This window comes from Rissa tridactyla, chromosome 5 (genome assembly GCF_028500815.1).
Source record: "Rissa tridactyla isolate bRisTri1 chromosome 5, bRisTri1.patW.cur.20221130, whole genome shotgun sequence".
NCBI lineage: Eukaryota > Metazoa > Chordata > Aves > Charadriiformes > Laridae > Rissa > Rissa tridactyla.
In genome coordinates, this window is record NC_071470.1 from 12,114,010 (window position 1) to 12,380,661 (window position 266,652).

Genomic DNA, 266,652 nt, shown 5'->3' on the forward strand with positions numbered 1-266,652 from the left:
GTGCTGCACTAACAACTGCAAGATTCATTAGAAAATTTTAAGGACCAACAACTGTCAAAACAAGTTCTGACCAGTTGTGCGTACAAATGGAGTCTTCAGCGTCTTACCATGTTTGTGAACACTAAAAAAGGGACTCCTCTTTCACAGCAGCACAGCTTGTGAAAAATCAGACCACAGGGCTCAGCTGTATTATACACACATCACAACTCTGGGAGGGGGCGAACTTATTCTTTGAATTGCCTGCAGAGAGAACCTTGTTCTAAAGTTTTATATATGGAGTTCACATGAACAAACTACCTTCTTAAAAGGCACGTTTTTTTTCCCTGGAAATTAAATGTTTGGGTGTCACATAAAGATAGGCTGGAAGGGACCTTAAAGATAATCTAGTTACGACCCCCCCTGCCATGGGCAGGGACACCTCCCACTAGACCAGGTTGCTCAAACATGAATTATGTGGTATAATTGGGTAGGTTTTCATCATGCAATTCCATCTTTTGTACATGTGGAGTGGAGTGGAGTCAGCAAAGGTGGTTTTCACCCAAAACATTTCTAGACACTTGTTTCTCACAAAAAAAAATTATATTGCAGTATCTCTTACTGGGCATCAGTATCTTTATTCATTTTCACTACTGTTTTGTTTACTTGACCATTTAATACACTTCTGGCTGACATTAAAGGACATGGAAGAACTCGTAATACCTTTGAATGTAGACACAAGGAAGAAAAAAATACTCTTGTGGAAAACACCAGGAAGAGAAATCAGGAGTAGGTGTTGAACATAAAATCTCTTAAAATACAACATGGATCCTCAAAGCAGTTTTCCTTGTAGAAACCTTTAAATAAGCATCACATTCAGCTGGTGGTCACATAAAAATCCATCTTGAACAGCTTGAGTAGCCTGAACATTGGAAGCTGGCACAAGAAGGCTAAGTCCTGGAAATAGCTGCTGGCTTCCACTTCTCCCAGGAAGATCTTTACCCATCCCTGGCTCTGGTTGGACAGAGAGGGTGCTCTGAACTGTTTCCTGCTTTGCTTATGAGGACAAAGTGCTGGCCTAGATGGCATTTTAACTTCTGCCCTCAAAGATAAAACCTCCCACCAGTCCCAGTCTCTGGAAGGGACCTTGCAGTTTCTCCTTCCTGCTGCACAGGGGGAGAGCAGTAGTTGAGGCCTCAAAAAAAGGCTTCTCCCAAGGCCCTGAATAGCTAAAAGGCTGAGGAGAGAAGACGACATCTTTGCAAGCTGCATAAACATCTGAACTCGCAGGTTACACTACAGAAACTCACAAGAAGATACCAAGTTTATGGGAGACCTTTAATACAGTTAATTTTCTAACACAGTAGTTGTAAATTTGCACATGGGATACAGTAAGCTGTAAAAACTACTTGGATAAATTTGTTTTGTAATTTAACCACTATACTTTAAACTGATTAACCTCATTTTGTCTTCTGGCTAGTAATCCTTTTCTTTCCCCCCCCCAACATTGGCATATGCAGAACTAGTTGCAATCTATATGGTATTTATAAAGTAAAAAAGCTATTTGTTTTCTTAAAAAAGCATCTGCTGTTTTGACACTATGTCTGAAAAAAAAAAAGAAAATCAACCTTTTAAAAATGGTAACTAAAGAGTCAGACAAGTCAATAATATATCTAGCTTTTGTCCATGGCACTCAAGCAGAAAGCAAAAGCTCAGAGATACATAATCTCCGAGGTAATTCAATCTGAGAGGAGGATAATTCTACTTGTGTATAAACCCAGGGGTCCAGTCACCAATCCTTTCTTGGCATTCATTTTTCAAATCAAAATAGTTGAGAAGGCTTTTTCTAGCATCACAAAGTTATATGCCCTAAGATTAAAATAACAGATTGGGGTTGGAACAGCACAAAGACATAAGCCTGCATTTGGAAGAGGGAAGAATGCATCAGGGTAGGAACGTGCATGGAGCAGACTAGAAGGAGAGGATTTAATTTCATTACTGGAAATCTGGCAATTCTGCATTATTCATGTCTTTCAGTGTTCTGAAACCAAATGAACCAGAAAGAGACCTAAGAAGACCAGTTAAGATAGTGGATGAACTAATTAAATCATTTATCTTTTTGTTATTGCTGATAATCCCAACATGTCAGAAAAAAAATTGCCTTCTCATTCTGTAGGGCACAGATTTGCAAGCGAGCCGTCCATTCTCTGGGGAGAAAAAACTGTAGATACATATTATGGCATTTTCTCTAGTTAGTTTTGAAACTGATTTTGAGATCAAGAGCTTTTAAAAGTAGAAATGGAATTAAAATGATTTGTCATTTGCCTCCAACTGTATATCATGAAAGCTGAATTTATTAAAAAAGACTATTTCTTGTTGCTAGCTCATCAACCACTGGAGTTGTTAATACTAACACAAGAAATACAGAATTGTAGGACAGGGAATGGCGGTGGAAGTGTCACCTTTCCAGTGCTGTACATTTAAAAAAAGTATCAACAAAACAGTTGTTCTCCCAGTATAACAAAGATACCGATGCCGCACAAAAGAGGTAGTGACATAAATAGTGACACTGAATTGTTTTAACATTTACCAGAAGCAAGACCAAAGGAGCTCCCAGCCTTTTCAGGAAAACGCCGGGCAAAACAGAACTGTCAGGGCCCAGATGTCCCTCCTGATACCAGCCAGAGCTACAGACTGTCGCAGAGTTTCTAATACAGACCGTATGCGAGAAACATTTTAACGTTTGTCAAAATTTGGCACTGACAGCAAAAAGAAGAGCCCCTTACCCTCTCCTCTCCCAGAGGCGCATGCCCGCTGCTGCTCTCACCAGGTAACAGCCCTAGGAGGGCGGGAAAGTTGGCCCAGGCTAACCCCGGGGGATGTCAGGCCCCGCAGCCAGCAGCGGGTCCCACAGGCAATGCTACAGCACAGCCCTCACGGCCGATAGAAAGGCCTCACCGCCGCCGTGAACCCCGCCGGAGCCACCCGGGCCGCCGCAGCCCGCCTTGTGCCGCTCCCTTCCCTCACAAACCCTGCCGGAGACCCCCGGGCCGCCGCAGCCCCCCTCAGGCCGCTCCCTTCCCTCACAAACCCCACCGAAGACGCTCGGGCTGCTCCCCCTCCTCAAAGACCCCACCGAAGACACCCGGGCCGCCCCCTCGCCTCACAGACCCCGCCGGAGACCTTCGGCCCGCCCCCTCCCCTCACAGACCCCGCCGGAGACCCCCAGGTCACACCCTCCCCTCACAGATCCCACCAGAGCCACCGACGCCACTTCTCTCAGGGCCGCGGCGCACCGCCCCTCCCCGCCGGCGGGCAGCCAACCAACCCCCGCCCGCTACGTCATCCCGCGGCGTCGGCGGCGCGCCGGGCACGTGCGGTGTGTTGTGGCTGTCAGCGCTGCCCGCCATGGCGGCGCCGGTGGCGGAGTTGCGGCGAGTGTGCCGGCAGGCCTGGGAGCCCGTGCTGGCTAAGGCACCCCGGGCCGTCGTCTTCTTGGACGCGGCCTCCGCCGAGGCGCTGCACTGGGGCGGTGGCGGGGCCGGGGAGCTGCTGGCGGCGGGGGCGCTGGCCGTCAGGGCGCTGGCGGCTGAGGCGGCGGGGGCGGCCCGCGTCGTCTTGGTGGTGAGCGGGGGGCTGCGGGGCGGCGCGGCTGCTGCCGTGAGGGGGTTGCTGGGCCAGGGCGGTGTGCGGCACTGCGTGCTGGTGTCTGGCGGCGAGGCGGAGGGCGGCGGGCCGGCCGAGCTGGAGGAGACGCTGCGGCGGTGGATGGGCGAGGGCGGCCGCGCCGAGGTGGTGCTGCGGGGACCGCCGCTCCTGGCCCCCGTCTCGGCGGAGCTCTGCCTGCTGCCCGCCCTGACGGGGCTCCTCCAGCCTCTGCCCGGCCCTGGCGGGCCCGGCCCTGCGGAGGTCGGGCTGGGCGCCCTGCCCGCCGAGCTGCGGGCGGCGGTGCGGGCCCTGGTGGGTGACCTCGACGCTCTCTTCACCGCCTTGGGCCTGCGGGAGGAGAGCTTCGCCGTGGGGGCACTCAGCAGGGTTATTGCTGCTGAGCTGGCAAGCTACGCCCCGGCCAGGAACAGGAGGAGGATGGCTACCAACAAGGCCTCTGTCGTCTTCGTGGACAGGACCTTGGACCTCGCTGGTAAGAAATCCCTCACTGGTGGGGGGGCTGTCATCCCTGCGGGCCCACATCCACCCCGTCGGGAGGGTTTCAGGTAGCTGCAGGAGTCCTTGTGGCCTGGCAGATGTGTAATACCATGACCATGGCGGTTGCTCACAAGTCCTTGCTCTCCAGTGGGTCACAGAAACCCAGAGTGAAGCAGAAGGCCCTGCTGGAAACACAAGGGTTTGTTTGTCACTCCCACTTTCCTGCAAGCTAGGGACCTTCACTGTGCCAGTGGGGCATCCCAAGGTGTGAAAGAAATGGTCTGCACATTTCAGACTGGGCCTTGTGGAATACTGTGACATGTTTCCCAGTGTATCTACTTGTTACCCTTGTCATTAAACCTGTCTAAACAGATATACATCCATATATACACTTAGCTATATCTGTATGCCTGAAAGTGTCTCTGTATGTGTATATATATGGTTTTTATATGCTCTCCATTATGCTTAGTCTTTGAGTGAAACAACTGCATGCGGCTGGTGTTGTTAACTTGAAAATATTATGTTTGAGTGAAAACAATACAGATTTGTTTATACAACACTTTCTGGGAAGCAAACGAGTGTAAGAATGAACCATATGGTAAATTTAATACTGCCAGTTAATGCAAAATTGATGCAAAAGTTGACAAGTGTAGAGAGTGTGTGACAGCCCACTGGGAAACTGTCAGGAGAATGTCTTGTATTGTAATTGACCTGCAAGCTTAGTAAGCAAGGTAAAGTCTTTTAAGCTGGCAAGATGTGATATCAAAAGGGCAGAAAGGGAAAGATCAACTGAATGAGTTGCCAGAAGGTGCTGGGCCAGTGACCCAGAAAGAGTTTGTATCATGCTCTCGCTTCTGGAATAACAATCTTTCAGAGGAAACAGTAAACTCAGAGAATAATTGATATAGGAGTGGCTGCATTCGCTTACCCCATCATATTATTGATAGACCTGCTCACATATACAGTGTGCAGGCCTCATTCCGTTTGCATTATCTGTGGTCAATAATTCAGTTCATAGTTTTGCTACCACATGTCCCATAGCAAGAGCTTGGCACAATGTTGCACCTGCAGCTCATCTGTCTCTGAATTGTCTTCTGTCTTTTTTTTTTTTTTTCTTTCCCGCCCTCGATTTTGGCTTTGTGTAATCCCTGCAGTGTTACAGGGTTCGTAGCTGTCGACAATGTGCTGAAGAGCAGCTATGGATCTGAGCAGTTAATGCTGTGCTGTGGTTGGGGAGATTGCTGGGAAGGCTGCAGGAGGGCGGACTTGGATGAAGAGCCTTAAAATGAAACTGTGAGAGGAGTGCCCATTTGGGGTGGGAACCAATGAAACTGGGCAAGGATTTGTGCATTCAGGTGGTGGGAAGAATTAAAAACAAGAAAAGGAACTGGAAATTGTGGGTGACAGGGAATTGCCTGGCAAGGTGGCTGTTGAGGAGGCATGAGGAGAGATAATTGTTATCAGCTTATATCTGGGGAGTAAAGTCTGGGATCTTGTACTTCAGCAGGAGAGGGTTTTTCAGAGAAAACATCAGGGCTGTGGTGGGGCACCGTTGGAGGGGATGCATCAAAGCTCTTGGAGTACTGGTGAGAAAGTAAAGTATTCATTTTTTTAGGAATATATTCTTTTCAGTATCTGTAACTGAAAACAAGATCCCTTCATGCAGCCGTTCTTTTGTTACCAACAAACATCTCCAGAATTCATTGACAGTTTCATTGAAGCCTTCTTATGCTTTGGGCGTGATACCATACTCTTGCCATCAAGTACAGTGCAAACTGAAGGAAGAAAAATTTAGTGCATTTCAGAGGTAAATTGGTATATTTCCCTGATTTTAGTGCCACACAATCGGGTTTGTTTCTTTGGTTTGCTAGAAAAGGTACAGTAAAAAGTACATGAAAAGAACAGCATTTAAGTTGTGAAACCAGTTGTCAAGAAGTGGGAAATGGCAGAATTAAGTCGTACCTGAAATCTTTAATTTTCTTAGGTGTGTTCAGCCTTTTATATACTCTCTCCCCTGTCCCCCTACCTGCGACCTCACTGCTTGGCCTTCAGGTGAATGACTCTGTTGAATTTCAGCCTTACACTTCGTAAAAGCTAAAGCTTCCTATCTACAAGTTTCCAGATTGGTATTGGCAACTGGGCCAGTGGATATTTTTTTCAAGCTATGTTATGTATTTGCAGTCAGCAGTGTAAAAAATAAATAATTTTTGTTTTCAAATAACAGCTTGGTCCAGGTGGAAGTCTTTGAGGTAGACTTTCTCATTTGCAGCTCATTTCAAACAACTTTTTAAATCTGCCCTCTCTAAAGATGAAAGATTTTTGGATTTTATTTGTAAATGTCTTACTGATACCTGAATCTTGTCCAACATGTGGGCTGCAGATATAAGAAATGGTTATTTATCAATGAATTATGGGAATGCTTTCATATTCCAAGCACTTCCATAAAAACCTGCCCATTCATTAGGAGTAGGTGCCGGGATACTCTCTGATTAAGTCAGGCTACTGCTTTGAACCAGGTGATTTTGAATCACTCTGAATTAGGCTACTAGGAGGCTGTAGGTATCTCTAGATGATGTCTAAAGGAGTTGCACTAACAGATGTCTTATTTTTGGCTCACGTTCCACTCTTATCTAGAGCAAATAAGATGTTAGGCTAGAATAACAAATAGTTTTCAGTAATTCCAATTGATTTCTCATAGTAAAAATCAAAATGTCTCAAAAGTGCCTTTTCTGGTGCTGCATTTGCAAACAACTGAACTAAGGGAAAATACTGGTACTTAAATAAGAACTTTCCACTTTAAAGAACATACTAAAGAATTATTAAGTACATTTTTGTAAAGAACTTCTGGTGACAGTGTCAGGAAACTGTATTATCTTTGTTGTGACAATTATTTAAAAAAATAATTAGTCACATATAAAATGGCATGTTTTTCTATCCAAAAAATCAGAAAGCATCTAACTGGCTAGGTTAGCTTTCTAGGTTCCATGAAGGAAAGAATCTCTATTACTCTAAAATTTAGTTGGAGCTCTATTGAATACTTCTTATAATCTTTTTTTTTTTTTTTTGGTGTTCAGCATTTCTTATGGTTGCTGTATTTAATGAATAGACAGGAAAATACTGAATTAAGATAAATAATTCTCCCTTTTGTCCTGTATGGCATAATATTCAGCTGAGCTGTAACGGGGATCTTCTTTTTATGGCCTTCGCTGCAGTGGCATGGCTTCAACTGGGGATGTCATGGACACTGCCTATGCCTGCAGTGTAGGATCTTATGGATAAAGCAGTGCCCCAGAAGGTGGGATATGTGTTTTTATGCCCTGGGGAGATCCCAGACTTAGTACTTTGTGCTCACTTCGTGAGTTCCAATGGTATAAAACTTTGTTGCTGGTGCTGTCCCTAATCTGTATGTATGAGTAGTGCTGCTTTTGTTTGCCTACTTATTTTAAAGTTCGCTACCTTTGCTTTAAAAAGCAGAATAAATCTTCCCGTCTACAGTGTTTCTCTGATAAGTGACAGTTAAAGTCGGAGCTAACTCTGGCACCATAACTGCACTTTATTTTTCTCTTCGATTATTTGCGCCCCTAAATATTTGCATTGTGATATCATATTGTGACCCCATGCTCCTTTAACATGTTTCTTAGTCACCACTTTGCTGCATTCACCTTTTATGAAGCGTTTTTTTCTGGCTTCCCAGATTTCCTTTTTCATTCGTAAGCTCATTGATGCCTTTCAGATATTGGTGTTCAGAACAGCTGGATGCATTTCTCTTTCCAGTCTCACGGTGCTTTGCAGCCTTTGGGATGTGGGCTGCTGTAAGCACAGGGAATAGTGAGGTCTCACCCACTGGTATGTGCAGGGGGTTTTGAAATGCAATACAGTGAGCAAAAGACAGAGAAGAATGAATAGCAGGGGATGCCTGCCCAGTTAACGTGTAGCTTTGAATAATAACCTTTGTATGAGACTCGTTGAAATTGGATGTTTCAGTGCTGTCAGCAACAGCACTTTTATCTTCCTCTGGTAGTTTTGCATGTATTGGTGTGGAATAATTACTAAATTGGCCAAGAATACAAAAGTACAGCATTGTTCACACATTAAGGAAAGTCATAAAATCAAGAGGCTCCTGAGGTAGAACACAGCTGCAGCTGGCACACAAAGAATGCAACATCTGCAATTCCCTGTACAAGGTTGTTTGCAAAACTGCACAAGGGATGGAACGGAATGCGATTGTTCCGTGGCCTTCCCTTGTGATGAATAGCAGATATGGGAACGAGATGGTACTACGGAACAGATAAGCTGCCTACTTACTTATTACAAAACAGATTAGCGTCCCTACTTGCTACCTGAGCCAACATTTTGTCAAATGTTGATGAAATGCTGTCCTTTGTGCGAACTTTGCTCATTACAATGTACCAAAACACGCCTCCATCCCGGAGGCTACCCACCCCCAAGGTGCAACCACTCTTCCTTGAGTACACCAATCATAATAAAAGTATTTATGACTAAAGTCACTCAAACTCCACTTTGAAGATAAAAAAATAGTATAAAAATAGCCTGAGAGAGGTGGCATATCGGGGAAGACACCATCGCAAACAAGTCAGGAGAACTCCATCACTGACTTCCGGGACCAGCTGACGGGCTGAGCCTTTCTTCCCCCTCCATAGGGACGCCTTTGGGTAAGACTTAGGTTATACTGAGTGTTTCTTCGGGGAACTTAGAAATTTCTCTAGAGAATCTCTATCCTACATTTATAGCCAGGCTGTATCGCTTATAACTTTGTCGCGCATTTGTATACTTAACAATATCTTTATTTGCATGTGCTTTGCAGACAGTGTATTTATCACTGGCAATCCTAAGAACCTTTATATCTGTTGTTTAAATAAACTGCACTGTTTAAGTAGCTAGTCGTTTTGGTTTCTCACTGAATGTGACCAAAGACTCAAGAGTGGCTGTGTTAGTTCATGAGCACAACTAGGCTGAAGGTGCAGTCCACTATTAGTGTATCCAAATCGTAATAGTTTAATACGTATTAAACGTGATTGGTCTCATAGTGCTGAATTGGGCATCACTCGGAATTTAAACCTAGCCGCACCTAGCCTCCCACCTCAGTGAGGAGTGTTAGAACGCAAGGGGGTTTATCTTCTGCCAAAACCGCTTTGCCCCTTTTCACACAACAATTGGTCAAAATCGCAGGAATGTTTTGCCACAGCCAAGGCTGCAAACTCAGGTTTAACTTTCTGTATCATCTCCCTTGGTCTCAGCTAGCCATCATCTTCGCATCACACCCTTGCGCTGGTTGTAATGTTTTCAGCCTTTTAACAGGTACAAAAAGCACAGTTCAGGTGCTCATCAATGAAGTGTAGGTGCCATTCCCTTTCAGTTCCTGGGAGCAGACACAGTGAAGAGAAAGTTGCGGCGTGCCTTAATCATCCTACTGCATAATCCCATTCATAGAGAAGGATGAGAGTGAAGTCTAACGTAGGCCCATGCCTTTCTGGTAAAGTCTGGTTCTGACTAATGTCTTTTTTGGATTATTTTTGTTTTTAAACTGTTTGTTTGTAATTGTCGGTCTATTTCTTTCATTATATCTGTAATGTTTCTAATTTGGAGCGCTTTACTCACGCTCTCTTTGATTGTGGCATCTTCCAAGTTGACGCACTGGTGGATTGACACTAATGTCTTTTTAAAGGAAACAAAACCGTGTTTTTTTTCTTCCTTACCATATAAGCTGAGGCTTTGAAAATATAAATACTGGGGCCCATAGAGTACAGTAGTCCCCTTTTTATGAAGCAGGCTGGGGCTTTGACACAGGAGGCAACTGATGCTTAAATTATTCTGGTTACTTGAGGTTGCAGACTGCAGCTGTGAGGAGTGATGGCAGCTGAAAATATTCAAGTGGTGTCAACTCAGTACTGTGGGTCAGGGTGCAGCCTCTGCTGTGGTGTTGTTCGTAAAGATTCTGCTATTGCAGAATAGGTACACAATTTTTTTTATAATAGGTTTTTAAATGCTTCGGATGTTAAATTTGTTACATAGGCTTTACAGAGATAAGCAAATAAATGGAATGATTTTTGCCTGTTTAAAGAAAACAGCAGGTGGCTAGGTCAGTGCAGGGGACTTGGAAATTACATGAGCCTTGTGCAGATGCATAAGTGTTTATCTCCAAATTTACTACTCTATATATACACGTTGCAATAGCTGTCTGTGAGAAATGGGAAATCTCATATTTCTATGGCGGCAATCTGATGCTGCTGTGCTTGTCTGTGGGCTTCCTTGCTCCTACTGCTGGCTACAAGTTTTTTGGGTTTTTTTTGGAGGTGGAGGGGTTGTGGATTTTGTGGTTTGTTTGGGGTTTTTTTTTGTGTGTGTGTGTGGTTTTTTGTTTGTTTTTTAGATTCAGTAGCCAGCATAGCGGGATAGATAACTGACTACTTTGATGTTCCTTTGCCTGTACAAAGGAGAATGTAGATCTGTCTTTTGGCAAGGTAGAAGGATGCTCTAGTTTGCCTTGAATGCTGCACAATGGTTCCTGTGAACATAGAAGCTGCTTTCCAGTGCTGTTTAACAAGGTCAGCTTAAGCTAATGCTGGATGTAAGAATATGGCAACATGCTGATAAGCTTTGTAACTGCAGCTTCAAATGTCCAGGGAACAGGTGTACACATTTCTGCCTTCTTGATATTTTACACCCTGCTCTTGTTGAGGTGATGCATTGCCTCGGGAAGTTGTGTCACAGGAATTGTCCCCCTGGTGTCCTTTAGTGTGAAGTCTTCCTAGTGATGATCTTACTGGGAAAAGTATTGGGTGAGCATGCAGTGTTGAAACAGCATGAAAACTGGAATGGGTTTGTCTATGTATCTTTCCTGAACTCATCTACAAAGTAGTTAAACCAGAAGATGTTAAGAAGGCTTGATGGTGGGGACAAGACATGCCTTGTGTACTGTTTTGGTGTACACCGATTTATATTTAAACTTTGATTGAAGGAAAAGCCCCCAGTAGAAATTAGCTGCATTAGTTGTTCTCTAGTGAGCAATGCCTTTGTAGGAGAACTGCTTTCATATTCAAGCTCCTCATGTTTAACAACTGACTTTCAAGTCTTCCATTGCCCAAGCGCTCGCATTGCTTCTATGATGTGCAATCTCCCCTCAAATCTGCGTTTTTTCTTCGTATTGTTTTTGAACCAGACAGTAGAATCAGTAGGAGAACATAATAATTGAAGCACAAACAGTGTGATATAGGGCTAGTAATGGGCTTAGGAAAATATTTTCTTGTATGCATGTCACCGATGCCTTTTTGGAGGAAGGAGGGTGTAGTTAATGAGTTCCTGGCTGCTGTTAACTAATCAGTTAGTTGACTTTGCCAATTGTGCCAGCTACAACCTGTATCAAATGTCACATATTTCAGTTTGTAACTCTTAATGAGAGGGCAAAGTAAAATTAGAAGAGTGCGATACATAAGATTTCCTGTATCCTCAAAGCTGGGTATTAGCCTGGTGTGAAGACTCCTATTTTGCATTGGTCAGATAACTTTTCCTTGTCACTTTAACACCTGATCTATGTGCATGTTGGCAGCATTAGAGCTGCCAGCTGCCTTGAACGTGTTCGTCATGAGAAGCTGCTGAGCTTCTGCTCTCAACAGTGATGAGGAAAGAGGATAGAAACCAGTCCCATGCAGTCTGTGGAAGTCAGTGTGATTGAAAAGCGACTCTCCATGACTTCCTGTCCTAGTCTCATGAGCTTTAATTGTCTTTCCAGCCTTGACTGGTTTGCATAGTTGGTCAGGGGCGACAGGGATTTTTAAAAGCTACAGGAGATGGTTTCTGATTGATTTGATCATTAGTGCCTGCAGACCAGTGGGAGCCTCCAAGAAGTAGCAGTTGTGGGAAGGAGACTGAGATGGCACTTGCTAATTGCGGAAGCAACTTAAACACACTGAGACTTTCCCCCTCTGCCAAGGATAAAGGGGGATGTTAATAATTAACGTGGGTTTATTTGCATTGGGGGTGTTTCCAGTTCAGCCAAGTGTCTTGTCTAGCTAAATGTTGCTCGCGTGCAGCGAGTGTGGAGAGATAGACATTGCTTCCAGTATGTGGGGGTGGAGGTTCAGAAGATTACCATCTGTTTTCCATGTCTGTAACTTTGCGAGTGTTGATAATGGCAGTGTGGCTGACAAGTGACTGACCTAGTAAGAAGAATGTAGGGATTTTGGAGAGCAGATGGCTTAGGGAGTCGCAAAGACAACCCAGCTCGTTTCATCTGTATTTCAGTGGTCTAAATCTGGCTGGGGATGGTAGAAAGGAAAGTTGCTGTCATTCTGTGACTATTACAATCTCTGGTGAAACAAATTGGTAATCTCAATCCAGCTGAGCGGACAGGTGTCCACGTTGCAGTACTACCACGTGCTGGACACATGTGTCTTCCTTGCCTTTTGTGGGTAGAGGCATTACCAGCATGGAGTTTGACTCTACTTTTCTCCTGCTTTTTCATCCTTGCTTCTCACTTGTCCTGCAATGCAGAATAGTTGATAAACTATGAGGTGGTTTTACAGCGTGGCTGATGTAGACTTGCTGGAGACAACCTTCTGCTTATCCAAGAGAATTTAATAATCTGACTCCATTAATATTCTTGATGTAAGGGCCTTTTTTTGGATTTGTGGAGCATGTGAATCTGACTTCACCTGTTGAAACAGACCTCTGTTTTTGGAAATGTTCAGAAGTGAGAACAGATAGAGGGCCACATGGACAGACTTTGATGGGGTAGGACCAGAGCCTAAAAGATCTTTTTCCTACCTCTCAAAGGTGGCTTCAGAAGTTCCCTTTCTCCTGTGAGTAAAGCCAGGAGAACACTACTAAGCTCAGCGCTGGTGTCCAGCCCTGTAGTGGTAGCTGAACCATAGCTAAAGTGGCAGGATACAAATATCTTCAACTTGTTCCTGTCTTCAAGGCAGTAAGGTTTCTGGTCCCCCTCTCCAAATTTTTCATCTGTAGTGTGTGTCATGTTGTTCTCCTTTGGCTTGGCTCACAGTCTGAATATTCTGTAAGTTGGTTGTAGTGCCTGTGTTGAGGGTTGGTGAATGGAAAGAAGAACGTGTGTGTTTGAAATCAGGAGAATTGGAAGAAAATGTGCCGACTGGAATTCAGAGTTTCTCTTGGAACAAGGTCAACTTGACATTTTATGCCATGTAACTTGGGTTGTTTTAGTCATTTCATGTTGGTTTCACCTGTGCTGCCCTCAGTCCACGTAGGAGTGATGACCTTGATGATGGCATGTTGTTGGTAATTGCTTATTTTAATATTATGCCAGTCTGTATGGGTAACTACATTGGCAACCTGCATACAGCCCTTTTACGCACAGTCCTATTAGTTTAGAAAAGCATAGTTTGCATATGTGCATGTATATATAAATGTTTGCCTTGGTTTTTTTAATAACCATTGCAAATCTTGTTTAACTAACAACTTTCTCATGCAAAGAGAAACATTTTGCATAATTAAGTGCAGAATCAGTGAATTTTAGACTTAGCAAAATCAGCTAGGTCTAATTTATGCTTTTTAAATGAATCTTTCTGAAATGTTATCAATACTTTTAACTTCAGACATTCTAGAAATTAATTTTGCTTTTGTAGCAAAATATCTTTGAAAAGCTAACTGTGGTCTTGATGTTGTGACTACCAGTGTCCTTCTTCTCAAAACATGGTGGTTATTTTGCTCACAGTTCCTTGTCTTGTTTTTTTGATTGTTTCCACCCCCCCAGTTATGTACCTGACACTTTCGGTGTTTCTTTTTTTCCTAGGAGCAGTTGGTCATCATGGCGACAGTCTTGCAGAGAAGATACTTTCTGTGCTTCCCAAGCTGCCCGGCCACAAGACCGATGTGATGGTTAACATGGTGGAACTTACGGCACTGCAGACTACAGATGAAACTTGCAGTATTATAGCACCTGGCTGCTTAGCACAACCAAAGTAAACATTCTTTTTTTTTTTTTTTTTCTTTTTTCAAGATGTTGAATGTGTTTGTTATCTTTTGGTGAAAAAAAGGAACGGAGAACAAGTCTTTTCTTTTTTAAAAAAGTAAAATAATCGAGTTTACAGCAAAAACCCATCTGGTCCTCATTCTGCGGGAATATAATCAGTTTGTATGTGTATGTTAAGCAAGTGGGCCAGATAAGACTCCCAAAAGTGAGAGATTCTCAGGACCTTTTTAGATTTGGGTTGCTTAAATTGCTGTAGGTTGCTGTAATAGAAATCAGTACAGACTAAATACCAAAAAGTCTTCCTTGTGACATCTTTTTTTCTGCCTAAGTAACAGGTCACACAAGCAGGTAGGTCTTAAGTGTGGCTTTCTTTTCCCATAAGCTTCTTTATAATTATAAAGTGAGCTGCATGCTGAATTCTTATTAGAGTACCTGTTAACTTAAGGTTTTATCCCTGTTTTCAAACACAATACCTGTGGAGAAAGATAATTAGGTGCAAATTTAGGTATACAGACAGCTTCAGGAGGCCCTGGTTTTTGCCTAACAAGGACAACCTAAACTTTCAACAGTTGTACTCAGCTATGTATAATTTGCAGCTAAGACATTACTTGTAAAGTGCATCAGGTTTGATGTTTCCTTTTCTAAATTTGTCTGAACTGAAACTTTCCTGCAGCTTCTGTTACTGTGCATAAATCAGGAAATACACCAGGTGCTCGTTTCACTCCACACAAAAAAAAATTTGCTCAGTATAGATCTAGAAATTCATGCAGTGCAACGGAGATTAAAAGTTCTTTCTCTTTTGCTGTATTAGAAAAGGGTTTTTCAAGATGGGCTATCTAATATAGAGTCTATTCTTTTGTTTTGACTCCTTTTGGTACTTCACACCTGCACTCTACTCCCTCTTTTCCCCCCCACAAAGACTTCACAGAAGACTTTCCACTGTTCCAATATATGGTCTTTATTTTCTGAGAGCCTCCAGATCCTTTGTCATCTTCCATCCCCCACATGTGCTGTAACCGGGTCCAGTTTCTAGGTTTCACATTGCATAACTCTCTTCTTCCTTAGGAGTTGGAGAGGAAACATTTCCTCAAATAGGTGGACTCAATTGTAAGTTGCTGCTGGGTTGACTAACTTAAATAAAATTTGTTCTGGTTTTCTTCTCGCTGGCTGCTTTCCACCAGAAGTAGAAGTGAGATGTCCTTAAGATCTGTCTATGCAGCAAAATGAAGAGGCCATTGCCCGTGGTAGACATGCTGTGGTAGCTGTTGTTTGTGCTAATATTGGGTAGCTACCAGAAATAAAGAAAGTTTCTGGCAGTGTGGACTAGGTAAAAAAATAAAGATATTTATTGCCCTGAGACTGTTGACCTGTGCTACTACTCCATTATTCCTAACATTATTGAGATTGAGGAGACTAAAGCTTGTGCTAGTATGCCTTCCCATGCTAAAATTGACTTCATTCTTCTCTATAGTCACATTTTTAGGAATAGTCTGCAGAGTTTTATTGTATTCTAAGGTGGCTAATAGTATATATACGGAGGTTTGTTTGCCTTTTTGCTAACTAGTGGGAAGGTGCCTCTGTTAACAGTACAGTTAGACTTAATGTATTTTGCACAGTCTCCTGTGGACACAGGTGGTTAAAGAGCAACAGGATTTGGCTACAAGATGTTTGGCTGCAAATCTGCAAGTGCAGTAAAGTTGGATGACAGCAGCTGGTACCTGGTGCCAGAGCAGTGATGTCGTTACCACAGCAGTCTGTAACGGCTTCCCCAAAATACCCTCCCTCTGCAAAGTCATCTTATAGAATCTGTTACACTGGAAATTTTGAAGAACAGATTAGGAAAATAGTGATTTTAAAAAGGATTGATCTTGCCTTGGAGCAGAGCAAAGGGACTAGATGACCTCTCAAAATCTCTCCTGTGATCATTGCGCACAACCGAAGAAGTGTTGCATTCCTGAGAATAGTCTCCAAACTACAAAGAATGCGGCTCTGTGATGTTCAACCCTGCATCTTGCAATTTTTCTCCAACTATGTAATGATTAGGAATAGTTTCTAACTTATAATAGGTATTTTGAAACAAGCTTACGACAAATGCTGAAAAGTACTAGAAATCATAACAGTGTCTGAATGAGTGGATGAAGGTAGTAGCTTCCATTCTGGTCAACAGGACCGTGCTCTTAGTGTTGGATTATAAATGTCAACGTTGATAATCTTTGCTGGTGTAAAATGGTTGAAGTTCTTCTGAAACACTGCAATGTATTTAAAGTTCCCAACAGTAAGTTTCCCTGTCAATTCTGGAAGAAATTCCATCTGATGCTCTCAGTTCTTCATCTACATGGTTATTGCCGTTGGTAGCCATCTCAGAAGTGTTTCTTGTAATTGAAAACTTAAGTCTTGATTTATATTTGTAAATGATGCATGGCAAGGAGTGTTCCTCTGCTTGTAAATTTTCTGTTTACTGTGGCGAGTGAAAGTGCCAGCACCTTTTCCCAGAGACAGAACCAGTAACTTCAGTTACACCCAAGTGGAATGCGTGGGGGCTCTTTTACGTGAAACATTGTGATCAGACTGTGTTGTTTCACAGACTCACATATTCAGAATATTTTTCAAATGTTTTCATTATTTTCTCTCAAGTAATACTTGAGCATGCCGTGATGGGGAGAGAGGTCTGCTCCCTCCACACAGCTTGCTATATTTAACTTTTCTTATGGAATGCTTCTCCAGCAGAAACATCTGGGCTCAGTTACAGAGTTAGCAAACAGAATTAATGAATAATTTATGGCTGGTGTGGTGAAATAAAGCAGGGTTCTTTTCTCAAATCTAAGGAAATAATGGGCTGCTTTAAAGATTTAGATGAAAATGTAAATGCCATGTGCTGCTTAAGTTACTGTACTTTGAAGGTGCTCTCTTTGTGAGGAAGGGAAATTCTTTAAAAAAAAAAAAAATCTCTTCTAGAATTCTTAATTTTATTGGTAGCCTTAAAAATCTTTCAAAGTAATTGTTTGCCCTGCTGTAGTTACTGACGTTGTTGCTCCAGTGTGAATGTTAGTTGAGTTATGCTCTTTGAGAATTGTGTCAAAAAAAATTATTCCGTTTTATATACAGATGGATATATACATATAAAAAGGATGAAGCAGTTTATAGATGTAAAACTAAGGACAGTCACTCTGGATCAGAACTGTTAGTTTCTGATTAAAAAACATGATAGCCACCTTGCCCTTCCAAACAAATGATGCATAATAGAAGTGGAAATTGTAGTGAAAACTTAACGGCAGAGGTAATTAAAAAAAAAAAAAAAGATATTGATTGCAGCGCCTTGCTGGGCTTTGTATTTTGACAACCCGCATGGTGTTTTTGGAGGAGTTTCTAACAATTTCAGCTTCTGATTTTAAGCGTACATGCAGTGGCTTCTAGGAGTTGTCTGCTTGGATGAACATCAAGCTCTCTGTGTTTGTGGGCCATCCATCATGTCCGTTTAATAACGTTTTGGCCACTGGGTTTCTCAAAGCACCTATCTCTTTACCAGTGCTTTTAAGATTGGTATTTTACCATGTGGAAGCATCCTGCTGTCAGTAATGGGTTTATCTTGATGGAAGTTTGTCTTGTGCTGTTTTCCACCTCTTGCAAGCTGGGAGCTGAGGTGCGTGGAGGCCCCGTGGCTCCCTGAAGCCCCAGGTCAGGGTTGAGATGCCTGTGTCCTGGCCACAGATCTGTGACATGTGAGAACAAGAAGTAAAGAGCTGTGTAGTACAGATCAGAGGGTTAGAGCACCTCTCCTATGAGGACAGGCTGAGAGAGTTGGGTTGGTTCAGGCTGGAGAAGAGAAGGCTCCAGGAAGACCTTATAGCCCCTTCCAGTGTCTGAAGGGGGCCTCTAAGAAAGCTGGAGAGGGACTTTTTGCAAGGGCACATAGTGATGGGATGAAGGGCGATGGCTTCAAACTGGAAGAGGGTGGATTTAGATTAGGTAGTATTAGGAAGTATAGGTAGTATTAGGTAGTATTAGGAAGAAATTCTTTATTGTGAGGGTGGTGAGACACTGGAACAGGTTGCCCAGGGAAGATGTGGATGCCCCATCCCTGGAGGTGTTCCAGGTCAGGCTGGATGGGGCTTTGAGCAGCCTGGTCTAGTGGGAGGTGTCCCTGCCCATGGCAGGGGGTTGGAACTAGATGATCTTTAAGGTCCCTTCCAACCCAAACCATTCTATGATTCTATATTGAACCGTGGGCAACTGAAGAAATATGTACGTTTGCTCTTTTTTTTCATCTGCTCTTGTATTACCCAGGAACACTTTTGATGTGCTCTCGTATTTTGCTGAATAAACTGAATACCTAATTTGTTTATGCACATTTCGAGAACTCACTGAATAGAGATTTTTCTTGCCTGTTTTTCCACTCTTGCTTCCTTTTCTCTGATCTTTGGAGTCTGTAAGCTTCTTGGAATTCAAGGTGGTGTTAAAATCTCAGGAGAAGACCAGATGTTTATTTAAAATATATATGTGTTTAATGCAATATACAAAAAACCATTGGGTTTTTATAGCAAGCATTTAACCATAAAGATGCAAAACTGTAACGTAACACTTCATGTCTGTGCTGCTACACCTCGAGCAGTTCAATAAGCAATATAGCTGAGGTGTCTGGCCACTTTTGACAAAGCAGCTGGAGCCACTAAATCATCTGAATTTGCATTGCGGGGGGCGTGTGGGGAGTTAAAAATAACAATTTCAGAATGAGGTGATCTTGTTGATGAGTGTGATGCAGAAAACACTGATATGCAGGCCAGATGTCTGAAACGTGGCACTCACAAAATCTTTCCTTCGGTCTTTGTACAAGAGCTGGAAAGAGAGGTGCGCTGAGGTGCAGAGAAAGGGAGTTGCTTAAAAATGAGAACATTCCTGGAGATGTAATAGTAAAATTTCACTGTCTTGTGTCAATGGCAATTGGAAATGCATACTTCTCCCAATCTTACTTAGTTCCGAGGTTGTTAATTCCTATTTTGGATTCAATAGTGCTTTTTTTTTTTTTTTTTTTTACAAGTGCTAGAACTGTTACAGTTTGGAGGGAGAAGAAAGCCCTGCTCCAGCTACACCGTTGCTCTTGTGCACAATGTGGTGGTGCAGCGCTCTCCTGGTACTGGTGGGACTTGGACAACCCTGAGTGTAGAGGAAGGCCATGAGGTGAGGGGACTTGTATTCCAGTCCTGGCTCTGCTGTTGGCTTGCAGTGTGATCTTGGACAGGTCACTTAACTTCTTTCTACTCCTGTTTCCTCTCCTAGTCCTTGTCCAAGAGCTTCTTTTTTAAACCAGTAAAGCAGGGAATTTCTTAGGATACAAGTTTGCAGACAACACGGCACAAAATCTTAGGGGTTCTGATCTTTAGGAGGGTACAAATAATGTTGCACATGATTTAGGTGGGGAGTTAAGGTGTCAGGACAAGCAAAGGCAGGAGCTCCATTTGTCCGTTCCTCAGTACTGTGTCTTTCCCACTCCTACACGCAGTGCTTTGTTGTGCTGGGGAGAGGGGACTGTTTTGAGATGTATCCCCCCAGCCCCCTTTCCTGTGAGCTGATGGAATGTCAGTTCTAACGATCTCTGTAAAACACACCACTGCAGTATTCTTTGAACAATCATGTGTATTATGTGAATTTAAAACGAAAGATCATTTGTGTTTGTATGGCAAAGAAAAGAGCAGCAAGAATTAAAACCGTAAAGGAAATTAAAGTCTCCTTTTAAGCTGGGCAATAGACTTTTTTTTTAATGGTTGATTCTATTCTCTTGATTTCTTTTTTTTAATTTAATTTTTTTTAACTGTCGAACAAGTGTCTGAATGATATCAGCGTGATGGTTTTCTTATCACTGAATTAATTACAAACTAAGCTTTGGGAGGATGGTTTTTAGATCTTTGGGTTGTTTTCAATTTTATTTTTTTAAATATTTCCTTTGTGCCAGCTGTAGATATTAATTAAAAAAAACCCAACCTTTTTTGCATGCAAAACCCAATTTTTTTGCATGCATAAGTTTATAAAAGGTTGTAATAAGAAGGTAGTTTGTGTCAGTGTTATTCCTGAATGAGCTGGGAATTTATGGCATAAGTTAGAGTAATTTTCCTTTCTGGAATGTTAATATTAAAGAGGAAACATTAATACTACAGTAAGAAAATCCAGATGACACTACTATATTGCTTCATATCCACTGAGAGTCTTGCGGAGGAGGAAGGGTAAACCAAAACAATGGATGGCAAGGCTCTTTCGGATGCAAAGAGGGAGAGCTGCGCGCTGTAAATCACTTTTGGATCTGCTCTGGTATATTGTCGGTGGTTGAGCAGCAGCGGGGTGCTGCTGGGGCTCCCTGCGTCCGCTGGCTCCCTGCCTGTCCCTGCTTCTGGGGTGCTCCTCCAGCTTTTCCACTGCTGGATGCTTCCCTCTGCTGGGAGCTGCTTGCTCCTGCTCTCCCAGGACCTGGCCTCCTGCCTCTGCTTCAGTGCCCTGCTGAGCTCTGCTCTTGAGGATCGCTTTAAACTGAAACTTAACCACCCAAGGAAAAAAAAAACCAACCCAACCAACCAAAAAAAAAAAAAGCCACCACCCACGTACAGCCTTTTCGTATCTGCCTTTCTGAACAAGGTGAGCAGCACTTTCATGGAGAAAAGGAGGTCTTAACTGCAGGATTTATGAAGAGCAAACATCACATGGCATTAAAAAAAACCTTCAAATTTTCCTTCACCAATGACAGGAGAAATTACAGCCCAGCCCCATGCTTCTAGGACTCATGCTGTGCTGCTGAGGTGCATTTTCAGGGAGGTGAATTGGGCTTTACAGGATTTTTTTGTTGGTTCCTTTTGCCTTTTCAGCAGTCCATCCAGGAGATGTTTCACTAAGCGGTGGATTGGGCAGTAGGAATGCCCCAAACACAACGTCCCCTGTTGCCACCACATTGCTGGACTGGCAGTCTTCCTGCTCACCACTTTATTTCACTCATATGGGCTCAGAGCAGAGCCCTGAATTGAGACCTATTCAGAGTTGTTTTTTTTTTTTTTTATTGTTTGAAATTTCTCATGGCATCTTCTTGTTGGGAATAACAGCCCCAGCTGCGTCAGCTTCTGGGGTTTGTCAGTCAAGACAAGCTTTCCAGGAGACGCTTTCTGCTCAGTTTCAAACCAGCCTGAATCAAATGAACATAATTGACTGTTGCCACAGGATAAGATGAACAAGCTGATAAGATTTATTATATCTTACAATAAATGTGTATATTTTGCCTGGATCCTTTCAACACAGGACTTCCTTGAAATGGAAAAAAGGAAGGGGTGAGGGAGGGTGTGCTGAGGATGGAAAATTCTGGGAAGAGGTCAAGACCTCCAGCTTGTCTGTGCTGTGGAATGTTGAGCATTGCTAGAAGACCTCGCTGCTGCTCTGCAAAACCCTGGTTTGCAGTAGTAGTGGGTTTATTGAAGTAACCGGTGGAGGAATCACGTGAGGCTTCTTCATCCGGCCAGGCTCCTGCCTAATAGGTGCCACGTTTTTTTTCAATAGCCTGTTATGACAGGCCTCAGAAGCCTTAGAAGTTGTCTTCTAGATAAGAGGAAGCTGGAAGCTTATTTTCCTTGAGATAAAGAATGAATTGGGCTGACAAACTCTCGGCATCAGCTGGGCTCTTCTTCCTTATCTGTGCTTCTCAAGCCCACAAAAAGGACTTCTGGGGGTTGTGGGAAGCTGGATGGCTCAAGACTTTGTTCCTTGTGCTTTGAGGACCTCTAACTGCACTGTTTGTCTGTGCTACCCAGCTTACTAATGAGAGTTTTGAGCCAGAATTGGGGTCTTTTCCTGGGCCCTCTGACAATCACATAGCCATCTTCAGAGTGCGAGGATGAAGAGGTTCAAGATGTCATTGCCTGAGGAATCTGCTGGCTGAAAATGGCAAAATTCAGAACACTTCGTGCTTTTTGAAGACGTATTTTTGTGGTTGTTTTTTTTGTTTGTTTGTTTGGGGTTTTTTTGTGGAGGACTGCCTGTATTTATGTTATTCTCAATTTAATGACAGTACCCAAATAGAGATTATGTCCCAAGTTCCTGACTTTTTCCTTTGCCCATGGAAAGACACAATAAATTTGAGTGTTACTGAGATGTTGTCCAACCACTACCAGGTCTCTGAGTACTTGTATCTTTAGCAGGTTAGCACAGCAAGGTAACTTAATGTCTGTAAGGAAATTCCGGGAGTACAGTCCCTCAGCTAGTTCATCTTCTGCCTGTTTCCTTGTTAGCATTACTCTGTTCTGCTGGTACGTTCCTTGCAAGATGTACAGAAGGACAAATCTCTTCCAGATTAACTATCAGAAAGAGTAACTACTGATGTCTGCAGTTGGGACAGAAAGGGAAGATCTTTATGCTGCTTTGGGGTGGTGTTTTTTTGGCTGTCTGCAGCATTTTTTTTTTAAAACTGACATCCCTTTCTTGTTACCTGAACGCTCTTGTTTGTGAATTCTGTGTGTTTCTTTTTTCCCCTGTGTAAGTTTGCAGACTGCTTTTCTCTTGGTGTGGCCACAGTGCAAGTTTCTGCAGATGTATTCAGAGTTCAGCATGAAGACTGTGTCTGTTTAAGTAGACTTTATGAATCTCCGAAGTGAGCTCCAATCTTTCTTGTGTTATAGTATGATCTTCCAGGAACTGTTGCTTGGCTGACATTGTGAGATTTTTCTAAAACTAGCTCTTACTCTGCTTGGCCAACTGCCTTCAAGTTTGCCTCCTGAACGACCTCAACAACGAGGTTTTAAAATGCAGTGATATGCATTGGCCTTGTTACATGCTGCGGACTTACTCGTTTGCCGTTCAACCATAGTGCCAGAACAGAGAATGACTGAGTGACCTGGAGGGGTGTTTTAGTTTATCATTCTCGTACTATGAAGTAAGCTTGATGTATCTTACAATGGAGAAAAAAGTGCCATAACAGACTGATGAGAAGAACAAATGGCAGCTGCTCATTCGGATGACATATCAGTGTTTGGGAAGGAAACAGTATTATCTGTTAGCAACAGGTTTGGTTGCAAGTTTTGCCTATGTGATTGGGATTCTTTCATGATTCCAAACTTAATATGAAACAGGAATCAAAGCTCACACAGGCTAAAATTTATGTGAAGTGAGCTATTTACCTGGCAAAGCTTAAAGATGCTTTTACTCTGGTTAGTAGACAGAATCTGTGCATGGAGAAAGACTTATTTGTTTTTTTACAGATCAATCCTTACACAAGTATTGATTTTAATTTGTTATAATTGATCGAAAATTCCAGCTTCCTCTTCTGTTATTTAGCATAGCTAAATAATATTTAGTGTTGCTCCTGTTGTTTAGATGGCAGATCTTGGATTCTAATTCATAATGCCTTGCTTCAGTGCCCACCTCTCTTCGTGCATCTGATTTCCTGAAGTGTAGCAAAGAGATGCTGAAATGGGTTTTGCTACTGTATAGCTGCTCACAGTTTCAAAAGTGACTGTGCAAATTGACCAAATCAAGCCAGTTTTTATGCCCTGATGAACTGCACCCATAAGCGGTCCTTCTGCAGGCTCTGGATGATTCTGCTACACCAAGTACCACTTAATTTCCATAGATTGTGAATGTATTTTTTAAAATGATCTTCAACTGGGAAAGTTTCCCATTCGCTGTGGGAGAGAAAAGTTTTATGACCTTACCTAAATCTCTCCATGACTATACTACTTCTTTAAATAAGCAACCAGAAAAAGAAATCCATATTGAGCCATTTTCAATTACTGGAAACAGCAGCAAAACGTAGACTGAATGCATATGCTTCACGTGGACACTCGAGCTCCAGTTACCCCTTAGAAAAAGGAAATGAATCTCGACAGAAAAAGCTGCAGTTCTTATTAATTACAAGGGAATATATCATGGCTTCAAACGCTCTTTGCACAGGTCGGAAAATACCATCAATGCTACGCTTGGTTTGATGGTAAGGAGGGAATGTGGAGGAGGAGGGGAATTAGCACCCACTGCACTTCTTAGACAAGCCCTTTTTAGGAGGAGGACACAGTGTTAGTATTGAATGACTACAAAAACCCACTGAAAATCCAGAGATTTTGGATTAGGACAAAATTCTGCTCTCCTTACTCATCCTGTGGTAGGCAGAAGTGTATCAGGGAGGGGTTGTAAGAAGATATCCAGAGCACAGAGTAAATATATGCAATGTAGACAGACGGCCTTTATCTCGTTCTCCATGACAGATCAACCAGAATATGGAAATCGTTACAAAAATGAACGCCTGAGGCTCTCATTCTTTCTGAATAGCTGTCAGTTTGGTTTTGAAGGCTAGAATTGGACATATTAGGGTTGCATGGGATCTGAAGAAGCTAGGGCTCTAGGTTTGCATTGAAACTATGATAAGTATGCTACTTTGAAGTAAAAGAGGGGAATAAAGAAGACATGCAGAGCCAAACCCTCAACTTGATCTAAGTTTGCTTTCACCAACATGCTGGCAGAGAATCTGGCCCCGCATGTCCAAACAACACGTCTTTTATATGTAAGGTCTGCTTCAGATTATTTTTTTACTATTTATTTTGGGTCTCCAAGTCTCTACTTGAATACTTGTTCTCAACTCATAAAGAGTATCTTTGACTGTTTTAACTAGTCTGTGCCATAAGACTTCATAAGCAATGATTTTTGTGGTAACTGGGTCGCTTATGGAGAGGATTGTCTTTCCTTTTGTGATGAAGACATATTCCTGTATGTTAAGCCCCCGAAATGGCCTAGTCAAGAGGTTGCATCGGTAACTCAAGGCTTTAGGCCAGCAAACGAGGGAGGGAGGTCAAAGGAGACTACCAAAAAGTGGCCTTATAAATCAAAAACATTGAGGAGAGGGAATTCCTGGCATTCCATGGTATCTGGGTTTATTTTCTTACATTTCTCTAATAAGAAAAACACATTTCAGATGTGTTCTTGGTAAATGTTTTCACTTGTCTCATCTATCTCTGCTGCCAAATGTGACCCAAAATATATTGGTTTTACATGCCTCGAGGACATCTATTGGCTAACTAACCACTGCATCTGTAAAAGTGGACTTGGCACTCCAGTGCAATCCCTGAATGTAGATTCAATTGTCAGCACCTCATTACTAACTGTTCTTTCACTGGAATCATTTTTATTAAAATAACCTTATGCAATAGCTTTAAAACACAGAACAGAATGCTCTAAAGTAACCTATTATCTTACATGTAGTATTCCCAAGTAATCCATATGTTGTAAGGATCAGACTTTATTTTTAGCATAACTCATTTGCTTTGTCCAAAAGCTAAATTAAAATCCCTGACAAGTAACTCTTTAATATACACATTTTAAAGAGCTGCTTGGCAAGAATTTTGGTATACCTTGTAGTGTACAAAATCCTACTCAGAAGCTTTCAATTAACTTGATTCATACAGTAACTGGGTCTGGCATTCTGCGTAAGCTGTCCTGCAGCTTGTAGGAATGAAACATTTTACAGAACTATTTTGCTGGACTAAAAAGCAGCCAGTTGAAACTCAGACAGGACTAAATGATGGTTATGAATATTATGAAGTTTTAAGAAATTATTTGCATGCACTTTTTGTCCTTAGCCCCTGCAGAGTTTGGCCGCTGTTAGAGGAGCAGAGTGAATTTTGGGGTAATGCTGGAATGATTTAAGTGACCAAGAGGGCTGTGGTGTATCTGGGAACCCTTTCAGCATCAAGCCTTCCCTTTACCTTCTGAAGTACTGTATATCCACATCTACTAATTGGAAAACAGGGTGGGTCAGGTCCCAATAAACAATTCTACTTCCAAGAGGAAGAATTTCACTTTTCAGTGATTTCTCAGTGATTTTTTTCTTTTGTTTGTCTTGAAGGAAGCAAACTCGTTTCAGTGTTCAACTGGATGGTCGGTTGTTTTGTTTCTGGCAGTCCTCGATTGTTTATTTGGATCAGTCTGCCTTTAATTGTTGCTTTGGGGTCTGAAGATCAGGTGCCGCTTCTGCTTTTGAATGGTAGTGGACAGCTGGAGTAACCCTTTTTTTTTTTTAAAAAAAACAAACAACCAAACAAACAAACAAAAAACTCTACTTGCCAATAACTTCATACCCTTCTGCAGGAGTGCCTTTGAGAAATCTTTGAAGACTTCCAAAAGAATATATCACTGCGGGGGTAGGAGAAGAAGAGGAAGGAGCACTCCTAGACCTGGTCCCATGCTGAGTCAATGCAAAGGCGCTTAATCCTGAATACCTGTCAAGAAGTGACAACACTAAACTATTTGGAACTGAAACTTGTTTTTGCAAGTCCAAGTATGATGCATAGCTATCCACTGAGTGCCCCAGTGCCACCATAATTGTTTAAGAGCTCTTTTAGTCCTACTGTTTGAATAATTTTTAGGGTAGCTAGATGTTTTGTGGGCTGTGATAAAGGCTCTTCTGCAGAGATGGCTGGTGTGAAGCTATTGCAGAAGGGAGGGAACCCTACCAGCTGGTTAGTGGATGAAAATGATAACAATTTGTATTATGTATTGGTAAATAACATAATTTTAAAAAGTAACAGATAGGGGTTAGAAGAAGGATAGAGTTAAAATCTTTTGAGGTATGCTGACCACATTTTAGAGCTAGGACTCTGCCCAGTTGATAGTTAATCTGCTATTCTCTTTGCACAGAACATGTTCGAAATCATGTCTGTGTACAAGATGGAGCTTAGTGGCAGTTAATATTTCAAGGATTAGTAAGGACTAAACATCAGTCAGCCTCTGTCAAAACCAGCCCTGCCTTCCTGAGATGCATCTTGCTTGCTCTCCTCTCTCTCTCTCAGTAATCTGCCGGCTCCCTCTGCTTAGGGTGTCAGCAGAATGGGTTAAAATGATCAAACCTTGTGTTTGGTAAGTACGCTTGTTGTAGATCAAAAAGAAGAATCCTTAAAAAAGATTAATAAAATACCTGGTTTATTGGTACACTTGACTTCCAGTAAAGTTTTTGAAATAATCCAAGTTATGGAAGAGACACACTGAAATTCATATATTTCAAGACAAGCAGAGGTATTTGGTTAGAGGATAATAATCTTGCAAGATTATAGACTTCAGAGGTTCTTGAAGTAACTGTCATAAAAGGACTTCAGGCAAAGATGATGATCTGTTTCTTGTTGGTGCAATTGCCAGACATGACTTCTGTTTCAGGGCTGTTTGCATGACTAATGCTTCCCTTTCACTCATGCTTCAGCCTGGTGAGCAGCAACAGCTCTGCATCGGTTCCTTTTCCTACACCCCTTACCTTCCTGAATGTGCCGTTGTTTCCTCAAGACTTGCCTCAATGTAACATCTTCCAGAATTAGCATTATGACAAAAAACATATTGCAGTTTGACATTATATGACAGTAGTCGTATAATGGTGTGAAACATCACTGGCAGTCTGTTTTGTAGAATATGAATAGAGCTGGCTTCGGAAATGTGTTTAGAGACCACCTGGTTCTTTGCCAGCCATTTCACGTTCGTGCTGTTGCTTCTTCCAGTTCAGCGGGAGCAGCCTTGTTTATAGGAACTCTCTTTCCCGCAAAACATTTGATAGCTGCTGAAGAAAAATAATCTTATAGCAGTTATCACCCGCATATGAAATTGCAAAGCTAAGTCTGTTTGCTTATGTGACTCCCAGTATGTGTACGTGACAGTCTTAGCATAGAATCCCAGGTTGGAAGGGACCGCACAGATCATCTGGTTCAACCTTTCTTGGCAACGGCACGATCTAGACAAGATGGCCCAACACCCCCTCCAGCTCAGTCTTAAAAGTGTCCAATGCTGGGGAATCCACCACTTCCTGGGGAGATTATTCCAGTGGCAGGTTGTTCTCATTGTGGAAAATTGTCCTCTTGTATCCAATCGGAATCTCCCCAGAAGTAACTCATCTTTTCCATGTGACTCCTTGTAAAAAGAGAGCCTCCACTTTCTTTGTAACCACCTTTTAAATACTGGAACATGGTGATAAGGTCTCCCCTAAATCTTTTCTCAAGGCTGAGAAAATTTAAATTAAAATTTTCCAAAGGGAACAGGAGCTTTGGTGTTCTGGTCAGTAACCCAATTCAGAGTTCTAATAATTTTGTAATTTGCAGACAACAAGGCATTATGGAATTAAGCACTAGTTCTCCTTTTCACAGGGTGGTTTGGAGAAGGAAGAGTTCTGATATAAGTAGTTTCTCCCTGCAACGTTGGCCTCTTCTGCTTCTCAGGTTTTTTTTACACATTTTGATGTACTGCACTTGGATGCAACAGAGCATATAGGGGAAGACAATTTATATACGTATATGTATTTCCCCCCCCCGATGTCACAAATAGATCTGGTTTACCTGCGCACACAGCTTTGTTAGTGTTGGCATGGGTCATCTGCAGAAGGATAGCTGAGAGAGGTGAGTTAGTCCAAGAGTTGCAGAGATTTTGGATGATGTTTGGTCCACAAGCGGACCCCTCTTGATCTTGAGACCTGTTGTATTTGTAAGGCTTTCATGTGTTCTCAGGGCTGCTGGTCACAAGCTTATACATGAAATATAACGCATCACTGCTGTAGGTTAACAACCAGCGTGGACTTAGGTTAGAGGGTTTATGTTGATTGTGGCAGTGGTAAGATATTTATACAATATTACAATTTTGGGGGTATATTTTTATTCCACCTATGGAATGTCTGAGGAATATTTTCCTACTCGCTTTGTTCTGATTATGTAGCATTTTCTAGAAAGCCACAGTTGGTAAATTTTAAAGTTGCTCTATAAAAGAACTACTAGTCATTCTGTAAATCCTGCAAACTAAGAATTCTGGCTCAATATGAAGTTTATCTTCTTATCTCTTCTATTACTAAGAAAGAAGAAAAGAAAGTGTAGTTAAAGGAAACTGCCTTAATGTTTTACAGCATATAATCCAATTGAATACTCCATACTATATTGCTTCCTTATGTTTCACCTTTGCTCGACCTTGAAGTTTACAGGTTCAACTGGATATTAATGATCTTGGGTATAGCTAAAATAAACAGAACACAAAGGTGATGAGAACCCATAGCTCCCCAAACTATTAATCGGACTGTGTGGTTTTGTTCTTAACACAGGAAAATGCTATATTGGCTGTCTGTAATCAGATGAAACATTGTTGAAGTGCTGTCTGTCTAAACGATTATTCAGTGTGACCGTATCAGTTCAAATATATTTATATAGTAAATTGTATTGCAAAAAGATTTGAATGTTTTCTAGGAAGTTTTTCACTAGCAACCGCTCTAATAGTTAGCTCATACAGAAATTCTGTGTTACTAGTCTATGTAAATGGAATAGAATAAGATGATCTATAAATTAATTTTCTATTCAGATACAGTGTGTGTGCATGTGCGTTTGTGCCGACTTTTGTTATGGTAAAATACGGTCCACAGATTACTTTTCTGTTGTCTTGAATTATTTTGCTATTTTCGTTTAGTGCACACTGGTGTCATTGGTTTACACTATTCCTCTTTGATACTGGAACCAGCAATGAGTGGAGTTGCATTACTTTGCAGTAACATCATGCCGTGCGCAGCTGCGTTGTCTCATGTATGTGGTCATCAGCAAGTAAAGTTGTTCTGTGTCGTGGATGCTGAAGTATATGTTAAAAGTTTTGGCTTTCTGAAGCCAAAAAACTTCTTGTATGTGTATCGTAGCATACATATATATAAATACGTCTATATTTAGATCAACATGAAACAGGACTGTGGTTAAGATGCTTGTCCTTACAAGTTTACATGATGCTTGGCTCGAGGAAATGTTTGATAAAACTTAAGGCGGTGGGTTTGGCAAGTGACGAACCTGCTTCAGATGGTGGTTGACCACAGTCATCGGACTGTGTACATACTCTGTTTTGTAAGTATGGCCATCTGTAAAATAGATGTAAGAATGAGCCAGAAAAGTTAATTTTTTTTTTTTAATTAAAAAAAAAAGGTAAAACGTAGAATTCTGTGTTACCATTCACTTTTGTTGGGAGTTTTTTTCCCCTGCTTTTTAATCAATTCCTGATAGGAACCTTGCCAACCTTTTAATAATTAATTGTTAAATTTTTTTGTAATTCACTTCACCCATGGGACCAAAAATTGTCAAATTTTATGAGTCTGATTTACCGTCCATTATCTGTGAAGGGGCGGGGAGAGGAATTCAGCCCCAAGCAAAGAGCCGTAGGTAAACAGAGCAGTTGTGGGGCAGTTTGGGGTTGCCGTGTTGGTTGTGTTCATAAGAACCTCCCCAGTTGTTTGGTTTTAAGTTCTCCCATGCTCCACTGATAACAGGGAGCATTTTTCTTCCTGGTTTGGCATATAGTGGTCATGGTTTTATTGGAACACAACAGTTTATATGAAACATAGTAGTTTTGCAACTTCAAATAACGATGTTGTTTTAAAAACTGTTTTGAGATAATTCTTTCACAATTCTTGTCTGTCTGAAATGAGCTTGTGATTTTGTGTATTCTCAGCATTTTTTAGACTTTTGCTATTATGTCCATGAAAATCCTTCATGCACTTCATTGTAAGATGAACCAAAACTTATTCTCTCATGATGCTCAGTAACAAATTCAAAGAATAATTTCCTGTTCCTGTTGGTCTTAGTCATTGGTCGTGTCTGATGAATCTTATTTTCTCTTCTCCTAGTGGTAATTAACAGCCTCTTTTACCATCCCGCATCGAAAATGATTGCAAAATTTAAATTAAGTTGACCAGGTGTACAGCATTGCCCTGAAGTGTCGGTATCTGTAGGTGTGCCTTTATGGGGGGGATCCATGCTAAGGTGAAAACAGGGGAGAGGAGGCAAAATATTACGGAATTATTGACTTCAAGTGGCAAACTCTATCTTCTTATGAACAAGTCTACTGCATTAGTCCAATTAATGCCATACTTTCTTGGTATGTATACCTGTATATTGAACAACATACAGTGAACTGGCCAATAAGCTCCTGATAAAAATGTGTTACTTCTAGCACTTTACAAATATTTCAGGTAGTCTGGAGGAGAATCTATTGTAAAACTTCGCAGCTAATCATCAGCTCCCATTTTTGCTCATAGGCTTTAGCCTTGCTGGCTGCAAGCTGATTTGCAAGACCTTGAATATTATCTTAGAACTGCTTTTAAAATGCCTGGCAGCTTCTGTTTTATCTGTCTGCTGTTTAAAATGAAGTGTTTTAAAATAAATTGGTGGCAAAAGGTTGTTAAGAAGCTAGTCTGTTTTTAATATTTTTTCTCTGTATCTTTAGAATGATTTTTTTTTAATTAAAAATTTATGCTGCTGGTGTCTTGTAGAAAAGTAATCTGATCGTATAATTTGATAATGAAGTTTGATAACATCTAAGAAATAGTGATTTGGTCATATAGGACTATGTTCCCTGTAGGAATATTTTAACAATACAGAAACATTTATATACTAGGAAATACTCCTAGTCTGGGAATAGTAAATAGCAAAGTATGTCACATAGGCAAGGTCTCTAGTTTTCTTTTTGTGAAAGTTCAGTAGTTTAGTAGTTTACAGAGCTAATAGTATAGAAAATTCTCTTATGTGACCCTTCCTGTTGTAGGACTTGATTTATTTTTTGCTCAACTATCTCATGAAGTACTGAAATATCTTCTGAACTTTGCAGTGCACTTTAATTGGCAGATTAATTTCTCATAGCTTCTTCCATCATTTTTTGTAGTGTGATTGTTACATTAAAATTGCTGTTTGCAGCGTAGAAAAATGCAAAGCTCAAAACTGTATGCGTTGTTGAGGCAGAAAAGTTGGTGTTTTAACAGCACTCCTCATGACCTTTAGTGAATCGATTGTTTTATCAATCAAATTATACTAGTATGAGTTAATTAATTAACTTGATCTTGATGTGACACAGCCTTCCTGGAGCATAGGCAGAAAGGAGGGAGAGGAAAGAAGGGTCTGTATAAACACCACATGCAAAGGCTGGCGCTATCAGCCTGCCATTAGCCCTTTATCTAAGAGGCTCTTGGCATATAAATCAAACAATAACCTCTCTGTTTTGACTCGGTGCCAAAGTACACAGCCACAGTTGAGTCTAGAGGAGATTACACCCACCGAGTGGCTTGAGGGCTTGGAGTGAAACTGGGAAATAACCGTTAAATTATTCAGGAACACTTTTATGTGCTTTAATGTTGGCTGTTGGACTTCTTTTTTTTTTTTTTTTTTTAGTACCATTTGCATGTTCTAATCGTAAAAACCAATACACGGAGGGCATTTTAACACATGTCTAAGTGAGGATGTGAGAATAATGTCCTAAGCTGGATGGCTGTGAAGAGCTCATTTTTTTAAAAAGTTTTGTGTGTTTTGCCATGTTGCAGTATTTTTACCAATCTGTGGTGAGAGTGGTTATGTCCAATGCTCCTTCTGCAGTTTTCTTCAAGCACAATATCAAGATGACATTAGCTTTCTGCCTACCTTTATTTCTACAATTAGGATGGATTGGAAAACAGTTCAAGTTTCTACTGTCTATGGGGAGCGTTTAATTAGGCTGAGCAGATTTGCCGACCATATGAAACGTCCAACAGCTGAATTACAGTCAGCTGCTAAGAGCCATTTCAAAACTTCAAAAAGTTGTCATTTTACTCTCTTAAAAATGAAAAGCGTTGGTCCCTTCTGGGAATGTGCAATTTACATTTATCTGAAAATAAACCCTTTGCGGCTTTTTGTATTTTTCTTTGCAGAAACTCTGGCTGCATCTTCAGCTGAACACACGTTGGCTCGTCCATCGAGTGCTCGCGCTCGGGTTGCGATCAAACACGCTGCAATGCTGGAGATTGAAGTCCTGGAAATACTGATAGCTGTTTCTATATACAAAAATTTTGATAAGTTATATTAGAGCTGTTTGGTTGCTTTCCGTAGGCTAAAATGAAGAACGGCTTCTTCCTCTGAGCCCAGCTGTGTCTGGGCAGCGCGGTGTTGTGGAGGTCAGCTCTTCTCATGCCCATGGCATTCCCTGCAGCATCGAACAGAGGCTGCTCAGGGGAGGCTGTTCCACGCATGGCTGTTGGCTCATTCCCGTGTGAGGACCGCTGTGCATGGAGTGGGGTGCATTTGGGGACTTGGCTGTGTCCCCCCCACAGTTGTCGGGCTGGCGTGCGTCTCCAGGAATGCGCAGTATATCCGGCACAGCCTCCGCTCCCTCCGAAACAGCTGGGGAATTGGAGGAGGGAGGATGTCTCTTGATACGTGGCCCCTCGCTTCAGGCTCGTCACCAAATCGTTGCATCTTATCGCAGGCTTGTGCTTCTCTTCGGTTTATTGGTATTCGAAATCCAGCAATGGATTTGTCTTTTGTGACGGTCCTCTAACCACCCTGGTGGTGTTTTTTGAAGTGCTGTGCACTTAGTGTGGATGTTGTGTCTTCTTTAAACAAATGTGAGTTATTGAAAAGGATAAGTTGGCGGTGGCACGCTTACCTTTTTTGTTTTTTTTTTTTTTAATAGTCGCTCAGTTTTGTGCAGCTTTGTGGTATTAATGAAGCTCTAATTTAATCTTTACTGAATTTTTCCCTCTTCCCTTCCTCTTATGAAAATATACAGGCATAGCTGAGCTGTAAAGCTTTATGGACATAAGGTGAAAGTTTTGCTGATAGAATAACCACAGAATCTGTCTCATGTTGAGACTATCGCAATTTCCTTTCTGATTTTTTTTTTTTTTTAGTCTGTAAAAGTACAAACACAACTACTTCGTTATGCTGAAGTGCTGTCATTTCAGCTGGTTAATTTTTGAAGCCCACTCACTGTTGTTTTCTGCCGCTTATTCAGAGTCTGTGTCAGCAAGTTGCTCTTTGAAATCCCGTGTCCTTTGCCAGGTGTAGAAGTAACCACATTTGCTTATTCTTCCTTCTTTAACATCTTGCTCGTATGATGTCCTCCACCTGGTTATTTGCTGTTTCTGATGTAGGCAGTGCTTTCACCTGACCCCAGGCAGTTTAAAATCAAAACAAAGCTGTACAAAGTCATCTTTTTCTTTCTTGTTTTGAGCTACGGGAGACCTGGGAAGGAAACTGGCTTCTCAGTTTGGCCTTTGAAAAGGTTATGGAAGAGACTCTTGACCTGTTTTTCAGTAAGCCTGGGGACAGGGCAAGGGTTGCATGTAACTGAAAGAAAAAGTTTGTTATGCCAGTGTTTTATAAGCAGAAAACAGGATGACCTGAATTTGTCCTGTTAGGCAAAGCAGTCCAGGCAAAAATCCAGTAATAGATAATGTACATGTCAATTTTATCCTCCTTGACTTGAAAATAGAGCATATTAAAATAATTTGCAATAGCTTGCCAGACACTACAGATGTGGCTGATAATTTTGGTGGTTATGGTATGCTGCTTGGACAACAGTGTTTAATTTGTTTTCATTTGGTTAATTATACATGCTGATTGAAGAAATACATTGCTAAACTAATATTATAAATGCTAAAGGTGTTAAGAATGGCCTATTAGTAGATCTGAAAACATAATCATAAATGGAGAACACTTAGTCGTTGAGTGGACGTATTTTCTCATATGGGCTTATTGCTTTTTCACCATTTGCTCTTGCATTAGTGACCTGGAAGACTGTATTTTAATAATTTATCAGTGACAGACAAGACCTGGAGCAGTAAGGGAAGTAAATATCTTTCTGTACTGGTGGTGTGAAGCAAGAGGTATATCATTTCAGCCAAGTCTAAAATTGTGGTGTTGTGCATTGGAACCCCCCACCTCCATGGTTAATGTGTCCACAGGTTTCTGTCTTTGCCTGTAGGTTTGCATCTGCTCTGAGAGTTTGTTCTCCATTGACTGGCGCTTGATTTCACCTATTTCCAGATTACAACTTCCAGCTTGGTAATAGCATGTCCCAGTGCCACCAACTTCTCCTGTTGTCCCCAAATGTGTTCAAAATGAGTCGCTTTGAGACTAAGCATACAGACAGTCACAGATGGGGACACTTTTAGTCTCTTGGATAACCTTGGTGTTATTGTCCTTGCAGGACTGGACCAGACCAGATCAAGAAAATAAGCTACAATTATTTTAACAGATGCAAGATTAGGCATTTGATTATCAACCTGTAGGATCAAGCAGATTAGTTGAGGGATCGGAGCTGTTGTTAAAAGTCACCAACTTTTTCCTACCTGGCTCAGTGCATAGTGCCGCACGGAACGTGTTGCCACAGCTGAAAGGGGAACCAGTTCCCACCCAGTGAGTGAGTGTTGCTGAAGCGAGCGTGCCATCCCCCAAGAACTGCTTTACAAACTGCACCCTTACTTCTGCTCAGGGCTCTGGCTTTTTCACCTTGGTATCTTGCTCCCAGTGAGCAGCAGATTTCATTGAGCCGTCTTTCCTTGGGGTACTGTACATTTGGGAATCCAGCTAGTTAGCCACTTCACACCTATATTGTTCTAGTCTTGATTTTTATTTTTATTTTTCCATCTCTCCTATCTTTAATTAAAGAAAGAGTCCCTCTGGAGGCTGCAAATCAGAGGTGCTATGAACCACCTGCAGCTGTCTTTGGTCAGCAGAGAACATCCCAGTCTCTGACCTGCTTATCATCAGCACCTGTTTCCTGGCACTGTTGGTAGCTGATGTCTCATTTTTGGATTCGTACAGATTATGGGGTCTGATGATTTGGTCCTTGTTCTCTCTATGTCTTAGTGATTCAGCTTTGAAAACTGGCATGCAAATACCAGAAGTAGGGAAGTTGCGTCTTTTGGGTGTCTAGTGTTCTCCCTCTTCCTTTATAAACTTCTTTGTTGTTTTAAAGTCCAAGTTATATGCAGTTAAATGTTAATTAGTTTGGGATCAGAGAATGGCTTATTAAAAAAAATGTAACGTTTATGTATGAGGGGAAGGGAGAAATTTGCAATTAACAGATGTTTGTCAAAAAACCCCCTTGCTTTATGTATTTCAAATGATATAGCTGTGCCTGACAGGGCTTCTCAAAGACTTTAGCCTTATCTCTGGACAGAATGTAATGTTTTTGTTTAATAAACTTCTAATTTGTCTAGCAGGTAACTGCTATGCTTGTTTTTATTACGTTCTGTTTCTGAGATAGCTGATTGATTAGGTACTATGACCATAACCATAACAGGAAGGGACAGGGTATTAAAACCTGTAAGCAAAACTAAACTTGTTGGTGAAACTGGTTAATGGCAGAAGCCCCTGAATTTTAGTACTCTCTTCTCTTTGCCAGGCATACCATGCCCTGCAAAACATTTGGAGATGCACCAAAGTGTGCACTGTAATATTTACCTATTACTGTGACACTTATTTTGAATGGTGGTTTACAGTTCCTGATCTGTATTGTAGTGAATTATGAAATGTAATGAATTTATTTTTTCTTAAGCAAAACAACATGATTCAGACAACATTTTTAGAGGTTTTGTAATGCATAAATTTTTTTTTTTTTTAAATCTACTTAGTTTCAGAAAACTACTTTCAGAGCACAGTGGTTCACTAGATAACTTGTAAAATCAATAAATAATCCTTGGGAAGTCAAGGAATGCAAGAGGAAGGAGAAATTTGAATTGGAGTACTGGATTGCATACAAATGACTGATTACAGCACCGGTGTCATCGGATTTGGGGCGTTTGGACCAGAGCAGAGGAACTGCAGATGGGAAGAAGAGGAGGGGAAGGGCACCATGACAAGAGCTGGAAGGCAGCCGCAGACAAATGTCTCACCAAAAGAGGAAGATAAGATAATATTGTTTCTGAGTGTTAGAAATCTCTAAAAGGAAAATGTTGTGGTAACTTCTCAGATCAGGCAAGAGGCAACAGCAGAGCCCTGTACTGCCTCTGACTGACCCATTCCCAGCAGCCGTTCCTGCCTTGCCATTGATGAAGTTAAAGAATGGGCAGTCGTTCAAAGGAAAAGCCCTTCTCTGAAGGTGTAATGGAGGGGGAAAAGCGTTTTCAGCAGAAAACATACAAGTACTTTTGTTGCTCTTTTTCCCTATTTTATTTCCAAAAAAAGTGACTGAACACAGGAACTGTTGCTTTCCATGGGTTGACCTAGTCAGTTGGCTGTGTGTGTGAGCTATAAATATATATTGATCTCATCCTGTTATATATTGTTCTAGTGGTTTAGGTATCACATATAGGTATTCTGCAAAGCAGTGGGAAGAAAAATGTCTAGAGAAACTCAGAGAGCCAAGCATACAGGAGCGTGGTTGACCTCCATCTGCTTTTAGGCTGTACCACAGTTGTTTTGCTTTTTGCTATTTTTGGTGTGCTAAAGCAGCCCTCAGGGATCGTGCAAACTTAGGTCCTGGGGATTAAAGAAAACCTACTGTGGCTAAAGGAGGAAGAAAGAGTTTACAAAGCAAAAAGCAAACCACCCTCACTGCCATTTTGTTTTTAGTGCATTAGTGTGACTCATTCTTACTTTTTTATTTGTAAAAGTTTAAAATAATCAGTCTGTTATTTTGGAGGGGTTTTATTGCTTAAACTAGTAGTAGGAAGTAGAAGTACCAGCTGGGACAGGGACTCGTAGTAGTGCTTGTACAGGTACAGTACCCGTTGCTTTCGGAGACCTTGCAGTCTGAATTGGCAGGACTGATCAACACGTGGTGTGGAAGGGGGGAGCAGCAGGGACAAGGGGTAGAAAAATGGTGCAGCCTTATCACATACATTCTGACTTCTGCTGAGGTCTGTAGATGCTTTTGGTATGAATTTTCCACGCTTTACTATTTGCTAAATATCCTCACGAAGTATAGGAGTGAGAAAGAGGAGACTACAAAAACCTGTGCAAAATTTGGGAGACTTTTATTTTGCTTCTTTGTGTTTTTTGTTTTCCTTTGTTTTAAAGTCTTAGCTGCTGGCATCTGTGTTTGTGGGAGAGTCTCTGCTCATATTTGTGGTGATGAAGAGAATTTGGAAAATGAGAACAGGTTAAAATCTTAGAAAACAGAAGCTTGATTTTTCTTCCAAATAGGAAAATAAGTATTTTTAAAAGTAGCTTCCTGCTGGTTTAGGCCTGATTCCTGATCTCTGTAGACTTTTATTCAGAGCTGCATGTTTAGGAAGGGATTAGTTAATGGGCAAAGCGGTGACCTTTTGCAAACCAAACCTCAGGCGTGCTTGTAAATGGCTGTGAGACATACACTGTGAAGGGGATCAACAGGCTGCATTTAAAAGTGGGTAGGACTGAATCATGACAGTTGGATAGATAGTCTGTGAGAACAGCATACCCAAGGATCCATTCCTTAAGGGAGATTGTGTTGAAGCATTTAGTTGCTTTGGAAAGCTCTTTCTTATTTCTTGCATATGTTATAAATGGCCATGCTTTTTCCCTGCGAGGCACCCCCTTGGAGCTGCTGCCCCTGAACAGTGCGCAGCATCAGTGCTCAGATCGCGCTTGGTGGTGGAGAAGAGGGAGCTGCTGCAGATGCCCCGGCTGCTTTGGGATGTGCTGCCTGCTCCCTCCATCACTGGAGGAAGGTGGAGTTGCACTGTGTGAAAGAGAAATGGAAAGACTGTGTCAGGTCATCTGATTTCTTCCTTTCCTAAATCATGGTGATAGGATGAAATTTGTTCTTCCTATTCATTTGTGGTTTGTGCAGAAGAAGGGTAACTCAACCTTCTTCCCACGGTCCTTCCACCCACGCAGGCTTTGACAGAGGATGTGGGTTCCTGGGATGACAGGAGCGGGCCTTGGTGATCCTCTTACCTGGCTTGGGGGAGAGCACGGATTTGCTCAGTCCAGCCCTGCTGTTGCAGCAGAGTGTAAGCACAGCTGCTCTGTAACGGGTGTCAAATTAATTGTTGGGGGTTTTTATTTTCCATGAAACAAAGCTTGTTTTGGCATATTTATAAGCATGTTGTAAATGACATCAAAACGTATTTAGAAGTTAAATGTCTCCTGAGGAAAAAACAGAGGGAAGCTTTCTCTTTAAAAAAGAAAATAAATAAAAACAAAATCCAACACAGTTAATCCCAATGTGTGGCTTTAGCCCCAGGCGAGGGTTTTTCTCCCTTCTCCTTCCCCCCCCTACTGAGAAAACACTGAATTCATTCACAACAGCAACAAATGCAGTGTCCTGGAGGAGAGCACTGACAGGGAACTGAGTGCAGATGAGCCACAGAAATTCCTAATTTGTGCTTAGCAACAGCAACAATAAAAAGGAAATCTGTAAATACGGAAACCATAAGGACAGTTACATTCTGCTATGGACTATTCTTTTCATGGAAGGAGAATCCATGAAACCCAAAGTGACGGGAGTTCATCAAATCATACCAACAGCCTTCAGCGTTGGAAATATTGGCTTTGGGATTGAAACTCTCTTGGGGAAGTTAGAGCCCATCCTTTCCATGTCTTTTTGGTAACTGAAGAAGTTTGAACTGTTTCTGGTTGAACAGTAGTGATTACCTTGAGGCTGACATGCTTATTTATTATATGTGAATTCTAACACTTTATAATTAATAGCAAAAAAAAATCTAGATTTTTTTTTTCTGTGAAACTGTAGTAACTGTTCCCCTAAGACAAATCAAGCTTTTGTGTCACTTTATTTTTGCTTGTATCCATCCCACCTCAGAGGAGTTACTAAGTAGAAGCACTCATCTTAAAATATAAATGTCGTCTTAAGCTTACTCCATTATTCAAGCAATGTTTAGTGTAACCCTGTCATTTTCTTATAGTGATCCAGCTGCCAAAGCTCTCTGGGAGTCCTTCATGAACCTCAAACAAAAGGAAGCTGTGATGGAGGCGAGGAGACACCTTGTGGAGGCCGCGAGCAGAGAAAATTTACCTATTAAGATGAGCATGGGTGAGTGGCGTATGACATGCTCTTCCCTACATAGTGGAAATGCGAAAGATGATGTCAGCTCCTCTTCTTCCACTTAACTTTCTCGGGGAAAACCTTATCCCCATCCTTGTCGACAGATTTTGGGTGAGCATCGTGGCTACCGTAGGATATTTCTGGTATATAAGCGAGAGGCAAACGTTTTCTTTTAAATAAATCAACCTTAAAAAGACTGAGAGTGGTTGTGAAGCAATGGAGTTCTGTGAAGGAGGATTTTAAAGGCATGCAAGCGGTTAGCAACACCGCTTGTCTTTATTCTGCAAAGCATGAGAATTTGGGTATTCAGCGGGATTTGTGTCCTGAACGCAGGCATTGTAAATAGCAGCTGATCTGATGGAAGTTGTGCAGATCTTGCATATGATTGCATTATAGAGGTAGTGATTGCATTCCATAGGTAGTGAGGTTTATATGAAGTAAGACTGCCTGGGTCAAGAGACTTTAAGCTGAAAACCACGTCTGGGCACTCGTTAAACCCAAATTCTTCAAAATATTGGAGATACAGATTATAACATAATGACTTTCAATAGCTTTTTTAGAACCTCGTTCTCACTATATATCATACTCGGTGAAATGCAGAAATTGATATAATGTTAGGCTTATAAAAACTGGTGTTGTTCTATACCACAATAATTTTTTGCATTTTTATGTACTGTAAGACTGCTTTATGCTGAACTTTTCATCAAGAGAGAAAGGTCCTCATGGAATAAGAGTAATAGGCTTTTATCTGGGACTCCGGAGTAAACTGCCAAGATATTGTAGAATTAGATGTACAGCCAACTCATGAGCTCTTAACAGCTATAACATTTCATATATTGTATGGTCTTTACAAATACCTAGAGCATGCATCCAGTAGATTATTAATCAGAAATACTAGATCTCTGCAACAGTAACGCTGTAAGATGTTTTAAAAAAATGAAAAAGGAGCAGCTGTGAGAGGGCTATTACAAATTTGTCTGAAGGGGGTAAGGCACAGTAAATAATAAAATCTTGTTTAAGCTTTCACTGATAGTGTGTGTGTGGGTATTCACCATAATAACATTAAGAAGCTCCCACTGTTTTTCTGTTACGTATGCCTTAAAAAAAAAAATTTTTAATGTTAAAATTCAGCTTTGTTTCGAAAGTAATTACTTCCTGTCTTAGAGAGGTTACGATCCATCTACCGCCTTTGCTGCTTTGTGTGAATGATTAGATCAGTCTCTGTGTCCCCTTCCCGTGGTATCCAGTGAAGGCTGCAATAACCAGGTTCTTAATCATATGAGCCAACACTTACTGATGGCAGCCTAAACATCTGACACACGGGGGCCCAATATAGTGCCATATAGAAACATTTAAGAGCTGATGGTGAAACAAATTTCTGATGCTGTAGTTCTTGAGACTTGTTTTTTGTTGAAGTGTCGCTGTAATTTACTAATGTTTTATGGAACTTTGTTAATTATTTTGTGAACTGGATATTTAGCTTGCACTAGAATCTTAATCAGTTGTTAACTTTGTGGTTGAACTTCAAAGGGCGAAACGAAATTTGAGGCAATCTTGTAAACGATAAGCAGACGTAAAATGAGAAACAAGGAAAGGAGGGCACTACACTCACCAAAATCAAAACTTCTTATTGAGCTTAAATGCAGAAAACCTGAAACTCACGCCCAGATGTCATATTGTCCAGTGACACATATTCGTTAATGACTTCTTAGAACAAATCTGCATCTTTACAGCATTCATTGCTCATTCATTGTGCTACAGAACATCTTAGTTCTCTGTAGGGAAGCTGGAAATGGTGCTGTTTATCAATTGCTGCTTTTGCTGAGAAGGAAAAATTCTAGTGGCCTGTTCTAGTCCCGATTACTGTGTTTAGTTGAAAGGCTCCTTCCACTGCGGCTGTGATATGACGCAAGACTGGCTGGAGAGAAGGGAAATGCTTTCGCTCTGCTTAGACTTCAGTTTTTATGATTTTACCTCAGGTTCTGCCTGTATCAGAAAGTCTTGGTGGATTGCACACTGGTTTTCCCAACACTTAGGGTATTTTCTGAGTTTTTTGTGGCCCTAATATTAAATGTCAGAGAGCTTTTCTAGCATGAAAGTTGCCTCGTACTCTCTTTACTAAGACCAGCTGTGTCAGATGGTAAGAGTGTTTTCCTTACTACTACTTTTTTTGGGCTTTTTTTTTTCCCCCCTGGAAATAAGGAGTGAATTACATTTGAAAGCAAAGCTTTGAATTCCATTTGGTGTAGCCGAGCCCTCCTGCAGTGGCCACCTGCCTGAAAAACTGCATCACATGGGATGCCGGCAGCACGGGAGCCCTGTGCTGCGATGGGAAACTCAATCCCATCCTGTTTCTGTATTTTCTAGTGTAAAGAAAATAAATTCTGTTGTTTTCTGGGCTTTGACAGGCTGCTTGTTCCTCGGAGGTGTGCGTGTGCTTGCCCACGTTTCCCCTGCAAGCGACGTGCCTGACACCCGGCTTGCCTCTTTCTCTGCCTGGCAAGAGCTCTGACACTTGTGGGAGGACACACAGCTCAAGAATTTGCTTTCTGCTATCTTCTGAATGTGTCTTCCTCCTCCTGAGAGAGAAGGAGAGTAGGAGAACTGTAGAAGGGGACACGTGTCTTCTCCCCAACAGCCTCAAACGTTTGCAGGCCACTGGGAACTCCTTCTCCTGTTGAAGTCAGTGGGAGTGGAGAGAGGAGAGGAGTTCTGAGGAAAGAGAAGAAAGAAAAATAAAGGAAATCAGCAATTTTAGCCACATTTTTTGAGCTGAGTGTACTGGAGCACTGCTTTCTGGTGGTCTTGATTTGCATATTCAATTTATTAGTTGTATCAAGGAAAGTGGTAGTGGGCACGTCTGGAAGTCCTGTTGACTTTCAGAAGGGTTCAATGTAGAAAGAAGGTGGCTGGAGATAGGATGGGCACAGCTGGCAACATTTTCTTGGAAGTTTTGGTGGATGGATTATTGGAGCAAGCCCAGTTTCAAATTTCAGACCACCTCCATGACATTCATAAACAGAGCAGAATTCTCTGCTTTTGCTTTAGCCATCTTATACTTAGGTTTCCAGGTGGGCCATTAAGTGGTCTTACACCATCTTCAAGGAAGATTTACATTTTTTTCCTTTTTTTTTCCCTTCCATTTATGTTTGAGGAAAGTGCAGTTTTTAGCTGTCATTTCACTTTGTGAGTGAAAGAATTATGTTGTCATTACAACCTTCAGTGAGTGACATGGCTAGTAAGCTGTTCAGAACAGTTAATTGCAAGCATTTTAAAATCCTGTTTCTTTCTTAAAGAAGAATTGCAAGTCTTGGGAAACCGTATTACAAAGGGAGACAAAGCGCCAAATGATGGTCCGTAAAACCAACTAGAACACAAAATTGTGGAGCTACTTTTCCCTTTCCTAACAAAACAAAACCTGGGCTGTATTGCTATGTGGCATATTGGAATTTTCAGGGGTCAGCCCTGGAGAAGGCAGGCAAAGCACAGTGCAGAATTCCAGCCAGCATAAACATAAAAAACATGTGGTACGTCCGGGTTACTTATTGTTTAATCTGTTTCATCCATAAATACATAACATGGGTATATGGTTTTTTGAAGATGTAATTTCCTGTGGAGTTTAGTAATGCTGCCAGTATTGACTTTTGGGGAGTATTTGGTATTGCTTACTGTGGGCATGCTGACATTGAGCCTCTTCTTTACGGGATGCTATAAATGCACGGAAAACGTGTTACTAAATAGTAGTTAACATCTAAGTTTTGCCTTAACCCTTTCAACTAGATACATTTCCCAAAAGAGTATGTGTTTGCATGTAAACAGGTGGAGCTGTCTTTTGCTAGAAGCCCAATTCTAAATAAAGAGGCATTAAAATATTCCATATATACATATACACACACAGACCTTAAGTAAAACCCAAAACAACAAAATGCTTTTTAAGAACTTTTGTTTCTTAAAAAAAGAGGCTCCATTTTGCCTCTGTGGCAGTTGCATTTGTGTTCTGGATACCCAAGTGAATGCTGATGAATATCTGCGGAAGGTAAATATTTGCTAAGGTCTGGTCAGGTATCCCATTGTGTAGGTGTAAATGTGTAGGTGTAAATTATTTTGGCGTAATAACAATCCTGGCATTTAAAGGAATTTATTTTATTTAAAGAATTAAGTCTCCTTTTGAAAAGCTCTTTGGAAATCAGTTTAGAAGATCATCAGAATAACCTTTTGGTGAGATTTATAGCATCGTGCTGAATTCGAGCGAGATAATAAATACCGGAGAGGGATTACTGCTGCTCAGCTCTTAAAGTAAGTGACTGTAAGGAGTTCTGCTCTGAGGCAGCAGCCTGACTTACAGCACAGCGGAAAGGTTGCTGGTTTTTCCATTCCTCTACTTCCCGTTCCGTTCTTCATAGGTCTGATGCATATCTTAATCATCTTCTGAACGTGGCAGCCCATGAATCTCTTGTTGAAAGCTTTGCTATTAGCATAGCATTTGGCAGCGGTAAAAACTTTGCTACAAATGTTCTTTTGTGGCTTTAGAAACACCCTTGCTCTTCTGTTTGAAAAGAGCACAGTAAACCTCGATCGGGTCTCAATTCCTTTATTGTGTCTTTTTACTGGCATGGAGACTGACGAAAGTCGAAACACTGGTATAGTAACAGAAACAAAGTGCAGTGTGCTGTTACATGAGCCCTTGTTAGCAGAAGAAAAGCTTTTTGGTTTCTTTCCATTTGAACTGTGCAAATGGAGTTTTAAAAATCAAGCTCGCTACAAAATTAGCAAAGCCTCAGGCTTTGTGAAGTGAGGAGGAGCACTGTAACTTTTTCAGATGGGCTGGCTTACATGGGTTGAATTGAACTCTAAAATTTGTTTCAGTAGAAATGGGAAGATCCTGAAATTTTTATCCTTTAGATATGAAATAACATTTTGAGTTGGAAAAGTACCTTAAAATGGGCAGGAAAACATAGATGAATACCTCATCTAAAACATAAAGACTATAAAGAATATAAAATGTGAGGGGGTTTTGGTTTTTTTTTTCTGTTTTTTTTTTTTTTTTTTTTAAATAAAGAGTTGCATTGGACTGTAATGGTGTTTAACATGTTATTTTTTCCTTGATGAGATGTGTGTAAAAATATTCAAGATTCAATACCATCAATTCCTGGGATAAGCTTTAAGGATAAAAGCGACCTGCTAAGAAAATGAGCTGTAATAAAGTAGATAAGTACATACATATCTTTCCAGATAAATCAAGTCTTATCTCAGATATCTAAAATCCACCCTGGCCAACCCTTAGGACGATTCTGCGATAGAGACAGGTAGTGAGACAATGTGAGTCTGGGTTTGAGGTCCTTAGGAAGGAGGAGAAGGCCGATCCGCATTGCAGGGCTCAAAGCGGTTGCCAGGGTGTGTGAATCCCTTTTGCAGCACGTCTCTGGGTAAGTGATGGGTACCTGGATAACAGGCAGGCTTGGGAGACGCTATGGCCCCCCGTTCTGCAGAGAGGAGATCATTTTGTAGACCGGTTCTTGGGATGTTTATGTACGTTTCTCTGCTGCCTCTTTACCTGGTCTCCAAACCCATTGGGAGAGCAAGCTGCAGAATCAGTGAGACGGCTGCCAAAGTCTCACTCCAGGCATCCTCGTGGAGCGGGAGGCTTCCTGTACCGACTCAACTGAGATAGGCCTGGTTTAGCCTGAGGAGTCCCAAATTCCTGACGGTGGGTCTCACAGTGCTGCTCCAAGGGCTCACTGGTGTTCTCGGGGCATTTTTCTAAGGAGAGGGGACGCTGCTTGTCTGAGACCTGAACTCCTTCCATTGCGCAGCCTGGATCCTGAGCAGGCGGTTTCTGAGTTAAATTAGTCTGCTCTTTGCTTCATCAAAAGTAACAGAAGTCCTGCAGCGTGGGGCCATCTAGCCAAGCGGATTTGGTTTTTCCAGCCTGTTGCAATACTGAGTTCCTGATTTCTCCCTGTAGTGCAACTAAAAACGTAGTCTTGACCTGAAGCAAATGTTCCCAATCCCAGTGATGGTCAATATAGCAGATGTTTTGTTGCATCACTCACCCCCGGAGGCAGGAAGGCTTTTTGCTTCTCAGAGTGCTAAATGTTTTTGAAGAGTTTGAAGTGTTTCTGAAAGTTTTGGATACATTCCTATTTTGGGAGGGGTGGGGGGGCGGGAAGGGGTGTTCTGTATAGGCCTTTACATTCCTGGGGAACACTCTTCTAGTATGTGGTGGGGTTAGGCTTTCCCTGCTAACTCTTGTACGAATAGTCATTACCACATTGAGAACTGTAGAAATAAACTGATATTATGGCTGTTTCACCTTGCAGTGTTACACCAGGATGAAGTTCAGGGTTTCAACCCTGTTGAGTATGATCAGTGTTCACCTAACTAAATAGATCTCATCTTCTGGTAGTCATTGGGTTTTGCCAGTCTAGGACAGAGATGTGCTCCAAGCTCCAGATGTGCAAAGAGCCTTCTGCTGTTTTTCTTAAGCAACTAAACTTTTCGGGTCATCTCTGTAACTCATTAAATATAACAGAAAGGATGAAGGATACTGATGGTCCTGCCAACAAAGTTCTCTGTTTTTCAGGAGATGTGACAACATAACTGAGATGGAGAGATGTTCAGGAGCAGAAGTTTGTTTTTCATCAGTAAATGACAGTGCGTTTCTGTGTAGTGTTGCTTAGAAGCACCACCAGCTGAAGAGCCATCTTTGCACTCATCATTAGGCTTCTTTCAAGTTGGATGCTGAATTCAGGAAGGTGGAGTGCCAGTTCATTTTGGTTTTTTCAGTCTCACCTGCTGATACAGAGTAGCATCCTTGAGAGCCCAAAACAATTGCTCAAAAGAGCAAACAAACATCCCTTAGAATAACTGGAAGTATATGAGGCGTGATGTCCAGGTGCGTATTTTGCAATTTATGCTCCATCCCTTCATTTTCAGTCTAGCACATATAGGTTCCTAGAGTTGAAAGAAACGTGTGATTTATGAGGAGCCAAGTACTTAGGCTCTTGGTGTGAATCCTGTGCAGGTTAAACAGTGAATGGATTGGAAATGGCTGCTAGTGTGGAGGAAACAGTGTGGCAGAAGCTTGGTGATTAAAGAAGAAGATAGGGCAATAGCAGAAGGCTCATTTTGAGAGCACAGATATGCATCCTTTCTTATCAAGTGCATCCCAGAGAAAGAATTCTGTAATGTGAAGTTGCCTGAAAAGTCTTGGCAGGAAATTTGCCCTTTTTGATGGCTGCCTGCAGTTTAGAACAGAATGAGTGGTATCAACAAATATGGATGAATTGTAGAATAATTTGGAGTCGGAAGGGAACTCTGGAGGTCATCTGGTCCAACCTCCTGCTCAAACCAAGGACAGCTTAAAAGTTAGACTAGATATGTTGGACCTTGTTCAGCTGAATTTTGAATATGTTCAAGGATGGCAGTTCCACAGGCAGTCTGGGTGCCCTGCACCAGTCTTAACTGCTCTTGGGGAACAGATGTTCTCCTTTATATATGGTTTGATTTTTAACTTGCTGCAGTGTGCATGACCATTGCTTCTTGTCCTCTCACTGTGCACCTCCGAGAAGTCTGATGCAGTCTTCTCTGTAATCACTCATTATGTCTGTGAGGACAGTAAGTAGCTTCCCTCCCTGCTTTCATTTCTTGAGACGAAACAAACCCATCTCCTTCAGCCATTACTTGCGCATCATTTTCTCTAGCCCCTTAAACCATTGTAGTGACCCGTTTCAACTCGCCCCAATGTGTCTTGTACTGTGGAGCCCAAAACTTAGTCCTCCAGATGCTGTCTCACAAGTACTAAATAAAGGGTTGTAAAAGCTTCCCTCTGCCTGCCGGCTGCATTTGTGCTGGTGCCACCGAGCACATGGTTCGCTTCCATTGCTGCAAGGGCATACGGCTGATTGATGTTCAACTTGACAGACACGTTTAATCCTGAACTTTAGAGAGATTTAGGTCACAGATCCACTATTAAGACTATTGCAAATGGAAGAAAGACAGGAAAAGTTGAAATAAAGGCTGGGGGAAAAAAGGACTTTATGATTGCTGCAAAATGGCATGTTGAATGTGGCAAAAGGCTTGCTGGTGTCTGATGCATCCATGAAATGTGTTCTTAGTGAGTGCTATTGTTTCTACAGTTCAAAAGGGAACTGGAAACTGCTGTGTCCCAAATGTTGAAATATTGTGCTAGCAAATAATAAATTTTAAGCCTCCTTGCTGGACTTTTGCTCAAACATTGGAAATGTATAAAAACAAGAGGACTTCTTATGCGCAGTTACTTCAGCTTACTGTTGTTAACCGCATTTGTTTTATTTGGGCAAAAGCTTGAGAACTGAAAAAGAGGTACTGTGCCAGGACCAGACACAGGCTCTGACTCTTTAATACCAATGAGTTTAAAAGTGAAGGAACTCATAACTGGTGGAGCAGTGGAGAGGAGTATTTCATGAGGAAGAAGAAAAGTCTAAAGTGATAAAGGCAGCTGTAGGTAGCTTGTTCTTATCTAGCTCTGTTGATCTTGTAGCTTCTCAGATGATTAGTGAATCCTTTTTTTTATTTTTTCTTTTTTTTTTTTTTTTAAAACAACTTACCAGTTTCTTGCCGTTGTCTCTCACCTTTCCTTTCTCCTCCCTCCCTTAAATTGTCTTTCTGTAGGTTATGTTCCTTTATGACTTGGGGAAGACACCACTTCACATCTCCCTGTTATTTGTGCACAGGTTTGAATACCTTTAATGGCAGAATATCAGTTTGACCCTTAAAAGTGCATTTTTTTTTCTGTGAAATGTACACACTAAATTCCATCGCATTGAGGAGAGAAGAGAGGAAAAAATGATGATAGAACCTCTGTATCATTTATACATCCTATCTGAAAAAAGTACCTCAAAGTACCAAATCTTCATCTTAATCATAGAGATGAGAAGAATGGTGTGGAACGTGCAACCCCGCTGGGTTCTCCCCCTGCAACAAGAGCTACAGCATTTGGGAATGGGTTTGGAAGTTGCCCTGGGACTTAAGTCCTGCCTCCACTTAAAGGAAACCTGCCTAATTTAGAGAAGGAGACTGAGGTAGACAATGTGAAGTGCACTCATAACAAAATAAATTTTAAGCAGAACAGGTTAACAAGGATGTTTTAAACCAAAACTGAAATTACTCAAAGTAGTATTAAAGAACAAAATAGAAGTTTTGTAGAGCATCCTATGCTTCCTCTACTGCAAGAAGTTTAGTTGGAGGCAAAATTTTCCCCTCGATATTCTAGGAAGATATTCTGTGCAGGGGACTGTAAATGGCTTTTTGCTGTTCTTGTTTATGAAATCAAGTGGTGTTCAGGTGTGTTCTGAGTGTTGTGGATTGGTTTGGGGTTGGGGTTTTTTTGTTTGCTTGTTTAATGACTGCTGTATTATGCATTACATGAATTTACCTTAAAAAAAGAAGTGTAATATTGGGACTACTCACACTTAATTTAAGTTTAAAGAAAGACTTTGGTTGGTTCTGAAGTATCAAGTACCATGTTTTAGCCTAAGCTCTTGTTGAATTTTTAGGTTCGGGTTGTTTTTTTTTTTATTCTGTGACTTAATATTCTTGCAGAAAGAACAGTTCCTAGATTAAATTAGTTTACAAAGTTTCAGTAAAGGTATCTTTGTCTCAACTGTCTCTTGTTGTTGGGTGAATAACCTGCTGCATGCTAAATAGTCTCAAGACAAGAGACGGGTAATGGTTCAAGCCCTAATGAAGTTGTAAAGCATGGCATATTTGTGTCTCGTACCTCACTTACTTTGCACTTCACTGCTGTAAAGCAGTTAGCAGATGGAAGTGAAACACAGAACCCTGTGCAGTGATGTGAAACAGAGAAATATGTTGGTGGTATGTTATCTTTGATTAAATTGTAGTTAGCACATGGATGCAAGACTATTTGGCTAACCTTACTGTTACTTTTAAGAAGGCAGTGGGGTGACCATAGTCTGTCTCTGTGTCCGGACTTTTTGGATAAAGTCTGTCCTTTTTTTTTTTCTTTTTTCTTTTTTTTTTTTTTTTTTTTCCTAGACAGTAAACCCAAACACTTGAATAGCAACTTGTGGCCAGGTCTCCTTCCATGTCTGGTTGTGATTAGAGTTCAAGATAATTCTTAAAAATTTAAAAGAAAACAGACATGTGTTGCTTTTGCAGGAGTTTTGCAAATATATCATTTCATTATTTATGTTTTTTGCTAGTGTAATACTGCAAAGCTTATATTAACTTCAGTATGAAGTCTTTTTGTCTTAATAAAAGTATTGTGAAAAGGCTATATTAATGTGATCTTTAGACAATTTACATGATGTTCACAATAGTTGGGAGTAAACATTAATGTACAGATAAACGCTTGTGAAGCTCTGAAACAAAAGTTGAATGTAAATGTACATTGTCATTAATTTTTTGTACTGTATATCTTTAAAAGGAAGTGACTGTAGGTTAAAAGCTTAAAAATTTAAATAGCATTTACTCGCATATCTACTGGTAACTAGTATTGTTTTGAGAGGTGTTGTAAGTAACAGCTCTTCTTCATTGGCTGGAATCTGTAGTGAGCCACAGTGTTTCTAACGTGTCTGAACAACTTTGATATCAAACAAACCAAACTGCCCAGGAAAGGTCAAAATGCTTCTTCCAGTTTTTGATTGCCAATTAGTCAGTAGTAGGTATAAAGCTAGATCAGTAATCCTGCTATATAGAAATAAGCTAATTTTTAATATATGTATGTGTATATATATATAAAGTGTTAAAGGTACCATTGGTAGTTACGGAATGTTGATGCAGCTTCCTGAAAAGACGTAATTGTATTGCCATCTTCTGTTCTCTGCTCAAATTTATTTGGTAGGTTATTTCAGGTAAACACCAGAGACTTCTTTTATTCGCAAGGCTTACTTTATTTTTTGCTGATGTTGGTTCTATTATATCTTTGCAGTCTTGAAAAGAAATATTTTGAAGTTTTGAATTTGAAGTTTGTTTGTTTGTTTGTTTTTAAAAAAAAAAGGCACTTGTAGACTGTACTTGTAGACTGTCCATCTGTGATCATTAGGACATGGTTAAAAACACGGAAGCAGGTCCCTTAAGCCTCTTTGAACCTTGGTGAAAAATAAAACACTTAGCAATTTTCCTTTTATTGGTCTTAAATAATGCAATTGCTGTTATTTATATCTGTGGGGAAGCAGAGTGGTTGGAAATAAGATACAACTTGCTGTATGTGTATGATATCTTTGATTCATAGGGTGCATCAGCCATAATGACTGTGTTTTACATCAGCAGGAGAGCTTATGGATATGGGCCAGGAGATGCCAAGCTTGGCACACAGCGGAAACACGTGGCACCTGCACTTTGCTGGAACACTGGGGCAGCTGTGGACATCAGCATTAAGTACCGTGCTTTGTGTGTCTTAGGAAATGACAGAAAGGGCTTCAGAATTTCTTTACGTGAAGAAAGCTCACAAAGTCTCTAACGTAAGACTTGCAGTGGAACATGGCAATACACTAACACTGGGTGGCTTGCCCAGTGCTTTTTTTCCAAGCATAATTGTGTCAGCCTCATCCTTCAGTCTCGCAAAGGATGACTCGTTACACAAGAGACATGGTGAATTACATATGTACATATTCATACATCATCATGTTTTCCATCCCTATTTATTTGCTTACCACCCAAAATCATTGTTAGGGTATTCTCAGCTGCAGAAGTCTTCCAGAAATCATCAGAGAAATAATCAGTCCTGTGAATAACGTACCAAAGAAGAACAACGACCTCCCTCTCTCTGGGACAGCGTGCCAAGAACACGATGAAGTACTCAACTGTCTGAAAACATATGTCTTAGTGCTAAATGAGGACATGCGCAAGCCACCTGAAATCCTTTGGGCATGTTATTTTAAGACAAACAAGTTGATTCATTTCTGTGAGAAGTTTAAAGCATCCAGGAGATGATTCAACCAAATTTGCAGATCTCAAGTCCCTTTACGGTCACAGTGAATTACTGTTTTCAAGGATTACTGTTTTTTTTAGGGCTGGAGACCCTCTGGTTGGGACTTGGCCTAGTACTCAGTATTTATTAAGCTTGTGGAAGAGGTGAAAAATAAGGTAATGAAATATGACCATGATACATATTTAGTCAAGACAAAGAAGTTGATTTGAGAAACTCTGGTATGCCAGTATTAAATTGGAAGTATAATATAGATGGCAACCCTAGGAAGCTTAATTCTGGAAGCTACCTAAGCTACCAGTTATGTTTGTTAAAGCCTTCTGAATGTACTCAGAAACTTGAAACTGTGGATAATCTAGGAATCGTAAATCAGCTGGGGTCATATTTAGGTATCTGCATTTAGGTGCTTAGAACTGAAAATCTTGATGATTATGTTAGAGTGCTTTAGTTACATTTGTCCCACCTAATTGATTAGGTTTTATTTGTCTTAAGACATGTAAAAGAATTTTGAAAGAGTAGTAACAGAACTGGTATTTAAGTGTGGTTTCCATTTTGTAATATAAGACTGACGCTAATTAGGAGAGAAGGCTAAAATAGCATATGGCACTTGTGTGAATATAAATGATCTATATAATTATAAGTTAATATCTCTATATAATTATAAGTTAATAGATCTATATAATATATGTTAAAACAAAGATTTAATGGTACTGTACACATCTAGTGATGAATAATAAACTGCTTTTGAGATAACCAACTCAGTGCTACAGCTGATGAGACTGAAGCCAAGTCAGGTTAGATGTTCAGACTCACATGGCAAGAGTTAGTTGAGTAGTAAATAGAGTCCAGTTTTATTTATTCTGGGTGTATACCTCTATTCCAGAATTTGCTAGACCTCAGCATAGTTGTCGCCTTTGTCAATGGCTCCTATGTCCTTGAAAGCCACTGCTACAAACCTTCAGACATGTGACATGTGTCTGCCTCCCTGAAGGTCCGTCACTCTGGAGTGACTTGAGATGGACTGGAAGGCCCACGAGGGGCAGGGAAGAGTGGCTGAACTCCAACGCCTGTGTCCTGCAGCTACTCCTAAGGTGGCAGGAGGAACAGGGGTCAGTAAGGGCAGCGAGGGAGGAAGGCTGGTCACAGCTTTTCCTCAGTGGCACAGTGCTGCTGGGGACAAGGCAGCAGGAGGCTGCTGCTGCCATGTGGTTTGGGACATACTTCAGGGGCTGCTCAGACCCCAAAGGTGGACTTATCCTGGGATTGCTGTAGTGGGGACTTGCCATTAGTGCTCATACCTGTGACTGTGGGGTTGTCTGGATACTAGAGCTCCTGCAACAGAAAAGGCAGAGAGAGGCTTACAAGTGACCATCAACCCCAGAGCAGATGGGTTTGTGTTTGTGGGAGATGGGCGTACGCTCTTAGAAATAAGCTTGTGACATTTGCTCTCAGTCTGCTGTAAGGTTTAGTGCTTTTCAGGTCCAGAGCTTTATCCTGGAGAAGGCAGCCAAACAGCATCTCATACTGGCCTACTTTTCATCTCTCCAAAGAGCTAGAGAGTAGTTGGCGTTCGTCTCTTCTTTATTAACAGTTTAAGGACTGGATGACTTTTGAAGTTAACGAAAGTTGAGATCAAATTGGTTTTGTGACACTTGCTGTTCAAGAGTGTTACTGAAACTTCCTAATAAGTACGAAAGCATTTTGAGTTAATAAGAATGACATCTGGTAATTACACTAACAAGGAGGTATAAGGGGCGTCATCTGTCCTACTAAATTGCTCTCACTTAGTTTGCAAAATATCTGACGCCCTTAGCAGTACTGTTCCCAATTGGCTTCATGGAGTGTAAGAGCTTTCTACATTCCTCGTAAGTATCCGGTATTGGACATGATCAGAGGCAAGCTACTGGGAGAGACAGATCTATATTCCTAAGACTGTGGATGAGGAAAACAATTTATTTGGAATTTTTCAGCCCTCTACTGCCTTGAAAAATCTCGCCTGTGAACATAAGCGTGCCAAGGTCCTTTCTTATTCATGGTTCTGTCAAGTGAAAAATGGACCTCAGCTCAAACTGTGTTCTTGCATAAAACTGAACAAAGTTTAAAGCTATGTGTATTTGGCGGTTCCTGTAGTCTTGGAAAAGCATCCACTTATTTATTCAATTGGTCACAAAATGTACTTTCCTCTTTACTTGTTTTCTTGTCCCTATGGAGATAATTAACTAAGTGTTAGATGAAAAAATAAGGACTGTATGTTTGGAACAGCGCATTGATAATTCTGACCTTTGCTCTTTAGACACCTCGTTCATCCATAAATCTTTACGTAAAAAAAAAATGCACTTTGGGATTCTGAATTTTTAAAATTTACCTTCTAGCAGTAAATCTATCTTGAAAAATAATTATTTTCTTGAAGCGATGCCTGTATTACACTGCGTAGACTGCAGCATTAATATAAAATGGAAAAAAGTCATACCGTGGAATCATGTCTCAATGTCTACAAATGTGGTTTGTCTGTTTAACTTTTTCTTTAACTGTTGAGGTGAAAGTCTTTCTGTTCCACATAGGCTACTCTCACTACTCAAAAAACAGATTTTTGACAGACCTTTAATACCAGTTGCTGGTAATTTCTGCCCCAGTATGTCTAACTCGAGTGAACTGCTTTACTAGTAGTAGAATTATTTCTTCTCTTCAGTCTTACTGTACATATCATCATTTGCACATGCAGTATTAACTGTGAATTTTCTGTATGTAGATGTTGGTATTCAGTGCTGCTATTTTCGTATTTAACAAAAAATAATTTATTTCAATTAATTAATTTTTTTAAAATACAAAGTACGGCTTCTGTAATGTTGAAGTTGGCAAAAGTGATCTGTAGTTCTTATGGAATCTGCCCTGAATTCTTGAAAGTTGGAGGTGGAATTCAACATCTGTATGTCCCAATATGTTTGCAAATGAATTATCGTAGGAGTGAAGGATTGAAGGGGGCCATTTGTATTGAATTAAGTCTGTGAGCATTTATGCAACTGCTCATTAGACACTCATCAAACCCCGCCTTAGAACAAGTTAAATTTGTTTGTCTCCACTATAGGAAGATTGATTGATACAGAAATATGTTTTTTAATGTCATGTGTAAGTATATTCGTACTTTATTTATGCCCATTGGTTTTATTACCAATATTGGCCCTTCATGTAAACGTTTTTTGTGCATTTATGGAGATGTCTATTTTTTTACAGGTGGGGTAGGGAGCCCATATAAGCCAGGCTTTTCTGTTTTGCTTTCATAGCTGAAGTTCTCTGTCCCCCTAAGACTTTGGTGCCCACGCAGACACCTGGCTATGCATAGGTGTAGAGTTTGGAGCAGAGTGTGACTGTGATGGAGCAGGAAGAGGAGAAAAGAGGAGGACAAGACGCTCACACTAAAGTCCTTTCTGGCAGTAGTTGCCATCTTCTGCCTGATAACCTCTGGACTTGCTTTAGAAGAACAAAATGACCACTGAAACATGATGATGCAGTTGGCATCTGTCTTCTCTTCATTTCGTAGGACCTGTCTGCCACGTTGCAACACAAAAGGACTTGAAACGACAGATAGACTTTAAAAAAATAAAGGGCTGGTAGGGTTGGGTTTTGATTGAATTTAGTCTGTTGTGCTGAAATCTCCCTCTGTGAGCAAGCAGCAGGGAAGGTGGTGAGGATTTAGGCCTCAAGAAAAGTCATTTAGTTGCCGATTACCACCAATCACGTTCCCAAATTCCTTTCCTCATCTACAAGAACAGTGGTATTTATCAGCCAGCTGTCCAGGGAGGTTTCTGTGTAGAAGTTGGCTGGAACTCTTGAACCCTGGATCCGAGTGGTTCCATGAATATTGTAAATAACACAGATGAGATGCTGGACTCTTTAATGCCAATGTGAGTTTTGTTAATGACTTTCTAAGGTCAGGATTTCGCTTATGTTTACATATGTGTTGGACTTTCTTTTGGTGGTACTCTGAGGGTGGGAAAGAATTTGATTGTTTATCTAAAATGGTGCTGAATGGATCTCAGACTGATCCAGTGCTGCATCTGGATTCACTTTCACAAGGGATGATATGGAACAAAACTCTTGAAAAATTATTTTTTTTAAATTGAAATCAGAAGTCTTGAAAGCCCTCCCATTTTACTGTTTCGTATGAGGGAAGGGCTGGCAACTTCATGTTTTCTCAATTGAAGCAAGTTATCAGGTTTTGAGTATGCTTCTATATATCAGGACTGCTATAGGTAATAATGCAGTCATTATCAAAGGTATGCTGCAAGGCATCATGGGCTGACATTTCCAAATCACCATGTAAATCTGCCTGACACAGCTTTAAAAGAAATAAAACAAGACTGAAAGCTCCACTGTTTAGTCTGAAAACACACATGGCTGTGGTTGGTGTTTTAGCCTATGTGGGCTAACTGTGGAAGCCTTTTGTCAGCTCTCTGGCCTACTGAGTGGTGTCAGCTTGATTTGTGTGTTAATTTGCTGACTTTTTGGTTTGATGCGTTCTGTTAAAATTCACATAAAGAGCCTGTGTGGTTTTGCTTTACTTAGCAGCTTTCCCTAATCTAAATGCTCTTCCAAAGACCGCCCTTGGTATCACTGAAACTAAGAGAAAGAGCTTTCAATGTTTATTCACTGTTGGAATCATTTATTCACCATTTATATGATACTGAAAGGATGGAGGCAAATTGAGAGCCTTGTAAGGTGATGATATAACCAAGCACAGAGAAGAAACACAGTGGCAGTTTTACAACATCTTTCCCTTATGGAAAAATACTAAATACAATGATCAGTGGGTTAAGCCATGAACCGCCTAGCATCAGCTCAGCCTAGTGCCTTGCTGGCACCAAAGCTTATCCTGTTTAGGTTAAAGTATCCTCCTCACTCCATCTCACGCGTCCCTGTTCTTTAGGTCTGGTTTGCTTGAGGAAGATGACTCGTTACTGGCAGAGGCTGCCAGAAGCCATGAAACAGCCCCAGACTGGATCTCAGTCCAGGCTTGCAATTAGGATTGTGTTTTGACACCATTTTTCCTTGTGTGTTGATGATTTTCTTGGGGCAGACGAGGTACTATGGACCTTCTTCCCTGGAATGAATCACTTTGAAAATATAAATCGATTGAGCAGTTTAGCTGGCACTTCAATGTTGGATAGAATAACTAATTCTGTAGTGTTTGTATGGCTGAATGACTCACCTTATGGTCTTCTCTTAAGGAGAGATCTACAGGCCAATGTATGGGCACCGGGGTGTTTATTTTCAAATAGCGGGTGAAATCATGCTGCGCTTACTGCATCTCAGAAACTGAAGAGTCACGCCTTGGAAGTGTCCCTTCCAAGAACAGCTCCAGAAAACAGTTCCCTGAATTTCTAACATCATCTCTGGTTTTTGAGTCAACACTGATCAAAAATGCACCCTCGAGAAGCAGCTGGAGGGTGTGGGTTTGGTCTCAGGTAGAAGACTCACAAATTCCCATTGGACTTTTGATAAAAATAGGAAGATCAACCATTGTTTAGAAGTAGTTGTCAAGTATTATTTCCCTAGCTTAAATGAATGTCCCTCTGTGCCTGAAACCAAAAAATGGTATTACCCTTTATGTCAGCCTCTGTTGTGTATTGTTAAATACCTGCCATACCACATATCTCAAGCCGTAATTCATGGATGAAGTAAGTCTTTGTCCTGATCTGTTGCTGCAGCTTGAAGCTCCCAGTGATTGCAGTGAAGCTAGGATCAGGCCCGTAGTGGAGAGAGCCTCTGAAGTTCTCTATAACCCATTCACTATAATTTAAAAAAATCTGTATTTGTATTTGCCGCCACTGAATGCCGTGTCCTGTTTTCCTTTCCACAGGCAGAGTCACCCCAGAACAGCTCAGCTCATACATTCAGCTTTTCAAAAATAATCTCAAAGCTTTGGAGAACCATTGTGGTCTTCTACAGCTTGTGCTGGCCACGGTCCAGACTTTGAAACACCCCCAGACTTCCAAATGGGACAACTTCCTTGCCTTTGAGAGATTACTTCTGCAGGTACATATTATGTGATTTTATTTGACCTAAGTAAAAATGTTTTATTTAATTTTTTGAATTCCCATTGCATTTTGTAGCTTGTATTTTTTACAAAGTGTGTTATATGTCTTGCTAAAAAGCTGTTCCTTGTTGCCAAACTGGTAAAAGGAATGGGAACCTACATAGTTAATCTTTTGTGGTTTTGTCAAAGAATAATTTTATAAACAAAAGGGTACACGTTAAAGGTGAAGTGCATAAATAATCTGAATTGGGTGACGGTTTTGCATCCATATGAAATTTCAAGGTGATACAACTTTTAGTGTTGGGTAGGACTATTATTATTATCACTATCAGTCTGAAGATGCTTCTTGAGGTAACATGCTGAATCAAATGCAGAGAGAACTTTGTTACTGTGTGAGTGTAAAATTTGTGTAATTTACTGAGTGGGTGAAAGCATAGTTGGAAATTACATGCACCAAGACAGTGAGGTTTCTCTTGCTCACAGCTGTCATCTACCCTCAGCTTTTCCCACTACCATGTTTTTTATGGCATCCTGTTGGTGACCACAATATTATTTACATACCATTTTGTATCACACTTGGATTTCTTTCAGGAAATTAAGAGTTAGTGGTATATTGAACTCTGTCCTACTAACCTTTGGAGATGTACCAAACAAAGGAGGAGTTTTTCTAAGAACCTAATAGAGTTAATTTCTGCTGAAATTCAGGGAAAGCTCAAAACTTTCCCCCCTGTGCTCTCATTCTTCTGCCACTGTGTTGTTTTTAGAGGGACAACCTTCTGAAATCCTGGCAAGAGGCAAGTCTTCATGAGCTAACTTCTGATGAAGTTAGAGTTGGCCTTAAATGAGTGAAGTGTCTAGTGAGGATCTCAACTAAAACCAGTTACTTCTTTTGTAAAAATTAGCTGTCTTTGTCTTGTCAAAATCAAACCAACCAAAAGCTTGTAAAAACCAAACAACCTGACTCTTCCCATTCTCTCTGGCAGTGGGATGTGATCCCTGGTCCTTTGAGAAGACTCAGCCCATTCTTCATAGCTTTGTAGTCAATGAATTTCTGTGACAATTGGGGGGCAAAAAATACAGAACTTAAATAGTACATTAATTTAAAAAACTGTTCTCTCTTGGTAAGACTGAAATATTTTTGCATAACATAGGCAGTCTTCTTTCTGTAGTTAATAAACAAACACATCTCAAGTAAGAGAACTCATTGCAACCATTCTTTGGTTTGTCTGGACTGTAGAGCATGGGACTGACAGGCCGTAGTCCCCTTTTCTCTCCTGCGGTGACTCATGGCACATAGCTCTTTTCAGAGTCTGGCTAAGTTCCATCTTAAAACCAGTTCAGATTTAGAATCAAAATAAAGCTGCAAGCTCAGCATTGTTTTCACAACAACAGACAACTGCGTATATAAAAGCCATGCCGTAAATCGTCAGGGAGTGGAAAAACAGAGGTAAGAAACAACCAAACTATATATTTCATAAAAAAGAAGTGTATAACAAGCACTCTCATAATCGTAGGTGGCTTTGGGTTATACCCACTGCTTTCCACCCATCATATTAAGGTAAATTGCGTTAGCCAAAGCAAACTCTCTAGGCTAACATTTGTAACTGTTCCTTAAGCACATACTTATTTTCAGTAGTTCAAACAACAGTTATTTTGAATTACACAATCTGTACAGTGTGTATCCTTTTACGGACTCTATTTTGAAGACGAAGTCTGACATGCGTTATCTGCTTCTGGGCACGTGGCCTGTCTCTGATCTGCTGACACGGGTTTGTAGGAAGAGCAAAATACTGAAACGCCCAGAAGACAAGAGAGATATTTTTATTTTAAAAAAATGAACTAGGACATTACATTGTGTACACAGCACTCTGCATTAAATTTGATGCCGTGGTAGTTTATTTCGGCAGGACTACTGAGAAATTCTTTAGCATAATTGTTACGTTTCAGATATTTTAAAATAATAAATCTTTAGAAATCCTCAATATAAAGTAATTGTTTCAACATGAAAGTGATATTGTTACTATCCTATATTGGAGCCATGGAGAAGACGACAACTGTTTGTGAAAGATCTACTGGGAGTAATATTATTAGACTTGGACAGTGTAGGAATTCTAGAGTTTTCACTGATGGATGCATGTCAGACTGCAGCTGATGCCAAAGGAGATAACCCAGTATAAACAGCTGGTGTTAAAATTCTCAGATTTCCCAAAAAAATAAATCTGCACAGTTTTGGAATTTCTCTCATTACTGGATCTCTCTGATGGGTCTCATGATTCTCTGCTTAGTCTACTTTGTGCTTTTCAGAAAAACCACATTGCTCACATTAAACCTTTAATGTAACTCATACATTGACGAATGTCTTCCATTTTTCTTCTCTTTACTCCTCCTTGATTCTTCACTACTGTTAGTTGATGTTGTAAGTACTCAGTACTAAAAATGGCCTACCAGAGGTAGAAAGCAGCCCACTTCCAGTATTTTATCATCATTAAAGATCTGTACTACGTTTTTCGGGCCTGTGTTGTCTCAATAAGTTTTTTACATCTCCAGCAAGGAAATTTGGTTTAGACTAGAAGTCTGCTGCAAGTCAGTGCAGCTGCACGCTTGCTACGGAGTTGTCCTCTCCTTAACTGGGATGGATAAATGGTCTGCGAGTGAAACTGGATTTTGATGAGATCATGGCCTTGACCTCAAAGGAAAGAGGATCTTTGTGCTGGGTTACAAGTAATGCATCAGGGTGATTCATCTTGTCCATCACAAGTTTTCTCTGTGTTCTGCTGCTCTACCTCTGCCCATAATGGAGCTTTTACTACCCAGAAGTTTTAAATGCTTTGTGAATTGAGACGGTATATTCTGTTTACCAAGGAGATATCCCAACCTATCACATTTTCCTTCTCTTGAGGTCCTCCTTCCATTTTTCTAATTCTGAGATCCATAAAACTGATGGGTGGGCAGGGGAACACAAGCTAAATGCTGCACCGTGCTGCCTGTGACTCCCTAGTGCTCCTCGTGTCACTGCCTTGCTTTCCTTCAAGTGAGGATTTAAAATTTAGGGAGGTAACAGAAAGTAAGAAAAGAGTGTTGTCACTCCACACTTTTCAGCTCTGTTTAGCTGTAATCCCCTGTTCTCCTCAAAATTATGACTTTCATGGAGGTGATTAAGCAGTAGAGGCCCGTGAAGTGCAAAAGCACAAGAGGAGCAGCTCTCTCCAGAGTTTAAACAAAATGTGACACTGTGAGAGAAAAAGAATTTTTTTTTTTTTTTTTAACAGGTACTGCTTGTATGTTCACTGAGCGGGGATTTCTGCCTCCAAATTCAGTTTAAGCAGTAGGCAGTGTGAACGGGGGGCACAATGTGCCCCAAGAGAAAGTGCAGGTGCTTTGTGAGGGGTACTGCTCTGAAATTCCCCGGGTTGGATGCTGCCTCTTGGAACTGGCTGCATCCTTCCAGCATAATCTTGTTCTCAAGATTTAAGGGCGAAGTACTTCTCATACTGAGCAGAAGTCTATTTTATGAATAGTCCCATCCATTTAAATAGCAAGGTTGAAGTTTATTCAGCGCAAGCAAGTTTATCGGACTGCATTTGTAAAATAGCACATGGAGTACTTGAAATGCATCTCCCCCCAAGTAAAACAGACATCTCCAAGCAATATAAGATTCTGCTGCTGTACTTTGGAATGAGGCAGAAGAGGGAGGATTTAAGTTGATTCCAAGTTTCTGTAGGTTGCCATGAGCAAAGACATTGGCACATCAGAAGGTTTTACTCTTACTACTGCCATTTCTGCGCAGCAGCGAATTCTAGCAACACTTACTGGTTAGCACTGCATGGCAGCTAAAGGTTCGTTACATCTTGTCCTCAGCTAATTGTCTGCTGCACATATTTAAATGCAAACCTTTCCGCTAAACTAAGTGTATTTAATATGCCAGGTCCTGTGTGTGCTGAGTTTGGATCTTACGGCAGAAAGTTCCCAGCGCAGATGCCAATAGAATGTTTTCTTTCTGTAACATATAACGACTAGTAGTAACTCAAGCTAAAAGAAAAATATCTTCCACGTTATTACTGATATTACTTGCTTTATTCCTTACAAACAACTCATACTTTATCAGGCATTTTATTGCATCAGGACTGTTGAAAGCAAACATCTATTTCGACCTCCCTAAAAAAGGGGAGGAGTGCGTTTCTTCTTTAGGATGAGGACATTCTCTTCTTTTTTTGAGATGTCTGAGCTAAAATTAATTTTAAACCTATAGGTGTACCAGAACTGTTATCCTAAAGTAACTTCATTGCCAAAGTAAGGAACTCTGAAAGATTACTAAATTAATTGTTATTTGTTATTATACTGTTATTATATTGGGATTTTTGCTTCTTGGGGCTTTTTTGTGGCACAAAGATTTTGCAGCTGGTGACCAACATTTCACAGTTTACTGGGAAAGTCAACAGCTTCAGTATTGACCTGGAGCCCTGATGCTCCCATTGGATCTCAGTGCTGTCAAAGTTTTGTTTTGTGATGCTGGGCAATGTCACATAATCTCAAGAGTAATTGGAATTAAAATACTAAAAAAACGATAAACAAAAATCCCACAAAACAAAAAATCCCCCAAATGTTTGCCGTTTCATTCTATAGATGAATGAAAAAGTCGAGGGCAAACTGGGGACTATATTGTTCTGGCTGGCTGCAATTAGCTTTGATTCATATCCAGCTAAAAATCCTTTCAATTGTCTGATTTCTTAGACTTACAGCTCCTTGAACTGGGACCAAGTCCCTTCTGAGCTTTGACTCCCTTCGTGTCCTGCACTGTCTATGGGGCAAATGCCTTGCTGATTGGGCAGGTGTTCCCACACATAGCATCTCCCAGCTATGGCATGAGAAATATCATAAGCGAGTTTGGAAATGGCATGTTTCTAGCAGATATTGAGGACAGCTATTCAATTGACGTGACAATGTGTCCCACCACCTTACACACATTGTCCTTTTGCTCTTGGATTTGAGCTAATGATCAGCCTACACAGCTCAATAGTGTGTTGCTTTTATACGTCTAGTCATGGAATCATAGAATGGTTTGGGTTGGGAGGGACCTTAAAGATCATCTAGTTCCAACCCCCTGCCATGGGCAGGGACACCTCCCACTAGACCAGGCTGCTCAAAGCCCCATCCAGCCTGGCCTGGAACACCTCCGGGGATGGGGCATCCACAGCTTCCCTGGGCAACCTGTTCCAGTGCCTCACCACCCTAGTCTCCACCAAGAACATACAGGTGGGCACTGTGTGTTGCCTTCACTGCTTAGAAAAACAAAATCAGCGCTATAATGCCAATTAGCAAGCAGAGATAGTTCTTACAAGAGGGGCTGCCATCTATCTATATATCAAAGTTGTCGTTATGTGTGAATTCGATACGGAATATGTGATGTATCTATCAATGTCATTTTACCTTCTAAAGTTAAACTTATTCATTTTCAAAGGATGACTTCATTGTTTTTTAAATTTTACAAGTTCTTTTCCATTCTTCTTTTTTCAAAGCTTTGCTATCGTAGGAAAGAGAACACTGTAATATTTTAGCAGAAGCAACTGGAGATTTTAGTGGCTCCTGGTAATAATATAAGTAGGTCAAATACTCTGGTGGTAGAAGGTATATATACATATTTACATGGAGAGCTCCTGACAGCACAGCATTTTCATGTTTAAATTTCCAAATACTAATTAGTTGCATTTTATTTTATTTCTATTTTCCCATTTTGGTGCTGTAAAATTTGTCAGAAGACAGATTTTTTTTTTTTGTCCTTGGTGTCTTGAGAAACAGAAAATATGGACATGTTTTTAAGAGAAACAGAAACCTCATGCCAGATGGTCATTCCAATGTTTTTATTTTTCCGTTGGCGGAAAGTGGTTATGAGGTTAATAAAATGACATCATTCTTTCTCCTATGAATATTAGAGTGCAAACTTACAAAAAAAAGAAGTGGAAAAACTGCAATACAGCTGAGCATTTTACATTATAGTTAATGTTTCAGCAGCAAGATCTAATAACTAGAATGTTCATAACCATCCCATCCTGTGCCGTGATTCTCTACCATTTTTACAAATACAGGGTACGCATGACTCATCACTTAATCAAAGATGACATTATTATTTATTTGCACTTTTGGCCATTGCAGAATATGGTAGGCGTTGTTCACATTTGCATGCTTGCACAGGACCCCGTGCCAATAAATTTGGAAAGTGTAAGACGCCAGCCTGCAGACTTTCCCTGCCTAGAACTCGCTGTAGTTTGCAGACGTCTGAGCTTTTCTACAGGGTACGGTAGTTACGAGGTGACACTTAACTGACTCTAAACTGGTATAAACCAAAAGCTCAAGCATGGGCTTCAGGGCTGCCCAAGCAAGCAGTTTGATACAAATCAGTGAGGAGATGGAAAAGCTTTTGGAGTAGTTCCTCTTGCTCTCCAAGAATAATTCATAGTGCAGCTGTAGAGGGACCCTTATTTCTACATAGAATAGATTAAGGTCAGTGGCATTCTTTGTTGTTATTATTATTTATATTTCTTTAGTCTATGTGTGATTTACAATTATGTAGCTCAGCTCAGTGTCTTTTTGGTGGCCTACGGTATCGATAAATACATCTTTTTAGAAAAGATATTGCAACGGCATTTGGAAAGAAGACCCGTGATGCCTGTAATTAGAGACGTTATATTGAAAAAAAAATCCTGAAATTAGATCAGTCACTTTTCAACATAAAGTTACATATGGAATGAATTGTCTTGGTGGGAGTCTTATGTGATACCATGTTGATTGCAAAGGTCGTCCTCTGGAATTTGGTACCTTTTGGATGAGATTGCAGTTTAGACACTGATACGCATTCTGTCTTACACAGCTAGAGAATCAAATGTAATTTGTTGATGGCTTCTGAAGAGAAAATAGTCCTGCAGCCATCACTTGCTGAACCTTCCAAATTATTTACAGTAAGTTCTTATTTAACCATCCGTTCGTTAGACTTGCTCCATTTAAAGTAGGAATCGTTTCCAGAACATGTAACCCCATTTGGATTCTGCCTTTATACATGTGATATTTACATGTGATATACAAGCAAGTATTTATGCTGTGTAAAACTTATGTGAAATTTCATGGCCTTGCTTAAAAACTGGGGTATGTAAGCCCTGAAATACTGTTGCTTCTTGTCACCTGCCTCGCATGGTCTCAGTTCATTTCTTTTGCTTGCTTAGTGCCTCTTATGTTCACGATGCCTTGTTTTTAACAAGAATTCAGTTGTGTTTATGTGTTTTCTATACATTTCTATAAAACAGAGACCTAAACTGCTGGGGACACCTCAGCGCTGCAGCAATACAGGTAAAACAGTGGACTAAATTTGTGGAAGTGATGAGCTGCTGTGAGTGTGCTTGGTTTTGTGCACCACCCATGATACTCCATAAAGGAGGGGCTTGTTGGTTACAATTCATATTCCATGTTCTCAGGGAGCTCAGTTATGGACCATTTCCCAGGTTTGATGTCCCAGAATTAAGAGATTCCAACTAGTTTTGCTCAGAAAAAAAGATTTGTGTGTGCGTCTGTGTATATATACATATATACACACAAAGTCTTCTACTCTTCATATGTATGTATATAATTCTTCTAGTCAAACTAATTTTCTGTGAGTAGAATGCTCTTGTCAGGCTACTTTGAAAGCAAAATAAAGTACAGGTAGGAATTGTTTTAATGTTGTTTTAACATTAAATAAATCCTTTGAGAGTGGAGTGAAGAGAAGCTATTCTTACTGGCAATTTATTAATCTGTTGAAAGAAAACTGTTTTAAGTTTTTCTAACTCTGGCTGACCAAGGGGTTAAAATATCTTAATTAGAGTTACCATATATGGGAGCTAAGGGTATCTTTCTGTATTCTTCTCAAAGAAACCTGCTTGCATTTGGTCTGAAAAATTGCGAATTATTGCTATTGTGGCTCTCATTTAAAAAGCAAAGATCTCCCTCCCTCATCTTCTGAAAGAGCTAATATTTTGTATCCAGATAAGAGTCACATAGAGCCTCTAAAATGAACACTTAATAAAGGAATGGCTTTCTTAAGTGAACAAATGTCCACATGAATAAAACTTAAAAAGCCTTCGGGGAAGAAAAGGCTAAACATATTCAGTCAGTGGGAACCGTTAAATTAATGTTCTATGTACAAAAACAAAGTACTTGCTGTAAAATAAGAATCCCAATGTACAAATGATTGTAATGGGAAGCAAAAAAACACTACCACCCCCTCTACACATAAACAAGTGATTTTGTTAGAAGTTTAAACAGTTAATAGGGGGGGTTCTGAGAGTTTTCTTTTGAGATACATGTTGAGATTACATGGCGGTTGATGCTAGCCCACGTTGCGGAAGGGCAGCACGGTTCTCAGTTTCGTATGCCCACGTGTCACCAGCCATAGCTGGAGCCCTTCATCAGCCCCAGGGAATCCCTGTGCAGAGCTATGACTTGGCCTGTCACTTGCCATTCTTTCTCCTCTGTGACTTTTCTCCTTAAAATGTAGTATCAACTGCTTACTTGCTGTAAAAGATAACATTAACTGTGCCGAAAGGCAGATGCCCTCGCTCCCTGTCACTATACGTGGAGAAGCTGCAGAGAAGCACAATATTAACAATATTGAATGAGTCACCGTTTAATCTTACACAGATAATTATGCTCCAAGAGGCGAAGCTTCTGTCACGTGCACACATCCTTGCTTGGCTGTATGTGTAGCTCCACTGATAGAGTGATTTATGTTAGTGGCAGGATCTGCTTTCCAGTCCCTAAATTCTAAAGGAGATTGTTGAAGAGAAGGACTTGGGGGCGTTGGTTGATGAGAAGCTCAGCATGAGCCGGCGATGTGCGCTCGCAGGCCAGAAAGCCAACCCCATCCTGGACTGCGTCAATGGCAGGGTGGCCAGCAGGGCAGGGAGGGGATTCTGCCCCTCTGCTCTGCTCCAGTCTGACCCCACCTGGAGTACTGTGTCCAGCTCTGGTGCCACCAACGTAAGAAGGACATGGACCTGCTGGAGCAAGTCCAAAGGAGGGTCACAAAGATGACCAGAGGACTGAAGCACCTCTTTTGTGAGGACAGGCTGAGAGAGTTGGGGTTGTTCAGCCTGGAGAAGAGAAGGCTCCAGGGAGACCTTGTAGCCCCTTCCAGTACCTAAAGGGGCTACAAGAAAGATGGGGAGGGACTCTTGACCAGGGAATGTGGTGATAGGATGAGGGGTAACAGTTTTAAACTGAAAGAGGGGAGATTTAGATGAGATATCAGGAAGAAATTCTTTACTGTGAGGGTGGTGAGACACTGGAACAGGTTGCCCGGGGAAGTTGTGGCTGCCCCATCCCTGGAGGTGTTCAAGGCCAGGCAGGACGGGGTTTTGAGCAGCCTGGTCTCGTGGGAGGTGTCCCTGCCCATGGCAGGGGGCTGGAACTAGATGATCTTTAAGGTCCCTTCCAACTCTAACCATTCTATGATTGTTGCCGCCCTTACCAAAAAATTTATCTGATTTCTTTTTATTATCACTTGCACAGGTCAGGCTGAGTAGTGAAATGTGTTTTAAAAAAAAAAAAAAAAAAAAGAGCACTCTTCCAAAAACACGGGAAATGTCTCCAATGGACTGGGCAAATCTCTTGTCTTATTAGCCTGCAGAAAAATGGCATGTACTATTTTGGATCTAAGAAAGTGGAGGATTCAAGCTCTCTTGGCAACAGCATTTTATAATATATATTGGGAGGCAGGGAGCTGTAAGCGGTGCCTTTTTAGGTGTGACTATAATGGTCACAGGTAAGCAGTGCAAGAATGCAGATTCCTGTAGTCCATCTTTTTGCCTCTCAACAACAGACATCCCATTAGCAATTACTTCATAAGCCTTCTGATGGACAAGTTAGTTGGCAAGATTATGCCAAGTACTGAATCAAGTGTGTTATTGTGGTGTTTAGTCTCTGCTAATAAGCTTATTAATTTGGTGTTAATTGTGTGTTACTGGACAGGCAAAGTGGGATAGGAACAGAGATGGGGAGGTAAACAGCTCCACCTGTGCTCTGGTATTTTATTTTCTATCTATCTATTTTGTTCATTATGATACCTGTTTTTTTTTATAAAGGGACTTGTTTGTTGTGTTTTTTGGATGCTTTCAGTCAAGATGATTCACTCAGCTTGTCATCGTCTAGGTTAGAAAAGCAGGGGGATTTTAGGACAATACATAGGTTTCTTAGCTAATAATCCTAACTGGATTTTGCCCCTGCTATAGGTTTGGAGCAGGACTGCGTTTACCTTCGGGTTTTGTCTTCTTTCACTAATTATATTATAGCCTTTAAGGAAATGAGCATAGCCTTGTTTTTACAGTCCGTGTGTTGTCCTGAGGTAAGATTCCAGGTACTGTTGTAATAATAATGAAATCATCACCACAGGGCACAGCATCTCATGGTGAGAGCTCTACTCGCAGGAACTGCTTATCATTGTGGTTGCTAGCTCAAAGGCAGTAAATCACCTGTCAAATCTCTTATCTGCAAAGCAGTTTGATAGTGCCAGCACTGTATCTCTGTTTCTGAGTATGATTATATGAGTCTCTCAGCTTAGTTTTCCTTCTTTTGTGGAGGATATACTTGATTATTTCCTACAGGCTGGCAAGGAGAAAGCGGAGAAACAACACAACTGAAAACTAATGAAAACTTTATTGTGGGCCATATCCAAAATTAACAGTGGGGCTGCCACGTTGCGTTCCCTCTGTCTCCCCACCTTAATGAGTTGCATATTTCCCTTTCCGCTGGCCCACACACTTCCTCGGATCACAGACATTTCTGGGCACAGGGTACACGCGCAGCCACGCAGGTGCGCACCAAACTGCTTTTCCCACACTCGGGGCTGTCTGGACGTTAGTCAGCCCCAACCTGGAAAGCAGATACCGATCCCTAGCTGTAAGCCTAGCCTCTCCGTTTGTCTCGCGTCCCGCAGAATATGCTAAAAGGATTTTTGCCCCGGCAAGAAAATAAACTTTGGTGAGTTTTGATGTGCTTGTTCCAACATGTCTTTATGGCTGTGGCCTTCAAATCGGAGCTCTTACCTCTGTCTGCATCGTCTGTTCTTGGTCATGAAGCTCTTTGAAGGCACAACTGTGCTCAAACTCTAAGGCTAATATTTTTCCCCAAACCATTATTTTCGGTACAAAAGTAAGTATATTCTTAATTTGATTTTGCTTACTTGATGGAAAACAAGGTGGCGTTAGTTTTCTGAGTTGTCAGGTCAGCCAAGATCAGGGTGGTCTAGGAGTTAACTGCTTTTCACAACTTAAGATTTTATCTTTATACCTGGTGAAATTGAACTGGCAATTCACAAAACTCTGCGTTGTTGTTGGCCACGTTTTCAATGAAAACCCCCAACCCCAAAGGAAGCTACACCAAGAGGTAGTACTGCACAACAAGCTGATTGCGGCTCAGTCCAGCTATGGAGCCACGGTAGATTTTTCTTCATTATAAATTATGATCTCATTGTTTGCAGATGTATAGACTTGCTTGATAGCATTTGCTCACTTCCACTAAAGAAGACAGGCTCAGTTATCGTTGTCTAGGTTAGAAAAGCAGGTCTTGTTTGAAGGCAACGTGCTGACTCAGCCAGAAAAATCTTACTGGAATTTTACCTCTGCAGTACGTCATGAAGAATCATTTTTAAAATCAAATATGGCTTGTCAGAGGTCTGCCTGTGTAGTACTTATTGCCTTGCGTCCTCTTGGATATGACCAGTTACCTCTCCTTAAACAAACTTGTAACCCTAACTCCTTCCCTCTTGGAGAGGTGTAAAATATTATGTTTTAAGCAAAGTGGTTACTACTGCCTCTGCTATCCCATAGGTATGTGTAACAGACAATGACTTGATCATAGTAGGTGTTTCCTACACATCCCTGAGGTTTCTTGGGAAATGGAGAGAGATTTCTTCTAGTGGTTTTCTTTCTCTAGATTTTCTCCAGTTCATGCCTCTTTCAGCTAAGTTACATTTTATTGCCATGAAGTTTCTATAGGGACTTTCTCGATCTAAGAAGATCCCTCTTTGGAAGCCCGCCTGTGTCACCCCATGGCACCGTATTGGGGTACTCGAGCATTAAAGTCAGCGTACCCTAGGCCTGACAGAAGTGGATGTATGCTGGAAGCTGCCTGCTGGCTGTGGTGTTCCCAGCTCGCCGCGGAGCAGCGCGAGGGCTGGTACGAGACACACTGGTGACCGCTTCCTTCTCATTTGCCCCCCACATCCCCCCAGAAAGCAAAAAGAAACACTTGCTCCGCACCTAGAAATGACCTGCATTTACCTAGTCTGAGGCTTCTGTAGCATTGTTTTCTCTGTGTGTACTATTTAATGTCTTCTGTAAGAATGGTTTGTTAATTAAAAATGTAGTAGGCACTGGAGGAAAAATGAAATTTCTCTCTGGATGTCTCCCCCCTGCACCACCCCATCCCAGGGTGTTTGCCTTGGTGTGCCTTTAAAACAAACAGCATGTGGTTTTGTGAGTGTTCCTGTAATTCAAAATAGTCATCTTGCCTGCAGAAATGAAGGGCACCACGCACACGTAAAACTTGCATGGTATTTTCTAATGCAATACGACAGCCGGTTTGTGCAGCTGTGTCTAATAAGGCATGAATACAGTTAACTGCTATTTACCTCCTCTCACTCTGTTTGTTTGGAGTACAGAAATGCTGTACATTCACATTAGGCAAGTCAGTGTAGAAATCTAACTTGGACTATTGATGGGAAGTATTTCATAATTTTATAGCAGGTTAAAACATATGGTTGTAGTTAGAAGAAATAAATGGCTTAGTCCATAAAGCACTGCCATTCAGCACAACTGTCGGGTTGATGTAGGTTTATCCTTCAGGAGAGTAAAATGTAGGTAACGAATAAGTGATAAATGATAGTCTGGGTCTCTGCCTGGGGAAGGGAAAAGTTTCAAATTCTTTTTAACGAGGGCATTAGTAAGAGAAGAGGAAAAGGTAATGTGCCAGAGATGAGAAACTCTCCAAATATGACTTAATTCTATCCATCAGTTTCTCTTCTAGTGTTTCTTCCCTGTCCGTCCTGAAGTCTAGGGAAAGTGAAATAGCTGCTAAGCCATCGACAGCAAAGGATTCAGACATCTTTCATAGTTACATCCGACTTACCCTCACATAGTGGTGCTGCCTTCCCTGAACAGAGCAGAAGGGTTGTTCTCTGATAAAAATAAGGAACGTTTTCTTTAAGATTTTTTTAAATGTCTCCATTTTTCTCTGATTTTCTTAACCCAGTATTCTTCTGTAACACAGGAGATTTGGGAAGTTAAATTTGGGAAGATGTAGGCACTGTATTAAGTGAGGTTATCAAATGCTGTAGCAATTAAATGTATCTGCTCAGAATATCGTTTTTTAGTCATCAATAGGATCAGAGCGTGGTTAAAATAAAGATTCCCCAAGAAGACTGGCATGGGTCCTCAACTGCCTTTTTATGAACGGATACTTTAAAAATAGCTATGGTGTCCCTGGTGACCAGACCTGGTGATTTGGTTTGGTTCTGTTTGGTTTTGAAAGTACATGTTAAAAAAGCATTCATTCTTATATCTGTTTTAACAGATACAGTTATGAGAAAACTCTGAAAGTCTCTATTTGCAGAATAAAAGAAAAAAATTAAAAAGCTAAAATTCTTGGTATCATGTACTGCTACCTAAAGTTCATTATCTGTAATGGACAGTAGCCTTAGCTGGACATAAGTCTTCTAATTGTGACTGTATGATACATAGGAATACATTTCAAAATATGTGTTCTTGTCCCAAAAGCCAAGTGAAAAGCGCTCTGACCCTTCTCACTTGTCTTAATTGAGTTATACTGCATCCCCTTTGTGTCGGTTTTTCCCCAGACTGTAGATGGATTTTCTGTGCAGTTTATTTCATTTCTGGAATTACTCAAAAAATACTCAGTACTCAAGGAGCCAGTGCACAACACTCCAGTACCCTGTATTCCACAGTAGTTCTGGAGGCTTTTAGAACAGCTGAGATAGGACCTTCTGTGTCCTCTTATCTACTGTTTTCTCCAAGCTTGTCATGGTGAGAAGTTGTCTTTTGCTAGAATTACTGGAAAATTGATGCTTTTTCTCCTGTGTCCCATGGAAAAAAGGTTGTTGGAGAATCTCCCTACTGTGGGAGGGAAATGGTTCACTACATCTTTTCATTGCGTCTACAGAGACGGCAGCAGATACACAAAGATGTCAGCTGCTGCTGCTGCTTCAAGGGAGTGTCAATCACTGACGCAGGCAAAGTTTTGCGTTGTCTGCATACTGTTCTAGTTTCATCTGCTTGTTCGCTGCAGAGAAGAGGTTGAATGTACTGAAGGCACATGGGCCAGCATTTAGTTGGTAGGGGTCTGACTGTGTGCATTGGCAGCAAACACGGAGATTGGGAAGCCACCGTGTGTTTCAGGGGACATAATAGCTGAGAAGTCTATTAGCAGGATGCAAAAGTTCAGTGTTTTGCTTCAGGTTCAGATTTGACCCAGTTCTTGCAGTTACACATAATGAAACTTTTTCTGTATGAATTCAACCTGTGTAAGGCTATCAGTTTGAACTCCAGATGTCAGCATCTGCAAATGGTTGGGCCGCCCCTGTGAAATTAATTGTTTCCTAGCCTATCACTGCGTGCATTTGTGTTTTATCCATAGCCTGAGCAAGCTCTTTATTGGAAGCGATCGCTACTGGAAAATGAATTTCTTTAGTATCTGATGGGTGGACTTAGAGCAGTAAAGACAAGCATGGAGCAGTGTGCCCTTTCGCATCCTGCTTCCCTTCGGTAAGTCAAAAGAGGGTACACAGTTCTAAGGCGTCAGTAAAGCACTCTTGCTGGGCACTAGTTATCTTGTCCTTTTCCTGCAGGTGCTGTTCATAGGGGTTTTATTTTCATAAAATATGTAGAGGCAGGGGATACCTTTAAATCTTTTAACTCTTAAATGTTTTCAGTAAGCAGTGGCACGGGAACAGAGTTTCTTAAAAATACAAAAGCTAAAAGCTGCTTCACAGAGGGAGCAACATATTTCGTGCAGATGGGCTCTCAAACGGCGATGGAAACAGCAACTCATGGATGACCAGGTGACATGTTTTTCTGTCCTGAAGAACTAAAAATAATTTACATATTTTTGTTTTTAAAACATTTGCATGTCATCTTGGTGTGATTACTGGCACATGTTGTATTGATTCAACTTTATTGTCGCATTATTCTCTCACATTCAGGGGCCACATGTGCTCCACATCTGGTGAACATTCAAAGGCCTTTTGAAAAACATCACCACGTTTTTGTTCTTAGAAATGGTTATGACAAATATCACGCTCTTGCATCTGCTTCTGCTATTGGTTGCAAACAGGATGCACTAGGCTGTGCCTACTGTCCAGTTACAAAAACACCAAAGATAACATAATACATTTCCTGTTAACCAAGGCGATTTACCGCCTGACTGTTGGTCCTTGTTCCTCGCACCAGAATGACCGTGCATCCTTGTTCTGGTGGAATCACGGTGGACTGTAGTGGATGTATATCTCTTTACGGCCACTTCCATTAGACTATGCAATATGGGGGAAAAGGGACAGCAGGAAGAAAACTAATGCATTTTTAGGAATGAATAGGCACTGTATTAAGTGAGGTTATCAAATGCTGTAGCAATTAAATGTATCTGCTCAGAATATTGTTTTTCAGTCATCAGTAGGATGACTATTGCATAGTTATTTATGCTCAAATATAATCTTGCTTTGGAAGAGACCATGCCTTAAAAACTGCTAGCATAGTAGTTTATTGGTGACTTTTGACATTGAACACTACTTAAAACATCCTGGAAAAAGTTGAATGTTTTTCTGCAGATCTGTCAGTACCATTCTGGGTTGGTACATTGCTGAGTGCATTTTATAGTGTGACTGCATGACTATTTGCCATGCTTCATGATGATGACGTTGCATTTATCATGAACCTTTCCTGGTGTGAAGTACGCTCATTCTGAAGACCATCTGTTTAGAATATACAGTTCCCCGTACCAAATCAGTTGCATGCAAAGGAGATTGCAGTGCGCTTTTCACACATTATTTATTATGTAGGGCAAAGTTAAAAATCATGATTAGCATCTTCTTACATTTCACCCTTAGGTGCATATAATATAAAATCTCATTTGGAGGCACCTAAAGCCAAACTCAAACCTGAAACATGTTTAGTTGGGCTTAGAATGAAGGAGAAAATATTCTCCTGACTCAATAATGAACTTCATTTCTCTTTTGGGACTTGACTTCTGACACAGAGAGAAGGCCAAAATAAAAACCAGAGTGAGTGAGGGCCCCGACTTAAACCTGCTTTTAATTAAGCCTTGTAAAGAAGCTTTTCTGCTAAAACTCTCAGGTTGAAGAGTTCATGCAAAAAAACCCTCCCTGTGGCTTATGAACAGCCAAAGTGGGGACAATTCAAACACACATTTTTGAATAGTTTAAACCAGAAAAAAATGCAAGTGAGAAAGTCCATGTTATTTGTTTAATGCAGTTTTTAGCAGACCGCTCCTTCTCCAGTTGTCGTCTTTTTTTATTATTCTGAGTGTTTCAGTTTAAAACTTAATGCCGCTACAAGATGTTTTGATATTAGCAAACATGAAAACTAAATTGCTTTGGTTTCCTCTTTTCCTAATTGCACATAAATCTGACCCAGTTCAGCTGGACACAGTTACAGTGCGTTAGAAATGTAATACACATTTCAAATCAGAATCCTTGCACCAAGGCAAAGGTCAAAGTAATTTTCCTGTTTGTTTGTTTTTAAAGGGATTAAATAAATGTAGTTTTACCACAAGGAAAATGACAGTGCCCATTGCTCAAGAACAGCTTTTAAGTGCACGTTTGAATGGGAGTAGTCAACCCTGTCTGGAGCGGTGGCCGGCATCATTTCAGAAGGAAAGGTTGCATGCTTTCTGTGCAAAGTGATGCTCATTGTGCAAGACTTCTGCTAGATCGCTTACACTATCAACCCCAGACGAGAGCTTACACCACATTAAAATAAAGCTGTGGCTTCAGTGACAGGCTGTAAACAAAAAGGGGTGGGATACAGCTAATGGCAGCAGTATAGCGTTAAAGGAAAATAAATAATTCCCTTTTACTTGCAACTGGCAAAGGCCCAAATCCTGAAACTTCATCAATCATCCTTGATGACTAGATGAGATCATAAACCGAATGAGGAAAAATAAACTTGAATTTAACTTAAATTGTGATTGGCACAGTAAAAATTAACTTTCACCCAAAAAAATGTTTTCTTCTTCCAAAACATTTCTAATTGCGGCCCTTCCCAACTTTTCCCCACCCATTGCAGAATTTCCAAGTGCTCTTCACTGCTGGTAGAAGTCATCCCTTATCCTTCCACGTCTGTTTTTCAGCATGTGCTTTTAGTTTTTTCTTGAGAAGCAAACTGGTTTTGCATTTCTTCCAAAAAAACATTTTAAGTGTAGTCTTCATATAAATACTGAACATCATGTTATTCATAACCTCATAATTCACCAGTCTACCAGCTGAATAATGTAGCAGGCATGGAATTCTAGGCAGCAAAGGATGCTGTACAGACCAGGAGGGCCATTCTGACAAAAATCTGTTGGGGAAAAAACTTCCTGAGAAAAATACATGAAGTTTCTTTTTCAGTTTTTCACACATCGAGGGCTTATTATGAACAAAAGACACACTCTAGGGAACAGTTATGTACTATCAGAAAAACTGACTTGATATTTTAATTTTTACAGCTGTTTATATTTCGCGCCACGACTTTTTACAAAGTTTCTGTATAATATCCCTTGAGAGAGAGGTTTGTTCTTCATGAGCTGATAGCTTTAAATATAAAAGTTATGTTCTGGAAAGCTGGAGACCTGGTAGAAATAATACTAAAATTCCGCCAACAATATGAAGTCCTGAGGTCGTGAAGTCAGTTTTGGAGCTGACAAACTGCATCTTTATTTAAAAGATAAAGTAGCGTGTCATGAATATTGCAGTCAGGCAATGATCATTACTGATTATTTGAGAAACATCAGGTACACAAAGAATCGGTTTAACACTTTCTTTTGATCGCAAAATGGCTTCTTTTGAAGCAATAAGCAAGGAAATTTTGTAGTTTTAGGTCACTGGTTTAAGGGCACTGTTACATCCTAACTGTTCATGCACATACAAAGTAAGTTGAGAATATCAATCTCGTTCTTAGGGGTCTAATTGGTGCCAAATTGGCAGAGATTGAGTAGGAAGAGAGCTTGGGCTACCCCCTAACCTCTTGAGCTTTTGCATACTTACTTTATCAGTTGTGTAGATAAAGGCCTTTGCTTCACCATGCTGTCAGTCTGCTCCTTGCTGTAGGATGAAAACACTGAATTTAATTATGTAGCTGTGGGCCTGGGTTCAGCCATCCCCTGTGATGTCAGATGCGTGAAGTGAACTTCTGCTGGAAATTAGCGTGTATTACGGATGAGCATTGGGAACAAACTACAGGAGTGATGTTTTTGATAGATACTGTGAGAGGCTTCTTTTTTTCCCCCCTTCATTTAAAAAAAAAAAAAAAGTAAGTCATAAACGCTGACTTAGAATTGGTTATGTAGCATTGAAATGGTGGACCGGTCATGCTGTTTATTTATTGATTTACATAGCAAGATTTTTGGGGAAAGCTATTGTAGACTGAGTTAAATTTCAGTCAGCATATGACAACGCCATGGTATTTTATGTGGAGAGAACTTTGTAAGTTGAGAACTTGTGATTTTGGAGGAATGTCTTTCGAAGGCTCACTGCTGGTTGCAGCTCACAGTACCAGAGGGATGCAGCCAAAATAGTATCTTAACTTTTTTTTTTCCCCCAGTTATACATGTCAATTTTTCTGGCTGTGTTGGCAGGAGGTTCAGTGTGCGGATAGATGTTTATACTTATATACGTGCTCATGTTCATGTAATCATTCTTGCCAGAAAGTGGAGACTCAAGCACAGAGGATTTTGAGACTCTTTTCTTGATGTTCGGGATATTACTGGTTGTTTCGTTGTTGTTCAGTTACCTACTAATTATTCTCAGGCTGAATATTTTGCTCTTAACTGCAAACTTTCCATTGCTCTGTGCCATTCAAGTTGAGGATTTGCCCTTCTTAACAGGATTTTAATAGCTCCACACCAAAAGTTGGTAGATCCATATATTTGGAAGGATTTGGCAGATAAGGGTATGTTCTGGAAGATTAGGTGAGTAAATTTCAGGCATCTTCCATGAATTCAGCCTTTCAGATTAAATATAAAATACTGTTGTTCCTATAGTAATCTAGAAATTTAGCAAGCTGGCTTTTGGTAAAAGCAGTAAGAATTAGGGGTAAATGAGAGATATTAGGAAGTTTTTCCAATTATCATTTCTTGTTTTGGTAACAGCAAATACGTATTTGCCATGTCCTTCACTTTATCCATGTGTTCTAAACGGTTGCAAGTTTTAAATCATCACTAAAATAGTTAAATAATCATTCTTCTTGTTCTTCTCTTAATCCTTCAGGAATCGGGTACTGGGGAGAAAGATTCCAGGAGCCAGTTCTCTTGCAGGAAAGAGGAATACGGATCACTGTTTTGGGGGTATTTGTCCAATTAGTGGACTGGTTTGAGTGTCAAGATCTGGCAAAGAAATTTAGCTGGCTTCCCCAAGGGGAGTGAAAGGCGTTGAAGGCAGTGAATATAATCTAAGTAGCTTCATTTTCCTTTTCTAAAGCTTCTGCCAAGGATCACCTAAGCCCTCACAAAAGTTGTGCTAAACAGAAGAGAACTGTTGCACTTAACGTATACGTTTGCCTTTAGTGGCTAATGGAACATTAGTGCCGTATATTCACATCATCTTTCATTTACGACATGAAGTATATAGCGACTTCTGTTCTTTCCTTGAGGAATTTGGATTGTCAGAGAAGCATCTGGTTTATGTAAATGAGCAAGGAATTCGGTACAGGAGATGATTGCAAAATAGTATCTCTATGGTCGCTGCATCAGTAATTTTGTAAAAAGGAACGTTTATTGCTCCTAGAAGTCCTGTCCCTTTTTCGGTGTTCAGTGTTAATGAAGATGTTTTCCTCCTGCCAATTAAAAAAAAAAAAAAAAAAATGAAAGAAGAAAAGGCAGGAGGGTGTTCTCTCTGGGGCTGCAGCGGGATTTTCCTGGTGTTGGGCAACTGCTGCGGGAGGCCGAGGTTCAGCCCGGATCGGGTTTCCAGGAGGCGGCTCTGCTCCCTCCGCCGCTCCAACACTGCCACCTGCAGGGACCGCCTCGGGAAGTGGCCCGCCAGCCCCGGCCACTTCATCCCCGGGCCCCGGCCCCGGCCCGGCCATCCCCGGTCCCTGCTCTGCCATCCCCATCGCCGGCCCCGCCAGCCCCAGCCCCTTCATCCCCTTCCCTCCATCGCCAGCCCCGGCCCCGCCATCCCCAGTCCCTCACCCAGCATCCCTGGTCCCTCCATTCCCATCACGGCCATCCCTGGTCCCTGCTTTGCCATCTCCATCACCAGCCCCTTCATCCCTGGACCCTCAATCGCCATCCCGAGTCCCATCATCCCTATCCCCGGTCCCTGCCCTGCCATCCCCAGCCCCTCCATCCCTGGTCCCTGCCCCACTATTCCCATCCCCGGCCCCGCCATCCCTGGTCCCTGCCCCACCATCCCTGGCCCCTCCATCCCCTGTCCCTGCCCCACCATCCCCATCCTGGACACTGCTATCCCCTATCCCCGGCCCTACCATCTTTGCCCCACCATCCCCAGCCCCACCATCCCCAGCCCGTCCCAAACAGGGCAGCAGGGGCAAAAATGTTAAAGCTTAATTTTTCTATTTCTTTATTTTTTTTCATCTGTCTCTGACTCGGTCGTGTGTTTTGATAAAATGATTGCGGTGGCATTTCTGTCGCATGCTTTCTGACGTGGAAAAACAAATCAAACCCTACTTATCGCATGAATCATTGTTCAAGTCAGCAGTAGTCCTCTTGTGTAAAATCTGCCAGTAAAAGCCGGGAGGATGGGGATTAAACCTGGAGCACATTAAATTAGTTCCAGTCTATCCCGAGCAGGCTCAGCATTGCTTGCTTAGGCAGGCAAAACGGAAACAGGCAGTTTATAACAAGGCTGGTTTAAAAACTGTGGGGTTCATTTGAAAAAGATTTATATCCCCCACTTATATAAACATTAGAAATGTGGGCTGCAAGCAGGAGGCAAATCTTTATCGAAATCTCTTTAAGAGCTTTTTCATTGTGAATAAAATGGACAGCGTGTACTCTTGTTTGAAGATTCGCCAATATTTGTACAATAATCTTTTCTCAATGCTCCGACTAATTAAAATACGGCTCAGGGTAGAAGAGCAAGACCACCAACTGGTAATTTGCTGGGAGCTGGCAAAAGTGGCGATGACTGAGGGAAATTATTTGGAGGCAGGAGAAAAGATTGTCCTGAGACCGGTTTAGGTTTTCTGTAGTGGTTAATAATAAAATAAAAAAAGTGCAATTTTAAAGAGCAAACAACTGTGTCTAGATTTATCTAAACCCACCCCCCTTCCCTGATGGATGCCGCCGGTCTTAAACAGTGTAGAAATGCTATGGGGTTCGTGATCTTTGCTGGGGCCTGCAGCACTGTCTGCTGGCAAGGTCGGAATGTTTGCTCCAAGAAAACTAAAAGTATTCTGGGAGGTGAGGGTCCTGGGTGACGGCTGGGGTAGCTAGTCGGATTGTACCATTTGGGGGTAACTTCGTTGTGATGATGTTATTTTGGAAGTTTGTTTGTGGAAGGATTAAACATACATTAGTGCAGTAGGAAAATCTATTTTCATTTTCAGTATTAACACACAATTTTATTTCTAGCTGTTGCAATACCATTCTACTTTGTTTATTTAGGGTACATGTTGTAAGAGTTGTCCAGGTCCTGGATTTAACAGAAAGTGCTTTTCATATTTCATTTTGATGTTAATAAACAGTGTCTAAAGGAGCTTTGTAATACTATTCTGCCTTCCAAAGTGGGATCCAAGTCTCAGATAAATGACTTAAAGTATTTTGTGAGTTGTAACATATAACCAAGAGCCTCTGGATTCTCTTAGTCAAACTATGGTTTCTCATACCTCTTCTTTTTTGTTGCCGTGGTGTCTCCATACGGAATATCACTTATGCCCCAAATGTCTCATTCTCGTGTCCTGAGAGCAGACGGACAGACAGCTTGTTAGAAAAGCAGGAGCTTTCTGTGCTGTGGAGGGGGTGAAGAATTTTCTAGCGATTGCCAGAAAAAGAAATTAGTATTTTTCTGCTGTTATAGTGGTATGCATACGCTGCAGTAGAAGCAGTAGGGGTTGGAAGCACTCCCACCCTGAGGTGTGGAGAGCCAGATAAGAAGAATAGAAATTACATCAAAGTGCTGTATTTTCTCTCGTGCAAGAGAGACTGGGAGGTAGGTAGACGTACCCATCCTGGCTTTTGAAAAAGAAGCCAGTTAATACTGAGCTCCATCCCATGACAGCTTGATGGCTATCGATACTCCAGTTAAATAGGCTACAGCGGGCTCAGAATGTGCTTCTACTCCCTTGGCGTCAGCCTGACGTGACTTGCCGTCTATGTGGGGGCTGCAAAGGGAATTATTTGCTGCGCTGAGTGTTATTACTCGTACCTGGGACTCAGCATCAGGCCATCTGAGCACATGAATTAATGCTTGGTAGGGTGAGGAAGCTACCGCTGCTTACAGGTGGAGGAAAGCCAGAAGCTCGCAGTCGGACGTGGAGGTAGGCATCAGTCTCCACTCTCAGTCTGGTGCCTGACCACTGGGCCGTGCCCCCTTTCTCCCCTACCAACAAGCACAATGGCGAGCTAGAAAGCATCTTGGTACCTCACCGACTGGCATGTACAACTGCATTTTTGTGTGTGGAGCAGTTTGTTTGTTGGATTTGTTTTGGGGCTTTTTTTAACATTGCACATACAAACAACTTTTTTTTCGCCTGTTACTGAAGTTTAAATTGCAAGTGTTATAACTCAGCACATTTTGATATTCTCCTGTTATAATTTTAAAAAATAGTCAATATAAATGTAACTTAGGAAACATTAGGGCTTATCTTTAAGGCTGGTTTGGTTTTTTTTTTTTCTCATTAAAATGGCATGGTGGAATATACATTTCTCCAGATCTTCACAGTGAAACTTGAACATAAGAAATCCTTTCTGCATGAAGCAACTAGGAAGTATATATGAAAGTAACTGAAAACTTCTGAAGTCCTTAAATGTTTGGAATGACATGCATGATTTAAGTGTTTTTAGATATTGGGACCAGATGTCCTGTGCTCCAGTCGGCTCCCTTTGCACAAATGTGATATCACAAGGGATACTTACGCTGACTCAGGCGTTTGGCTGAGTGGGAGGCAAATCCCAGGGGGACAGAAAGCTGGGATTGTTTTTCTAGTTGTAGCTCATGCCGGACAAACGGACGGGGAGGAGGAGTGGCAGGAGCAATCCCTGGCAGCCAGGATGCCCTCACGTGGCCTTTGCAGCCGGTGGTGGGAGAGCAGCCTGACATTTTCTCCATCCAGAGCAAGGAGCCAGCTGCAAAACCACCACCGTTGCCACCCAGCATGGATGGGAGTATTGAAGGGAGCCAAAAGAGGAGATGACTTGCTGCATGACAGCCACGGGAAGGGCACATGGGCCAAGGGGTATAGAGCATCATGACTGACAAGCAGGTGTCGGATATGCTTTCTAATAACTGGTGTCCCAAAAGGTCATATACCCCATGCATAGGTGTGCCCAGCCCAGGGTGTGCAGTCTGTTCACCATCGCATGTAAATACAAGCGTGGAGGATTGCCCAGAAGCTGTGGCTTACCCATCCCTGGGGGTGTTCAAGGCCAGGCTGGATGGGGCTTGGAGCAACCTGGTCTGGTGGGAGGTGTCCCTGCCCATGGCAGGGGGGTTGGGACTAGATGATCTTTAAGGTCTCTTCCAACCCAAACCATTACATGATTCCTGCTTGGTTAAGGAGCTGAAGGAGCAGCTCGTAGGCTCTGGAGTTAAACTGTGCTTGACGAGAGTACTGTTAGCCTCTAGAGCAGGGTAGGATTTCAGAATTTTTTCACCGTGGCACTATCACAGTGGAAAAATAATTGCCATTTTGCCTATGCCTGTATTTCACTTGGTGTTTTATAGTAGATATATGACCAGTAGTCACTGCGGCTGCAGTTCTTTAACATTTATAGGGAAAAAACCCTTATCCTTTACTTTGAAGTATCACTGTTGTTTCTGCCATCTGCTGCTCTCTGTAAGATGGCAACCTGATTAGCTTTTAATGGCAATTGAAAACTGGACAGGAAAATTAAGATTTTAATCTGATACATTTCATAGGATGAAATGAGGTATAGTTGTGTAATTAAGCTTGTTTTATTCTTCCCTGTCTGATAAAGGGAAGGACAGTGTTCTTCCTTGTGCAAATCATGCCACGACGAGCATCCTCCAGTGAAGATGTCCCATCAATGAAAGATTCCTTCCACACACAAAAATGGATGAGGAGCTCCTGAGTTACAGACTTACTCATGCGTGTGACATCTGCCTTTAATCACCATGAAAGCCTGAATCCTGTTTAAAGCATGGTGAGCCTTGTACAAAGGCTAGAAATGTCAGTAGTCTATTGTGATAACATTTACTGTACTGATTAACAGCCGTGGTGCTCTGCAGCGGACTGATAATCTGCCTTCGCATGTCTTTGTGTTGCCGTTCTGTCTCCTTCCTGTGGTTCCAGCCGGGACTGTGGGCAGAGCAGTGGGATCTTCTCCTCTGCAAACCTCCCATGTCCATATATTTTTGCTTTGTGGTTTATGTCACATATTATGTCTTCATCTATCTGCATACCGAGGTATAAAATATTTTAAAGACAACGCGAAACATTTCCAAGTTAGCTACTGTTTAAATTCATATCTGTAAAAGGCAGTAATGTGATCCAGCATCTAGTCTCATATGACCATCTCATGCAAGTTGATGTTTTAAATGGCTTTCAAGTTTCTTGACTTGTAGGAGTTTCAATTTCTAGTGTTTTGGAAAATTCCAACAGTTTTTGGCAGGTATGTTTGTCGTAGTGGTAGATTTTTACTAAGCTTTTTGGCCTTTCTATTAAGAAAAAGAGCAAAAGAGAAGGGATAGGGAGAGAGAATGCTGCTTTGCTCAGATCTGCATCGATTTCCAGTGAAATTGTCACCAAAAAGTTGGGTCTCGGGGATACTGTGAAATGAGGTATGTTTTGGTCAAAATAGTACCCTTAGTCAGCATATTTTGTGTAACAGTATAATTTCTAAGCACCGCTAAAACTTTCAGGTATATGTTTGGCCCTAACTTGGAATGATGATTTCTATGATGCTTTGGCACAAACTGGCATTGGTGCTTGTGGCAACGTATGATAGATGTCCTGATTGTCTGTTAATATCAAACTTCTACGGGCAGAAGTTGACTGGAATTGTTTAAAATGTTTGATGGTGAGGTAACACACTTCAACACAAAAAGCCAACAGCAACAAGAATACAAATTTCTTCCAAATGAACCCAAACAGTTGTATGGGCTCCAAATTCCTTTTGTTTTTCACTCCTTAGGACTCCTTTTCCCATTTTACCCTTGTCCCAGGCCATCTCATTTTCCCATTTCTGGTACCAGTGTCGACCATGGACTGACCCATCACCAGAAGTACGGAGGTTTCCCTGCAGCCCTAAGGAGTTTCTGGAACATCTGCTATTTGTCTGGCGTAGGAGTGAAGGATGATGCATAGAACAAAGGGCTGAGAGAGAAGAGGTGCCTCAAAAGGCACGAATGTGGAGGAAAAAGGCACAAGATGGGGTTGTTTTGACTGTCAGTCTCCTTTTATAACGCACTGCTGTGTGCCAGCCCTCACAGCATGTCCAGTGTTTCAATACGTATTACCTTTATCCTTTCTGCTATTTCTGAAGTATTTTTCCCTCGCAGTTCACAATTCTTTTCCCTGCAATTAAGCACTGTGCCAAAGACTTTATGCATCACCAGATGCATTTTATGCATAGTGTTTTATTGCGTGAGACCACTGAGCTTGTGCTTTCTGCTTGTTTTCTGTCCTTTCACCCTCCAAATTCTTATTGAAATATGCACGCAACTGAGAACATCTCCGCTAACTTGAGAACTGGAAAACTCATGGTTTCAGCTTTCCTTGTTTCTCCTGTGCCTTTCTTGACTAGATTCAAGAGCTGTCTTGTACTCTGAGATTGTCTTCTGTCTGAAGAGGCGTACATAGGCTGTTATTCTTCCTTTGATAAGCCAACTGTCTCACTCTGAAGAAATTAACTCTTTTGTTTTGTAACTCTCTCCAACATTATGTCTAGTTTTCCACAGCTTCTTAAAAATGTGGACACTGGAACTGCGTGTGATGTGTTGGAATTAATCCTGAGAGTGCCACATACTGTAAGAAACCTGCTCCCCTACTTCTTTCGCCTGGACATTGTATTTTGTAGTTTGTATTGGTCCTTTTGCCATGGCTTTGAGGTAAATAAGTCCATTCTGGATTGGACCAAAAATGTAGCTGAGCTAGTTTGCTTTGTCTAAGCGTACTCAAAAGCAGCTGCCTACAGAAGATTAAGAGAAAAGGACAAGGTTATATGATACTCTCCCAGCTCCAACCATTTTGAGTTCTGGAACAGATGTGGTTTCTGTGTATTTACTAATATTTGATGGAATTTTTTCCCCTGCAAGTTTTCCCATCATTTTTGTGAGCCCAAATAAGAATTTAGCAGCACAGCAACCTTTGGCAAGGAGTTCCACATCTGAGCAAATTGCATGAAGAGCTACCTCCTATTAATTTGCTTTTTAAACCGGCTCTTACCAGCCTTGTTTGTTGCCCCTTAGTTGTTGTGTTGGGGCAGAGAGTGAGCAATCGATCCCCACCTGCCTCCTCTAGTCCACTCAGGATTTTTTAGACCTTTTATCCCCTTTGGGTCATCTGTTTTTCCATCCTGAAGGGTTATAGCTAGTGATCTGAGCAGGGATTTGTGTCCTTTTCTTTGTCCAGAACATCTCTCAAATCTTTTTCAGTAACCATCTCCCAGGATAGAATTCCCTCCCTCTGCAGATGTGGTCTGCACTATTGAAGGACTGATTTACTTCTATATTTTTCTTGATTTATACTCCTTTTGTTTGTTTTCTGTCCCTGTGGATTCTTAATCCTTGCTTTGTAGTGACTGAACGCTTTCTCATTGTTCTCCTCAAAGCCGATGTGAATGGTAACCTCCTAGGTTATTATGTTATTCCTGTGCCCTTTTCTCAGTTTGGAACCCCTACCATCCTCTGGTAGTTTTCCCAATATCCCAAGGCTGTAAAAACAAACAAGCAACCTCAAAAAAACAACACACAGAAAATCCTGACATGCCTAGCACCAAGATCTTTCTGTGATGCGTGTTTTATCTTGACTGTGCCTGTACTCCTTTTTCGTTCTTCTGACACCATTTTTGCCGCGCTGATTCATGTTTTTACCGAGCACGTCTGTAGAAGCCATCACGGCTAAAAGCTTTTGACTGAGTAGGTTGGAAGTGCTCCCTTTTTAACTTGCTGGTGAGTCTCTTATGTCAAACGTGCGGTGATTTAAGTAAAATTGTCCTTATCCTTGCAGAGCTTTGTCTAATAAAATCCAGACTTATTAAATATCCTTTTTTTCAGTATGCTGTTGCTGCTGAGCCCCTGCGAACCCATTAAAATATCTTAACACAGCTGTACACTTAGATGGTTTCCAAAGAGAGAGGGAAAAGGGGCCGTATGATGTAATGATACAGACAGCATCACTCACTGGGATGAGGTGATTTCTGTGTGGAAGATAGACATCAGTGGGTTTATTAGAAGCTTTTGTGATGGCGTTTAGATTTTCTCAAAATGTATGTGTAAGTCACAGTTCTGACATAGTAACTGAATCTGCCTCTTGTAACACAAGAAACAAAAATAAGAAGTTGCGAGGTGACTGAAAATGGGAAATTGTTGTCAAACAACTGTGGTGCTCAGCAAAGACAGGAGAACGGTGGTAAGAGGAAATCTTAATTATGTTGTTCAAAATGTAGTTTCTTTTTATGTCCTAAGGAAGTTAATACTGGAATACACGACTTTGGCTATGGGTTATAGGTGGAATCCGATTGCTTAGGTCATGATCATGGGCTAGGGAGTTCCTGGCTGACAGAACTATCCTGGGCTTTGCATTTGTTTTGGTTTTAGAAATGATAGGGCTTGAACAGCTTGTTTTAAATATTTTTGTTGTTATCACATATTAGCTGCTAAGTGTCGGTGGTATGTTTTTGGAATTATGCAAGACACATGTTAAAAAAATTTCTCTCTGACCAGAAGAGCTTACGAATGTTGTGCTTTCTAAAAGCTTTGTGTTGTAAATTAATTTTTCTTGCCTTTGACTCGTCAACTATGTTTTGCAGTAAGTGCTGACATCCTGCACAGATATTCAGCAGGTATAAATTGGCAAAGGACTGTTGATGTCTGCAGTGTTGACTGATAGACACCAATTAAGAATCTGGCCACATGACAGTGAATTGAAGAAGTCATCCAAAGAGCAGGTGATTATTTATGTAATCGTCTTTTATATCTCTTGGCAACCTTAAACTCTAGTTCATGTAGGCTTCAAGCCAGTGCTGTTGCCTAAGGAAGCGGTCCAATCCTTGGCCTTCATGGCTAGCGTAAGTGTTTCTGTGGCCAAGCAGTAAACCCGAGCAGAGAACCAGTCTGGTTGAAACGATTTATTTTAACGGACAGTCACGGAAACACTTCAGCAGGCGCAGAAGCGAGAGCCTGCTGTGGTGGGCAGAAGGCAAGGATGAAGGCCAATTGGGAGAGCACGCATGTAGGTTGAATGTGAATCTGTGTCTTTGACAGCACGAGCCAGGTTAAAAATAGCTTTTAAAAAGCTTACTCATTTTCTTTTATTTGCTTTTTATTTGTTTACGGTAGAATTTTAAGACTCTGTCTACAAGGGCTGCCTGGAAATTGTCTCTGCCGTTTTGAGAATGTGGTTCCTGGGGCGATGCTCGGAGTGGGTGATAAATGCAGAAAAGGGGACAGGCGATAGAGTTGGCTCCATAGGGATATTTCATTAAAGACAGAGGAGTCATTAAGAGTAATGACAGGGGAGACAGGTCCTAGATGCTTTTACTGTTTCCTGTGTCTCTCACTAGCAGTTTGGTTCTCCAGTATTTTCTGTATACATGTATTCTTGGGGGATTTCTGTATCGTCTGTCCAGTGAATAGACAGACACTGTCATTAAAGAGAGGAAGATGCAAGCCTGCAAGTCTCTTGGTACTGACAGGAGCAAGTCATAAACCTGTTTTGGTCTCCAACAAAAGGCAATGTGATCTTTCTCCTTACCTTTAATGGCTTTTTTTTTTTTTTTTTTCACTGAAAGTGGCCATTTACTGCCAGCGTCTCACACCTCCACTCTCAAGCTGCTATGAATTCACTGAATGCTTCGTCCGCTTTTCCCTAAGGCTAAATTTGTTCCTTCCCCCTGCAAGGCGAAGCTTTGTCAACCCTCCCCAGCTGGAAACATCAGTTTGAGACTAAAACTTTTCTGGCATCCAAACTCACTTCCTGCAAAAGGAAGTGTACAGATGGTGGACTCTAGTTATCAAAATGATTTCATCCTCTTCTTAACTAGCCTGCCTGAATAACTGGATGCTATATTTTAACACTGAGAGATTGAGGGGTTTCCTAATGGTGAGACTGCAGTACTTTGAAGACCATCGTTTTTTGTGTTGTACTTTGGGTTGGTTGTTCTTCAGTCATACCCTACAAATATGTAAAGAGAAGACAAAGAGAAGGTATATTTTTATCAAAACCTGCCCAAGTCAAAAATTATAACAATTTCTAGAGCTTCGTATGGAAAAACATAATTTGCGTGATAAGATCATACTTATTGTGTCAAATCACCAATCAACGATAGGCCATTTAATGAAAACTAAATACATTAAATGCTTGTTTTGCTGGGAGTAGAGAGTACAGACATCTTCTCACCCATATGGAAGTTACGTGCAATCAACCCCAAATCTCAGGTGGCCAAACAGTGTAAAACAGCGAGTAACAGAACTGCAGCATTTGATTTATGGGCAGCTGAGCACTGCAGGCAGCGAAGACTCCTCCTTAGCTTGGCGGCGCCTCTCGTTTTCGCTAAGATGACTACTGCTGCAGAGATCTGTTGCCATCGAAGGATCTGAGCTGGTTTTGCATACCCATGAGGTCCTCCCTTGGTGCCGTCGTCACCTTCAGCAGCTAGAATATTCTGCCTTCATCTAGATAGTGGGGAAGCTAATACTCCGCATGGCAAAGTCACGAAACACAAAATGTCAAATCCAGGTAAAACATGACAAATCAAAGGGAGTAACATTGGAAAGCTGCTTATTCCGCAGCTCATGAACCCTCTTTTCCCACCTAACTTATCAGTAGAAGGAGCTTCTATTAAATAGGGCAGTCCAGGACCATGGGGCAGCAAATACCCAAGGGCTGGTGAGTTTCCAGTGATCCTTCTGCTGGTTTTACCTGCAGGTGGGTTTTGGGGTTGTTTTTTAGTTTTGCTTTTCCCCAGTGAAGTTCCTCACTGTTTTAAGGCTGCGTGGGTCCCATTCCAAAAAGTTCTGTTAACTCATGCGACCTCTGAAGGAATTAAACATGGTTTGCTTCCTAAACAGAAAGCCACTAGAGTATTTACATAGTGAAGTAGTCTCTTAAGATTTATCTCCTCCTTCCTCCTGGATTTTAAAAGAAAATAAATTCCACTTGCTTGAAGTTGATTTTTGCTTTAATATTTTTAATGATGTGTTGAGGACAGTGGGCTGGAAGCACAGGGATTAGAGTGCTCGGTTCTCTTCTCAATTTTGTCAGGGACACGTGTTAATTCAAGTAAACTCTGACCCTCCTCTTCTCTTCCTCCCCAGCATACTCTGTTTTCTATTGTGTAAAAGATGTCTAATGATACATATGGCTTTAGATTCTTACAGGTTTATTTAATACTGAAAATAATGCCTTTCGCAGAAATGCAAAACATTTTTTCTTGGGTTTATTACGCTTCCTCCTAATTCCTGTAGATCCTTTAAATCACATTTTAAATGTCACTTTAGAAGCACAATATCATGTTTAGTGTTTAAAAACTAAAAAAAATTATTTTTGTACTTTTCTTCACTGTCCTCCCATCTGCCAAAACTTGGGCCTTTTGCAAATATCAGCAAATTGACGTCAGTTCATTTACCCTTAGGGATAGTAAATTATTACACAGCTTAAGTTATAAAAATAAATAACTAAGGAGGGTGGAGAAAAGAGATGGAAAACAACAAAAATCTATCACAGACTCTCCCTGGATTCGGAAGAATATATGATTATAGCATTAAAATGTCCAAACAATGCAACCGAGCAGAAGGCGTTAGAGCTTGGGCCTTAACTGGCTCTGCATTAAGCAGCGTTAATGTTTTTATACAGCCTTTGGAAAGCTCAGAATTGACCTGTCTTTATTATTTTTATTGGCTCCCTTGATGATAGACAAATGGGGCTAACCTGAGGCCAACATAACCAGCAGGAAATTTGGGTCATGGGTAGTTACATTTTTAAAACTTGTGTTTTAGGGTTGTTCAATCAGGGTAATTGATTGATTGTTAGGCCGTGCAGGGAGCCCCTAAATCATCGGAGGTGGCCAGATAATGACAATCTGCCAGTGGATTTTGTTAGAGGCAAATTTCCCAGCTCCCTGCGGAGCCGTGCTCTGCAGTGAGGCTACGAGTCCCTTTTTTTTTTCATGCACTCTCCAATCCAACTGGCCTGTTTGGACAAAATAGCCTCTGAAACTTGGCAGTTCCATTTGAAGTCCTCTGTAGTGCCATTTCCCAAGAGATAAGGGAAAAACATTCCAGAGAAGTTCATACCCCAGAAAGACCCTACATGCGTTCTGAAGTTAACGGTTTATTATAGCTCTTTAATTTTTTTTTCTCTTTCATTTTTACTTTGAAGATAAGAGGTGGCAATTGTTGCTTTAAGTTGTTGAGTTTTAGCCCGCCCTACAGTAAATCATCCTGAAAGTTTAAACCAATTTTTTTTTTAATCATGTACGTTTGAAAGTTTGCCAGAGATGCTGTACACGTGTACTTTCAGGAGCTGCTATCCTCAGGCAGGAGCTGTTGACCCCACTGTTTTATACGACCGTGTGCTTCCTCAGTGGTCCATGCATTTGGATAATTTGTGCATGCAAAATAGAGGTTTTTCAAGAACTCATCTTTGGTGTTGTAGGAGCATGCTATGAGATATTTAGAGATGGGGTGAAGTAGACAGTTTGTCTGTTGGGATGGGAAGGGGGAATAAATGATGCGTTAGTAGATGGTAGATCATGTTCAACAATACATGGCATAGGGCTTGACTCTCCTGAAATGTGAATTCAGGTTAATATAGATTGATGTTTGTCATGTGGTCCAGAATAACTCCACATGTAGGTTAATCTTCAGTTCTTAGATTTTTTAGGACTGATTAGGCTTTTGTTCGTTGCAGGTGGCTTCCTCCTGGTAGCTGCATACCTCTGAATTCCTCGAAGTTTTGTGTTTTTCCATTTTAGGAACCGGTTGGTCTGATATTTATTGTACTGGCATACAGATGAGAACTTGTTTGTGTCACTTTTCAAGGAAGAGAGCAGGTAATACTGAGCTGAGGCAGGGCTGAGTTGAAATTTGGGAACCAAACAGCCTTGTCCTGAGGGTGGCCCAGCTGCCAGCGTATGCCAGACCGGTGCCAAACACCATGGACTTGCTTCCCAGATGGAGCAGCGCCTGGACTCGCTGTGCATGGGATTTAACGCTCCCTGCCCATAACACACACATTGTGCCAACCCCTAAAATTTTTGGCTCCCACATGCTTTTGACCACTGTAGCTTTGTAATTTACTGCTTCAAGTCCACAGTGTGCGCTTACTGTTAGGTTTAGCATGTGGGTAGTCAGAAAATTCTTCTCCAAGGTATGTATTCGAATAGGAGCATAACATCTGACCACATTAAAGTCTCTTGAAAGATGGGTCCATGGCAAAACAAGTATGTCAGGAGCAGGGTGGGGCCCAAAGTCCACAGAACTCTTGTTTCCTATAGCACAGGCTGGAAAAAAGTTTCTTGAGAGCGTGAGTAGTTCGTGCTTGCTTTGTGATTGCGATCTGTAATGTGTCGGTGTAGGTATAAAAATTACTGTTCATGAGATGCTTGTTAGTGTTTATGAGGTTGTCAAAGAACAACTGAAACAAACGAGAACCAAAACCAGGACCCCCTGAAGTGTTGTACGGAGGATGCCAGGAGATGAAACTTTCGGTTTCCATGTTGCTAAAGTTAAGAGTCTGAAACCCCTGCCCAGGTTTCAGAAAAAACTACTCAGTTGTCGTAAGACCTCAGAACTAAATTAATGCAGTTAAAAGCAGTGATAAACCTAATTGCTTGATTTTGGTATTGTAGAAACCTGTGTCTCTTTCTGGTTTGTTTGTTTTGTATTTTATTTACTTATGTCAATCTATTAAAGGGTACGTTATTTATATTTTTATTATTAAGTTACTGTACTATATTATTAAGTTACTGTAGTAACAACCAACAATTAATGTTTGCAGACTTGACTCTTTGGACTATAAGAGATTTGATGTTGGGCTGTACACTATGAATTGACCCACAGGTGTTCACAGGGAGCTAAGGGGCAGGGTACTGGTGTCACAGGAGACCTCTTGGATGCATCCGGGCGGTCACTGCCACCAAGAGAGGAAGGCTGCTCTTCTCTCCTCCCACACCTTCATCCCCACGCAGAGGCAGCCTTCTCCTCCTGCTTGCCTTCTGCTGGCCCCGCTTCTCACCCTGTCCCACTGCTGAGCTGCAAACTAACCCACAGCAGAAAACTAGTCTGTGGAGATTTCATGTGGAGGTGTGCGTGTGCAGAGGGGGTGTCAGTTTGCCACTATGATCAGTCACTCCACTGTCCTGAGTGGCAGAGACCCACACGGTGGATCCAAACCCCAGCCCTGGTTTGACGTGACGTGGACGTCAGCATGGCACTTCAGGGGATGCATGTCTCAAGTCTCCTTTTTACAACCACAGGAAAGCTGCATGGACACCTCTCCCACAGAGATGAGAAGAAGCAAGTGTGGTTTCAAATACTGAGGACCTAGGACATCCCAGCAGACCCTCAGTTTCCCCCCTCCTTTTCTCTGCCAGCCTTCCTCTCCTCATAGACACGTTATGAGCATCTTTCAGCCGCACGGTCATGCAGTTCTCCCCGCTTCCACACAGCCTGTGCCTTATTAACCTCGCAGCATGGATGTGCTGTGGGAATGAGCCCGAGCTGCTTATCACAGAAGGCTTTTTTGGTGTGGAAGACCACTGTTAGACGTCTTGAGAAGCTGTCGAGTGTGCTGCGAAGGAGGCAGAGGGAGAAGAGGGTCAGGGCACACACCAGGCAGGTGATCCCTGCCCTGTCCTTGCTCCTGTTGTACAGCTCCTCTAGGAAACCACGCCGGTCACTTAAACCACACACTTCACAGGTGGTTCCTTCTGTTTCTGATTTTTTGTGTTTCTGACCAGAAAGCACAGGGTCCGGTCTGCAGAGGTGCTGAGAGCTCACAATAGCAACTGAAGTCAATGGGAGCTGGGCTTTGAACTCCCTGCTCAAGTACAAAATCAGGCCCAAGGAGGAGGACGAGAATTTAGAGCAAGTGTTTGACCTTGTGTTTGGTACCATTTTTACCTATACTGCAAAGATTGCTGCTCCTGTCCTCACATCTTACTGGGACAAGGAGAAGATCTAATCATCAGGCTTTTCAAGTGCTTAGAGGCTGCTATCATGAGTGCCTAGGAAAAAACTTGTAAGAAACTAATAAATTTTCTATCTGAGCAGCAAGTAAGTCACAGGATGACGGGCTGACAAGTGAGAATGCAAATATTGAACAATGTTTCATTAAACGAGTGCTGCTATTATGAGAAATAATAACTTCTGGATGCAGGCAGGAGTATGACTGATGTCTGGTAAGCACTACGGGGACAATCTGACGGGATCTTCCTTCTGTTTTTCAGACTATTGGCGAGTCAGAAATGCCCAGTGTTTTGAACCAGTTATTGCCAATGATCAAGTCTTACAACAAGAGGACAAAAGATGATTATACCTGCGAGGATTTCCTTATCTTGCTGGTCTATATGTATTCTGTGGTCGGAGAAATCAAAAGTGGAAAAGAGCTGGATGCAGCTGAAGAAGAGGTGAAAAAGGCCCTAGTCAAGGCCATTTGTGATGAGCCAGAGCCATCTCCTGTGTTGCGGAAAATAACAGGTAAGATTCTGCTTGTGTGGTGAGAAATTGGATGGCTGTGAACGCAGGAACTGGGAGAAACATATAAAAGCGGCTTGACTGGTCTGTGGTGCTGAGGGTACGTGAGTAAGCACAAGGATTTCCTGTAGATTTGTTCCATCTCCCATGTTCGCATATGCCAAGTGCTGACAGGCCGTTCTTGAATAGTGCTGAGTCTGATGAAAGCTCTACAAGTTGTTCTTTTTGTTAAAGGTTGGCGAAATTTGTGTGTTTTCATAAGGTAAGCTTTTCCACAATTTCTTTCATTGATCAGTGTAAAGTTGACCCTGGGAAGTCAAAATTAATCCTGGAAACATGTTCAGTGAACCACAGTTGTTTCGTGAATGCGCGGAGCTGGCCTGTCTGGCATAAAAGAAGAAATGTGTCTAAAACCAACATTGAGCTTTTTGCTGAAACGACATGAACATTAGCCTTTAAAAATAGCATGCTAAGCCTTTTTTTAGATGAGCACTCGTAGAGCAGAAAGCCCTAACCTCTTGTTGCTGGTGTCATGTTTAAAAAAAAAAAAAAAAAGTTAAAAAACTTTCATTAAAATGAGTGAACTATGGCTCCAGGGTGGCATATCTGAATGGCAGAAGGGATCTTGCTTCCTGGTGTCACTTTTCTCAATATTTACTAATAGAGAGCAGGTCGTCGACCAGGTCACCTTTGAGGTAGGGAGCATATGAACATAAACCAAAATGTTGTGAGGAGCTGACAATTGAAAACTTTTGACAAGAATGGGCCTAAGTGGCGAGTCTCGAGGGCAGTGGAGTAATTCTGCTGTTGGTTATTCTGGCATTATTCCCTGTGGATGCATCTGCTTCAAAACAACGATTGTGGTCTGCCTGGTCTGCTGTTGCTTTGAGTGTAAAATAGTTTAATGGTTAAAAGACTCTTACTGTAAAAATGGGCATGTTCAGTCATATTTGCACTGTGCTGTTATTTTAACGCCATGAGACCCACAGTGTTCCAAGGCTTCTTGTGGGCTTTTGCTCTCCTGTTTTTCAATATGTGCTGCACATCCTGTCCTCTATATGGTGCTTCCCTCACAACTTCAGTGGTGTCTTCTACTGGATACGGTGCGGTCATTTGTAAACCTCCATTTTCATATTTTGCCTTTTCTCCTATGATCAACGGTGTTTTGGATCACAGTTTTATGAATTTCCCTTTGTTGTGCCTAACGTAAGTATAGGAAGACCTGAAGTCTCTAAAACTTCAGTCGAGTACCAAAGAGAAGCTGCATTCCTGTGTACATAGATGCTTCCCTTGTTGCTCTCTGTGCTCTCAGGTTATGTAGTTGCAAGCACAGACGGACATCAAAACAGACATCAAAACAGACATTGTGCTTGTCTTATGTTCCATAACCTGTCGATAATTCCACAGTTTTTACAAATATATGTGTATGCTTGATTTCCATAGTGCATGTTTCCTGAGTAAAAGTGAATATCTGAGTGTTTGCTCTCAACTTATGGGCAGATGAACAGGTGAATGAATGTTTCAGTTCAAAGATTCTTCGGTTTATGAAATAAAATTACTTCCGTCTTTTTACACAGTGGGTGTCTGAAATATGACATTAATCTCTTTAGGCGTAAGTATTCACTCTGTGGGGCAATTGCCTATGAAAAAGAGAAAGCCTTGACACTGTGCAAGCACTGTTCAGCAACAGCCAAAGCATTTGTGTGTTATCAACGCGAGTTTAGCCACAAATCCAAAACACAGAACCCTCCAAGCTGCCGTGAAGAAGGTTAACTCCATCCCAGCCAGACCCAGTACAGGTAGTTTTAGACCAAGCATGTCATTATTACATTATGAAGTTAAATGCATAACACAAAGCCAGAGTCCTTGCATCCTTCTATTTCTGTATCTGTGTGTTTAGCACAACGTTGTTTGTGCTTTCTGCACAAGTGTGTGAGAGTATTTCCCCTTGCTTGCATACTTTTTTGATGCGTCAGCATTCTTTGTTTTTATATCTTATTTAGAACAACAGTTCTTTTGACTTATTCATATAAGAGGGGAAAAAAAAATTTACTGTCATGACCAAAAATAAGGATTGTTTTGGGAGGAGAGTATAAAACGGAATTTCTAGGAATGCCCCTTAGGTAGCTTTCAAGCCTTTATTCATCCAACACGTTGCTTTCTAAGCATTAGTGGAATTTGCTGAATTTGGAATTTGCGGTATTTGCAGTACAGTTGATTTGGGAAGACTGAGAAAACATAGAATCATAGAATCATTTAGGTTGGAAAAGACCCTTGGGATCATCAAGTCCAACCATCAACCCCACTCTACAAAGTTCTCCCTTACACCATATCTAAACGACTCTCAAACACATTCAGGGATGGTGACTCCACCACCTCCCTGGGCAGCCTATTCCAGTGTCTGACCACTCCTTCTGTGAAGAATTTTTTCCTAATGTCCAGCCTAAACCTACCCTGCTGCAGCTTGAACCCATTCCCTCTTGTTCTATCGCTAATTACCTGTGAGAAGAGACCAGCACCAACCTCTCTACAGTGTCCTTTCAAGTAGTTGCAGAGAGTGATGAGGTCTCCCCTCAGCCTCCTCTTCCTCAAACTAAACAGTCCCAGCTCCTTCAATCGCTCCTCATAAGATTTATTCTCCAGGCCCTTCACCAGCTTCGTTGCCCTCCTCTGCACTCGCTCCAGCACCTCGATATCTCTCTCGTATTGAGGTGCCCAGAACTGGACACAATACTCAAGGTGTGGCCTCACCAGTGCTGAGTACAGGGGGACAATCACCTCCCTCCTTCTGCTGGTCACACTATTTCTAATACAAGCCAGGATGGCATTGGCTTTCTTGGCCACCTGGGCACACTGCTGGCTCATGTTCAACCGCTTGTCAATTAGAACCCCCAGGTCCTTTTCTGCCAGGCAAGCATGAGCAGCTTTAGACCTACTCTTCCTTGACCTGTATTTTGCCAGGCCCGTGTTCTACATCCTGCTTCCCTCTGAATCTTGGGGACCTAATGTCCTGGTTTGAGGTACACCTTGCTTGCTGCTTGAAAGGCAAAGCAAGTGAAAATGGTATGAGCACCCACAAGCTTCCCGTCAAAGGCACAGCAGGACTTTCATTGTAGCAGGGCTGAAAGTCATGGAATAGATGGCAGCGCCAGTTTCCCCTTTTGGTACGATAGCGGATATAATGCTGAGACATCTTCTGCTCCCAGCAGAACATGCTGTGAACTACAGACCCGCTGTTCCTTTTAGCAGGTACCGGTTGGCCAGTTTTTACGAGGTCAGCCCAGGTCTGCAAGTTAACAACAGCCATGGGTCTGGACAGGTCATGGTCCAGACCTACAGCGTTCTGCCCTCATTTTACTCCAAGTCAGAAACAAGAGCAAACCTTTTCTGCTCTTAAATGTCCCCAAAAGTTAATTAGACTAAAATCAATGTCAGTAATTCTTGGAATCTCTCATTCGTGATCAGAGCAAAGCAATGCAGTCTTTTATTTTGAGTTTTCCATCAAGGTAAATGGTAGGAGGGATGTTAAATTGGACATGCCAGGAGAGGAAAGGAGGCTGGTTACTGGGTAGATTCAAGACGTTCCCTGCTGACTCACTCCTCGCCTCCAGGTTACCGTGTGGGATCCAAGTTCCTGAATATTCAATATCCATTCTGCAGTTAACCTGCTCTTACTAAGGAGCTTAACCTGCAGAGCTGCAGGTTTAACTTTCAAACCCTGCTGGTGATGTGTGATTGCACGGTTTTGGTTGTAGCAACAGATAGCAAGTCATAGTTGCCTTTAAAAAGGCACACGGAATACTCTGCAGGCTGCAAAGCCAAGCACTTCAGAGTTGAGAAATGCCACTAACTCAGTTTCCCATGCAACCATCATTTGACTCCTGTAGCACTGTCTTCAGTTTCACGAGGTGTATTTTCTACGAGCCATGGCTGCATTCAGTGTATGGACTGAACACCACAGAGAACCAAGAAAATACAGCTTCAGTCATTCTTACACATGATGAATAAGTACTAATAAAGTAAGTGAGACTTTCTACATGATATTCGGCAAGTAACTTCCGCTGGGTCTCAGTTTGCAGTTCATGAAGTGGACTGGCACTCTCAGCTTTGTGTGACTCATTTTTGGAACTTGAAGAAGAAAAGCATTAAATTAAATTTTAACTTAAATAAACGGTATTAGTGATTACATTTCTTTGAACTGGGAGGACTTTGTGCTCTGATTCCCGATACAGCTGGTGCCTGATGTTTTGGTTTTAGTTTGGACCCAACACTGTACTGAGGCTGTTTGGTTGATTTAAGCTGAAATGAAGAGCTATATCTCAGCTGTGGCTCTGAACTGCTGCCCAAGTGCTTTGCTTTCCTCTTCTCTGCAAAGCATGGAAGGTGTGCAGGCTTGACAGTTACATTTTTGTTGGTTTTATTTGTTGTTCCCATGGAGTCGCTTGAGAAATAAAATGCAAAACCCTTGTAAAACTTTAGAAAACTTGACTTCTGAGGTCAAGTCATCAGTCGAAGTAATAGCCTGGTTTATACGAGGTATCTTTTATTCCTATTAAGCTTGTTAAATGTAAACTTCCTCACACTTGCCTGAGTCTGTGCCTGTAGGAAATCTCCAGCGATGTGACTCCCTTGCAGAACTAGTGCAAACCTCCCCCAGAAGATGCAGCTCATCGGTGCACAGGGGGTGTTTATGCTGTGTCTGGTTTTTGGTGTTACCTAGCGAAACGGGATTAGTATTTGCAGTAGTGGAAAAGAAGGCGATTCTCAGAGACGTGAGTCTATCCATCCAGTTGGCCACACTGGATTTCCCCGATGTAGCTGAGATGATTACAACCCTCTGCAGAATACGTTAAGACGCAGCACTTGCGTAAGCTTATATTGTGAAAGAAGCATAAGCGCTCACAATTTCCTGGCTGTTGAGTGTTAGGCTTCTCAGCCTTATTGTTGCCCGAACATATGTTTTCCAAAATATCTGTACAATAACACTCTATGTTTATGTAACACCTTGTTTCGTTGAAGCACTAAAAATATTCTGGAACTGTTAATTAAAATGAAAAAGCAAGACGATAATCACCCAATGAGATTTAAGAAATATGATACAATTTTTTTGTATGCATACTAATATAGAAGTATATTAGTGGTGTTGTGTTTGATGGAACTGTTAAATAATACGTGTTGTGGTAGACTATCTTAATGCCTTGGGTAATAAAACTGAATGTAACAGTTCCAAGATTTCTCCTGGGTGTAATTTACCGCAGACATATGTTCTTCATCACAGTTTCCAGCAGAATGTTACAAATTGGAGGGGAAACAGAATAGACCAAAACATAATGGAAAATGATGCTTTTCAACAGAATCCTGGGTTTGGGGGTATTTGCAGGGGGGACGTCTTTTTGGCAGCTGTTTAAAAAAAAATCTGTATATCAGTATATATTTTTGTATACTGTAAAATATTGTATTTATTTTATCATCTTATCTGTTCATCTAGTTTTGTTAGAAGTCCATGTAGAGCTGTGTACAGCTACAGAGGTATGCAAAAGTAATGCAGAGCCACAAAGCAATTAAAAAATGTATTTTTTCAGCTGCGCTGTTCTCTCTTTTTCATCTGCAAATCTCTGTGGGAGCTTTGTAGAACAGATCTGCCTTTCGTGGTGTGCTCCGGAGGCCGGCCGGGCTGCGGGGCACCCAGCTACGCTGCCCACCTGCAGTAACTCCCAGCTGGTGGGGCTGTAGCCATCAGTTGCACCCTCTCAAGCATAGGAACCCTCTTGTGCCCGGAACTGCCGTTTATCAGCCTCTAAAAATGGAAATTTTTAATCATAAAGTGTATTTCTGGACTTTTTCCTTGCATTTTCTAAATTCTGTGTGTCGAAGTGTAGGCGTTGACATATTGAGTTAGACACATGGTGTCTTGGCTGCTTCTGGTTGTCCTCAGCACACGATTCTTGGGGGAGATGTTGCATATTAATGAGGTTACACATTAATGAAGGTATCATTACCTTATTGATAACGTGGCCTAAATATCGTGAGTCCTAAAGTCAATCCGGGTTTTGTGATAAGCATTCACATTCCTAGACAGGGACGGCCAGTTCCCTCAGAGGACAGACACACTCATTTTTATTTGGCTGTGGTCTTGGCCTCGCTGCTGGTTTGGAGCAACGATTTCCCAAACCTGGTTGTATTATGGGTAGGTAGGTACAAAATTCGGTCCTTGGCTGCAATTATAACGTAGTCCCTTTGGATGTGATTGAAGGTACCACCCGCCTTGTGTAGGAGAGGGCTTCCCCACCTTCCCAGCGGAGGTGTAGCTCAGGTATCTGCCAGTGGGTTCTTTTTCCCTACCCCACATTCATGCCGTTCAGGAAAATATTGTGAAACTGCCATTGTTTCAAACCATAAAATCCAGGAGTAAATTCTGAGTGATTTTAAATTTCCCATGCTTTTATCAAGAGCGTTTTCTATAACGTTAATGAAGTTTCCACTAGTTCAGTGAAAGGCTAGCCCTGTCCCTCCCTTGTATAATAGCTTATTTCCAAGTAATCCATGAGTTTCACAACAGAACCGATGGGAGGGGGGGGGGAAAGGAAACTTGAAGAAAACATTTGTGCTTTTTTATTTTATTTTGCTGTTTATTGAGAGTTTAATCCTTATTACAAAGAGACTTTTTTCACATGTTCTTAAAATTAAAACACATTATTAAGGGCAACATGTAGACAAATTAGAGAAGGCTTAATCTGGAATTTCTATGCAGTGTAGGTATTCATGCTCAGAACTATAACTGTATTTATGCAAAATAAAATAGAGCTGCAACCACATTATTATCTTGCTATCATTTAGGGAAATAATAGAAAAATCAAAATCAAATATTGTCCCTTCTGAGTTTTCAAAGATGACATAATTCAAGAAATTCAGAGTTTTATTCTTTATTTGGAACATTTAGAGAAGTCCTAACCAGCTGTACTGTCTTCAGGGCTTTCTCAAGAGCTTCCCTTTTCCCCGTTCATGCTCCGGGAGCTCTGCATTTGCGTTCCCTGCACCGAACCCGAGAGCGACGTGTTCGCAAGCGCTGGGTCCTGCAGGTCTGGGGTACGGGACTCGGGTTTAAGCATTGCTCCTTGATTCCAGGCGCGCGTGGGAGTCTGGCTGCCGGTAAGTTGAGTCGATAGGGATCAGCTCCCCACCAGAGCAAAGGTTTATAAACTAAACTGTTTATGTTAAAAGTTCATAGAGTGGGTTAGGGAGGGTGGGGGAATACCTCAACACATCAAATAGCTAAACATTTTGAATGTCCAGACAGGCTGCTCTCTGAAATACCGATTAGCTCCTTCTAGTCCCTGACGCTAAAGGGTCATTTTCGTGCCTAACGTTAGCAGGACAGTTTTGCACTCCGGTTTGATTTGCGAAGAAGACCTCTTCCCACCACGTTAGGCTGTTGTATGTGCATGATTAGAGGCTGTGCCGTTTGGGGAATCTGCTCTGTCCTGTAGCCTGCGAGTCATGACTGCTGCTCCATAATGAAGGCAAACGCCAGAAATGCCACTGCATCTGGTCTGTGTAGAAATAAATCTGCTGTGTTTTAGAGAGGAGCTGTAAATGCTGGTGTGGTGTGGCTGGGCAAACTGCGGGGCTGTTGCCGTCGTCGTGGATGTGTTACAGGGAAGAAAAACTTTCTCATAGGATGGCTCCACTCAAATGATAAAAAAGAAAGTCATCTCAGATTATAGCAAATTTTCTTTCTCTTTCTCCCATGCTCCCTGTGCCTCCCCCAGGAGCGAGGAGATGGTCCCTGCCCCGCAGACCCTCCCGGGCTGGCGTGCAGATAAAGCGCAGTTGAAATGAGTTTTCCCTTTTGTCTTGGATGACAAAATGTAGTCTCTGTTGATAGAGCTAAATAGCTTCATCCTGCCACAGAGCAGACATTATTACTGCGGCCAGATGAAACCCAGACCGTTTTCTCCCCAGTTCTGAAATGGGAGTTTGATGCTCAGGACATGGGTTTTTATTCCTGTTGCCCCAGCTGATTTTATAGGCACCTAAAATACCCCTCTCTCTGACTGGCAGAGGGTGTGTGTGTAAAGTGACCTCCTGGTATCTGTCTTAATTTCTTGATCTGTTTTGGACACGATCCAGTGGAAAGTATTTGTGGTCCAGCAGTCCTAGAGGATGGTGGATCCGATGTTCACCCTTCCAGGAGCACTGAGAAGACAAGAGCAAAGCTGCTGCCCGGCAGGCGAGAGGGGCTGCCTGGGGAGTTCCTGCAGTTTAATCTGCCCTGAGATGCTGCCGCAACGCTTCAGTCCTTTGCTTCATGGTAACAGAGCTGTTGGGAAAAAAGATCACTTCACACGTTCCAAGATATTAACCTGACTTACATAAGAGTCACAAAAGGATTGTTGTGACTTCCCTGCAAAACTGGGGAGAGATGGGGTATGCACCGAAGCAATGTCCTGCTCTGCTTTAGCCACTGACCCTGCAGGCACTGAGTGCATGTCCTAATTTTTGTCAGCTCTGCTTAGGTCCCTTGAGTTCTCCAAGACCTCGGTACCTCTCCACAGTGACCTTTCTGAAGGCTTCTTCCCATTTTAGTTCAAAATCCACAGTTGGCAAATGGGAGATGAGCGAGCCACATCAGCGGTCACTGACTTCAGGCTTTGTATCACTCCCTGGGTGGATTCCTCGGCTATTTCTCAGCTGGGAAACGTGGAGGGTTTTCTAGTGAACTGTTTGGGAGACATATTGTTTGTACTAGTGTCTTGGATTAATTTATATCTAAATTTGCATATGTATGGTTTTTGCACGTCTTAAAAAATTAGGCAAATCTTAGAAATCAGTATAAAGCTGTGGTACTAGAGGTGAGAAAATCAGGCCACTTGGTACATACGTAGGGGTGTTTTGTTTGGATTTCATGATGTACATTAAAAGGTATGGCTGAAGACAATCTCAGTAGAAGCCCAGTGGAGTTGTTGTTTTTTCTTAAAGTTTTTTTTAAGCTTTCATATGTTGTCTGTTTATTTTGTCTTCAGCACCTGGTCTCAGTTGGCTCCAAACTGGATAGTAATTTTCATTGAAGTGTTTATAACATGAAGTCTTTTTTTTTTTTTTTTTTTTCTTTCTCCTTTTTTAACATGAGACATATGCCTCCAGCTCTGCAGGCCGCTGTCCCGCTGCCAACTTAGCAGGACAGCCAACTGCAACAGGAAACCGACATGGTGCAATTTTCATTAATGATTTGTATTCTTTCAGCATGCAAATTCAACAGCATTTAGTGGATGCTCCTGACATCAAATATCTCTTCGCTTTAAGCAGAAAATGAAAACAGAAGCTGCTTTAGAATCAGGCAACTTTTTAGAAGGTAGTTGTATATGTATGTGGCAAGGCTAAATCCTTTTCTTTCTTCTTTCCATTCGAGTCACTTCCTTGCAAAACCTTAAGGTTTTGGCATATTGTAAAATTATGAGTAAATTCTTGCTGTTTTGCAGAGCACACCCTGCCTGGCAAACTAAAAATAGTGAAGTATTAAATAACTGTCAAATTAAGAAAAGAGAAGAAAAAAAAAAAAAAGAAAGAGAAAAGGACTTGTTAGTAGTCACCACCCATATGACAGAAATCCACTGAGATTTTGGGGTTTTGTTTTTCTTTTGCACACAGGCACAAATGTTAAGGTCTTTGCTGTAGCTTGCAAAATTTTACTTTGTTACATTTGAGTGCCTTCTTGTAAGAGTTTCTAAGTATTCTATTATAATTCTTGACAATTTGGTATCTGTTTTAAATACCACACTGTGTGCTGGATGTGATGGCACAAGGAGAGACAGCATCGCCTCTGCCAAGACAAGGAGGAGTAACTGTCAGCCTCAGATATTTCTAGTTGTTTTCTTCACCTCCCTGGTGGTGATAATTCTCTTGTGCTTACCGTGAGATTTTATCAGGGGTGTATTCTGTCCTTTGAATTTTGGGCAGTCATCCTATTTCAGGCTAGCGATCTCCATGTATTTTAATGATGACGCAATGTGTTGAAACCCAATATTTCAAGAAGCAGTTGAGCCCAGCCGTAAAATGGGAGTCATAAGGCTGTGCGTTAATCACAGTGTTAAACTAAAAAAAATCTCTTGAATAGTTGAGTATAACCCATCTTTTATTTTGCAGAACCTTTGCCATGTTGGCCATCTTAACATCTCAACAGCAGCACCGGGAATATAAAAGTCACACTGGAAAGAATTTTTGAATTTAATAAATAGCTCAGTGATTTATGGCTTAAACATACATCACTTGTTTATGCAGCTCACTAGTCAGCATGCCCTAATTTTCCCCTCTTCATCCCAGGCTTTGGAGGCTCATGGATTTTGGCTCTGGACGTCGTCTTGTTCAATCGTTCATTATAGTCAAGATAATTTGCTTTCACATACATTTTATTTTAAGGATCAGGTTCTGCTTCTGTATAAATGAGTGTGAAAACATACACTGAAGCTCCTCCTGCCTGCAACAGTCCTGACATCAAACTTAAGGGATGAATCAAACTATCGTGATGTGATCCATGGATTGATTCTCATGGAAGGGGACAAGGAGGATTAAATATTTTCATTGATCTGTCAACCTTGCTAATACAGCTTTTTCTTAATATAACAATTGAAGTGCCTTCCTTAGAATTGTTGTTAGTGCTGCAACTGTTTTGTTTTCAATAGCATCTAAATAGTGTCACGTACTACAGAAGATCAAAAGCTCTGTCTTATTTCAATGAATACTTTCTCACGTATCTCTTCACGTGTACTCAAGCCCTGACTATAAACCTAAGAGGCAAATCTCTCATGGTCTCGAATTTTAAATCAACATGGGGAAGGTGCTCTCATAGTCCCTTTCTCCATATTTGTTCTTGTTTAGTTTTAAATTTTATAGTTGAGTAAATGTCACCTCTGGTGGTTAAAGTTCAGGTCAAGTTACATTTTGCTGTGACCCTCCTGCTCTCTGTTGCAGACACCGGGACTGTGGTCTGTCAAGACAGGAAAGTTCACAGATCATAGCCTAAGGATTATTTTTTTTTCCCCTCTCTTTCTTGGATATCCTTTCATCAGGCAAGAAAAACTGGATTGAGGGAGTTCTGTTAATTGAGAGTTTTTTGTAAATAACAGTGATGTTTGCACCCTACACAATTTTAGAAAGCATTATGCATCGCTGAGGCTGATTTAGAACCAGATGGTTGATTCTCTTTTAATTTCCCACTTTATTCGTTAAAATAAACATTATTGTGGAAATACTTGCCTGATGAGAGGTGGCAACAGCCAGTCGTAGTCAGACATTTATTTAATGAAAAACAATACAAATATGTATTTGACTTGCATGGCTTTGTGTAAATGTGGGGAATGTGTGGATATAATGTGTGAATGTTCCTGGTTTATTCAAATCTCCTTCTTCGGGCTTTTGTTTTGGGTGCTGTCTGTGCATATTTCTTTTACAAATCTGTGTACGCCGTATGTATTGATGTAGCCCCGACTTTAAAAAAAAATAGAGGGAAAGATAGGTAGATTTCGAGTTATAAAGGAATCTTTGGGGAATGCTTATAGCCACGGAGGAGTGCTGCAGCCTGCTCACCAAGCCGAGCTACCCAGATGACAGCTTCTTTCCCAGGCTGTTACCGAATATCAGCACGTATATGCCCAGGAGGCTCCCCAGAGATATGCTCCCATCCCGGTGGGAATTCTGCCTTTCTTCCTTATGTTCCTTAAAATGTTGAGCAATTGGAGAATATATAGACATGGCTGAGGCTTGTGTTACCTTAAAGGATGTTTATTAGAATGGAGGCCGCAAATGAGAAAAACCTAATAAAATAAAAATTCGGAAAGAGCCTTGCTTCCAGTAGCCTTGCTTACTAGCAGATGAGAATTAGGAGTCAGAGAAAGAGAATCTAATTCTTCAGTTTCTTCATCATCTCTTCTCTTCTGCCCCTTTCTGCCATCTTCTCCATCCTCTCCATCCTCTGCTTACGTTCCTGCAAATCCTGTGTGCTAATTGAGGAAGAAACGGCAGAAGAAATAGTAAGGGCTAATCGATTTCATCCGTATTTTGTTGTTCATGCTGGAGAACCGTAATTCTGGCATTTGTTATCTTTTGAGTGCTTGCCTTCTCAAACTCACTGTTGTTCCTTTGATGCTTCCAACATAATTTCCCAAGTAAGCAAACAAAACACTTAAAAGCTGAAACAACATTTTGACTGTTGAGAATGGTACTTATTTTACTGGCAAGTTCAGATAATTTGGCTGCACATCATAGCTGTCGGCTGCTTGCACTAGTGACCAGTGTAATAGCAAGTTGTCTTCCAAACGGACCAAATATTTATCAGCGGGTAAACATACCATGTAGGCTTTGCAGGTATTTGAGTATCACAGAATGGCAGGGGTTGGAAGGGACCTCTGGAGATCATCCAGTCCAACCCCCTGCCAGAGCAGGGTCACCCAGAGCAGGTTGCACAGGACTCAAATAGTACTCAACAGAGTACTGAGTTTTATGAATAATGGATTCAATTTGATATTTTCTGCCTATATTCCTTTAGCTTTTTTTGTCTCTTCATGCCAAAGCTCTTTTCCCCCACCATCCATCTCTTTTTCCTGCCTGTTCATCTGTTTTTACACCCACCCCCATTTCCAGCCCATGGCCCCAGTTCTTCCCTCTGCCTCTCCGTCACCCACATGGATCCAGTCCGCCCTTAGCTCCTTGCTGCGCTTCCTTTTATGGCCCACCTCCTCCTCGTCTGCCTTTGGTCTCCCCAGGCTCCCCCCTGTAGGTTGTCTCCCACCTCTGCTCCATCTGTGTATGTAAGTAGCTTCCTTACCCTTCGTTATTCCTAATTTCAAGTCAAGCATTTATGGTGGGGAGACTTCAGTGACCAGTTGTGGTATCCCCAGATGAAAATGCCATGTTCTTTACTCTCCCACTCAGAGATCACCTCTGTTCCCCAGAACAAGCTACTGTAGGATAGTTCCAGCCACAACTGGTTGCCAAATTGATTTTTATAAAGGAAAAAAACAAAAATAAATTAAGGCATTAAGCTTATTTTTGTATAGCTCCTTAAAACCCCTCTGTTGCTACATTTCTCCCACAAAACATGTACTTGTACCAGTCAGGGATGGAAGTGGAGTATGCTGGGTTTGTTCCCACCACCCTACTTTAACCCAGGTTTAAAATAGGAACCTTGTCTGTCTATCTGTCTTTTTATGACTAACAGAAAGATTCATCTTGTTTAGTTGGGTGTGTTGAACCTGCCTTATGAAGTACTTGTCCCACCATTCCCAAGGGAGAGGCATGGGAACCATCCTTCACCAAGCTGGTTATGTACCTATGGAGCAGACATACCTGCCTGGCTTGTGACCTGTCTGCAAGGAGCCACAGCGGGATGGGGACGGTCACTGCCCAAGCCGCTCCTGGGGGCTTCATCAGTAAAGGTCAGGTTACAAAGGTTGGATGTTGCTTTGGTTTTGTTCATAATTATTCATTTGTGCCTTTCTATTTACTTCACATTCTGCAAACCCCTTCTTTCTTCAGAAATAGTCTTATACTGAAAGTTCATCTCCTTTCACCGGTGCTGTCTTTGTCTAAAGGTCTGGATATTTTACTTCAAGTTCATGGCCCTAGCTTATATCCATGGTGGTTCCTTCTCAACATTTCTCTGTGCAGAAAATAGACACTTCTCTGGCATATATTTTGAGAAATAAGAATATTTATAAGTGATATTATATACTCATTTACCGGTTTTATAAGACAACAAATTACACTGGTATTTTTTCTTCCATTTTCCATGCCTGTTTACCATCTGCTTCTCCAGCAGCGCAGTGTTTCTGGCAGATAGATAGGAACTGGGAGGGCATCGTGCCTTTTATTTTGCAGTAAGTGAGGGGTTCTGCACTTTACAATGAACGTGTCCCTTCCTTAGCTTACTCCCTGGGTTTGAGGTCCCATCTTGTGTCTTGCCTGTGCAAATAACTTCTTCCAGTCTCGTAGTGGTAGACAGAGCGGTTTGGTTTGTTTTTCCTTGTAGCAGCTGTGATTGTTGATTTAATATCTATTTGATTGTCATATATTCACGAGTATCTCTTTCCTTGTTTTGAGGAGATAAACTGGGATGAGTCATAGAGCACTTATTCCCAGAGATAGCTTCAGCAATCGAAGCGGGACCATGAATACTTCAGGCAAAAGTACTAGATATTAGGCATAGATGGTATGAAGGTCACTGGGTTTTGTTATTTTTCCCCCTCCCTAAGTAGATGAAGTTCTCTTCAGACTGCAGAAATACCAATTAGTGTGCTTCATTCTGAAATGTAATCGGATTTAAAATGTAAAAAATCCCTTTCGGCTACAGTGTAACCGGGCCCCTAATTATGAAAGGCATATGTTCCCCTCCATCTTTCTTCCCTCCACCCATGTAGATAATTGTCCTTCTTGAATGATTTCTTCTTTGTAAAAATCTTTGTGACGTTGAACTCCTGCTTTGCTCAAAGCAATGCTGTTATCTGGTACATTAGGTTGGTGTTGTTGGATTCTCGCAGGGTAATATACAATATAGTTACACTGATTACTTGCTATTTCGTGTGTCATCTGTGTTTTGGAATATCTCAAAGCTTGTCAGTCTTCCGCTGGGGATTACATCATTTTGAGGGTCTCAACCGGTCTGAAACAAAAGCATACTTCAGTGGTAAAATATGTATGCCCGGACAGCTGGCGGTCTTTCAAGGCTCCAAACTTGACACAGAGTTAATCTCAGAGTAATGTATTTTCTTCTATTCATAGTAACTAAACGATTATTTCCATGCTGGATTTTTTTGCCTTTTTTAATTATTTTTTTCCTTTTTTAATGTAGGGTTTTCTTTATGGATGGTAATTACTGACATAAAATAGAGTTCTTTATTTTTTTTCCCAGCCACTGCAGGATTTTTTCTGGGGTGGTGATTTTGGTTTCTGCATGGTCTTTGAATGTTTTCATAGAATCATAGAATCATAGGGTTGGAAGGGACCTCTGGAGATCATCTAGTCCAACCCCCTGCCAGAGCAGGGTTGTCTTGGAGCAGGTTGCACAGGAACGTGTCCAGGCAGGTTTTGAATGTCTCCAGAGACGGAGACTCCACCACCTCTCTGGGCAGCCTGTGCCAGTGCTCTGCCACCCTCAAAGTAAAGAAGTTCCTCCTCACGTTTAGGTGGAACTTCCTATGCTCAAGTTTGTGCCCGTTACCTCTTGTCCTGTCGCTGGGCACCACTGAAAAGAGCCTGGCCCCATCCTCCTGACACCCACCCTTTAAGTATTTATAAGCGCTGATAAGATCCCCCCTCAGCCGTCTTTTTTCCAGACTGAAGAGACCCAAATCCCTCAGCCTTTCCTCATAAGAGAGGTGTTCCAGTCCCCTAATCATCTTTGTAGCCCTTTGCTGCAACCTCTCCAGGAGTTCCCTGTCCTTCTTGAACCGGGGAGCCCAGAACTGGACACAGTACTCCAGGTGCGGCCTCACCAAGGCAGAGCAGAGGGGGAGGATGACCTCCCTCGACCTGCTGGCCTGACACTCTTCTTGATGCACCCCAGGATGCCGTTGGCCTTCTTGGCCACAAGGGCACATTGCTGGCTCATGGCCATCCTGTTGTCCACCAGGACTCCCAGGTCTCTTTCCACCGAGTTGCTCTCCAGCAGGTCAGCCCCCAACCTGTACTGGTGCATGGGGTTATTCCTCCCCAGGTGCAGCACCCTACACTTGCCCTTATTGAATTTCATAAGGTTCCTCTCTGCCCAAATCTCCAACCTGTCTTGGTCTGTCTGTATGGCGGCACAGCCTCCCGGTGTGTCAGCCATCCCCCCCAGCTTTGTGTCATCGGCAAACTTGCTGAGGGTGCACTCTATCCCCTCATCCAGGTCATTGATGAATATATTGAAAAGGACTGGACCCAGTACTGACCCTTGGGGAACACCACTCATCACTGACCTCCAACTAGACTCTGTGCCCCTAATCACGACCCTCTGAGCTCTGTCTTTCAAAAAGTTATCTATCCACCTTACTGTGCATTCATCAAGCCCACTCTTCCTAAGATTCCCTATGAGGATGCTGTGGGAGACCGTGTCGAACGCTTTGCTTAAGTCAAGGTAGACCACATCTACCGCCCTCCCCTCATCTATCCATCCAGTCATGCCATCATAGAAGGCTGTCAGATTAGTCAGACATGATTTCCCCTTGGTGAATCCATGTTAAGTGCTTCGATAGCTTTCTTTCCTCCACATGCCTTGAGATGATGCCCAGAACGAGTTGCTCCATCATCTTTCCAGGGATGGAGGTGAGGCTGACCGGCCTGTAGTTCCCCGGCTCCTTCTTCTTGCCCTTTTTGAAGACTGGAGTGACATTGGCTTTCCTCCAGTCCTCAGGCATCTCACCTGTTCTGCAGGACCTTTCACAGATGATGGAGAGCGGCCCAGCAATGACTTCTGCCAGCTCCCTCAGCACTCTCAGGTGCATCCCATTGGGGCCCATGGACTTCTGAATATCTAATTGCTCTAATTGATCCCTCACTCAATCTTCCTCAACCCAAGGGAAGTCTTCCTCTTTCCCCATTACTTTCTCCAAAGCCTGGGACTCCTGAGGGCTGGGCCGAGCAGTAAAGACCGCAGCAAAGAAGGCATTCAGTATCTCCGCCTTATCCACATCCTCCGTCACCATGGCTCCTGTTTCATTCAACAGTGGGCCCACAACTTCTCTGGTCTTCCTTGTTTTGGCAATGGTTAATTCAAATTAACAGTTTTTTCTCTAGTGGTAAGCCTGATCTTGTTTTAAACGTTGTAGTCTCTCTGCTATTAGCTTGCCTTTTTTTTCAGGGGCGGACCTTTGGGGAGAAAGTTGCCTGCACCTGCTAAGCTACCTGGTACCCTATTGAACTAAACCAACAAATTGGTATCACAGAACATACCAACCCATCTTGTAAGCACTATTTTTGTTGTAAAGGCTTCGTAAGGGTTGATTTGAGAGACAACTAATTGCACTGGGGTGAATTTCATCCCCATAACCGCTATATAAAATGGCTTCAGAGCTGTAACGAGAAGGTGCTAGAAAAAACGGCAATGCAAAATTGGACCGAGAATTTGCCATGTGCATGCTTAATCTAGATTGTCATGCTATGCGTACTACTTTGTCAGATTTAAAAGATATACACTGCATTTAACTTGTTCTGAGGAAAACCTGTCTGCTAAACTAACCAACTCACAGCTTTTATTCGGGCGGCCCAATTCCAGGCTCCTGCCCTGGTGAGTCCTCTTTCGGTATCAGCTTCTGCCGTGGGGCTCACCCGTGGACGGGCAAATCCTGCTTTGGGAGCCGCTGCGTTCAAAGGCACGGCGGGAATCTCTCCCGCAGACCCACGAGGTAAGGGTGTAGCCAGCGTGCAAACACCTGCAGAATAGTCTCCGCTTTAACAGAGTATCTCTTTTATTTTCCTAAAATATTATTTCATCAAATATTTTTATCCTGTCTCCCTAATGTTAAAAATTTGCCTTTCCATTTGAAAGAGGATTTAGGCATAGAGTTTGAGTAACTAATATGAACTAATAATAACAAATATAAAATATAAATGAACTGATGATATTAATTTATTTTAATTTGGCATATAATACCAATAAGTAAATTACTATTGTTGGGGATATATGTGTGGGTCTATTTCTATATTTGATTCACCTGAAAACTTGTGTGAGTTAAATTAATAGCTTGCAGAAGGTAAGGTTTTCTCTTGATTTTTTTGGTAGATTTTTTTTCTTTAATTTGCAAAGATTTCAGGTTAAGAGAGTTACGGTAGTGGGGAATTTATGCTTTTATTTCAAATAAGATGCAGACATCGCTGGCATGACAGATAAGTTCTTTCTATATGTAGAAAGACATTTAAATAAGTGGAAAATGAACATGAAAAAGTTCTGGGACATTTTTAAAGACTGGAGCTTTCAAAAAACACCCCTTAAAAAGGTTTTTTATCTCCTTTTAATTCATTACAGATTAATGAAATCTATGTTCCTCTTAATTCTAGTGGCATTTCATTTTAATTAATTTTTTTCTCTTTCTTGTGTGCAAGAACTTTCCAATAGAAAGTGATGAGATGGCTTTCATTCTTTCTTTTCAAGGCACACCACTGCCAAAACAGCACTTTGTAAGAAATTAAGCGGAGTTGTGCAGGCTCTTATTGCTGCTGTTTAAATACACGGCAAATCTGATTTTCCCATTGGTTTGGGTGCAAGTCATGCAGTCAGGTATCTAAGTATGCAGGTCGTGCAAATGACAAGTTTATTGAAGGGTCAGTATAGTTATCAATGGCAGCTGTTCATAGAGTCCTTAACACTGAGCTGAAAATTTATCTTTCGATTTGAATGGTTCTCACCTCTAGAAATGTTATAAGGTCTCCAGAGCATTACTATTTTTAACTAAATAGTGGTTATGTTTTTCAGTTTACTTAGGCATCAGACCAAAGATCATTGAAGTCGATGCGAATTCTTCCACTTACATCAGCGTGCTCTGGGTCATGCCCTTAATCAACTGTTGTGTTCGCTATCCAAACCCGAAGAGATTACGGAATAAAAACTAGTGCAGTACAAACCAAAATGGGTTCAACAATAGCCTTAAATACTAATTCTGCCTCCAGGCAAGCCAGTGGAAGATATAAAAGCATCCCATGGGAAAAGTTGGGAGTGTTTGTTGTGTTAAAGTTACCTTCCAGCTAATCTAACCTAACCGTGGTAGAAGCGTTTCGGCACGACCACCTTGCCCACACACCGATGTCAATGATGGGAGGGTTGGGGTGGGCGATAAAACGCCGCGTGAAGTTTTGGAGCGTGAGTGTTTATCATTAGGCAAGCACCCGCTCATCTGTGAAGTAGAAAAAGGGGTTTGGTCTTTGTTTTGAAGGTCTTTTAATCAGAACAGAACAATTAGATTTATGCTGCAGAAGTTTTGAAAGACGTGGAGAAGGTGATAGTAATAATTAAGAAACCCTACATCAGGAACCCTGAAAATATGCTTGGAATAGAAAGTTCAGTAGTCCAAAAATTAGGTATTTGGGTATTTTACCATAAGTTTCATAATGAGGAGAAAGAAGGAAATCTATGATGTTATGCAACATTACTCCATTAGTGTTCAGAGGAAAAACTGGAAGGGAAAAAAACAAACCAAAAGACTATATTTAACCCTTTCACATCATTACATTATAACTGAGTAATCCAGTGGAATTTAAAAAATATTTTTAAGTAAAAAAAATATATTTGAGTATATATATGTTTAAGTAAAAGAAAGGGAAGGGAAATACCCTAATATTAAAAATATTCCAGACAACCAAAAAATAAATATTCCAGACAACCAGACAAATAAAAAATGTGCAATAGAAAAAAATAGGTACCTGATTTTGAAGCCTGATTTTAAGGCAAGCATGTTCAGCCTTCTCTCTGGAAAGGCTTAGAAAAGCATTAAATGAGGCTAATTTTTGATGGGTCTGTTCAGGCCCTTACTGAACATCACAAGAGGAATATTCTTAGGGGTGAAAAACATTGTTAGATAGAAAATTATTGTGCCTCTGAACTGAAGGATAACATGAATAGTAAAGTGGAAAATCCTTCACTCGTGAATCTGAACGTGCAAAAAAACCTTTTACTTGCTTTTATTTGGCAGAAGCATTAGCCTTGTGGCAAGCCTTCATGATAGCAAACCCTTTTGTCTGTGTGATGCTGAATTTTAGCTTTGCAACAAGAAAAAGCACGAGCTACTCAAATGTGATAATGGTATTCGTCTTAAAATGTAAGTTTCTTTAGTTTAATTTTTAAAATATAAGCTTTTTTTGAATTATCAAAAGGGAGCTGAAAGAAATGGATATCATTATGCTTAAGTGTTGTCTGCTTTCCAGTTCCGTTCCATGCTGAATTATTCCCTTGACAAACAGGGTAGAAAGTATTTGTATTTCAGACGTTTTATGATTAATCAGCCTCAGTGTTTGTGTCTGGGTTAATAAAAACAGAGCTACTGTTGAAGGGTGGAAATAATCATGCTAGCTTACGCCTGCGTCAATGCTCCTGCCTCTGTTGGGTACATTTTTTCCAGCGTGTATCAAATACCGTATAGAAGGTAGAGCAGTGATTGAGGAAACAGCTGCTAAAGGGCTGTTTAGGCAAAGCCTTTCACTTACACACTATAGGGTTTGGTGGCAGAGGTGCCTTGGTATTATTAGTGGTTAGTTATTCATGTTAGGTGCCTGAAATTCATTTTTGATGGTGGCAAATTCTCAAAAGGTGTTTGTTACTATTGGCCCAGGGGTGGGGACAGGTTAGGCTGGTGCTCCTCACCCCTGAGAATCAGGTCCGTGTGATTTTTCTAATTGGCTTTGTGGTCCAGATGACGGAGCGGTTTCATTGAAGAGCTTTTGAGCAGAATTCTCCAGCGACTTTGAAAAGATTACCATTGAAGGTCCTTCGGTGCAATTTTCGGTCACCATGGGTAAAGTGCTCCCTTGCGGTCTCAGCTTTGGTAGAAATTGCTTCTCTGATGTTTTGCAGATGCACCCAGAGGGGATCTCAGCTCGGGTTTCTGGCCGCTTATCATGAAGCCGCAAGGCTCTCGGAGGGGCATCGCCGAGGACATCTGAAGTTCAGACTTATCAAAGAGAAGAAGCTGAGCCACGGGGTCCGTGCTTTCCCTGGCGTGTCTGGGTTGGGTGGAGAGCGGGGTCAGTGCTGGGGATCAAAGTGGAGAGATGCACACCGTGAATACTGCCTTTGTTCCTCAACCCTGGTTATCAAAGAGGAAGGTACTTATTAGCACAGAAGTGAGAAGGGAGTGTTGCTGGCTTGAAAGCTGTTGTTATCTGGATTTTTGCATGGGAGTAGACAGAGAGAAGAAAATGTTCCTCCAAACACCACCTTATCCACTAGTTTGTTTCATAATTTCCTTCACACAATCAATTTGCATTCTTTACAAGCTGTGTTTCGCTTCTGCCTTTTCTCTACCAAGGGGAAACGGAAGTAAGTGGCTTATTTTCTTGTATGACTTTGACATCTTCCACACTTCGTAAGAAACAGAAAATTTTCTTCTAAAGATGGTCTTGAATAACAAGCGTTTACATGGTTTAGAACGGGAGAAGCAGATTTTTTTGACTGAGAGCTGAAATTGTGCATGTGGCTTTATAGTGTAAGTTCTCACTTACGTGCACGGTGATGATTTGTTCAGATAAGGCTGCTCAGTTTGTCCAGGCAAATGCCACCCCATGAGCGAGTGCCATTGTATGTAAAGGTCAGCATAGAAAAGTAAAGCAAATGGTCACCATGAGATAGCCATGATGATTTATTCTATTATTATAAATATTAACGTAATAATGTAAAATGCACGCTGGGTTTTTTTGAATAGCTACAAAAAAAACCCGGTATTTCCATATGTAGGACAATTCAGCCGAAAAGAGGTTCTTTCTGTCCATTAGTCTAAGGACAAATAATGAAAAACTGTACCAGTTCCCGGTCACTATCAATCACGAGAGACTAATAGTGGTTTTACAGCGTCATTTTAGCAGGTTGCTGTTGGTTTTAGCTTGGATTAATTCCCTGATATGGTTCGCAGTGTAACTTGTCCATCGGCTCATCCCAGTATGACCAAGGGAACCGGTTTGCAGTGCTGGAGGGTGCTGGGAAGGGTGAGGACTCCTGCCGTCATCCTGGCTGCTGGGCAGCCGGAACCACCATTTGTTTCATGAACTTTAATGCCACGTGATTAGCGCTTTATCAGCCAAATTCATGGATTCTGTAGCTTTTCACCAGGGCATCCTCCTGCTTTTTCTGTTCAGTCTTTCCCCTGATTGTTGAACTGTCGGTGAAATAAAATAGCGGGCAACCCTCCTGGAGATAGGAGAAGCCGTGTCAGTCCTCCTCCAGCGCCCTTCAGCACGTAGCTGGTGCCATCGCGGTCCTGCAGCTTTTGTCTACTCATAATAGCAGAAATGCATCCTAATGAGCGATAAGTCGTGCTGTGGGATGGGGGCTAAATCCCACTTCCCCTTTCCCTCCCCATCCTCACAGCACTCGCCGGCATTTGTCTCCAAGGGCGCTGGTTATATCTTTATATGCCCTCCTTTATTCGTTTTAATCTAATCTACCTCCCTTACATCATTCTCCTCTCTTCCTGCCGGGAAGTGGTGCCGAGGGGAGCTCCCCTGGTCCCCCGAGAGTTGTCCTGGGGAGATATCTTGTGCTGTCGAAGGCCCCGTTTTACGCTTTGTGGAATGCAGATGGTCTAGACGCAAATTGCATTTTGTCTTTCAACACAAAACCCCGCATTTTTAATGCATACCTCCAATAAATACAGCAAGAGCCCCAGTCAGCAATGGTACCTTAAGACAGGTATTCCAGCTGTCTTGGAGTTTTATGTGGCATCATTATGGCATATTTTATATGTCCAGCTCAGGAATAGGGGGTTGCTAAAAGCAATACCATACTGTCGGTGTGCTAATTTAAGTCCTTGCTGTGTTTTTTCATATTTTATTCTTTTTAAGTAGCTGTCAGTTATGCTGCTCCACAAGGAACTACTGCTTCAACAGAAGTCAGGCTTATTTTGTTAATCCACATTTATACTACGTACAACTACACAGCTTAACCTCCGTTTGCAATTTTTTTTGATAGCTTATGCTTTGCCCGCAGATCGTACCAATCTCTGTCTGGATGAAATGTGAAATTAAATTTTAAAAGCGCAAGCGGTATTTATTTTTAACCAATTATATAAAGCTTGCTTAAATGTGCTGAAGACTTTTTTAAAAAACTGATTTCAAAGACATTTTGGTAAATTTAAATGCAGGTTTTTCCAGTTAATAATAGAACTGATAGATCATAATGTCATAAAAGCTTCACTTGGCTAGACCTCATCCGTTGCTATCTAGTTTTTATCCGTAAATTGGAAATTGGTTCTCTGTATCTAGCAACCAAAGATTTTCTCAGCTTTGAGTGAACTGGCCTTTGAATTGAGCTGGATGAATAAACTGACTTCAAGAAAATGTTCTCCCTGCACCTGCAGAAGAAGCTGCAGCTGCCAGAAGATGAATACTTCAAAAAACTTGGATCCCTAGGATTTAGCCAGTGATTTCTGCCAGTTCAGTACTTTGATGTTCTTTGAAAGTTCAGCACCAAATGCACAGTAATGGGGGTTATTATGTAAGTGTCGCCCTTTTTTAAAAGACCTAACATAATCTCAATTTGCAATCTTAATAAGCAAAAAAATCCAACTTAAATAAAACTGTTTGTTGGTGGAGGCAGTTTGTAATACCTGCTTTTTATTCATCCTCTTGTCGGGGAAGTCAGCACGGCCTTTCCGTACGACTCTGTCAGTGCAGGTGTTGAAGGTCAGCTGCCAGCAGAGAGAGGTATTCGTTTAAAAGACAAAAAGATACACCAAGGAGGGAAGCATCATTTCACTAAGTCACTAGGGATGGAGGGTGTTCATCTAAGGTTTCTGGAAGAATTTCAGGAAGGAGCAGCTGAGTTACAGTCATATATAACTCACTGAAAACAATTACCTCAGCAAAGAAACAGATGTGGCCGATAGCATACCTAGCTTAGGAAAGCGGGGATAACAAGGCCAAGTGCCGGGTCCTGCACTTGGGTCACAACAACCCTGCAGTGCAACAGGCTTGGGGCAGAGTGGCTGGAGAGCTGCCTGGTGGAAAAGGACCTGGGGGTGTTGGTCAACAGCCGGCTGAATATGAGCCAGCAGTGTGCCCAGGTGGCCAAGAAGGCCAACAGCATCTTGGCTTGTATCAGGAACAGTGTGGCCAGCAGGACTAGGGAAGTGATCGCCCCCCTGTACTCGGCACTGGTGAGGTCCCACCTCGAGAGCTGTGTCCAGTTTTGGGCTACAAGAAAGACATTGAGGTGCTGGAGTGAGTCCAGAGAAGGGCAACGAAGCCAGTGAGGAGTCTGGAGCACAAGCCTTATGAGGAGCGGCTGAGGGAGCTGGGGGTGTTCAGCCTGGAGAAAAGGATGCTAAAAGGTTGTTCCAGAAAAATCAAAGATCGTGATAATTTCCAGAAAAATCTTATGCAGTTAGAAAACAGGTTGCAGAACTTCACCATGAATAAATGCAAAGTGGCAAGCATTGGAAAGAGCATGTAACACTCTCTTTTTCCTGTATCCAGTGAAAATGACATCTGGTAAGGTTTTTTTGCAAGTAAGAGATTAGCTGTATGTTTAAGCCTGGACAGCAGTTGTCAGATAAATTAATTTAGTATTAGCATCTTTTTGAGGGTGGTTTTTTTGCATAAATTGAGGTTGACATTTACAAATGAAATTATCTTCCTCTTTATTGTGTTCAGCTCTTGTCATAAATTAATAGAAAAAGTAGAGAAATGAAGCAATGGAAAGTGAATAGCTGGAAGATCATATAAGGAACCAGAGTTATCTGGAAAAGCTTGGAAGAGACATGGGGGAAAAAAAGTCTAAAACATGAGGTTTTGTGTGAAGAATTTTGTTCAGAGGTGTTATTCGCCTGTGATAGGGGGATGCTGAAATTAAAATGGCAGACAGTTTAAATGCTATCAATGGAGATGTCTTCTCAGGTGTAGCTTTTGTGTTCGTTTTCTAATGTGAACCCAGGAGACGCACACAGTCGCAGGGTGCACATACGCACTTTCACGTACGTCCATGAAGGTACGTGCCCGGGAAAGTCCGCCCATGGCTGGAAGACATGATTCTGCAAAGGCAGGATCTAAAGCTAAATTCCTTTCTCGGGCTCTTGCCCGAGCAGACTTTGCAGGATCGTATCGCAAACAGTCACGTTGCAGGGAACACATGCTGGTATTTCGGATGGTCAGGTGTCACATCTTTAAAGATAGCACCCTTTCAGCAGGAAGAAGCCCTCAAATACCAGAACAAAATAAAAAAAAAAAATAGAGTTAAATTATATCAGAGATATAGAAGAAATATATTCTTTTAGTAATGATGATGTGGTAGAAATCGAATAAAAGTGCTGTATTTCACAGTTGGACACTTCAAAGGATACTCCTCTCCCAGTAATCCTCTGATCTGCTTCATGTCACAGGTCACCTAAACAGTATTTACAAACCCCCTGGCTGGAGCACTCCTTCGGGATTTAAGGTGTCGCAACTTTTTTTGACATCAAAAGTTCAAGTGCACTGATACTTCTCTGGGAATGTTACAGCGGAGTTAATTTTTATGTAGACTCATGTTTATGAATATGTCTCCTCAAGACCGATGTGAAACTTGCCTGGAGAGGGGGAAAGGTTTTCTCCTGCCGGCCGTGTGATGAGGGTAGATGGTGTCTGGTAGTTAGCTGGGCGCTACTTCGAATGTGCCCGAAAAGGTGAGGGCCAAAGCAGGAGTCAAAAGGCTTGGCTTAACCATCGACCGGTGTGTCACTGAGAAACTGGTGTGAACTCTGGGTTCCTGTTGCATCTGAATGTAACTCCTCCAAAGTCCTCTGCCACCTTGAAGAGTGAAATGCAACGATAGTAATTGCTGCTACAGTTTTGAGTGTGGGCTGGACTTGGATGTCAGGTCTCACTTTTGGCTGGTGTTTGCCGTGGCGTGCTCGGGCAGTGATGGTTTCTGCTCTCAGGCAGGCATCGTCCTTGGTTTGAGGTTGCCTTTCTGAATCCTCTAAGTCGTGAGGTTTGGGAATTTTATACTGATCAGAGAGCTGCTGGTTGCTTCAGTTAGCTGGGTCCTATCTTTTACTTTTTCCACAAAGTAAGTTTATTTTTTACCCTCTCTTATTATTGCAAGCAAATGACAGCATGAGTTGATTACTGCAAACCCTTGCAGTAGGAAAGCTGCTCTGTGAAGCTGGGCTGTTAGGCACGTTGGCAGGCCTTTGAAGAGAATTTTTTTTCGTGCTCTTCTTCCTGTTTGTTTTTTACAGGAAAGGAGAGCATATTCAAAATGTTTCTACAGCACCAAGGTGAAAGGCCCAAGTTAGTTCCTTGGGTCATGGCTGAAATAAAACTCCCAAGTATTTTACTCTTGCCGAACTAGGAATGCCTGGTTGCTTTGTCCATGAATGATTTGAAGGAAGAGGGATATTTTTTCAAATCTGTTTAATTAAGATGCCTCTTCAGTTCTCCCTGTCCCTCATTTCAATAGGTTTTCAGAGACTTTCAAACCAGAACTACACAGGGCTCTATTTCAAGTGCGCTGTAAAGAGCTGATAATATAGCCTCTGTGGCTGGGGCACAGAATCTTCCTTATATAGCTTTTCTGAACAGGATACGTTTGTTCTGCAACAGATCTTGCGTTGTTTATTCCCGATAACTATTCTCAAGTCAGTATAAATGACACTTCCAGATAACTTTCTTCCTCCCTGATAACAATCTGGTAGTTTATACCACTTTCCAGAAGTGTGTATTTCTGTTTAGTTTTTTAGGGTGTCTTTAGTGTTTGGTATGGCCAAAGTAGTAATTCTTTCAGTATCTGCCAGCTAGATCGGTTTTGAGAAGAGTCTCTTCAAAGCAATGTCTGTTTAGAACTGACTTATTTATGTGTAGTTTCTGTTCTACAACAAAGCAGTCAAAGAAACGGAGCATCAGTTGCTGGTGCCTGAGAAAGAGGCCTGAGAAAGGTCTCAGAAAACAGGTATGATTTAGAAAGTCATTGCAAGAACTCTGTGTTCTGAATCGCTGTGTACTCTTGCACGTTTCAGATCTTATTTTTAAGGCTTTGTTTATTGAACGAAGCACTGACGGAAGCAGAGGCAACAGTGGGTCATGCTGTGATCGGGATCCAGGGAGGTTACTAGCAAGGCTCTCCAAGGATGGTGCTCAGGACAGTTCTAGGGTCCCACAAATGGCTTCAGCATATTAGAGGTGCGCTCATCTAGGTTGCCGGTGACCCTGAGTTGTCAGTACAGGGGAAGGTGGGCTGTCGTGCAGAAGGAAACTGGACAACGTCAAAGCCTCATAGAAATGAGGTAGAATTTCATAAGTCAAAATATAGGATGGGACTAATAATAAAATTTTCTTGTCTGGAAAGAGTCACTGTGGTATATTACCGAGGGATCCTGAACTACAGCCTGATGCTGGTGCATGTCAGGGCAGCAAATCACAGCCGGGCAGACGTGGCATCAGTGCTGCGGAATTGGGGCTAGGAGATTGTCTCCGGTTCTGTTTGCCCACATGCATGAAAAGTTGACTGTAGCCGAAAACAAGTTAAGAAGAGAGCATGTTGAATGCCAAGGAAGGAATTGTTGGTGCTAAAGAGGCATATGCATTTTCCAGGATGGAGAAGAATACTTAATAAGAATAGGGAGCAGAACAGGAGTATCTTAGGTAGGGGCGCTAGCTAGTTTGAATTACATAGCGTAGCAAAAAAAAGGCAAAGAGAGGAGGTGGTTGCTCTCTCTAAAGACACTTACGAGGCAAAAAACAGGGAAACAGTGCTGTTGACTACATCTACCAGAAGATAATACTGGTGTAAAAACAAATAGTATATAAACCTGATTGTTAATAATGTAGGAAACCAGTAACAAGTTTCTAACTGTGGAGTAGTAGCACAGTTGTATGAAGGTCAGAGGGAGCAGAAACCCCCCTCTTGCAGCCTGTTCTCCAAGCAGAGCTCAGTAAATTAGTAGAACTGTGCAATATGGTGGCCTACAAAAACAAGAAACTAATAACAAGGGACTGACGATTGTCAAGAAAGACTTTTCCAGTCCTTTTTGTTCCTAAGTTCTAGGTTGGCTAATAAGATATTGGAAAGCTAAATCCAAAGTATACAGGGGTTTAGAAGAGCTGTAATATCTCTCCTGCCATCTCTTTCAGGCATTTTAAAGTACTTTCTAATTTGTTTTCTGTTCCAACATTGCATTTACCAGTAGAAAAAGGTGCTGGAGGTTGCTTTATAGTAATAGAGAACCTCTGGAGCAGGAAAATCTACTTCTTACACCAAAAAGGCTAAGCAGATTATTTAATAAATGTAAAGAAATGGATTGACCCTACTGTGCTTAACTGTTAATATGAAACTGCATTTCATGTGAATTTACTCTTAGCTCATTTGAAGCATTCAGGTGATGAAAGGATTTCCCTTATGAAGCCCCGCTCCCCTCTTATGCCCTCAGCTATTTATTATTTTATGAAAGCCATGCATTTGAACAATTCAAAGCTTTTATTATTTGATTTCTACCAACAATTGCTGTCAAAGATTCTCTTTGAGAAATCATTTTGAATCAAGATGAGAAGGGGCTCCAATTTCGTATCACCAACAAAATTATTATATTTGTCAAATGTTTGTTACAAATGCGATAAAAAAGGTAGTCAGAGCAGGATCCACTTTAATATGTACACATTCCGTACCCGTGTGTATAGATTCTCCTGTTCATGTCTTTCAAACAAAAAGGCAAATGAAGTTTCTTTAGTCTTTACAACATCATTATGCGTGGGGAATATATAGATTGCGCCAGTGATTTGTAGGACTTCAGCAATAGCTACAATCCCTCGTTATAATGCACTCCAAAAGATGATGTTCAGAGTGGTTGTAAACTGAGACGAACAAAATTAATTAGTCTGCAGCACAGTTGCAAAGTCTGCCAAGCATACCCTGTCCACTTCCATCTTCACGGCTCTGGTTCCAGCAAAGATGTTGTGGCTCAGCCTCCCGTTAAGAATGGATGCTTGGAGCCTGCCTGACTGCCAAGAGCTGTGTAATTGGGACCTCCCTTCTTCATGGCTTAACGAATTGAGGACTCACCAACTACAATGTGGAGTAGACCAAAAGAACGTGCTGGGGTAATAGGATTGAGTGTCAGCACTCCCTGGTGCCATCCTCTTCTCTTCCCCCCGCAGCAGTAGTTGAGCAGCAATAACTATGCAGTGCATTTCTGTTGCGCATGCAGAATGGTCCTGGCACATCCCCAAGGCCCTGGATTCTCCGGGGATGGGCTGCACGGCACATGTTGCTGCATAGACTGGTGCGTGGCTGAGATTTCTTCTACTGAAATATGGGAGCCATGTGTGCGCGTGCCTGGATTACGTGCCACGACCGTGCAACGTCATCTGGCCAGGTCTGCTCGAACCACCCATCCAGCGCGATGATCCTGTGCCACACAGAGTGGGCTTGTTACATGTTGGAGTAAGAAAAGGGAGTGACTCCCTTCCGCACATCAAAGCAATGAGAGCTGAGAACCCCGAGACTGTAAGATTTAGGAAGTATAAGTCTTTGGCATTTTTTTCCTCAAACTAATTTTGTCTAGGGTCATAACTAGGCTTGGCTACACATCTGTCTTTACACTTCTGTGAGGGAGCATAGCTGTTGTAAATATAAACGTCTTTCCAACTTCCATTTAATGGATAATTCCACAAATGTACAGTATTTTTAAATTGATTCTCTGCATATTTAACTTCTAAAGGCACTGAAATAGAGAGACTTTGCAAAGCAGCATCTAAAACGTAGCACTTAGGATTGCGAGCAGCTGTGTATGGGAATCGCACAATGCACATAATGTACTGTGACAGCAGGGGAGGTGGTTTTGCAGAGAATTGATGCATTTTTTAACTTTCAAGGTCACTTTAGACACCGCTGTGCAGATCAGCCCTCAAAATTATAAGACAGAAGAAACTAATAAATATTTTTATGAATGCAGAAGTTAATAATAAGAGTGCCTGCAATAACATTTATGTGATCAAGAATTAAAGAACATAAAAGCATTTTTACATGAAAGAGATAAATTTTCTGAATAATCTGTAAAAGAATTTAAGTCCATTTGAAGCTCACATTAGGGTGGTTTTTTGAACTGAAACAATGTGTACCTTTCAGTGTGGTTAAAACTTTCTCTCAAATGCAGGCATTTATTTTTTTTTTTAATTTTTTTAAATTCTATAACCACAGAAAATACGCGTCCGTTTTCTTTCTGCTTTAAAAAAGACATATTTCAGCTTTATGAAGGAGGTGTTCTCCGCGGAACGGGCGCTGATGAGAACCATGCAGAGAACAGGAAGTTCAGAAGACGGGGGATGGCAGCCGAGAGCGGCTCCATCTGCTCTGGAAACGCAGCGCTGTACGGCGGAGGCCAAAACAACTGACAAGACAAAGTCATTATTTATGGAAAGACTCTGAACTCTGGCCGTTTGTCAAGCTGACTCAAGTAGTCTGCTGCTGGCCCTGATGAGCTAGCAAGTATCTAACATAGATTTGTGCTCTAATAAATGTCAGATACAGAGGCGTTACTGAAACAAATTGCTAAAATATTAGGAGAAAAGGGGAATGTAGATTGAACAGCGAAAGATCCCAACGACGAACTTCACTAATAAAGACTGAGGAGGATCAGAACACCTTATTTTCAAAAGAAAAGCATGGAGGGGAGCAGTGCGATGTCCCAGCCCTGAAGCCAGTGGCAGAACTCGCCTTGACTGATGGGGAGGTAGGGTTTCACCCGCTGCGTGCAGCGTTTCAGTGGACTTCTCCATCCCTTTGCTTCAGGAGCTGGGATGGTTCACGTCTTTGTGAAATAGTTTCAACGTCTGCCCATTTAGTAGAAGTTCCAGTCCCCAGGCCAATGAAAGCATGCCCTGTTCTCTTTAAAAATGTGCATCAGCAAGGACAAACATTGTCTTTTAGACTAATAAAAAATGATTGGGATGACGCTGTGCTTTTTTTATGTTAACCTCTGTTGAAAGCTGGAAGCTAGAAAAAAAAAAAGTCCACTGAAAGAAGTATGGATAATCTCATGGCCAAGTCAGGTTGGGTGCATTTTTTTGTCTGTTGCTTGGGGGTGTCCCAAATCTTGTCATCATTCTCAAATATATGAATTATAGTGTGTTAGAAGATTACCATAAGGAAGACTTCTTTCCATAGCTGTATAGCATACATGCTATGTACAGTCAACAACTATAAATTCATGTGCCTTCCTGCTTGATTGCTCCACTACCTGAATTTAATAGCATTGAAGAATTTGATGTCATCTTCAAAAAGCGTTGTGTTTCTCCAGTTAGTTACGGGCATTTTCCTATTGCAAAAATATTCGCTAAACATAGGCACTTCTTAAAAAAAAAATAAACCCAAACCTCCTAGTAGGAAGCCTGTCTAGATTCATTGCTTGGCTGCGTGACACACAGCAAGAAAGGGAGCCACATGTTCCTGTCTGGAAAGTGATCAGTTACATTATTCTAAGCATTAAAATGTGTCCGTATGTGTGCATCTGTACACACAGAGACACGCATACTTCAGATCGTGCTGATAATGACATTTCCAGTCTCCAAAGAAAAATAGATTGTGTACGAAATCCTTTATTTACCAGGCATAGAATTTCATTGTGGTCTACCCTTCGACTTTAAAAATACTCCCTGTTATGATGGCAAGAGCAGTCTTGGAGCAGTTAACTGATTCTGTGGAGAGCCTCTCATTCAGCCTGTTACTGAATTTAAAAAAAGGAGTACAATGATCTCCTACTTTATTTATCATATTTTATCTAGTGTAAGGGCAAGGTATGTATATCTGTAGTTCTGTATAAAATAATATATCCGTTATAGCCCTGTACATTGGATATTCTAGAGTGCCGAGAGTCTCACAATGAGTTGTAGTCATGCGACGCAGTCATTTATCACATGCCTGTGACAGTCTCACCTGCACACTGGCCATTAATCTGTTCTCCAAGAACATCTAACAGTGCTGTCCCCAGGCAATTTTGCAGTTTTCCTGCATAGAAAGGCCAAAAAAAAAAGTGCTACAAAACTTTTCTTTCCATCCTATCAAAGGTAGAACTTCCTCCAAAAGTGCTCTCAGCGAGGTCTAAAATGAGCAAGGTTCAGTCTAGAAGTAGTGATGAAGCTGTGGATGCCCCATTATTGGAAGTGTTCAAGGTCAGGTTGAGTAGGGCTTTGATCAACCTGATCTAGTTAAAGATGTCCCTGCTCACGGCAGGGGGATTGGACTAGGTGATCTTTGAAGGTCCCTTCCAACCCAAACCATTTTATGGTTCGGTGAAGAAGGACATTAATAACGTGGGTGATTTTGGAAAGCTATCACTTCTAACCTTCAACAAGGTGGGGGCAACCGCATTTCTGCTGACCCCAGAAAGGCATCCATCGCAGGCACTGCAAACTGTAGAGGGCTTTGGCAAAGGTAGTAGTTTGGAAAGGAACGAAGCCATCTTTCAGGCATTGGGATCTGAGGATATCACCTCGAGTAGGGACTGTAGATGATGAGGAAGCAGCTGAAATAATACACATGGTCTGCAGCTCGACCCAGCCTAATTAGGAGGAACTGGAACAAGGCTTTGGGACCTCCCAGAGTTTTGCTGGTGACAGTAATAGTGGTTGTAACAGCGCCGAATCTATATGGGGCTTTGTCTCTCTGTCAGAGGGTGGCGTAGAGGGACCATCCTAGGACAGAGTGCAGAATGGACCATGAAGTCAAGGTACAAGCACAGACCCATGCTGGATCATGCCTTCCCAGCACTTTTCCTATCACAATGTTCCTTGCTGTCAGCTTAAAAACAGCCACTTTGGGGGCTCTGAGTATTAGGTCCGATGTGATGGTGAGCCTTCTGCAAATAGCAGAACCACGCAGCGGTGGCTTTACTCTCTCTTGTGCCACGCGTTATTGAACGGTGGTTTATGGTCATGAAATTGAGCTGCATTTTTCAGTCTCCATCAGGAATTTGTTTTTGTCAGTAACAAAACAAATGCATTTTGTCAGTAAATTTATTTACTTTTTCTTCACTTAATTGTACTTTTCAGTGCAGAAGACAAGTCTTGGTTTTGGGAAGGGGAGAGGGGTCAGATATTTTGCAACTGAGCAGCCAGTTCCTAAGTTCTGCACTACAAAGGTTATTGCGCATTTTTACTGCATTTGATACTCATTATGCTGTACATGATCTGTTCTTTCCATGAGGAATCCTGCAGATGTAAAGGCTCACACTATGATTGGTTTAATTAGAAATAAAGTGTCAAGAAACTTGGCACCTTTTTTATTCTTTGTTCAAATAACAAATGCTAAACACATGGGCACCAATCAATTCCTGGAGCAATTTAGCTGATTTGAGTGGCATTACAGCAGGGGTCATTTAGTCTATGACATTAATTTAAAATGATTTTTTTTTTTTTATTGGCTTCTCAAATTAGTGTTGCCGTCTAAAAATCTCTGGTAAAAAGAAGAATAGCCTGAGAGCCATGAAAAGCATCTTCAGCCATACTTCCACTTGGCAAGTCGTTTGCGAGGCGATTTTCTGAATGTTGCTCTTTTGCTAAGGTTGGAGAGAAGAGAGAGTATTTTTTATGAATCCCTCTTTTTTTGTTGTTTCTGGGAGAGTGACAGCTTTGCAGCTTACTGAAGATCCTCTTCTGCAACTAGAGCTCAGGCGCGTCCTTGCAAATTGTCGGCTGAAGTAGCTTGCTGCTGCGAGTTATGGGCAGCAAGGGTTGCAGAATTGGGCTCTTCAGTTGCAATATTGTCAAAGAAGCTGTTACAAATAGTCATAAGATCATTAAAATGTTTTCATTGGGATTTGCTTTGAGAAATAGCCATTTCACATGCCTTTGCTGCAAATGTTAATTTGTATGTGTGTCCACGCTCATTTCCAAGGTGCAAAATTAGCAAATGGCTTGTGGAAAGGATCAGTAAAGCTATTGTGCTCTGTGGAGAAGGGAATAAACCAGCTATTTTAACCCCGGCCGAGGCTTCCCCTCTCCTGGGCTTCCTAGCGGATCCTTTTGAGATATATCTGTTCGCGAAATAAAGCCACTTTTTATGCTTTTTAGTACTTGCTGACTATTTGCCAAGGATTTCTATGAAGTATCTGTGCATATCGCCTGAGACAACACGACGCTGCTTCCCCCGTTTCCTGTGCTGAATGGGCAGCCCCAGCGATAAACTGTAACACTACTCAAGGTAGGAAGGGTGAGCTGCCAGAAACTATTTATCACTTCACTGGCTTTGTACCATGCACATCCGTCTGCAGTTAAATTGCGGTTATAAGAGGAGTTTTCTTTTTGCTCCAGCTTTGCCAGCGATAGTATCTTGCATAAAGATGAAAATAGAAGTTCAGTGTTTAGCCCTTAGATGTTCCCATGCCATGAAAGGGAGATGGAAGTGATAGAAAATTTGGAAGTGATAAAAAATTTGACTCAGACACCTTCAGTTTCTGACAGCTGGTGCTATAGTGTTAATCTGCCATTAATGTCACTAATGGGAACGCCTCTTTCTTATGGCAGATGTCAGTATGGTGCTTTACATACTAATATATAATGTCAGGTTTCAGCACAAATTTTCATCCTCGTTGGGTATTTTAGGAGTTTGTAAAATATTAACATCTCCTGTCCTTTCACTCTCTTTGACGTTGCTGTTAGGGATAAATAAGTGACTTCTCTTTTGTCATTTTAGAGACTGTAGATATTTTAGGCTAAAAGTAAGACATGCATGATATTCTAAGGCAAAGCTTTGGGTAATTCTGTGCAGTTCATCTCTTTATAGACCCATAAATCCAGCTGAAGTTAATCTTAAATGCTTCCTACAGTCGAATGAGAGTTTACCTTTTCTGATGTTTCTCTCTTATTTGGCATCAAGTACCACGAATCCCATGATACTTGTGATAACTGTGTTGTAAAATGGATGCATCATCAAAAAACTCAGCCTGTGCTCAGCAACGTAGCACGTCTGCTTTTTGCACACCCAAAGCAGAGGTGCATCTTCATGATCAATGCTGATTGTGTTTTGATGTTAATGGTTGTGCCATTAACACCTGAGGAAAAAAAAATTAAAAAATCAAAGAAACAACAGATTTGACTTGTAAACAGGGGTATTTGAGATGCGGCATCCCCTGGTTACTGTGATAGCAGATGGCTGATGGTACACACCGTGCCGTATACATCTTCAAATAATTCACTAATTGTTGCAAAAATGTGCCTTTGCTAAGAGATATTCCCTGTGATTGTATCATTGCTTTCCAGCTTTCATTCCTACTGACTGCTGTTTGCTCAAGTTTAAGCTTTTTGAAGAGTTGGCTTGTGCTGACGGGAATATTGGCTGCCTCTCTCCTGGGCTGGAGTGGGACAGGGCGCTCGCGCCGACCGCCCCGCTGTCTGAAGACAAGGAGCCTGAGAGCAGAGCACACCGCTGGGGAGCAATTCCGTGCTGGGTGACCTCCCGGCCGCTCCGCACGAAGCATCCCCTTTCCCATGCTTTCTCCAGACCTTGGCAGTGGCCGAGAGCTGAAGGGATGGGAGGGTGTGGTGGGAGAGGCTGACTTGGGGATGGAGGCAGGCAAGGAAGGCTTTATTTCTAGACCTAGGGAAGAAAGTGTGTGTAAGAACGCTTTAGGAATATTTTGCATGTGAACCCAGAGCTTTAAGTGGGGCATATTTTGAATTAATCAAAATACGTCATTGAAACAAACTTATTTGTATAACTAAAATTCCATCATACAGTCAAAATTAACTTTTTTTTTCTTTAAATTTATGGCAACGGCTACCTTATTTATATTCATGCTTTTCTGAGCATGTCAAAAATGCTTAATATATCACTTGAAATACATTAGTGCAATAACTATGTTTTCTTTTTGTACCAAAATACAAAAATGCATGATAAAAATGCCATGAAGGGAAATAATTGATTGCTAGTCCACGCCGTAGAGACTGACTGACTACACAACACCCTTAAGTAATTAAATTGCTTTAACCACAGATAGCTAGGCCAGATTCCTTTACAGGATTCCCGCCCCCCACCCAGGATTCATCATTTTGGTTCACTTGATGTTGACCTTGCTGTAAGCTAAAAACACACAGATAATATGTTAAACCCAACTCGTAGTCTTGTTTTTGCTTTATGGAAGAAAAGAGTTGTTTTTACTCCATTATTTTAATGTTTGTACTTAAAGAACTTCAAAAAGGTCAGTTGCTTTCAGTACTTTGATGTGTTTGAGGTTTTCTTTCATAAAGAAATGGTGGTATTAAAGCAACTCAAGTAAAGGAGGCTTTTTCTGATAAAAATCCAGCTCTCATGATTTGCTGCCTGGTTTTACCGTGCATTCCCCCCTTTCCTTTTGAATTTTGCTCTTGCAAGGAAGGGTAGCTAAATAAATACAGTAGCACAGAAGCAAATGGAAAACATCTGTTTTTCTTATTCAGGAATTTAGTGAGTCAGGTTTTATGAACATCTGAACTCAGCACTTTTACATTTTTGTTGAATTTTCTGTAGTTTAAAATTATTTTTATAAAACATATACTTAAAGACAATACTGCAAGAAGTATTGAGAGAAATGCCAAAGCCCTAAAGGAATAAAGGGAAGGTACATTCTGATTTTGTTTTCTTTTTAATGGAAGCGATTCAGAACACCCAGGAAATAAGAAGACCACACTGGACCAAAGCACAGTTTAGCCTGGTCTGGTGCCTGTGTCTGGTTGTGGCCAGTACAAGGAAATTAAAGACCTGCTTTTTTCAGAGCAGTCCTTCCCTGATGCACCATCCTGTTTTCCAACAATCAGAGCTGTAAAGTATTTGCTGAGCTAGAAGAGGATCTTGTGGTGAGAATGGCAGTGTAATGGAGGTGGATATTCTGTGATTTATAATTGGCAAGGCTAAAGGATATTTGAAATAGATGGAGGGACAGATTCTTTTTGCAGGAAATGGTTAAGTATTCTGGCTTAAAGAGAAGGTCATTCTAGTACAGCAACTTTTAAAACCATGATGTTCTCATGATGAAGACAAGTGATTTTACCTAAAATATTAAGAATGCCTTTCTCCATATTTCATCAAGTTGAAAAATACTTCTTACACTAGTATGGCCTATTTTTTGTATCACTGATGTCATTGTGAAAGTTCTGTTGCAGTCTCTCACTCCCTCAGACCACGAGCTCGTCTTCTTTGTTTCTACAGCTTTCTCCTTCTCTGCATTCAGAGGACCTTCAAAACTTTATTCTGTACAAGTCACAAAATCACAGAATGATTCGGGTTAGAAGGGACCTTAAAAATCATCTAGTTCCAACCCCCTGCCCTGGGCAGGGACACCTCCCACTAGACCAGGCTGCTGAAAGCCCCATCCAGCCTGGCCTTGAACACCTCCAGGGATGGGGCAGCCACAGCTTCTCTGGGCAACCTATTCCAGTGCCTCACCACCCTCACAGTAAAGAATTTCTTCTTAATATCCAATCTATATCTACCCTGCTTCAGTTCGAAAACGTTACCCCTTGTCCTATCATTACACTCCCTGATAAAGAGTCCGTCCCCATCCTTCCTGTAAGCCCCCTTTAGGTACTGGAAGGGGCTATAAGGTCTGGAGAGTCTGGTATTTGAGACAGATGTAAGCATCACCGCATTACCTGAGCTGGATGTCGTTACTTTTTAAAGTCACCTAATGTTCCCACATTTATATCTTCCCTTGCTGAGATGTTCATTACTGAGATGTTCATTACTACTGCAAATGTTCATTAATTCAGTACCTAAAGGTGTTACGTCATCTTTATTTTGGCAGCCTTAAAGATAGGTGATGCTTACTCCCACCCATCTTCCTCACCTGTAAATTGCTAAAAGTGGGAATAAATGATTCATGCACGAAAATCCAACTCTTCATACAGATTATTTAAATCCTCTTCATTGAAAGCTAAGCTTTCAATTCTCCTGCCAAACGCCAGTGTGCATTTTCTTGCAGTCACAGCAGCGATGATGTGATGCCACAAGTACTCTTTTGGTAATCTGTAGCGAAGGAAAAGAGCCTACAGCTTTTGTGTCTTGAGCTAGTAAAGTTTACAAACTGTGTGAACATCCAACACCTCCAAATATATTTTTTTGGCTCCAAGTGGTGGACATCCAGACAACATGCTGGGCACCAAAAGGTTAGAAAATTCAAGTTAGTCCCACCTTTAAAGTGTATGTTGAAAAAAACTGAGACTGAAAATTATGTCACCTATCAGAAAATGTTTTGTGCTAACAAAAATAAAAAACAAATGTATTAAAACATGATATTTCAGTCTGAAGTGTTGAAAAAGGCAGTGTGGGCAATGAGGTTAACAACTGATAATTATGGCAGAAAGCACCTTCTTGTTTTTTGGCGGATGTTCGGTTGCAGCCATTCCTCTTCCCTGGAGAGGTTTGGTGGCCTGGAAGGTCTCGTGTAGTTTGAAACATGGAAAACTAGGTATACCAAACCCACTGTGTTGTTTTGAGCACTGGAATACTAATATCTACTGATACAGTGAATGCCAGCGCTATTTTCTGTATCTGATTACCTACATGGGGAAGAGCACCTGGTCAGTCAGGCCCACCCATTAAAAGGATGCACATTTTTTTGTGATGTTGCTCATATGAGCTAATTATTGGCTTTGGCACGCATGTTATTCATTATTTTTTGGCAAGAATGTGAAAAAGGCATTTTGTTCTGAAAATAGCTAAAAGAAAAGAGGTGGGAGGAAGAAAAAGTGCTTTTGTAATTGGTCCAGAGTGAATTGGGAATCCATCCCTCTCCATCTCCTACTTGCGCAATTTCAAATCCGCTGCCCTTCAAGGTCAGTTGAGCCGGGTCAGAGCAATTCAAAGGAGCAGTGTGCTTTGTAGTTTGAACATCCTATTGGCTTCGGCTTTGTCTGTTAGATCTTCAGTATCTTGTTTTACGCCTCCACGATGGCTCTGGCAATTTGTATCACCTGAAAAGTCTTGCTTACGATTGGCTCCAAATAGCTGGGTTCATTTGTCTCTTACGTGCTTTCTTAAACTTCCAGCCTGGTCCCAGTTTAAGATTTATAGACACTGAAAATGTTTGTTTTCCCTTCAGGATACTTAGATTTCCAAAAACATTTCTGTATTGTTTTCACTTCATTACATAGAAAGCTGGGACGCGAAGCCTACTGTTAAAAACACTCTTAAGCTACTCTCTGCTCTATATTTACAGATGTAGTTAAACTGAAAAGAGAGCGGCTATAGCATTGCTCACCTACTAGAATGACAACAACAATAGGTAGTTCCTGATCTTGAGGCTTGACTTCTGGACAGTTTTCTTTAAGTTCCAAAGTACATGCTATTGATGCTGTGTAAGTAGTAATAATGACGATGAGCTTTCAAGTAAAGAGCCCAATTTCCATTTATCTTGGGAGCTGTCAGCACAGTATCTGAACATCCCGACGCTGTTAAACTCTCAGGTGGGTGGAATTCATCAATCATGACCAACTGGCAATTTCTTAACAGGAATAAACTGGTGTAGCTCCATATAATTATTGAGCATCTGTGTTGTTCTAGGCCAGCTGAGAATTTGTCCTATAATTTTGGTTACCTCCGTGGGGCTGTGTATGGTCACCATCCTTAGAGAATGAGCTAAAAAACACATTCAGCTCCTTTTTGTCTCAGTTTAAGGGGTCCATTTTAGTTGTTTTTTAAAGAATTAGTGAGATTGAGGATTCTCACGAGAATCATCTCCCTCTCCTAATGAGAAAACCAAAACTCTTTCCCTCCTACCATAAGAGTTTCTCTAGCAGGAGATGGCTACCTCTGGCTTGAAATGAAGGGTTTCAGATATCCCACCTGTGTCAGACATGCATCCTTTTGTTTGTCCTGCTCCTTGTTGTTATATTTATTGGCAAAAAGGAAAGACTAGCTACTTTGGAGGAATTTTCCATCCTTCATGTCCATAATTTTGTGCTTTTACCTTACGTATTTTCATATGTGTATGAAAATCAGTGTCTGCCTGTTGGTTTTTTTTTCTTTCCCTGACGGAAGTTTCGTACAACAAGAAAAAAAATCTTTATCACAAAATTCCCAAAATGGAGAATGGAAATACACTGGATGCAGTTTTGGGCTGTAGCTCTTAAGAAGTGGAGACAAAGGCAAAACACGATGAGGAATGACTCGGTTGAATTTAAGTGACTTTTGCATCATCTTTCGCCCTCCTAGTTGGTGGACTGCTCTGGGGATGGGAGACTTTTCTGGCATGAGAGAAACAAGCTTGGGCATACCTAATTTAATGGCAGCACCCAGAAGTGGCTAAAGGGGACATAAAGTTGTTTAGCATTTCTGTGTCAGCATCTTCTTCTGCCATCACTGTCTATATGCCAACAATTGTGAAGAGGTTTTTTGTAGGGCTGTTTTAACGGTAATCTGACACAGTTTTATGCCAGCACGTCTTCCTTGAAAATGTGGGGAATCCTTGTTGGATTCCTTTCTGCCATGTTAGCCCTTTGCACGATGCCAGTGTGGGGAGGAAGATCTCATCCTCTCCTTCATGCCTTTATTTAAGATGCTGAGTAAGATGCTTACTCGGATAATCAGTAATACCTTTGGATAAATGCATTCATGATTTCTGGATGCAGGACTTTGACTCTGCTTTCCAACCTTGCATCTCAAAATTCTGTACAAAGATTGATGAGGATGATTCATCCCCATCACATACCTATGGATGCGAAGACAGAGACTGTGACACATTCAGGATAAGAAAGACAATGTTCACAAAACCCCAGGTTAGAAACAGTTTCCTGAGTCCTGGTCTAATTTCTTGAGCAATGATTGGTTTCTTCTATTCCAGAACCATCTTACATGATGATATCTCCTACTCCATTCTCTTAGCATACGACGCAAAAGTTTAATTGAGTCCTTTAAATGATTTTCCAAGCTGAAGTGGGTCCTCATTGTGTGCAGCCAAACTTGAAACAGGCGGGACAAGCGTTCTCGCTGTACCCCGTGCTTATCAACGTGTCAGATTGGACCAAGAACATTCTGTAAAAGTTATTCCTCATTACGACAAATCCCCTAGCTAGATTACAGCATCGACAAATTTTTACCAGATTTTTACTGCCAAGTTCACTGGGAGCACATCTGGAACTATTAGACGTCGCCGCATCTGGCATATCATGTTCCTTTTCCATTTAGGGCAGGTTGGTCATCGTCGGGAGAAATCCTAGCTGCAATCTCATGTCCTTTCCCACCACTAATATAAAGGAATGGCCCGAATTCTTTGTTCTCTCTTTGACATAGTTAAGGTCTATAAGCTGAATTGAGGAGGCACAGAAGAGAGGTGCGTTTGCATACTGATACATGTGCTAGAGAGTTTACTGAGTAAGGCATTTATATGTCCAGAGGGAGAGAGAATCATGCCCCCAGGTCCCAGGTCTTGGGCCCTACAGGAGAAGGAGCCTGACAGGACCCTGAAACATCCCTCAGTGCATCCCTCAACCCTGGGCAGGATCAGTTCCACCTAAACCCTTCCTACCAGATGTTTCTCTGACCAGTTCTTAAAAACTGCCCATGATCTCCCCTAAAACTTCCAGAACTCCCCTAGAGAATCAAGCGCTTAACTCCCCTTACTGCAAAAGTTTCTCCTAACATCCAGTATCTTGAATTTTCCTGCAGCCTAACTTTGGCCTCAGTGGCCATAGAAAGTCTGCTCGGTAAAGGGTGACAGAGAAGAGTATTTGAAAAATGCTCCCCTGTTCCTTCCTGTGTTCCCTGCCCCAGGCTAAACCAACCAAGGGATCTTATTCTTGGTTTTTCTGGTGCTGTGATGATTCTGGGCGCTTTGCTCCGGGCTCTCTCCAAGTTTTCCATCTGTTTCCTCAAGCACGGTGGTCACAACAAGGAGCAATACTGCAACGGAGTCATCCCTGCAGAGCAGAGGGCTGTATTATTTCGTGTTTCTCCCACGTGATGCTTCTGTCTGTAATTCCCAGCGCAGGGCTTGCTTCTCCTGTGGTGGTACGCCTCTGATTGTAAGTCTGGCCTGTTCCTACCCTCCCCTTCCTAAAGACAGGCTCTATTTTTGCCTCCTCCTGGCCTTTTAAAACTGCAGCCGTTGCCTGTGCCTCCTCAAAGAAAGCCTGTAATGGGTCTGAGATTAGTTCGCTGGCTTCTTTAAATTCTCTCAGGTGCAATTCATCTGGCCCAGCTGACATGAAAACATCTCAGCTTATCTAGTCTGGTTTTCCTCTAGTCTGTCCGTGATCTTTTTAACTATCTGATCACGTTATCTTTCCTAGCAAAGGCTGCAGCAAAAAGGCATCAAACCCATTAACTTTCTCAGTAATACCTGTAGATAGATTTACCTTGCATTTAATAACAATATCTTTAATTTTCGTTGTCATCTGCCTGACATTCCTTCCTTCCTTTCCTCTTTCCCTTTTCCCTCCTTCGAATGTTTCCTTGCCATCCCTCTCAGGGGACATCAAAAGCACCTCTGTGCGTTCTGATTTAGCCCCTGTGTGCCTGTATTTCATCTGCAGTGGTCTGAGCTGAGTTGCACTTCCCATGACTTGTTGTTTCTGAATTCAGCAAAGACCTCATGATTCAGCCAAGTGGGTCTCCTCCTGTGCTTCTAGGTTTTCTGCTTTGCAGGGGAAATTTATGCTTGTGTCTTGTTTTGTGTCTTTTAGGAAACAGTAACTTTCCTGAGGTCTTTTTACCTTGTTGGTTTGGTTTGGGTGTTGTTTTGTATACAAAGTTGCTTAGCTTTTTCAGTCTGTTTTCTTAAATATAGTTCCTGTTCTTCCTCTTCCCTTCCTGAAACAGGTGAACTCAGGCATTTCAAGATTTTTGTTAATGCAATTGCCTTCTATAACTCAGTTCCCTGATGTCTGTAAAAATTAAATCTCAAAAAGCCCTGCCTCTAATGACTTTTTCTATCATCTGTATAAAAACCAAATGATCAGCTGTGCATTTCAGGACTTTACTGATTGTAGTACAGGAGCTAAAGGTGACTTAACTAATGAAAAATCAGAAACTTAAACCTGAAAAATATTTTTTATATGTTGTGTGATCTGTGGAAAACGCTACTACGAAATCTCTAAGGGCAAGTTGGTGTTGTATTTTTAGTACAACCCCAAATACGCACATGGATTACGACATAGCTTAGCATCCCGACTGCTGGTGGTAAAGGCTGCCTGTGTCTGCACAGAGCGTCATGAATTTCTGAGACGAGAGGGGAAAGTACAGGGCAGAGCTTCGGATTGCACAAACCCCTTCCACAGACTCAGCCACTTAACCTGCCTGGTGGATGAGCCATCCTCAGCGACAGCCAGGTCGACCTGGCCAAGTCCTTTGCGTCACGGCCTGGAACGTCTCACTGTGATACCGAGTGGCTGACAATGGGCAGACAAGGTGCCTATGCACCTTCCTACCCGGGGCTGACATCTATTGCAGCGCGTCAGCCTGAGATGCAGAGGAATTACGGATGTTTGCCAGGAAAGAAAGGCTGAGGGATTTGGGTCTCTTCAGTCTGGAAAAAAGACGGCTGAGGGGGGACCTTATCAACACGTATAAATACTTAAAGGGTGGGTGTCAGGAGGATGGGGCCAGGCAGTTTTCAGTGGTGCCCGGGGACAGGACAAGAGGTAATGGGCACAGACTTGAGCATAGGAAGTTCCACCTAAACGTGAGGAGGAACCTCTTTACTCTGAGGGTGGCAGAGCCCTGGCACAGGCTGCCCAGAGAGGTGGTGGAGTCTCCGTCTCTGGAGACATTCCAAACCCGCCTGGACGCGTTCCTGTGCAACCTGCTCTGGGTGACCCTGCTCTGGCAGGGGGTTGAACTAGATGATCTCCAGAGGTCCCTTCCAACACTATGGTTCTGTGATTCTATGATTCTATCAATGTGGATCTGGGAGTATTGGCAGGTCTGTGCTTTACAGGAAAGCGTACTCATAACCACAGGTAATCAACAACTTTACAGTAGCAGGAAGCCAGTAGCAGTAGTTCTATAAAGTCTGTTCCAATAGGCTATATAAAAATGCTGAGCATGGAGTATAGAGGATACAGGCTGATACAACATTTTGAATGCTGTATTTTAGGTAAGCTTTCTTTGTGTAGACTTTTCACCACCAAGATGAAAGACTGGAAGATAAGCTGTTTGATTTACAGTTTTGTTTTGCATTAAAAGACTATGCTCCATTGCCTTGTTTGCATGGGAGATAGGTAATAGGGTTATTTTTAGCGATGCTGATAAGTGGATGGTGAGTGGTGACCGGTTGTTCCTGGGATGCTCCCTCTTTCACTTTTCGTATTGTCTGTTCTGTAAATCATTAATACCTTGTGTCTGTTTGCACTATATGTAAGGCTAAGGTGGCAAACATCCACACGAAGAACAGGAAGGCCAACTTGCATGTAGGTACAGGCTTTAGCTGAGCAGTGGGGTGTGCCAGCAGAGGAAGCTTGGGTCTGCATTGCCCTTGGGTGCAATGTAGTAGCATCTTACAGAAAAGCTTGACTTGCCGCAGGTTATTTTTCTAGAAAACAGTGGAAATGTGGCCACAAAATCGCCTGGGATATGGAGGTGGCCTGAGGTTGACCTTCCCTGTGCAACCAGAGGGGTCCTGGAGACAGCAGCAGGGGTGCAGAGAGTGCGGGTGGGGAGCATGGTGTGCATCAGCCCGTGTCCCTCAGGAGCTCACCCTGCCAGGACAGACATCTCCGCCTCAGCGCCAGCTTACTCAACAGCCGTCCTGGATGTCCAGGCTTCTCTCAGTTTTAACAGATCAAAGATCTACACATCTGTCACTCAGCTTCTGTGTTACCTCATGGGTCTTGTCACGTCTGTGCTTTTGCACCTTGTGCTCCTGAAATTGCTAACTCTTTGGAGGTGTGCGCTCTGTGGATGGTTTGGTATCATGTCTTGGATACGTGGAGCTGGATTGTTCAGATACAGTAATGAAAACATTCCTTTTTCATCCATAAAGACAAATTTTGTCATTTTTTTAAAACTTTGTCCCTGTGTAATGAACAACTTCTCTGAACTAGGAGAAAGTCAAATAACCACTCCTCACTGTGTCATTGCCATGTATGCACTGGGATACTTACTGCTTGGGACAACCGCTTCTTTCCTTTGCCACAAAGTGAAAATCAAGAGGGAAAGTTTTCAAATTGCTCTGGCATACATCTTCCAGAGATGAAAAAGAGCTGTAGGTTTATTTCTCCTTTGCGTTGTCAGGCACAGCAGCAATTTTCTGACCACAGAAAGGGTGTGTTCTGGTATCTACCCAATTTTAGAAAGAATGGCACTTCTGCCAGTTGCGTCTGTAAAAGAACATCTGAGCACCAGAAGAAACGGCAGCTGAGAGTCGATGTTGCAGGATAATGCTGGAAATGCTCTTCTGAGGTCAGCAAAAGTGTTTGTCCCAGTTCTGAAAATCCTGAAGTGAATTAGAAAAAATATTGCAATATGAGGGAGAAGTCTTTGCATGCATATCTGAAGCCATGATGATGTACGAGTTGGTTAGCGGTATGCCAACCTGAAAAAACTTATGTCACGGTTACCAGGTGGTATTCCATTATGGTGGCCTTTTTTCCTTCTTTTTCTGTGCTTTGAAGAGAAGTTGGGGGGAAAGAAGCAAATATGTGTCAAGCAGCGTATGCAAACTGTAAGGTGGAAGTGGTAAATGAAGAAGACCACATTTGGAAGAGACAGATGGTGCTTTTCTTGATCATACGGTAGCACTGTCAATAGAAATGATTTGGAGTTAGGGAAGTGGGGAGGCCAGACGCGTTTCCTAAATGCAGGATGATTTATTTGTAGAACATGCAGAAATGCAGGGAACAAAAACATTAAGCAGCCCTTGGAGACGTGCATGAACATGATACATTTACATGTGGTCTACACTGAACTCCTGGCCATTCGCATGGGATCTTTGATTATGTATTCTTGCTTTGGCTGGTGACATTTCCCAGCATCTCCTCTCCCCATTGCCAGTTTCTCCTTCTCTGGTACCTGCTTAGCTCTTGCTGTGACGCATCTTCTTCCAGATCCCATGTCAGCCAAAATTGTCTTATTTCTGCCCATGGTTATTTCTGTTCTGGTTGTTTGTGGATTAACCTTCAGTCAGCGAGACGTTTGTTCTTGATTAACAGGTGCAGCCGTAAGCCTGATTTGGCAAAAGCCTGGATATTTGGTTAGTTTATCATAATGCTAGACGGCATATAGATGTCCTGCATCAGCAGGAATGGTGCAGTACAGGCAAATAAAACAGGTAAAATTTCATTGTGTGCTCAGGAGGATTTACATATATAATGGAAAGGATGATTTCTGAAACTCAGTCGCTGGAGGAAATAACTTTCTGCAACTTTGTGTTTTTATAATTACTTAAGCAGCAATTCATGTCTGTTACTACTGATAATATGTAATCACAAAGACTTTCTGAAGAATAGTGTAGCAAGAGAATAATTAACCTTTTAATTATCATTTGTTTGATTGTGTTGTGTGGTTTCTAGGAAGCTTTTTCTAGTTTTTATTGTAGCTTGAACAGTAAATCTTAAATCCTTTTAACTGCGTGTGCCTAATTATATAAAACAAAATTTTCATAGCAATATATGGAAGGTATATGATGTGCAAAAAAGCTTTCTAGAATATAGGAAACAAATCCTTAAATACAGTTTAAGAGTTAAAAAAAAAGAGAGGAAAAAAGAAAAGACAGTTTGCAAGCAAAATCTTTATGAAAATACAAGAAGGTACTTTTGAAAATCCACTTTTCATCTTCTTTGTCCTGCAAAGATGATAAAACTAACGGTGTTTCACAGACTCGTGGAAGGAAACAAAGCAGATCTTTCAGTTGACAGGGTGAGAAGAATTTTGCTAAAGCTACAGTAAGAAGGGCAGAATCTACAAGCTTGCCAGGCTCAGGAGTTTAAACCAAATCTGTTTGAAAATAGTCTAATCCTGCTTACATATATCTTAAAACTTAACGGGATTGAATATTCAGTGGTTTTGACTTTCACAGCATTAAAAAAAACTGTCCCTTGAGATTCACTGTTCTGTTGTCTGAGGGAGAATATGTTTGTTTGTACTAAATATGAATCATTGGGGGGTTTGAGAGGAGAATTATGAAGACAAAATGCTTTTGAAAACTTCCTCACATCAGGAACACTGCAAAAGATCGGATGATGATTAAATGCTCCTCTACAGGTTGCGATTCTGTTCATACAAAAGACCTTTTAAAGACTGATTTTTGCATCATTCTTCCTGGATACTGCTCCGATGTACCACGGCGGGACCCGCTCAGCCATGGAGAGTTACACTGCAGTAGTGGGAACGATGTTGAAGGGTCCGGCTGGTTGAAAGGACCCTTCTTAGTGGTTCTTTGTCCCCACAAACTCTTCACGTGGGATGTACTGTGATATGAAGTCACACATCTCCTGTCGAGATGCGACGTGTTTGGAAAAGATCACCTGATGTTGAAGTTTGTGAAGACAGCTCCACACCTGGCTGTTAGTGCTGTTTAAACTTGTGTTTCTTGTACCTTTGGAATTCTGTTAAACTTTATTTTCAGGTGGGCATGAGAGCTGTTGATATGGTCAGGTGGCTTCAGAGTCCCTCATTTAAGTCTAGGCTTGTCCTTAACTAGGAGTTAACTTCAGGAGAGCTTCAGTAATTCGGTGGGGTAAAAACCCCTCCACCTGTGGATTGCCCGAGGGCAGTGGTGATGCCCGTCCCTGTCCCTGTCCCTATTGCACCCCAGACCTGCCTCAAGATCGGCCCCACTCTCAGAGCAATTCAGTATTGTGTCAGTTCGTCTTTACTCCTCAACACATTTCCCTCTTTCCTAGATTTCCTGGGGCTGGCAGGCCTTCCCTTCATTTTGCAGCCCCAGCTTGAACTGAGTTTATATTCAGCGGTGACTGGGCAGCGCTGCTGGCTGGACAAAGTCACTGTAATCTTCCTTCCAGAGCCGTGCTGGATGAATGCTGAAAAGTTAATCCGTCTACCTGAACTGGAAATGCTGAGTTTCAACGACCTGGTCCATATTACTTGTAGAGCAATGAGAAAATTTTGTTTAAACACTAGAAAGTAAGCTTAAGTGCTGCTGGTGCATGTAGCGGGCTTTATTCAGAGAGAGGTGTGTAATTTTGATCATACCATGAAATTGCACAATAACTGGCCAAGCAGGCGTGGATAGCAGTGATGGGGATCAAGAATCTTACCCGGATTCATCGCTGAGGCTGTGCCAAGTATAATTTTGGTGAGACCGATAGGAAGAGAGAATTGCGTGCTTCAGTGAAGCATCAAATGATTCCTCTTTATTCCAGCAATGGGGAGTGTTTGAGACAAGCATTTTGCTTTATCACAGTAAAAACGCCCGGCTGGCTGCACAGTACCTTGCTGCCCTCCACTCAGACACTTGAGTATCTTTGCGTTGGGGACTGTTCAGGATATATTAGTTATGAGCTGAAATCACGGAGATTTTAGTTGACTAACTCGTACAGATTCAGACTCTTAGTTTGCAAAGGATTGACCTAAAAGATACCTTGAAATCTGTCCTCGGAGCTCTGAAGTTTATTTTTGTTTCTGCGCAGCTGGTGTACATGTGTTTCTTTAAGACCACATGTTAAACGTCTTATGAAATGCTAGAAAATACACTGTACATGCTATGGACTTGCTTAGCAAGTCTTAATAACTTTATTCCTCCAGAAATGAAAAAATACTAATTTACCTGATTTGTCATAATAGGTTAGCCCATATTTACTTTTTTCTTTTAATGAAAGGCAGTTAAGTAACCTCAAAAAAGATTTGATGTTTATTAGACTACCATTTGTATCCTTTCAGGGTTTAGAACAATGAGATTGTGTGTTGTGGAGTTTGCTTCGGTTTGGTTTGTTTTTCTGGAAGGCCTGGAAGCAGCAGTTGAAATTCTCAATCCACTGAAGCTGATGGCAAATTCTTAGGACCAAAATCCCTTTCTTTATGCCAGGCCTGTGTGATACGCTGCTAGTCATCAGCCTTGACTGACTGCAGCAAGTTGGAGAAGCATTCATAGTGAAGACTTTGGTAGCCAGTAGACTACAGAAGCAGTCTTATGGTAGGTCACGAAGACTGAAATCCTAAAAGGGATTATAAAAATCAGTGAACTGAAAATGTAAATAGTTATCAGCAAGCAAAGATTCTTGGCACTGGTTTAAGCAGTGCAGACATAACTACCTGGGGATTTCCCAACAGTTCACCCATTACCTTTACCATAACTGCCTTCAACTAAGTTTTCCTGAAGCTGTTCAATGGTGACGTTGGCTCATGATGCAGCATCTGCTGTAGGAATAAAGACATTTTTGTGTGCGTTTCGACATGTTTGAGATGAGACCTGCCCAACTTCTGGAGCTGTTCATTAGCTACTTCTCATGATAGATTGACCAGTTTTGATATCTCAGAAATAAGACCTCAGAAACATACAGAGGTCTTCTCCAGAAAAATGTATTTCTTTAAATGCAGAACTGTGTGGGTTGGTAATGCTAAATTGAGCACTCTGTGATCTGCAGCAAGTATCAGTCTTCTACTTTTATGACTTTCTGAGCCCTCAAGCTAAGCAAACTACTACGTTTCCTGATGTTCTTAAGAGAAAAAAATGCAGTAAGAGTGAGTAACTGAAGGTAAGTCAAGTTCTGTGTTGTGTTTAAGGTGAGCCTCTTCATTCTGCAAGTGCCGTAAATGTTGCTCCCCCTCCATAATTGTGCTCATTTGAACAACTTCTCTGATAACGCTGGTCAAATTCTGCAATTAGCCTATAAATTAAGATGCGCATTTCAGTTTCTTGTAGTTAAACATAAGCAAAATCTTGCAGAGAGGCTGTTTTTGGAGAAATCAGGAATAATATGGATTAATTCACATCAAGCGTTGCCTTTCACTAATTAAGCAGCTTGATCGCTGCTGCTCTGATGTGTTGCACACCAGTTTACCCATCAGTGCTTGAAAGGCTCCCCATAGCATCGTTGGCTCTTGCTTGGCTGCTCATTGAGGCGCCGTTTCTGGGGGAGCTCAGGCAGTCACAGACTCCTGAAGCCCCAAGACATGGTGAGAAGGGGACTACCCTCTCAGTAAAAGCCAATCTTGCCGCAGCCACTGCAATCAACTTCCAGCTGACGTACCAGGGGCCAGATTTGCTCATTGATCTCAGCTGTTTTGCGCTGCTCCGCCGGTCCCCTGATGGTTTGGTAACTGTCAGCTTTTCTTAGTTGGGGGACGCACACCATCTGCTTTGATATAGCAGTGAATATGCACGTAAAAATATACGTATAAGTCTATTACTGCATATCTTCAAACCATGGAAATACCATGTATGACATTTCTAATCATGTATAAAATTAGGAATGTTTACAGAATATTAAAAAAAAATTAAAGACTTAAGGATAAAAAAATTGCAGGGATGATGCAGTTATCCTCAAATCAAGGGTATTAAACTCTAGGAAACCCTAAAGTCAGAGTTACACCCACCCTTGAAAGTAATTTGAACATTTCAACAGAATCAGTCTTAACTCCCTTTGGTAATGGCATGAAATGAGAATGGAGGGGGAGTCCTTAAAAACTCAATCCCAGGTTTAAATTTGGGATTGCAAATGCTTTAAGTGCAATCAAAAGTGTAGCCGAGAATTAGAGCAGGACTGAGTTACAGTTGTTTGTATGCTTAACTGTGCAAGTGTTACCTGGTATGTCTGGATTTCTTTTAAGTATAAGCTTATAGTATAGCCTATATATATTTATAACCCTCAGTATAACTCTGATTTGATTCTACTTCCGATCTGTTCTCTTTTGCCAAGTTTGTAAAACGTCTATTAACAAATCATATGAGATCTCAGACAGGGAGTGTGGAACTTTAGTACGAAGTTAGGGCTGGAAGGAAAGTCATCCCAGTGTCTTTTTGTAATTTGTAAGGGAAACATTACAGCTGTGCGGCTAAATTTGCAGAAAGAATTGAGCACTCAGAAGCTTCTGTCATTTCTTTGCATCCCGAGGCAACCATTTGTGAGCCAGGTATTGTAATCAAATGGACAAAAAGCACATAGGATGCACTAACGGCTTTCCCAGTATTTTTTTTTCTTTTGTTATTTTTAAATTTCATAGACTTTTTTAATGTTTGAAGAATATATATAGGAAGTCTGCAAGAACAGAGTAGAATTTGGTCAGTGTAGCTGGCGCACAAGGCCTTCAGAAAGGAGAGGAGTTTTTTTTCAGATTTAGCCTGCAGGTTTATTTTACAAGAGAGATTGAATTTCTAGAAAATCCCTCCCATGAAAACTCTGCAAAAAGTGTTCAGTGCAATCAAATCAAATATTTTTGTTTGGGGGGAAAAAAAAAAAAGAAAACTAAACAAAACCCCAAACTGTTTTACTGGGTCTATTTGACATCCCCTGTGTAAACTGATCTGGTTCTGATCATGGTCATGAAATGTGAGGTCTGATTGCAACAGTTCTTGACCCAGACACAAACAAACAGTGCTTCTTGCTTTAATTTAATTTTGGTCTATGGTTGGAGCACCACCTCCATCAGGGAATATAACTCCCGGCTCGTTACAAACACGCGAAGTAAACCAGCGCGACTGCAGAGCCACCGAAGGCATGGACCACGCTGAGTCTTTGACTGCCTTTGTCCTTATCACCTTAAATCGACAGTGAATAAGGCCAGTAGCTGGTTGCTTACTGTCAGTCTCAGTCTCACCAAACTGAAAGTATATATGTGTATAGTGTAGATCTTAAAATAAACTCAGGATTTTTGTAAATTACAGTCTTATAAAGTGAATTCTTTAAGCTGATTGGACACAAAAGTATGCATAAAAGTTCCCTCATGAAAAAGGAAACAACAGCATCCGAAGAGTGAAAACTAATGTACATCCATGTCAAACACCATAAATTGCTGGTGGAATATGATAGTTGGGACCTGCTCCTGATCCCACCCCATCCTGTGCGGGGGGTAGTTTCCCCCTTACTTCTCTGAGAGCCAAGTTTGTCCCTAAGGAGAATCCCAGCAGTCATCACATGTCTTAGCTGCTCCAGACTTGGCCCTTATGCAATGATTAAAGCCAGAAATTGTTGATACCACCATTTTTCTCCTTTGCCTGTTTCTCATCTCGAGTTTTATATTTGATTCCCCAATACCCCTGTGTCCCGACGTGTGATCTCCAGACTTGTTTTGTGCACAGGCATTGGCTCGTGAAAGTCCAAGCTTATTTTTCCTGAGTTTGCCTTGGTTTTTATACCCAGAAACTTGAGAATCTGGCAGCTGCCTGAGGCTGGACAAATGTAATTTTTGGCTCTTTCCTGGGCCCTTGAATCATTTTCTTTTTCTAATTTCTTAGTCTTTTCTGGCACTGGGGCAGCAAGCTCAGACACTCAGGGCTTTTCCTGGGCAGCCTCCCTTATGCCATGCAACCCCTCTCAAGCCTCCGAGCTTTGTCCACCACAGAGAAGGTCAGGAAGAAGATTTTAATCTCTCTCCTCTCACACCACCTGAATTCAGGCTTGAACTAGTTGTCCCATCGTCATCCCCTGTGGGAGGAGGAGTCTTTTCGTAGCCCCAGAGTGGCAGGATGCAGACTCCACAGCCAGCCCCAGGGCAGCAGTGTCCCCCGCTCCCCACCATGGCCAGGCTGGGATTTTCCTCCTAGGAGATGCCACCATGCCCCTCCCCCTCCGTCACTTAACCAGTTCAAAAGAGTAAAAACATGCTCAACATAATGTAACTGTGTCTAGAAGGCCAGAGAATGAAAAATATAGCCCCAGTCTTCCTCTCGCACTGCCTTTGGTAAATATGTGGCCATTTGAGAAGATAATCTTGCTATGTGATTCAAAGTTTATCAAAAATAAGAGGGGGAAAATTTAACAGACTCGGTGAGTGACTTGAGGAAATTGCCATCAGGATTTTGGCAGACCCTGAAACCAGGAGGTTTCTCTCTGCAGTTGTTTATTCTGTGCTATGTGCTCTTACTAAATAGCAATATGTTGCTGGGCTGTGGTATCCAAGTGCCTTACAGAAATTGAGATTGCGTAAACAAGGAGCAAAACACATTTCAGGTGTTGGTGTTTTGGCAGTCAGTGTTAGTTTGTAGTCTGAGTTTTCCATGTTGGGGAATACCTAGGGTGGAAAGAAGGGGTTTGAATTCAATCCTGCCGGTGAGGAGGTGCTGGCGTCTCTCTGGCTCTCTGCCTCTGCCATGGCTTGCACAGCTGCGGGCAGCTGCTCGTCCTCCTCACAAGCTCCCACCGCTCCCAGTGAGGGCTCACCAAGTGATCCAGTTAGCCAAGAGACTGAGAGGGAATCTCATCAGTGCTTATCAATATCTAAAGGGCGGGTGTCAAGAGGATGGGGCCAGACCCTTCTCAGTGGTGCCCGGTGGCAGGACAAGGGGCAACGGGCACAAACTGGAACACAGGAAATTCCATCTCAATATGAGGAAAAACGTCTTTACTTTGAGAGTGCCAGAGCACTGGAACAGGCTGCCCAGAGAGGTGGGCAGCTGTGTATCTCCTTCTCTGGAGATACTCAAAACCCACCTGGACACATTCCTGTGCAATCTGCTCTGGCAGGGGGGTTGGACGTGGTGATCTCCAGAGGTCCCTTCCAACCCCAACCATTCTGTGATTCTGTGATTTCTCAGCAACTCTGTGAGATCACCACAAGAAAGGACTTTGCAGAAGAAAACCAGTGTTGCAGACCTGTGTGAGGAAGATGCAGACCGCTGCATTTTTGAATTGTCTTCCAGCGGTAGCTGGTCATCTACACGTTGCCCACCTTCCAGCTTTCTTAAATGTGTGGAGATAGGCCTTGCCATAAAGTGATGATCTGCAAAAAGTTCCTCAGAGCAGAAGTATCGTTAGTCTCGCTGATATCTGAGTCATAGTTATTGAAAACAGTTGCAAACCTGTCATATCACAACAGAGATGCACAACAGTTTTACCTTGGGGTAAAATTTCTGTTTCCTGAACAGTGTCAGGAGATTTTTACTAGCTCCTGGTGTCTGCCTGTCCCCCTTTTTACTGCAATGAAAATGACTCTTGCTTTCTTTGTTTTTATAATTCCCCATCCTTGGTAATCCGTGGAATAGGTTAGTGCTTCTCAGATGACCTGTTTGTGTTTAGAAAAAGGGAATTGTATTCAATTACAGTGCAGGCAACCCATAGAATTCATCAGTCGTAACTCTCTGTTGCACTAATGGACAAAAGGAGAGGGAAATGGTTATCTGAAAGCTGCGTCTGCCCAGCAGTTAGAGAAATTGAGAAAAGCCGTCAGGTTCTTTAGAGGAAAAACATTCTACTTAGCACTGAAATCTATGACAGCGCGTGGCAAAAATTGAGTATCTCCCTGGATTATTATGGCTTAAAAGTGATCTTTTTGGCTTCTTTTATTGTGAAGCACTTTCAGTCTACCTTTTTTTTTCTCCCCAGAAGACCATTCACAGTCCAGAGCCAAGTTACCCAGAGAATATGTCCTTTCACATTAATATCAAAAGAGCGAAATGATAGGAATGATTCCAACAGCTGGCAAAACTTCTTTTAAACCAAAAAACCCAAGCGCCTGAGAAGATCCATGTTTTTATATGGCCCTATCCTGTAAGCTTCCTTTGTTTCGTTCCCTGAGATCCTGGCATGTGGTTGCTTGGACAGGATTGTCCTGCTCTGTGATGAGTTCCAGCTGCTGGTTTGGCACCCTTGTTCGGGAGGTGTCGCTTGGTTCCTATCTAGGTCTCTCTTGTGCCAAGACGCCTTGCAGGAGAGCGGGCTATCCATTGCGTCTCTTGGCAATGAGGTCTTTCTTTTAGCAAAAAAAAGATGGTGATGGTTTACATAAACGGAAAGAAACTGCAGTTTTGAAGGAACCCAACTCTATTGTGTGAGGTTTCTTCTAGGGAAGGAGCAAAATATTACGCAATGAGCATTCTTTTGTTGTTTTTTCCGTAAGAAATGAGAAACAAATTATGCAGCTTTTTTATTTTTCAGATGTGCTGAGCACATATTGAACTGGAAGCCCAGTTCTGCATTCCTGAGAGCTTCGGAGCACAGCTGCCCTCCTCAGAACAGGTCACTGTAGATGCACCCTCACAGTTTTGTGCTGAGAACATCATATTTGCATGCACACCTCAGTTTGCCATATGTTCCTAACGTAATAGCAAGCAATTAAAACAATATCCTTATCACAACATTCACACAGTGATGTATTGCTTTGGAAAGAAATTCCTGTGCTATTCCCCAACACATGTCAAAAAGGTAAAAAACATGATTTGAAAGGGAAATAGTTTGGGGTTTGTTTTCTTTTTCTTTAAATTGGCTCTCTCCTTGCAGTGATATTTTAAAGAGAAATGCTGAACTTGGTTATGGAGGATTGTTTTGTTTTAACAGTATCACAGTGTTTATAGTAAGGTAATTTCTAAGTTAATTACAGCAAACTCTGCATCTTCTAATGGCATATTCTTAAATATAGAATTAAGTGGGTTTAATGTGAAATGTAAAATGTAATGTAAAAGTAAAATAGTAGGTTTATTTTTTAAAGTCGAAGATTTTCTTTTCCCTGTCAGTCAATACAACATGTGTCAAAGGAAGACCAGCCCGGCGTTTGTGAAAGCTGAGAAGAAACAGCATTCACAGTTGTTCCATTACCTCTATCATTTCTTTATCCACAAAGAGACATTTGGCTGTTTTTTGATGTTGGAATTGAGATTCACTGGTGACAGAGGAGAAGGGGACTTCATGTGGAGGGAAGTTGTTATTTACCCATCATGAGAACCCACCAGAAAATGGAAACAGTGCCATGCGAGGGTTGTCCCACCCGTTGGCTGGGCATGCTGGAAGTCTGTTGCCCTGTGGATTTGGGGAAATCTGAGGTCAGCGCAGATCCCACTTGTTGGTTTAACGTGCAGGCACCATGCGAGGAGGTGGCTGCTCAAAGGGAACAACTCCTGGTGTCTCCTCGTATTAGACGTGCTGTCAGTGCTCACATAGAGCAGGGAAGGCTCGTGTCGAGTCCTGTCGTGGTGGATGTGGGTCGGATGGAGGGGATGTCGCTCCTGCCTGGCCTGACAAGCTGACTCCGTCATCCCTCACCAGAGGTGTGGGAAGAGCGGCTCTCCCACTTGCTCAGCAAGACAGTGTCAGTCGGTGGGGGCTTCAGAGGCTGACCTCTTCAGCCTCTGCACAGCACGTCGCATTCAAGCAGTAATTAGCAATGGGGTGGAACTAACTCGGGGAAAGCAGGAACAATGCCGTCGCCCAGCTACTAAAAAAAAAGCTACTACCTTTTAAATTAAATCAGTGTCTGGGGGAAGTTACTGACTTGTCTCTTCCTCCCCTGCCTTGTCTGCTTCTTCCCTTCCAACCCCATTCAAATATTTCTAAGCTGTCTTTCAGCAAAGGCTGCAAATAAGAGCATTTTTCTCTGAGGCAGACACAACTGATTATGGGTATACAATGATACTTAATTGTATTTCTGTAGTGGAAGTGAAACATTCTGCTCCGTTATCAGCTTTGCTATCAGTCCGTATGATTTTTATGGCATAGTATTTCTGTACTGTTACTGTATATGCAATTGAAAACTAGATGCAGTAAATTACAGCCGAACACCAGCAGTCCAAAGGTTAATTTGATTGTACAAGTACAATCCCAGAGTTATGTATGAACATATGCTCTACATACTTATTAATGAGTAAGGTCAGACTGGCATGAGCTGTGTTATATTTCCTGAATATTCTTCAAGAGTTTACATATGATCTTCAGCACAGATAAACGCAGAGATCTGTTTTCAGGAAACGCCTATTTAACCATAAAGAAAATAGTAGGATGCAAATTGTTAGCTCTGAGGTGGACTGTTTTTCAGCTAATGGAGGGGTTGAGTGGGGTCTGAAAGGGTGCCAGTAACTTGTGGTTGGCATCAGCCTCAGGGCTCTGTGCATTTGGGAAAAGCACACAGAAGGAAACCCCCTAAACATGTTGTTGCTGTGTTGTTGCAAGGGAACCTTCAGAGAACCTTCCCTCTGCATTTTTATTTCAGTGCAACTGGCTACAGCTTGAGAAAAAGCTCCTTCACAGCACCCACCTTTCCAAAATCCTGCTGCTTGGATCACCTCTCTCTTTGTGCCGAAGGTTCTGGGCAGCTAATGCAGGCTGAAGTGAAGCTCCTTGGTTATATTTCTTTTACTGATTTAGGGCATTTTCCTCTGATCGCTTGCTATAGGATAACCTTACTGAGTGAAAGTGTAGCCGTGCTGGGCAAAAGAACCCAGCCTCACATTTCTCTGTGTGTAGGTCCAGGCTTTCTTCGTCGTACCTGATTTACTGTGTTACTACATTATTATAGCTTGGCATGCTTAAATCCAGTTTAGTGTTCACACAGTTCATTCAGTCTAGGTGTCTCACTGTGGGGTTAAAATTTGGTGGTTTTCTTTAGCATCCATGTTATGGCAGAATCCAGGTGCCCTGGTGGTTAATTTTGATGAGCTAACACAGAAACTCATCAAAGTGAAGATAAATGATGCTCTTTCTGCCTAGGAATAGTAGCTTGGCTAAAGCTACACAGGTTTTACAAGCTGTGGCGCTGCTCCAGCGCTGAGTCCAGGTGCGAGGTGGGTGCCCAAGTGGTAAAATTAAACTTGTTTGCTGAGCCGCTTCTCCTTGAAAGTGTTTGTCCTCAAGGGCTTGAACTGTGAATGCCTCAGGGCAATATTGGCTTTCAGATAGCTGTGCTCCGCAAACTTTCTAATATAACCTGAAACACCAATGAAAAAAATTTAATCAGACATGTTGTAGAATATCTGAGGAATATTTTTTAATAAATCTAGACTTCTCTTCCTTGAGAGAAAAGGGTCGGCTGGTGGTTATCACTGAGACTGGCTTCCTGCGTTGCGGGGGAACGCTTGCCCCATTGTCCTCTCCGTATATTGGGTTGGTTATGGGATTGCTGTGGGATTAAGTGGAGCCTAAAGCTGACATTTTCACCCAAGCTTTTCTTCATTTTTAACATTTTGAGGTTCTTAACATCAGTGTGTCAGGCTTGGAAGAGGAGAGAACTTAGGCATTGCAAATGTTGACAAACATCATTTTGAAAACGCCTTGAAAGGGTGTGAATATACTCATTATAAACCACATCTCCTCGATATCTTTGTGCAGAGAGCGCTGGCATCGCTTGTGCTCAGTGATACGAGCCTGCTCAGGTGGGTGTGAGAAACGTGGAAGGGAGAAAATCGTGTCCCCTCCGTGCCGTGGGAGCTGTGGGCAGGCAGCTTTCTGCTGGGGCAGGGCAGTGGCTAATTTAATTTGGGAGAGGAGGCAGCAGCTAGAAAGCAAGTGGTTCCATATACTATCTCTGTTGTTATTGCCAGTTCAACCTAATTCAATTCTGATAATGTCGACAGATCTCTCTGTGCAACATCTTTCGGCCGTATGGAGCTAGTCTGGCAGCTCCCCCAACCCAAATGGGCGTCTGGCACTATCTATCATCTTCTTCATGAGGCTCAGACAGTGTTTTATCCGGAATCATGTAGGAGCCTCGGTATATACGCTACCCGAAAGTAGATCTTGCAAGTCTGCAGTGACCCCGCTTGTACCGTGGCTCTGTGCTAGCCTTTAGCTGTGTCATCATGGAGAATTTTGGCCCATGCCAGGCTCTTTCCAACAATTGGAGGTATATAGACATCATGGAGAACAGCATTACTTATTTCTTCAGTGCAGCTGATCCTTGCTTTTCTGTGTTCATGTTAAGGTGGGGGAATAAAATATGGCTGTAGAAAAGCACTGTGAGGATTGTCCACTCCTTTGCTCATCTCCATCAGCAAATAGATCATTTGTTGAGGGAAGAAGAGAGCCTCCGTTGTGCTCTCCTAGCTGACAAGTTCAAATCTAGGCAAAAAGATTGAGCAATCTTCTGTGCAAATGAAAGCCTGCCTATAATTTAAAGAAAGACTTGCCCGTTGGGAGGAATGTTCAAATATTTCAGACTGAGACAAGGCTTCAATTTTTTTACCTGCTTTAAAAGTTTTATATTTTTCCAGAAGATCTTTTTCTGATGCACTCAATATGTGCCAAGCGATTTTTAAAAGACATGCTCAATCTATGTCACCCTATTCTCTTCAAATGTGCTCCAAAAATGTTCATACTTCTAAATTTGTGAAATCATATTAATTTCCATGACAACCGACTCATGTTGCAAACAAAAGATTAATTGTTTTGTTGTGGGATGAAGCAGAGGGGGAATTTAGATCACGTGAGGAAGAATTGAAGTGCCTGTACAATTGCAAACATGCTGTAATTGCAGAAGGAATATAGCAAAGGAAGAGCTAAATATGTTTTTCCTTAACTAAATCTTCAAATTCGTCAAGCTTGTTTTAGTGTTAAAAGTCGCTTTCTGGGGGAAGATGTACAAGAATATCAAGTTAATTCCTTGTGCAAGGCTGAAGAGCTTATCTCGCCCACTGGTCAAGCATCCAAACTGCAGCCAGCCAAACATCTGCAGGCAGACAAAGGCAGCTGTCCTTCATGAGGCTGGAGAAACCCACACATCTTGTGCCGGGCCTTTAGCAAGAGCCAGGAAGAAGGAAAAAAACTTGCAGTTTCCCTCCAAAAACGATCCCCGCGCTCTTATTTGTTAACGTACAGTGCCTTCTTGTGGGCAGCAGGTCTTACTGCTGGGTGGAAGCCTTGGCACGGCTGCAGCTTCCCCTTCCTTCCCTTTTTTTAACTCAGGACAACTCGGGGAAGAAACCCGGGGAATGTAAAACATGTGGGGTTAGATATAGAAATTGCAAACGCATGTGGAGCCATCCAGTTTGCCGTACATCACAACTTTCCGTTAGTGAAAGCTCTCTTTTGAAGTCTATCGAAATGAGATGAATGTAGGGTCTGACTTTCACGGCGCTAAGAAACATTTTTTTTCCTTTTTGATTTAATTTTGCTCAAGGAAAAGATGCAACCTCGCATAGAAATAGATGCAGCAGTAACTTGTCAGGCATTTTCTCATCACATCCCCCTCTTTGCAAGAAGGTTTTTCTCTTTTCTTTCAAATTCAGACACGCATACGTGCACACAGATGCCAGTTACGGGGCCGGATTCACATTCAGGGCTGGGTAGATGGAACAGTAAATTGTATTTTGTTGTTTCTAATTTCCCTTTCCTGCTTAGGGAATTACCTGGGTATAGCGTGCGCCTCTGGGCATCGACCCTGGAGCAAGCTGAGGTCCCAACCCTGCGGCACCCGTCCGTCCCCCCGTGTCCCAAGCCCTCCTCCTCCACCACTCCTCAGCCCCAAGGATTCTCCAGTCTCTCTTCTCCCCGCAGACAAATCCATCTAAACTTGCATATTTCGGTTACCGCAGTAATGCTATTAAACCCAAATGCAAAGCGCCAGATCTGATAAGTGCCACCAGATCTGGCCGTCGCCGTAGGTGGACGCCAGGGTGGATGCTGACCCAGGAGCAGGAGGAGGCTCATTTCTAGGTGGAAGGAAGGAGCCCCGCATGAGGGGCTGTATCTCTACTTTTCGTGTAATTACTGCATTCTTTTTGCAGCATGTTTATCGTAAATACTTCCTCCTCGGCAGATTTTGAATGTTTGCGAGACTAAACTGCAAACGTGTTTATTGCTGAGATGAGGCTTACATTTGAAAACGGTTCCTGAATTTGCAGCTTCTTTCATGCAGCCAATATCAGTCCAAGTGTGGTGGAGTTGAGTCTAGTGAAGGCCTCTTCCTGTCATAAATAAGATTACTTTCATTTCACTTGTGGAGTGTGTTATTCCTCAGAGTAATGAATTTCCTCTGTGCCTTTGAGCACATAAACATGGTTTTCATTAGGTTTCTATTAAAAAAAAAAAAAAAGCAGAGTAAAATTAATAAGAAGGCTATTAACTCCATAAATGCAGATGTGTTTTTACTGTATAACCGTGTTGGGAGTCAACAGCTTCTTCGCTGAAGACTGAAAATTGCATAAAATGAAACAATTCTGCAGACCTGGATTCTGCTATCAGAGAACAAAAGTAGGTGGAAACTCTGACTGTTCACAAACTAGTTTTTTAGGAGGAAAAATAGACTATCAGATTAAATGTAGACAGACAAATAGCCTCAGGCTTTCTACTTAATACGTAACGTATGTGATAATAATAGTTTTAAGCCATGTATTTAGAATTGGCGTTACAGCTAAGAGTTTGAACATTGCTTTTGGGGTTTTTTTTTTGTCCTTTACCAGATACATCGCTGCAGTTGCAGAATAAGGAATAGCGACATTTGCAATTATTTCGCTGATAGACCCTGTAAGCCGTAAAATTTTCATGTACCGTTTGTATTTGTGGCTTGAGATCTCTGTCAAGTGGTGAATCCCTCCAGCATCACTGCGGTTTTCTTTTTTTCGTAGCTACCAGCATTTTAAACATAAAACCAAAAAATCACCACGCGTACAAAGTCAGGCATTTGCAGAAATGCAGACCCTTAAAATGCTGGTGTCTCTTTCCACTATCTCACTCAAACATATTTAGAAAAATGATATAAACTAGCAGTTAGAATGCATGCCCTTTACACTCCTCAAATCTAACATTTTACCGAAGAAAACTGAGGTCACTTTCCTGCAACTCAAATCTTATACAGTAGATTTACCTTTCTCAAAATGAAGTTGCTGGACTTTAGCGAAAACTCAGTGCCAAAAAGTACAGCCTGGCAACTAATTAGATTTCAAAACTTTACCGGCCTACTGTGTGTAGACTGTTTTAAGCCTTGTTTTCCCAGAAAATAAAATTCTGGAATTTTTTAAGTAGTTCCCAATTTCATTTTGCTTAGGCAAATTCAATGCGAACAACAACAAGGCAGCACCTAATAGTTGTTGTTCTTGGTGCTAATAAAATATGTAGTCTACCAAGACTTTTTGCTTGAACACAGAAATAGAAAGGTTCCTTTTGTATATCAAATCACTGTTTTTAAAATAAATTACCTTCTTCTTCATTTTTCTTCTCAGTACTTATTACTAAGTAATTCAGTAGTGAAAACTCTGCCAGTATTTTTGTACCTGAGCCGTTTTCAGTCTGATGTCAAACCTTATAATTATTGCTCCTTGTTGCAGTGCAAGTTTTGCAGTGCTGTTACTGTAACGGTGCAGATGTTTTTTATTTAGAGTGGTAAGGATAAAGTTGTTTAAAGAGCCAGTTTCAGTTATGGGTGAACATTGCTGGTTGAAACCTCAAGAACAGAGGAAGAGAAATCTTAAATACTGGCTCCCATTTCCCTTAGCTTTTGGGCAGGAAATTGGTTTGGGATTTTTTTTTTTAATTTATTTTGGGGGGGGAAGATAGAAAGCCCTGCACATTAAAAATTCTGTACGGTTGTTTAATATTTGCTCGGTAGTGTGCTATTCCCTAACCAAGCCCCTGCAAGCTGTAAATCGGGGCCACTATGTCACTGTTTTGGTTGGAAGCGAGAGCTGTACCATGGCATTTCTCTAGGGACAGCAAACTTCTGCAGCTGTGGAAAGCTGGAACTATTAGCTATTATTATTAAAGGAATCTGAGAATTTTTTTTTTAATGTGAAGTTCATAGTGAAATTCATAAGGTGCACAGAGATGTCGTATGAAGGCTTTACAGCAAGCGTGGCCTGTAACAACAGTGCTCTGGTAGTAGAAACTGAGTTGTTCTAAGTGTCAAAACAACAAATGTGAACTTACAGCTCCTTTCTCACCTTTTCCCTTGTCCGTCTTAGGAAAACATATATGCAAATAATCATAAATTATTTCTAAATGTAAAATACCAGTCAAGCATTTGAGGCTTCAGTAAAATGTCTTCCTGTTGAATGAAAGGATGGGGTTTCCTTCTAGAAACATCCTGGTAATTTTTACCACAATTTTGTTTTCACGAAGGTGTTTTGAGTGTTTGTTGGGCTTTGACTTCTGAACTGCAGCCAGTATAAATGGAGCTTAAGGACAGAAGTGTTAACTTCTCCTGAAGTGCAATGTAAATACTTGAGTGAATTTATATACTCTTTATCATAGAGAGGTCTAGAGCTAGATGATAACTTCCCATTAGAATAGTCTCTTAAAGATACTCTAAGTGTTTCCCCAAGATTAAATTGAATGACTGCAGAGGAAATTCATTTCTGACATATGCAAATCCCCCATCCTATAGGCACGGCCTTCTTGCAGGATTGATCGTAATATTGTTCCCAGATGCCCCCATCATATGTTAGGCCTTGATTAATTAAAGTAATAATGTAGTAGTCATGCTGGGATTTTTCTAACAGTAAATCTGGCGCGCTGGTATAGCCAGTTTGGAAGAGGGGGAAAGTGGAGGAATTTGCAAGATAGCGTGCTTATTGACATGTGGCTTACACTAGCGCATAGAGCGGTAATGAATCAAAATGAAATATGGATGTGGAAAAAATAATTCCTGTTGGACTAAAAGATGGCCTGATCATATTTTGACATCAAAAATCAGTCTGTTGCATTTACTGCAACAGCGTCCTTTACAGTAGGATGTCTCAAATTCCTGGTGATGTACAACTGGTTATAATAAAATATGGAATATAAAATGTAGAATGTAGAATATATAAGAGCTGTTTGAAGAAGAGCTTTGCCCTTTGATTTCATCTTCTCTCTTCACTTTTGAAGGTAAACACTGAATAAGCAAGCAGAGTAATAAGCTTTATTGTTGCAGTCTTTCCAGTCAGTGAATAGTTACTCAGCACAAATGGAAGCGCTGGGTTTCCGCAGGGCTGATGCTTCTTGCCATAGCTGTTTTGGAAGTCCTATAGCTGCAGCCTGCACTCCGCCTGGCTTCATCCAGGGTTATTCATAGCTCAGCTTTCACAATTATTAAATGAGCCAAATTTACATACCTCCTTATCCAGATACAGATCTGTTTTAAAACTGCTGCGGAAAGAAATGCTTTCTAGTAACAAACCCACCTCATTATTCCTAAGCCTTGATAAGAAGCAGTAAAAGGCGGTGGTATGGTTGGTAAGTGCGCCTCAAGGGATCACACGTTGAATGTGACTCGCATTTTTTATTCCCCTATAAGTCCCTTTACACCCCTCTGACTAGTTTAAAGTGGCCTTGAATGAGCACAGCTCATACTTGGGGCCTTTTTCACTCAAACTTGTACGAAAGAGGTCTGGCAGAAGGCAAATCAGGTGCATGATATTTTAAAATGTGCTGTAAAAGCATCAGTTGCGTAGCACACACAGTGCCTCCGTGAAACACTCTTTTTTCCCCCCCAGCTATGGAAATTCAGAGACAAGCCGATAGACTTGCCCGAGGCCACCCAGTGTGTTAACAGCACAACTGGGATTAGAGCTCAGGAGCTGGTTTTGTGCAAGCCCATGGCTAATCCGCTGTTTCATGTGACTCCCTTTGCGTGGAAAGCATGCAGACACAAACCCGGATTGCTCTGGCTGTGCACAGGAGAAGGAATAAATCCACCCTTCCTGGCTGTCTGTGGCCACAAGCCCTCCTCCACTGCCAGGTCTGCAGTGGTGGCACACAACCGATCTGATGGGCTATCCTCATGTAGTCCATCTCAGAGCCTTGCTGCAGTCCAGCATAGAAACCCCAGTGAGGTGTGTTGCACTGTCGCTGGGTGACTGTGGTTAGGCAGGATTTGGGCAATCGCGGTCTTCTCCACATGCATCAAAGAAGTGAGCTTGCACACATTCATGTTCACCACTCCCCGTCTTCGTAGCAGCTATTAGGGAGACCAATGATCTAAAAATGCCCTCAATGGCTCCGTTTCAGTGAATGTCAATCAGGAAAAGAAGGCTCCTCTAACCTTGCTTAGGAGTTACTTATAAAACAGTTGTTTCTATAGGATAGCAAAGTGAATGTTGAATCAAAAAATATCCCAAATCCAGCTCCAGGATGTCCTTGTATAGCCTCAGCCACTTCTGCAAGGACACAGTCTCTCACAGTCAGTTTTAGAGCCTGGATTGCCTGGTTTTTCTTTACATCCTTCCCTTCCAGTCCTGCATATCACAGTGAAATCTTACAATGGACTCTGGTTGGACTTTTCTAAAACACCCCTACGATGCAAAAGTTAAATCCCAAGCTTTGTTTGCCATTTAGAAATATAACCTGCCAGTCCTTCTTCGTTTTGAACTTGCCGTTGTGTTTGCCAACTACCATAATGGGTTTCTCTCCTCCTTTTTCACTACAGTATGTTGTGCAATGTTATCAAATGCTACCGTTCTAGCAGCGCGGCATATATTTAATAAGACCTGCATGCTTTTTTGCTACAAAATAATTAAGAGTATTTTAATACTGTTTGCTCATGATCTCATAGCAGCCCAGTTATCAGATCATGTCCGAAATTCCTCAACAAGATATTAGTGGCCAAAATCAGTGTTGATTATTTCATAGTCTTATAAGTCACCCTAGGAATATCTAACAGGAGAAGGCTGATAAAATATAATGTGTTGCAGTACCTTGTGTAGAGTCATTTTTTAATTCAAGCAGACCGCCCAATAATATTATGTACATATTCTATACTGAATTTATTTGTTAATTTATTTTATTTTGAATTTCTGTGTCCATTTATTCACATACTGTTTGGTGGAAGAGTAATATATTGTGCCGCTTTCTCATGGCACTTTTTCCTCTCTTGTAATGCCCAGCCTTTGGGGGGGTTGTGTATCACTTAGCATGACTGTCACATCGTCTTCACTGCACACGCATTTAGCAAAACCAAAAAGAAATTCTCATCTGTCCCATGTGGACGGTGAATATATTTCACCTTAAGTATACGTAAATCTCATGTATGTCCAATTTGTAGTAAAGCTCTTCAGCTGTGCAGCAGAGTTGTTTTTCCCTGTGTTTTTATAAATAATACTAACTTCAGTGCCAAAGTTCTTCAGTCGCAAGGATGTTATTTGCAGGACACAATTTGGACAGAGTCCTGTTTTGGTCTTCTGAGTCGGCCTGATTGTCTCCTGTAGCCATTTCATCCTTTACCAAGTGGCATCTGTAAGGCAGGCCCAAACACAGTGGTGTGGTGTTTCCCTCTGTGGCTGAAAACTAAATATCTAAGTACAGCTTCTCTTTATGGAGGAGTGTAGCTATCACAGTCTCTAATTAAAGGAGAACACAATTACCGTTTAGAAGTCTAGGAAGATACTCGGGATCAATTGAAGCTATTTTGGACTTGTTAGACTGTGCGCTTACCTAAATAAATAGGATTCCCCTTTCTTCTTATTTACTGCCCTCTATTGCGAACCCCCTTGAAAATCTAGCCAAGTTTACCCTTGTGGCTTGTATCATACTTGCATCCAACAGAATTTTAAAAGTCAGCATTTTCAGTGTGAACAGAGCTTTTTTTCTCCTGGTGAATTTGCCTATAGGTGCATTAGTTCTCAAATGTCAGAAACTATCTTTCTGTGGGGTTGAGGTTTTTTTTTGTTTCAGCTTGTCTTTAAACCTGTGTCATTTCCTTTTCATTTTTCCCCGTCTCATTCCCAAAGGAATTAGCAACAAACTCCCTTTGAGAAAAAACATGGCCGGGGAAGAAAAGTACTTTTCATGATTAAGGCCCTTCTGTTCAAACAGTTCCTGCCCACACTATGGAATCCATAGATACTGGAGATATAAAGGAGAGGGTTAGAAGATAACTAGGACCCCTCAGGCTTGATACGTAATCAAAGAAGTATTGTTTGGGAATGACTTAAGGGGAAGCGGAGTGGCTAACACTTTGGCCCCGATCCAGCTACCGCTGGAACTGATGGCAGAGTTCCCACTGACTGCAGGAGAGGCGAGAGCAGACCTTTTGTCTGGCAAGGACAAGCGTATGAAAACACAATGGGAAAGATGACAACCATGCAAATTGGGAAAGACAACTGCCTACAGATTCCGTATGTAGAGGGATGTCTCTGCCTGGGTAAGCGAGCTTGACGGGAGAGGCGTGTTTCATCTCCGGTTCCTGGGCAGTGCCCAGCTCAGTCAGCGGCAACTTTTGGTGGAGGCAGCGTCCCGCTGTAGAGATAACAGCAATTCCAGGAGTACGGCTCTGCATCTTGCCAGCTGAAGTTGTAAAGGCAACTGAAAAATTAACTAACAACATAAACACAGTCGTACTGGGTGGGAACGAAGACCTAGCTGGCCTGGCAACCTGTTCTCTGTAGAGGATTAAAGACTAGCAGAACAGGGCATATAAAGCACAGTGCATCCCTTGGTACACCGTCCCAGCTTCCCTAAGTCAATAATTTAGAGCTGTTTGGGTATTACCTGCATTTCAGAACATTGTGTTTAAAGACCATTAGTGGACCTGTGAGCAAACAGTTGAAGTCTGAACTCCAGGCGTAGCACCTTCCATTATATTTAAGTTAACTGGTCTGCAAGGTAGTAGGTGTACTTTAGTCGATGTACTTTAGTCGATGTACTCTAGGGCATCGGGGGTTGGAACTAGACAATCTTTAATGTCCTTTCCAACTCTAACGATTCTATGATTCTATGATTCTCTCTCTTTCAAGGTCAGCCCCTGGAAAAGGTGCTCTCCACCTCTTTTCCTGCTTTTGCTGTCGTGAGACTGACCAGAGGTGCATCTCTCAGGGCCAGTGGCTCGTTTCCAGGACATTTGCAGCTCGGGCATTACAAAGCCAGTGCTGGGCAATAGCTTCTGGTTGGGATTAGGTCCCCCCTGAAAGGTGCAGTTTCCCTAATGAGCAAGGCCAGCCGTGACTGGCGCTCCTGGAATTGGAAGAGTGCAGATGCCTTAATCTTCATTAGGAACCAGAACTGGCAAAATCCCGCAGAGAGGAAAGTACACCTTTAGGAAAGGCTGAGAAAGAAAATAAATACGCAAGATACAGAAACCAGGGGGCGGGAAAAAAGGACAGAACAAAAGAGAGATTTGACAACTGTGCTGGGACCTACAAAAGGGGCCACATCTGTTCTGGCAATATCCCAAGCCATGAACAGGTCTGACATTCGCAGAAGAAGCTTTCCCCATGCAAAGATTGGAGAGGTGTTTGGTGGAAAGGCTGCAGCGTAAACTAGCTGCACTTTCCCTCGCCTCATGGTCATATGGTTCCCATTTATGGGGTGGAATTGAATAGCTGCAGACTTGCCACTCTCAGAGGAAAGAGATCGTCTTACTTACTGTAAAAGTCTTGGGGGCTTTTTCCCTTGAACGTATGAGAAGGACGCTTTGGCCGTGACCTGTGAAACCTCGCGGAGTGCACAGCAGGAACTGCAAGGTGGTTTTGCTTCAGCGCAAGTGTGAATGGAGGACATGTGTGGACACAAATAGCATTCAGCTGCTGGGGCAGTCTTCACTGAGCAGAAGCAGCCCCGGTGCTCCGACATCCACTCCGTACCTTTTGCAAAATAGGGTCAGAAACAGGAAGAAATAAAAGGGGGGTGTGGGAAGAATTCATTTGGTTAAGGACGATCCTGGGCATGAAAATAAGACTTCTTTCTCTCTGCCTTCCTCGGGTCCTAGCTGTTGGGAGACACGAGCCTGGTGCCCACTTGATGGTGGTGTAGGCAGGGGCAGGGTCCTTTGCGATTCTTCACTCGGTCATCGCTCTTCCACTCGCCCCATCTCCAAGTCTGGCAGGCTTTGGTCTTTCTCTTTAAGCTCCAGATGCTGGGTTTGGGCTATTACCCGAGAATCTCATTTGGAAGAAAAATAAGTTGCTATCCCTTGTGGCTGCAGGGGAGAGGCTGAAAACGTGAACCCAAGATGAGCCAAGGCCAATGAAAAGAATTCAAAATTTAAAGCTGCTCATGGATTTTTGAAGCCTTTTTCCTATTTCTGAATACTAATTCAGAAATAATGGAATAATTCAGGCTAACAAAATCGTGCAGGCAATTCTCCATACCAGCATTAAGTGAAGTAAAAATGTATTTAATTACAGAGAATTTGGGGGACCCCATAGTTTAGTGAAGGATACCATTTAGCTGTAGTCAATGACTGCCTGTTTCAGGGGTAAAATGGAAGGCTTAAAAAAAGTTATATCCTTTGTATCTCAGGTAGAAGTAATTCCTTTTTCCAGGCTTATTTCACACTGTGCTAAATAATCCAGTCATTTCTGTTTTCTCAGATTAATTGGAACTGTCAGATTTAGTAAAAGTTTGTTTTCTCATTCCATTTTTGACAAAGCTACTCTTTCACTGAGCATTTCTCCAAAGTACGCTACTATTTTTTTTTATAAATTATTATCTCATGAACAAAATCCCTTCCAAATTTTTCTTCATTGGGTGTTAAAACATAAATAATAATCAAAAGAAAATTCTGACTGTATTTAGACCTGAGCAGTTTCTATCGATGTTGCTCTGCTTCGGAGGTGTAATGCGCTGCAACCATAGAACCACAGGGTTGGAAGGGACCTCTGGAGATCATCTAGTCCAACCCCCTGCCAGAGCAGGGTTGTCTTGGAGCAGGTTGCACAGGAACGCGTCCAGGCGCGTTTTGAATGTCTCCAGAGACGGAGACTCCACCACCTCTCTGGGCAGCCTGTGCCAGGGCTCTGCCACCGAACAGACAAGGGAACTAACGAACCGGTGGCTGCAATAGTCACACTGGAGAGAAGAGTCGACGTGGCTTTTGCAGAATTAACTCTGACACAGAAATGCTCAGCGATTAGAGTAAGGAAGGAGCCAGCAATCAACTATCTGTGGTTGAGAGCCTCCAGATAACACACTTGCATTTCGTCGGCAACCCTCATCCAAGGCTTTTACATAAACGGTCATGGGTCAGTATGGAAAATTGACTTAATACATTACTAACTGGTTGCGAATTAAGAAATATAAAAAAAAAAAAAACATCAGCAGGGTACCAAAAATAGCTGCAGACTTTGAATGTGAGTGTGCCTCAATTTCTCCAGACATGCTGAAGTGTGATATTACTGATTGCCTTTGCCGCTTCTCTCCCGTTTCGACTGCAGAGCAAAGGGTTTACACCGAGTAGCTGCTCGATTACTCTCCCAGGGGTGAATGAAACATGAGCGAGGAAGATAATATTAGGAAATTGCACCACTGCTCTCGGATTTCTTTGGCTGTATTTTGACAGCTGAATTAACTTGAGTTATCTGTGCTCAAGTGAACTTCCCCCGGCATAGCACAGCTTACTCGAGAACGGCCATCCTGCAAAATTATGCCGGAGCTGCACAAATGAATTAGGGGATCAACAATGTGACTGTAGAGCAGCACAGAGAGATTAAGTTGGGCAAACTAAATATTTTGCCTCTTCATCCTAGCTTGAGGCAAATCAGGCAAGTTAAAAGCACCATCACTTTTGAACTGATGTTTTTCTTTATGCATGGAAGTCTGGTTGGGGCTGAAATTTTAGCTTTCACTCACATTAATTCTACAGTGAAGATAAGAGTGCTTTAATTAGTGCTTTGCAGAAAAGTATATTTTTTAAAAACTTGCTTCATCCCCCATCTAAAGGATGTCCTATCGGCCCTGGGAAAAATGGCTTCTGGGACTTAATATTTTGCCTCTGATTCATTCTGCTGAAGAACTGCTTTTGGAAAGAAAACTCCCACCCCACATTCTCTGTTTATATATATCCCATTTTGCCCTGGAAAGAGAAAGGAAAGTTGTATCTGGCAGACAAAATGTTACTGGAAAATTAGCAGGATATTTGAGAGTGACATTAAAATTGCTTTCATCATCCAGAGCCCACCAGCACCTGGGTGCAGCAGAGGTGGGAGCTCCTGGTGTTTGAAAGCATTATGGAGCCCCCAGGAGCACGCGTTTGACACACAGCGATGGAGATGTAAAGCCATGAACTCAGTGGAAGTTCAATTTGTTATTTTTGTTGTTTAGTTACTTTAACCAAAAAAAAAAGAAAAGCAAAAAAAAAAAGCCTTATATCTTGGTTCTGATAAAGCCTTGAATTTTCCAAATGAGACTTTCAGGAGGGAATGTTTATCTGTGTGTTCTCCAGCATTGGCAAAGCTGCTTGCTTCTTATGTCTAGAAAAAAGGCTTTTTCTGGGGAGAAGTCCCAACTGCAGACAGCCTAATTTGTTCTTGGCACGTCCTAGGATTTGCATTGCTGTGGGGGTCAGAAATGTAATAATTCACGAATCTATCTGCTGAGCTGGGCTCAATTAGTCAGTCATCTTTTGGTTTTTTTTTCACTTTTCCAGTTGCCTTTTGGGAAGGGTAGAGCCTTCCCTGAGCAGAGCGGAGGGTCTTGGAGCGTGTTGTGGCACTACGCCTAGCGATGCCGCTGGGAAGAGCAGAGACAGCACAACATTGTCTCCGCTTTCTGCGGGGATGGAAGTGGGGCTTGGCAGGAGAAGCTGGTCATCTCCTCTGGACCCTCGGTTAGTGCAGGCAGAAATTGCACTCCCCTCGCTGACATTTAAGATGCTTTCTTCCATTCTTTACAAGATCTGCAGGAATTTAACTGTTCTCATTTGTGGCTGGGGATTCATGCCCCCGTGTCCTATCAGAGTGTGCTTCATAGAGTCACAGAGTCATAGGATCATAGCATGGTTCCAGTTGGAAGGGACCTTAAAGATCACCTAGTTCCAAACCCCTGCCCTGGGCAGGGACACCTCCCACTAGACCAGGCTGCTCAAAGCCCCATCCAGCCTGGCCTTGAACCCCTCCAGGGATGGGGCAGCCACAGCTTCTCCGGGCAACCTGGGCCAGTGTCTCACCACCTTAAACGATTACCGCTCATCCTTCCAACTCCTCAGCCCATGTTTCATCCTTGCTAGACACCAGAAGAATGCAGCCACAGGAATATAAGTTCCTCCTGTCCAAGGAAGGTCACATCCATGCCTGGCACTCAGTGGGGCGATCTGGGTGACAGGCTGGTGCTGATTCCCCCAGGGCCAGGAAGCAGAGGAGCCATCAGCCCGCAGCCGGCCTGCAGCAGGGACAGAAGAGCTGCATCTTCTCAGAGGGCTGCGGTGGATTTTCTGTGAAGTCTGGGGCAGGTCCCATCATTGCTACCTGCCTTAGATGACCTTGGCTGTGTACAAACAGTGGAAATAACTAATCTCAGGTAGGAGGTGGGCGCAGTGATCCAGGCTTCACACAGTTCTGGTATCTCCGAGCCGCTCCTAACTGTTCAAGGTGCCATTATTCACGAGCTACAGCTGTATGTTTTAAAAACACTTAAGACTTGGCTGTATCAAAATGGATGTTGACCAGACACAGTAAAACATATACGTACCTAATCTCAAACCCAGACTTAAGCTTCCCAGCTACTTCTAGGTGTTAGAGCAAAGATAAGCAAGAGAGCTGCTGAAAATATTTTAAATGGCAAGGAATTTCTCTTCTCTTTGTTTCCAGAAGCAGCTGAACTATTTTTACTCCTTCCTTCTAAGCACATCCACTTTCTGAGGAGAAATGGGATAAAGAACATACTGGCTTGACAGAATTACAAGAATCAGAAGAAGGACATTTGCACGTAACCAGCAATTTTCAACTAGAGCTGTCACTGGCGGCTCCAGACATAATGAAAAGTCACACTTCATGCAAGTACATGTTCATTATATGGTAAAACTTTTTAATGTCCACACCCTAGCGTTGTTGAAAGGACACTATGCTGACTTGCACTAGGACCTGATACGGGAAACATGGTTACAGGGTAGCTCAGGTACCAAATAAAGTTGGTGTCTTAGACTCTTTGGGCTTCTTAGTAAACAATGCTTAGTTGTGGAAACGTTAAAGGAAATTCTCTTTAAGATATTTCACTGCTATTACACCGATTATGGGGAAAGTCCACAAAATGCCAACATTTCTTCTTTGTTGCCATTAATGACACAGCCATTAAAACCTTAAGCCATTGATATATAAGATATATTAAGAAATACCAGCTTCTATAGCATTATGTGAAACCTCTTTGTTCAGGAATAATTACGTTTCTAAATATTATTTATCTGTATGTGCGCACTTGCAGGTATTAGAATAGTAAGAAATCAAAGTTCAGAAGTTATTATATGAATGTTTGATGTGTGTATATATATATACATATATAAAAAGCACTAGGCAAGCAGAAATATTTTTTATTAGGGTGCATGTTAAAAGCTATTGAAAATACATGGCCAAAGGGTTGGAAAATATCCTTTATTCAGAGTTCTGATAATGGTTTCCACCTAATAAGATGCTTTAGACTAGCAGTTGGAAAGCCCTAAATATTGTGTGCCAAGCAAGAATTGGGTACTGTGTCAATTAAAGTTCAGCAATGGGATAAACTTTGAGATATATCTCAGGGGCAGAGCCAACAGAGCAGAGATTAGCGAACTGGGATTTAACAGAGAAATGGCAATCATTCAGAATGATATAGGTGAAAGTATAAAATATAATTGTCAGGGACATTGTCTTGCAGTAGTAATAAACATCAGCTACTTGTAGACAGTCTGGGAAAACAGTGAGTTTAGAATATTTGACTCATCAATTTTAATGCAATAGAGCATTCATGTTAGAGATGATATTAGGCTTTTTATTTATGTGGAATGTCTTGCACATAAGCATTCATTTTGTTTCTTTACTGAGAGTTTTGCAAATAAAGTGATAAAAAATTAGTAAGTAAATATGTAGAAATTCAGACGATACTATACAATTTAAATAAGCATAAAGGCAATTAAGAATGAGTTTAGGCAAGAAAATGGACAGGGGGAGGGAATACATGGAGCAGAACTGCTGAATTTGTACTTCCTATAGATTTGTGTCTCAAGTGTACTAAAAATCTTCTCCCGCCTCCTTGCACTTTTGGAGTTCAGATCTAGTAATGTGATGGGAAGTACTCTCCTATTATTGTCTTAAGAGGTATTATTATGGAGGTAGAAGCTGTGAGTTCGGTATAACGCAGCGTAGGGAACAATGGTTGACACATCAAAAATGCAGGCATACGGCGCGCAGCAAAAGTAGCAAAGCTGGGTTCAAAATTCATGGCTATTTTCATTTCCCATTTATTTAGGCGTCTTGGCAGACACAACACAATCTTCTCAAATTGTTTCTGGTTAGTGCAGCACATCTCTGTCTTAAATCCTCTCCTGGAGCGCCAGTCACACTGCCTGCAAAAGCTCTGTGAAGGAGAACTAATCAACTGTGAGCTCCCCCGTGGATGTGACCTCTGTCAACAAGCTGTTTATGATTCCCAGAATGGATTTAAATGGATACCAGTTCTTCCTCCGCTGTGAGAAGCTGTTGACATGGTCGCAGTTGATTAAAAAAAGAGAAAAATGGCTATATCTTACAGGAGAGTAAGTGAATCATTGCTTTATTTAGGGAGCGTTCAGATCAACACCTCCCTTTTTGAACAAAAGCGTTGAGGGCAACATACCCCCCCCTGGGACGTGCTGGTGATGCCCACCCAGACCAGAGTTTCTGATAGATTTTCTGCAGCTGGGACAGACAGACATCCAGAAGGTTTTCTCTTTCTTCTAACATAAAGAGCAATAAGATAAACGTAGACTGCTTTTTTTCACCGAGTAAGGAGGGGAATGGATGAAGCGGGGGAAGGCTGGGGAATTTTTACTGCGTTTCCGAGCAGGCTGACTTTCCCAAGACAGCAGAGGTCACTGTGCTCATTGGGAAAGAAGTGGGGAAATCGGGACGCGCTCGGGATCTTTCAGCCCTCGGGTGACAAAATCAGTGTCTTTTTTTCCTCCAGGGGGATTGCTAATTCAGATTAGTTTTCCTGTTGTAAAAAAACAGCATCTTTTGGCCACTAATAAATATAAAATCTGCATTTAGGAAGGATCCTCTGAATTCTCACTGCCATTAACCTGAAGAAGTTATTAAAAAGGATTTGGAGACCCCACAAGTTAATTTCTGTGGCTTGGAGGACAGGAGGGGGTGCAAAAGCAAACCCTGTTTGGGCAGGTTTCGGTCTTTTCCCTAGAATACCAAAAAGCTTTTTCATGACAATCGTCATTTGCAAGAACAGCCCAAGAGGGTTTATTATTACGCGTATTTCTCACTAGAGAGACGCGGGTTTGAGCGTGACAGGTTTGACGGCATGCCCTGAGATGCCAGGGAAGGCGTGTTGGTGCCCCTGTAGCCCTCGTGCAGCATCTTTCAGATGACCCTCAGTAAAGCCGAGGGCGGCGTAACACAGGAGAGAGGAAAGACTGGGGAAAAAACAGAAATTGCAGTAAGCTTTTTTCCCAGTCAAGTGGTTTCTGTTCAGTCTTCGGTACGGTCAGTGCTGTTATTACCCACCGTGCACACTTTAAGTTTCTATCCTTTCTTATAATTGTAAAATCAAATCTAGCTTCATTCTGACGACTGACATTAAAATTTAACTTTCTCCTACCTTATAGGAAAAAAATAAGACGCTGTCGCTTGCGTGCTTGTCCGGCTGCTCGTTTTCTGTCCAAAACCAGCAGGCTGAGGATGGAACAGGAGAGGGCAGTGCAGGAGTGTCTGAGCACCCAGACTGTCAGGAAAACAGGGTGAGCAGGGATACAGGCATTTAGGAAGCGTGTTTTGTTTCCATCGGTAACAAGACAGAAGCTCTCAAAACTCCATTTGCTTTCTTCAAATAAATGTTTTTGTTTCATAGACATGGTGTAAATGAAATTCAGAATTGTTTAGTGGCTAAAATTAGAGAATGCTATGATTTCTGTTGACATGTTGGTTTTATTTATTGTGATAAAGAGAGGACCATTTCTTGTGGGGACTGAAAAAAGCAGGGGAGCAACTTTTGATTCAGCTAAGGATAATCTGGGGTGTTAGACACACGTATTCAGGTATCTTTCCCGAGCCGCTACAAAACCAGTGTTTCGTGGGATTGCATCCCTGCCTCCGTCTGCAAGTGTTGGGATTTGTGGTGTGGCTGAGCAGGGGGAATGTGCTGAGACATCGCTTAATCCAGAGGCACTCCAGGCATGTGCCGTGAAGTGAGGAGAGAGAGAGTTTTGCCCTCCGACACAGGGCAGCAACTCAGCCTTTTAATGCCATTCTTTCACAGAGCAGTGGTGCTGTAATGGCTCCGTAATTGTGTACAGCTCAATTCCGTAATCCGGTACAGCTCAAGGGAGCGCATGAATGAGTGCTGTGCATCCTGCAACCAAATTCCCCCACCTCTCCTGGAAAGGGGTTCCCCCACCGAGCTTTGCCTTTCTCTTCCTCCCCACCAAAAGAAGCTCTTACGGGGTGACTGGGATGATTGTGGGCAGAGGAAGAAGAAGGTGATCCTCCAGACAGGAGGAAATCCTTCTCTCCTCTCTACAAAAGCATGGAAACACAACTTAAAAAGCACAAGGCCAGTTCACCGGTGGGATCGGGAATTTGGCAGTCTTGTCTTTTGGCACAGAAGACATACTGGACTGGAGTAAGGCAAATTGGTCAGCTGAGCTAGGGCATCCATATTGTGACCTTTGGTTAGTCTTCAGAGATTGACTTGGGTGACGTAGTCTTCCTAGAAATCCCTTTATTTCTTGGACTATGGAAGCACTACATTAGCACGACACAGAAAGATGCAATTATCTCCTTACTACCTGGATTGAAGAACCTGTTAGAAAAGACTTGGTCATCATTTATGGTAACACAGATCTCTTAGGGGCCACTGTGCCACCCAATGCTGTCCAAGAGGTTGTCAGTACAAGCAGGAGAGAAACTTCTGCTCCTTAAATGCCTCCTAACACCTGTGTGACAAGCACTGGTATAAAAGGCAACATGAGGGTTCATCTTAGCTTTGCGTGCCTCAACCCCGTTGTAGCCTGCGGATTTTGAAGACCCAAAGCCACAAACAGAGCACAGAGACGGGCTGTACTGAACCAGCGAACATCAGCTGGTGCATTTGCAACCTTGGGTATGGTGAGCTGGTGTGTGTCGTTTCCGTTCACATAGCTGAGTGAAACTCTCACATGCAGAAAGTGCATGGAAATGAAAAGCAGGCAAAAGAATTGGTCATGGTTTTTTTCTTTTTTTTTTTTTTTTCAAAAGGGGAGATATAGAGAGGGACTCAATCAAAACGAAAAAAAATAGGATTTTTTTTAAAGGCTGAGCTTCATGATGTTAGTGGTTCCTTGAGCACAAGTCTGCTTTGCTTTGTGCATCCTTATGGAAAAAGGGTGCCCGACACTCACAGATTTTTTTCTTTCATTCTTTCTTTTTCCTTTTCAGAGCCGTCCTCTTAGTATCTCCTCCCTTTCTTATCCTAACAATTCTGAAATGTTTACTTCCACCCCATTATCTTTTATGGTACTTAGCAGCACTGTCATTTGTTATTTTTAGAGCTTTTCAAACAGCAGAAGGTTTCACTGCAGTTTTGCATGACTTTGCTGCCTACTAATGTTACTTTACTTTTTTTAAATCACATAGCTCTGTGTTTATATCATAGCATTTTCTCTCCGAGTGAAGTACCTTTCTGTTTCCCTTCTGCTTATTCTCCATACACACTGTCACAGATGATGCTGGGGATCCAGGGTCCACGCTTGATGAGTTGGACACTCGTTCTCGTCTGGTCCTGTGATCCCAATTAGTCGTTGGAGGCCATTTTTGGTTTAGTTTCAGCAGGAATGAATTAAGTTCATGCACTCCAAGTTTACACTGTAATGGAAATCAAAGCACAGCAAGTGGGACCAAGGAGAAGATTCTCATCAAAACTCCTAATCCAAACTAAAATCTAGCGTAGATGCAACTAATGGGATTTAATGCCTACACCATAAAGGTACTTTTGAAAGTGAGTCAGAATTACTTCACAGCTTCTCTACGGGCGTTTTTGCATGGAACACGCAGAGCTTTAAGCATGGTCGTGCATGGTAACTGGAGTGACACCACCACCAAACGTCTGTTCTAGCTCAGCTAGTTGCTTGTGTGATTTTTTTTAAAACCATCTTTAGATCTGTTAGGTGTTCTTAGGCTTAGAGTTTGAGTAGAATAATTTTTTTGGTATAGAATTTGTTTTGCATAAAGTATTTTTCTTTTTTAAGTTGGTAGAGCTGGTAAACATAGATATAGATATATTAGGAATAAATATTTTCTTTGTGTGTGTCTGTATATATGTAGTAACATGCCAATAGCCATATCTATATTTGATCTCTAAAACGTTTCAGCTCAAGCACTGGGAATCAACAATCAGATCCGAAACTCTTCCCAGGTAGATTTATAAGCATAAGAAATCTGCTTGCATAGCACTGACCTCTTTTCAGCCTACGTAGATTTACTGCTAGATATACTGCATCAGTAAACTTGACCTCGAGTGAAAAAAAGAGCTCTCTTAAAGTGATGCAACACAGTTTGACAAATTGAGTTCTTGATTTGAGAAAGCCCTTTAATTTGTTAAAAGCACAAATGAGTGTATGCTGCAACACTACCAACTCACAGACAATTGCCAGCACTGGGTGCGTTCACCGGCTTTCTTCAAGGTATCTGTTCCAGCACGCGTTTTTCTACATTACTAAACACACAGTTCTTGACTCTTTTTAATTATCTTTTTTTCTGTTAGTTAGCCTCCCAGTTGCAAAACCTCTTTGTAAGTAGCAAATAGCAGTTATGATCCTTATGCTATTACCCAAAGCAGGATGACCTGGTAGACAGCTACCTTTAAAAAGCCTGCCGCTCCTTTTTAAATTTTCCTGTTTTCCCCTGAGGCCATGCCTTGAACATCAGAGGCCAGAAAGCAGCATTAAGGCCAGGAGTGGTTGTATACAATGGCGTGCCCCTTTTCAGTCTAATGAATGTGTAGAGGGATCATTTCAAGTGGTTTATAGAATTGTGGGTCCTATAGCTGCTTCTTTGAAGTAGCTTTTTCACGCTGAGATTCATGCTTTCGTCCTTAGGGTGGGGAACCTCCGAGATGTCTGTCAGAGCAATTGGCTTAACTCCTTTGATTTGAAAGATATTGCAGTATTGAATTACCAAAAGGGATTTCTCTAAAGAAAGGAGAGAAGGGGACTTGGGGAAGGTCTGGGCTGCCCGTACCGAAGCAGTGACCAAACAGCCTTTGCTTGTACTTTGCCAAGAGCTGTCTGGTCACACTGCACAACTGCCCCTTTCTTCCTTGTAGCTGCTAACTTCCCTGAAAAGATGATTAAAATGTGTTCCGTGTTTTCTTAAGTCATTTAATAGCTGAGCAGTTGTTGCAGTTACTGGAGGGTTAAGATGCAATCTGGAGGTGGAGGTATAAAGGCCATCGCTGTTGAGAAGTGATTCCAGCAGTGAAGAAAGTGTGAGCTTGGGAGTTTGGTGGCAATTTAGACTTCAGGCACCGTTTCAGGGTAGTTTAGAGCTTAAAACTGAAATCATACCCCAAAACAGTGATTTTACATACATTAATAGAGTGTGGAGAACTTAATACCACTGCAATTCATTGGCCCGTCTGTCTTCCTGCCTTGGTTACATTAGAACAGACTAACCATCATTTTATAATGGAGGGATCTTAAAGTGAAAGGAAGAAATCTTGCCTTTTAAAACAACCCCAAAGTTCATTATAACAATGGCTCATGTGTATTATCACTTGCATTATTACTCCTTATCACACCTGAATGATCCAGAGGGATGCAGGTATACTCTTCAGAAGGATTTGACCCATTTTAGTGTGTGCCTGTTGCTCTGATCTGATATTAAGTGTATGGTCCATTGGTTAAATACATCTGTCCACCTGTCTAGGTAGGCCAGGCTGTAGCCATTGCTACAAAGAGGCTTAATCAGCTATCCACAGTGCAGCAACGGGTGATCAGGTCTGTCATGCTCTGTGCGTTCTGCTTCTCCACCCATACAGCAGGTTGGCATGCGGGTCATTCTCGTAAGAAAAAGGAGCTAAATTTAGTGCTTAGAGATGGGAAGATTTAATTAATCTGGACACCTATCTGGCTGACATCTAACATAATGTGTACTTGCAGCCCAGAAGGCCAGGTGCATGCTGGGCTGCATCAAAAGAACCATGGCCAGCAGATCAAGAGAGGTGATTCTCCCCTTCTACTCTGCTCTCGTGAGACCCCACCTGGAGTACTGTGTCCAGCTCTGGAACCCTCAGCACAAAAAGGACATGGACCTGCTGGAGCGGGTCCGGAGGAGGGCCATGAAGATGATCAGAGGGCTGGAGCACCTCTCCTGTGAAGACAGGCTGAGAGAGTTGTGGTTGTTCAGCCTGGAGAAGAGAAGGCTCCGGGGAAATCTTATAGCCCCTTCCAGTACCTGAAGGGAGCCCACAAGAAAGCTGGGGAGGGGCTGTTTGCAAGGGCATGTAGCGATAGGACAAGGGGCAATGGTTTTAAACTAGAGCAGGGCAGGTTTAGATTAGACATTGGGAAGAAGTTCTTTACAATGAGGGTGGTGAGACACTGGCACAGGCTGCCCAGAGAGGTGGTGGAGGCCCCATCCCTGGAGACGTTCAAGGCCAGGCTTGATGAGGCTCTGAGTGACCTGATCTAGTTGAAGATGTCCCTGCTTACTGCAGGGGGGTTGGACTAGATGGTCTTTAGAGGTGCCTTCCAACCCAACACATTCTATGATTCTATTCTATGATTCTATAATACTTCTTCTGATTGCTAGTTGAGAATATGGTGGATGTAAAATGCACTTCCAACATCTCTCCTTTGTATTAACACAGCTATAATGGGGTTTTCAGTGGTGCTCAATTTTGCTCCCTGTGAAGCAAAGAATGAAATGCATTGTCACCGGAAGTAGAGTTTACTTCTTAAAATATTTTCAATAATTCCTAGAGGTTTCAGTGGTGAAAATCCTATTGTAACAAGTGTGTGGTGTTTGCGGATGGTCTTCCCAATTTGTGAAGTACATGTGGTGGCTGTGGAAGCTGCACATTGACAGTCAGGGAAACAGTAGTTGCTGGGTTTAACACAAGGCAGGGGAACCTAAGGCAGCAGCAGTACAAGATGCTGCCCAGCATCTTGGAAGATCCAGGCTATTTTGTGTACCAGTTCAGTCTTTGGCTTTTATTCTGTCAGGCTGGCTTTGGTGGTCTGTTTTGCAGGAATCCCTAAAAGCAGAAAGGGTCTATCAACTCTGGTCACTTGAATCCTGGTTCTTCTCTGAACAGGCACACGTTAAGACCAGTGACTGCCCGAAGAAAACATTTGTGCCACACATTAGCTCTCCAGAGATACCTCTTCTCTAGAAGTCCCTTGTCTCCTACATCTCCATTACCCAAAGGAGCCTTTCCGAAACAGTTTTTAAGCCCATATTTGCAGAACAGATTAACGCGATATTTTGAGCCTAATTAACTTGTCTTTAAACTTTGACTCTAATGCTCCTGGAGCCTCTGGTTCTTAAAACTTCTGCCCAGGTTTACTGCTAATCTCCTGGTAACATAACCCCAATGATGTCACTTTCAAATACTGCTTTTTCAGTAACTTTGTGTGGATTTTTTTTCTCGTAAAGATGTAGAACTAACACTCTCACTTTAACTTACAAGCTAGTGAAAAGATTGTCAGCTAAACCAAATATTCTCCAATGAGAAGCTAAGTTCATGGTGTCCCACAGGTGCTCGGTCTTCCAAGGTTTCATCTGATAGTGTTCAATACGTCCTTCCCAATGTATTCCCGTTGAGCTGGAAGTCTAGCCAGAAGTCAGTGAGTCTCCTCTAAAATCCAAGGAGCTGAAAGGCATATGCAGCCATGTGGATTTGGGCCTTTCAGCTCGTTTGTATTGCTTGTGGCTTACACAGTATTTTTGACTCTGATCGTTCCTGCATCCTCCATCCTGAGGGCAGCAGAGCAGTTACTCTCACTGGGGAACTTCTCATGTCGAACGGGATCTCAGGGAGCAAAAAAGATGCCCAGTCACATCCTGATCTTCTTCCCAGCGCTTACTGCCAGGTACACTTAGGTACGCTGCCTCCAATTCTCCTGTTATGCTTCATAATAAATCTCGGCAGTATTAGGTCCCATATTGCTAGTCATTTCTACGCTTTATGCATCTGTGATCATCTGTGATTTTTTAAAATGCTTTTTGTGAATTTTTTTTTTGCCCGTTACAGTATTTTAAGGCTCCCTAAATATGGAACCTGATAAAATTCCTTCCTTGCATGTGACACACAGGCTGTTGCTTCCTGACATCTGATGATACATTCTTGCAGCAGCTGCTCCTAAAACTTCATCAAGAACATAAGAAATACTTGCCCAAAGAAAAGAGTCCTCTTCCTCACACTGGACCCGTTTCTCTGTGCTTACCTGCTTTTTCTCCCTTTCATATGTAATTCTCTTCTCATACAAACCATTTCTCTGATGTCTTCTTTGCCGACTCCCTTTCTGTAATTCCTTCCATATGTTTATCGTCCTTTGTAAAAAGTATGGAATGAACAATTCCTACTGAGGTCATGTCATTTTGTTTACATTCTTAGTAAATATGAAGAGCTTGATTGGAGCCCTTTAGGCATCTCAAGTATGAATATCTTTTTCCTGAGTGTTCTATAAAAACAGGATGCTGAACGTTGTGGAGCTAACCTGGCAAGGAGTAGGTTTAATAAAATAAATAGATGTCAGCGTCATAAATTTATTGATAAGTATAGTTGGTTTCTGTTAAATACCTCTGTAGTTTAACAGCTTAACAAACATTAAAAAGAAAAATAGAAATGAGCTTTCTACAACTCATTTTCAGTATGGACTTTATCTTTTGACAGAGGCTTGTCATTGCCTGGGTGCCGTTCGTAGCCTGCACCGTGCTGCAGCTGTGGGTCTAATCCCATGGCACCGGCGCAGTGGCTGAGCAGCCTTGGCCTGCCTAGAGCCTAGGAAATGGGACAGGCTCATGGTGTTTTGTGACAATGGCACATTTTTTTGCTGTCTGATCCCAGTTAGGAGCTGGGAAATTACAGATCACAGCTTGCCACTCTTTAGCGATGGTGGACGGACTGCTCTGCTAGCACAATGTCGTGTTAAAGACTGGAGTATGTTTGGCAAGAGCATCTTTAGACGTCTTAGTGGTGAAAATCCAGCAAGGCTTAACTGAACATATGTGAGTGATGATCTTTCAGAGGTTTACGGCTCGCCCAGACTGGAGCAGACTTTCAGAGGAGCAAGGAAATGCACGTCCCTGGCTGTAAGACCAGGCGGTTGCTGTATGCCATCTCCCTCTTCTCTGGAGTACAGGCAGCAGGAGGTGTTTGAAATATACTTTTTAACAGATACATCCTCTGCTTCATCCTTCCCTCCATTCAGCTAAGCTTTCTAAATAGCGTGGCGGTGAGCCTGCCTTTCCATGCTACCCAGAAGTACGTGGTGCAAGTCCTTCCCCACGAGAGCAAATTGCAGACCCTACAGGATGCCATTTGCGAGACCACGTACACCACGAAACCTCTTGTTTCTCCTGCCTTTTAGAAACAATTTGTTTCAAGCCTCCTGCTTTCCTTTCAGCCTCGACTTTTTCATTACTTTGCCTCTCTGATGACCTTTCCACACTTCTTCAATGCCGAAGCAGTTTGGCTTATTAAGGAGGTAAAAGAGCTGCACATCTGTGGTCTCTGATGGCTTTACTATTCCTACCAGTCTTTTCTGAGGGCTGGGCAACTTACTTAACGTTTATGTTTTGAGAGAAGGAAGGAGAATTGTAATAACTTTCTGGGGGGAAAAATATTTTCATTTCTATTAGAGAGGAATTCCCAGCTTTGAGCACTTTGTCATTAGCGGGGTGTAAACCTCTCCGACAGGCTGTCCCGTAGCTATCCACTGAGCCATTTGTCAGGGCAGAAGAATGTGCGTGGTGAAATTGGTCACCAGCAGCCTGCAGCTAGACTGAACCAGGCTTTTAAAAAGGCTGCCAGACATTTCTACGCTTTTAATAGTCAAAATCCTACATTAGCATTTATGAGAACATTTATAGAGAGTTTGAGCAATTGCATGTTTTTTCTCCTCAATGTAATATTAAATCTCTGTAATATAAAAATTGTTCGAAATGATTAAGGGTCTACGTGGAAAGACAGAAGCCGGGAGGTGCTTCCCTCACTGCCAAGCCAGGCCCCCTGCTCCTTTCAAGGCAAACGTATCATATAATCTTGTTTATAAACTTATCAAAATCCATCTTGAAACTGCTCTTATTTCCAGCCGCATCCAACTGCTCTCACATAAAGGGTCTTTCAGGACCTTGTTCCTTTGATGGTTGGACACTTTATTCTATTTTCCAGCTTACATATCTTCAATTTTCCTGTTGCTGAGTTGAACAAGCCCCATTTTTTTTTTTTTAGATAAAAATGGTTTCTTATTTCCGTAGTCATGCTCACAGATTTTTCTTTAAGCCTGTTCCAATTTGAATTCAAGTATATCAAGCACCAGTGGCCAAAATTGTTTCTGTTGCAGTTTTACCATTTTTAGGACGGAGCTAGCATGTCCGTGTATCTACAGGAAGCATCTTATCTGATGTGTTTTGCACACCTCCTGTGGTGCTGGTAGCCCAGGGTCATCCCCGGATAACTAATACCACCCAGATTGTTCTCTCCCTGTTGTTTTGCATCTCCAAGTCCCAGCTGATGGAGAGATTTCTTATTATTGCCCACTAAGTTGATGACCTTGTTGAAGTTTATCTCATTTTGTATTGCTGTACTGGTCTGCTTTGTCTCATTTCTGGTGCTTCAGAACTTAAATATTGTATAATATTTCATGCTCCTTCTACCTTTGACAATACCACATAATTTTGTCATCAGCACTCTTACTTTTTGTGCAAAAGTCATCAATAAAAATAATAAAAGCAGTCCTCAAGGAACGTCGCTAAGACTCTCTATCTATCCCAGGCCATTGTCGTCTCTCCTTCAGCCCGTTCCTTACAGCTTTTTTATTAAGTCCCATCTCTTCACTCCAAGCTAATTCTCCAGGTGGCATTGTATCAAATGTTTTACTGAAATCTGAATAGACTTCATCTACCAGACTTCTGTCAGCTGAACCGTCAGTTATGTCACCCAGAAAGAGGTATGGCAAGCCTGCGTGTCAGCTTTTGTCCGCCTTCCTCATTCATCTTTAACATTTGGGTTTTCTTTTCAAAATCTGCTTGAACTTTGTGCCTGTTTGAAAGTCAAGTGAGTAGACTGTCATTGCCTGTGTTGTTTTTCCTCTTCTCTTATATTTATGGTGCTGCATTTGGTATTCTGCAGTTACTCAGTTACTCAGTCTTCGATGGAACGCAAGTGGGTATATGCCGAGAAACGACTTGCAAACAACTCTGTGGGAGTTGCGTGTTTACAGCCACAGTGACTCATATCAAATTTGCTCAACTTACAACTGCAAATATGCTTTCATAGCTGCTAGCTCTGCAAAAACACTCTCAGATTTGAAAGCCAACCCGTGTCCATTCAGGCTCACATACTGGAGCTTTGGGTTCTGCTGCTTTTCTGCTCAGTCAGGATTTTGGTTAGAGACGGCTTCATTCTGCTTTTGTTTGGCTCCCTTTGTCTACAAGAGTTGGTTGAGGCAACCTTTGCGAAGGCGAGACCCTGAATTTTGACTTTGATGCAGCACTCCAGAGAAGCTATGAAAAAGACTTATTAAAAACCCCAAATAAATAAAGCAAGTATTATACGTATTAAAGACTCCTCACAAATGGATCGCGTTCCATTTATCGTTCCCAGGATAAAGCTTACTCTGGCTGATATCTCTGTACTTTTTCCCTTCTGTAGCGTTGGCATAAGCAGAAAGTAGGACAGTTTATTTATATCTGCAGAGTAAGCAGTTCTGACTTTGAATGTGCTGGGGGCTGATGGTAGCATCTATTCATAGTTGTTTTTTAGAAGAACACATGCCTTATTATGCTTACTTGCCTTATTATACTTGTCGTAGTTCTTCTGGTCTACAGGTTAATCCTTTTTCTTATCTCAGATTTATATTACTTTAGCTTATTCCATATTAATGACTTGGGCTTTTAGTTGGAAGTAGGAATTATTTCACAGAGTTTGGTGGTAGCAGGTGAAGCTTTCTAGAGTCTCCCTATAGTCGGTGCAGACAGATTGGCCTTTCCAGGAGATTCCCTGAGATGAGATAACGACTGTGGGGTAGATTTCTGGTTTTCAGACGGCTAACATGATTAGAGATAAATCCCACTTCAGAATATTTTTAAACGGCCAGTAACATAAAACAAGTGTGGTTCTGCAAGAGCAACAAAAGGTCTAATTAAACTTCTGGGAGTGCTGAGAGTTATAACCAGCTGTGACAGGATGATTCACGATGGGGGGATAACAGTAGAAGCTTAAACATGATATTCCACCAGGTGCAGGGGGATCGTTGCTTGCTGCGTGCTCTGCCCGGGGACAGCTGGATGTGTCCCAGCAGCTCTGGAACCAGCAGCAGAACAGCTGTGCCCAGAAAACGCAGCACCCCAGCCTTGCCCTGGGCAGACCTGGTCATCCTTGTGAGACCCTCATCATCCTCGTGAGACGATGCTTTTCCCGGCAGCTGAATGGCGTGATGCTGCACTGCAGCACACTCTGAGCTCGGTCTGGGAGCTTGATCGTGGAGCTGGCTTCTGCCGTCTTCCTATAGCATAAAGATTGCCATTAACTAACTTCCAGACTCTGCCCTCAGGTTTTATTCAGTTATTGGGGCTGTTCTGCCCCCAGAAGAGAGGAAATACCTGTGCAAGAAAACAGTGTATTTTCCAGATGCCATATAGAATAGCTCAATAGAATATTTCTAATCTTTTGGTGTAAAAATAATTTATTTTTTTTTTTAAAAAAGGAAGGTCCCAAATACGAGAAAAAGAAGACATTATTACATCCCAGATAATGGAGGTGGTCATGATTTTACATCTGAGGATGGTAAAAACTTCTTGGGTAAAATGGCAGAGAAAGTCACTGTGATATTGGCCGAGACTGTAACGGTGACGTTGCACAGAATCTACAGTAAACATTTTACTTATCTGAGAAAAAGTGATAATAAAGTGTATGGGGAAGCTTTGTCCTTTAATATTTTTCATTGCTTGGAAACATAAATGTTTTCTTACTCGATGATGATTCACTTCTGAGGTGACGTTTGCTGCCGCCGAACCCCATGGCACAGGTTGCTGTTGGGAAGGTGGAAGTGATGCACGTGAGGCTGCTCTGGTGGGAACGCTGAGTAGGACCCAACCGTCCAAGCATGCACATCCTCTGCAGCCCCCTCCACGTGCAGTGTGTCTTCTTGTGGCAGGAGGAAGGAGAACGAATGAGTGAAGGGTGTCCACCAAGCAGCGATGGCACAGGGAGCGGCCTTCTGTTATTCAGTAGCGTGCTTCCATGCAAACCCTATGGGAAAGTAAGGCTTAGACCTAACAGTCTACCCGGTCATCAACCATTTCATTCGTGTTATGACTAATGACGCTTAGAATTCAGGGAGGGAGATACGTATCAACCACAACACTTGCGAAGGAACTCCTTGGCCTATTAATTATCTTTCATTATATATGTTGTCATTCGTTTTGTTCCTCGGCCTGAAAGTGCTGAGATCCGTTTTAGAAGAAGGGTCAGTTGCTCAGGGACACATGTTGTGGCAATGAAGCACCCAGCGTTTCCAGCACAGAGGTGCCACCGTCCTCACCAAGGAGCCAGCAGAGAGTGCAGTTGGTACATGGGTGTATTTCCAAGCAGCCAGGGGACAGAAAGATCTTTATAAAAAATGGCAGGTTTATGTTAATGCTGAGAAGCAGAAAGACCAGATCTGAGCACCAGCATATGGGGTTTTTTGTTGTACAGGATGGATCTCAGTAGAGAAAGGTTTCACCACTGTTTTCCACCAAAGCAGATGGGGATTCAATAATTAGGGCTACTTCCATGATCTGAATCAGATAAGAAAAAATGAACAAGCAGAGTTCTGCTAATAAATAAACTTCATAAAGTGAGACCCAGTGCCCAGGAGGTGACCAGAGGGCTGGTTGTTTGAATCAGTTCCTCCTCTGCCATTCCTCCAGGTACCTGCAGTTTATTGACTGACCTGGTTGGGAGCAGGGGAAGTAGCTGTGGCCTGAGGCGGAGCTGTTGGGGACTTTTATGGCCAATGTCCTCACGGGAGCCCTGCACCTGTGCTCCAGGTGGTTGTTAGTGTCACATCTGTACCTCGGCGTATGACTATATTCTGCATTTTGAATTTGGGGTTGTCTAACTGTGGGAGCTGACGTTAAAAGTTAGGCCACCTGTGGTAACCCACCACAACCGCCATCGTTCTGCACTGAAGGGGAAACTTGTTCGCGTGCAGCGTGTCCGACACTGAGTGATGTGATCAGGAGCAACTGCTGCCGGGCGACCCTTCATGATGCTTCTCCTGCCAAGCAGGTTTCAAGTTCCTCTCTCCGAGGGCAGCATAAAACGCAGCGTGTGCCTGAAGTTCAGTCACAAACGTGGAGAGCTGCTCTTTGTCCATGCACCATGCTGAGTAACATTGTCAGCTGAGACAACAGTATAAAATAATCTAAAGCGAGCCGTTTGCCTTATTTCCATTTCTCTTGTGAAAACATGGTACAGTTTTTCAACGACAGCCAGCAGAAGGTAGCTGATGACAAAGTCCTTTGTGCCCAAAGCTGCCAGAAGTTGGCGAAGAGAAGGCAGGCGAGCTGGCAGGGGTTGGTTTTTACACATCCTTGTTGCACAGAGACAGAGCTTTGAAGCAAATAGATATGTATTCAACAGAAGAGGAACATGACTAGGAGCGGTGCTCTTGGTGCTGGTTTGTTTTCAAAATTCTCCGTTTCTGCAGCTTAAAAATGCGGTGAGGCAAAAAGGAGGTGAAGTAGCAATCAGAAATTAGATACAAAGGGCAGCATTTATGTCTCCAAATGTGCCACCAGCTTATCGGGGAAAGGCGAGGACCAAGTTGGTCAGTAGCGAATGCATGAAGGAAGCAGGTAACTCGGTTTCTCTGATGTGTTTTTTTTTAACAATTTCTTGGCTTATTCCTAAACTTCTCTCTCACCAGTTTCATCAGTCCTTTGGCTAAAAGGTCAGAAGTGGGGAAAATTAGGCCATTCTTCTGGTTTCAAGATTTGCGTGGAAGTGTGAGGCGTCTTTCCTTCTCCGAGTAGTTTTCTACAAAAAGCATACAGGGAAAATTAATGAACCAGTATGAATGCAGTCTTCGTTAATTATAATTAGTAGTGAATGAGGGAACACAAGACTGTGAAAGGTTCAATCAGGTTCAATGTCGAATTTAAACATGGGAGAAAAAGCTGTAGATGTGGTTTTTCACGGTGTTTACATTCACAACTACATCCTCATATAATTCTTCCCTGTGCAGGAATTATTCATCAAGGTTAGCATTCACAAGCTGGTATAAGGACTTCAGGACCAAAATTAGTCAGTATTTTCCCCTTCTGAAATGAAACTTGTTTATGGTAGGGGTCTCAGGAGTCTTCTCCTTCTTCTCCTCTCCTCCACAGGCTTCATTATATGTGGTACATATCCATGGAAGTGCATCTATGTCTACTGATCATTTGAGAACCTATTAGCTTAGATATATTATTATAAATATTTCTATTGCCATTACACGATTGCCGTTGTACGAGCACCCTGCCAATGACGGTCCCTGGAGGTCTGGAGCCACATCACCTCTGAGCTGCACTTGCCCAGTCCCCTGGTAGCCAAGAGCACTGGGCTGCCAGAGATGATGGCGAAACTGCTGCTGTCAGTCCGTCAGACTTGACTGGTGCTTGCATTTGCGAATGTGTTTGTTTCCTAAAAAACAACAACAACAACAAAAAAGAAACCAACAAAAAAACCCATCCAATTAATTTTGAAATTGCATGTCCTCTTTCATTCCTAGGCGGGCACAATTCAATGAAAAAAAATCCTTGCGCTTCTGCCATATGCTTGAAGCATAAATCGTGTTATCCTTATTCTTTTGGCCACAATAAATAAGCAGGTGTTGAAACTTGACTACAAGATTATGAGTGTTTTTCATTATCTCTTTTTCCTGAAAACATTAACAATTTGTACTAAATGGAAATGACCACAGATCCCAGGCATTTTCTATCAGTTGTTGTTTCTTCAAGCCTGTGTTAAAAGCTGTGTTTTCAGCAGTGCGTACAACGTTTTCAATTTGGTTTAAAGACAAAAAATGTTAATTCTTGAGTGCTTAAGAAACACTCCGGACCAACTCCAAAAGCTATTCTATTGTTTGTTAATTAAAATAGCACGATTACTTCTGAATTTAAACCAGAGAGTTTAACCCTAGTTCAACAAGGCACTGGCCTATCTTCCTCCCATCACACCTTTTAGGTTGAATGTGTGTTTACGTTTTCTGCTAAACTGAGACCTCTGCCAGCATCTTTTTTTTTATCTGTTGCACATACTATGAATTATTATCTGTTCTATGAATATGAGTTTATTCCACTTAATACTGTAGGATATTTCCTCCCTCTATGCATGTGCTTGCGGCTTGTACTGCTTATCATTTTCTTCATTGACCGATACTCACCATTTGCCCTACAGTGTGCTTTCTAGTTAATAGGCAAGAAAAAGAATAAAAATGAGCATTAAGTGTATAATTTTGTGTTATTCGTAGTCAGGGATCTGCTGTGTCTTGGTAGTGGCCAGCTGCAACACCCATGTACTTGGATTGGCACATGGAGTCGTTGTTCATCCTTTGGAAACAAATAGCGCCACGTTGGTCCATCCTCCCATAGACCTTTCAGATCCTTTCCACAGCCTCACTTCTTTTATTTTGCTTTTCATCCAAAGTATGCTTTATGCAGTCTGTGTCTTGTATAACAGTAATTTCCATTTCAAAATTAACATAAAGTGGGATAATTCGTGCAGTGCTTTCCTTCTAGCTTGCATTTTTTTATTGCTTTATTATTGTTCTTTCTGCCCGTGCTTTTTACTTGGTTGCCTTTTCTTGCTTACCTGCAGATTGTTAGATGTTTGGACGGGGCTGTATTCTTATGCTCTCTGCGCAGTGCAGTTCACAGTTTCAATAAGAGTAGATGAACACAGGAAGGCTTTTAAATCATTTAGATGAGTCAGTGTTATGTGCTTTCATAAAGAAAAAAGTCTTCTGTGAAGATACTTTTTATAGGCCGTTACTCTCACTGAGATGTGAAATATTCCCATGGAGTTATCTTTTGAGGCAGTACTCCAGCAATGATTTCAAATGAAATAGTTTTACAGCGGATGATGAAAAATATAAACAACCACTTAAAACAAAGCTAAAGAGAGAAATTTGCTGAGACCTCTCCTGTTTTATTTCTGACTCCAAGTGTAATACTGGTTTTGCATATACTGGTTTTGCATATATATTTCCATGAGATTCATGAGGACCAAATGCCTCTGCAAAATACAGTTCTCCTAATCGTATCAGAGACATAGTGCTTATTCCGAATAACGTAATCACCCATGCTGAGGCCAAACTACCGTCTACCTTTTTATCTAGACACACAAAACATTCTAATATCACACTCTGGTAAGGTGACAGACAATACAGCTTGCTTTTATACCAGAATTAAATTGTTCACGATTCATAGCTTCAAAGATTGACTCGGGCATCCCAAGCCCACGTGTATAATGTTGTGCTTTACAGATAGACGTTTAGTCATACAAACGGTAGCAGTTTGTGTATTCTGCAGGGGAAGATCTGAAACGCAGTAACATCACATCAGGTCATTTGTTCAGTAGATCAATGCGGTGACTCACCAGAAGACAGGGTTGTGGGTGCTGTATGCGCAGCGCGCAATACAGTTGAGCAGGGACCACAAAGTGGATGCTGTGCATGGATTAAACCGCACGTGCTCCTTGCTGTGATCACCGCTGGTTGTGATGGAGGAGCTTGAGAGGGCTGTGTTTCAGCATAATTTCTCGTCTGCCTGCAGAATATGGGCATCTGTGCCCTATGTTCACCCCCTGCCTAGGTAGCATACATGTGACCAGCGGAGGGATGCACGCACGGCGTCTTCACCACCCATTCGCTACCCACGCTACCCATTTCCCTCCTCGGCGCTCAATGGGATGCTAAGCCTCTTGGACTGGGAGAGTGCAAGCTAGGCATTTGCATATGTTCTTTTAAAAGGAATTATTTGCCTGTAGTAAAAGTAGACCGCTCTGGCGAGACCCCACCTTGAGTACTGCGCGCAGCTCTGGAGCCCTCAGCACAAGAAGGACATGGACCTGTTGGAGCAGGTTCAGCGGAGGGCCACGAAGACGATCAGAGGGCTGGAGCACCTCTGCCATGGGGACAGGCTGAGGGAGTTGGGGTTGTTCAGCCTGGAGAAGAGAAGGCTCTGGGGAGACTTTATAGCGGCCTTCCAGTACCTAAAGGGGCTACAGGAGAGATGTGGAGGGACTCTTGATCAGGTAGTGTAGCAATTGGACGAGGGGTAACGGTTTTAAACTGAAAGAAGGGAGATTTAGATTAGATATCAGGAAGAAATTCTTTACTGTGAGGGTGTAAGACACTGGAACAGGTTGCCCAGGGAAGTTGTGGCTGCCCCATCCCTGGAGGTGTTCAAGGCCAGGCTGGATGGGGCTTTGAGCAGCCTGGTCTAGTGGGAGGTGTCCCTGCCCAGGGCAGGGGGTTGGAACTAGATGATTTTTAAGGTCCCTTCTAACCCGAATCATTCTGTGATTCTATGATTTCTTTTTCCTGGGATGCTAAAATAAGGTTGAAGGTATTCTGGCTGGATTTTGGTGGGACTTTGCACATGGTTAAGCACACCTGAATGCTTTCTGTAAGCAGGATTTCAGAACAGAGCGTGGTGCAGCTCAAGCAATATATTTTTCTTCTAAAATTGCAGTTAAGCTGCAAACTCTCATGTCACAGATTAACTTTAGCACTTCAGAGAGTTTATTGTCATACATTTTTTCTTCTGGCTTGGCACATGTTCTGGCAACAAACATTTTTTTGTTTCTCTTCCATTTGGGTAGTGTGCTGCTAGCTGAATAGTACCTAAAGTATATTAAAAAATAGCATGTTAGCTTTTCATGCTAGAATTTCAAATATGACAAGAACTGGAAATCTCTGATATTTTTGTTTATCTGATGGCTCCATTTCTTATTACCATGAACTTTGTAAACTTGTTACAGTGTATTTCTACCTACTGTTAACATCCAAACTGTCGCAGCAGTGTAGATTAATACAGGATTGGCATTTAGCTTTTAGATTTTGCATGCTATCTCCCCTGGAAAACAACCTTCTAGTCATTTGGCTAACCCTTAATCCTTTTATAGTTTCATTTTCATTTTAGAAGGTAAGCTATGCCATTTTTTAAGAGAAACAAAGAAATTATTCTGAGCATAGTTATGAATTTAAAGCAAAAGATACTTAAGGGATGTGCCATAATTCTGTTAATTCATGTAAGGAGGGGAAATTAATTTGCAATTATTATCTGTTATTAAGTAGAGCCCATTGAATGCCGCCTGAGTGCCCATTATCCTTGTCAGTTTTCAGACGGCTTTTCACCTGTTGTATGGCATACTGGGTGAAGAGGCCTTTTTGAATAGATACACATAGCCTAAAAATGTCATTATTTTTGTCTTCTTCTTAAAAATATTGTTTTGCTTCAGTAGCTGGTAAATACATTACAGCTATTAGTTTTAATTGTGATCTTTTGTTTCTATACGTTTATGTTATTGTATAAAGCTGCCTTCACCAGTTTAAGGAGAGCATGAGTTCTGGTTTGGCTCAGAACTTAAATTGGTAAAGAAAATGTCTCTTGGACATTTATTGATTGCCATCACTCTCAGATGCATCAGTTGAAACGGTTTTATATGTGTTTAAAAATTCTGTGTAGGACAGTTGTTTTCAGAAGGAAGCATTTTCCAGTTATGTCTGCAAGCCTGGCTTGGCAGTATGAGGAACACGCAATCAAATTGGGCTGTGAATGCGAAAAACATCAATCGTATTCATTTCCATTGTCCGAGCTAAAAAAAAAAAGATGAAAAAAATCAAACAAAAGTACTGAAAGACTTATTTCACTTTGTTGTTGTTTAAAAAGTTTTATTCCTTGTAATCAATGTAAAGACGAAAAGTTTTATAAAAATAAGGACATTTACAGATCTTGCCACGTTTTCCCGAGGCTCCTCTGTGAGGCCGGATGGGTAGAGCATCTAGACTCCCGTGGACTTCTCCGTGAGCTTCTTCCCTGTTCTGCTGCTTCATAGTGCAGGGACAAAACAGGCTTTTGTGGTCTTTCTTTATGAAGGGCTTTAAACACAGGAACACTTTAAACACAGGAATGTTGCTTAGGAACACTTTTCTTTGCATACAATTTCCCTCAGCCCCGGCAGCGTGAAGTGCTGCATTAACGGCATGGTCTGAGGCTGTGGCCTAAACAAAGGCTCCTCCAGCTCCAGGTGGTCTCTCGTGCCACAATGGCTTGCAGATGCTTGGAGAAAGAAAGGAAGAAACGGGGCTATTAGGTCCCGAGTAGGTACGTTAGAAAAGGCAGTGGCAAGGCCCCATCCATGTCCCGCCACGCTGGCTGTTGTGAAGGAGAACGGCCGTACCTTTTCACGCACACAGCGTGTCCTCTGTTGTGGTCCACGCTGGCCAAGGAGGCTTCACCGTGCTGGTGGTACCTGCTGCCTCACCCACTGCTAGCTGGACACGACCCTCATCCTCTTCCCCACGTATCATTTGTCCTTCACGTATGTGGTAGGGCTTGGAGCACCTTGCGAAGTAGGTGAGAGGCAGCAGATTCAAGGGTGAAACTTCATAGCGTCACTGGAAGGTGCTGGCTGATGCGCGAATAGCAAGAAAGTCCTCGATGGGAGCAAAAATCTGTCCCTGCCAAAGGGCAGCCACCAGTGTGAAGACAAAAGGAGGTTAGCTCAGAATTACTTCCAAAAGACTGAGGACATTTGATCACATAGGTCCTAGGGTGGTATGTACAGAAAGCGCTATATCGTTTAGTAAAACCTAGAGTTTTACTAAGTTCTTGGAAGAACATTATTGGGAGGCCTTATTAGACTTACAGGACATTTACCATAGCTTTATTAACATGTGTGGTTTTTTAATTAAGATATGAATTACTTAAGGGAGCAACTGAATGGTTCCCTAATGAATTTGTTACATTAATTTCCTTCAGAAAGCACATCTGAGCCTAACTTAAATTCCTCCTGCAATTAATTTATGTAATTTATTCTAGTAAGTGCTGTAGTTTTTCCTTGTAATTGTTCACTGAATTGACAGGTTTAATTTCATGTAACTTGAGAGCCTCCAGTACCGAGTTTGCAGTGCTTCATAAAAGTTGATATTACATGGTGAATTTTGGCAAGAAGAAGGCAATAAAATATTCCCGTAAAATAGAAACGTCCAAGTGACAGATATTGAGGCCAAAATTTTCAAAAAAAATAAAAACCAACAAAAAACCCACGACTCTCCAAAGGTAGGTCTTAAATCCACATTTAATCGTGTAGGTAAGCGGCCAGATTTTTACATGTGCAGCTTTAGAGATTGAGATCCAGCAAAGTACTTATCCACGCGGGCTATGCGTCCCTTGCACGCCAAAAAAGCAGTTTCCAGAAGAGGTTCACGGAATTTTCACGGAATCACAGAATTTTTCAGAGTTGGAAGGGACCTCTAGAGATCATCTAGTCTAACTCCCCTGCTAGAGCAGCACTGCCTAGAGCACATCGCTCAGGACTGCATCCAGGCGGGTCTTGAAAGTCTCCAGAGAAGGGGACTCCACAACCTCCCTGGGCAGCCTGTGCCAGTGCTCTGTCACCTTCACCGTAAAGAAGCTTTTTCTCATATTTGATCGGAACTTCCTATGTTCCAGCTTGTGCCCGTTACCCCTCATCCTGTTACTGGGAACCACTGAAAAGAGTCTGGCTCCATCCTCCTTAAACCCACCCTTTAGATACTTGTAAACATTAACAACGTCTCCCCTCAGCCTTCTCTTCTCCAGGCTAAAGAGTCCCAGCTCTCTCAGCCTTTCCTCTTAAGGGAGATGCTCCAATCCCTCAGTCATCTTTGTTGCCCTACGCTGGACTCTCTGCAGTAGCTCCCTGTCTCTCTTGAACTGGGGAGTCCAGAACTGGACGCAATATTCCAGTTGTGGCCTCACCAGTGCAGAGTAGAGGGGGAGAATGACCTCCCTTGACCTGCTGGCCACACTCAAAGGTTCAAAGGCTTGAGGCCAACAACAGGCTTTCTGAGCGCACCGCTGGCTCTTGCCATCCCTCTCTGGTGAGCTCCAGAGCTGGTGGGATGTGTCCCGGTATGATAAACGTCAGATCTGTGCTGAACTGCCCATGGAGACATACCTGTGCCATCCCTGGATGCTCAGCTCTGCTACAATTTGGACACTTATTTAAAAAGCTGAAGTGGTGATTTAGGATTCTAAATTTAATTACTCTTTTAAAAAGCATCCTTGGCTTTTCTCTCAAATGGGAGATGTTTGTCATGATGAAAATAAACTACAAATTGCACCTTTGCTGGTCGCAGTGCTCCCATCACAGACACCATGTCCGTACCACCACTTGTGCTGCGTGGTGCTGGTGACTGCCCCGGTGCGTCCCTGCACACCGCTGAGTTTTCATTCTCCGTGTGCCAGTCAGATCATAAATGACATTTATAGAAATACGGAGCTGACCTTCTCCGTTATGTGGCTTTTCAGATAACCCCTTTGACTTATTCTGAAGTTTCAGGCTTCAGCTGGAGCCCTACAGTGACCCTTGGGGTTCCAAGTAGGTTCAAATCAGATATCCCTAACAATCGAGGGAGAAGAACATTCTGCTCTGATTTTTAACATCATATACATTTTCCCTCCCTTTTCTAATGTTTTTCCCGTATGCTGCTATATTTTCTTTCCTCCTCGCCTCTGTTTATCTTTCTGCCTGCTAGCATTTGCAGTCTGTTACGCGATGCTGTGTGGACTGGCAGAAGGGATAGTCAAGCCTTGGGCTGGAAAATCCCGAGTTCCCGCTCTGCTTGTGATGCTGACCTCTTGTATGCCTGGGAGTTTCAGCTTTTTTGCCCCTGGTGCACAAAAAACTTGCCTCTCCCCGAGGATGGAGTGGTTTCTCAGCGGTGTGGGCTGAGGCTTGACTGGGGCGAGGGGCCATCGCGGGAAGTGGGGAGGGAGGAGGAAGGTGAGAAAGGGGTTGAATCGGGACAACGGCTTAGAAATCAGCCGTGGTTGCTGGTAGGGGATGGGGTAAGAGCGTCTCGAGCCTGTGGGTAGAGACAGGTTATCTCTGCACCTCTGTGCCTGCCCCTTCCTCAGCTGATGAGCTCCTGCCCCTCTGTGCCAGCAGCACCAGCACGCTGCTGTGCCAGGGCTTCAGCAAAACGGACATGTTTTTTTATATATTTTATATATTTATAATATTATATTTTTTTACTAAGTGCCTGTTTTCTTGGGATTTTAATTCACCTTTGAATTCCAAATCCCATTTCGAAAAATCCTGTCGCTTCTCCCATGTTTCTTTTCACCCTTCTTTTCCTCTAATCCAATCCATAGCACCCGAATCACTTGCTAATGTCACAAAAGCCAGCCCTGTTTCGAACTCAGCCCACTGTGGTGTTGACCTGGCCTTCAGCATTTGAAGGTTGCCCGGAGGCTTGCTCCTGGCTGGGGGCTGCCAGCAGCGCAGACAGAGCTGCCCCCGCCGGCGCCATGCACGCTCTGGATGCTATCTTCTCACCATCCCCAAAACTAAAATGGAGCCAATTCTGATTTTTCACCTTCTGCTGATGTTCCTATTGGGCAACGACAGATGTCTCTTATTCTGGCCCATCCATCCTTGTCCCACGTGTTGCACTCACCAGCTTCCCTTTTAGATGCAGCAGAGAGCATGATTTAATACAAATCAGGTTTAAGAATAAAGATTCAACTGCATGGCAGAATCCGTTGGTAAGAAAGGTGAGAAGAGAATCACACAAATTTCATCCGAGTTTTGGTTTTTACAAGTGGTTTTTTTCCCTTGCAAAACCCAGCCATGGTCTGTGTAACCATATGCATTCATACCTACTTTTTCATAGCAATCTTAATGCATGAATATATCAAAACTATTATAAAACATATGGCTTTGGGTATACATATACATGCTTTTAGATTTATCTGCTAGAAAAAGAAGGACCCCCGTTGCTATACTATCATCTGAAGTATAAAAATAGAAGATTTTCATTAAATATCATAGTGCTGTATTTTGAGTTCGGACCCTCAAGGCACCCTCTATCTCTGTTCTTTCTCTGCCTTTTGCTGACAAGCAAATTAACTCTGCATAGCTAGAAAATAGCTTGCATAATGCAATCCTGGTGCTGGGTTTTCTCTTCTTCAAAGTACCCGTTTTCTGGTTTAGCCCTTGCTTCAGCGTGTGCTTCTAAAATGGCTTGGCTACTCTGCCAGCTCCGTTCCAGGGTTTGCAGGGTTTATATCGGGGGGGTTTTCTGCAAATGGGCTATAGAGAGAGCCTAAGTTAATACCAATAAAACGGAGTAAAGTGTTAAACTTTCAGCTTTTTAAGTTTTTAACTTTGTCAGAACTGTAGCCTTTCAGCGATGTCTCAGAAGTATCAAAGACCATCACAAAGTATTAATATTTATCATATTGCTTTGGAGAAAGAACATGCCTTTTTGTAACGCCGGGACCACATACCGAAAGAGACAAAGCACAGTAAAAGATTTTCTGATACACAGGTCTGAAATTCTCATTTGTTGCATTCAGGGAGGAAATAATCACATGCCACTGTATAATTATAGATCGTGTGGGTTCACAGTGTCTGTGTCCTTTTCTTAAGGTATCTTTCTTCCGATTTCAGAAGTCAGTAGGAAAACCGGTCCAGTCTGGTTTCTGGGTCACCCCAGACAGTAGAAAAGAGCATCTCCATCTTCTCTTTTCAAGCTTCTTGTGAAAACGCATTGGTTCTGGTACTAATGGTTATGCAGGTGTGTAGCTTAAGAGGAGATGCGTTCTCTTTGACGAAAAAGTTAAAAAGTAGGTCAAAAATAAGGGCTGGTGGTCTCATCCTGTTAGGCACTGGATGCAGCTCCTGATGCTCTGACTCCCCTCAAATTCAGCACAAGTGGGTGGACGCAGAACAGAAGTAATATCGGTGCAGTCAGGCATGGCTTACTGCAGAAGCAGGTTGTGTTCTTCTTAGGATATCATCGAGATCTTGGATATGTGCTTTAAAATCTTTAGTCCCATGCTGGTTAATGGTGATTTTCTTTTTTCCACAACTGGGCTTCTTCAAGTGTGACAGGAAAGCAATATCCCCAAATTTAATTTAAATGCCTTTTCCCATGTATAATAGGACTTGGGATTCAAAGGAATTCATTCATCGTGCTCTCCTAATGCCACTTAACTTCCCGTGAAAAAAAACAGTAACAGGAAGAGCTGCTTTAATTAGCACATGAGCTGTGCAGCAGCTAATGTATTCCACCTCTTCATTGTTGTGAAAGGAGCAGATTTCTGGGTAGCTTGAAGCGGGCAGAGAAGAGGGATTGTGTTCTGCTCTCCATATGCGCATGGGAAGGTGTGAATAGGAGGTGATTTGTAGCCGCCTGCCATTTGTACAACACAAGCTTCTGTTGTTCTCCAGGATGGAGAGAAACCCGACTCCCCTCTTCAAACCTACTGCAGTGTGACAGGTAGGCAGCAGCCTTCGGAAAACATGAGATTTTTGTTATTAATCTCAACAATATGATAGCAAAGAAAACTTACTTTTTAATATACATTTTTAAAAAGAAGAACTGGATGTCAGGCTGGAATAAGAGAGCCATGACTTCCCCAGACCTGTGCTAATTCTTAATCAGAAGTCCCAAGGAAGCCACATGTTAGAGAAACCTTTGAAGGTGCAGCCCTTTTCTTCCATCTGGTCAGCCTTAAACTGGCACTGGACTGAAGCTTTGACTCCCAGTACCCCCCTGCTCCAAAGTGGGTCCAGCACCATGCCCTGCTGCGGAGACTGGAACCACATGTTCAGCCCCAGCTCCTCGAAATATGCCCTGGTTTGCGTGGTTGAACATGGAGGGCGATGAGCTGCTGGCATGCCAGGGCTCTTCATAGAATCATAGAATGGTTCGGGTTGGAAGGGACCTTAAAGATCATCTAGTTCTAACCCCTCTGCCATGGGCAGGGACACCTCCCACTAGACCAGGCTGCTCAAAGCCTCATCCAGCCTGGCCTTGAACACCTCCAGCGATGGGGCCTCCACAACTTCCCTGGGCAACCTCTTCCAGTGCCTCACCACCCTCAGAGTGAAAAGTTGTTTCCTGATATCTAATCTAAATCTACCCTCTTCCAGTTTGAAGACATTACCCCTCATCCTATCACTACATGCCCCTGTAAAAGGTAGAATCGTAGAATCATTCAGGTTGGAAAAGACCCTTGGGATCATCGAGTCCAACCATCAATCCCACTCTACAATGTTCTCCCCTACACCATATCCCCCAACACCACATCTAAACGACTCTTAAACACGTTCAGGGATGGTGACTCCACCACCTCCCTGGGCAGCCTATTCCAGTGTCTGACCACTCTTTCTGTCTGTGAAAAATTTTTTCCTACTGTCCAGTCTAAACCTACCCTGCTGCAGCCTGAACCCATTCCCTCTTGTTCTATTGCTAATTACCTGTGAGAAGAGACCAGCACCAGCCTCTCTACAGTGTCCTTTCAAGTAGTTGTAGAGAGTGATGAGGTCTCCCCTCAGCCTCCTCTTCCTCAAACTAAACAGTCCCAGCTCCTTCAATCGCTCCTCATAAGATTTATTCTCCAGGCCCTTCACCAGCTTCGTTGCCCTCCTCTGCACTCGCTCCAGCACCTCGATACCTCTCTCATATTGAGGTGCCCAAAAGTCCCTCTACAGCTTTCTTGCAGGCCCTCTTCAGGTACTGGGAGGGGTTATAAGGTCTCCCTGGAGCCTTCTCTTGTTTTGGTCCGGGTGACGATGATGAAGCCATGTGGCCTGTTAAACAGATGGTGGGAGTGGATGATTTCATCGTCCGAGTGTGTCAGCACGAGCTGCAAAGCAAAGCCCGAGCTCCAGGCAGCATTTCCCTGGCAATGAGTTTCAAGCGGAGAGTGATGTTACAGGGACTGCACTTCGCTGAGAAATTGCTCAAGAGATGATTGATTGACCCAGTAACAAAAAGCAAAGTGGGACGCACCAGGCCAGGCAAGTTGAGGAGCATCTCAGGGGCTTCCAGCCATGAAACCAGACCGTGCCCACTGGAAACTGCCCTGCAGTTACAGAGGTGAAGAGTGACAAGCTGGTTTGAAACTTCTTGGTCAAAAGGCTCTTGTTATAATAAAATGAGAAAGAAAGAGAAGTGATGCCAACAGGAGAAAGGAAACAAATATTTCTTTTGATGGGAAAAATAACTGTAGGGCCAAAACAAAAGGCTTTTAAATGGTCCAAGAAAATAAACAATTAAGAAAAAAAGAAGAGCGTGCAAAGCATAGCAAATTTGATGTGATTTTTACCTTGCCTGAACTTGCTCAACGCGGGGGACTTGCATTCACTAGCGAAAGGAAACATTCCAGAGGTGGCTTGGCCAAAAGCAATGGCTTTTGCTGATAGAGGATTAAAGAGAGGAAAAAGAAAATACAACTACTTACATTAGCTAGGAGCTGCTTATCTCTAATGTGGCTAAAACAGAGCAAGCTTGTCTCTTGGAGAGAGAAGAAAAATCTAGTAATAGAATAATGAGATACGGCTCTTCATTTTAATTTTCTTTTGCAAAATGCTTTATAAATGTTAACTATTAAATACGCACAGCCTCTGAGTTGGGAGCTAAGAGGGACTGTCCCATTTTCTCATTCCTGTGTTTTCCCATGGGCAGGGTAAAAGCACACTGACAATACAAGATCTCCTCTGAATATTTTGCCTGTGCTAATGATAAATACAAACCAGGATTTATCACCTCAAGACTTTATTTATCAACCTCATCTTTCCAGGAGGTGTTCAGTCTCATTTTTTTCAGCTGATGGACACTGTTCCCTTGCACGTAAACCAGCACGAGATCACTCACAGGAGCCATCTCTCAGATTCCAAGAGCACCAGTGGAGCAGGGTAATGACCTGCAGAGTGGGGTTTGTGTTCAGGGCTTTCACTGACAACACACCCGCTCCTCGGCTGAATGAAAAACTGAGCTTTGCCAATCAGAGCATGCAGATCTTGCACATACATAACAATAAAAACACTTCTGTAAGTTGTTTTGCACTCATTTTAAAAAAAAAATTAATAATTTCAAGAGCCCTGTCCAACAATATACGAGTGTCTGCCTTGGAATTATAACACAGGAGTTACTGAAGACGCGGTTCGTGTTCGCTTCGTTGCTTTGTGGGATATAATGGCATAAATCCTCGCCAGCTTGGTCCGGTGTAGCCCTGCAGAAGTACAGTCATTTTATTTGTTCCCCAGGGGAGCTCTGACTTGGAGCCTTTCAACAAATAAAACTCAGACGCATGAAAGCTCAGTGCCGAATCGCCATCTTGTAGGAATAATTTCAGACATCTGTAAGGGTGTGTGTGTATATATTATATACATCTTCTGCTGTACGGCATGCGAAGATGTGAAAGTGATCCAGATTAGCTGTTACAAATTCCCTGTAAATTTTGAAAGCACCACCTTTTTTTGTTGTTTTTTCAGTGCATAAGGACTCCATCCTCTGTCAGTTGTAGAGGAAATTCTGTTCAGAGTCCCATCCCGTCCCCCCCTCCCCCCCGACAAAATCCAGGCTCCTTCACAACAGGTTTTGGTGTCTGTTTTCAGTGCCAGGCTCCGCTGGTGCAGGGTGGTGGGACCTGCGGGGAGACCCCATCCTCTCAGCAGGGATTCTGCACAGACACAGAGGTTTGCTGGTGCAGGACCACTTGTGGGACCGGGGGTGGACAGTCAAACCACTACAGCAGCATCCCCTGGAGAAGACACTGGCGATGAGCAGGGGTGAGCGTGTGTCCGTGCGTGCGTGTGGCAAGAAGGGTTGTTTTGTGATAGATCTTCCACCATGGGGGTGAGGAGTCAAGCGAGAAGAGAGGCGGGCAGCGATGTCAAATTGTGTTGGCAGGGCCATACAAACACCAGGCGAGCCAGCTGGCTCTCACTTGGCTAATTCTCATCAGCGGGTCAGCTGAGAAAGCATTTTTTCAGCTCTTCTGTGCGATATAGGTCCTATGATGAGGGGGATGGAGCCAAAGCGAGAATTTCTCTTTGCCAAGGCACTGCCTGGCCACCTGGTGGGACCTTTTAGATCGCTCTCTAAATGGAGTTTGGCCTCGGTAGAAGACAAGCATTTATCTTCACAGAAGTGCTTTGGAAAAATACATTAAAAGTAATAACTTGTGCCACCTTGAGGGATAAGGACTTTTTTTGTGACAATACAGCTCTTCCCACTGTGTAGCTATCATTTCTGCTCTATTTAACATGGACTTTCCCCATTTTTCTTGTCGCAAAGGTAGGGAATGCATTTGGAGTCAGCAGGCTGCCAGCCGGGGCCCGGGTACGATGCCTGAGGAGCAGTTCCCCTCTTCATGGCTGTTTCGCCCTGAGGAGACCAGCAAACCATCTGGTTCCTTTCCGCCTGGGGGTCCTCCTCAGGGCCTGCTAGCATGGCATCTTCTGTTTGCCGTGGAGAGCAAAACATACCCTGCGCCGGTGAAATTGCTGTCTGATCTAGGTTACGAATGTGGTTAGAGATGTGCCGTTTACTTTGCTCGCTGTCTAGAATTTATGGGTTCTTGCTTAGCTACAGAGACCCATGCCACGCAGAGGACATGCTGTCTAGCCAGCCCCTGAGTTTCTGAAATACGACACAACGAAACTAATTTAAAATTTCCTCCCTGTTACCTTTTGCTACTGCTTATTATCAAAGCACCTGAAAGTTTTTCACTCACTCAGCTCCATGTTTCTTTATTTCTTTAGGCTGTGACTTGTCGCTGAACCTGACATCTCAGAACGCCACAGATGCAGTGGACGATATCTTTCGGTGCCTCAGGGATATTGCAAGAGCTCGAATGCACATGAAACAGTTTCATTCCATACATAATCCAGGCAGCAACACCCACCAGGCAAGTGGATCTTTCTTTTCCCTGTGTATGTTATTTTTCTAGCATGCTGTCAAAATTACAGCACTAATTTTGTCGACGTGCTAATCCTGTATGTTTTCTGCCCATGTGGAAGATATTTAAGCATGGATTTTATAATTGACCTAATCAGCAAGAACTTCCTCGAGTCCTTCATCCAAACTCAGGCATATCCATGTCAATGTCAACAAAGAATTGTCTGGGGAAGAAATTTGGGATTTGCTCTGCAGCACGGTGGTACGACATAAATGGCCGTGAAGGGCAGGGCGAGAACAAGATGGTTTTGGACTAAGACCTCTCATGGTATCCATACAGCACTATATCCATACAACTGTAATCCTGTGTATTTTCTCTCCCATCTCTATATGTGTGAGAGGCAGTCCCATTTGTAAATACGTGAAAAATGCAGCTTTTGTTTCTAAAATATGAACACATGAATGATGATATCTAAGTATCTAAAGGGCAGGTGTCAAGAGGATGGGGCCAGACTCTTCTCAGTGGTGCCCGGCGGCAGGACAAGGGGCAACAGGCACAAACTGGAACACAGGAAATTCCATCTCAAAATGAGGAAAAACTCCTTTACTTTGAGGGTGCCAGAGCACTGGAACAGACTGCCCAGAGAGGTGGTGGAGTCTCCTTCTCTGGAGACATTCCAAACCCACCTGGACGTGTTCCTGTCCAGCCTGCTCTGGGTGACCCTGCTCTGGCAGGGAGGTTGGACCAGATGATCTCCAGAGGTCCCTTCTAACCCTGACCATTCTGTGAGTCTGTGATATTCCTATAGCTCGTCAGGACTAATACACAGTGTTTTTCTCTCTTTCCGTCTCCCCCGAAGTGTTATAACTTTTTCAGTTAAAAATAGAGTTTTACAATGGAAAGCACATACAGTGATTTAGAGACAGACCATAAAACTTGGTTCTGGCCTTGAGCCAGAAAAAAATCCTTCCAAACTCCTAAGTATGCTGTAGACCAGCAGAGGGATGTAGTTCAAATTAAGCGTTGCTTTGTAAGAACAGGAATTGGGAGCGCTGCAAAAAGTCGCTGGAAAACTAAGGTGGAGAAAACCTGTTACTGAAGTTTCCTAGTATTTAGGACCAGTCTGGTGTTTCTCCAGTTTCTCCATTTCTCTGAAATGGAGAAAATTGTTAAATATTTAATACAGTTCAGTGGGGGGGCAGTCAGACGATAAGAAAATACCCTCTAAAAGTTTCCTGGAAGCGTAATTACCATTAGTGTGTCCTTTGGATGTAACCCAGGTTGTTCGCTTAGGGCTAAAGCACCAAGGGATGTGTTAACACCTTGCAGCCCCCTGATCTGGCCATGGGATGGATTTAGTTGCTTGAATAGGACCAACCCTCTGCTGAGGGCAGTTCAGCAGGTTTCGAGTAGCAGAAATAAGCAGGCAGTACAGGTTTTTTTCCATCATACATACAGCTCTCTGCAAATGGACCTGTCTTTTGACTGGCCCGTGTTAATCCATGGGTTGCATGCGATCACTTCAGCTCCTCTGAAGAAGTCGTGTCCTTCCCGTGGCCATACGCATTCCCGGCCCGATTTAGTGCTATGGGGATGGGTTTAGCCTTAGGTGCTTTTCCGCTTTATCTGTTAGGAGCTGGGAAGCCTACATGTCTTGTTAAGACTCAAAAAAAGGTTTCTATAGATAAGTAAGTGGAAATTGGGTAGCCTGTTAAAAGACTTTTTGTAGCATTGAAGTTTATGTGTCTTACATAAAACGATGAATGTTTTCATCAGGTTATCAAACCACTTTGTGTAGCAACCATGCAAAAGGAGAGTATTTTTTTTTTTGCCAGGTACTGTACCTACTTTTCTTTTCCTTTCATCTTGATCTGAAGTATATTCCTCCATCCCTCTCTCCCCCCCTCCTTCCATCCATCCATCCATCCATCCATCCATCCATCCCTCCATCCATCCCTCTCCTTTCCTCGTTTCCTTTCTTTCTCTCTCTCATTTTCTCCTTATAATCTTGTCTGAGTTATGTGCCATAGCCATCGAGGTTTTTAACAACTGTTTTAAAGACAATTTGTGCCCAACCAAAATTTAGAGTTGATACAAGTTTCATTATATGAGTTAGAAATCAACGCAGCTGTTGGGGCTTGTATCAAGTAAAAACTCCCTGAAAATTTAATAGATGAATTTCAAGTCATAAGAGATTTTGAAAATATTTGAAGCTAGCATAGCTAGACAAAAGGTGAGTGATCATAGTGTCTGCCTTTTAGTATCTGTGTAGCTGAACTGGATCATTTTGAAGGACCCTGAGTTTTGGTGGTGAAAATTCAGGCATGCAAAATCATAGCACATTTTTAACATCTTTTGAGTCCATAGTTTTGTCTGAAGTCAGATAATATTTTTCCTTTAATTTCGTGCAGTAAGCCTCTCTGTTTTACTGTGATTTGAACTCTGCTCCAAAAATATTTCATTCCTAATGTCTTTCTGTTCCTCATCTCTGAAGATATTAAACAGATTTTTATACATAGGACTTCATGCCTGCATGTGTATTTTCAAACAGTTGTTTATTGCATGACGAGATCTGACACAAATCTTGGCATGTTCTCCTGAAAGATCCTGCAGCTCATGTCTGCTGTAATTTGCTTTGTTGGCTCAATTAAAAATTATGCACGTGTTGTGAGAAGAACTAGATGAGTTGTATAAATCTTCGTTGACAGGATCGTATTCAAAAACTGTAAGTTTTGTTTCTCACTGTAAAGTGTTGCATGAAAAACATTTCTTTAATTACTCCAGAATATTTTCGTTTCAAGCCAAGCAGCTTGCTTTTTATTTTCCATCCATTTTTATGTTTATCTTGCATGATGTCTCTTGTAGATATCATCTTTACAAAATAAATGATGTTACACTTGATTCCCTTAAGAAATCTGGGGGATGATGTATACCTGGGCTAGTCCCAAAGCAAAAAAAAATGTGCTAATTTGAAAGCTTCTAATTTTCTAAGGCTGTTGCGCTTCCTGAAATGATTGTGGTTCCATTGCAGTTTGGGCAAAGTTGAAAGCAGCAAAGCAAAGCTCCGTCTGTAAACCAAGTAAAGTCGAATTTTCGTTAAATAGCGTCTTTCCACAACTCCCTAAAATTTTTATCTTGGAAACTTTTTCAGGATGGCAGAGTGGTTTAAGCCTTGGTAAGGGCATGTGGAAATTTCTAGGCTGCTCACTGATATTCAGCACAGGTTTGTGGACCCTGAAGAGGTTGCGGGGTGGGTCCTTTGGAAGCGGATCTTCCAGGATGCTCACATTTTGTGCTTTTACATGTTCCACTTTTCCTGATCCCTAAGTTCTCCAAGCATGATATTGGTGGGGTTGTTTGGCCTGTTTTTCTCAAGGTTTTCCACGGGTGGAAGCATTATGTAGAGTGCCCTGGCTGTAGAAGCCGAAGGACTAACAGGGACTCCTTAGGTCTGCTCTCCCAAGAGGGACAACCAGGCAGGTTGGCCCCTTCCCAGCCCTGCTGATATCCAGGCGTCAATGCTGACGTGACGCCTGTGGGAAGGCAGGAGTGTCTTCCTAAAATCCCTGTTTAAGTGTTTGTAAAATCATTGCAAAGGGAATGAGATCTTCTGGGTGCACGATGGGCAACAGGGTTTGTCATCCCTAGTGCTATCCCTTTCTGTACTACCTCCAAAAAGATTCCAGAGAAACTAGAAGCTCCCTTTCTTCCTTGCCTCCCTTTACTCACATAATACACGCAGGGCAGCGTAAATGTGTGGCCATCCTCCTGTCTTTTCAGGTTGATGCTGTGCTGGTGCACACCATTTGCAGTCAAGGTCACAAAGACCTCTGCAGCTTTGATAATTTTTTAACTCTCTGAATGGTTTCCTTTCTAGGATAATTATTTTTGTTACCTTTAATGGCAATAAAATGCTTAGAAGAGCGGTTGCGCCAAGTCTAAACAGCTTTACCCACAGTGCGTTGTTCTTTTTGTGCAGGCTTCTTACAAACCGCTGCTGAAACAGGTGGTGGAGGAGATCTGTAATCCTGACCGACCCGATCCTGTTGATATTGAGCACATGTCCTCGGGCCTCACCGATCTCCTTAAAACTGGATTCAGCATGTTCATGAAGGTAAACCAGGCCTCCCAAGCTCGTCTCTAAGATTTTCCTGAGGTCATAGCATCATGTGGCAGCAGCTGATTTTATGTATTTGGGTTGATATTGTTCAGCAGACCCTAAGGGGCGGTTTGGAGAGGTAAGTCCTTGCAGGGGGGCTGGGAATAGCCTGAGGCACCACACTGCAGGTACAGTGCAGATGGGCAGCACCTGCTGAAGAAAACAAGAGGAATGGAGCAGACTGGACACCTAAATAACTATGATATGTCTGGGAGGAGGCAATGTGGCTTTGCTAAAGGGAAGTCCTACCTCACATCGCTTTCGGAGCTCTTCAGAGACACCCAACAAGGAAATTAATAAGCGAGTGCCAGTTCATATAACCTACCTGGATTTCTAAAAGACATTCTGCAAGGCACCTCATCAAAGGATTTTAAGGAGTCCGAGCAGCCTTGAGATAGGAGAGAAGTAAGTATGAACAGTCAGGTCTCACAGGGGAGGAAGGTCTTCAGAGGAGCTCCATATTCAGTGCCTTTTCTATAACTTGGTAATGTTCAACTTGCAGTGGGGAGGAAGGAAGCGTATTAGTCAGAAATCGCCTGGTGGATGCCCTTAGCATGTTTTAAGACACTCTTTCTACAAGAGCTTACTCTGCTTTACAAATTAGCCTATACTAAGTGTTTGTTAAATGTCTACAGAGACGAAGTGTGGAGTAGCTACTGTGCTATACATTCAGCTCTGTCTTACTCCATGTCCTGAGTTCTCCCTTGAAGAGTATTCTGTGTATGAAGTATATTTTGGCAATATGTACCTGTAAGCACCTGCATCTCTGCTAGTAAGAAAAATATCCTACTGTAAGGAATATATCACAGATGAGCAAGTGAATCTTACGTTGGATGAATATTTCACAGGCATCATCACATGCCTCACAAATGTGTCTGTGCTTGCTCGTTTAGTCTGAAACCTGGCTTGTTGGCAAGTGCTTGGTTATTACACGAAGGAGTTTCTGACCAGCCTGTATCTCTCACACAAGAGGATCTTCTCCACTTACTGCACCATCAGCACTGTAATTATTTCATGAGCTTCCTCATATTTTTATTTCTTCCTCGATGCCTGAATATAAATGCCAACTCACATAAACACGCTTTAGTAAGTGATGGACTGAGACATGTTCATCCAGGACAGACTTTTAAAGATACTTCTAGTCCACAAGTTGTTTCTCTGGTGGACTTTGTTTTGAAGCTTAGAGAAGGTGAAGGGAAAAGGCCTCCTTGCTGCAGGGATTCCTCTTTTGACTGCTGCTCTAGAATACACGTGGTTTATGATGATCTGAGCTTGGTATCGTTGATACCACATGCCTTGCATGGGAGTCTAGCTCCTGGTGATCAGTGTGTTTTCCTTTTTCCAGTTATTCGGCTAAATTAAGTGGTTTCTGGTTGGTCACAAATAGCAGATGCATTGATGCCGGTGTCCTGATTGGCAGAGATAGCCCTCATGGGGCAGTAGAAGTTGTTTCTGCTGACTTTCCTCAGAGGAAAAGCCTGCGTTTTGTGATCTGCCGTGAGGACAAACCCGTCCTCCGACCCTTTCCTGCTTCAGTTTTGGAGTTCTATTGACCACTGTCACCCCGCTTTCCTATCTCCCCTCTCCCCCCGCTCCACACAGACACATGTGCCAGCAAAGAGCCCTCTGACCACCAGCATCCTGAGGAAATGCAGTGGTGGGCTCGGGGCTGGAGAGAAGGCTGGTATCCAGCTGGGATGCTCTGCTAGCTCAGGGAATCATTCCTCCGTCTTCCTGCAGACTCTTTTGCTCAGTGCAATGGGTTTGCTTTTTTCTTGCTTAGTCTTTCTAATCGCCCAGGATAACTGTCCCAATTTTTTTAATGCGTAGCATTTGGAACTGAAAGTGAATTTCATCTTGGGGATTTTTGCAAAATTCAGATTTCACAGTAAATGCGATTCAGAGGTCTCAGAAAAGTCCCAAAACAGCAAACTTTGGAAGGATCCCAGAAGGTCCATTTCAGTTCTTCTTCTGTATCACAGAAATGAGCTGTGTTTAGCTATGTGCAGCCAGTTCCTTCAAAAGAGAGAGCCTTGGGTGGTTGTATTATCAAACAAAAAAATCTTGGCAGAAACTTGCATTCTTAACACAGCCAAATATTTTGTACCCAAAGTATTGTCCTCCTTCAAAACACTTGTGCATAGCATAACAAAATTACAGATTCCAAGACCCTTTTCATCGCAATTTTAATTTAATTTAGAGTTTGCATGCCTAATAGTATTTTTAATATGCATTTCTGGAATTTGTGGTTTGAACTTTAGTCTTCTGAAAAATAATAAGTTTTATATAGGCACCATGTGTTTGGATCTAGGTTTATTTTGACTGAAGGAAATGATTTGTCAAGTCATTTTCTCTTTAGTATTGCCATGAAAGCTTGTGTTTTCTGATTAATGTTCTTATGCTGGGTGTCCTCTCAGTGGGTCCAATGTTATGCCTGCATGTTTATGATGTTTGTTGTCGCTAGGAAAGATATTAGGAAAGAGAGGCTTTATTCAATAGCAAGCTTCTGGAGTTCAAGCTCTTTGCATACGTCTTGGGCCATTCAGAAGCTTCATGAGATGGAGTGGAGCTGTTTGCTCTGGCGACAGGGTTAAGAAGAGCAAAGATCCATGAAAAGGAATAAAATGGTCATTCCTGTATTACCTTGAAGTACCGTAGCAGAGCATTTTGTCAACTTTTATCTTCACCACCTTTGTGAGTAGTTATTTTTGAACTTTGTGTCACTGCCTACAGCAGTTATGGCATGAAACATTCTAATATTTTTGTAAGTAATAGCTCTATCTGTTCTGCTTTGTAAGTAAATCCAGAGGAGGGCCACAAAGATGATCAGAGGGCTGGAGCACCTCTGCTATGAGGACAGGCTGAGAGAGTTGGCGTTGTTCAGCCTGGAGAAGAGAAGGCTCTGGGGAGACCTTATAGCCCCTTCCAGTACCTAAAGGGGGCCTATAGGAGAGATGGGGAGGGACTCTTGATCAGGGAGTGGAGTGATAGGATGAGGGGTAACGGTTTTAAACAGAAAAAAGGGAGATTTAGATTAGATATTAGGAAGAAATTCTTTACTGTGAGGGTGGTGAGACACTGGAACATGTTGCCCAGAGAAGCTGTGGCTGCCCCATCCCTGGAGGTGTTCAAGGCCAGGCTGGATGGGGCTTTGAGCAGCCTGGTCTCGTGGGAGGTGTCCCTGCCCGTGGCAGGGGGGTTGAAACTAGGTGATCTTTAAGGTCCCTTCCAACCCAAACCATTCTACGATTCTATGATTCTATGATATAAATACTTAGGTCTTACTTAAGCTCCTCATGGTGTTCGTAATAGGAATGGACTTTTTTTCATTTGATGTTGACACTGTGTCATATGCAGAGAGTAAGAAGTGAGTAGTCTGATATGGGAAGGTACGTAAAGAAAGAGCCTTTGTAAGCTCTGGTGTATCCATTTAATTAGTCTGTTGGTGTTAATGGAAAATTGCTCAATATCACACCAGTATTGCAGGACACCCTGCTGAGTTGTAGCATATATGCTATCTGTGCCAGTGAAGATGGCTGTCAAAGTGGGGGCAACGAAGAGAATAAACACCCAGCACGCAAATACCCAGCTCACCACTACATCGATCTACGTCTTTTTGTACTGGTTTCAAACTCCCAGGGAGCTGAAGAGCTCCCTGCCTGGGGAGCAGCGTCCAACAGGGAGCCCTGTGTCCTCAAAGGCCAGCTAGCCTGGAGAGAAGATTGCCATCCCCCCATGCTTACCTCAAAGGGAAGGGTCTCATCTGAAGGTTACCAGTCAGAAAGCCTGATGGAGCTGCAGGATGAAAAACTGCCCAAAGACTAAATACAGGACAGCCACAACGAGGAAGAGAAGAAGAGCCCTTCCCTCAGGAGCTGGAGCCGCAGGGATCAAAGAGCTGCCATGGTGGTGAAAGCACAGGAACCGCGCTCCACCAAACACGGGTTGATGACCGCTTTCGTTCTGTCAAGTGAATGCTGTCGAAAACCTACGCTTGTGGAAGGAGAGGGGGCGGAGAGTCTAAAAAGGAGCAAACGAAACTGTTCTCACTGTCACTTTTCGGAGCCAAACATTTGGAGTGTTTCGTACTGGAAGGTGGTGTGACAAGAGCAATGGCACGGGCTCCATTGACATCGCTCCCAGGGACTGGAGCAAAGCGTTGTCGGGGGCGCGTGGTTTAACAAGAGAGAAAGAGTTTTCTGGGAAACGGCAGAGTAATCAAACTTCTAGAAGTGGTTAAGAGGAAACTGATGTAAAGCATCACCTTCACGTTTAAAATTAAAACGCGGTTTTATAAAGTCTTAACTGGGGTGGAATGTTTATGCCGTTTTAATGATAATTGGGGAAAAATGAAACAAGTATTTTGTTTGAGCTAAAGTTTCTCTATATTAGTTACAACCCAGACATAGAAGTATTGAAAACTCTGAAGTGAAACAAGCTAGAAACTGATTTTGTACTATAATGAACTTGATTTATTTTCATTGGATGAATTGTAAAGGATTATTTGCTGGACTGGTGAAAACACATTACTTATGATTCTTTCCATGGCTGACCTCAGGCAGGGATTCTAGCATGTTTAGGCTGGACTCCTTCCTTCTACTGGGTAGTAATTTACCCCTCATTCCTTAAAGCCCCATGTGTACGTGTGTCCAAACCATGCACCCACCCAAATATTCTCCTCCCACTCTGGGAAAGGGAGGAAAGAAATGAAGAAGGAAAGGAGGAGAAGCCCTCAGACATCACGAGAAACTCCTCTAGGAGTTCCCTGGAAACAGTTTATTAGTTTTAACTGGGCGTCATCCCCATTGATTTCCCTCTCAGCTGCTACGGAAACCAGCATTCCATGGATATTTCTTTCTTGAGCTTCCTCATTAGTCTTCCTCCAGCAGCTCAGGGAGCCGATCGCTGTTAGTCCATAGATTTGGAGCTGGACTGAGCAACAAATAATGCTTTCCTTCATTCTACAGGTGAATCGCCCTCACCCTGGTGATCATCCTCTTCTGATCATCTTTATGGTTGGCGGAGTGACAGTCTCCGAGGTCAAAATGGTGAAGGAACTGGTAGCAACACGCAAACCCGGTACCCAGGTAAAAACAGCTCTAAATGTACAGTTCCTATCTTAACAAAGACTAAGAAAATTCATCAAATAATATTCCCTATAGCACTGGTACCAAACCTACATGAAGCCACAGCCACATGGACAGGAACAGTGGTAGGATTTTGCTCTGAAACATCTGTAGGCAGCAAGTGCTTAGGCACCAAGAGTCTGTTTTTTACATGCTAGAGTCAGCGATGGAAGTTCAAACTCGGGCTGGAGAGTCCAGAACAGACAGGCGTTATTCTGAAGGAGCTTTCATCATGTCTCAAAAGATTCATTTCTTGGTATTCTTTGTAAACAGAAACATTTGCTGTCCAAAAGGCTACAGGCTCCCTGGCAGCGCATCTACAGGACATAGTCCAGGCATGCGCAGGAGGAGCCTGCCAAGGGTCTGGGTACCACCTAGTGATGTATCAGTGGTGATCCTGCAGACAAGTCAGTTGGCATTGCTGAGGAGCAAGATCAATTAGCCTGGATAGAGCTGCACTGGTTTCTGGTCCAGGCCAGGTATCTCTGATAGGTATCTGACCGCTAGATGCCTTAAGTAGCCTGAAGCAGGTGACGTGGAGGAAGCCCCAAGTCTCTGCAGCCCTTGGATGTGCTGTCGGCCTTCTAGAAGGAGGATGGCTCCCATGGTGAAGCTTCAGTAACGTCCATGTGGCTGGTCTTTGCCTCTTCCACTCTCTGGCAGCAGAACTTGATTAGAGCAGCTGCCATCCGAATGGAGTGGGGAGGGAGAGGAGGAGGACGGATGGGCTGTGGTGGCATGCGAGATGTTAAAAATCAATGTTAACTGTGGAGGAGCAATCAGGTGTCTGCTGAGTAGTGCAGATACACAGGGTAACCTAAAAAACTGCAAAGAAGTGCTGTGTAACCGGTTGTGTCGTAAACATAAATCTAATTTCCAGGGTGGCTTATAAACATCTTGTTTTCGATTCCTATGGAATGCAGTTTTGATTAGTGAGAAATCGTTAGCAAAATGGAACCAACCAAAGGCTGAGCAGCCCCTGGGTCTGACATGTGTTTTCCACGTTTCAGATGTCTTTACTAGGCAGTCTCAAGCAGCGTTTTGCAAGATGGAGTGCCATTTTTAGCGATGTTTTTTTGATCTGATAACACGTTTCTCCCCAATTAGCCTATTGCTAATCTCTTCAAAACAGCGCATAAAATTCTTTCCCATCTCGAAGGGACACATTGCGTTGTGACACACTGATGGACAAGTTAATCCGCACCCGAAATGTATTAATACGCCCTGAAAGATAAGCAGAGGGTTAACACGTGAGCTGGTTGAGAACTATGCAGGGAGACTTTTGACTGGCTTTCCAGAGGGACTTGGGGCTTGACAGTGGTGACATGGGATCTGGTGTTGCTTTGCTTGGGCTTAACCCCGGCAGCAGGTCACCCTCTGAGGCAGATTCCGAAAGAATTTTAAGCTTTTACTGCATCTTGCCCTTTGTCCGAATGTGCTGTGTGAGAGGTGAGAGGACTCGGGGCCGGGGGTGGGGAGAGGCGGGAGGAGGAAGAGAAAGAAGAAAAGAAGCAGTTGTGCAAGTCTCTGATACAAAAAAAAGTTTATGAGTTTGTTGGATTTACCTGGATTTCTGCACTGTAGCTGTGAATATGTGCCACCTGTTTGGGATTATTCTCTTTTCAAAAAGCCAGGCGTTTGTCTAACTGGAGCCAGCATTTAACAGAGCTTTTTTTGTGGTGTTCAGGCAACCGGGTTCAGGCATCGGGGGAGCACTGGCCTCCCGAGTCCCTTCCAGCCAAACAAAGCCCTGACTTTTATACTAATTATTGGCTCTTGGAGAAATGGAGAGACGTGTGGGTGCAAAAATAAAGAACTGAGGAAAGTAACAGGAAAAAACTGAGAGGACGCACTGATTACTTCAGCAGTTGTTCGGAGTTGAGGCAAATGCCATTTCAGTGTGGAGCAGGAGACGCGTGTTTCCATCCACAGCACTGCTCTGCATCCGAATATGAACAACAAATTTATTTCTCATGGAGGAGCGCAAAGGAATACAGCGTTTCCTACGCATCATTTGGGTTTGGATAGTGGCAAGTAGCTCCCCTAACCTAGGTGAGAAATATCCTACTTCCAGTGGAAGAAAGTACCTTTTTCTTTCCCACCTTAATCAGGAGAGTTAAAAAGGGGGAAAGAGCCTGAGTGGCTGTTTCACCCTCACAACCTGCACAGCCGTCTGCGTGGCTGTGGCCAAGGCAAGCAGACGGACAAACCCCTCCAGATGCACCGTCAGATGTTCTCTCCATCCTTCCCTGCCCTCTCCCGAGGGGGAACTGCCCCTCGCAGGGCGGTGGGTCGGGATGGGAGCTCCTCCATCTCGGCTGCCATGGCGAGGGGTAGCCCTTCGGGTGAACAAGGAGGAGGTCTGCAAAGGAGATAACACTGTCCTGAAGAGACCTGCCTGGAGAAGAGATGGGCGTCACTTCTCTGGGCAATTCCCCCCTTCTCTGTAAAAACGAAGGAACAAATATTCACATTTATCCTCCCCTCAATGAGCCCTCAGAGATATTGGGGGGCAAAAGGGGGCAGTCCCACTGTATTTCAGTGCATCCTTTCTCAGACGTTAAAGTTGCAGCTCTCATTTTTCTCTCTGAGATTGCTATTAGTTGCAGAAATCCCCTCGGGGCACAGCGGTGGGACTCCCAGAAGAAATTGCTTTTATCTGGCAGTGGCTATTGTTGATGTTTGGCTTGTACACCCAAAACCACTTGGGTAACGTGTCCCCTCGTGTTTTTCAGAATTAAGCTGCGTGATAACAAGATGAGCACACGCTGTGCTGTGGTCTGATTCTCACGTAACATAAGTAAGACAGTGTCAGCCTTTGGCATCTGCAAATTACAGAGTTTTTCATCCATAGGAAGGAGACGAGATAATCAGTGTCAGTTTGCCGCAGATTGTGTGGGAGGACAAGGGAAGGGGAGAAGCGAGGGGGAGACTATCATCAGTACAGAAGGGATCTGTAGTAACTTAACTCCGGATTCCTTTCATTATTTGAAGTGAAAAGATGAAAGAAAGAACAACAAAAAAAGCTGAAGCGCGGCACCGCCGCACATTTAAGCCTTGCGATGAAAAACGCAAACGGTTTGATCGCTGCAGCGGGAGAGGGACGCACGTACTCCCGTGTTGGTGCTTGTCCTGCTTCTCCTCGGATTTGCACCGAAGAATAAAATTCATGTTCAAGTGGGCTGGTAAGATAAATGTGCCCCCACGTCCCTGCCTGCAGTCCGGACCCTACGGACACTGCTGAACCTGGGGCTGCGTAAGACCCGTGTCCTACAGACCCTGCCTTGCCTCCACGCAGCCAGACCATGCACGCTTGCTCCGTCCTGATAGCTTTGCCCTGCAGAGAAGACTTCACTTAATAAAAACAGATACCTGCCTCGAGCAGGGGGTGTATCGTGGCTGTAGTGAGCGATGGTTTCATTCATCTGACCCGTCTTGGGTTAAAAATTTGAACAAACAAAAGCAAGAGCATCCTGACAGTGCTTGAGGTTGAGCCTTGGTCCTGGTGTGCGGAATGGCCTGTCCCTGTTCTGAGCAGGGGCTGTAGGTCCCTGCAGCAGGTCTGTGGCGCTCACCTTAAGCTTCAACTGAGAGGAAACAGCCGTCACTCAAACCTGTTCTACAGGAGAGGAACCCCCAGCTCCATCAGCTGCTGCCTCGCAGTGAACGCAATGGCAGTCACAACAAATCAGCGGGTAAGACGTGGGTAGAAACGAGTCAAAGCACACATTCATTAAGAGTACAATGCTACCAGTCATTATGCTCCTTAAAGTGATTTAACTACAGTGATTAGCGAGCAGAGGGTTTCACTGGGCAAGTTGTATTGCCCTGCCAGTGAACGCCAGAAGCGCCCAGGCCGTGTGTGGAGCAGGGAAGTGCTGGGTGAAGCAGGCAGCTCCTCGCCATGGCTCGTTAGTCCGCGAGCAGCCTCGGGCCCCTCCATTTTCACTTGTTGTTTCTTCTCCCCCTTCTTTCAGGTACTGGTGCTCTCCTCTGCGCTCCTGACACCGCGTAGTGCCATTGAGTCATTGTTTGCCCCAGACCGTCTCCAGCCTGACACCGATATCTGAGGAGGGAGGATCTGTGGAGAGGATGAGCGCGTGCCTCAGCTGGAAACATCACATCCCTGCTCTGTCACCCTTCCCAACAGCCTTCCGAAAAAATGGCACGTCCCCTGCTGCAGTTCGGGCTGCAGCGGGGTGAAGCAGCCGGGTATCTGGCTGCAGGGAACATGTGCAGCTCGCAGGCAGCTCTCCAAAATGTCCCAGTCGTCCAGCGACAACTCCCCCTCCTTAACGGTAACACCGTGCAGTGCCGGATCACCCTGGCCCCGCTCTGCACGGCCAGGGTGATCGCTTGTAATAATTCCCGAGAAAAGGAGCAGCCGAGGACCGGGTGATGCTGAATTTTCCCGCCCTGAGCAGTACTTTTCTCTCTTGAGTATTCCCGATGGTTTCGGGAATTGCTTCTGGCGGGAAATGCCGCTGAGGGAGTGAAAGACCAGCAAAACCCACCCTCTCTGTTGTGTCACCTTGCGACACGTGTGCCTTATACAGCGTGAACCGCCTCTGCTCTTACTTTGTCCCTCACCCCAGGGAGGTGACGGAGCACAGCCCTGCCGGAGCAGCTCCCAGCCCGGTGCTGGTCTCCCAGCGTCCCGCAGGGGCAGGGAAGCAGAGCGCCAGGCCCAAGGGCCGGGTTACGTGGTTGCTTCTCTCTCAGCTTCCCCTCTCCTGCTCTAGTTTCTCCAGCCCCAGTCGCGGGAGAAAAGCCTGTTTCTGATGGCACACTTCTCTGCGGGTTTACGCAGGGGGACATATGGGCTGTGATGGTTTGATGATAACCCTGGAAGAATCCTCCCCTCTCATGCATTTAAAAAAGTAAAAGAGGAAAAAAAAGGAAAAAAAAAACAAAGCACGATCCCATTTTCCAGAGGCCGCAGCGACAGATTCTTTCTTGAGCTACATTTCTGAACAGCCTGATTAGAGAACAGCTTTTATTTTTAATTTATGATTGTGAAAGAGCTGCTATCAAATTCAGTTATGTAATTTTTCCTTATAAAACTTTGATACAATCTGTGATAAAAAAGCAGCAGCCAATAGAGATTGCGATTGCGTATAGCGCCAAGACTTCCGAATTGCAGCCTAAAATGGTGGAGCTCTAAAGCTGCATCCTCTTGCTTTCCTCCAAGGGATGCTAAGACTACTGCTTACGCTGAGATGAGAATGTGAAATTAGAAGTGACATTCACTCTGTCATAGCATTCCTTACTATGCCAAAGGAATAGATTAAATGGGAAGTAGCTTTTTAGCCTTTGTTCACTAGCTAGCGTAAGTAAGTTCTCTTAAATGTTTATAATGGTCTTCAGAAAAGGGTACATTTTGATTTAAACTCACTTTTGAGTGGCTGGAAGGAAACAATGGACCGATTATAAAGCATGGACAATGTTGCCTCTATGGAAGTGAGATTTATAGGAATGACTATAGAATGGAACTTTGTGCTATAAAAAATGAGAAATATTATGAGATGGCAACGTTAAAAGCTCAAGAAATAGCTTGAGCAGAGCAACTGGAAAGCAAATAACCAGTCTCTTGCTTTCTTTTCTGCCCTTCCTTACTGTTTAATCTCAGAATATGGAAGTTGTGTAAACTCTGTAATCAATAAAGCAATGCTCTTACAATGCTGAACCTCCTCCCTCTTCTCCTTCTCTCCTAGTACACAGGGCTACGCACGCCAGGATGGCGTATTCCTGAGATGCCCTTTCCTTTTCCATTATTTGTTGTCCCTAAGAACCTAGACCTTCTGGCCTGGGAGGTGTCCTAGAGGGGTTTCCACACGCTGCTGGTAGCAGAAAGGCTGTCCTGCATCCAGTGGCCATTACTGGCCAGTGAGTTCAGGTTCTCACACCTCTGAGATGCTGCTGCTTTCCTGAGATGATGGAGCCTGGCAGTTGTGGCCTTCTCTCCCTCACCTGTCTTTCATCAGATGCTCTCAGGTCTCTGACTTGGCCATCTGGGGACATACTATATAGGATAACAAGAAGGGGGTGAGTTTAAGCAGACTCTGGTGCTCTTGCACTTTCCACAGGTCAAGCAGTTCCTCTTCCCAAGGCAGAGACTAGTTTTTCAAGTCATCATCCTCCCCCCAACACACACTTTGGAGGAGTCTGTTCAGCCCACGGGGCCACAGCTGTGGCAATGGATGGTGGGACTCAGCTGCTGTCTCAGACTCAGTAGCTGAAGAGATGAAAGGAGATGGTCACAAGAGCCTGCTCCTCTTCTAGACCAAGACCAGAGTGAAGACTTTTCGGTGACCCTAGTGTAATGGTTAGCTCCTTAGCTGTAGGAAGTATCTACACATAACATGTGCTCAGGGAAAAGGCTGGGGGATGAGAGGTCTCCTGCATGTTGCACGTGAGCAGGAACGGCCCAGAGAAGGCTTTGCTTGGGCAGGTGCAGGACATCAAGGAGCATCTAAGCCCTGCGTGTGACACTAAGCAACATTCAAAAGGTGCAAGGAGGAGAAGACACAAGGCCACCTTTGGCAAATGGGTTTACTGCTATATTAATAACCTAAGCAGTGTTTGGTAATAGGCTCAGGCTGGATGGCCAAGCTCAATTTTCTTCCTAAGTCTAGTCCTAAGTCACTTGGCTAATAACTCATGGTCAAAAAGCTTATCATCATCAGAACCTTGTCAGGGCTTCCCTGCTGCGTGCTGACCGGGTGAGCCCGTGTGGCGGTCACCCTAGTCCCAGCACAAACATCCTCCTCAGGAAGGCTTTCAGTAAAGCTGCTTTAAGCAATGAATAAAATGGCTGGAGCCTTGTAGAAATTTGATTGAGTTTTTCATTGTCATGTGACTCAATATATAAAGCTGTTTCGGTGTTGGGTTTGGTGCCTTTTTAAGAACAAGAAGTCACTTAAAAGACTCGGCCTTCTTCCAGATTTTGACCCATCTTACATTTCTTACTGGAGTTTTTTTGACAAGGGGAGATAAAGAATCCCATTTTAATTTGAAAGGTCTCTGCCTTATTCAGTTCCTCTTCTAAAAGGCTTTCTTAGAAGGAAGTTGTAAAGCAGTTGTGAGACCTTCCCCCCTCCCGTGGTTTATGCTAATAAACCAAGAGTAGAGGCAGGAAAGGCTTTTGGACTCTTTCTGCGGTGTACGTTAACTGCCCTGAGAAAACTCTTACTTTGTCTCAACCTTTCACGGGTTATTGCCCATTGTTTCTCACCCACAAAGAGCACACAAGCAAACATGCAATTTAAAAATTTAATGTCCAACCAGGCAGTAAGAATGAAAAGTCCACTCCCCACGAGGAGTAACTGTACACAAAATAAATAAGTTACAGTTTAAACAAAAGCACAACTGGCTTTTTAAAGTGCATGTGTATAAGGCCTTTAGCCTATGAACTCCATTGGCTCAATGTAATAAAAAAAAGAGTTTTATAGAAGTCTGCCACACATGTTTGAGGATGACCAGGGACTGGCTCAGCTCAGAACAAGCCACCAGCTCCATTGCCTGGAGCCAGCTGTGTTTCACACCCGGCTGAATGACAGCCACGTTCCTCCTGTGCCCATCACACAGAGAAGCATCTTACACCAGCAGCTATCACGGACTATCACTCCAACTCCACGCTCGTTCCTCAGAAGCTCCATGTTGGATCATTTAGTCTGGACAGTACTTTTTTTTTTTCAGACAGTAAAAAAAAACCCCACAAGTTATTTGTAATTAGATACATTTACACCCTGTGGACAATAGTTTTGCATACAAGGAGTCTGGTCAAGTTGTCAGAAAGAACATGGCTAGTAAAAAAAAAAGAATCCTTGTTTACAGTCTTGATACCCAATCGTGTCCACTTATTTTACACTTATTTTTACAGAATGATTTCGTGTTTGCTTATTTGTTTTGAAATACATGGGGAAGTGAACAGTTCTACTGTGCAATAAAATTAAACGGATAACATCATGCTGTCCTTCATCCAAGTGAAAACAAGACTCAAGTGGTTACTTCTGAACAGTGAACTGCAGGTCAGGGTGCTTCCCTGCTCAAGTACGAGTTGAGAGTTACAGCTAAAAAGTTGCTTCTGCACAAACATAAAGTCAAATTTGTCCCATTGGAGAAAAGGCAAACTGAAGGCTTGGTTTCATTTACCAGAAAGTTCCTTTTCCAAACGAAAATACTAGTTCTACAAGTCACATCCTAGAACCATTTCAAGAGTTTGGGGGTTCCCCCTCCCCTTTTCCAATCTGCCACTGTTCCTTTTTTAAGCAACTGCTTGTTCCCACAGCCACGCAAAAGGCTACCTGAACCATCCTTCTTTCCACAATGCCTCCGACTCTACACGTGCCAGTGCTAAACGCCCCAGGGTTCAGTCTCAGGCTAAACATTGCGAAAACCGAACAGCTCCGCTGTCAAACAGAAGTGACAGTCCTCACTTTGGCAGACAAAGCTTGCTTAAACCTCCTCTTCAGGTCCTGCATGTTGGGCGATTTTGGCCGTGGAATGAGGGAGGTTCTCCTCCTCTCGGGGGTGCTGGTCACTTGCTGTTTACTGACTTCTTTACAGAGGAGATGGAAGGCATTGAAGACATCATTGTAGTTTTCACTGACAGATACTTCGTAGAACGTACAGCCCAGCATGTTGGCCAGCTGAAGTCCGTGCTGAGGCTCCACCTCTTTGATGTGCAAGAGATCAGCTTTGTTTGCTATGATGACGACGGGGACCGCATTTCCTGGATGCAGCTGTCGAACATGATGGTAAAGGTGACTGAGTAGTTCATAGCTCTTATAGTCTGTGATGGAGAAGACAATCACCAGGGCGTCTGCCCAGCGAATGCATCTGTTCAGCTGCTCATTACAGTCCAGGCTGTGTTCATGGATCTGAAAAATGAGAGGTCTCAAATTAGATAGCTGAAGTCGTGAAAGATTAAAGAAACCTGTCTTTAAAAGCCTGTAAAGCCAAATAACATTTTACAGCTTCAGACACATATATATATATTTGCATTTCACATTGCGAGTGCAAACTTAATCTGAGCATGGCGAATAAACGCATGTTGATTCAGCTGTGAAAAGCTGGAATTTAACACTGGAGTTTGCTATACTCAAATGGAAAATTGACCTGAGTAGTTCTGCATGCAGAGAAAGACTTTGTAGTTCTACAGAATGGGAAATTAACTGGCTAGACAGTAAGTCTGGGGAAGCAAAGATATGAGCTGGAAACATTTAGACCTGGAGTGTTGCCCAGTTCAAAAAGGCAACAATCCAGCATTACTCAGGTCTATACATTCAAAACTTTAACTTGTGACACACTAATGAGCACAGGCACAGTACAGCAGGCTTTGCTCTCCAGCACACACAGTCATGAAGCTTGTTGGGCTCGTGTGGTCATAACGTTTTCTTCCACATGTACCTTATTAGACATAAAACCAGAAACAACTCTGTGCAAGTGTTCCCAGTATACAGAAACAAGGCACTGAAGTAATTCAGCCATGCAAGAGTAACGGGCCTCCAATGTATAAATGATTCATCAAAATAGTGATTTGTTTTCTTTTACTACCAGCGTATTACAGGCACGTAACGCACCTGGCTTCACCGGTGATAACAAAAGTTACAACCTCTCCCACACAGAGCACCAGCCTCTGAAAGGGACCGTAACAAGATGCTGTGCACGAAGGGACAGACACACACACAGAGATTTAGAGTCGCTTTGGAGAACTGCGTGGCTGCATCTGGCTCACCTGAACGCCTGGAGTGTCTTGCACTTGAATAGCCAGCATCTCCCCATCTATCTGGATGTGCCTGCTGTAGAGATTACCTGACAAGAACACCAACAGGTTCACAAGAACAGCCACCACTCCACAAACAGACAAATGACGCTTTTGCTGTCCATTAGTTGTACAAAAAAAAAATAAGAGTTGTATCGCCATTTATAAGGTGAGGGACCAGTGTTGTAAGGGTTTTTTTGTGCGTAACAATATGTAAATTTATGACTTTGCTAGAAGCCTGGGATTTAATCTTGCATTTACTTGTTTTGGAGCATGGCATTTAATATTGTGCAACTTGGGACTTAATCACTGCTTAAAGACTGTCTTAACTTAGATGACAAAGGTAAGTGTGCAAAATAACCAGCTATTACAGCAAGGCAATTTTCTTGTCATTCAGCATTTCTCCACTTCAACAAACCATTTTTCTGAAGAGCTTTCTGCTGCCTGACCTATTTGTTGTGTTGTTTGGGTTTGGTGTTTTGGGTTTGTTTGGTTGGTTTTGTTTTTTTTTTAATTTCTTTGACTTTTTCAAGTCACTTCTTCAACCGAATGCTGTATATTTTACATTGCCAGGAGTTTAGACTTCCCACTGTACTACACTCAAGCAAGTACATAACATCACCTCTTCACTCTCCCCATTAAGCTGGCACTGAATTTAGCTGCTGGCATTCAGCTTGCCAAGGATAACAGCATAATGTTACGATTACGGAATGTTTCCTTGTTTTAGCTAAAAGACTTCTTCAAGGAGGGATGTCCTCCCCATACGAGGTCCGTTCTGCCGGAGCAGAGGGCGGTGCAGCGCACACACCCGCCGCTGGCGAAGCCGTGGCCGCGGACGGTGCGTTCGCCGGGAGCGGGATGCGCAAGGGAGCGGGGTTTAGGGGAGCTGCCAGCCCGCAGCACCTCGGCGCTTCGGATTGGTAAAAAAAAAAAAAAAAAAAAAACAAAAAACAAAAAAACAAAACACAACCCTTTGGAGGAGCCTACAGCCCCAGTTTAAAGTATTTTTAGGGGTTTTTTTTTTTCCCCCCTTTTTCGCTTGGGACTTGGCTGAACTCTGGGCTTTACACGCCGACTTCCAGCGCTTGCGCTCCCCCCGGGGTCGGGGGTCTCCCCGCCTCCGGTCTCCCCTCCTGGTAACACCCCCCCGCCCACCCCCGCCTCCCCACAGCCCCGAAGGGCCCGATCCCCAATCCCGGCGGGAGCAAAGCGGCGGCGCCGCTCCCCTACCTGCGTTCCTCTCGTAGTCGCCGATGAACCGCCGGGTGAGGAACCGCACCACCAGCGCTGCGGGCAAACACACACAGGCAACCGTTAGCCGCGCTCCGCACGTTGCCCCCCGTCCGTCCGTCCCCCCGTCGTCCCCCCCCCAGCCCCCTTCCTCACCGGTCTTGCCCACGCCGCTGCCCCCCACCACGGCGATCTTGACGAGGCGGGCGCGGAGGGGGGCGGCAGGGCCGCCCTCCCCGCCGGGCGCGGCCTCGGCGATGGTGCACATGCTGGGCTGCCGCAGGCGCATCGCCGCCGCTCCGCCGCCCGCCGACACCGCCCGCTGCCGCCGCCGCCGCCGCACGACGCTTTTGTGGCCCCCGCCCCCGCCCCGAGCCCCGCCCCCGCCGCTCCGCGCGCCAGGACACGCCCCGGACACGCCCCGACGGGCACAGCGCGGGGGGGGGGGCTGGGCTGTGGGCACCTGCGGCCCGCAACCGCGGCAAGCTGAGCCTCCCCGTCGCTCTTCCCCTTTCCCCTCCCTTCTCCCTTCCTCTTTCCCTTCGCCCTTCCCTTCCCTCTTCCCCTGTCCTTTCCCCCTTTCCCCTTCCCTTCCTTTCCCCTTTCCCTCCCCTCCCCTCCGTCCTTCCCTTTCCCTTCCCTTTCCCTTCCCTTTTCCCTTCCCTTTCCTTCCCTTCCCCCTTCCCTCTTCCTCTTTCACAGAATCACACAGAATCTTAGTGATTGGAAGGGACCTCTGAGATCATCCCCCTCCCCTCCCCTTCAGAAAGCCAGGCTGAAATCAGAACTGCCCAGAGGAAAGAACTGGAACCAAGGGGGGAGGCTGGGAGAGGTCTGTGCCCTCTCTGCTCGGTTGTATACACAGAAATGGGCAAAACAATTGCGTAGAAGGCGGCTATGACAATGGTTAAAGAAACAACAGAAGGTGATGGTGAGGAAGAGGAAATACAAATGGAGGTGTCGTGGTTTAAGTCCAGCCAGCAGCTAGGACCACACAGCTGCTCGCGCACCCCGCCCGGTTGGGATGGAGGAGAGAATCGTAAAAGTGAGGAAAAACTCGTGGCTTGACTCCAAATGTTCCCCTCTTCCTTTTTCTTCCCCCAGCTTTACATGCCAAGCATGATGTCACATGGCATGGAATATCCCTGTGGTCAGTTGGGGTCAGCTGTCCCAGCTGTGTCCCCTCCCAACTTCTTGTGCACCCCCAGCCCACTGGCTGGTGGGGCGGTGTGAGGAGCAGAAAAGGCCTTGACTGCTCAGCAACAACCAAAACCATCAGTGAGCTACCAACAGCGTTCCCATCCCAAACCCAAAACACGGCACAACACCAGCTGCTGACAAAAAAGTCGACCACATCCCAGCTGAAACCACACCAGGAGGATTGTCCCAGCCCGGGAGCAGGGAGTGGGCAACATAAAGCACTCCAAACCCCGGCGTAAGCAAGCAGAATGAAGGAACAAAACCTGCCTATGCGTGAAACAGAGCTTGGAAGGAGAGAGGCCACAGAGCAGGATAAAACCACTCTCCTGTATTCAGGAAAACCAGACCTCATAGTAAAGGCCACGGGATAACACCGAATGCTAATTATGCACAAAGAAGGGATAGACACAAAGTGTTTGGCTCAAAACCACAGCAGGGAAAGTGTTAAAAGAGACCCGGGGGTAGAACTGGGAGCCTGATGGCGACATTGACCAAAGACGATCAACACCGTGGCAAACACAGTGTTCGTGCAGAGCTTTCTGTAAGCTGCAAAACTGTGTTTCCATATGGAAAGAAGATCCCTGGAATATATAATGAAACAAATTGCTGCCCCGGCAGTAGCTGCTGCTTTCCCAGGTATAAAGGTGAGTGCTGGGGCTGGGCAGTTTAAAATAAATAGATGGGCAAAGCATAGGTTAATAAAAAGGCATTCTAAGTCAAAAGGGGAGAGAGTAAGAGACCTAATTAGACAAAAACAAAATCAACAGGGCTGAAGGACTCAAGGACTTGAATTCAAAGGAAAGGCTGGATTTCTTTGTGCCAGCGCAGCAGAAGCGATCTGGATGTTGTACCTTAAGCAAAGGGGAAGGGTTTCACAGAAGATCTCCCTGCAGCTTGGTAACTGGGGTCACTGGGAATAGAAAATCTACAGGTAACAGTGAGGAGGGTCACTCTCCTGAGAAAGTTGTGTCTTCAAGATGAGGAAATACAGAAGATAAATAATGGCAGCTAGAAGCAGTTACTTCAACCGGGGAAAAAGAAACAGGGCTATCACGCAGTGAGAAAGACACAGAGATTGAAGGAAGTCCGGCAATATTTCCAAAACTGATAAGCATTTTGCTTCCATTTTTAACAAAGGTGATTATGTGAAAGATGGGAGCAGGAAGAAGATGAGTAACGGGAAGAAACTTGCGGGTAATTACTGCGGTGGGGAAAAACAAACGATCTCGTCCAGAGTGCAGGCAGGCCAAGCGTGTGAAAATGAGGGTGGAAGGAGCAAGAAGTTTGACTGTAGCCCTCAAATCATTTTAGAATACCTGCATTAAGGAAAGGGAGAGAAATAATTTACAATAATTTGGACAAATTTTGAAGGAAAGAACTAAAGGTACGACATATGCAATTACATGAGATGTTGCTTCAGCGCGATATCTTGCCCTGATACAACTTTGTTTCCCTTTCCCTTAAAGAAAGGAAATGTGGTAGACGGAATCTCGTTGGGGTCAATAATACCTGCTACTGTCCAAGCGGGAAACGGCTATTTAAGCAGAAGAATGTGGGGATGAGGAGACAACGACTGAGGGGTGGTTTGTATGGGAAGTGTCAGGCTGAAGGAAAGCTGCTCTGTGGGATTCATCAAGGCTCCTGTTGTCCATCATATTTTCATTATAGTGGTGTCATCGAGAACACGAGCATGCTAATGAAATCTGCTGTTGGCAGAACTGGGGGACATCACCAGTTCAAACAAGGGTGGGAATAGTATACTGGGGAAACTGCATGCCTCTTAGAACTGGATGAATGAAAATATAATTAAATTTGATAATACTAATGACATGCAGAGATTAATCACAAAAACTTCTTCCATTGACTATGAGATCAGCACTTGGAAAAGAAAGACTAGTTAATCACAAGATGAGTAGGAGTTATGTAAAAAGGGAAATGTAAACCCAGCAATGTCAAATAAGTCATTTCAGAGAAGATCTGCAGTAAAGCCTGTGATTCTGGTGGCCAGTCAAGAGTAAACCGAAGTGGAACAAGCATGGACAAAACCCACTGTGATGATCGGGGACGGGACAGCCCATTTCAGAGGAGGATAAAAACACTTGGTGTATTCAGTTTGGCAAAACAAAGAAAGTGGAGCTTGGGAAATGGGGGAGTGGGAAACTTTAAACTAAGGGCCAACGTCAGCATGAGAACAAGTGGGTGTAAGCTCCGCGCTGCAGTCGGAGTAGCAAAACACTGGAAGAAGAGTGGCAGGAGCAAGATCAAGCATGACTTCTTTTAAATGGAGCTGGAGGACTTTGTAGAAGGGCTTACGTGGTGCGGTTGGCTGCAGTAGCAATGAGGTCGGATGACCAAGAGATCCCTTCTGGAGGCCTACAAAGAATATTCTAACACCATTCTGTAAATATTTAGGCTTCACATCCAGCAACGCGTGCAGCAGTGGTGTCCCCAACGCGTAAAGGGGTATGGTAGAAAAGGGGAAATGGGAAAGGGGGACGCAAACGAGACGACACCTCAATAAACCAGTTCTATAAAAGGGATGATTAATTAGAGACTGGATGAAAGCGCTAAAATAACTGGAGGATGGGGTATTCTCCCTCTGTCTCAGAACACCAAAAGCTAAACAATCAGCCAGACTGAAAGGTGGAACTTCTGGAAAAACTGAGACACAAAATATGTTCTTATAAAATATGTGATTGAGCCACTGAGTCAACTGTTGCAGGAAGGCACGGGCACAAAAATTACAATTATCGCTGCACAAAGAAGAAGTGTGCATTTGTAAATTATGAGAAAAATGTATTTTTATAGTCCTTGGTGCCAGCATAGAATTCATAAGCAGCAGTAAATTAATCTCCTCAAATTTTGCACCAGTCTCTTAAGTATTACGGACCAGAAAGAGCTCTAACACAGTGTGGACAAGCTTTCTCAACCGTCCGTCTTTTTAACACAGAATTTCTTATGTCTTCCTCTCAATTACGCAGAAGTGACTGCTCTCAGAGACAAGGTCTTAGCCCGGAGGGTCGTCGGTCGGGGCTGATGCAAATACACACTTCCACACTCCAGGGGCTCATTTCCATAGTTTACTTTGTGCCACTGCTCAGAGGGTAAGTTTGCACCTTCCGTAAAGATGCTTCCATCGACAGCCAGGGAATTAACCTTACTTTGTTATCGAGTGCTTTGGTAATTAACTTCTAACACGGGTCTTCAGAGAAACAAGTGGCATGGACACGGTGTTCAGGAACACGGACAACGTCTGCTCATTCCAGGTAAGTGTTTACTTTCCAAAGCACTGTGAATTCTCTCTTTGGCTTTATAGAAGTAAATACAAGAAAGCTCTCTGTTCACGGCACAGTCCATACCTCCCATGCTCCCAACATATGCAGCCAAGTTGACCAAAACCTGTGAAAAACCCTAGAAGACCAGAATTTATCCCCTCTGACAAGGCCTGCATCACCTTCCAAGAGCAAAACAAAAGAGGGAGGGAACAGAGACATTAAAATAAACTACATAAACAGGAAAACAACTTCTCTCTGTGCTGGGAGGGATCTCCTGGCCAGCGAAGGCCAAGCTTAGGGAGTAAGATCAGATCTTCATTCCAGAAAGGGGGAGGGAGGGACACGCTCCATGCACCCTCACCTACCCACAGACCCTACGTGGTTTCTATAGCAGCACAACAGCAGACGTTTTTCTCTCTCCACAAGAAAGCCTGAGTAATGTTCTGCAATTATATTAGTCTGCATTTTAATCAGATTTTATCTTCTCTTAAGCTTGTGTTTTTTTCCCCCCGGTTTCCTCCTTATGTAACACTCCCAAACTCTAATCCAAGGAGTGAAAAGCTCAAGGTTTTCTTTTCCTTTCAGGGCTGCCCATCTGCTACCAGTATTTTCTTGCGCTGGTTTGTGCCCCCACAGTACGAGCAGTTGTTCTGCACGCAGAATGCCAGTTTGATATGAAAAGGGGTGGTGGTGGGAAGCCCCGATGACGGAACCTTTTGGATTAATACAAGCGCTAATTCTTCATTCAAAAATGTATACGAGAGAGCTTAGCAGAATTTTTGTTTCCCATTTTAGGAATGCTTCAGGAGCTGCATTAAGCCCTCTAAAAACTGTGGCATTGAAGTGCCACTGCCAGCCTTTCTAAATCTCACCTTGTGTTACAACAGAGTTAGTGTGTTGGGGTTCCTAACGCCCGGGTTACATTAGGAAAGGTCCCTGACAAGTCCTGCTGTGCCAGGCAAACCGTAGGGCGATGCTCACATGGGCAGGGGAGCACTGGGGCTGGTACAGCGTCTCTCCTTCGCTAAGGAAATGAAGAGCTTTCTGCATGTACCATCTGCGAGTCTAACCTCTGCAGCTCCTTTAATTTCATGGAGTCATCGGACGGAAGTCGCATCCCTGAAACTACAGCCAGGGAAGGCAGCGTTTTGGTTACTACCTCTCCGGATTTTTGCTGTCATCTCTGGGGGGGGTCAGCGACCAGCTCCACAGCTCTGCTGGTGGGATGCCCCAGGTGCACGTGTCCTGCCTTGCTCAGGGGGGTCACAAGGATGGCACAAGCCCTCACCGAACATGGCTTGAGCTGACTTTGTTCTGAAGTGGAAAGATACTGAAAGCTTTACATTCCGAATACAACTTCTTTAGCAAGAAGGATGTAAATTCAAGTCATGCCTACATACTACAGCAGAAAGTTATGATGAGTGAACGTGTAGGTTGCAAAGTTAAATGCAGAAAACATAGGAAATGCCAGAAATAAGATTGCCTGGGCAACCTTAACTCATCCTCCCACATGCATATGCATTTTCTTACAGCCTTAATTGCATAATGTCATACCATTACCCTGTCTCCTGTCATACTGGCAGTCTGTCTTCTATTTGCCTATGGGAACAGAGCACCTAAATATACTTGAAGATCTGGATGTTATTCAGCATTTCTTTTAAACCCTCAATTAATCAGCCCGTGGTGCAACACAGGAAGTATTCCCGTAGTGCAGGAATTACTAACTCCTACATAGGCTTGTCAGGGTGTATAGCAAAGATACACAAGAAAAGTTCAAACTCAAAGTCAACCAGGCTGCCTAAGTCTGGCATGTACCTCCTGCCTAAACTCCTTTCAGTTGCTGCTGCATCTTGAAACACCTCAATGCTTTATACACTCAAATATTCTGTAGTAAAGTCCCATAGACACACTGCGTTGAAGCCCAGAATGTAGCCCTGAAGTTTCTGGGATGAGCCAGAACCACCAGGAAGGAGTTCTTCTCTCTCTTTATGAACATCAAATCCCTCAGGGCTGCGGAACAACTTTGATGGGAAGACCAAGAGAGCCACATGTCAGGCTACGCGCTAGACCGGGTGTCTGAGCTTGTTTCTGCGAATGTCACAGACCTGTGGCCAAGGGCTTGCTTGGAACTGGGGAGAAAAGAGGCAGCCTGAATATATCGGAAGCAAGCGTGACAGTAGAGCATGTCAGTCCAGATTTCTGGCAGGGAAGGGTGGTGGGATGGGTGAGAGCTCCCCAGGAATACCAGGCACAGGTCTTCCCCCCCGTGCTCCAGGTGTAACTGGTGCAGCGAGGGGCTGTGAGGACAATCGGGGAAGAAATGCCAATTTTACAAGGAGAGAGAAGAAAAGACAAGCTTGTTTAACCTAGCAAATGGTGCCTGTGAGCAGAGATGATAATCACCTGCTGCCCGCTCACACAAGAGGGATCAGGGAGGAGAGGAGAGCTCCTTAGAGCAAGGAGCAGCTTGTCAGAGAGTTTTCCTTATGTGTGGGTTTTGCAGACCTTAAACGCCTGAAGGAACTGGGCGCTCCACTCCTACTGCCTTTCACCAGGAACTGGATCCACAGATTATCTTAAAAATGCAATTATTGTTAACAATTCGTAACAGTTTTTAAAAACACCTGTAACTATAGAGATTTCCACAAGAAACCAGGTGATCCAAAATATATTGTCGACAATCCAAACTAGATAAACAATAAAAAGGTGATGGGGAAAATTGGGAAGTAAATGATTCCCACTTGGGAAAGGCTGCTGATAAGCTATCTAGCTACGCAGAAATGCAGGCTACAAGAAGCTGGTGATATCTTGCTTCACTGTGTTTCTGTATCATAAATTTCTATATTCTGCTTTGTCTGAGGCTAGAGCCCATTGGTGATGTTTTGTGAAGGAAGTGTTTTAAGGCATTTAAATGAGCAAGCACTGCTGCCTACGAGGCAGCCTTAAAAAAATTTTATTCATGCAAGTTTCCGGATAGTCATTAGCATTCACACAACTATTATGCAGGCAGGTGACTATAGATAGGCAGCCGAAAATTGTCAGAGGAATGGCATTCATTTTGATTAGCAAGAAAACGAGACTTTGGAGCTACTGCAACACCCAACACTTTTAATAACAATCCGTTTTTCAACAATACACTCTTCAGCTGGCTAAACATGCACAAGGATTAAATACAGGAAGCTTAAGAGCAGACTCTGTCAGCTATGTTTGTTTTCCATAGATCCCTTTGTGATGATGATGAACTGCACCATAACAGAGAAGGATATTTCAGTGTTATTGTATAGATGACTCATATAGTCTCTACGGTTTGACAAGGGCACAGGTTGGTTTTTTTTTCTAAATAAAGCAAGTAGTCAATCCAAAAATAGAAGTAACACTTAGAAGAATGCAGCTCCTGGAGGAATTACAAATTCCATCTACCAAAAACACAGAGGTTGGTATGCCGGGGCATCTTTGGTGAGGATATTTTGTGAAAGCCATTAATTCTTCATCTGGAATGTAAATCTATGCCGTCCAAATGGGATTTAAGTATTTCAAGGTAGGACTTCAGCTCCTGGCTGGAACCAGTTTTAACCGGTTGGGCAATTTTCATGGTCATTTTTATATTTGCTTTCTCGCTCAGAGCCCAGAGTTATTTGCCCTGCGCTACCTGCAGCGCAGCGTAGTGTCGTGGAATGGCTGGAATGGGTCCCCGGGCCAGGAAGGAAATGGGGCCCTGGTCCCGGCAGCCGCCAGCTTCCCTCCTCCCCCGACCCCCGCCAGGGCCTCCCCCGCCAGCAGGGTTTGGGGGAATTGCATCGCTGGCAAAGTCGCAGGGGACGCTGCTGCTGCAGCATACTCAATTTGCACATTTTGAGGTTTAATGGCATCTTATGAATAGTAAACAATAGGAAAGCGCCTATTCCAGGTAGAAGGAAGGTGTTTCCACTCTTTTCTTATCCTACACCAGAGCACTTCTCCCTAAAATATAAAACAAATACTCTCATTTGCCTGAAATATCCTGAAGACGGGTTTCTGTGACTGAACAACAGCTCACCTTTAACACAGCCTCACTGAATTCTCAAAACCAACCAACCAAACAAGCAAAGTCTTAACTTATGAATCCATTAGTCATGATGTTTTCTTACAGAAATCTCCACCAAATGAGAAAGGAAAATAGTAACAGGGAAGAACATATTTTCTAGCTGCTAGCTGGATGCTGTAGGGGTGAGAGCCTGGGCCAGGCTGTGTCTGAGCACCTCGGGCGCTGACGCACCATAGTTCAGGGTGGGTTTTATCCAGCCACCTAGAAACTTTGTCATTTGTAATTCAATCTGGGCTGAAACTACACCCTGAGAGGAAGTTTCTGTTCACACTGTCCAAAATCAAGCCCGTCACTACTGATGCTTGCCAGACACAGGTGAAAATGTGAAAAAAACCCTGTGGTTAAGCTACTTCCACTGAGAAAGGTCCCTCTCCTGGGTGCACGCTAGGGCGGCAGGTTTGCCGAGAGGAAGAAGCGCGAGGACAAGGGAGCAAGCCAGCTAGCCAAAGGCAGAGGGACTTCCCATCTGGCTTTGTTGCAAGAAGGTTTGACATGGGCTTTCCTTCATTTCTGATGTCCAGGGAGTCGCACTGTCACAGGACGACTGCAGAAGGGATGCAAACACAGTGCAGAGATTGCCCCCTGTCTGGATGGGACAGACGGCTTGGACTGGAGGTAGCCTTACATATACCAGCAAGTGACTGTGCTTTTCCAAGGCTCTTATCGGTGGACAAGCCACCATTTAGGAAGTAGGACTGGGCTTGGTTTTGCCGTTACAAAACATAAAACCCTTGCAATATAACCTAACAACCAAGATAGTCAATGGCTCATCCTCATTTCCATGTTGCTGCTGCTTAGACCTGGTGACGGCTCTCTCTGATTTTTTCAGGGATGCTTTCCTGTGCTTGGAGCAGGTGGCAGGGCGGTGACTTCAGTGTGGCTTAGCTACCAGGGGGCTCCCTCTGACCTCAGGATGTCCCAGCCGTCTTATATTAACAGGCACAGGGAAGACCGGAGCGACAGTCTCCTTTAAATGTCAATTTGAAATGCACTGCATTTTACGTTTCAGATGAAGGGGCATTTAAATGATAAATACTACCCTTTATTCACTAAAGTATATAAGAAATTGCTCCATTATATGCTACTGTACTTCTGATGTAATATGTATTTTGCTACACTTTTGGTTCCACCTCTGTTGATATTAGTAACAAAGTTTACATTCATTTTCGTGGTAAAGGAATAGAATTACTCACTACAAAATGCATTTCCATAGCCTGAGGTTGAGCAAAAAAAAAAAAAGTATCTAGAAAGCCTGGGAAAATTTATGCTTTTTCACAGTTGCATTTGTAAAACAGATTTTTTTCTTTTAATTTGAAAAAGAATCTGACCAAGACTGACTTGTAACTCAAGATATGATTTCAAATTGCTGAAATCAATACTAAGAATCAGTAATAAGCTAGCTATAAAGCAAGCTATATGCTTGCTGAGAATGTATAGAAAAATTTGTGTGATAAGAACAATTCCAACTACAATCAATTACTGGAAAATAAGACAATGTTGAAATTTAATACGCATTGGGTTTTTACTGCATTCTAGACAAAAAATCACTGCAGGTCTAACTCCAAACAACAATAATTCTCCCCAGTAGTTGTTGTCAGCATCTCTCCTGAATTCCCGTGGGCATGAAAGGGAATAGGTTTTGCACAAAAATAATTAGGAGAACCTCAAATGAGGTGTTATTCCAGCAATACTACTTAGCTGTAGATGTACACAACAGCTGACTCACTGCTTAGAATCACACATTCTCTCACGTCTTGGCATCTGAAATAGCTGAAACATCACAAACCGATAATAGGATTTCTAACTGAGAAGTAGAGGTATTTTGCATTAATATTACATGCAGCCATGAATAAAACATTAACACATAACTAGAATGTTTTTCACTTGTATCTGAGCAGTAACTGCAATCTCAGCTGTTTCAAAATATGTATTCTTTCAAAATACCAGAAGGCAGTTGTACATAAAAGATTCATTCTCTTCTGCTGTATGAATCAGCTATGAAAGAACTGAAGCTGCAATTCATTCTCCTGTCCACTCAGCGAGCAGTGCGACTACATTATTACTGACTTGGGACCGATCATAGAATCATAGTATGTGTTGGGTTGGAAGGCACCTCTAAAGACCATCTAGTCCAACCCCCCTGCAGTCAGCAGGGACATCTTCAACTAGATCAGGTTGCTCAGAGCCTCATCAAGCCTGGCCTTGAATGTCTCCAGGGATGGGGCCTCCACCACCTCTCTGGGCAGCCTGTGCCAGTGTCTCACCACCCTCAGGGTAAAGAACTTCTTCCTAATGTCTAATCTAAACCTGCCCTGCTCTAGTTTAAAACCATTGCCCCTCGTCCTATCGCTACATGCCCTTGCAAACAGCCCCTCCCCAGCTTTCTTGTAGGCTCCCTTTAGGTACTGGAAGGGGCTATAAGATTTCCCCGGAGCCTTCTCTTCTCCAGGCTGAACAACCACAACTCCCTCAGCCTGTGTTCACAGCAGAGGTGCTCCAGCCCTCTGATCATCTTCATGGCCCTCCTCTGGACCTGCTCCAACAGGTCCACGTCCTTTTTGTGCTGAGGGTTCCAGAGATGGACACAGTACTCCAGGTGGGGTCTCACAAGAGTAGAATAGAGGGGGAGAATTACCTCTCTCAAACCGCTGGCCACGGTTCTTCTGATGCAACCCAGGAAGCAATTGATGTTCTGGGCTGCGAGTGCACATTGTTGACTCATGTCCAGCTTTTCATCCACCAGTACCCCCAAGTCCTTTTCCGCGGGGCTTCTCTCTGTCACATCATCCCCCAGCCTGTATTGATAACAAGGATTGTCCTGACCCAAGTGCAGGACCTTGCACTTGGCCTTGTTGAACTTCTTGAGGTTTGCACGGGCCCACCTCTCTAGCTCGTCCCTCTGGATGACAGCCCATCCCTCTGGCATGTCGTCCACACCACTCAGCTTGGTGTCATCTGCAAACTTGCTGAGGGTGCACTTGATCCCCCTGTCTATATCACTGATGAAGATATTAAACACCACCAGTCCCAGTAAAGATCCCTGAAGGACACCACTTGTCACCCCCCTCCATCTGGACATCAAGCCATTGAGCGCTACCCTCTGGATGCGACCATCCAGTCAGTTCCTTATCCACCGAACAGTCCACCCATCAAATCCATATCTCTCCAATTTAGAGAGAAGGATGCTGTGGGGGACCATGTCAAAGGCCTTGCAGAAGTCCAGATGATATCCATTGCTCTTCCCATGTCCACTGATGCAGTCACTCGATTGTAGAAAGCCACTAGGTTGGTCAGGCAGGACTTGTCCTTAGTAAAGCCATGCTGTAATTGTAATGTTATAATTAACTCTGAGATAAAAACTCCTGAAAAAAAGTCAGTGCTCAGTAAAAATATTCTTGGGGAAAAAAAAGAAAAACTGGCTGAGACTACAATAGAGCATAATTTTCTCTAACTCTACTCATATAGTATCTTCTAAACCAACATTTACATTTATTAATGAATGTCCCACTTTCTTTGACTAGCAAATCATTTTCAGGAGTAGAAACCTTCGTTCGGAGTTATAATAAGAGATTGCATTTACGGAAAGAAACATTTTTTTTCAAGACTCTCTGGAAGCTGTACAGCAGCTCATTTATGCCATTTTAGCTTACAATTTTTCCTAACACTAGGACAGACTGTATTTTAGCTGGTAAAGTAGTACTAAGCAAGGATATTTTATTTATCATGTCTTATTGTTTTAAATAAAATACAAAGGCAAATCATGTGAGTCTCGGTTCGTGTTTCAGGCTTGTAGTTCCACTTGAACTTGAAAAAGTGCCCAACATATTTTCAGGGAAAAGCTCTTCAAATAGGAGAAAAGAAACATGCAACAAGTAGAGAATGGAAAACAAATTCTGCAAAAGAAGCGAAAGTGAATTGCAGCTGGCACTTGCGATGGGGAGAGAGACAGACACGGGGGGCAGGCTGGACGCAGAGCCTGTGGTTGTACTCCGGAAAGTGAGGGGTCTAGGAAGAATGCATTCGCCCTATAATATTTTGCAGTCCATAATGCACAGGTTTCTTAAAGGATGCCACACTGCTGTGTTCTGCGGGGAGTTGCTTCAATCATTACATCCTCAGAGTTTTACAGCAGCGATATGCAGCGACATTCCTGTGCTGGGAGCTGAGCCCTGCTGCCAGCCCAACCTCCCGGCTCTGCCGGCGACCATTGACTCCTGCAGTCCACACCGCGGAAGGAAACGCAGAGTTCACCTGCCTCAGAACACAGACTGACTGTTGCCCCAAGGTGTACGGGCAGCCAGAGGTGGAACGGGGAGATCGGAAGAGGTAAGAAACATTTCTCTTTGCTCAGTTCAGCCCAGTTTCAACACACAGCCAGATCTGAAGCTTACCGACATCACCAAGGTTTCTGGAGCTTGGTGGCTTTGGCTCAGGGCCTCCAGGAGGTGAGTGTCTCCCTAGATCAGTGCCCAAAGTCAACTTGTTAGAGTGCCACCACTGGCAGCAGTGGGTACCAAGGTGTAATGAGACAGCGGACACTTCAAACAGCAGTGATCAAGGACCTTCCTCTGGTCACACCTCGGGACGAAGCATGTCCCAGTCCCCTCGCTCCATCCTTATGACACCAACCCTAGCACCGAGCCAAGTCCTAGCAGGCTCCGTGCCTTCCCCCACCTTCCTGTCCCATACAAACCCATAGACCGAGCCCAGCCTTTGCACATGTCTGCTCGCCCCCGCCCCGTGCCTCGAGCTGTCTTTTGCCATCCTGAGCCAAAAGCGCTGCTCCCACGTTGGCGACACTCCTGCAGGCTTCTGTGCCAGGCCACCCTCGCATCTGAGGGCTTGCTGGGCAAGAAGCCAAAGCCTCCCCCGTCCCCAGCCTGTGCTGACGGGACACCCAAGACAGCTGCTGGCTGCTGCCCCGGAGGTGCCGAGAGGAGAGCAGAGCCAGACCCAGGTTTGCGTGTGCACCATCTCACGGTCCCACCGGTGGCATGGGCACTGGCACGCAGCGGTGATGCTGTGCGAGACGTGAAGCAGCCTGGGTCTGAGGTCAGGAAGCCCTGGCTCTCAGGACAAGTTAGTCTGTTCACTCTCAAAAGGGTTTTTTTCTATTTTGTTTTGTTTTTTTTTTCCCCTCTACGTCTTTTCACATATTTTCCCCTGGCTAATTGCCACAAAGGTCTGTCATCATGCAAGAAACTGCTGGTTGCTTGTGGGTGAAATTTGTGGCTTCAAGCACAGCTTTGTCAGAGGATGTATGAGGCAACATAAGCATCGCGGGTGCGGGGGGCTGTGGAGGCTCCCAGGAGGAGACTGCCAGCACGGGCAACAAGGCTGGATACAGAACACGTACAATTTACATTTCATCACGTATTACTGGAGGACATATACTTCACGTCTAGAAAATGAAGCTGTTATTACAAGGTGAAAACTCATATGCTACGAGGCTTGTTTTTGGCCTCACTGCAAGACTGTGCTCTCAGGAGCGGAGCTGTTGGGAAGCAGCAGGGGACACGCTCTGATTCACCGTGCGATCCAGCAACAGCTTCCAAACCGTGGAGCAGTTGTTTTTCTTACAGTTGCCGACTGGCTTTTGTTCATCTGCCAAGTTCAGCTGACTTGTCCTGCCTTGCAGCCCTTTGGGAAGAAAGAGCAGACCCAACCAGCACATGCTGTAGTCACAACTAAGGGAAGCTCCTCCGAGCTCAGGCATACTTCAGCCCATGGAAAAGACAAACTGCAGGTAAAGATATACAATATCTTTCAAGGAGACAAATGGAAGCAATATGTGCCATATCAAGTACTAGCAGCCTGTGTTTTTGTGGTACATAGTGGTTTTTTGGGAGAGCCAGAGTAAGATTAGCAGGACTCTGCAAGAAAGCCCAAACAAGACCACTGATACAAGAACCATATGAGCTCTTGGATCAGCCCCGTTGCTCTGGGAGGTTTCTTCAGCCTCCTCCTAATGACTTTCTACATCTTGCTTCTTGGAGTCCCCAGTATTCGGTCAGTTTTACCAAGAGTAAACATGCTGTAAATAAAAATATTATTGGGGGGGGAAAAAAAGGTACACGTAGCTGATTTCCTAATTGCAGGAAAATCAAGAAAGCACTTCATGCTCAGTTCAGGAAGCTTCTTTCCCATTTTCCTTCCCCTCTCTTCTCCCTTCCCATCTTCCAAGCCTGCTGGTAGATATTTTGGGGTGTATAAATCATGGCCACAGAGTGTGCATTTCTAAAACATGCTCTGCTCTTCACCTAGCTATAACACATGTAGTTAGCCCTCTCCAGTGGACCATAAATATTGAAACATTCACCTAGCTGTTTCCTGTAATGCTGTATTACTTCCAGCTCTGATTTATATCAAAAGCAAGCTGAATTGCCTGGTTCCTCATTTTCCCCGTCTCTGGAACAAGGCAATAATGTTTCCCATCATCATCAAGTGCTCTAAGGTGGGTGGATGAAGAGCACTATCAAGGTGTGATACATCATTAGTAAAATGGTGGCTTGCAAAAACATGTGCAGGTGCTATCGGTATGCAGGGGAGGCCAGGTTGTGCTGGCAAAGGATGAAAGTTGGGGGAGCTTTCTGGGAGTGAAGTCCCATGACTCCCTAGCAGGGATTAACTTCTATCAGGTTGGCAAGATGGCAGAGATAACCATTGACTGCTGAATCGAGGATGAGGTAAAAAGCCTGGAGGCTCTGCCCCTACGTGTTGTGTCCGTGGTGCTCCTCTCCTGGGAGATGGCCAAAGTAGCTTCAGGAGGACATCCATGGGAATGTCTGTGGCCCACAGAGCTTCACAAGGACTTTGCTATCAACCAGAGTCAGTAGGAAGGATGATTCTTTTATACCAAACCAGCCCATTCATCATGTCCAAAATGATGTAGGGTGGCATGATGACCTTGGTTGCGTGAACACTGATGCTGTGAAGTTTCTTAGACCTAGCTTTACTAGAGACTTGGGGATAGTCATGCTCAAAGACACAGGCTGATTCTTTGGGTGCAGATGTTCAGCTCTTTTTTATCTCCTCAGAGGGCAGAGTGATGGAGGCTGCCTGTGAGTGCCCATGGCTGCCTAGAGGTTCAAGTGCTCATCTAGAAAGCAAGAGACCTATATTCAGTGCTCTCCTCAGCCTGAGATGATTCAAAGACATATATTGCCCCCTTCAGAATTCTTCTTCAGCCACTGGACTGTGTACTTCTATGGAGACAGGGCATTCCCTGCCTCTTCTCTCGCAGCAGAGTGGTAGAACAGAAAAGAAACAAGCTTCAGAGGGCCAGAGAGAGAGAGAGAGCAAGCAAGAAAGCACCTCTCTATGTTGTCCGCTAATATGGGCATTCAAATGAAGGAAGGAGGCTTTAGGTGCAATCTGCTTCCAGAAGACCTTACATATTTTTATCCCATCTTTTACAGCACTAAATATTCAGGGAGGGGGGAGGAAATGAAAAAACTGTACTTGTTATTTAATGAAATATGGAGGCCTTCAGTCTCAATTTGCCTGATAACTATTTGAAATTGCTGTCTCTGAATTGTAAGAGGAGTTTAAGTCTATATCTTCCATCCCTGCTGTGAGAATAATTAGCATGAACAGACCCCCCTCTTGAAAAATAAAAGGTTTCTCAAGAAAACCGATCCAATGACTGTTGCTAGAATGCCATATCCCACATGAGCAGAGACAAACCAATGATCCATTAATACTTCTAGCTGGAAAAGTAGGGGTTGTTATGCTGCTGATGAATGCAACCTCCTATCTCTCATTAAAGCACAGACTGGAAGCAAGCCCGAGTCAACCTTTATTATTATAATGAGCCATACGCACTGTGGCAACTTTTCAGACCTCCCCTGGAGCCCTCTTGTGCTAGGTGAAATAAGGGGCAGTCCAAAAACCAGACAGCTGCACAGACCAGTCCCATTTTCTAACTCTTACAGCCGCAGGTAAGCTCTGCAGTCTTCTAAACTGGGGCTCAAAAATTGCCGACTCAGCAGCGGAGCAGCCTAACAATAACCAGCTTGCGGGGGGGGGTGTGTGGGGTGTGAATTTCTTAAGGTCATGGGCAAGTGCACGCATTTCATGGTGTTCATTTTCTCCCCCCTGCTGGCTCTGCTCTTGAGAACAGCAGGGGACAGAGACTGACAATGATCCAGACCTCTGAAATGCTCAGAGAGGGAGTGCAGGTCAAGTTCAATTACCTCTTAATTGACAAGCAGGGAGCTAGTAGCCAGGATATGGGGACAAGGCAACATGCCTGCGTGTGTCCTGCACCCCAGGCTTGCTGCTAATGCTGGCCTGTCTGCCAGAGATGTTTAATGCTCTCCCAGCCCATTTTTGTAGGCCGATGCTTTCTTATTTATGATCAGATTTCTCATTAAAAGGACAGCATCAGGTTTTACTCTTGAATCCATTTTCTGGTTACCCAGGGATGTCGCTAGACATTAACCCCAAAGGAACCACGACACTTGTACCCTAAGGTCTCCCTTGTACCTGAAACCCGAGAAAGGCCATCTTAGAAATAATTCAGTTAAACAAGGTAAAAGTTACACAGAATAAAAGGTGTTTGTACTTCTTTCCAAACATCGGTGCATACTCAGCATATTAGAACCCTGCACAAAGATTAAGGTTTATATCAGATCTTAAACGGAAATAAAAATGTTTTGAAAAGCTGCATTCAGTGGAAAGGAATATTACTCTCCAGTAAAACTAAACATAAACATTTTGCAAGGGCGGGCAACAATAAGGTAGCTGATCCTTTAGAACTAACCTTTTGTCCTCTAAGATATACAGTTTTGTGTCATGGGAATACAGAGGCAAAGAAGAGCATGGAACAGTGAAAATCAAGGAAAACTTTATCACTTAGTAGTTGCTGAGTTGGACCTGTGTTGCACATTTTGAAAATCTCTTCAGAAACTTATTCCTTAATCAAAAGCAATAAAGCGGGTTAAAAATCCCAACGACCCAACAATGTCTCAAAACCACATTACAGAAATTAATGTGTTAACTCTGGAAGCTGTTGGGGTTGAACTTGCCGAGCCCGAAGTAGCCGCAAAACATGTGAGATATTACCATCTTTTCACGTTAGACCCATTATTGGTAGCAATTCCTACTGCGTTTATAAATTGGTTAGTCACTACAAGACAGCTTGAATGCAAAGGAGAACTAGGAGCTGGGGGAAATTTTAAGATAAATTCCTGGCTGACAGCAGATTGTAAAATGAGCAAAACGTAGGGAATGAGGTCAGACTGCCCAGTCCCGCTGCACTACTGGCTTGTTGGGATAGGGAGAAGAACAAATGCTGGTAAAGCTAAAAAATACTTGTAATGTGTTAGTAAAATGTTTGGTGGCTTCTCTACCAACTTTGATGTGATATTGAAGTTTTAAAGCATATAAAGAAAGACTTTTTAGAGAAATGTAATCCTGAAGCCTCAGAAACTGCTCCCACATAAAAGAGAGAGGTAAAATAACATGGTAATACTCCAGTTACAAAATGCTAGGAGGAAAATTACAGGCAATTTCAGTCCCATTGCTATTTTCTTTACTGCTTTGAAGGAATGCAGTAGATTACCTGCACTAGACAGGCAGGCTTAGAAAATTATTCTCTTTTACAGGCTGTTGTAGTCTCAAAAGCTTTAATGCCTTTGGAAACATCTACACAGCAAAATAAGGGACACAGAATAGCATGATAAACCTCAACAAGCTTTTATCTTGCTAATACAGATAACAATAGCAGCAAAAACATAGCAGGTAGAAAGGGTTTTCCACACCAGCGTGTCTCTGTAACATCCGTGCAGAGCCCCGGGGTGGTTTATATTTGGGTTGCTAGTTTGTGCTCCAGTCTGTGTCAGTCCATCCTGCGTTGTGTAGGAATGCTTTCTGTCTCGCAGGCAGTAGACGCAAATGATAACGATGCCTAATTAATGGAGCTCCCCCTCACCCAACTGAAAGCTGAACAAGCTAGGGGCAAAACTGATTGCATGTAACACCAAACCACAGACAGTTGGCTGACGGTCCATTTTGCATATCACTTCATTTCAACTGTGGTACCAAGAGAACAGGACCTGTTGAGAAAGATCTGCTGGGAGGAAAGTTTGCAGAACACTAAAACCCATCTCGGTCCCTGACTAATATTTGTTATTGGTTATTTGGCAGCCTGTGTCTCTGTGGGTGATATCTAAATACCAAACCATTTGGGGAATGACCAGATACAACACCAGAAATGGCCAGGGAAACTATTTGTCTTTAGACTGTCTCAAATCCAGCCTAGTAAGTAGTGACCAGAAGGTCCAGTTAATGTCTCCTCACTATTGTTTAACTTATTTTTAAACAATCATCACTAAGACTATTAATTGCATTGTGTCAGACGTTGTACAAATACGGCAAAGCAACAGGGGAGCCTAGTGTAACGGGAGGAGGGAGGTGATCACCACTAATTTGGGTTGGCAGGCACCTGAACAGGCTCTGAACAAGAAAACAAGGCACAAAATGGCACATCATTAGCATTAGAAACAGCAGGTTGCTATGTCCATGCTTTGCCAGTCCAGTGGCTATCACTTACCTGTCAATTATACAGGATCCAACCCGAATTTATCACTGTCAACGTAAGTCACCACAACACTGAATCATTACACTCCTGCCCCTCTCCACAACAACACCAGTCACCTGCGTGTCAATTCCCTTCAGAAACTGCACTTTTCAGCAATGCTGATTAGAGCTAGTTGGAAAAAAATATTTTTTCTCCACTGAAAAACAAATTGTTTCCATTAAAAATCTAACCTACACATCTATCTCCCATTTCTGAGATACAGTTTGTCCAAAGGAAAAATAAAAAAAAAATGTTGAAGGACATGTTAAACTGATTTCTTTCCACTATATTTACTTGAACATGATCTGATCAGGAAAAAGGTCCTGATCTGCTAGCAAGGCCATGTATGCATTGACTGGTGTAAGTCAAATTTTCAATCCAGTTGAGGAACACAAAAGAAAAGAGGCTTACCTTATCCCACTTGTCACAGCTCTTTGCCATCGTAATGGCATGTTCAGCCTGCAGTCATCTCAAGGCAGAAAAAACATACCAAGCTAACCTGGATATTAGAAACATGCCAATCCCAAACTCGGGGTAGGTGGGTTTGTCCAGGAGATAAGATGCATGTCCATGACTGCAACAGACACACCTTTAAGTCGTGTCTGTGCAAGTCAGTCACTTTACGTGGAGGCAACACCTCTATATTAATGGCTTTCTCTTGATAACCTCACGGGTGTATGTTTTTCTAAAACATTTAATGAAATAACATGCAACCTTTCCAGCTGAGAGAAACTCTCATCTTTTGCTGCTACAACAGCAGTAAAAGGGACCCAACAAGGTCACATAGCCCAGCCCCACCACCCCCACCCCAGGCAGGAACAACTAAATTTAAGCCATCTATCACAGGAACTGCTTACTATACTTTTCTTGTCTGCTCACACATTCTTCTCAAACAAACCTTAACCTTTCTCTTTCAACTAACAGAGGATGGATGGTATCTTTCTTACTCAATAGACTTCCTGCTGCTTCTCTCTTTCTATGTGTTGTTTTTGCTGGATGTTTTTCAAAGTCAAATGCCCTTCCTAGAAATCTGGACACCTTGTTGTTGGAGCTAAAACTGCTGTCGGAGTTTGCTATTGCATGTAGATTAGGATTGATGTTGTTTTTGTAAGAAAAGCAAATGCTTGCAGGAAAAGAATGGGAATATATATTATTGTGGGCATTGAGATATGCATGACAGAGACGGTATGTTTTCTGTTTCTTATCTGATAATTTCCTTGATTTTCTGGGACAGATTCTCAACTTGTATAAACACGATTTCATGTAGGACTGACCCATGCCAGGTTACGCTAAGCAATAAGCTGTCTCTCGGTCATGACAGACAGTCTACTTGAGCAACCTCAAATGAGAATTCACAATACTTCTCTGGGGCTCCAGCTGCACTGTACATGATGGTGTTTACCAAGAAAAAATACAAAACTGTGGGAAAACACAGATTTGTTTGCAATAAGCACTACTGAGAAAACAGCAAAGACCGCTTTTTGGAAACAGAGATTTTCCTTACAAGATGCTGTCGCTCAAAGGTATACTTTGGCCAAAATGCTATGCTCTGATGGAGTACAGAAAAGTACAGACCACAAGAAATGAGCTTTGATCAACAAATGTAGCATAAACACCGTTATCACATAATTATGTCTCTGCCATTCTCTGCTGCAAAGATTGTAGAGTTGAAGAAAGCCTGGAATAGTAAGGCCATGAATACAAAATAGCCATTTTCTCATATTTCAAGTGATGCAGAAAGAAGTAACAGTCTATCCATTTTCACTGTGCAGTGTTTTAGTGTTCTGAGCAGGGCCGGGATGGTAAACACTTAATAAAAATTAAAAAAAAAAAAAGAAGTCTCCTGCCTGTTTTCTCCTTGTATGTATTAAACTAATTACTCTGCTTTAACAAGAGGAACTTTGTTCTCATAATTTCCAAGTTTCATTCCAACCCCTGCAGCTAATCATGACCACGGTTGCTGATAATGAGTAGTAAATTGTTATAGTCCTCAGAGCCTGATAGGTACATTCCAGCCTGCATCATGTAGCCCTGCTTCTCTATACATTATTGTTCACAGATGGTAGCTGTCAAACTCTGTCAACTTCATATACACACTCAGAAAGTCACATCCGCATTCCTGGAATTTATGACTGCACAGCCCTCACCTTCTAAGGCCCTTAATTCAATAACATGTCACGTCCCTTCAGTCTCACCCTGCTTTAAAATACTTTTCACCCACTTACAGGCCTTCCATTTGGAAAAAAAACCCGACTGAGTTATTACAATGTAAATATTTTAATAGAATAGGGGGGAAAAGCCTATCTGGCTTGAAACAGCCCCATTATTACGTTAAGATTGATGGTCAGGAGCTAATGGAGCATTTGCTTTAAAAGTTTATTTAACTACAGGGAAAGTGGATATAGATACGTGTATCTATTGACTGCCACATCACTGAGACTTTGGGTAACAGTACCTAATATAAAGAGATATTTGCAGGGGCTTCTTTGTCTAAAAGGTGTTACGTAGTCCAACTTTGTCTAATATTTAAACCTTAAGCTAAATAAAAATAGGTATGAATAATTTCCATTTCATTTTAAAAGCACCTATTTTTAAATAAATGAATATTACACTTTGAAGATGGACACCCGAGGATGCTGTCACCAATAACGTGAATGAAAAAGGAGAAATTCCTTCCTCTGCTCAGACTGAGAAGCTGATGTGCAAATAAATAAACAAAGCAAGTAAAACATAACAAGTAAACCAAAAGACAGTTTTCTTTTTTCTGCCTAACAACACAAAGGTGTTACTAGTAACCCAGACAGAGACCATACTTGCTGCACATATCCCCGCTTCCTCGCTGGGCTTTTCTAGCCAAGCTCCTGTTGACTCAGGAAAGAAAATCCATTGAAGCGTCTTTCCAGAGCTTTTGCACTTTCAAACTGGCTTTGTCTCTAGCTGCTCTTTTATAACCCCTTCACCTGGGACCAGATTCCAGAAAGGACTCGAGTAAAGCAAGCTGCATTAGTGGTTCTGTAAATGGACCATGTCTTGGGGCTGGACACGAATCATCCAGAGCTCTGAGCTGGGTCTGCCCTTGCATCTCCCATCTCTGAGTTTTTTGGAAACACAGCAGGTCTTTAAAACCAAGGGAAGCTGGATCTTCCTAGGATGTTCACTATAAATACTTCTTAAAGAAAGAAAACTCAAACCGCTCACGTCAGAAATTAAAAACAGGCCCCTACTTAAAGGCTTGGGTTTTTTTTTTTTAATTTCACCTCTTCCACAAATGAAGAACATGCGAGCATCGCTCTGCCCACACCCGTGTGAGTGACTTGGCAGGAGAGCATTCCCTGAGAACCACACACAGCCTTTCCCCAGTTACTCCGCAGCCACGCTGGCTGCGTTAGAAACTAAGGTAGTCTCATGCCGTGACCAAACCGAGTTTTCCTCCTACGTGTCTTTCAGGCTAAAGTACGCCAGTTTGTATCTATGAATAATGCAGGAGGACATAGCTGGTCTTGGAGAAGCACTTCAATTACACCCCTATGCCCCCAGTAAGAGGAGAACCATGAGTAATCTGATAGGGGTTACTCAGGAATTCAGTTGCAATCCTGGAGTCTCCCTTCCCTCATTAATGTTTTCAAAAGAACCCGAAGACTCTCACCAACGTCCCTGCTGGGAACTGATGTCACCATTAAGGGCATGCAGCACGCACGCTATGTCATATTTATGGCCATCTCCTCCGCTGCTGCTATCACTGTGAACCCATTGTTGCAGCAGTGATGTATATGCCAGACGAAAGGTTTGCGAGGCTATAATTTATCCAGAGCTGGATGTTCTGAGATCGCAGTGGTGGTGACCTCAAGATCATGTCACGGTGGGACTCCTTTATAGGTTCCCCCACACAAGAGTGCATCCTGCCAAGGTGGAGACACAGCCTGGGTCAGAGGCTGGCTCTTGCGAAATCTTGGGAGTAACAGTCTGAAAACAGCATGTTCTGTTGTCTTCCTTCCCCTCGTGGGAGAGGGTAACAATTAAATCATTGCAAAACGCATCAAATGATACTTCAGTACCGGCAACAAGCAAGCTAAAAATGGTCAGGGATTTAACTCGAGTTGTGATTTTAAGTCTACACATTCTCAAAGAAAGTGTGATAAACCAAGACACCTGGGAAATGTAAGCAAAACAAAACAACAAAAAAAAGGAAAAAAAAAAAGTGAAAAAAAAGGGAAAAAATGCATCCACCCCATTAGTAATACATTAACAGGGCGAGGAATGCTTTGATAGTCTGTGATTTCTGAGATTCTAGTCTGATTCCCTTGCTGCCGCAGCTCTTCTCTATAACTGGGTAAATTGTGTGCAGCACCGCTCTATCACAGAGGAGATAAACAGATTCAAGACTCCAAAACTACTCAGATGTCACAGTAAAAGTGGCTGCAAAAGGGGCTGCATTATCACACGTCTGGACTTGAGTCAGGAAAACATCTTTAGTGGGGAAAGGTCTTCAAGTCACCGGGAGATACGGTTTATTCACGGTGACACTGCCCCAGTGCTCTGTTGTTTGTCTCTTTGGACAGCAGCAGCAGAAGTTTGTATGAAAGCTATTCAGTAAGAGCTTATCTGCTTTTAAGATATTGGAAGTGGGGAAAAAGCAATTTAGAGGCTGAGACTTTAAAAAGGCTCTTATGTATAGGTTTTTGCCATGACAAGACAATGTCTTGGTCTGGTCTGCATATTCTTTAGTGCTGCAGGGCGTGAAATAAAGGAGCATTACACCACGCGCAGCTTGCTAACGGAGCCACACCATCCATCCGCTGTGAAATCCGTCAGCAGGGCCCATTCTGGCTCTTCCTCTGTTCTGATTTCTTCATAACCATTCAGCTAGAAGTATATGGGATGTCTGAGAAGAATAACCTCAAGGAACAATCTAGTCTTCCTAGAAATATCTGTCTTGATCAGCCTGTTGTCTAAATGAAGGGAGCCATGGATACCAATTACCCTCCTAGGTGCTGGTCTATCACCTGCAGCAGTTGATGAAGATCCATGGTGTAACAGTGAGGGGGAAGAGCAGCAGATAGAGATTCAATCCAACTGAATTGCATGGGCCAAACTATTGGTCCATGTGAGCCTGCAGTGACCTGTATTTGGGTGAGGAAAGTACTTCTCTCCTTCGATTAGTACGTTTTATTTGAATAGCTTACTAAAATGCAGACTGCCTGATCACAACCAGTGTGTGCGGAATTCAGCAGAATGTGGCTTGGATCTCAGCTGATAACTTAAGTGTTAATATATGACAAGTAATTACACCGCACACTCAAAAGAAAGTGCTATAAAAATATATGGCTTTTGAAAGAATGGTTATAATTCTTTCCTAAATTTAAAAAAGGGGAAAACTATAATTTGGTCTTATCTATGAGAAGAATTGCAGATCATAGAGAAAAAAAAAAATCTAATAATCATAAAATTGCCTGGATTTAGATCTGCAAAGTTTCTCCAGCGTTGCAGGATCCAAACCAGATCCAAGTGTTTGAAAGCCACTGAAATTTTGCTCTTTTCAAAATACAAATCCAATCCACTCCAACTCTATGCACTGCTTGTTGTAAACAAAAAGTGGGCTTTTTTTTCCTGTTTATATATTGGTTACAGCTTAACTGGGGGATACAGTGGAGCCACTGTGCTGGCAACTTGCTGCTGATCTACAGCACATTCCTTCAGGTGCCGATTAGAGCGGGCTTATCAGGAAGCTTTGTGCAGGTGCATGGGGAGCACGCCACTCCGGTGGCAGGCCGGGGAGCATTCTTCTGCTGAAACACCAGGGCCTGATTACACAGCAGTCGTGGGGGAACACATACAACACTGAGGATTTCTGATCCAAAGCCCACAAATAACAGTAAAAAGCATTTTCTAATGCGAGCAGAAGTGATTTTGCAAGCCAGGCTTTCGCTTCGCCTTGCCAGAGACTGAAACAAAAACATTCCTTTGCTGAGCGAACCTATGTGAAAAATACACAGTGGAATTGGTAAACAATGAAACAATTTACAACCACCTTGTAAAAAGTGCAATAGGTACATGTTTTTAAAAATATGTATGGGTTTGTACTGCACTGCTTATTTTCAAAGCATTCTGTCCCTTGAGCAGCAGGATTACGGGTTCCCCTGTCTCACCGTGTGAAGAGGAGGGATGAAGGTGAGCAGCAGGAAGAAGACCTGGCAGGGGCATGAAACATTAAAAGACTTTAACTCGATCTGCTACTCACCTTCCCTTCTCTACTGGAGCCTTGCAAAAGCTGGAGAAGGTGTTGATGGAGGTGAAGTATCATGTTAAAAGTCCAGGATGGGGGGAGACATCCCCAGAGACAGCTCTGGGAAGGGAGATGGGGGCACAGAGGAGGTCACCTGCCAGCTAAGGAGGAGCTGCACAAAGAACTGGTTTCATGTGAGGAGGTGCAGGAAGCCTGTTCCTTACTGGGACAAACAATGGTTTCAAGAAAATTAGACTAATTATCTCAACGGCCATTGCCAAAACCACTCCCTCTTCAAACTGGTGCTCAATGGGATTTTTATCCAGGCAAACTGTATCCAGCACTACAACCAGAAGCTTGCAAGAGCCCTGACAGTACACCACGTCCAGTGTGCTGAAACCATCACGCTGGCAACCGAACACTCCCTTCACACGCTTCCTGGGCACTACGGCCACCTAGCCGTTTGGAGCACTTTTGGGACAGAGCTTTTTCTAGTTGGCCTATCAGAAGCAGATAGGTTTGGGTTGGTTTTTTTTTCCACTCCCAGAATAAGGCTTGTTGTTAAATGACAAGGTAGCAAGGTTTTGCGATGGGATAATTTGTAGGACTGAAATGTTTCTTGGTAAGTAAAACAAAGAAAGCTTGATAATAGATTTATGGAATTTGATTGCCCTAATAGCAAGAACTTCAGAACGTACTTGTTTGGCCACTCATATTGATTACATTAGTAATGTGAAGATGATTCAAGTATAAATTAATTACTTTTTAACAGTTGAATAAGGTACTCCAGATGTACTATGGGACTATCCATATTTTTAATAAACATAAATTAGATCGCTTGGTTCATAAAAAGGCACGAGTACAGGAAGATACACGTGGTGTTACTATCTCCTCTAGGGAGCACAGCGTCAAGAATTATCTACATATGATCAAGTGAGGTGAACACTGTATCAATCTTTGCTCTGTAGTAGAAAGGGTTTTGTTACCGTGCACTGTCCTCACAGCAAAAAACTGAGATATTCCCAGCATAAACTGGTAGCCATAGGATTCAGCAGCAGCTCCTCTGTTAAGCCTAGTGCTGAGTTATAAAACCAGTTGTCCTTTGTGGCTCTTGCATTAGATGAAGGATGGGAACTTTTCCCTCTTCTTCATCCCAGTCATCCTGTGCTGTCAGATGAGAAAGCTCACGCTGTACTCATTCTGGGAACAAAAGGAACGGTTCTTTTCTCTAGTGCTGACAACCTGATACCGTTCATAAGCACTGCCAATTTAAATTAGGAACGTGGAAAAGGTACAAGAAGTTTAGGCAGCTTAACTGAATTGTCGTGCTTATTGAAGAGGGCCTCTGGTACCCTGAATATGTATGCAGCTAAGCCAGAATACTCGATCATCAGGAACACAAATGCAGACCAGACATGTTTCATTCAATTAAGCGTTCAGTAAGATTTTTGTCCTCCGACTAGGCATTCTAACAGCAAACATACTCAGGTGTTACTTTAAACAGAACTGTAATTTGAATGTTTCTAAGCCAATAAGATCATTACCAGAAAGGTCACGAGCATCCTTGAAAATAGTGCGAATTGACCCATTTTCCAGTAACAAAGTGCCTTGAAGGTTAGGATATTTTGACACCTTACTTTCAGTTATTTTTGTCAGTCAGTGTTCCAATACCAGTTGAAAATCATCCTAAGTGTTACGGTATGGTGGCGTTACATTCCCTGCTCTCATGCTGGAACAAGAAGGAAAGCTCGGTGGTGTTCCTTCCATTTCTTTGCTAAATGTTGTATACATAGAAAAGAATAAGTAAGAGGCTAGGCCAGTACGGTCTTGAATACCAATGGTGAAAGATTATAGCCGAATGATTTCAAAACCTCTTTAAAAATTATTCCCAGAACAAAATGTACCTGTATGGTTTTCCCTAGTACGCTGAGAGATTAGATGAGTACAAAACAGCTGCCTGGCTCTATAATAAAAGAATCACCAGGGCCTGCCATAAATCTGCACTAATTCTAAAATGAGATTGATATGGTTATTACAGCAACTATTTAGCAAATGTCTTAGCTATCAGGTTGGGTTATTTTTTTTTTTGAGTTACAAAATACAGGCAAAGAGGAGAAAGCCGCTAGTCTTTTCTCCACTCCCATCTTAATAGGTACACGTTATTTCAGTGCTCATTATTAACCCTTAGCTGCTTTTAATGGTGGGTTTGGATCCTACACGGCCTCATGGAGACCTTGGTGCAACCCTCTGGATGATTTTCTTCCCTTGTCCACTTGCTTTGTGCAAGTTTCAGATTTTCAAAACTGAAAAAATGAAGCCCAGGTTTCAAAAACAAATTTTTATAATAATTTAATTTGTTGTCTTGGTTTTGGTTTGGTTTGGTTTGGTTTGGTTTGGTTCCCCCCCTTAGTTGATGATACAATGCAGTGGTTTTGCTTTTCAGCAGTATGCTCCAACATTTTGCCACTTGTTCTATTTTATCTTTTCCTCCTTTCAAGCCAACCAGTGCTGTAAATGTTGCAACTTGAATAAGACAATGTCTCTGCCTTATACAAAATATCCTGGGTTTGATACACTAACATTGCCTTCACAAGACAAAAAGCCTTTTTGTTACAATACCTTAGGTTTCAAAAACCTATATATAACACTTCACTAGAATTTTATCATTTTTGTGACTCATGGAAGCTTCTTTCATGTTGCTATGAATCAGGGTAAACCTGCTATAAGCTGTCACCTGGCAAAAAGCAGCTCTGTTACCGTATGAAGAGAATCTAACAATTAAGATGCCCTGAATAAATGGAACACGAGTACATCTTTAAACAAAATTATACTTTTGTCCTTGAGTAGCCAAGGTGTTTGGCTGTTGTACAGTGGGTACAATGAGGTAACGGATAATACCAGAATGAACTCATTTTCTCAATATAGTAAAAACCCTATTTTATAGAAATATGATTATAAGGAGACGTATTTGCTCCCATTGCTTTACACACAATTCCAGCTATTTAAAACAGTTGAAGAAGATCAAAATTATGATTATTATATAATCATTAATGCTATATATCTTGCACTGCTGCTGAGTACCCAACACCATAGAGAACCAGGTCCCTTAGGATATATCCAGACCCCATGGCACAAACTCCTCCACAAAATTAGGTCTAAATAAATTAACTTGCATACTGTAAGAAGACCAAATGCAATTTTATGGTGTTCCCTATAGGCTTATTTACCATGTTCCTTTCTGCTACCACAAGGACCAATTGTATATAAATGACACTGGACTTTTTTACACTGCACTGATTACATCCCTTTGGGCTCATTTGTAGATTTGCAGCTCCAGGGACAGAACAGAAAACGAACTCCTGAGTGAGGGAATTGTATCCTTCTCTTGCCCTACAAATGCCTGAGAGTATACTTTCACAGGTATGCAAATTGTAATGAGGCCCCATCATTTCCCTTAAGCATGGCCGGCAGGTTGAGGGAGGTGATTCTGCCCCTCTACTCTGCTCTGGTGAGACTCAACCTGCAGTACTGCGTCCAGCTCTGGAGCCCACAGCATAAGAACACGGACCTGCTGGAGCGGGTCCGGAGGAGGGCCATGAAGATGATCAGAGGGCTGGAGCGCCTCTCCTGTGAGGACAGGCTGAGAGAGTTGGGGTTGTTCAGCCTGGAGAAGAGAAGGCTCCGGGGAGACCTTATAGCCCCTTCCAGTACCTAAAGGGGCTACAGAAGAGATGGGGAGGGGCTCTTGATCAGGGAGTGGAGCGATAGGATGAGGGGTAACAGTTTTAAACTGAAGGAGGGTAGATTTAGATTAGATATTAGGAAGTAATTCTTTACTGTGAGGGTGGTAAGATACTGGATCAGGTTGCCCGGAGAAGTTGTGGATGCCCCTTTCCTGGAAGTGTTCAAGGCCACTTTGATGAGGCTTTGGGCACCCAGGTCTAGTGGGAGGTGTCCCTGCCCATGGCAGGGGGTAGGGACTAGGTGCTCATAAAGGTCCCTTCCAACCCAAACCATGCTATGATTCAGTGATTAGCTTTATCCTTGCTCCCTAACTCTTTCCTGAAGACATAATGCCCCATAGAAGCTGGGCCTGCTGTTACCTACATTCTTGATGAGTCTTCTGTCTTTGTTCTGATTAATCTTGGGTGACCATCCATCTCTGGTGCAGGCTGTTTCTGTATGCTTATTTACATTAGCAAACCTCCTCCAAACTGCTTGGAATCAAAAGCAGCAAGTAAATGTGGTAAAACCCCCAGCACTGCATTCAGCTGAGCCATAGCTGAATGACGAGCAAAGAGCCGCAGGCTGTCATCTCACACAGTTCCGTTTCCAGTTAGACAAGGATCAAAACCATGCAGTCAATAAAACCAATCTCATTTGAAAACTCAAAGATGTTCTTGCCGAATTTGAGCACAGCTTTTCCAACAAGCAGAGCGGATGTTACCCTTGGGGTTTTTTTCAGCTGAATTAACAGCAATTACTTAAATGAACAATTCCTTTTCTGGACAAACTGCCTGCCTAAAATTTATTGGGGGAAAATTACGCAAGGTTGAAAAGATAAGTAAGCTTCTAGAGCAACATTACTGACTTGATATGTAACATTCTTAATCATACGGCTTGTGTTTTAGACGTCTTTTTAGTAGATTACAATTGTGAACACAGTATATTTCAGACTCCTAAACTATTCACCTACAGACACTAATAACCAGTTACCTGTATTGAATATCCCACCTCTCGCTAAATTATAGATCAGGAATGTGAAAGGTGTGTGAAGTGCTTCTGGTTGTTATTTATAAACTATCAAACAAAAAGAAAGACTAGTTTAGTTTTGATGTGCACTAGACATATTGAGTTTTACAAAATCTCTACATTTTGTTCTATATTTTGTTCTGTTCTTGACAATTTTACATCAACTCTGCAGAAGTTTTGATCATCAACTAATTCTCACATTGATTTTGTAATTTATCTTACATCAATACTTTGTTGGTGGAACAGGCAACTGAGCCTGTGTTGTCACAAACAATATTTGACATCTCTCCAGCATGGGGCTTTGCTTTTTTTTACGCCCAGTTAATGGTTTTAGGGGACTGAAGAAATGGACTTACCACAATAGGTAGGATTCGGTTTGCGGTGGTTATTGAACTGTTCACCAAACTGAGCAACCAAACCCAGCTCTCAATGTTCCTGCACAACATGTGAAACACCAAGCACTGCATCTTCACTTTCTGCTTTCAATTTTCAGAAGCATTCACACAATCAGATCTACACTTTTCTCCAGTCCATGCCAAAAAAACGTAAATTAAATTTGCAGTAGCTTTACAGTTTCAAAATAAAATTGGAATTACAACACCCCTGTATGTGATGGCTATTTTCCTTCTCTTTTTCAGTCATCTCATGGTGCTCCCTCAAGCTATCATTTTGTAAGCAGATTTGTTTCATTATTTTAACTATATGTTCTACCTGCTTTTTAATTACAATTAATTACATATAGTTTAAATAGGATTTTCTTTTACCCCACTGATGCTACCACAATGACACTAAAGCGTGCACGCAAAAATCTGAGATCAATTGTGTATTCTCAATCATGTCTTCCATACCATTCTGTGCATGAAACTCATCTTTTCCTAAACCTCTTTACCTCGATGATTGCTTTCATTTACAGGTTGGCCCTGAAGCGTGTTACAGACTATGAGTACGAACTGTAAATAGCGACTCTATCCCTAGAGTTGTATTTTAGGAAACAAAATTCAGGCAGGGGGTTTAGTATTACACAGGACTAGCTCAGGTTCTTAAAAGAACTGCATCGTGAGCAACAAAAACAATTTCCTCAAATCAAGCTCCTGCCTACTAAAATAGTTTATCTTTGCAAGACTGCTTATATCGTGCAATGGCTCTATTTGGTGATACCTAGGGCACGGACTAAGGCTTCTTGAAAGACAGTCTACAACTACATTTGTATGTTTTATATTTCACTCAGTGCCTACAGGATAACAAATTGATTTTTTCCTCTTGGCTTTGTGACATAAATATGGAATTACATTATCCATAGTTTCAGTGTGGCCAATCCAATTCACTTGGATGAACGAAACATGCCCTGCCTCCTGAAGAGTTTAAGGAATACCAATGATTTTGCTTTCAGTAACCAACAGAGGGATTTTCAAACTATTCAGCACTGGCCAAATTTTGCTCTATTGACATTAACAGTAAAACTCTAATTTCAGAAAGACTGGAAAGAATCCAGTTCTGAATACTTCTGAAAAACCCTACCCTACCCTAAAAATCTTTATTTTCAATTACTTTGAAAAATGCAATTTATAGAATCTAGCATGAAAAATTCTTCCAGAGTGGATCTGAAAGGCAGCAGAGAATATAAACACACAGATGATCCGTGTGATATTCTAACTTGAAGCTTTGAAATCTGACAACTGAAAATAACTTACTTGGAAGGAAAAAAAAAAATCCCTCTCTGCCCACTTTTCAATACATGAAATATTCACCTCTAATTTATTTTTCCACAAGAAAATGGCAACAGCATTTTGCATTACTGGATTTTATGCAAGACCCTCTCAAGCAGTCCAACTTGTACTCAAATCTCAAGACATACCTAAACTATGTAAAAGTCTAACAGAATAAAACCAAAGGCACTTACATCACTGTCTATAACTACTTTAAAGATTCCGATTACAAATTGCAAGGGATTTTTTCTCTCTGTCATCACACAAACATGCACAAAATATCAGGAACTTATTAAATAACTTTCTTAAGGCATACTCAGTAATAATATAATTACCCTGCATAAAAAAAAAAAAAAGCAGTGAAATGGGAATAATTCATGATTAAACTACAGAAGCCACAATGGAAGGACAGATCACTTACACGGAAGAATAAAGATTATCATTTGCAAGGCGAAAACCAAAGGTAGTACATGAGAAATGGTATGAGTCAAGCTAGAAACTTGTGACACCCTGCTGAACAAGATCAAAGATGAGTTCACATTAACAGCATGGGGATTAGTGAGAAATGGTATAAATAACCCAACTTTATATAACCCCAAACCTTCAGACTGTGCCAGGGCACCTGGTAGCACAGCCCAGAATAGGAATGGTGAGGTGAACTCCTGAGATAACAAAGAGGCAAGACTGAGGACAGGACATCAAATAATTTTAGACAGTAGGTTATGAAAAGCAACCTCATAGAGATAACCAAGGTTTGTAGAGAGGAGTGGGGCGACCTGACTCTCTGCTGAAGTAAACAAGCAGAGTTTCATTGAATTTTGGTGAAATTGTCTGAAGATCTGCCCTACATTTGTACTAGTATGCTTGTCATCTACCATCCTGATTTACAGGTCCTTGTGACTTCCAAGTTTTGGAAGTTTTAAAGCTACCTAGATTTGAGCAGCCTTTTCAGACTCTAATTGATAGGTCTCAAGTCAGAGAGAGCTGAGAGCAGCTCTTCTATCATGCTACAGTTTACATGGAATAACATCTCCACTTAAAAAATGTAACAATTTTCTAAAAAACCCCACCCATTCTGCAACGGTAGTGCTGTATCTATATTTTCTTCCTCATAAATCAAGTTCTGTCCAAGGGTTACATGGGGGCTGTTAATAACTACATAACAAATGCTGTATCTGCTTACAGTTCCCAAAGTGACAGTAGCACTGGTGACTCATAGCATTGTGAAGCTGTTTGAGATACCTGGGATATTTAAGAGGGTATATAATATATTCACTATTTTTTTTTTACATTTTTATTTCATATCCAAACCTTATATCCAAATATGGAGAGAGAGTACTCATCTGGTAGCTGAAGCTGCATTCAGTTACTAATCAGAACTCTAGTCAAAAAGGAAAACCCTCAGCCCCTCTCTAATGGCATAAATACAGACACTCAAGTTCTCAATGTTTTATGATGAATTCTTGGCTCACTTTCTTCTTCCTAGAAATTTCTGAAGAAAGTAAGCAAACAGTTCAAGGAAAGAATTTACAAAAATTATGGACTACACAGTGAATAGCGCATAAGCGAGGTGGTGCTAAATTCATTACAGAATTATGACAATGACAATAATTTTTCTCTTCCTGCTCACCTCTAAAATATGCTCCGTGTAGGCAAGAAATAAAAATAATTTTTTTTTGTAATTTTTAAATATCAGTTTAATACTGTCTGAAATTGTAAGTATTAATCAGTTACACAGATACCTACAAGGCAGAGCTAATATTTTTCCATATCTTAAACTCTGTTTAATCTGTCTAATTTTGTAATTCTTTCAAATGACACGCTCATACCCCATAGCATTTATTAACAGCAGTTGCTTCTCCATATTCTGTCAGTTTAAAATGTTTTTTTGTTTAGTATTTCTGAGAAGCTGGAACAACAAAACTCAAATACTATAATAAATCTAGTGAGTGTTCATAAACTGGTTGAAGGGAGGAAGCCCCATGAGAAGAGAAAATCATGGCTACTGCGGAGGAAGATTGCAGCCTGAGGAGCCTGGGAAGAACGTGGCAATCTGAGGAACTTGGTGTAGAGCTTAACAGGGCCAACCTATTGAAGTACCTTGAGATCTTTTTGCTCTGACTCACAGGAAACCAACGCGCTGCAGTGTCTTGTATTCAGTCAGGTGAGAACAGATTAAATACTCATTGTGAATCAAAACAGATAGAGCAATAAAACATAAGCTTGGAAGAAAAGCTAGAGGTACAGCACCCCAGTAGGAGTATAAAGAGTCTGTTACCTATTTGTATAATTAGTTTCCTTTAACTAACACATGTGGTAAAACAATGCTGGAGAGGAACCACAGCAGATGGAACCATCATTTTCCAGCTGAGACCAAGAGAGCAGATGGCACCTAGCTCAGATCAGTGACACTTCTCAGCCTTAACCCTACACAGGTGGGAATCGGACAGCATTGCCAATGCAGAATCTCCAACACTAGGCAGAAGAAATGTCCTACAATTAGGGACCCAAATCTGGGGTGCTCTCCCTACAACAAAACGATACGAAAACACTGATCTGGCAGCCCCTTTTTTGCGTAAGGCCAAAAATTATTCATGCCCTGCCATCAACAATATACTAACAAGGAGTAGTGGACAACTGAAAAGATTGCAGCTGAAACACGATTCCAACAAACATACTCATTATGCAGTATAAGAACCAGCAATGGGAGTGATAATGTCATCTTATATTTCTTGGGGTTGCTTTTTAATAGTTTTCACATTACTGTTACCATAAAAATATATCACGGAGTTAAAACATTTTTATTGCACGTATGAGTTCTATCATTATACCCATTTTTTCTTTTAATAGCTTTTCTTGATAGCATGTAGGAGTACATCTAGATGAAAATTCCAGATCTCATGTAGAGCACTAGAAGAGATTTTTTCTTTTCTTTTTTATATTTTCTACTGATTTCTTTTTATCTTACTCTTTTTTTTTTCCTTTTTTTCTTTTATACCACACAACATAGGACCGAGAGGACATAACCTATCCGCAAATTGAAACAGCAAGGTCTAAACCAGCAGTTTTGAGAAAATCCATGGGCATCTGGAAAAAAACCCCATGGTATGTCACAGCATACCAGCAACTCTAAAAAGCTTGTGCCATACTGGACCTGAAATCACTGTCCTGAGTCTGGGTATGTGGGAGAGAACACATTATTTCTGGAAACAGACTCCATCTTTCTATATGCTATACTTGGCTTTATTCCCTTCTGGTTACTTTACCAATAAAGTATGTTGTATGTATTTTATGTTTACACTTCAGAGGAAAAAAAAAAATGATGAACCTAATAGAAGTCATTACTAAAATCCTGAGAACATTACAGTTAGCAGTTTTTCCAAGCAGCTTGCTGAGAAATTTTTCTATAGAGCTGCTATTTATTTTCTTTCACTTTCCAAACTGCATGAGGTAATTTTCTATTTTTAAGGCTTAGATGATGACACAGCCAAACAGAAGCTGGGATTTCGTCTTCCTGTGTCATCTATAATAAGACTCAATGGCAGGAGCACTAATAAAACCTAAGCCAAATTCCTTTGTACAAATTACCTTCACGTAATCCCTTCACTTATCAGGAGAAAGTCTGAAAAACACTCTGAATCATAGGCCACATACCACCTCTGCTTTGATGTGCAATACCCACCAAGAAGGAAATAAAATGACCTCACCTGCTACCGCATTAGACAAACTAGGGATCTGCACGACCTGTTGTCTCCAATCCCAAGCAATGCTAAAAGCAGGAACTCCCAGCATTTTTTCATCCCCTGGTTTTGTTTGCACTGCTCTTCCTAGACTCCGCCTGTTTCCAATTCCTCCTGCTCAGGATTTCAATAAAGTTCATTTAAGTTAAAATACATTCATTAGAATAGGTTGGGAATTAAATTAACTTTTTGTCTTACAGTAAACACATACAAAACAATCTGAGGATGGCAAGTCATTGTTGTCAGCTTCCATACTTTGTTTTTAATCTGAAAGAGGATGAGTGTTTTCAGTATTATAGTGTTCAGTGTTTATGCATGGAGTCAAAGCTGTAGACCTTAAATATGAAAGCATGCGAGGAAATCTCTGATCTTTACATCAAAGCCCACTGAACAGAAAAGGCCCTCTTTGCAGCAATGAACGTCAGTGAAGGTCATGCAGCTTTTAGCTTTATTTAGATAAGCAAAAGTATTGATGTGTGGAAAAACCCAATGTGAGATGCATCTGAAACCAAGTGTAGAAAGTTTTAAGAACATGTGTTCTTTATGGATCTGATATCTAATGACCATGAAAAGAGGATTATTCCATCTCATACACTGTAGTTTTGTAAGAAATGCCTGCCTGCATTGATCCAAACCAGAATACATAGGATGCACATCCATTGTTTCTCAGGTACAAATGCATTCAGCCTATATTCTCACCCCACTGCTATTTTGCTCTTTGAATAAACTCAAGAATCTTAAATATGACCGTAACATTATGGGAAGGCATGAGGAAAAATAAGGAAGATGCAGGCAACTAACCATTAACTCAAAATAATAGGTAGGAAAACAAGTAATCATTATTACTTGAGTATTGCCTCCAAGCTTCCCACTGAAGATCAAGAAGTATGATTTATTAACATAAGGCCACAAAGAGTCATAAACTTAACTTTAAAATGAATTAATACCTGCATCCACACTTTAGATTCTTAAAGCAGTACAAACCTCAGAGGTCACTAAGTAGAAGTAGTCAAACAAATTCTGATATTGCCAGGCTCCTCAGAACTAAAACTCTTGGGGAGTACCAGACTTTCAAGGTGGTCCCCCAAAAACTCTTCCCAATACAAAAAAGAGGGAAGAATAAGCTTTTTTGTGTCTTGCTGAGACCCTTGCTCAGAACACAAAACAATGTTGTTGCCTGTAGCCCTGTGTGGAGAAAACAGTCCAAGGCTTAGCCCATGTTACTCTCAAAGTACATTTCATTCTTCAGCTTTTTTATCTGCATTTCCTTTGATCATTGAATCTCAACAATTGTAACAACTTACTAAAAGGAATGCTTTTCAACTGTGTTTCTGCTAAAACACAGAATAAATACAAAGACATGAAAATATTCCCCCTTCTCTCTGACAGTCTTCAGTCTTGCTGAACAAATTTAACATTCTTGCAGATTTAGTCAATGAAAAACTGAACCAGCATTCCTAAATTTGCAATCAATAGCCAGAAAAAAACAAAATGTACAGATTAGAAGCTATATTATAGCTTTCTTCTGTCCTTATTTCCCCAAACTCTCTCATATAAATCCCTGTTGTACAAACCATACATACAAACATTTATAAAATGGCAGAATTTGGTTTAATGTCATTTAGCCTGTAACAAGGCTAGTTAATACAAATCTGTGATGGTGTAAGCCAACTAGTTAGCCCTTGACTATTCTCCAGGAAACCTGGCTCTTTTTCTTCCATTAGTCTTCACTTTTCCAATGAGTAATAAAAGGGAATATTGCAATGTTATAAATTCATTTAGAGGACAGCACTCATACAAACCAGCTCTCTCTTAAGGAACTGCACAGCCCCAAGTACACAGTCCCACAGGGTGGTGGTCAGGGTGAATAAGACAGTTTACAACAAAGTTATGAGATTTAGACTTACTTTATATTCCTAGACTAATACTAATCCCTTTGTTTTGCTTTGCTACTTTAACAGGTTATATGATAAAATTAATTAGGTGAATGATACCTGAACTGACGTATTTGTATTCCAAAAAGCCTAAAAATGGAATAGAAACAAGTCAAAGTTAATTGGTAAGAGATTTCTTATAATAACTGCTCATGAGAAGTCATAGAACAGAGTACTCTCACATGACTTATCTTTCCAACCATCGTTTCTTCAAAATGAGCCTTCAGCACAGAATAATGGCCCCAACTGGGTGATAACAGTCAAAGGTAAAAAGTCACAAGCCTTCTAAACACATGAAATACTTTGATATTTCTTTAGTTTAAAATGCAAACTCTACTTTGATTTTGTATTAAACCAGTTGTACTGAAAAAGCTCTTTCCATTTTTAAAGAATAGTGCCTTAAGATTGCCTAGTTACCTGAAGAACAAGGTAAGGTGAGACATTAACTATTCAACACAGAGTCTCAAGTATACTTTTTTCATTCTTGCAAACTGAATCCATTTGTGCTGTATGAAACCAGAATAGTAGATCATGTTTAGGATGGATTCCCTCTCTCTTCGTCAGCCTTTCTGACCAGATGTTTCAGAAGGACAGAACAGCAAAGGCCAGGCTTAGATGCAACACCATCACTTAGTGACACATGGGCATTTCACTAATAGCTATAGGAAATCAGGACTTCACCAACACTGCAATTTTATTGGGAAACTTGTATAACGTACTGCCAGTATACAGTGTGTGTAAGCCTTACATACTTACAAAAACTAAATATATATTATATAAAGTATACACATGTGAAAAATCTTATCTTCTGCAACAGAAAGACCGATAGGAAACAAAACTTCAGTCGTCAGCAATGGAAAGTACATCCCAAAACATTTTTATATTGAACTTCTTGAAATTTAAGGCACATTTCCCCCTTTAAGGAAAAAAAGGAGGAAAGCAATGAGCAACGAAACTACTTTAAAGTACCAGTTAAAAAGGTGCAGATAGGTGAATAGATAAAACGTTTCTTAAAAGACAAGCTTTAATCAGTCTCATGGGCGAATCAAAACACACAAAACCGATAACACTTTTAAACAGTGAATGTGTTCCACAGTGAAGCTCTATCTTTCTGTAACTGCAAGTCATGCCAAAACAAAGAAAAGTAAAAATGAATAACTCAGTTTTTAAATCTCTACGATACTGAAGCAGCAGAAATGCTTAAGGAGCAATATGATTAAAAGAATATTAAAGTCTCTGCAAATTAATCAGAAGCAAGCAGTCCGCAAAAGAGTTTGCAAGCCCAAGAAGTGAACAAGTAGGAAAGGAGCGTTTGAGAATTTGAAGGCTACCTCACAACAGCCCGATGAACAGTTTGTCTGTGATAGAGATTACTTTCCCAAAGTTTTTAAAAACTAGGGATGAATGAACCTGCCTGAAACATTTTAGAATATTTGAATCGGGACCAAGTCATTAGAATTTAATGGTACTTTTTAATCACCAACTGCACAGCATGAAGTTGAGGAGTAGTAATGCCTCAAAAAAGCCCTAAACATGTCTGAAGGAGTCACAGAGGATGCCTCAAAGAAAGACGCTAATTTTCAAAATGTCTTTCAAGGGCATGATAGCTACCATGAAATAGAAGCAACATTTAGTGTACTCCTAGGCCATTAATTCAGGAAGGAGAGGGACAACTAGCTAGTTTTCAGAAGTGAAAAGATTTCAAAGCTCCTTTTTCAGCATCAGCAGAATACTCAAAGCTAACCATGACTGCAGACTCCAAAAGATCACATAGCATCATAGAATCATTATGGTTGGAAGAGAATCTTAGTTCCTTGTAGATCCTTGTAGGCAGAACCACAGACAGAATTTAATGCCATTTATTGCTTGACTAATTAATCTGGGAAGGAAAACTCCAACCCTGATTCTAGAATAGCTTCTACTCCCTTCAGAAAGTTCTGGAAGTGTAGAAATCTCACCAAAAATATCAGTCCAAACTATCAAATGGAAACAAGCTTACTAGTTCAGGGAAACAGCAGACAGCATTTAGAAATCATCTGTGCTCAAGACCGTCAACTAGTGTTGAACACAAGAGAAGCAAGATTTAGAAAACCTGCACAGGGCAGCATGGATCAGATGTGAAACCGCACTCAGGTAAGGCAAGACTGAATAGACTAAAACTTCATCCTTGGGCACGACCACTGAGGACAGAGCTCTACAAAATAACTGACAAGGCTTGTGGGGAAAATGATTCATTGTTTCTCATAACTGGAACTAGACAGTTGTCAGATTTAATATAAAGTACTTTTGTATGCCCTTCAAATTTAGTTTCAGCTTTTATTAAAACACAAGTCCAGAGGAAGAGAAACACTTAGGTGAGCCTAGCAGGCTACAAATATAATTATCACTACTCACCCTGTTTGGCAGATGTTTAATCAAAGATAACAAGAAACACTTCCTGACTAGATGGAGGTTAAATCTCACCAAGTATTTAAAAGTTTGGTCCTAAATCCACACTAACTCACTTTCCTGTCTAGGCTGGCTGGCAGTTACTTGTAACTGTATTTTATATTCTTGTCTGTGCATTCTAAAGAAGCATTGCTAGTAATAGGATGCACTTAAATCACTTCATGTTAGAATCTACCATTGAGGAATAAATGTTAATATTTACTTAGACATAAGCAACTGAAAAGCACATACAATCTTCCAATTGCCCAACAATATTGATCTTGCTCTTCAAGGATCTTCACACTCATTTTTTTTTTAATTACATGGGATATTGCAACCTTTTCTTTTTGGCTTATTTGAAACAGACAGGTAATGGGATTCTTGCTAAGGATGTAATAATATTTGGTCTTTAAAGTTTCAGACAATCTTTCAACTAGTTGGAGAACATGAAAATAATAGATACAGCCTAATGAAATGACTTAAAAGTTGGCCAGTTAATCTTAAAAGTGCTTCTACATTCTAAAAAACTTCAGAGAACTATGACCAGATGATCAGAATAAGAGATGACGGTTAAGAGGGACATTTTCAATAGATTTGAAAATTAAACATTAAATTTGCACATGGCAACAGAAGGTTTCCACATGACAATATATAAGTATTCACATCCATGAAACAAAGCCTTCACACAGGAAGTACCTAAATGAGAAAACTTCAGAACACACAAACTTCTGGTAGCATTTTCATGTTTTATTTCAATTAATCCACACAGACAGAGAAATAAACTACAGCAGTTTTTGTTAAGAAACCCCAGTTTCAACAAACAGCAAGGTTCCTGTTTAAACATGATCTTTGAAGGCATGTAGTTTTTAGCCACTGCTTGTCTCAAATTTCACTTTCAAGACATTACAAGCAACTGGAGTCATCTAGTACAGATTCATAAATCATCCTCTCATCAAATCACAAGCTGATGTTTAATATCAGTTCCAACCCCGTGCACATGCTGGTTTCCTCCCTGTAAAAGAAGTTCTATTTAAATTTGCAGTCAGTGTTGCACGCACAAGAAAGGTAACTAGCCTAAGGTTGAACTGTATGAACATGCTACATGACCCTAACCCTTAAGTCAGCCATTTCTTAATACAAACTTTTTCATTTGCACAGGACAGGATTTTCCTTTCCCATATCATTAGCACAGATTCCATTCCAGAGGTCCATCCACATTAGAGTAAATGGATCCAATAGCTATTATGGCTATAAACTTTCCTCAGATCTTTTCCAATTTAGATTGGCTAAATCTAGGTAACAGTTCTAACAATTTCCACACAGGCTTCCACTAGCCCAAACTAATTTTAGGTTTTGTTTTCCTTTTTTTTTTTTTTTTTAGTTTTCAGGTAAGGAATAATTTAAACTTCTCTATATATAGAAAACAATCTAACCACTAACATCTGATAATCCTTTTTACGCTACATACCTGGAGATCAATCAATTTACAAGGAACTGTTTTCACTCAAGATATTTCACAAAGGTTCATGAACCATCAACACACTTGAGAAACCTGGAAAATAAGATTTACATGAAACTGATACTAAGACTTTTATTTATAAGGTGATAATCAAAAGACAGTTCAAAACCTACCTACAAGCTATTTTGAATGCAACAGAGTTGATTTGGTAATTTCCTAAAGTTCAGTAGTTTCATGAATGTGTTCCTCTCAGCACGATCCAAAGAAGAGTTTCAACCTCACCTCTGGGTTTGAGAGAGAACTTTTATACCCCTCTGTGTTGGCCACTTAAGACACCGCCAGACTTAAGAGGGCAAAGCATAAAAGGGGAGTAGGGTTACAGCACTTAAAGAAGGCAAAGCATAAAAGGGAAGTAGGTTATAGCATCAGTTTTTTCTTACTAACTAAGATGATCTGAACTTACCATTTACTCAAAAGAGGTATTACAATTTACTTGAAATTTGTGAATAATCAAAAATTAAGATTTTAAATGATCTGCAATTGTCATTACATTAGAGCATACTTACCTTCTATCAGCAGGTATTATTCATTCCTAAGAAGTCCTGAGCATTGCTTCTAATTTAGTGTGATCATCCATATCTATAATATTTCAAACATGGAGTTGTTAAGTGGGACCCCTAAACAGCACAAAACAGACAAAAATTACTAAATAATAATGTAATTTATATTATGTCTAATTACAGACCTTCTTAAAGCATATTCTACAAAGTTGCAGAAGTTATTTATGTAAAGTTTATTATCAAATCAAGACCTAGGGCAAAAAGTAGTAATTGGTTCAAGCTGTTGAAAAGATTTTCTAAACAGCCCTTTTAAACTACATAGAACATATGTTAAAATATACTACTAATCAGAAAGAATGGAAAGTTTATTAAGCCTTAATTGCTTAGTGTTGATGCTACCCTGAAGTAAGCTGTAAATTTCTAGATTTAACAGACTGATCTTTACCAGTCGTTTTATTGCTACCTTGTGCCTACTTATATATACCCTGTAACAAATTATACATAACTCAACCAAGAGAGACATCAAAAGTCACTGTTACAGACATACTAGAAGGCTGGGGCAAAGGCCTAATGTAATCAGTGACTTTCGTTTGAAAGATTAAGTCCATTTGACCATAAGTGCCTACAGCATTCAGTACCCCAAACATTGCAGGTTATAACTGTAATTTTCTTGATGTAGCCTACACAAAAAGAAAGCATTGCACTGAATCACGTTTAAGGTCTGTGCAGCTCAATGCCCGTAATTTAGAAAAGAACAGAAAGGTACAAATGTACACAAATACTTCTTCGTATCACAGTGATACAGAACAGTACCCTCAGATATATTCCAAGTGGTACAAAGCCTCAGGACTCAAAGCCCTCCGCTTCTGAAGCCCAAAGACTTATCCAACTAGCCCCAGGCTGTGAGAGATGCGACAAGGTCTTTATGCCCTCTTACCTATAGGCGTTTAAAGGCACGACTCCCGATCCCCAGCGCTCCCCACTGGCGAGGCCTACTGTGCATCACCTTCTGCGGCAGGCCAGCGGCCAAAGCCTTCGGGGGGGACATTGAAAGGCCTTGACGGTACCTCGGGGCGCTGTCTGCCGCCTCCCTCCCCGTCGGGTGGCCGCCATGGGGGCGAGTGCGGCCCAGGCTACGCACTGCGAGAGGGGAAAGAGAGAGAGAAGTCAGCCCGGAGCAGCGAGGCGGGGCCGGGAATGGGGAAGGGAGGGGGCCCGCCTGTGCCTCACGACAGGATGCAGAGCGGAGGGGTGGGCTCCGCACTGGGTTTCTGTGAGGGAAATATGCTCTATCCCCCTGTGTTGACTCCTCGGGCCACCGCCAGGCGCCGAGAGGGCAAGATGTGAAGGGAAGACACGAAGAGGTCCCGAGCCAACCCCACACCCCGCCCGTCGGGACGCCGGGGCTCCTTGCGGTAGCCCTCAGCGAGCCACCTCACCTCAGCGGCGGGGAAAGAGGAAGCGCTCGCCCTCACGCCCCCTAATATACCGCCGCGCCGCTGTCGCGAGACCCGCGGCAAGGGCGCCGCCGCCTATTGGTGGAGCTGGCGCACGTGACCCTTTCCTGAGGCGGGAGGGCGGTTGACCACAGGCGAGCGCTGAGAGGCGGCCGCCATGTTGCCCCTCCCCCGGAACGGGGGGGACGGCCGGTGGCCCCCGGGCCTCTGCCGTCGGGAGTGAGGGGGCGGCCCCTCTGCCTTACTGAAGTGCTCCTCGGTTGCTCGATCGCTTTCCCTGTCAGTCAGGGGCGGAACCACGGCCTGGGTCATGGCGGGGCTTCTCAGCCCAGGCCGAACGCTGTTGCCCCGGAGGTTTTTAACTTAAGAGAAACAAAAGCGTCTTCGGTGTGAAGTAACAGCTGTGTATCAGTTTTGAGGAACTAAATGCTGCTGATCTCCGTCTAAAACTCCCGTTTAAGCCCTGCTTTAGGAGGCTTAGGATCTGTCTGTAAGGATAGTGAAGTAAAGCCTCAAGCCGGCGCTAATACCCTGGCTGAGGTTGCAGCACATGCAGCCGACTCTCGAGCAGTCCTGGGCCGCAGCTCACAGGGCAGCACGGTGGGACCAGGCTTGGCGTCCTTTGAGTTACTGCACAACGTGGGTGCAAGACACAGCTGTTGTTCCGCCTCAGCTCAGATGTGCTGCCTGACTTGGGAGGACACTAAAAGGTTTTAGGGTCAGTACAAGCAGATCAGCATAAACTAGGAATTTGCAGCAGAGACTTTGAATGTTGCCCAGCGAAACTAGTAGGAGAAACCACAACATCTTGGTTCCCATGGAGTTCTGAATCCAACGGAAGTCCCTGCTTCACAAAGAGGTGAATACACTGCTGATAATTCATAGCTTCCTGTCTTGGGGAGAAAGAGCATCTCTTCGCTTGTACTAAGTTGCTTCCACCACAGCACCTGTAAGCATGTGAAAAGAAAATAACAGGTTGGCCCACTGTCCCTCAGAATTTTCTGAACCCTGCATTTAAATTACATGCAATTACCCTGTATTAAATTTAAATTAGAGCAGATCTAAACCGATCTAATTCAGCCTGGAAACAGTGACATAGTTGTAATCAAGGGATAACACTAGAAATTGTTTCTTATCGCTTCTAGTTACCTCTTGTGTCTAATTCTTGATACTTGCTTAAAACATTGTTGCAGATGTAATCCCGGTGCCAGCATGTTTATTGTGAGTACAACAGGACCCAAAAGGTAAATCACTCTCTGGATATGAATTTGTGAGGCATGTAACTTCAGGTTACTTCAGATGGGGTTCTCTGCAATGACAATTTTCTACAGTTAGACACATAGGTCAGATCAGCCTTTTCTTGTACTGTAGCCAAGAAGATGCAGTGACATCCAACCTTTACGTTTTTACCACCTGTGCCAGTGGGATGTACCTCAAGCTCAGTTTCTTCTTTTCTAGTACAGAATGTAAACTGGCATCTCTGTAGTACAGCAAACCAGTGATCAGTATCCATCCCAGATGATCATTTTAATCATTCGGATAAAATCCTACTCCTTTTTCTTCCCCTGCACAATCTTTCTTCTGTCCTCCCCATAAAAACTTTGCATTGTTTACCTTTTCCCCAGCTCCATTTTGAAATAGATCCTGGACCACTAACCAGGAGAGATGCAGGTCTGGTCACGAGCAGGATTTGCGGGAACTTCAGTTCTCATGGGAGCTTGACTAGTGAATATGAAAATATTTGAGGGGGGAGCGTGGACTGTTGTTACAAGAACTACACTTAAGAATTAGATACTTAATGTGCTACCTTTGTTCGACATGGGTTACCTCATGTCAAAGAAAAGCCTTTGATGCTTTTCAGCACGCAATTAGCAGGTTCTACACATGCCCAGGAAAAACTGTCAGGCACCTGGTCAACCATGCAAGTAGGCGGTGTTAGGTCTGTTTACACTAGGGCACTTCCACTTTGGGTAGTCATGGAGAAGAATATCTGAAGTTGTGTGTTTTGAAGTTATCTAAGTGGCAGCTGGGTTACTTTGTGGATATAGTGTTGAGCTTTTTAAGGAGTCTTTGGTGATCTGAACTCAGTTGTTCAAATCTTGAAGAGCGGTGCTCTAATCAGCCAAGTCTGTCTTTGTGGGATGCATGAATTTAATCTTAAAGTCACCTGTCTCAGCTGAAAGACTTTTAAAAGACATTTGTTTAAAAACTTCGTGTTGGGTTCACCACAATGCGCAGTTTGCATTAAAGATTCATTTCAATTTTACTGTCTTTCTCCACACTGATATGAAGGAAAACCAGGGAAGTAAAATCTTGATGTGACCGTCAGTTTTTGCAGATGGATGACAGTAACCATCTGCATTAAAAGGTTGGCAGGTTTGGGAACGTACAAGCCTTTTTTTTTTTTTTTTTAACTATATATCCAATGCAATAAGACTGTCTTGATTAAAACTTTGCGATGCTAATGTAATAAACATGTAATTTGATTAATTTATGCCACAATTTACATAAAATGAAAAGGCTATTTTAAATTCATGCTGAAAATAGACTAAATGCCACTTACAGCCTGTCTGCTGTCAAAATATCCTTTGTGTTTTGTTCTCAGAGCGTATGTTTGTTAAAATTAGAGCCTGTAGAATAGAAAAAAAAAAATAAAATCTTTGGAGAAGAAGAGGAGGGCAAGCCAGAATTGTTATTTCCTTTCCAGAGGCAGAAATAGCAATACATTTCTGTTAGAAACTTAAGTTTTCTGTTATTTTTGCTCAGTGAGTCTTTTCTTATTTGATAAATCACTTCCATGGCTAAAAATTTTGGTTATCTCTTTCTAGCCAGTATGTATGATTAGAACTTAAATAGTATCTTTCTGACTGAAAGTACATTTTGTATAGGTAAGAAAAATACCAGTAAAGTTTGCTGGTGAACTTCCTTGCTGAATAAAATACCTGATAAAGAGGCCATTCTCCAAGCTTCTAGCTTATGGAAATGTGGGAATATTTTCAGTTGAATAGTGTCACGTAAGATTAATATTATGTAAACTGAGGAAGCAATGTGCAGAAGTTCTCTTAGTGTCACTGTTCAAAGCTAGTTTTTTTGAAAAACAATTATGCAGGAGGAAAAGAGCAAGAGTAAGATATTACAAAACAATCACAGCTCTAGGCTATTATCAAGCATCAAATTGTCTGTAGAGGCCTAAACAGCCTCTTCATAGAATAAACTGTTTAATGGTTTTCAATATAGAACTAATAGCCACTTTTATCTACTCAGTCAGCTCTTGGTGTATTTGACATCAACGTATTTGCATTTGTCTGGCAAAAAAAACCAAACCAAACCAAACCAAAACAAAACAAAAACCCACCAAAAACTAAAACAAAAAACAACCAAAACCTGAAGTCAGACACTGTAAGAATATTTTGTTTTCTTCTGTAGCAATTTTTGAGAAAAAGGAGGACATGGTATTCCATCTCTGCCAACTAGTATAATGTTCACATTAGCAAAGACAGGCAAGATTCAGAGATTAATTTAATGCAAAGTTTTATCTTCTGTGCTTCATATTTGGTAGGTGACAGTATGACTTGTTAGTATTCTAAAGATAAAGTTTTACCATATTTTAAATATGGTAATTTGATAGTTTGATAATTTGATAATTTGATAATCAGGTAATTTGAAAAAGTTGGGTAGGCGTTGCTTTGAAACTGACAGTCTTAAAGAAGAATGGTGATTCCAAAGTGTGTGTGTTGAGGCGGGGGGTGTTAAACTAAGGGGCCCTCAGGAGACTCCCCATGTTTTCTGTGGATTGCCATGTTTTTTTCACGGACTGCGACTCACTCTTACCATTAGAATTTCAGGTATAAATAGAGTGGCTTCCGTAGACCTGCTGAGCCGTGTGCTACAGTCTCAGCCCATGGGCTGCAAGTTGGCATTTGGCACTGTACTAAAGCTCACAATCTGTTCTGCAGTGGGGGGCCAAGCTTCATGGAAAATTCTTAGTCCTCATGCTTGTGTCTACATGTTTTCCATTCTGTTAAAGACATATTGATATTTTTTTGTAGAACATAATTTAATGTGAGATACAAAACATAGAAAAGCGTTTATAAAATTCTCCCACCTTCCAGAAAGCCTGAGTATTGTTTTAACTGCCTTTTCCATTAAAATGCTCTTTTAATTGTCTGGAAATCTATCCTAAATTTGATTCTGTTCCAAACACTTGTTCAGCAAAACTGACTGACGGTTACCCATTTCTGTACCAGAGTTTATTACAAGAAAAACATAGATGAAGCCCCTGTGGAATTTTCCAAGTTTTCTGGAGAGGAAATGCAATATCCTCTTTGTAGCACAGAGTGGGCAGATATTCTAGTCCCAGCTTTGCTACTAACTTTCCTGTGTAACTTTGGACAAGTTGCTAAATTTCTTCTGCCTGTTTACTTGCTTTGTAAAAGAAGCTAATATTAACTTGCCACCCAATAACTTGACAAGTCTGAGTGAATGTTTGCAAAGTACTCTGAGAAAGTCAGATGGAAAATGTTATGAAAATCCAAGCCTCTGCTAGCCAAAGAGGATATTTACAGTAGGTTCTTATTTTATGTAGTGAAATAAAAATGTTGAAGTGTATAACCAGATGAGACCAAGACTGATCTAAAATTATATGCAGGAGGCATTTTTTGACCTTTCAACAGAAATTATATAAGCACTCTTAGGTTATAAATAGTCCTTTGTTTTCCTTCTCTTTGTCTAACTCTCAGAAGAAACACAGGGTTGTTTGTTATGAAGAGATAGGGCAATGCTTTAGAGTGGAAACAATTGTTCACTGTTCTTTATTTATACAGTTCCTATAATGTTTGTAACTAACATTTGTTGCTTTTCTTAGCACTTTTTTATCTTCAAAAAGCTACAGAAATAAACTTTCTAGTCATGAAAATGACAAGGCCAGAAGAAAACCAAAACACTCACCAGCCCATTTCAAGTGTGAAATTTTCTTTCCTCTTTCCCGGTTTGATATGGACTGAAGAGCAAAAAAGCCAGTGCTAAACTATTGTTAAACTGGCACATAAACACTTCTATATTATTTCCTATTTTTACTATGAAACCTCATAGGACATGAAAGCGGTCCATCCTTCAATGAAAGTATTTTTGGTAGCATTAAGGATAATGATACTGAATTCTTCACAGAATGATGTGTGTGTATGTATTCATGTGCGTATTTCCAAATATGCGTATTTTCAACAGTAATCATTTCCTTGAGTGACCAATAAATGCTTAGCTAATAGCAATTTAATTTTCTGTTAAAAAGAAAAAAAGTTCAACAAACAGAAACCACTTGAAACCTTACCCTGAAGTCAAGTAATTAGGATCAGTGAATCGGTGACAACGCAAAAGTATGAAAAAGCCACTTACCCTTTTCTTACGTTTTTTTGTTCCTACTTTGAATGATTTCTGTGGGGTTCATATTATGGGAACAATGTCCTTGACATTAAAGTGTAAGTGAGGTAAATGGCTTTATTGGTTACCACATTTTGTTCCATTTAAATTTTTAATCACCCATCAAACACATTCATTTGCTTCATAACTTCTCACTGAGAGCAAGCACAATTCTCTACAGTAAATTGAAATAAATGGGCTGCAATGAAGAGTATACAATTAGGCTTCCAGAATAAAAGGAATCTGGGATTAAAAAACATCTATCGTGCAGCACTGTCAGTCTCTGTAGGCTACTTAGAAATGCACTGGGGACCAATCGGGCCTTGATAGCTTCCAAACTGAGCCTGAGCATGGCCTGTCCCGCAATGACACCTCGGCTTAACTCCCATTTCCCTCGATTATGTCAAGAAATTCTGTGATATTACATATAATCCAGTCCTCAGAGTTTAAGCAAATTAAACACTTGGAATCAAATTCACACGTAATGTAAGACCATGAACTTAATAGAATTATACCAAAGATTATTTATTACTCAGTGTTACATTATTTGATGGCTCTTTTACATAGTGATTTGTGGATTTATGAAGCGGTTTAGCAGCCCTGATGATTTCACTCTGTAAGGTCCAAAAGTCTTTCTCCATCCTGTATTTCAAATACCTGCAATGATTTAATACAACTAATCCAACTTACTGAGGAAAGAAAGTTCTGTCTCTGTGATAACTCCATTTGGAGTTTCTTTGCTGAACTTGCAATAGGATGCCAACTAATGCTAAATTTGATACCATTTTTACAAAGTGGGCACTTGTCCACAATGAGCTGGATTGAGGCCACTTACCTAACAGTATCCACAGGGTAGGAATTTATCTTTAGATGCTACTGCTGATGCCAGATTTTTATTAATAATCATAGACCTTCTCTTGAAATAAAAAAAAATTACCAACTTCAGAATGTTTCCTGTAAATAAAGCCTGTGGGGCCAGGCTCTATAGGCTGAAATGATTATATTCTAGCATCATGAAGTGAAAAGCATGGCCAAGTGTGAGTGTGCCATACTTCCAGGAGCAGAGGTGCCTATAGAAATGTTAGCAGCTCGC

At 42.4% G+C, this 266,652-nt stretch overlaps 2 protein-coding genes, 1 long non-coding RNA gene and 1 other non-coding gene across 6 annotated transcripts; 1 reads left to right on the plus strand and 3 right to left on the minus strand.

The window, feature by feature from the left end:
- Positions 1-3,361: 3,361 nt before the first annotated feature.
- On the plus strand, positions 3,362-211,548 carry SCFD2 (sec1 family domain containing 2). Its single transcript, XM_054202188.1, has 9 exons — positions 3,362-4,117; positions 13,907-14,075; positions 39,681-39,808; positions 57,610-57,785; positions 92,848-93,097; positions 196,328-196,473; positions 200,444-200,578; positions 205,591-205,710; positions 209,727-211,548. The coding sequence occupies exons 1-9, from the start codon at positions 3,385-3,387 to the stop codon at positions 209,817-209,819; spliced, it is 1,950 nt and encodes a 649-aa protein (XP_054058163.1). The 5' UTR covers positions 3,362-3,384; the 3' UTR covers positions 209,820-211,548.
- Positions 211,549-213,013: 1,465 nt separating this feature from the next.
- Positions 213,014-217,053, minus strand: RASL11B (RAS like family 11 member B). Its single transcript, XM_054204250.1, has 4 exons — positions 216,902-217,053; positions 216,746-216,802; positions 215,489-215,565; positions 213,014-214,631 (listed from the first exon to the last, which is right to left on the minus strand). Exons 1-4 carry the CDS (start codon positions 217,032-217,034, stop codon positions 214,164-214,166), a joined length of 735 nt encoding a protein of 244 aa, XP_054060225.1. The 5' UTR covers positions 217,035-217,053; the 3' UTR covers positions 213,014-214,163.
- Positions 217,054-257,394: 40,341 nt separating this feature from the next.
- On the minus strand, positions 257,395-260,211 carry LOC128910609 (uncharacterized). Of its 3 annotated transcripts, XR_008466792.1 has the most exons (5): positions 260,127-260,211; positions 259,625-259,827; positions 258,694-258,804; positions 258,137-258,220; positions 257,395-257,680 (listed from the first exon to the last, which is right to left on the minus strand). It is a non-coding gene; the product is annotated as an uncharacterized LOC128910609 (long non-coding RNA). The 3 variants fall into 3 exon arrangements; XR_008466791.1 differs by lacking the exon at positions 260,127-260,211 and having other exon boundaries at positions 258,694-258,766; positions 259,625-260,120; XR_008466790.1 differs by lacking the exon at positions 260,127-260,211 and having other exon boundaries at positions 259,625-260,120.
- Positions 258,366-258,483, minus strand: LOC128910745 (small nucleolar RNA SNORA26). Its single transcript, XR_008466851.1, has one exon. It is a non-coding gene; the product is annotated as a small nucleolar RNA SNORA26 (small nucleolar RNA).
- Positions 260,212-266,652: the final 6,441 nt, after the last annotated feature.

Excerpts from the sequence above, each read along its gene's own strand:
- RASL11B (XM_054204250.1), bottom strand. The coding sequence starts at position 217,034 with ATGCGCCTGCGGCAGCCCAGCATGTGCACCATCGCCGAGGCCGCGCCC. Across the intron at positions 215,566-216,745 it reads CGACTACGAGAGGAACGCAG|GTAATCTCTACAGCAGGCAC; the intron begins GTAGGGGAGCGG and ends TGTTCTTGTCAG. Across the intron at positions 214,632-215,488 it reads AAGACACTCCAGGCGTTCAG|ATCCATGAACACAGCCTGGA; the intron begins GTGAGCCAGATG and ends CTCATTTTTCAG.
- SCFD2 (XM_054202188.1), top strand. The coding sequence starts at position 3,385 with ATGGCGGCGCCGGTGGCGGAGTTGCGGCGAGTGTGCCGGCAGGCCTGG. Across the intron at positions 39,809-57,609 it reads ACCTATTAAGATGAGCATGG|GCAGAGTCACCCCAGAACAG; the intron begins GTGAGTGGCGTA and ends TCCTTTCCACAG. Across the intron at positions 93,098-196,327 it reads TGTGTTGCGGAAAATAACAG|GCTGTGACTTGTCGCTGAAC; the intron begins GTAAGATTCTGC and ends TTATTTCTTTAG.